Source organism: Sminthopsis crassicaudata, chromosome 4, assembly GCF_048593235.1.
Source record: "Sminthopsis crassicaudata isolate SCR6 chromosome 4, ASM4859323v1, whole genome shotgun sequence".
NCBI classification, from domain to species: Eukaryota; Metazoa; Chordata; class Mammalia; order Dasyuromorphia; family Dasyuridae; genus Sminthopsis; species Sminthopsis crassicaudata.
The window spans coordinates 155,833,816-156,122,173 of record NC_133620.1 but is presented as its reverse complement, the minus strand read 5'-3'; positions in this window follow the sequence as shown (position 1 = coordinate 156,122,173).

Here is a 288,358-nt window from a genome sequence, read left to right as displayed (position 1 = left end):
ACTCTACATTTATTTATACTTAACCCTCATCACAAAATCTATGTGTAATATTTGAAAGTGAGGAAGATTCTTGGAATAAATTTCTAATATACGTTGGTATAAAGAAAATATTTTTTCATTAAACACAAGGATCATTAAACTTTTAAGAGGAAAGTTCTAAATTTGAAATTCTTAAAATAAAAAAAAATCAAAATGTTATGAAATGCCTATACAAAATATGAATCATTTATATACTTTTCATATTCCCTAACCTCCATTTATTTCAGATTAATTTTATAGATCTTTTCCATTTTATATGTGTTTCATATGTTCTTCTAGTTTCACTTTTAAATACTTCTATGATTAAATAATGTATTTTATTCTCATAGAGGGTGGTGCTATTAGATATTTACTGCCTGGCTTCTGAAAAAAACAAAATATGCATTTTCCAACACAATACGCAAAATTAATAGTTCTCCTTAAGTTTCTTAAGTCTGAACAATCGAACAAACAACAAAGTAAGCCTTGATTTGTGGCAATTGGTATTTCCTGAGATGCAAATAAATGTTCACAGCAAAAACTTCACAATCAGACCTGAGTAGTTGTAGCTAACTTTCATACTAAAATTTCTATGAAATAGCCTTCTCCTACAATTTCCTGTTGGCCTTTGCTTGTTCTTTTCTTTTTAAAAAGGCTCACAGTTGGGGGCAGAGCCAAGATGGCGGAGAAGATACACGCCACTGTGTAAGTTCCTTTCTTCCCTCACAACCAACTAGATTTAATCAGCCTCAGAAATAGTGTTGGACTGATAGAATCCACAAGGACTGGAAGCACAACTTACCAGCTGAAGAGAATCTGGAGTTTCAGCAGGAAAGGTCAGCTCCCAGGAGAGGAAGAAGAGAAACCAGCGCAGACAGTGGGGTAGTGACACACTGTGCCAGTCGCGCTGGGGAGGGCTCTGGGATCAGAGAATCCACTGAGGTAAAGGAGTCTGGCACAGGCTGTTGGCTCTTCTCTGCTTATGGAACAGCGGTTCAGAGGAGAAATATAAGCCACTTTAAGATTTGAAACTAGATTGGATCTTTCCAGATCCCAGGGGTGACTCAGCAGATCTCGGCACTGTGGGTGTGGCCAACATAGGCAATCCAGGCTTTTACATAGGGGTAGTTAAGAGATTGAAGAGTGGGCAGGGCGGTAACTCATAGTGCCTGGCTCGGCTGGCTGGAGGCTGTGGAACAGAAGTCCCAGAGAAGCGGAACCTTTGAACTAGGGACCGCGGTTCCTGGCAGACACTTCCAGTTTGAGCTCAGGGGCTTTTCACATCACCTGCTGCAGACAACCACGGCCCACCGGGATGCATAGGCTAGGCTTTGAGTTGCCTTTACTGTTCAGTCTCAACCTCAGGGAAGCCGCTAAAACACAGCGCCCTCAGGGCACAGCAATGCTGATCACCTCTGAGGCATTTCCAGGGAGGTGGTGGGGAACTCTCTCCCAGAGCTCTTTCTTAGCTCAGGCGCAGGGGCCGCTGCATCCACCCGGTCTGGGAGGAAGCTGGTAAAGAAATAAATAAATAATTTCCTACCCCAGGGACAGACCCCAAAAGATTTTTTAAGTATGAGCAAGAAGCCTAAAAAAACCATAGATTCCTTCTACACAGAAAAAGAGCGGGTATCCAACCCTGAGGAAGTTAACAGCAGAGAGTCAACAGATAACAACCTAAAGGGGAACGATTCCTTTCCCCCATCACATAACTCTCTCCTTGAAGAGACTATTAAAAAGTTAAGAGAGTTTGAAGAAAAATGGGGAAAGAGAAGCTATGAACTTGGAGTTGGAAAAAATAAAGAATACACAGGAGATGCAGGGAAACAAAATTAGTGAATTAGAAAAGGTAAAAAAATCACAGGAAAGTAGGATTTCTGAATTGGAGAAGATAAAAAAGTCTCAAGAAAATAGGATTTCTGAATTGGAGAAGATAAAAAAGTCCCAAGAAAATAGGATTTCTGAATTGAAAAAAGAAAATAATTCTCAAAAAAAAAATTAGGGAAATGGAAAAAAATTTCAATATAGCAAAATAACTCATTTAAAAATGAAATTGGGCATTTACAAAAATAACTAAAAACTGTGAATGAAGAAAATATCTCCTTAAAAGTCAGGATGGAACAAATAGAAATGAATGATTCATTGAGAACCCAAGAATCAGTCAAACAAAACAAAAAAAAAAAAATGAAAAGCTGGAGAATAACCTCAAATACTTACTGGGAAAATATAGACCTGGAAAATAGATCTAGGAGAGATAATCTGCGGATCATTGGACTTCCTGAAAACTATGACCAAAAAAAGAGCCTAGATTCTATTTTACAGGAAATTATCAAAGAGAACTGTCCAGAGATAATAGAAACAGAGGGGAAAGTAGATGTTGAAAGAATTCATCGAACTCCTTCTGAAATAGACCCTAAAAAAAGAACACCAGGGAATATTGTGGATAAGCTGCAGAATTACCACACAAAGGAGAAAATCCTGCAAGCAGCTAGAAAAAAACAATTTAAATACCAAGGTGCCTCAATAAGGGTCACACAATATCTGGCTGCCTCCACATTAAAAGATAGAAGGGCCTGGAACCTGATATTCCAGAAGGCAAAAGATCAAGAATTGCAACCAAGAATAAACTACCCAGCTAAGTTTAGCATCTTTTTCCACGGAAGAAGATGGTCATTCAATGAAACAGAGGAATTCTATATGTTTCTAAGAAAACAACCAGACTTAAACAAAAAATTTGATCTACATCCACAAGACTGAAGAGAAACAGAAAAAGGTACACAGAACCCTTGAGAACTATATCTCTGTTGTGGGTATATAAAAAATACTCAAGGATAATTTGATTTTACTGATATAAAAGAAAAAAAAAAAGGAGGGGGTGTAGTGAAGGGAAGCGGGTAGTATCAGAAAAAGGGGAGGGAGTGATAAAAAGAGGGAAACTACATCCCAGGAACAGGCATAGAAAATACACCATATCTGAGGGAATTTAGAGAAGGGGAGAATCATTGTGTAAATCTCACTCTCATCAGAAGAGGCTCAAAGAGTAAATAATTGTCATATTTGTTTTTCAGAGAATTCTCTCTCACATCATTAAAAGTGGGGAGAGGAAAAGGGAAGAGGAAAAGGAGAATAAGGGAAGGGACGTGGAGGGAGGGGGGAGGGATACTAAAAAAAAAAAGGCAGGGCTGCGCGTCACAAGGGGGGGTCTATAAATTGAATATTGGGGAAGAGGTTCAGGGGGGGTCAAGGGAAAAAGCATAATCTGGGGATAATATGATGGCAGGAAATACAGAATTAGTAATTTTAACTGTAAATGTGAATGGGATGAACGCTCCCATCAAACGGAGACTGATAGCAGACTGGATCAAAAATCAGAACCCTACAATATGTTGTTTACAGGAAACACACTTAAAGCAGGGAGATACATATAGAGTAAAGGTAAAAGGTTGGAGCAGAATCTATTATGCTTCAGGGAAAGCCAAAAAAGCAGGGGTAGCTATCCTTATCTCAGATCAAGCAAAAGCACAAGTTGATCTAATTAAAAGAGATAAGGAAGGAAACTATATCCTGCAGAAAGGTAGCATAAATAATGAAGCCATATCGATACTAAACATATATGCACCAAGTGGTATAACATCTAACTTCCTAAAGGAAAAGTTAAGAGAGTTGCAAGAAGAAATAGACAGTAAAACTATAATAGTGGGAGATCTCAACCTTGCACTCTCAGATTTAGACAAATCGAACCACAAAACAAACAAGAAAGAAATTTAAAAAGTAAATAGAACACTAGAAAAACTAAGTATGATAGACCTTTGGAGAAAACTGAATGGCAATAGAAAGGAATATACTTTCTTCTCAGCAGTTCATGGATCCTATACAAAAATTGACCATATATTAGGACATAAAGATCTCAAAATTAAATGTAGGAAGGCAGAAATAATAAATGCCTTCTTCTCAGACCACAATGCAATAAAAGCTACATTCAGTAAAAAGTTAGGGATAAATAGACCAAAAAGCAATTGGAAACTGAATAATCTCATCGTAAAGAATGACTGGGTGACAGAGCAAATTATAAAAACAATTAATAATTTCACCCAAGATAATGACAATGATGAGAGATCATACCAAAATCTGTGGGATGCAGCTAAAGCAATAATAAGGGGAAATTTTATATCTTTAGAGGCTTATTTGAAGAAAATAGAGAAAGAGAACATTAACGAATTGGGCTTGCAACTTAAAAGGCTAGAAAAAGACCAAATTAAAAACCTCCAACCAAAAATTAAACTTGAAATACAAAAATTAAAAGGAGAAATCAATAATATTGAAAGTAAAAAAACTATTGAATTAATAAATAAAACCAAGAGTTGGTTTTATGAAAAAGCCAATAAAATAGATAAACCTTTGGTAAATTTGATCAAAAAAAAGAAAGAGGAAAATCAAATTGATAGTCTTACAAATGAAAAGGGGGATCTTTCCACCAATGAAGAGGAAATTAGAGAAATAATAAAGAGTTACTTTGCCCAACTTTATACCAATAAATTTGATAACTTAAGTAAAATGGATTAATTCCTCCAAAAATATAGGCTTCCTAGATTAACAGAGGAGGAAATAAATTGCTTAAATAGTCCCATTTCAGAAAAAGAAATAGAACAAGCTATTAATCAACTCCCCATGAAAAAATCCCCAGGACCAGATGCATTTACATGTGAATTCTACCAAATATTTGAAGAGCAATTAGCCCCAATGTTATATAAATATAACAAATATAATATATTTGAAAAAATAGGGAATGAAGGAGTCCTACCAAACTCCTTTTATGACACAGACATGGTACTGATACCTAAACCAGGTCAATTGAAAACTGAGAAAGAAAATTATAGACCAATTTCCTTAATGAATATTGATGCTAAAATCTTAAATAAGATATTAGCAAAAAGACTTCAGAAAATCATCCCCAGGATAATACACTAGGATCAAGTAGGATTTATACCAGGAATGCAGGACTGGTTTAATATTAGGAATATTATATTAGTATTATTAATATTAGTATAATTGACCATATTAATAATCAAATTAATAAAAACCATATGATCATCTCAATAGATGAAGAGAAAGCATTTGACAAAATCCAACATCCATTCTTATTAAAAACTCTTGAGCGTATAGGAATAAATGGATTATTCCTTAGAATAATCAGGAGCATATATTTAAGACCGTCAGTAAGCATAATATGCAATAGAAATAAACTGCAACTTTTCCCAGTAAGATCAGGAGTGAAACAAGGTTGCCCACTATCACCATTACTATTCAATATAGTACTAGAAACACTAGCCTCGGCAATAAGAGCCGAGAAAGAGATTCAAGGAATTAGAGTAAGAAATGAGGAAATCAAACTATCACTCTTTGCAGATGACATGATGGTATACTTAGAGAACCCCAAAGACTCTGCTAAAAAGCTATTAGAAATAATTCAGAATTTTAGCAAAGTGGCAGGATACAAAATAAATCCACATAAATCCTCAGCATTCTTATATATCATCAACAAAATGCAACAGCAAGAGATACAAAGAGAAATTCCATTCCAAACAAATGTAGAGTGTATAAAATATTTGGGAATCCATCTACCAAAGAATAGTCAGGAATTATATGAGCACAATAATGAAACACTTGCCACAAAAATAAAGTCAGATTTAAATATTTGGAAAGACATTCAGTTCTCTTGGATATGTGGAGAAAATATAATAAAGATGACAATACTCCCCAAACTAATCTATTTATTTAGTGCTATACCAATCAGACTCCCAAGAAACTATTTTAATGACCTAGAAAAAATAACAACAAAATTCATATGTTAGAATAAAAGGTCAAGAATTGCAAGGGAACTAATGAAAAAAAAAGTCAGAGGAAGGTGGTCTAAGTGTACCTGATCTAAAGCTATATTATATAGCAGCAGTCACCAAAACCATTTGGTACTGGCTAAGAAATAGAACGGTAGATCAGTGGAACAGATTAGATGCAAAGGACAAAAAAGGGTACATCTATAGCAATCTAATCTTTGACAAACCCAAAGATACCAACATTAGGGACAAAAATTCATTATTCGGAAGAAACTGTTGGGAAAACTGGAAATTAGTATGGCAGAAATTAGATATGGATCCACACTTAACACCATATACCAAGATAAGATCAAAATGGGTCCATGATTTAGGCATAAAAATGAGATCATAAATAGATTAGAGGAACAGAGAATAGTCTACCTCTGAGACCTGTGGAGGAGGAAGGAATTTATGACTAGAGGAGAACTAGAGATCATTATTGATCACAAAATAGAAGATTTTGATTACATCAAACTAAAAAGTTTCTGTACAAACAATACTAATGCAAACAAGATTACAAGGGAAGTAACAAATTTGGAAAATATTTTTAAAAGTAAAGGTTCTGACAAAGGTCTCATTTCCAAAATATATAGAGAACTGACCCTGATTTATAGGAAACCAAACCATTCTCCAATTGATAAATGTTCAAAGGATATGAACAGACAATTCTCAGAGGAAGAAATTGAAACTATATCCACTCACATGAAAGAGTGTTCCAAATCACTACTGATCAGAGAAATGCAAATTAAGACCACTCTGAGATACCACTACACACCTGTCAGATTGGCTAAGATGACAGGAACAAATAATGATAAATGTTGGAGGGGATGTGGGGAAATTGGGACACTAATACATTGCTGGTAGAGTTGTGAAAGAATCCAGCCATTCTGGAGAGCAATCTGGAATTATGCCCCAAAAGTTATCAAACTGTGCATACCCTTTGACCCAGCAGTGCTACTACTGGGATTATATCCCAAAGAAATACTAAACAGCGGAAAGAGACATATATGTGCCAAAATGTTTGTGGCAGCTCTTTTTGTTATAGCTAGAAACTGGAAGTTGAATGGATGTCCATCAATTGGACAATGGTTGGGCAAATTGTGGTATATGAAGTTTGTGGTATATTATTGCTCTGTAAGAAATGACCAGCAGGAGGAATACAGAGAGGCTTGGAGAGACTTAAATCAACTGTTGCTGAGTGAAAGGAGCAGAACCAGAAGATCACTATACACTTCAACAACAATACTGTAAGAGGATGTATTCTGATGGAAGTGGAAATCTTCAACATAAAGAACATCCAACTCACTTCCAGTTGATCAATGATGGACAGAAATAACTATACCCAGAGAAGGAACACTGGGAAATGAATGTAAATTGTTAGCACTACTGTCTATGTACCCAGGTTACTTATACCTTCGGAAGCTAATACTTAATGTGCAACAAGAAAATGGTATTTACACACATATATTGTATCTAGGTTATATTGTAACACATGTAAAATGTATGGGATTACCTGCCATTGGGGGGGGGAGGGAGTGGAGGGAGGGAGGGGATAATTTGGAAAAATGAATAAAAATAAAAAAATAAAAAGGCTCACAGTTTTTAATAAGTAAACATCCTTTATTAGAATATTAATACAAATTTAATGCATTCTTGTTTTCCCTTTTAGGAAATTTATAGATTTTTTCATTCAAATCCATTAAAAATAAAGTATATTACACTGGATTCAATTTTCTATTTTAAATTTCTAATATTAATTATTTAATCAATGCCTGTTTTTTTTTAAATACATTCTGTCTTTGAGGGAATAAAAATCTGACTTGGTTTCTCCAATAAGGAGCATTATTTGAAGAGTATTTCACAAAAATCACTTTATAGAATAATTTCAGTTCTTTTTGTTGTTGAGTTGGTTTATTCACATCCAACCAATTCTCCCTGACCCAATTGGGGTTTTCTTGGCAAAGATACTGAAGTGGTTAGTCATTTCCTTCTCCAGCTCATTTTACAGATGAGGAACTGAAGCAAACAGAGTTAAGTGATTTGTCCAGTTCACATAGATAAAGGTATCAGAAGGTATCTGAACTCAGTCCTCTTGATTCTGGGGCTGGTATTCTATCCATTGTATCACCTCACTACCATTTCAACCAATAGTGGGCTTGAGCCAGGAATGGCCACAATCCCATTGAGAAATGATCACAATACTTTAAAAAGTGCTCAAAGGCAGTGAGCAAAAGAAAAATTAGATTCAGGTAAACAAAATTGTAAAATAAATGACTAGGGAAGAGTAAGAAAAAATGTAAATTTGTAAAATAAAATTGTCACAAATCATAAAGATGCTTATCTTAACAAATCTTAACAATTCTTGGAGATAGCATTCACAATTTAGCAATAAAAGTAATTTCAGGATGAGAGTTCTTTGCTCTAATCTTATAAGAAGCTCCTTCATTTTCATTACTATAATCTCTTCAATTCAGTCAACATTTATTAAATCTCTTTTTTCTTCTGGACAGCTAGATAGATATAATAAGGAAAACTTTTTTTCCTGAGTTCAAATCTGGCTTCATATATTTAGTAACTATTTAATCCTGTGCAAGGCATTTGCCTCACTTTCCTTATCTGTAAAATGAGCTGAATAAGAATTAGGAAACTATTGTTAATATCTTTGCCAAGAAAACCCCAAATAGGATCATCAAAAGTCAGAAACCATTGAAAATTGACCAAACAACATTTACCAGGCACTGTGCTAAGTAATAGGGATACAAAAAAGGCAAAAGACACTCCTTGATCTCAAGATCTAATATGGGTGACAATATATAAACAACTATGTACAAATAAAGGTATATACAAGATAAAGAGGAAATAATTAGCAAAGGGAAATACTGGAATAACTTCTATTACAAGGTGGGATTTTAGTTAACATTAAAGGAAGCCAGGAAGGTCAGTCAGTACAAAGAGGGTATTCTAGGCATTGAAACAAAAAAAGTAATTTTACGTGAAGAAAAATATTTAGATGAACTGTTAAAGGATATAAAATATCATTGCTATAGAGATAATTATGCTTGGAAAATAACTTTGAATTATTAAAATTGCTAAAGTATGATTATAAATAAAATTTTACATGCAATTTGGGTATTTTTAGACAGAAAATGAATTGTGACATAAATATAAAGATGAATCACCTTGTAAATATTTGAGAATGATCGCTCAGATAAACAGTTGAATGTTTCATAAGAGCAGACAAAATTTTTTCATTCCCATTGTTCTGCCTTCTAGCTCATTCTGAATTCTACTCTCTAATTCAAGAGCTGATTTATTTGCTCCTTCTTTCTTCTATCTTCTTCATTAACACAGAGCTTTTAGAATGCTAAATTTGCTCTCCTCCCCTATATTCCATTGCTATAAGATAATGTGTAAACCCTTTGCAAATCTGAAAGACCTATAAAAGGGTTCAAATCAAGCTCCATTCACTCAAAAGACTTCTCTTCCTCATTCACCACAGCCTTCTTACTTTGGAGATGTTTCTGCCCTGACATGTATTCTCCTGATTAGTGAGTAATCATATTTATTTTACCCTGACTCTATTCTCTCTGTTTCACCATCTCTTTGTCAGGCAAGCAGCCAAGTTTCTTATCAGTCACCTTGGCTTCACTTTTTAGTTCCTGTTTAATTGTTGTCTTTCTATATTAGAATGAAAATTCAAGAGTATGATTGCTTTTTCTTTTTTTTTTTTTCTTTTTCTTTTTTTTTTTTTTTTGTATCTGCAGCTATTTGCTGGGGATACAATATTTTGCACAAAGTATGTAATTCATAAATGAACTTTTCTAGTTGCTCTATCTATCCTTCCATCCATCTACCATGGTGATATGCTTAAGTTATTACATTTGTTGATCTGAACCCTTTCTTTCTCTCTCTTTTTGTTTTACTTCTGTACTTTACTTTACTTTTATTTTGCTTTTTTTTACTTTTTTATTTCTCTAAGAAATATCAAGCTGTGCCTGAACCAAAAAAATGTCTTCTGTTTCCAGATCAGTTATTACTTCTAAAACTAGGATATTTAACTTCTGTTTATTTCAATGCCAAATGGCCACTCTCAGTATTCAGTAACTTTGTGGGCTCATATATTTCCTCTTCTGTGGTGGGATGCAGCCTTGGGATGAAAAGTTCTTTTATGCAGAATGTGATTCCCTAATATGTAAATGTGTGTGTGTGTGTGTGTGTGTGTGTGTGCATCACATGTGAATGTAGAGTCAATGGAATCTAACACACATTATTTCAGTCAAACATTTATTCACATGGAAACATTTTAATTATAATTTTTTATTTCCTCTCAAGTATAAGACCCTTTCAGCTCTAATATGTGTAACATTTTGAACTATTCCTCTTTCCTTTTATTGCTTTTATTTCTATATGCATAAGCACAGTTGGGAAGTGAGGACATTGATTTGGAACTCTACCACAGTCATTTGATGTTTGAGAGACACAGAACAAAGCATATATAATGCTTTTAGTATGCAAAGCATAGTGCTAAACATTAGGAAGGCAAAGACAAGTGCCTACCTTCAAGGAGTTTACATTGTAATGGGGCAAGCACATAGAAAAAAAGGAATTGGAAATAGGTGGGAGGTAGCATGCAATTAAAACTATGTGGCAAGACTGGGGATCTCCAGGAAGTCTACAGGAGTCTGGAAATAGAAATGTAAGTTTGTGGAAAAAACTAAATTATTAAAGCCCAGAATAGTTTTAGGGGTATAGTCCAATTTTTTTGTTACTCAGGGAGTGAAAATTAAGGGAAATAAGTATAGCCGAAGATATCCAGGAAAGAATGTCACCTTCAAGAAAAATAGAAGCATAGAAGTAGAGTGAAATTATTGCAAAACATTATGAATTCTGTTTTAGATTTGTTGAATTTGAGATATCTGTGGAATGTCCACTACAGTACACAGAAGGACAAGGAAGGACATGAAATATTGAAGCAAAATAGTTGCAGACAGGAAAAATCTGGGAGCAAGTGATAATGATAATATTGCAAAGGTTATTCATGTTCTCTTGACATTTATCAAAAAGAATTTTAAATGATTACAAAATTCCTTGTAAAAAGTAGTCTTGTTGAATTCTGACTATTGTCTGATGTGATGCAACTATTTCTATCCAAACTTTAATGATGGTTTAAAAAAAATATTAGAAAGACTTGCTGAAGACCATAGCAAGAAAATGACAGAGGTAAGATTTCTACTTTAATTGTTTTTGTTCTTATGAGCCTAAATATCTTTCCATTGTGCTATATTGGTAGCATAATTTATGTTTAGTAAGCAAGGAAAAATAATTGGAGGTCTTCTAATTTTAAATCCAACTTTCTCATTTTAAACATGAGGAAACTAAGTCCCCCAAATGAATGCATTTACTTGCAGAACTAAGAAATAAATCCAGGTCCTTTGATCTAAATCTAGTTTCTGGTAATAGGTCTTAAATAAAAAGAAATCAGATAATTAAATGAATATATACACATAGAAATAAAAATGAAGTAATATTAATATTCATGTGCTAAAGATAAGGATATTCATGTGAAAGAGCTATTTTAGAACCTTTCTCCAGGTAACACAGCATAGGATTAAAGTTGATCTTAGAATTATCCTGGTTTTTCTTTGTGACCTGTTTCAACAATATCTCTCATCAAGTCATATTTACTGTGTAAGAAGAGGCCTAGTTTCTAAATAATGAGAAAGAAATAACTTGATCCAGAGGCATTGTAAATATTGTAATAATTTTGATTGTAGCATAGTTACTGATTTTGTTTTGAAAACAACTTTTAAATCTATGTGAGATTTCAAATTCACCTCTAACTGGTGATATAACTTCTAAAAGAAGCTAGTACAGTGGCTCAGATAAAGTCTAATAACAGAGATAATTATTTCTTTCTTTCAGTCTCTGTACTTTGGGGGCATGAGAGATTTAGTTTTCCAGATCCATCCTGATTCTGACTGGAGTGAATATTTCTATTTCTGAACAATAATAAAAATGGTTTATGCTTCACAGAGGAGGCCAGAAAATTTATAACTTGCATAAAATACTCAGAACAAAAAATAGCCAAACAAGCAAACATAATACTATTGCCATCTACATTTGTTTTTCTTCCTTTTTAGCCTTGTCACTTTGAAGAGGAACCTTCTGTTTAATAGATAAATACATAGAGACTAAGGAGGTTTTAGTCTTCTCCCCTCCTGCTGTTCCATAGCTATGTTTCTTTCTGACTCACCCTCTGTTCACAGAACCACTTTTAACACCTCAGTGCTAAGCAGTGTCATCTCTCTGGGGTACCTAGCCCAATTTTCCTCTTCTCTCCAACATTTAAAAAAAGGAAAAAAAAAAGAAATGAAAGAAAGAAAAAAAAATTTGCAGACTTGAAAGGGTGGGAAGTATCTTTGTTTGGCTCCACATGAGGTCTATTAAAATATTTTCTGGTTGCATGTAAGTAGCTGATTCATAGCTTGGGGTGGAAACTTTATGAGTGACCCCATGTCTCCAGGACAGTTTTATTTCTATACAGTCATAATGTCCAGGTCAGAAAGAACAAAATACACACAATTCTATTGAGAGTGAAAAAATCAATGGTTCTACTTCGTGATATATTCAAAAATGCCAGCTCAAATTAAAGTCTTCAATGACTAGCCTAGGGCAGGCAAAGCATTAAGGCTGGGAGCTCCAATTTGCCCAGGATGCCTAATTACAGGTCATAATGAGCAACACCTGGATACCCAGAGAGGAACAGTAATCTACCTCAGGGGGCCCAGAAAGCAATTAAGTTTGCTATGTATTCAGAGACAAGTGCCAAACCAGAAAGCATGGTTAGGGTTACTCCAAATCAGCACACATTTGGCACCATAAATTAGTAAACTAGAAGAAGTACATTTTCCTAAGAGATCATATTGAATACTTTCAAATATTAGAATTTAATGACAAAGTTATTACATGAGAAATATCAAAATAATAAAAAATAATCTTAATTTTTAATATAACAATGGGTAATTAATTCTCTTTATTTCTTTAAGATTCAGTATGCTTTTATTTTTACCTAGAAGTTGGGGACAAGAATATTTGTATTGCTTACCTCAGAAGGTTGTTGGTAAAATCCTTTAAAATTATCATTATTAATAATGTTCTGCATCTGAAGTAGTGTACTCATTTTAGATGCCACTTTAGGCATGATATTTGTACACTGGAGAACCCACTAAGGAGGCTAACCTAGTAGGGGATAGGAAATAGAAAACTTCCTAGAAGCCAAAAAATAGGAACAAAAAGGGGGAAGGGGGATATTTTAGCATGGGAAAGAGGATTAGAACAATATAATGGATTTCTTCAAATATTTTAAATGATTTTTCATGGAAGAAAGATTATACTTGTTTTGCTTGCTCCTAAAAATGGTATTAAGAACCATGGGTAGAGAAGGTGCAGAGAGATTGATTTTGCCCATACACTAATAAAATTCATCCTAACAGAACATTCAAGTGGAATCAGGCATCAGATAGAAAGGTGGATAAAATGCCACCCAGGAGTCAGAAAGACTCAATCATTTTCCTGAGTTCAAATCTGGCCTTAGACACTAACTGTGTATCCCTGCTCAAGTTATTTAAACCATGTTTGCTACAGTTTCCTCATTGATAAAATGAACTACAGAAGGAAATGACAAACCACTCTGGTATCTTTGAGAAGAAAACCCCAATAGGGTCATGAAGAGTCAGATAACACTTAAAGAATGATTGAATAACAACAGCAAAGAGAAATGGCTAGCTTGGACTTTCCCACTAATAGGAGTCTAATATAGGAGTAAGAATGTTCTAGGCTTTAGAAATGCAAAGACAGAAATGAAATAGTCCTTGTGATCAAGGTGTTTATATTTTATGATGGAAGAAGGAGATGTAGACACAGAATATAAACATATAGTGTATGTGTGTGTGTATATATATATATAATATATATATATATATATATATATATATATACGGTGTATAACATATATGAAATATATATATATATATATATATATATATATATATATATATATGAGTGTGTTTAAATATGGATATTTATAAACACATGAATATGGCAGATATGGACAAATAAATTAACTTTTATGATTCCTAATCATAAGCACCTAAAGATATTAAAATATTTTCATGAGAGTCATTTCAAGATGAGAGGAAGCATGGGGAGCCAGCCAAGATCAAAGTCAATAGGACCTTTAATATTTAAATATGACTCCTAGAATATATTGACTCTATGATCCCAGGCAAGACGCTTTTAATGCTACAGAGAATTCTAACATTATAAATTGCAAGAAGATGTAGACTTTTATTAAAAGGGACCATTTTTTATACCAAGGATTCCCTATACAACTGAGATTTAAATGTTATCTCTATTGCTGTCCCATAAAAGTTGAATAAAGTTAACTTTTTGATAACTATAGGAGGATATTCTGAAGAAGATGGGAAATAGAATATTGTAGCAATAAGGAAACAAACCAATTTATGTGACTGTTTTTTCTCTTTATTTCCCCTAGGACTGAGGTATGTGAGTAATATAAGGTCCACATCTAGTTGATAAAATGGATAGACACTGAGTTTTGAGTTAGGGGAATTTAAATTTGAATCCTTCCCAATATTTACTAGCCATGTGATTCTTGGCAAGTCATTAATCCCTTTTTGTTTGAGGTTCATCAACTGTAAAATGGGGAGATAATAGTAGCTACCCCATAGAGTTGTTTTGAAGATCAAATGAGATAATAGTTTTAATATAGTGCTTGGTATATAGTAGATGATTAATAACAATAAATAATGTCAAACAGTGATATTTGTATTTGTTCTTTGAGGTCTTTGAAGATTTTAGTGTGAGAGAATAGATTTGGTAGACTTATGCTTTAGAAAAAATCACTTTACCTTATGAAGGATTTATTAAGAAAGGGGAGAGAATTGACTTAAGAAAATTAATTAGAAGTCTCTTGTGAAAGTTCAGATGAAGAGTGATAAAGGTTTGAACCAGAGAAGTGATCATATGAAAGAATAAAATGGACAGATGTGAAAGATATTGTGATAGTGGAATAGATAATACTTGATGACCAGTTGGCTATGTAGGATGCTAGAGGTTATGAAGAAAATTTCTGAAGTTGGTTAGTAAATAGTAGAGACCTCTGGAATTTTCTAATTGGAGTGTGGAGGATTGATTGTTTGTTAGGGATGTTGGTAAGAAATGGTTTTTAGTCTGGCAAGATTTCAGTAGATGGCCCCTATGGTCTCTTCTAACTCCAAGATTCTGTTATTCTGTTCTTAATTAATAATAACACATCTGTTAAATTCAAGAAACTAATGTACACACGCATAATACCTCCTACATGCCAGGAAGTGAGTGTGTTGTTGATATGAACACTGTAGACAAAATGGTCTCTGCCCTCAAGGTGCTTACTTTCTGTTTGAAGGCAACAATGGGCACATAGATAAGTAGATTAAAGAGGTAAGTGATTCAATGAATAATAACTGTTGAAAAACCCCAGTCAGGCAATATAAATGGATTACCATCTGGAATGTACTGTGAGTTCTACAGGAAGAGTCATGTAGGATTTAAAAAACTGGCTACTTGTTTTAAGGAAAATATTTTGTAAACTATAGATTCATATAAACATTGTCATTAAACGGAAGAATTAAAATGGAAAAACAACTTCCACAATTCTTCATCCAACTCTACATATTTTGATCTGAAAATACCTTCCTCTCTCCTGTCAATTTTATTTATTCTAGAATTCTAGTAGAAAATCATTATATTCCCTTGGTGGTATGTACATGTCTCTGTGTGTGTGTGTATTTTACATTTCATATATATATATATGAAATGTAAAATACACACACAGAGACATATATATATCTGCCTATTTATTTGTATACTTGTATGGCACATCTGGACAACATATCCTGATATATTTTTTTTTACAAGCACAATCTTTCCCTCATATATATGAGGGTAATGATTGTCTATAATAACAATATAATATGTGGTCCAGATGTGATTCACATAGCATACTCTCAGTACACTCAGTAAATGTTAACTGACTCATTAATGGTATTCAAATTTTCATAGGCTGCTATTGCCATTTCCTGATATCCTTGAGTCATTCTTGCATAACCAAAATAGTTCAGTCAACCAATCAAAGCTAAACAGTTGTGATTCTAGATTTCAAGCTGGTTTTCATAAACTGTTTACAGTAGAAAACTTTATTCAACTAGCCTTGATTGGAGACCACATATTCCTCTACTGAAATGAAATCTGAATTCTCAATAGTATGCTCATTTAGGGGCAACTACCATCAATGATAACAAAGTGGTCTTGACAGAATTTAGAGTGAAATATCTGCATGCCATTTACAAAGTGACATGCAGGTATTTCTATAATGTATGAATGTTTATTTTAATAATGATAGTATAGATTAATTTCAGGCCAGAAAATATATTTCCTCTATAGGCCCTATGTATCCAAATGGATTCACATGCTAGAAATGGCTCTTTTCTCTAGATTGGTTCAGTTTTCAGCTGTTGTCAATTTGTTCTCAGAGAGATTCAGCAGGATGAATGAATTCCTGACTTTTCAGTTCTCCATACTTCTCCTGGTTACAGGGTTATGTAAATCTCTATACATAAATAACTTGTTTCTAATCTTCTTGTGTGGTCAAAAGTGGCTAATAAACACTTAGTTCACCCCCATCCCCAGAAGGCTTTGACTACCCCTCTTATAAATACTTTCCTTTAGCTTTCTGGACCCCAGTGTTTACTTCCACAATCTCTACCCTGTTGGATGATTTAATACTCAGTTGAAGGCTTTTTGAATCAACCACCTGTTCCTGTGATTCCAATATTAATTTGTTCAGGGAATATTCCATCTCACAGGGGTTTAGTGTGTGTGTGTGTGTGTGTGTGTGTGTGTGTGTGTGTGCACGCACACGTTTGTGTTTACGACTAAATAAATATACGTATTAAAAAAAATATTCTGAAGGTGCTGAAAAAAAAAAAAAAAAAAAAAAAAACAGTGTGCAGATTGTTCATCTGGTTGTTGTTTTAAAATATAAATTCTCCAGATGCTGCCTTTTGCATTCTAACAAAATAAACCCAGCTTTTAAAATTGAAATTTGTTTCTAGAGAGGACTGCCAGTTTGGTTCTTTCAGATAGCAACAAATTAGCCCCTGATTATATGTATAATATAGAGATTAAAAGAATGCCATGTTATTTTTTATTTAATTAACCCATATTTAGATAAGCAGTCACTCTGGGAAGGAGTGAAATTCATTGTTACTAAAAGTGATACTTCCAAAATTCAATAATTTCTACATGTAAACCAGCTTCATTGTTATTTAAATTTTTGTATTCTTAGTATTTGCTATATATGTTATATATATATATATATATATATATATATATATATATATATATATATTTGCTATTATATGTATTATATATAATAGTATACTATGTAATGTTTACTCTAGTTCATCTTGGGTATTCATTAAATATTGTTGGATCATGATCTAAGAATAAATCCTAAAGTTTGACATCCCCTTCCCAAATCTGTCCATGCTTTTTCCTATTGTTCTTTATCTTCTTATTTTTGGTATGCCACCTAGGAACCATTTAAGAGTATTTACTACATAAGTAGTCAGTCTGTACTCTCTGTCTATTAAAAACAAAGTGGGAGTAAAGATCAATGTGAGCATTGCCCCTGGACTGCAGACTGAAGAATTTTGCTACTTCATTTGACTGTGTTTCAAAATGGGAGAGTGGTAATAATATTGCTGAGTACAAAAGAAAATCTAAGTAGTTAATATTTGCAAGTTTCTTTTTTAATAGGGTGATTCATTATCTGATTTTTTTTCATAGCAAATACCCACATTGTTAAAATACAAAACAAAACAAAGCACAGCAGTAACAGAAACAAAGTCAGAAACCTGAATTTGGAAATGAATTAAAATATGAAATTTAGATACTATCAAAATTTTCAATTAGAATTTGTTTTCTTTTTTATGTAATCTTTTTTATTATCAAAATATATGCAAAGATAGTTTTCAACAATCACCCTTGCAAAACCTTGTGTGTTTCCCCCATCTTTTCCCCTTCTTCCTTCCCCAACATAGCAAGCAATCCAATATATGTTAGACATATACAATTTTTCTATACATATTTCCACAATTATCATGCTGTGCAAGAAAAATCATATCAAAAAGAAAAAAAATTAGAAAGAAAACAAAAGCAAGCAAGCAAACAACAGCACAAAAATGAAAATACTATGTTGTGATCTACCTTGGGTCCTGATAGTCTTTTTCTGGGTTTAAATGGCTCTCTCCATCATGTCTACTGGTATTTGCCCGAATCACCTTATTGTTGATAAAAGCCATATCAATCAGAATTGATCATCACGTAATCTTGTTATTGTTGTGTACAATGTTCTCTTGATTCTACTCACTTAGCATCAGTAAATGTAAATCTCTTCAGGCCTTTCTGAAATCATGCTGCTGATTGTTTCTTATAGAACAATAATATTCCATAATACTATACCATAACTTATTCAGCCATTCCCCAATTGATGAGCATCCAGTTTCCTGTTCCTTGCCACAAACAAAAATGTTTGCTGCTAAAAAAATTTTTGCATATGTGAGTCCTTTTTCCTTTCTTATGCTCTTTCCTGTCATCTTAGTAAATCTGAGAGGTGTATAGTGATAATTCAGAATTGTCTTAATTTACATTTATGTGATCCATAGTGATTTACAGCACTTTTTCATATGCTTAAAATGGTTTTAATTTCTTTATCTGAAAATTATCTGTTCATATGTTTTGACCATTTATCAGTGGGAGAATGGCTTATAAATTTGAATCAATTCTCTATATATTTTAAAAACAAGGCCTTTATCAGAATCTTTGAAGGTAAATTCTTCTCACTTTTCTGCTTCCCTTCTAATCTTGTCTGCATTTTTTTTATGTACAAAAGCTTTTTAAATTTAATATAATCAAAATTATACATTTTGCATTTCATAATGTACTCTAGTTCTTTGACAATAAATTCCTTCCTTCTCCATAGATGACCCTTTGTTCTTCTAATTTTGCTTATAGTGTCACACTTAATGTCTAATCACGAACCAATTTTTACCTTATCTTGATATAGGTTGTCAGATGTTGTTCAATGGCTATTTTCTGCCATACTACTTTCTTATTTTCCCATTAATTTTTGTCAAATAGTAAATTTTCATCCCAGAAGCTGCGGTCTTTGGGTTTATCAAACACTAGATTACTATAGTCATTAACTGTTATGCATTGTGAACTTAACTTATTCCACTGATCAACTACACTATTTTTAGTCAGTCCCAAATGGTTTTGAAGACTACTGCTTTATAACATAGTTTTAGACCTGGGTACAGCTAGACCAACTTCATTTGCATTTTTTCATAAATCCCCTTGAAATTCTTGACAGTTTGTTCTTCCAGATGAACTTTATAACTTTTTCTAGATTTGTAAAACAGTTTCTTGGCAGTTTGATTGGATAAGTAGATTAATTTATATAGAAATTTCATTTTTATTCTATTAGCTCAGTCTACCAATGAGCACTTGGTAAGAAATTTATTTTCTTTAATGGATAATTAATTATTTGGTCTATGAAAAAACTACCTGATTCTTCATTCTCAACATAGCCAGATGTTAAATTTTGTTTCCTTTTCCAGTGTACTTCTTTAAGCTAAGCAATAGATTGTTACGCAAATTTTCTTATCCCATTATTGAAGTCAGTAGAAATACCACTATATTTATAATAAATAATTTTATTAACTGATTCTAGATATAATTTTTAAGTGTACTTCATTGTCAATGGAATAAAAAATAACATTTGTAATGTACTAGGCATACTAATGAATTAAAGACAAAAATAAATAAATAAATAAATGAACCAAAAAAAAAAAAAAAAAAAAAAAAACCATCAACAACAAAACAAAACAAATGAAAAAGATTCAAATCTAAGCCAATAGAATATTTCTTTTTTAGCAAGCAAAATAATTTAAATCTTAAAGGGTTAGCACATTGTTTTCCCCTGAAAATGAATTCATTTCAATGGTTTTATTGTTTTCAGTTTGTTTTAATCTAAGTGTTTAACAAATTTATAAGTTGTTTCTTTTGACTTCATCTTTATCTTAGTCATACTTCTTTTAAAAATGTATGAAAAGTTATTGACATCTGGCCTGTCTAATTCCTATATACCATTGTGCTGATATATATTCTTTTGCAATTATCATCTGTTGTAGAAGAGTGTTAATATCCATTTTAGTTTGTTTCATACATTACAAGTAGGAAAAAACACAGTTTAAATATAGAAATGCAACATTCAATTTGTAACAGGTTAACATTGAATGTGAGAGGCAGCACTGCATAGCAGTAGAGAATTCACCTTAGAGTCAGGAAGATATAGATTCAAGTCTTAGTTTGAAAGATATCTTTGTGATCCTAGAAAGGTAACATAGTCTTTTAGTGTATCATACAACTTTCTAAAACTTTGTTGACTAATTTGTATCAGCAGACAAAATTTCCATATTAAGTTACCTGAACCATGTATCTAGACAAAACAACAACAAAAAAAATGAGTTAGATGAATATTTCTAATTGTCAAGTGAGAAATTTAACTGTCAAGTGAGAAAAAAAAAGTCTTTTCACAGTTATTTTTTTCCTGTTTGATGGTTTAGAAAAACTATAAGAATTATATAAGTCGTATTTGTCTCTTTTATAAACTCAGATTAGAGTGGTTGGATATTTAAACATATCCCCATACATCCTGGCTTCTTCAACATTAAATGTGACTTGACTTTTTTTTTTTTTACAGAATGAACTTTCAGTGATTTTTTTCATTTTGAATTCAGTTTGAGTTACTATATTTCGTTCATTTGAATTATGAACTATAATACTAGTGTTTATATGTCATACTGTATTTAGAATTATTTGGGTTTTTACAATAATCACTTAATTTTTTTTTCATACAGGTTATATTTCTTGAACAAAGAACATTTGAATACTAAATAATATGATGCATTCAAATAGCTTCTTAGGATTTTATATAGTATCTTTGTCAAAGATGGGTAGGCAGAATATATCTCTGGCTGTCATCTATTTGCAGATGGTAGCTTGATGCACCTGTTTACCCTTGACCTTCTCCCTTCAGCCTAATCCTGGATCTCATTCCTTATATTACATGTCAAATTGGACATCTTAACATCTCATGCTCATTGTAGTTTAAACAAAGCTTCTTTTCTCCGCTCAAGATTCCAAAACAAATAAGTTGAATCATTTTGAATTCTAAAATGTTCTCTATTATTTATTTCTAACCTATATCCAAATATTGCCCCTTCATAGTTCTCCTTCTCAACTATGTTTCTGAACCATGCTCAGGTTGTCTTATATAACAATTGTTGGAATATTAATACACTTTGACTCAAAGGATACTGATATGCATTTCCCCCAGGAGTATCCAATACAGTTTTCTTTCTTTTTTTTTTAACTTTATTTATATTAATTTGTTTGTGTTGTATTCGGCAACATGGCTGCTATGGAAGTATGTTTTGCATGGCCTCACATTTAAAATCTAAATCAAAGTGCTTGCCTTCTCAAGGAGCAGGGAGAGACAGGAGGCATGGAAAGAATTTGGAACTCAAAAGTTTATTTATTTATTTATTTTTTAAATTTTATTTATAATTTTTTGACATTATATATGCATAAGTAATTTTTTTATAACATTATCCCTTGTATTTATTTTTCCAAATTATCCCCTCCTTCCCTCTACTCCCTCCCTTGATGACAGGCAATCCCATATATTTTACATATGTTACAATATAACCTAGATACAATATTTGTGTGTAAATACCATTTTCTTGTTGCACATTAAGTATTCGATTCCGAAGGTGTAAGTAACCTGGGTAGATAGACAGTAGTGCTAACAATTTACATTCACTTCCCAGTATTCCTTCTCTGGGTGTAGTTGTTTCTGTCCATCATTGATCAACTGGGAATAAGTTGGATCTCCTTTATGTTGAAGATATCCATTTCCATCAGAATACATTTTCATACAACATAGAAGTGTACAGTGATCTTCTGGTTCTATTCATTTCATTCAGCATCAGTTGATGTAAGTCTCCCCAAGCCTGTCTGTATTCCTCCTGCTGGTCATTTCTTACAGAGCAATAATATTCCATAAACTTCATATACCATAATTTACCCAACCAATCTCTAATTGATGGACATCCATTCAACTTCCAGTTTCTAGCAATTACGAAAAGAGCTGCCACAAACATTTTGGCACATACAGGTCTCTTTCCCCTCTTCATTATTTCTTTGGGATATAAGCCCAATAACAGCAATGCTGGATCAAAGGGTATGCACAGTTTGATAACATTTTGAGCATAGTTCCAAATTGCTCTCCAGAATGGCTGGATTCTTTCACAACTCCACCAACAATGTATTAGTGTCCCAGTTTTCCAACATCCCCTCCAACATTCATCATTATTTGTTTCTGTCATCTTAGCCAATGTGACAGGTGTGTAGTGGTATCTCAGAGTTGTCTTAATTTGCATTTCTCTGATTAGTAGTGATTTGGAACACTCTTTTATATGAGTGGATATAATTTTAATATCATTATATGAGAATTGTCTGTTCATATCCTTTGACCATTTATCAATTGGAGAATGGTTTGATTTCTTATAAATTAGGGTCAGTTCTCTATATATTTTGGAAATGAGAACTTTATCAGAACCTTTAACTGTAAAAAATATTTTCCCAATTTGTTACTTCCCTTCTAATCTTGTTTGCATTATTATTATTTGTACAGAAACTTTTTAGTTTGATGTAATCAAAATCTTCTATTTTGTGATCAATAATGATTTCTAGTTCTCCTCTGGTCATAAATTCCTTCCTCCTCCACAGGTCTGAGAGGTAGACTATTCTCTGTTCCTCTAATCTATTTATGATCTCATTCTTTATGCCTAAATCATTGACCCATTTTGATCTTATCTTAGTATATGGTGTTAAGTGTTGATCCATATCTAATTTATGCCATATTAATTTCCAGTTTTCCCAACAGTTTTTTCCAAATAACGAATTTTTGTCCCTAATGTTGGTATCTTTGGGTTTGTCAAAGACTAGATTGGTATAAATGTACCCTTTTTTGTCCTTTATATCTAATCTTTTCCACTGATCGACCGGTCTATTTCTTAGCCAATACCAAATGGTTTTGGTGACTGCTGCTATATAATATAGCTTTAGATCAGGTACACCTAGACCACCTTCATCTGACTTTTTTTTTTCATAAGTTCCCTTGCAATTCTCTACATTTTATTCTTCCATATGAATTTTGTTGTTATTTTTTCTAGGTCATTAATATAGATTCTTGGGAGTCTGATTGGTATAGCACTAAATAAATAGATTAGTTTGGGGAGTATTGTCATCTTTATTATATTCACTTGGCCTACCCAAGAGCACTGAATGTCTTTCCAATTATTTAAATCTGACTTTATTTTTGTGGCAAGTGTTTAATAATTTTTCTCATATAATTCCTGACTATTCTTCTGTAGATGGATTCCCAAATATTTTATACATTCAACATTTGTTTGTAATGGAATTTCTCTTTGTATCTCTTGCTGTTGCATTTTGTTGGTGATATATAAAAATGCTGAGGGTTTATGTGGATTTATTTTGTATCCTGCAACTCTGCTAAAATTCTGAATTATTTCTAATAGCTTTTTAGCAGAGTCTTTGGAGTTCTCTGAGTATACCATCATGTCATCTGCAAAGAGTGATAGTTTGATTTCCTCATCATTTACTCTTATTCCTTTAATCTCTTTCTTGACTCTTATTGATGAGTATTGTATTTCTAATACATTATTGAATATTAATGGTGATAGTGGGCAACCTTGTTTCACTCCTGATCTTACTGGGAAAGGTTGCAGTTTATTTCTGTTGCATATTATGCTTACTGACAGTCGTAAAAAATATGCTCCTGATTAGTCTAAGGAATAGTCCATTTATTCCTATACTCTCAAGTGTTTTTAGTAGGAATGGATGTTGGATTTTATCAAATGCTTTTTCTGCATCTATTGAGATGATCATATGGTTTTTATTAATTTGATTATTAATATGGTCAATTATACTAATAGTTTTCCTAATATTAAACCAGCCCTGCATTCCTGGTATAAATCCTACTTGATCATAGTGTATTATCCTGGGGATGATTTTATGGAATCTTTTTGCTAATATCTTATTTAATATTTTAGCATCAATATTCATTAAGAAAATTGGTCTATAATTTTTTTTCTCAGTTTTCAATCTGCCTGGTTTAGGTATTAGTACCATGTCTGTGTCATAAAAGGAGTTTGGTAGGACTCCTTTATCCCATATTTTTTCAAATAGTTTATATAACATTGGGGCTAATTGTTCTTTAAATGTTTGGTAGAATTCACATGTAAATCCATCTGGTCCTGGGGAATTTTTCCTGGGGAGTTGACTAATAGCTTGTTCTATTTCTTTTTCTGAAATGGGACTATTTAACCAATTTATCTCCTCCTCTGTTAATCTAGGAAGCCTGTATTTTTGGAGGAAGTCATCCATTTCACTTCAGTTATCAAATTTATTGGCATAAAGTTGGGCAAAGTAACTCCTTATTATTTCTCTAATTTCCTCTTCATTGGTGGAAAGAACCCCTAAATTCACACAATGTTTCTCCCCCTCTCTAAATACCCTCAGATATGGTATATTTTCTATGCCCCTTCCTGGGATAGAGTTTGCCTCTTTTTATCACTCCTTCTCCTTTTTCTGATACTACCCCTTCCCTTTACTACAGCCCTTTTTTTATATCAGTAAAATCAAATTATCCATGTGGACTTTCTATATATCCACCACAGAGATACAGTTCTCAAGAGTTCTGTTTACCTTTTTCTGTTTCTCTTCAGTCTTGTGGATGTAGATCAAATTTTTTGTTTAAGTCTGGTTTTTTTCTTAGAAATAAATGGAATTCCACTGTTTCATTGAATGACCATCTTCTTCCATTGAAGAAAATGCTAAACTTAGCTGGGTAGTTTATTCTTGGTTGCAATCCTTGATCTTTTGCCTTCTGGAATATCAGGTTCCAGGCCCTTTGATCTTTTAATGTGGAGGCAGCCAGATCTTGAGTGACCCTTATTGTAGCCCCTTGATATTTGAATTGCTTTTTTCTAGCTGCTTACAATATTCTTTCCTTTGTGTGGTAATTCTGCAGCTTAGCCACAATATTCCATGGTGTTCTTTTTTTAGGGTCTTTTTCAGAAGGAGTTCGATGAATTCTTTCCATGCCTATTTTCTTTTCTGTTTCTATTATCTTTTGACAGTTCTCTTTGATGATTTTTTGTAAAATAGAATCTAGGCTCTTTTTTTGGTCATAGTTTTCGGGAAGTCCAATGATCCTCAGATTATCTCTCCTAGATCTATTTTCCAGGTCCATAGATTATCCCAGTAAGTATTTGACATTATTCTCCATCTTATCATTTTTTTATTGTTTTGTTTGACTGATTCTTGGGTTCTCAATGAATCATTCATTTATATTTGTTCCATCCTGATTTTTAATGAGTTATTTTCTTCATTCACATTTTAGTTCTTTTTGTATATGCCCAAAATAAATGAATTATTTTGTTCTATTGAATTTTTTTCCATTTCCCTAATTTTTTTAGAGAATTATTTTCTTTTTCCAATTCAGAAATCCTACTTTCTTGAGATTTTTTCATCTTTTCCAATTATGAAATCCTTAGCTTCTTTGTTCTTAAAGAGAGTTTTTATACTGTAAGCACCTTAGGATATACTTCATATCCTAAATATGGAAAAAAGAGTATGTCTTTGAATCTTTTCTGAAGAAATTTGCAATTTATAATTCCTTAGTGTTTCTATGTTCTTTTGTAGACATGCTTCTAACATTTGTTCCTCAGGTGCACATCCCAATATATCATCCATGTAATGTAATAACATTACTTTTGGAAATGCTTTTCTTACTGGAGTAAGAGCAGCAGCAACATACATTTGACCCATAGTAGGGTTGTTTTTCTTTCCCTGTGGCAAAACTGTCCATTCATATCTATTATAAGGCTCAGCTAAGTTAACGCTGGGCACTGAAAAGGAAAATCTTTTCATATCCTCTTTATCTAGAGGGATAGAATAGAAACAATTTTTAATGTCTATAACCCACAGAGGCCATTCTCTAGGCAACTGAGTAGTACATGGAAGTCCAGGTTGAAGAGTTCCCATAGTTTCCATCTGTTCATTAACTTTCTTAAATTAGTCAAAACCCTCCATTTTCCAGATTTTTTTTTACAACAATGTAGAAAATAACTCATTAAAATCAGTCAAAAAAAAGAATGAAAAGCTGGAGAATAGCATCAGATACTTACTGGGAAAATTTATAGACCTGGAAAATGGATCTAGGAGAGATTATCTGAGGATCATTCGACTTCCAGAATATTATGATACAAAAAAGAGCCTAGATTCTATTTTACAGGAAATCATCAAAGAGAAATGTCCAGAGAAAATAGAAACAGAAGGGAAAACAGGCATTGAAAGAATTCATTGAACACCTTCTGAAAAAGACTCTAAAAAAAGAACTCCGTGGAACATAGTGGTTAAACTACAGAACTACCAAACTAAGGAAAAAATATTGCAAGCAGCTAGGAAAAAAAACAATTCAAATATCAAGGTGCCACAATAAGGGTCACTCAAGATCTGGCTACCTCCACATTAAAGGATTGAAGGGCCTGGAACCTGATATTCCAAAAGGCAGAAGAACAAGGATTGCGACAAAGAATAAACTACCCAGCTAAGTTTAGCATTTTCTTCCATGATAGAAGATGGTAATTTAATGAAACAGAGGAATTTCATTTGTTTCTAAGAAAAAAACCAGACTTAAACAACAACAACAAAAAAATTATCTACATACACAAGTCTGAAGAGAAGCAGAAAAAGGTAAAAATAACAATTGAGAACTGTATCTCTGTTGTGGACATACAAAAAGTCCCCATGGATAATTTGATTTCGCTGATAGAACATAAAAAAGGGAAGTAGTAAAGGGAAGGGGATAGTATCAGAAAAAGGGAAAGGAGAGATAAAAAGAGGGAAACTACCTCCCAGGAAAAGGTATAGAAAATTGTAATTGTAACGTCTCCAGAAGCTGCTGATCGCTCTCTGGGAGGAAATCTGCTGTGTCAACTCAAATCTCTCAGACAGATTCTTCTTCCTGTAGAGAACCATTGTCTCTAGACAGTTGCTGTTAACTCTTGTCCAGAGAAGTGACTTCCCTTCCTGCAGAGAGCTGCATCAAGCCTGGTCTAGAGCAGACACTGACTTTTTTCCTCCAGAGCTGCCCTCTTTATCCTCCCAGAGAATTCGCGTGGGGTAATGCAAGGGCTTCTGGGAAGAACCACTTCAACCAATGAACTTGCTCCTCCCAAGCACTCAAGCTCTTCCCCAGGAATTCACAAGTCAAACTACCAGGAAAGGCCGGAACTAGAAAATTGTCAAGTACTGACTTAACACTTAGTAAGAACCTAATATCTTATTATCTCATTAGCACTTAGTAAGAACCTAACATTTCCCCCTTTCTTTTGATTTAGAACATAGGGTGGTCATGACCTTAAATCCATCAATATGGGAGGCATTACACATAATTACATAGATTACATAAACACATAGTAACATAGTAACATAACACATGCTAGAAGTATGTAACAAATAACATGATCAAATAATCATAAATTGAAAATTTATAAATGTCCATAAGTCCATTGTCCATTAGTCTCATCTTCTATTAGGAAATCCAATGATTCCATGCAAAATAGAAATCTTGTCTGGATGTTTTCTCTCTTGCTCTTGAAGTTCCTTAAAGAGCTGATAAATATTAGAGACTGCAAATTTTATTTGGGCTGTAGCAATTCTTTGTACTACACCTACTGAATAGGCTGAATCAGTAATTATATTTACGTCTCCTGAGTAATAAGTAAGAGTTAGCATGATAGCAAATAATTCATTCTGTTGAGTGGACTGAAAACCTAACCCTAACCCTGACTACTCTCTTTATGGTTAAATCATGAGAGTATACAGCATAATTCTTTGGAGGCATCTGTAAAGATTGTTGGTCCTTTAAGAGGAACCTTAGAAAGCTTTTCTTCAAAAATCCATCACCAATTATGTAGTAGCCGGGTTATCTTTAATGGAGATCCATGTGCAAAATTTGGAGCGGTGGTCAATAAAATTTGCTTCCTGGGATGGTCTCACAGCATACATTAATTTGTGCATTAGTATAGAATGTATATATTTTTTCAGAACTTATTCCAGATAATTGTATTACTCTCTTAATTGCCTTTAATAAAATTCTAGCCACAAGCACTGGGCAAGGAGTAAGGCTTTGTTCTGGTTGTGCTGGGAGGTTTACCCACTCAATCACACTGTCTCCTTGATGAAGGACTGCTGTGGGTGCCTCTTTTGTAGCAAAAACTGATATTTCCAAGGGTTTTTGAGTGACTCTTTCAACCACATTGGATAAAGCCAATTCAACTCCTCTCAAAGCCTCTTGTGCTTCTTTTTGTAAGCTGGCATGGTGAATTTAAAGCATTGTGTCCTCTTAAAATGTCATATAGAGGTTGCAGTTGATTGGTAGTTAAGCCTAACACTGGAGCATCCATTGGATATCTCCTATTAATTTTTGGAAATAATTTAAGGTGTTCAACTTCTCTGTTCTTAAAGAAAGCTTTTGTACTGTGAGTGTCTTAGGATATACTTCATATCCTAAATATTGAAAAGGAGCATGTCTTTGAATTTTTTCTGTAGCTATATGCAGTTTGTAGTACTTTAGTGTTTCCATTGTCTTTTGTAGACATGCTTCTAACATTTGTTCCTCAGGTGCACATCCCAAAATTTTATCTATATAATGTAACAATATTACTTTTGGAAATGCTTTTCTTACTGGATTAAGAGCAGCAGCAACATACATTTGGCACATAGTAGGGTTGTTTTTCATTCCCTGTGGAAAAACTATCCATTCATATCTTTTATAAGGCTCAGCCAAATTAACACTAGGCACTGAAAAAGCAAATCTTTTCATATCCTCCTTATCTAGAGGGATAGAATAAAAACAATTCTTAATGTCTATAACCCATAGATGCCATTCTCTTGGCAACTGAGTAGGAGATGGAAGTCCAGGATGAAGAGTTCCCATAGTTTCCATCTGTTCATTTACTCTTCTTAGCTCAGTTAACATCCTCCATTTCCCAGATTTCTTTTTCACCAGAAATACTGGGGAATTCCAAGGACTTAGAGAAGGCTGCAAGTGTCCTTGGTCAAGTTGTTCGTTCACTATGTCTAATAAGGCCGGAATTTTATCACTTCTTAAGGGCCACTATTCTACCCACACTGGTGAATCAGTCTTCCACTGAATAGGAACCAGTGAAAATGCAGGTAGGCCTTCAACAGCAGCCCTGCCTAAAAAGACAAAGTGCTTATTTGTAATCCTATCTGCTGTAAAATGTCTCTTCCCCACAGATTGATGGGGATTTTTTTCAACCACAAAAGGAGTAAAAACTCCTATTTCACCTTCAAATATCCATCTCAAAGGCCTAGCACTAACTTCTGCTGCTATTGATCCCCCTACCCGAGACAGATAGGTGTCTGCCTTAATCTTTGGCCAGTGACTGGGCCAATTGGCATTTCTAATAACTGCATGATCTGCGTCCGTGTCTACCAATCCTTCAAATGGTATTCCATTTATATAAATAGTAAGCATAGGTTGGTCAGCTATCACAGCTGCTGTCCAATATATTCCTGGATTTTGTCCATTGGAGTCAGAATCTAGGCAACTATCACCAGGTTGCTTATTAGGGGTACGTAACAATAAACCTGATGCTACTACTTCTCCTGGTTGATAATTCACATGTTGTCTCCCTGTGTTACTGACTGGTATATTAGCGACACGTTTTCCAGTTTCCCACATCAGTGTATGGATGGATACTGGTATGTAGGCACTCTCAGAAGGTGAAATGGTCAAGCTTGCTGTGCCTGGAGGCAAAGGATCCATAGGCTCAACAGGAACAGATTTCACTTCTCCAGGGAGTATCTTAGTAGTCTCTACTGCACACAACTCTATTTTTCCTAATTTCAATCCCTTTCTTCCATCTGATTGCCTTTTGGCTGATTGATCATGTCATAAAATTCTCTGGATATAACCTCAGCTGCCAACATGCCCCACTTTGGGGGCTGAAGCTGGGCCTCGCGTCTCATTTCCCTGGGTCAATCTACATTCAGAGGCCCAGTGGAGACCCTTGTGACATTTTGGACATGGAGTTTTAGGTCTTCTTTCCCCCTGTCTTCTCACTGTATCTCCATATCTACACTGAGCTCTTAGATGTCCAATTTTTCCACATTGAAAACATCACAGAGTTTCCCTAGAACTTCTTTGCCAGGAGGGACCCTGTCTTTCCATATTCTTCATTGTCTGGGTGTAAAAAGCATTTGTTCCCACTGTAGCACAGCATCTTATGATCTCCTCTAAAGGAGTATCTTTGTCTAATCTCCATATAATTATTTTGCAAATTTCATTGGAATTTTCTTTAGCCAGATGTCTGGTCATTATTTCTGTAGCTGCCTTTTCTCCAATAGTTCTTTTGACAGCAGTTTGCAAATGTCCCACAAAATCTGCAAAAGGTTCATTGGGACCTTGCTCTATTTTAGTGAAAACCTCTCCTTGATCTTTCTGTCCAGGGAGGACACCCCAAGCTTTTATTACAGCCTTAGCAATTTGCTCATATATTGTCATGGTATAATTAATCTGTTCTGAATTCTCTCCATACCGACCTTCACCAGTTAAGTGCTCAAAAATAAATTGTGTGTTAACTCCTATTTCCAAATTGCATCTGACTTGGATTTTACGTAATCCATGAAACTCCACAAGCCATAACAAATGTTGTCCAGGTTCCAGTCCCTGTTTGGGCGCCAAATAGCGATGGTCCAGTGTAGCTCCTCTGAAGGCCTCAGAATAAGTCCTTGTCAGGATAAGCAAAAGTCCTTGCCCCATGTTGGGCGCTAATATGTAATGTGCTGTTGTCTCCTGAAGGTGCCGATCACTCTCTGGGAGGAGATCTGCTGTGTCAACTCAAAGCTCTTGGACAGATTCTTCTTCCTGTAGAGAACCATTGTCTCCAGACAGTTGCTGTTAACTCTTGTCCAGGGAAGTGACTTCCCTTTCTGCAGAGAGCCGCATCAAGCCTGGTCTAGAGCAGACACTGACTTTTTCCCTCCAGAGCTGCCATCTTTATCCTCCCAGAGAATGGATGTGAAATAATGCAAGAGCTTCTAGAAAGAACCACTTCAACCAATGAACTTGCTCCTCGCAAGCACTCAAGCTCTTCCCCAGGAAAGGCAGGAACTAGAAAATCGTCAAGTACTGACTTAGCACTTAGTAAGAACCTAATATCTTATTATCTCATTAATACTTAGTAAGAACCTAACAGAAAATCTAACATATCTGAGGGAATTCATTTATTAATTAATTAATTTATTTTTTTCTGAGTAGGATTTTTTTTATTATATATTTTTTAATAATATTATCCTTGTATTCATTTTTCCAAATTATCCCCCCCTCCTCTACTACCTCCCCCCGATGACAGGCAATCCCATATATTTTACATGTGTTACAATATAACCTAGATACAATACATGTGTGTAAATGCCATTTGCTTGTTGCACAATAAGCATTAGATTCTGAAGGTACATGTTAGCTGTGCAGACAGACATTAGTGCTAACAATTTACATTCACTTCCCAGTGTTCCTTCTCTGGGTGTAGCTACCTCTGTCCATCATTGATCAACTGGAAGTGAGTTGGATCTTCTTTATGTTGAAGATTTCCACTTCCATCAGAATACATCCTAATACAGTATTGTTGTTGAAGTGTATAGTGATCTTCCGGTTCTGCTCATTTCACTCAGCATCAGTTGATGTAAGTCTCTCCAAGCCTCTCTGTATTCCTCCTGCTGGTCATTTCTTACAGAGCAATAATATTCCATAACCTTCATATACCATAATTTACCCAACCATTCTCCAACTGATGGACATCCATTCAACTTCAGTTTCTAGCTACAACAAAAAGAGCTGCCACAAACATTTTGGCACATACATGTCTCTTTCCGCTCTTTAGTATTTCTTTGGGATATAAGCCCAGTAGTAGTGCTGCTGGGTCAAAGGGTACGCATAGTTTGATAACTTTTTGGGCATAGTTCCAAATTGCTCTCCAGAATGGCTGGATTCTTTCACAACTCCACCAACAATGTATTACTGTCCCCGTTTTCCCACATCCCCTCCAACATTCATCATTATTTGTTCCTGTCATCTTAGCCAATCTGACAGGTGTGTAGTGGTATCTCAGAGTTGTCTTAATTTGCATTTCTCTGATCAGTAGTGATTTGGAACACTCTTTCATATGAATGGAAATAGTTTCAATTTCATCATCTGAGAATTGTCTATTCATATCCTTTGACCATTTATCAATTGGAGAATGGTTTGATTTCTTATAAATTAGGGTCAGTTCTCTATATATTTTGGAAATGAGACCTTTGTCAGAATCTTTAACTTAAAAAATATTTTCCCAATTTGTTACTTCCCTTCTAATCTTGTTTGCATTAGTATTGTTTGTACAGAAACTTTTTAGTTTGATGTAATCAAAATCTTCTATTTTGTGATCAATAATGATCTCTAGTTCTCCTCTGGTCATAAATTCCTTCCTCCTCCATAGGTCTGAGATGTAGACTATTCTCTGTTCCTCTAATCTATTTATGATCTCATTCTTTATGCCTAAATCATGGACCCATTTTGATCTTATCTTGGTATATGGTATTAAGTGTGGATCCATATATAATTTCTGCCATATTAATTTCCAGTTTTCCTAACAGTTTTTTCCAAATAATGAATTTTTGTCCCTAATGTTGGTATCTTTGGGTTTGTCAAAGATTAGATTGTTATAGATATACCCTTTTTTGTCCTTTGTATCTAATCTGTTCCAATGATCGACCGGTCTATTTCTTAGCCAATACCAAATGGTTTTGGTGACTGCTGCTATATAATATAGCTTTAGATCAGGTACACTTAGACCACCTTCCTCTGAGTTTTTTTTTCATTAGTTCCCTTGCAATTCTCGACCTTTTATTTTTCCATATGAATTTTGTTGTTATTTTTTCTAGGTCCTTAAAATAGTTTCTTGGGAGTCTGATTGGTATAGCACTAAATAAATAGATTAGTTTGGGGAGTATTGTCATCTTTATTATATTCGCTCGGCCTATCCAAGAGCACTGAATGTCTTTCCAATTATTTAAATCTGACTTTATTTTTGTGGCAAGTGTTTTGTAATTTTTCTCATATAATTCCTGACTTTTCTTTGGTAGATGGATTCCCAAATACTTTATACTCTCAACATTTGTTTGGAATGGAATTTCTCTTTGTATTTCTTGCTGTTGCATTTTGTTAATGATATATAAAAATGCTGAGGATTTATGTGGATTTATTTTGTATCCTGCCACTTTGCTGAAATTCTGAATTATTTCTAATAGCTTTTTAGCAGAGTCTTTGGGTTTCTCTAAGTATACCATCATGTCATCTGCAAAGAGTGATAGTTTGATTTCCTCATTTGCTACTCTAATTCCTTGAATCTCTTTCTCGGCTCTTATTGCTGAGGCTAACGTTTCTATTACTATATTGAATAGTAATTGGTGATAGTGGGCAACCTTGTTTCACTCCTGATCTTACTGGGAAAGGTTGCAGTTTATTTCTATAGCATATTATGCTTACTGACGGTCTTAAATATATGCTCTTGATTATTCTAAGGAATAGTCCATTTATTCCTATACTCTCAAGTGTTTTTAGTAGGAATGGATGTTGGATTTTGTCAAATGCTTTTTCTGCATCTATTGAGATGATCATATGGTTTTTATTTAATTTGATTATTAATATGGTCAATTATATTAATATTTTCCTAATATTAAACCAGCCCTGCATTCCTGGAATAAATCCTACTTGATCATAGTGTCTTATCCTGGAGATGATTTTCTGAAGTCTTTTTGCTAATATCTTATTTAAGATTTTAGCATCAATATTCATTAAGGAAATCGGTCTATAATTTTCTTTCTCAGTTTTCGATCGACCTGGTTTAGGTATCAGTACCATGTCTGTGTCATAAAAGGAGTTTGGTAGGACTCCTTCATCCCCTATTTTTTCAAATAATTTATATAACATTGGGGCTAATTGTTCTTTAAATGTTTGGTAGAATTCACATGTGAATCCATCTGGTCCTGGGGATTTTTTCCTGGGGAGTTGATTAATAGCTTGTTCTATTTCTTTTTCAGAAATGGGATTATTTAAGCAATTTATCTCCTCCTCTGTTAATCTACGGAGCCTATATTTTTGGAGGAAGCCTATGCTTCCTCTTGGGGTGTTGATGTCTGCAGCAGGTGACGTGAAAAGCCCCTGCACTCAAACTGGAAGTGTCTGCCAGAAACCGCAGTCCCTACTTCAACGGTTCCGCTTCTCTGGGACTCCCTGCGGCTGAGTTCCACAGCCTTCAGATGAGCCAGGCACTATGTGTTACCTTGGGCCATATCCGCCCAATTCTCAATCTCTTAACTACTCACAGGTGAAAGCTAGGACAGCCTATGTTGGTCACACCCACAGTGCTGAGATTTGCTGAGTCACCTCTGGGATTGGGGAAGATCCAATCTGGCTTTAAATTTTTAAAGTGGCTTAGATTTCTCTTCTGAACTGCTGTTTTATAAGCAGAGAAGAGCTAACAGCCTGTGCCAGATTCTTCTATCTCAATGGCTTCTCTGATCCCAGAGCCCTCCCCAGCGCCATTGGCGCAGTGTGCTAGCACCCAACCGTCTGTGCTGGCCTCTCTTCTTCCTCCCCTGGTAACTGACTTTTTCTGTTGAAACTCCAAATTCTCTTCAGCTGGTAAATCGTGCTTCCACTCCTTGTGGTATCTATCAGTCCAGCGCTTTTTTTGAGGCTAAATTTATCTAATTGGTTGTGAGGGAATAAGGACGTTCACAGAGTCGTGTGTATCTTCTCTGCCATCTTCTGAGGGAATTTAGAGAGAGGGAGAAACATTGTGTGAATATTCTCTAATCACAGTAGGCACAAAGAGTAAATAATTGATTTATTTGTTTTTCAGAGAATTCTCCCTCACCTCATTATAAGGGGGAGAAGAAAAGGGAAAAGGAAAAGAGGAATAAGAGAAGGGTACAAGAAAGGATAAGGGACTTAAAAGGAGTGGGGAGGGATACTAAAAAGGGAGGGCTGCGTGTCACAAGTGGGATTTATAAATTCAATATTGGGGAAGGTGTTCAGGGGTGACAGGGGAAAAAAAAGCATAATCAGGGGATAATATGATGGCAGGGAATACAGAATTAGTAATTTTACCTGTAAATGTGAATGGGATGAACTCTCCCATCAAATAGAGACAGATAGCTGACTGGATCAAAAGTCAGAACCCTACAATATGTTGTTTACAGGAAACACATTTAAATCAGGGAGATACAAAGTAAAGGTAAAAGGTTGGAGTAGAATCTATTATGCTTCAAGTGAAGCCAAAAAAGAGGGGTAGCCATTCTTTTCTCAGATCAAGCAAAAGAAGAAATTGATCTAATTAAAAGAGATAAGGAAGGAAACTATATCCTGCTAAAAGGTAGCATAGACAATGAAGCCATATCAACGCTGAACATATATGCACTAAGTGGTATAGTATCTAACTTCCAAAAGGAGAAGTTAAGAGAGTTACAAGAAGAAATAGACAGTAAAACTATAATAGTGGGAGATCTTAACCTTGCACTCTCAGAATTAGATAAATCGAACCACAAAACAAATAAAGAAATTAAAGAGGTAAATAGAACATCAGAAAAATTAGGCATGATAGATCTTTGGAGAAAACTGAATGGCGATAGAAAGGAATATACTTTCTTCTCAGCAGTTCATGGATCCTATACAAAAAATGCATATTGTAACAACTTTTTACAGATAATCATAACCCTTCATCTCTATAAAAGCTTCTAAATTAATTTCCCTAACTCTGACCTTTTTCTTTTCTTCTTTATCTTTCATATCACCACATTGTCATTTCTAAAGCATAAGTCTGAACATGTTTCTCTACTTTAGTAGCTCCCCATTGTCTCAGGAATAAAATATACCTTACTTTATTTGGCACTCAAAAGCCCTTTAATATCTGCTTCCAGTCTATCATTCTACACTGATTTGTTACATTTCATTTCCCTCGAGTATTACAACCATATTGGCCTACTGGCTATTGTCCACACCCAATATTCAGTCTCCCATCTCTGTGCCTATGCATTGGCTGCTCCCCATACTGTGAGTGATTTCTCTCTTTCTCTCCACCTTTTGGAATCCCTATTCCCTTTAAGGCTCAGATCAATTACAACCTTTTCCAGGATGATTTTACTATTTTTTTCCCTGAGTATTAACACCCCTTTCTTCCTGAAATAATTTGATATGTATTTTATACATGACTTATATTTACTTGTCTATGTTTCCCCTGTTAAGGTTATAAACTCCCTGGAGGTTAAGCACTGTCTCACTATTTTATTCCTCTGGCACATGATAAATATTTAATAAATGCTCTTTGATAGATTGATTGACCTTAATATAAAATTCATTTGATCCTGGAAAGTTTAATCATGAAAAATGGATAAGGTTCTCACTTATTATATTTTCAACACTTGAACTCTGAGTCCTACCTAACTATAATTTGTTGTAACTTGAAGACATAAGGAAAAAAGGAAGTTGAGTAATTTTGCTTTCTCTCCATCATCTATTATGTTATATTATGTGCCCCAAGCAGTGAGCATATCCCTTCCCTGTTCTGGATCAATATATCTAAAAATGAAAACAAAACAATCAAATAAACAAACAAAAACCATCACTACTACCACCAAAAAAACATTCTTTTTGTTATGTTTAGATGTTTTTTTCTTTTGTAAGCTTCAGTTCATTCAGAGCTTCTGGCATCCTGGAAGCATACTTTTTGTTTCTTTTTTGTTTGTTTGTTTCCTGCTACAAAATATGTACTTCAACTTTTTTTCCCCCCTTTTTAAAATTTTTGTTTCATAAAATAAGGGGAAAAAGAAAATAGAAAAAAAAAGACAGAAAAGAAAAGAAAAACAAACAAAAACAGATAATTGTTATGTGTCCAGCAAACCATCAAAGAGGATTAAAAATATATAATAATTTATTTCTGTATCAAGTAAGACAATATATATAATATATACTATATATATATATATATATATATTATCTTACGAGAGAGAGAGAGAGACAGAGAGAGAGAGAGACAGAGAGAGAGAGAGAGAGAGAGAGAGAGAGAGAGAGAGAGAGAGAGAGAGAGAGAGGAGAAATTATATTAATGATTGTCCATCTTTTGTTTGCTTTCTTGTAGGTGTTCTTTTGTTTTCTGCTAGGCACTTTTTTTACTTTATTCTTCCTCCCCCTTCATTCCTTCCCATTTCCCTCCAGCAGGATATAGTTAAGCACAGATATGTTTATATGTACATATATAGATATATATACACACATCCATATACCATATACATACAGATACATATGCACACACATGCATGTATACATATATACATTCACAACCACACATACATATATCCATATTCACACATAGAGCTATATGCATACATAGCGACATATACTCAAACACATACACACACACACATATCTCCACACACATTTAGCTTATGAAAACATGCATTTAAAACAATATTTGTATGACTGACATATAATGTAGATTTCTTCTTGATTAAATTTTTGAGTTTGACTTTTCCTGAGATCAATGATTACTAGTCTTGCTTTTTTTTTCTTAATAAAAATTTGACTCCTTGTCCTTGTAATAGTATTTGTTTATATCTCTTCTTTCCTATCCCTACCTAACTCTTCTACTTAATTCTGCTCCTTAACTTGTCTTACTATTACTTAACCACCCCCACCCATGGAGCTCTCTTTTGTTTTCTTCCCCCACCCTTTGCATCCCTTTCTGCCCATTTCTCCTCTAGTATTTCTCTGCAGCACAGCTGAGCCTGGCATTCCTCATCATTCAAAGTTTCCTCAGTCTTCCTGGACTCAGACCCCAACTTCACATGCAGTCTGCAAGCTGCAAGTTTCTGTGATTCTTACTGAGGCTCCAGCCACGCCTACTTAGCCTGAGGGTTCTCTACTCCCAACTTGTTTCTGAGGAGTTAGTCCAGAGGTATTTGCATTTCACAGGGATTAATATCCAACCTGAGAGCTTCCTTTGTATCTGCTTGGATTGTATTAGGAGGACCTTTGTTGTGCTCATAGTTCTCTTGATTTTTCACCAGTCTATGTTCATCCTGAGGAGAAAATGTGTTGTTAGTGGGAGAACTATGGAGAGCTAGAAATTTACTGACCTATTCTGCTATCTTCTCAGAATCCTCTCTGTGGAACCCTTCTTATAAATTTCACTATCTCACAGAAAAAAATATCTGGGCTTTTGTAGGGTATTGTAGATCATTTACAAAGAATGTTGCTATGTTTTATAAAACTTTTTTATGTATATATGGATGTGTCTATGAATATATGTATATATATGTTTATATATACGTATATATCTATATCTATATATGTGTGTGTGTGTCTGTCTGTCTATCTATCAATCACAGTGAAATTTAATGTACTAGTATTAATGTGCTGATGAACTAATTTAAGATTTGCTAGCAACATATCCTGTAGAGGGCTGGAACTCTGAAAAGGTGTATTTGAATCTAAGACAGCAGTGCACTTAAGGCTAATTACCTACTCAAGGTGTGATAATGGTTCTATAAACATATTGTCATGTGATGGCTCTCCTCAAGATTGGCACCTTCTGAATTTGTTGTGATGAGGTAATCAGAGGCAAAAATTGGAAGGCTGAGGGAAAGGGTCATAACTCCTCTGACACAGCATGCTAAGGAGAGAGGACTTCAGCCTCCAGACTTCAGAGCCCAGGATTCATCTTTGGCAAGCCACTTGGCAGCTTGCCTGCCTCCTTCATTTCTCCCGCTAAAGACCAAGGATTTGACTGATCTTGATACTGACTAATCCTGAGGCCCTCCTTAGAGGTAGCCTGGACATTTTAATACCCCAGGCTCAGGTTCCAATAAAGCAATAGCTTATGTGTTCTGTTACTAGGTACATGACAATAGTAATTTGTGAGAAAGGTTAGAATATATACTCTAATAAGAGAGATATCAATTTTTAAGATTATAGGTTAAATAAGCTAAAATATTTTTGTTATGTTGTCTTATTCTGATGGATATTTTATGTGTTTTGTTGGAGGGACTACACATTCACTTTCATGCATCAATTTAGTTAGGCTTTAAGTGAAATTCCTGTGAGTGAATTTGAAATTACAGATAATAAAAAGACACTAAGAGGAAATAACCAAGGAGTTTATAACCTGACAGGTGAGGATATTACATGTATGTATGGAAATTTTATGAAAGTTAGAATGTGATAAAGACAAAGAAAGGGTTCAGATGAATTTATATGAAAAAAATTGGAGAGACTATCTTCATTTGGGGGAAATAATAGATGGTATCTTTAAATCAGTGGTCCAAAAGTCAGGTTTTGAAGGAAGACAAAGTTATAAAAAGAGTTAGGGGCTTGATTCAAATACACATATATTATTTCAATATTAAATTAACATTTGGGAAGGGACAAAGGTACTTCATGACTTTGATTTTTCTGTAAAAGATAAATCTTGTTACGCTAACCCTTTGATTTCTAGTCACCAAATGGCCTGCTCTAAGTCAACATTGCAATTTTAAGATTCTTCCAAGATCACTATACATTTGGATATGTTCTCTTTAGAATAAGGAGGATGAGAAAGAAGAGGAAGAAATAGAAGAGAAGGAGGAGGAAAACTATCTGTGGTTTATCCCACACTGACAATAAATTCCAGATTACCTACTCATTTAGATCCTATATTATATATATATATTTGTTATAACCACTAGTTGGTTTCATCTCCAGTTATAGATGTTTCTAAATTTTTCCTCAATTTTTTCCATTTCCAAAAATTTCCACAATTTTTTCCATTTTGAAAAATACAGCCAAAAAACAAAACAAAAAACAAAAACAAAACCTAACCATTCACAACCCAAAAAAATTCTAGAGGTCTCAGATTTTCCCTATTATATTATTTATATTTCCCCATGTAGGCTTTTTTTGCTAGTCTGATTGTGAAACATACTTTTAACTCATCTAAATTGTTTTTAAATGGTGTTCTGCTAAGCTTTCCAATTGAGCTTGGCTTAATGTTGCTCTTATAGATTAGGGCTAATACCTTAGAGATTATGTCATTTATGTGTTACTATGTTTCAAAGGACACAATTTAACTTATGACCAAATTAGTAGTCATAATCTCTCTTATAATAGAACTCTAGTTGATTTTAGCAATAATTTGAAGACCTTAAAGGTAAATATAGAACTACCTAGTTTGTTTTCTACAAATGAATGGAATTCATTTTTTAAAACTTTTTTTTTTTTTTTTAACCGAGCTTTCCACATCTCAACTCAGATTAGAAGTGGTTTGTTCAATCTGCATTGGGCCTAATCCCAGTTTTAGGGTAGTCTATTTCTGACATAGGCCATTTTTCCTTTTCTTAGGCAGTTTAGTGGTCTCTTCCTTCCATGTGCTCACCAATTAATGAATACACTTGATGTGCTTTAGTTGTGTTGTAGCTCAGTCAGTCCTCAGCTTTAATATTCTCAGGAGTAGAAGTTAAAAGAGTATGTCACCATACTTGAACCCCTACAACTCTAATTTTGGGACATCCAAAGTTAGGTACATCAGGTTGATTAATCCAAAACAGGTGAACAAATTAACTAGAACTTCTTGTTACTCATGATGATCTCCCTTTTCTTTTATAACATTATAACAAGAGTTTTATAATGATGGGACTATTACTATGAACAGCAACAACAACAAAAAATCATTGAAAAAATTCTTTGGCTGTATAGTTTTAATAGGAATCATCCAAGTGTCTTATTCAAGAGACTAAATAAGGAACTGAAATGAAATAATATTTGTCAAAACTATATATGTAAAGGCTTCTGTTTTCTCTTTTCTCTCTTTTCCCCCTTCATTTCCCTCTACATTTCCCTTCTGCTTTCCTCTTTCCTTTTCCTTTTTTCTTCTCTAACTATTTCTCTTTGTCTTTTCCATGCCCACATCTCTTCTTTTCTTTAATATTCTCCTTTATGCAGATCATCATTTTCTCTAATGTTTTTTCAACAATATAGCATGGAAAGACTTTCATGAACCGATGCTTCATTAAGTGAGCAGGACCAGGAAAACACTGTACATCTTTTTTTCCTTCCTCTCTTCCTCCCTCCCTCTCTCCCTCCCTTCCTTTCTTTCTCTCTTCCTCCCTTTCTCCTTTCCTTCCTTCCTTCCTCCCTTCCTCCTTTCCTTCCTTCCTTCTTAAGGAACATTGATTAGCCTTTGTTAACTCTCTCAACCTTACAGTTTTGTTCTGTGAAACTGGTGATGAGGAAAAGGGAGCAAATATTGGTAATAGCCCATAATGTGAAAAGCATTGATTTTTATGGTCAAATGACCTAGTTATTGTTTCTCACTGTTAACTTACCACCTGTGTGATCTAGTTTAACATAACTTATTTGGAGTTCCATTTCCTCATCAGTAAAATGAAAATGTAAAATTGAAGCAAGAATATCAACTTTGGAATCAAAGGATTGAAGCCCACCTTTTTCTTCTGTTGCTTACAACTATGTTGGCTAGTCAATAAACAATTATTAATCACCTACCATGTGCCATTCATTTCCCCTTAATATTATGGTTCTTATACTTGACAATACTCTTGCACTATTTTTCTATGAAAAACACACAGATCCCTTAAAAGTCTATAATGGATCCCAAGGAACCTTTTTTTTTTTTTTTTAATCTTCAAGTCTATTGTTCATCTATGTTCCCCAGTTCTTTTGCACACTGTTTTCATCATATGATAGAAATAGCTGAATCTGCCACATTTAACAACATAAAGAAAAGAAACAGTCATGTGGAAACTGATAACTGAAATACTGCAGTTCTAAACATAGTACATTCACACAGATCACTGTAGATATGACCTGAGTGACCAGCTAGAAGAGTAAATCATACAAAAGAAGAGATTCTTATTCAATTTGAGAGAGAACTAAATGCATACATGACCAAAGTCCTCGAACATATAATAGGGTTAATAACAATTTGTGTGTTTGGTTATGAAGGAAGTGCTACAAAATGACAAGTTCAACTTTAGTTAGAAATAGTTAGGTTTACTTTTGTAAGAAACACATTTGATTAAACATGTTACTTTTTTTTTTTTTTTTTTTTAGGTGGACAAGAAGAAAGAGATAATAATTTCTCTTTCTAAATTTATTTTAAATTTAAATACAAAATTGGAAGAAAAAAAAACACATTGCCATATGCACAGCAAAACATGAACATGTTACTTTTTAAAAGAGAAGGTGTAGAATTTCCTATCTTGGATTCATGATGACTTCTGTACTCAACTCAGTGCTAATTATTATGTTAGTAGGAGTGTTATAGAATCAGTCAGTCAATAAGCATACATTAAATATTTACTATGAATGAGTTGATACAAGGAGGGAAAGAAATTCCATATTTGAGAGACAGTGACTTTATTTTTTGTAAATACTTTTTATTTTTCAAAATATATGTAAAGGATTTTTTCAAAATTCACCTTTTCAAAACCTTGAGTTTCATTTTTTCCCCTCTCCTCAGACCCCTGCCCTTTTCCTAGAGATTGAATTGTATTCTTATAAATTTGAATCAATTCTCTGTATATTTTAGAAATGAAGGCTTTATTGGAAATATTGGGTGGAAAAAACATTTTCTCCAGTTTTTTTGTTTCCCTTATAATTTTGTCTGCATTGGTTTTGTTTGTGCAAAAATTTAATTTAATATAATTAAAATTATTAATTTTGAATTTCATAATATTCTCCAGTTTTTCTTTGACCACAAATTTCTTACTTCACAGATCTGAGAAGTAAATTATCCCTTGTTCTCCTAGTTTGCTGATTGTATCACCCTTTTTGTATAAATCATTAACCCATTTTGATCTTATCTTGCTATAAAACATTAGGTGACAGTTAATGTTTTATTCCTGTCATACTATTTTCCAGTTTTTGCAACAATTTTTGTCAAATAATGAATTTTCATACCAGAAGCTGGGGTCTTTGGATTTATCAGATTACTATGGTCATTGACTATTACATCTTGTGTACTTAAACAAATGGTTTTGATGACCACTGCTTTATAATATAGTTTTAGGTCTTGTACAGCTAGGCCACCTTCATTTGCATTGTTTCGTTAATTCCCTTGAAATTGTTGATATTTTGTTCTTCCAGATGAATTTTATTATTATTTTATCTAGTTCTATAAAGTAATATGCTGGCAGCTTGATTGCTATGGCACTGAATAAATAGATTAATTTAAATAGAATTGTCATTGTTATATCATCTTGTAGACCTGTGATCACTTGATATTCTTACAGTTGTTTAAATATAACTCTATTTGTGTGAAAAGTGTTTTGTAATTGTGTTCATATAGTTCTTGGGTTTGTATTGGCAGGTAGACTCCCAAATATCTTATGTTGTCTACAATTACTTCAAATGGGATTTTTCTATCTCTTGCTGCTAAACTTTATAGATAAAATATAGAAATGCTAATGATTTGTATGGGCTTATTTTATATCCTGCAACTTTCTTCTAAAGTTATTTCTAGTTTTTTAATTGATTCTCTAAACATATCATCATATTATCTGCAAGAAGTGATTATTTTGTTTTCTCATTACCTATTATAATTCTTTTTAATTTTATTCAATAGATTTTTCCCATTCAACTAGTTCAATTTTTAAAATTTGTTTTCTTTTTCTATTTCACCAATTCTACTTTTATTTAAGAAATTGTTTTCTTCAGTATATATAGCACACACGCATGCATACATACCTTTATATATACATATATATAACATATATATATATATATATATATATATATATATATATATATATATATATATATATATATACATATATATATATAATTTTATTTTTCTGTTTCACCAAATACACTTTAAGAAGTGATTTTCTTCAATTATTTTCTGTTTCCCTTTCTGAATTTTCCAGTAAAGCTCATATTTCTTTCACCCATTTTCTTTAAACTCTTGTTTAAAATTATTTTTGAACTCTTCCAGGAGAGCCTTTTGATTTGGAGACTAGTTCACATTCTCCTTTGAGGCTTCATTTGGAAGCATTTTGCATTTATTAATTTCCTCTTCTGGATTTGGTTCTGTTCTTTCCTATCTCTGTAATCTCTATCTATGGTGAGAACTCTTTTAGCTTTAGTTTTAGGGGTTTTTTTTCCCCTCACCTTTAAAGGTGGAGGTTTGCTCCTAGATAGGGAACAAGAAAGATTGTCCCAAGCTTCTTCTACAGGACAACAGGGACTTCAACCTGCTTGTGCTAGAAGTGATGCTGCAGGCTTTTCTGCTGAACTTGGGTTAGCTTGGTCAGGTCTTGTCTGTTATGCTAGGATTCCACGACTCACTATTTTCCTTCTGTAGTTGTACTGGAGATCTCCTAACTAATTTTCTTATCCACTGGCCTTCTGAACCAGGAAAGAGTAGCTAAGGCTGCAGTTTTTTGATTAAGAGCTTCCCACTATATTCCATGGTCTCTCTTCCCTGAGCCTGAATTGGACTCCATTCTTCCCTGTCCAATTGAGACAGACCTTTCCTGAAGTCCCTTCAATATATTTTATGCTGGAAAATTATGAAATTCCAAATATTTGTGAGTTCTGTCACTCCAGAATTCATTCAGAGAGTTGATCTAGTATTGATTCTGAGGGAAGCCAGAATGGGCTCAGAGAAGTCTTATCTACTCTTAGCCATCTTGGCTCTACCTCTGATAAAGCCATTTTCAAAGCTAAGAATCCTATTTATAGAATTAGGAGACCAAAATCTTTGGATGGAGAAGTATGTTGGAGAAAAGAAAACAGATTGAGTAGAGGGTAGTAAGCTATGAAAATCTTTAAACATTTTTTTTTTAATTAATCATGGAGGGATTATGGGAAGTACTTTATTGAGAGGAAGAAGAGGGAAGTCACATGATGGGACTTTTATTTTGACAACACAACTTTGATATCTGAATTTTGGAAGGAATGGAGGGGAGAGAGATTTGTAGCAGGGAGACAAACCACTAGCCTATTTTAATGGTCTTCAGATATAAGGAGATGATATACTGAATCACAGTGGTAGCAGGACCAGAAGAAGAAAAGGGAGGTATTACAAAGTTGATATCAACTGTCTAGCACAGATTGACTTTGGTAGGTGAGAAAAAGGAAATAATAAAAAAAATAACATCTAGATTACAAAATTGGAGGATTAGAATATCTTGGTAAAGAAAACACCCTTTGCATTCATAACACCTACAATCTGAACTCTGTCACTTGCAGACTATGGATGTCAGTTTAACTTCTCTGACCTTTAGTTTGTTCATCTGTGATAAGCCAATAGTGTTTGACAAGTTGGATTCAACAAATAGATAAAATACTTCTTATATATGAGATATACTGTTAGATCATTTGGATATAAATATAATTTTAAAAAGTGAAAGACAATCCTTCCTTTAAAAGATCTTACATTCTTATTTGCAGGAAATATATATATATATATATATATATATATATATATATATATATATATATGTAAAGACTACACAGAAACAAAATGATTTCAGTTAGAAAAAAATACAAGTGCATGATTCATGGTAATGACAATTGACTTGAGATGGAAACAGCTATCCTCCATACAAAAAAAGAACTATGGAAATTGAATGTGGATCAAAGCATAGTGTTTTGGGGGTGGAACCAATGTGGCACAGTAAAGGCAGGATCTTGACCAACCTCTCCTAAGCTGCTCCAAATTTCTTTAAATTATGACTCTAAACAAAATTTAGAGCATCAGAACACCCAGAGAGACAGAGTAGAACACTTTCCAGCTGAAGGCAATTTAAGAGCTCAGCAGAAAAGGTCTGTGACACCAGGGTTGGAGTCTAGCACTCACCAGGGTAGCATGTGCCAGGGTACCAAGAAAATCTGGAAGGTTAGCAGAAAAGGTCTGTGGAATCAGGGTGAAAGCCCAGCCCTTAACCCCAGGGAAGGCCTGGCCCCAGCACAAGTGGGACTTCTGAATCAGCAGCAATGTTGGAGGCTTCTGAAACTCTCAGGTTGGGTACACTAGGGAGTACTCAGATCACATTTGACCAACAGCATGGTAGTCTGGTGTTCAACCAGTGGAGCCCATCCCCAGTGCCAGCCCATCATACTAGATCTCACGGCTACAGTGGGGCAGACAGCCCTAATATTTCCAGGGCAGAAAAGAATGCTTGAGGTCAGATTCCTAGAAGGATTTCTGCTGCACAAAACCCCTGAAGCTTGGGACAGTGCTCACTTCACCCTGGAAACAGAGCCCTACTTTATTAAAGAATTCCTAATATAATAGAAAAATGAGCAGAAAACAAAACAAATTGTGACCATTTAAAGTTATTATAGTGACAAGAAAGATCAAAACACTCAGAGGTTGGAACAAAGTTGAAATTCCTATATACAAAACCTCCAAGAAAAATAAAAATGGGCTCAGACCTTGGAAGAGCTCAAAGGGGACTTTGAAAATCAAGTAAGAGAGAGAGGGAAAATATTAGGGAAAGAATTGGGAGAGGTACAAAAGGAAATACAAAAAGCTAATGAGAAGAATGCCCTAAAAAGCAAAATTGGCCAGTTGGGAAAGAAGGTACAAAAGCTTACTAAGGAAAATAATTACTTAAAAAATAAAATTGATCAAATGGAAGATAATGACTTTTTGAAAAATTCAGATACAATAAAAAAAACAATGAAAACAATAATAAATGTAAAATATCTTATTTCAAAAACAACTGACCTAGAAAATAGAGCTAAGAGAAATAATATAAGATTTATTTGTCTACCTGAAAGTTATGATCAGAAAAAGAACCTGGACATCATATTTGAAGAAACTATCAAGGAAAACTGTCATGAAATTCTAGAACTGGAGAGTAAAATAGAAATTGAAAAAAATCCACTGATCACCTCCCAAAAAAGATTCTAAAATAAAAACTCCCAGGAATTTTATAACCAAATTCTGGAAGTCCCAGGTCAATAAGAAAATATTGTAAGTATTCAGAAAGAAACAATACAAGTATAGTGGATCCACAGTCAAGATATCACAAGATTTAGCAGCTTCTATATTAAAGGAAGCAGGAGACTTGGAAGATGATATTCTCAAGAGCAATGGAGCTAAGATTGCAACCAAGAATCACCTACTCAGCAACAATGAGTATAATCCTTCAGAAGAAAAGGTGACTTTTCTTTTTTTTAAATTAATTTTATAATTATAATTTTTGACAGTACATATTCATGAGTAATTTTTTTACAACATTATCCCTTCTATTATTTTTCCAAATTTTCCCCTCCCTCCCTCTACTCCCTCCTCCAGATGACAGGCAATCCCATACATATTAAATGTGTTATAGTATAACCCAGAAACAATATAAGTGTGTAAAGCCAATTTTCTTTTCTTTTTTTTTAAGAGCAATTTATTTATTTATAATTTTTTTCATAGTATATATGCATGAGTAATTTTTAAATAATATTATCCCTTGTATTCATTTTTCCAAATTATCCCCTCCCTTACTCTACTCCCTCCCCTTGATGACAGGCAATCCCATACATTTTACATATGTTACAATATAACCTAGATATAATATATGTGTGTAAATACCATTTTCTTGTTGCACATTAAGTATTAGATTCCAAAGGTATAACTAACCTGGGTAGATAGACAGTAGTGCTAACAATTTACTTTCACTTCCCAGTGGTCCTTCTCTGGGTGTAGTTGTTTCTGTCCATCATTGATCAACTGGAAGTGAGTTGGATCTTCTTTATGTTGAAGATATCCACTTCCATCAGAATATATATCTTCATACAGTATTGTTGTTAAAGTGTATGGTGATCTTCTGGTTCTGCTCATTTCACTCAGCATCAGTTGATGTAAGTCTCTCCAAGTCTCTCTGTATTCCTCCTGCTGGTCATTTCTTACAGAGCAATAATATTCCATAGCATTTATATACCACAATTTACCCAACCATTCTCCAATCGATGGACATCCAGTCATCCTCCAGTTTCTAGCTACTACAAAAAGGGCTGCAACAAACATTTTGGCACATACAGGTCCATTTCCCCTTCTCAGTATTTCTTTGGGATATAAGCCCAATAGCAGCAATGCTGGATCAAAGGGTATGCACAGTTTGATAACTTTTTGGGCAAAGCTCCAAATTGCTCTCCAGAATGGCTGGATTCTTTCACAACTCCACCAGCAATGTATTAGTATACCAGTTTTCCCAAATCCCCTCCAACATTCATCATTATTTGTTCCTGTCATCTTAGCCAATCTGATAGGTGTGTAGTGGTATCTCAGAGTTGTCTTAATTTGCATTTCTCTTATCAGTAGTGATTTGGGACATTCTTTCATATGAGTGTATATAGTTTCAATTTCATCATCTGAGAATTGTCTATTCATATCCTTTGACCATTTATCAATTGGAGAATGGTTTGATTTCTTATAAATTAGGGTCAGTTTCTATATATTTTGGAAATGAGACCTTTGTCAGAATCTTTAACTTAAAAAATATTTTCCCAATTTGTTACTTCCCTTCTAATCTTGTTTGCATTAATATTGTTTGTACAGAAACTTTTTAGTTTGATGTACTCAAAATCTTCTATTTTCTGATCAATAATGATCTCTAGTTCTCCTCTGGTCATAAATTCCTTCCTCCTCCACAGGTCTGAGAGGTAGACTATTCTCTGTTCCTCTAATCTATTTATGATCTCATTCTTTATGCCTAAGTCATGGACCCATTTTGATCTTATCTTGGTATATGGTGTTAAGTGTGGATCCATATCTAATTTCTGCCATACTAATTTCCAGTTTTCCCAACCGTTTTTTCCAAATAATGAATTTTTATCCTTAATGTTGGTATCTTTGGATTTGTAAGACTAGATTGCTATAGATGTACCCTTTTTTGTCCTTTGTATCTAATCTGTTCCACTGATCGACCGGTCTATTTCTTAGCCAATACCAAATGGTTTTGGTGACTGCTGCTATATAATATAGCTTTAGATCAGGTACACTTAGACCACCTTCCTCTGACTTTTTTTCATTAGTTCCCTTGCAATTCTTGAACTTTTATTCTTCCATATGTATTTTGTTGTTATTTTTTCTAGGTCCTTAAAATAGTTTCTTGGGAGTCTGATTGGTATAGCACTAAATAAATAGATTAGTTTGGGGAGTATTGTCATCTTTATTATATTCGCTCGGCCTATCCAAGAGCACTGAATGTCTTTCCAATTATTTAAATCTGACTTTATTTTTGTGGCAAGTGTTTTGTAATTTTTCTCATATAATTCCTGACTATTCTTGGGTAGATTAATTCCCAAATACTTTATACTCTCACCATTTGTTTGGAATGAAATTTCTCTTTGTATCTCTTGCTGTTACATTTTGTTGATGATATATAAAAATGCTGAGGATTTAAGTGGATTTATTTTGTATCCTGCAACTTTGCTGAAATTCTGAATTATTTCTAGTAGCTTTTTAGCAGAGTCTTTGGGGTTCTCTAAGTATACCATCATGTCTTCTGCAAAGAGTGATAGCTTGATTTCCTCATTTCCTACTCTAATTCCTTGAATCTCTTTCTTGGGTCTCATTGCCGAGGCTAGTGTTTCTAGTTCTATATTGTATAGTAATGGTGGTAATGGTGATAGTGGGCAACCTTGTTTCACTCCTGATTTTACTGGGAAAGGTTGCAGTTTATTTCTATTGCATATTATGCTTACTGATGGTTGTAAATATATTCTCCTGATTATTCTTAGGAATAGTCCATTTATTCCTATACTCTCAAGCGTTTTTAGTAGATATGGATGTTGGATTTTGTCAAATGCTTTTTCTGCATCTATTGAGATGATCATATGGTTTTTATTAATTTGATTATTAATATGGTCAATTATACTAATAGTTTTCCTAATATTAAACCAGCCCTGCATTCCTGGTATAAATCCTACTTGATCATAGTATGTTATCCTGGGGATTATTTTTTGAAGTCTTTTTGCTAATATCTTATTTAAGATTTTAGCATCAATATTCATTAAGGAGATTGGTCTATAATTTTCTTTCTCAGTTTTCGATTGACCTGGTTTAGGTATCAGTACCATGTCTGTGTCATAAAAGGAGTTTGGTAGGACTCCTTCATACCCTGTTTTTTCAAATAGTTTATATACCATTGGGGCTAATTGTTCTTTAAATGTTTGGTAGAATTCACATGTGAATCCATCTGGTCCTGGGGATTTTTTCCTGGGGAGTTGATTAATAGCTTGTTCTATTTCTTTTTCAGAAATGGGATTATTTAAGCAATTTATCTCCTCCTCTGTTAATCTACGGAGCCTATATTTTTGGAGGAAGTCATCCATTTCACTTCAGTTATCAAATTTATTGGCATAAAGTTGGGCAAAGTAACTCCTTATTATTTCTCTAATTTCCTCTTCATTGGTGGAAAGATCCCCCTTTTCATTTTTAAGACTAACAAACAATAAGGGTTCCAAGTTCCTTCCTTTATTTCCCTTTTTCTTTTCCCTTTTCCTCTCCCCCCTTTTAATGAGGTGTGAGAGAATTCTCTGAAAAACAAATATGTCAAATATTTACTCTTTGAGCCTCTTCTGATGAGAGTAAGATTCACACAATCCCTCTCTAAATTCCCTCAGATATGGTGTATTTTCTATGCCTCTTCCTGGGATGTAGTTTCCCTCTTTTTATCACTCCTTCCCCTTTTTCTGAAACTACCCCCTTCCCTTTACTACTCACCGCCTTTTTTTTATATCAGTAAAATCAAATTATCCATGCTTACTTTCTATATATGCACAACAGAGATACAGTTCTCAAGAGTTCTGTTTACCTTTTTCTGTTTCTGTTCGGTCTTGTGGATGTAGATCAAATTTTTTGTTGAAGTCTGTTTTTTTCTTAGAAACAAATGGAATTCCTCTGTTTCATTGAATGACCATCTTCTTCCATGCCTTATTTTCCCTTCTTTTTCTATTATCTCTGGGCAGTTTTCTTTGATGATTTCCTGTAAAATAGACTCTAGGCTCTATTTTGGTCATAGTTTTCGGGAAGTCCAATGATCCTCATATTATCTCTCCTAGATCTATTTTCCAGGTTTATAGATTATCAAAGGAAGTATTTGATGTTATTCTCCATCTTTTCATTTTTTTATTGTTTTGTTTGACTGATTCCTGGGTTCTCAATGAATCATTCATTTCTATTTGTTCCATCCTGATTTTTAATGAGTTATTTTCTTCATTCACATTTTTAGTTCTTTTTGTATATGCCCAATTGAGTTTTTAAATTAATTATTTTGCTGTATTGATGTTTTTTCCATTTCCCTAATTTTTTTTAAAGAATTATTTTTTTCCAATTCAGAAATCCTATTTTCCTGTGATTTTTCAACCTTTTCTAATTCACAAATTTTGTTTCCCTGAATCTCCGTGAATTCTTTATTTTTTCCAACTCAGATTTCAGAACGTTGTTAATCTCTATCTTAGCTTCTCTTTCCTTTCCCCATTTTTCGTCAAACTCTCTTAATTTTAATAGTCTCTTCGAGGAGAGAATTATGTGAGGGGGGCAGGTATTGTTCCCCTTTAGGCTGTTATCTGCTGATTCTCTGCTATTAACTTCCTTGGGGTTGGATACCCGCTCTTTCTCTGTGTAGAAAGAATCAATGGTTCTTTTTGGCTTTTTAGTCATGGTTAAAAAATCTTTTGGGGTCTGTCCCTGGGGTAAGAAGTTAATTTATTTATTTCTTTACCTGTTTCCTTCCAGACCGGATGGATGCAGTGGCTCCTGCACCTGAGCTAATAGAGAGCTCTGGGAGAGAGTTCCCCACCCCCTCCCTGGAAGTGCCTCAGAGGGGATTAGCAGGGCTGTGCTTTGAGGGAGCTGTGTGTCCTAGCGACTTCCCTGAGGTTTAAGACTGAACAGTAAAGGGACACAAAGCCCAGCCAATGGTTCCTGTGGGGCGTGGATGTCAGCAGCTGATGTGAAAAGCCCCTGCGCTCAAACTGGAAGTGTCTACCCAGAAACCGCAGTCCCTATTTCAAAGATTCTGCTTCTCTGGGACTTTTGTGGCTGAGTTCCACAGCCTCCTGACAAGCCAGGGACTGTGTGAATTAGATGTTGCTTTGGGCTGTGTCCAAGCTTTTCAATCTCTTAACTACCCCCAGGTGAAGCCCAGGACAGCCAAAGTCGGCCACACCCACAGTGCCAAGATTTGTTAGATCACTTCCAGATTGGGGTGGTTCTAGTATCTGGCTTTATATTTTAAAGTGGCTTGATTTCTCTTCTCAGCTGCTGTTTTCTAAGCAGAGAAGAGCTAACAGCCTGTGCCAGATTCTTCTATCTCAGTGGCTTCTCTGATCCCAGAGCTCTTCCTGGCCCGATCAGCGCAGTAGGCTAGCACCTCACCCTGTCTGCGCTGGCCTTTTTTTTTCCTCCCCTGGGAACAGACCTTTTCTGTTGAAACTCCAGATTCTCTTCAGCTGGTAAGTCGTGCTTCCAGACCTTGTGGTTTCTATAAGTCCCGTGTTATTTTTGAGGCTGATTTAACTAATTTGTAATGAGGGAAGAAGGGAGCTCACAAAATCACGTGTATCTTCTCCACCATCTTAGCTCTGCCCCCCCCATTGAGTTTTTAAATGAATTATTTTGCTCTGTTGAATTTTTTTCTATTTCACTATTTTTTTTTTTTTAGTCTTTTATTTTCTTTTTCCAAAGCACAAATTCTATTTTCTTGGGAATTTTTTATCTTTTCCAATTCAGAAATCCTACTTTCCTGTGATTTTTTAAACCTTTCTTTAATTCATAAATTTTGTTTCCCTGCACCGCCTGTGAATTCTTTATTTTTTCCACCTCAAATTTCAGGACATTGTTATTCTCGATTGTAGCTTCTCTTTCCTCATTTTTCTTCAAACTCTCTTAACTTTTTGTTATGTGCTAGGGGGCAAGTATCATTCCCCTTAGGGTATTATCTGGAGACTCTGTGCTGCTAGCCTCCTTAGGGTTGGATACCAGTTCTTTCTCTGTATAGAAGGTCCCAATTTTTCTCTTCAATTTCTTACTCATTGTTAAAACTCAGTGGATGGTCTGCCCTTGGGTAGGAACTTTACCAGCTTCCTCCCAGACCAGGGATAGGATGCAGCAATCCTATGACTGGGCTTAGAGAGAGCTCTGGGAGAGAGTTCCCTTTTCCCCCGGAAATGACACAGAGGTGGTTAGCATGGCTGCATCATGATTGAGTACCCAGTGAAGGACCCCCACTGTGTGGCCTAGTGACTTCCCTGCGGTTTGAGACTGAACAGTGAAAATGTCACAAGCCCCAGCCAAAGCCTCCAGCAGGGCTGTGGATATTAGCAGCTGATGTGAAAAGTCCATATGTTCAAACCAGAAGGGTCTGCCCAGAAAGCACATTCCCTTTTGCAGGGGTTTTGCTGCTGCTGGAGTTCCACTACTGCTGGAGTTCTGCTATTGCTGGAGTTTCTTACTGGTAGAATTATACTGCCTCAGGCTGAGCCCCACACTGTGTGGATTAGAGGCTGCCCCAGGCTGTGTTCCCTGCTGTTCAGGTTCTTAACTGCCCCAAGGAAAAGCCATGGACAGCAGAAGGTGGCTGCACAGCCATGCCGAGATAGGTGTTAGATCACTTCTGGTTTGGGGTGATTATGTTTTCTGGCTTTTTATTATAAAATGGCTTTGATTTCTCTTCTGATCTGCTGTTTTATAAGCAGAGTAGTGCTATCAGCCTATGCCAGATTCCTTTATCTCAGTGACTTCTCTGATCCCAGAGTTCTCTCCAGCCCATTTGGCATAGTGTGCTAGCCCCTAGTCCAATCCTGTCTGTGCTGGTCTTTTTTTTTTTTTCCTCCCCTTGGAACCAACCTTTTCTGTTGAAATTCCAGATTCTCTTCAGCTCATAAGTTGTGCTTTTAATCCTTGTGGTTTTTATCAGTCCAGCATTATTTTTGAGGCTGATTTAACTAGTTGGTATTGAGAGAAGAAAGGAGCTTAGAAATTTGGTGTATCTTCTCCAACATCTTGGCCTTGCATCCCATCTTGGCTCAGCCCCCAAAAGGTGACTTTCCAATGAAACAGAGGATTTTCATCCATTTGTGATGAAAAGACGAGCTGAATGGAAAAGTTGATTTTTGAATATAGGATTCTGAAAAAGCATAAGAAGGTAATCATGAAAGTGATATCATAAGGAATTTAATAAAGTTTATCTGTTTACTCCTATATTGGAAGATGATACTTGTAATTCATTAAAATGTTCTCATTGTTATATAAGTTAGAAGGAGTATTTATAGACAGAGGGCATGGGTGTGTTTTAAGTATGAAGGGATTTTTTTTTTAATGATGAAATTAAGGGGGAGAGAGGAATATAGTAGGAGAAAGGGAAAAGGTGAAGTGGAATGCAAATTACCTGCCATAAAAAGGAGGTAAGAAAAAGCTTTTACAGTGGAGGTGAAGAAGTAAAGGACAGGTTAAGTGAGTGAACCTTACTCTCATCAGAATTGACTTAAATGGGAAATAACATACATTCTCATCAGTGGCATAGAAAGCTATCTACCCTTGCAGAAAAATGGGAGGGGAGTAGGATATGTGATGGGGGAAGGTGAAAAAAGAGAGAGCATACTGGGGAAGGAATGGTCAGTAGAAAAACACTTTTGATAAGAAACAGGGTAAAATGAAAGAGAGAATAAATGGGGGAGAAATAAAATTAGCAATAGCAATTGTAAAAAAAAATAATCTACAACTACTCTGAAGGACTTATGATGAAAAATCATATCTATACCCATAGAAGGAATTGATTTTGTCTGAATATATATTGAAACGTTTTTTATTTATTTCTCTGTCTTTCTCTATTTTTAAGCTTAATTTTTCTTGATAGGTTTTATTTTTATGAATGTGGGAGATCTATGGTTTCTTTCACAATGTGACTTTTGTGGAAATGTTTTGCATAACTTCACATGTAGTTTCTTAATTGTGGGTGGGGATAAGGAAGAAAAACCTAGATCTCAAAAAACTTTTTTTTTTTTTTTTTTTTTTTTTTAGGTTTTTGCACCAGCATTTATTAATAACATACTTCAGTGTAAATTTCAGGGTTTTGCTTCCATCAAAGCTTCATGATTTTCATAATTGATTTTGTTTCTACTTAATATTTTTATGTCATTCTTTATCAGAGTATTTTCTAATTTGTTGAACCAATTATCCAATTAAAAAATGTGTTTTCTGAGGTCATAAATGAACACACCTTGCATAACTATAATAGCCAAAAGTTAGTGTTCTTGACTTGCAATATTACATATTATCAATTTAGTTTTATTTACATTAGTATTGTTTTTACCTTGAAGACAGCATACATTGTTCTTGCTTAGCTCTCTGTCCATCATTGATCAACTGGAAGTGAGTTGGATCTTCTTTATGTTGAAGATTTCCACTTCCATCAGAATACATCCTCATACAGTATTGTTGTTGAAGTGTACAGTGATCTTCTGGTTCTGCTCATTTCACTCAGCATCAGTTGATTTAAGTCTCTCCAGGCCTCTCTGTATTCCTCCTGCCGGTCATTTCTTACTGAGCAATAATATTCCATAACCTTTATATACCACAATTTACCCAACCATTCTCCAACTGATGGACATCCATTGATCTTCCAGTTTCTAGCTACAACAAAAAGAGCTGCCACAAACATTTTGGCACATATATGTCTCTTTCCGCTCTTTAGTATTTCTTTGGGATATAATCCCAGTAGTAGCGCTGCTGGGTCAAAGGGTATGCACAGTTTGATAACTTTTTGGGCATAATTCCAGATTGCTCTCCAGAATGGCTGGATTCTTTCACAACTCCACCAGCAATGTATTAGTGTCCCAATTTCCCCACATCCCCTCCAACATTTGTCATTATTTGTTCCTGTCATCTTAGCCAATCTGACAGGTGTGTAGTGGTATCTCAGAGTGGTCTTAATTTGCATTTCTCTGATCAGTAGTGATTTGGAACACTCTTTCATGTGAGTGGATATAGTTTCAATTTCTTCCTCTGAGAATTGTCTGTTCATATCCTTTGACCATTTATCAATTGGAGAATGGTTCGGTTTCTTATAAATTATGGTCAGTTCTCTATATATTTTGGAAATGAGACCTTTGTCAGAACCTTTGTTTTTAAAAAATATTTTCCCAATTTGTTACTTCCCTTCTAACCTTGTTTGCATTAGTATTATTTGTACAGAAACTTTTTAGTTTGATGTAATCAAAATCTTCTATCTTGTGATCAATAATGATCTCTAGTTCTCCTCTGGTCATAAATTCCTTCCTCCTCCACAAGTCTGAGAGGTAGATTATCCTCTGTTCCTCTAATCTATTTATTATCTCCCTCTTTATGCCTAAATCATGGACCCATTTTGATCTTATCTTGGTATATGGTGTTAAGTGTGGATCCATATCTAATTTCTGCCATACTAATTTCCAGTTTTCCCAACAGTTTTTTCCGAATAATGAATTTTTATCCCTAATGTTGGAATCTTTGGGTTTGTCAAAGATTAGATTGCTATAGATGTACCCTTTTTTGTCCTTTGTATCTAATCTGTTCCACTGATCTACCGGTCTATTTCTTAGCCAATACCAAATGGTTTTGGTGACTGCTGCTATATAATATAGCTTTAGATCAGGTACACTTAGACCACCTTCCTCTGAGTTTTTTTTTCATTAGTTCCCTTGCAATTCTTGACCTTTTATTCTTCCATATGAATTTTGTTGTTATTTTTTCTAGGTCATTAAAATAGTTTCTTGGGAGTCTGATTGGTATAGCACTAAATAAATAGATTAGTTTGGGGAGTATTGTCATCTTTATTATATTCGCTCGGCCTATCCAAGAGCACTGAATGTCTTTCCAATTATTTAAATCTGATTTTATTTTTGTGGCAAGTGTTTTGTAATTTTTCTCATATAATTCCTGACTTTTCTTTGGTAGATGAATTCCCAAATATTTTATACTCTCAACATTTGTTTGGAATGGAATTTCTCTTTGTATCTCTTGCTGTTGCATTTTGTTAGTGATATATAAAAAAGCCGAGGATTTATGTGGATTTATTTTGTATCCTGCCACTTTGCTGAAATTTTGAATTATTTCTAGTAGCTTTTTAGCAGAGTCTTTGGGGTTCTCTAAGTATACCATCATGTCATCTGCAAAAAGTGATAGTTTAATTTCCTCATTTCCTACTCTAATTCCTTGAATCTCTTTCTCGGCTCTTATTGCCGAGGCTAGCGTTTCTAGTACTATATTGAATAGTAATGGTGATAGTGGGCAACCTTGTTTCACTCCTGATCTTACTGGGAAAGGTTGCAGTTTATTTCTATTGCATATTATGCTTACTGACGGTCTTAAATATATACTCCTGATTATTCTAAGGAATAATCCATTTATTCCTATACTCTCAAGAGTTTTTAGTAGGAATGGATGTTGGATTTTGTCAAATGCTTTTTCTGCATCTATTGAGATGATCATATGGTTTTTATTTAATTTGATTATTAATATGGTCAATTATATTAATAGTTTTCCTAATATTAAACCAGCCCTGCATTCCTGGAATAAATCCTACTTTATCATAGTGTATTATCTTGGAGATGATTTTCTGAAGTCTTTTTGCTAATATCTTATTTAAGATTTTAGCATCAATATTCATTAAGGAGATTGGTCTATAATTTTCTTTCTCAGTTTTCGATCTACCAGGTTTAGGTATCAGTACCATGTCTGTGTCATAAAAGGAGTTTGGTAGGACTCCTTCATCCCCTATTTTTAAAAATAATTTATATAACATTGGGGCTAATTGTTCTTTAAATGTTTGGTAGAATTCACATGTGAATCCATCTGGCCCTGGGGATTTTTTCCTGGGGAGTTGATTAATAGCTTGTTCTATTTCTTTTTCTGAAATGGGACTATTTAAGCAATTTATCTCCTCCTCTGTTAATCTAGGGAGCCTATATTTTTGGAGGAAGTCATTCATTTCACTTAAGTTATCAAATTTATTGGCATAAAGTTGGGCAAAGTAACTCCTTATTATTTCTCTAATTTCCTCTTCATTGGTGGAAAGATCCCCCTTTTCATTTGTAAGACTATCAATTTGATTTTCCTCTTTCTTTTTTTTGATCAAATTTACCAAAGGTTTATCTATTTTATTGGCTTTTTCATAAAACCAACTCTTGGTTTTATTTATTAATTCAATAGTTTTTTTACTTTCAATTTTATTGATTTCTCCTTTTAATTTTTGTATTTCGAGTTTAATTTTTGGTTGGGGGTTTATAATTTGGTCTTTTTCTAGCCTTTTAAGTTGTAAGCCCAATTCGTTAATCTTCTCTTTCTCAATTTTCTTCAAATAAGCCTCTAAAGATATAAAATTTCCCCTTATTACTGCTTTAGCTGCATCCCAAAGATTTTGATATGATGTCTCATCATTATCATTATCTTGGGTGAAATTGTTAATTGTTTCTATAATTTGCTCTTTCACCCAGTCATTCTTTAAGATGAGATTATTCAGTTTCCAATTACTTTTTGGTCTATTTACCCCTAACTTTTTACTGAATGTAGCTTTTATTGCATTGTGATCTGAGAAGAAGGCATTTATTATTTCTGCCTTCCTACATTTAATTTTGAGATCTTTATGTCCTAATATATGGTCTATTTTTGTATAGGATCCATGAACTGCTGAGAAGAAAGTATATTCCTTCCTATTGCCATTCAGTTTTCTCCAAAGGTCTATCATACCTAGTTTTTCTAATGTTATATTTACTGTTTAAATTTCTTTCTTGTTTGTTTTGTGGTTTGATTTGTCTAAATCTGAGAGTGCAAGGTTGAGATCTCCCACTATTATAGTTTTACTGTCTATTTCTTCTTGCAGTTCTCTTAACTTTTCCTTTAGAAAGTTAGATGCTATACCACTTGGTGCATATATGTTTAGTATTGATATGGCTTCATTATTTATGCTACCTTTCAGCAGGATATAGTTTCCTTCCTTATCTTTTTTAACGAGATCTACTTCTGCTTTTGCTTGATCTGAGATAAGGATAGCTACCCCTGCTTTTTTGGCTTTACCTGAAGCATAATAGGCTCTGTTCCAACCTTTTACCTTTACTCTGTATGTATCTCCCTGCTTTAAGTGTGTTTCCTGTAGGCAACATATTGTAGGGTTCTGCTTTTTGATCCAATCTGCTATCCGTCTCCGTTTGATGGGATCGTTCATCCCATTTACATTTACAGTTAAAATTACTAATTCTGTATTTCCTGCCATCGTATTATCCCCAGATTATGCTTTTTTCCCTTGACCCCCCTGATCCCCCTCCCCGATATTTAATTTACAGACCCCCCTTGTGACGCGCAACCCTCCCTCTTTTTTTTTTTTTTTTTTTTTTTTTTTAGGATCCCTCCCCCCTCCCTCCAAGTCCCCTTCACTTATTCTCCTTTTCCTTTTCCCTTTTCCTCTCCCCCCTTTTAATGAGGTGAGAGAAAATTCTCTGAATAACAAATATGTTAATTATTTACTCTTTGAGCCTCTTCTGATGAGAGTAAGATTCACACAATGATTCTCCCCCTCACTAAGTTCCCTCAGATATGGTGTATTTTCTATATCTCTTCCTGGGATGTAGTTTCCCTCTTTTTATCACTCCTTCCCCTTTTTCTGAACCGACCTCCTTCCCTTTACTACACCCCCCTTTTTTTCTTTTATATCAGTAAAATCAAATTATCCTTGAGTATTTTTTATATACCCACAACAGAGTTACAGTTCTCAAGGGTTCTGTGTACCTTTTTCTGTTTCTCTTCAGTCTTGTGGATGTAGATCAAATTTTTTGTTTAAGTCTGGTTTTTTTCTTAGAAACATATAGAATTCCTCTGTTTCATTGAATGACCCTCTTCTTCCATGGAAAAAGATGCTAAACTTAGCTGGGTAGTTCATTCTTGGTTGCATTCCTTTATCTTTTGCCTTACGGAATATCAGGTTCCAGGCCCTTCTATCTTTTAATGTGGAGGCAGCCAGATCTTGGGTGACCCTTATTGTGGCACCTTGGTATTTAAATTGTTTTTTTCTAGCTGCTTGCAGGATTTTCTCCTTTGTGTGGTAATTCTGCAGCTTAGCCACAATATTCTGTGGTGTTCTTTTTTTAGGGTCTATTTCAGAAGGAGTTCGATGAATTCTTTCCACATCTACTTTCCCTTCTGTTTCTATTATCTCTGGACAGTTCTCTTTGATAATTTCCTGTAAAATAGAATCTAGGCTCTTTTTTTGGTCATAGTTTTCTGGAAGTCCAATAATCCGCAGATTATCTCTCCTAGATCTATTTTCCAGGTCTATAGATTTTCCCAGTAAGTATTTGACGTTGTTCTCCAGCTTCTCATTTTTTTTGTTTTGTTTGACTGATTCTTGGGTTCTCTGTGAATCATTCATTTCTATTTGTTCCATCCTGACTTTTAAGGAGTTATTTTCTTCTTTCACAGTTTTTAGTTCTTTTTGTAAATGCCCAATTTCGTTTTTAAATGAATTATTTTGCTCTATTGAATTTTTTTCCATTTCCCTAATTTTTTTTTGAGAATTATTTTCTTTTTCCAATTCAGAAATTCTATTTTCTTGAGACTTTTTTATCTTTTCCAATTCAGAAATCCTACTTTTCTGTGTTTTTTTAACCTTTTCTAATTCACTAATTTTGTTTCCCTGCATCTCCTGTGAATTCTTTATTTTTTCCAACTCCAATTTCAGGACGTTGTTATTCTCTATCATAGCTTCCCTTTCCTTTCCCCATTTTTCTTCAATCTCCCTCAATTTTTTAAGAGCTTCTTCTAGGAGAGAGTTATGTGATGGGGGGCAGGAATCGTTCCCCTTTAGGTTGTTATATGCTGATTCTCTGCTGTTAACTTCCTCGGGGTTGGATACCTGCTCTTTCTCTGTATAGAAGGAATCTATAGTTTTTCTAGCTTTTTTGCTCATATTTAAAAAAATCTTTTGGGGTCTGTCCCTGGGGTAGGAAATTATTTACTTCTTTACCAGCTTCCTCCCAGACTGGATGGATGCAGGGGCCCCTGCGCCTGAGCTAAGAGAGAGCTCTGGGAGAGAGTTCCCCACCCCCTCCCTGGAAGTGCATCAGAGGTGATTAGCACTACTGTGCTTCGAGGGCGTAGAATAGTGAAGACAGCAAGAAGCCCAGCCCATGTGTCCGGGTGGGGAGTGGATGTCTGCAGCAGGTGACGTGAGAAGCCCCTGCGCTCAAACTGGAAGTGTCTGCCAGAAACCACGGTCCCTATTTCAAAGGTTCCGCTTCTCTGGGACTTCCTGGAGCTGAGTTCCACTCCCTCCAGCTAAGCTAGGCAGTGTGTGTTGCCTTGGGCCGTATCCACCCACTTGTCAATCTCTTAACTATTCTCAGGAGGTAGCTGAGGCCACACCCCCTGGTGCCGGGTCTCTGCTGAGTCACCCCCAGGATCCGGGGAAAATCTAATCTGAGTTTTAAAATATTTTGGCTTTCTCTTCTGAACTGCTAAATAATTAGCAGAGAAGAGCTAACAGCCTGTGCCAGATTCCTTTACCTCAGTGGCTTCTCTGATCCCAGAGCCCTTCCCAGTGCAATGGGCGCAGTGTGCCCCTACCCCACCGTCTGTGCTGGTCTCTCTTATTCCTCCCCTGAGAACTGACCTTTCCTGTTGAAACTCCAGATTCTCTTCAGCTGGTAAGTCGGGCTTCCAGTCCTTGTGGTATCTATCAGTCCTGAGCTAATTCTGAGACTTAATTTATCTAATTGGTTGTGAGGGAGTGAGGACGTTCACTGAGTCGTGCGTTTCTTCTCCGCCATCTTGGCGCCGCCTCCAGGACTCATATTTTAATAAAGAAATATATTCATCGTGGACCACAATATAGCATTTTCACTCTTTTTGTTGATGTTTGCTTGCATTTTGTTTTCTTTATCAGGTTTGTTTGGTGTTTTTAATCTGATTTTTCTTGTGCAGCAAGATAACTATATAAATATGTATACATCTATTGGATTTAACATATATTTTAACGTATTTAACCTGTCGGCCATCTAGAGGGAGAGGTGGGGGGAAGAGGGGGAAATTTGGAATAGAAAGTTTTGCCAGGGTCATTGTTAAAAAATTACGAATGCATGTGTTTTGTAAATAAAAAGCTTTACTAAAATAAAAAAAAGAAAAAAAAATAAGAAAAAGAAAATCCTGGAAATAGATAATACTTGCTGCATATCCAAACATATGTTGCTTTATTTAAGTAAATTAATTTTAAACATATGTATAATCAGGGTCATTCTGGGAAAGTACTTTGCAAACCTCAACATGTTATTAAATGTGAATAATTATCAGTACAAGTGAGAAAACAGAAAGATTAAATGACTTGTTTAAGACATGCAAAGACAGAAGTAGAAACTGCATTTAAATAAATTCAATACAAATTAATTAAAGATCTATTATGTGCTATATATTAGAAAAATAATGAACATAAAATAAAATGCCTACCCTCAAGTAGCTATTTTATAGATCAAAGTTTAACACCTGGGTTTTGAAGTTATTTTAAAAAAATATTTTGTATATTTATTTTGATGTAATTTGTTTCTTTTTAAATTGTGTGTATTTTTAAATAAACATTTTAGAAATATCAAAAAAGAAATACACTCATGTACACATACATGAAAAAGCAATCAAACAAAGTTATTTACAGGATAAATAGGAAATAATAATCAGAGAGAAGTTCCTAGAATGGCATTGGGAAGAAAAAAAAAAACTTTCTATAGAAGGTCAGAATTTAGTGAAATTTAACAAAAGGCTGGGAAGATAGAAGATAAAAATACAGAGAGAGAGAGAGAAAGAAAGAGAGAGAAATACAGACAGAGATAGACAGAGACAGAGACTGAGACAGAGAGAAACAGAGACAGAGAACAAGAGACAGAGAGATAGAGAGAGTGGTGGAAAGGAGGGGAAAAAGGAGATGGGGGAAGGGAGAGAGAAGGAGATATAGATGTAAAAATATTGGAAAGTGTTGTTTTTTTGTTTTGTTTTTGTTTTGTTTTGTTTTATTTTGTTTTTTGAAGTGAGGTGGTAAGTAGATTATGAAGGACTTTGCTATATAAAGTTTCATTTAATTTTTAAGGTGATAGGGATACACTAGATTATTGACTTGGTCTATGGTATGATGATATGCTCAAAACATTGGTTTAGGAAACTTATTTTGATGACTGAATGGAAGATGAAAGAGACATGTGACAGAAAAACAAATCCTCAGGCTATTGCAACAGCCCAAGCATTGGGTGAGAAGGATATACATGGACTTGGTAATCTTAGAGAAGAAAAATGGAATATATCAAAAAATGTTCCAAAGTAAATTGAGAGGTCTTTACAACAGATTGCATATTAGTGGTGAAAGATAGTAAACTTCTAAGGATGACATATAGATTCCAAGCCTGAGGGTCTGGGAAAATTGATGGTATTCTTATTAGTAATGAGGATTTTTTTTAAAGGCATAAGGGAAAGGGGGAAAAAAAAGTAGCTCAGCTTTGGATATGTAAAATTTAGAAAGTCTGCTGGATATTAAAATTCAGATGTCTCCATGACAGATAATTAAGTGATTTTGTAAATCAGGAGAGAGGTTAGAGCTAAATAAATGAATTTGAGATTCATCAACATGAAGATGATAAATGAATCAATAGAATTTGATGAGCTCAACTAGTGAAGGGTAGAGAGAAAGAAGAGAAGAGGGCCCAGAACAGAGCACTGTGAGATAAATACTATTTTTTTAAAAACATTTTTATTTTTAATTTTTATAATTATAACATTTTCTTTGATAGTACATATGCATAGGTAATTTTTTTTTTATTTTACAACATTATCCCTTGTACTCCCTTCTGTTCCGAGTTTTTCCCCTCCTTCCCTCTACCCCCTCCCCTAGATGGCAGGCATTCCCATACATATTAAATGTCTTATAGTATATCGTAGGTACAATATATATGTGCAGAAGCGAATTTTATTGTTGTTGCTGTTGCAAAAGAAGGATTGTATTCGCAAGGTAAAAATAATCTGGGAAGAGAAACAAAACAAAACTAAAAAACAATGCTCACAGTTTACACTCATTTCCCAGTGTTCCTTTTCTAGATGTAGCTGATTCTGTCCATCATTGATCAATTGGAATTGGAATAACTCTTCTCTATGTTGAAGATATCCACTTCCATCAGAATACATCCTCATACAGTATCATTGTTGAAGTGTATAATTATCCCCTAGTTCTGCTCGTTTCACTCAGCATCAGTTGATGTAAGTCTCTACAAGCCTCTCTGTATTCCTGATGTTGGTCATTTCTTACAAAACAATAATATTCCATAACATTCATATACCATAATTTACCCAACCATTCTCCAATTGATGGGCATCCATTCATTTTCCAGTTTCTAGCCACTAAGAAAAGGGCTGCCACAAATATTTTGGCACATACATATCCCTTTCCCTTTTTTTAATATTTCCTTGGGATATAAGCCCAGTAGTAGTATGGCTGGATAAAAGGGTAAGCACATTTTGATAACTTTTTGGGCATAATTCCAGATTGCTCTCCAGAATGGTTGGATTCTTTCACAACTCCACCAACAATGCATCAGTATCCCAGTTTTCCCACAGACCCTCCAACATTCATCATTATTTGTTCCTCTCATCTTAGCCAAACTGACAGGTGTGTAATGATATCTCAGAGTTGTCTTAATTTGCATTTCTCTGATCAATAGTGAATCAGAACACTCTTTCATATGAGTGAAAATAGTTTTAATTTCATCATCTGAAAATTGTCTGTTCATATCCTTTGGCCATTTATCAATTGGATAATGGCTTGATTTCTTATAAAATAAAGTCAGTTCTCTGTATATTTTGGAAATGAGGCCTTTATCAGAACCTTTAATTGTAAAAATGTTTTCCCAATTTGTTAATTCCCTTCTAATCTTGTTTGCATTAGTATTGTTGATGCAGAAACTTTTTAATTTGGTGTAATCAAAATTTTCTATTTTGTGATCAATAATGGTCTCTAGTTCTCCCTTGGACACAAACTCCTTCCTCCTCCACAAGTCTGAGAGGTAAACCATCCCATGTTCCTCCAATTTATTTATGATTTCATTCTTTATGCCTAAATCTTGGACCCATTTTGATCTTATCTTAGTATGTGGTGTTAAATGTGGGTCCATGCCTAGTTTCTGCCATACTAATTTCCAGTTTTCCCAGTAGTTTTTGTCAAATAATGAATTCTTATCCCAAAAGTTGGTATCTTGGGTCTGTCAAACAGTAGATTGCTATTTTTATTCACAATCTTGTCCTGTAAACCTAACCTATGCCACTGATCAACTAGTCTATTTCTTAGTCAATACCAAATGGTTTTGGTGACTGTTGCTTTATAATATAGTTCTAGATCAGGTACAGCTAGACCACCTTCCTTTAATTTTTTTTTTCATTACTTCCCTGGAAATTCTTGACCTTTTGTTGTTCTATATGAATTCTATTGTTATTTTTTCTAGGTCATTAAAATAGTTTCTTGGGAGTCTGATTGGTATAGCACTAAATAAATAGATTAGTTTAGGGAGTATTGTCATGTTAATTATATTCACTTGGCCTATCCAAGAGAACTGAATGTCTTTCCAATTATTTAAATCTGACTTTATTTTTGTGGCAAGTGTTCCATAATTTTGCTCATATAATTCCTGACTTTCCTTTGGTAGATATATTCCCAAATATTTTATACTATCGACTGTTATTTTGAATGGAATTTCTCTTTGTATCTCTTGCTGTTGGATTGTGTTAGTAATGTATACAAATGCCGAGGATTTATGTGGATTTATTTTGTATCCTGCAACTTTGCTAAAATTCTGAATTATTTCTAATAGCATTTTAGCAGAGTCTTTGGGGTTCTCTAAGTATACCATCATGTCATCTTCAAAGAGTGATAGTTTGATTTCCTCATTTCCTACTCTAATTCCTTGAATCTCTTTCTTGGCTCTTATTACCAAGGCTAGTGTTTCTAGTTCTATATTGAATAGTAATGGTGATAGTGGGTAAACTTGTTTCACTCCTGATCTTACTGGGAAAGGTTCCAGTTTATCGCTATTACATATGATGTTTACTGAAGGTTTTAAATATATGCTCATTATTATTCTAAGGAATAGTCCATTTATTCCTATACGCTCAAGCATTTTTAGTAGAAATGGATGTTGGATTATATCAAATGCTTTTTCTGCATCTATTGAGATGATCATATGTTTTTTATTAATTTGATTATTAGTATGGTCAATTGTACTAATAGTTTTTCTAATATTAAACAGCCCTGCATTCCTGGTATAAATCCCACTTGGTCATAGTGTATTATCCTGGGGATGCTTTTCTGAAGTCTTTTAGCTGATATCTAATTTAAGATTTTAGCATCAATATTCATTAAGGAAATTGGTCTATAGTTTTCTTTCTCAGTTTTTGATCTACCTGGTTTAGGTATCAGTACCAGGTCTGTGTCATAAAAGGAATTTGGTAGGACTCCTGCTATCCCTATTTTTTAAAATAGTTTATATAGCATTGGAGTTAGTTGTACTTTAAATGTTTGGTCGAATTCACATGTAAATCCATCTGGTCCTGGGGATTTTTTCGTAGGGTGTTGGTTCATAGCTTCTTCTATTTCTTTTTCTGAGATGGAACTATTTAGACTATTTATTTCTTCCTCTGTTAATCTGGGTAAGATATATTTTTGAAGGTATTCTTCCATTTCATTTAAGCTATTGAATTTATCGGCATAAAGTTGAGCAAAGTAGCTCCTAACTATTATTCTAATTTTGTCTTCATTAGTGGTGAGTTCACCCTTTTCATTTTCAAGATTAACAATTTGCTTTTTCTCTTTCTTTTTTTTAATCAGGTTTACTAAGGATTTGTCTATTTTATTGTTTTTTTTTTCGTAGAACCAACTCTTAATTTTATTAATTAATTCAATAGTTTTTTTTACTTTCATTTTTATTAATCTCACCTTTTATTTTTTGAATTTCAAGTTTTGTGTTTGTCTGGGGGGGTTTAATTTGTTCCTTTTCTAGCAATTTTAGTTGTAAGCCTAATTCGTTGGCCCTCTCTTTCTCAGTTTTATGCAAGTAGGCCTGTAGCGATATAAAACTTCCCCTTATTACTGCTTTGGCTGTATCCCACACATTTAGGTATGATGTTTTATTATTGTCATTTTCTTGGGTGAAGTTATTAATTATGTCTATGATTTGCTGTTTTACCCAATCATTCTTTAGTATAAGATTATTTAGTTGACAATTATTTTTTGGTCTATTTTCCCCTGGCTTTTTATTAATGTAATTTTGACTGCATTGTGGTCTGAAAAGGATGCATTTACTATTTATGCCTTATTGCATTTGATTTTGAGGTTTTTATGTGTATGTGTATATGATCAATTTTTGTATAGTTTCTATGAACTGCTGAGAAGAAAGTATACTTCTTTCTGTCTCGATTTAGCTTTCACCAAAGATCTATCATATCAAACTTTTCTAGTATTCTATTTTCCTCTTTGACTTCTTTCTTATTTATTTTGTAGTTTGATTTATCTAATTCTGAGAGTGCAAGGTTGAGATCTCCCACTATTATAATTTTGCTGTCTATTTCTTCTTGCAGCTCTCTTAATTTCTCTTTTTAGAATTTAGATGCTGTACCACTTGCTGCATATATGTTTAATATTGATATTGCTTCATTATTGATGCTACCCTTTAGCAGGATATAATGCCCTTCCTTATCTCTTTTAATTAGAACAATTTTTGTTTTTGATTGATCTGAGATGAGGATGGCTACTCCTGCTTTTTTGGCTTTGCCTGAAGCATAGTAGATTCTGCTCCATCCTTTTACTTTTAGTTTGAATGTATCACCCTGTTTCAGGTGTTTTATATAGGTCTTGTTTTATCATCAAGAATACATGGAATTCATTTATTTCATTAAATGTCCATCTTCTTCCCTGGAAATCGATGCTCATTTTTGCTTGGTAAGTTATTCTTTTCTGCATACCAAATTCTTTAGCCTTTCGGAATATCATGTTCCAGCCCCTTTGTTCTTTTAATGTGGACGCTGCTAGATCCTGGGTTATCCTTATTGTGGCTCCTCCATATCTGAATTGCTTTTTTCTAGCAGCTTCCAGTATTTTTTCCTTTGTCTGATGGTTCTTGAACTTGGCCACTATATTTCTTGGCATTTTGGTTTTAGAGTCCCTTTCAGTAGGTGATCAATGAATTTTTTCAATGTCTATTTTACCCTCTGTTTCCAAATTGTCTGGGCAGTTCTCTCTGATAATTTCCTTGAAAATAGTGTCCAAGACAGACATGTTACTGATACCTAAACCAGGTCGATCGAAAACTGAGAAAGAATATTATAGACCAATCCTTAATGAATATTGATGCTAAAATCTTAAATAAGATATTAGGAAAAAGACCTCAGAAAATAATCTCCAGGATAATACACTATGATCAAGTGGGATTTATACCAGGAATGCAGGGCTGGCTTAATATTAGGAAAACTTAGTATGATTGTCCATATTAATAATCAAATTAATAAAAAACCATATGATCATCTCAATAGATGCAGAAAAAGCATTTGATAAAATCCAACATCCATTCCTACAAAAACGCTTGAGAGTATAGGAATAAATGGACTATTCCTTAGAATAATCAGGAGCATACATTTACAACCGTCAGTAAGCATAATATGCTATAGAAATAAACTGCAACCTGTCCCAGTAAGATCAGGAGTGAAACAAGTTTACCCACTATCACCATTACTATTCAATATAGAACAAGAAACGCTAGCCTTGGCAATAAGAGCCGAGAAAGAGATTCAAGGAATTAGAGTAGGAAATGAGGAAATCAAACTATCACTCTTTGCAGATGACATGATGGTATACTTAGAGAATCCCAAAGACTCTGCTAAAAAGCTATTAGAAATAATTCAGAATTTTAGCAAAGTTGCAGGAAACAAAATAAATCCACATAAATCCTCAGCATTTTTATATACCATCAACAAAATGCAACAACAAGAGATACAAAGAGAAATTCCTTTCCAAACAAAGGTTGATAGTATAAAGTATTTGGGAATTCATCTACCAAAGAATAATCAGGAATTATATGAGAAAAATTACAAAACACTTGCCACAAAAATAAAATCAGATTTAAATAATTGGAAAGACATTCAGTGCTCTTGGTTAGGCCAAGTGAATATAATAAAGATGACAATACTCCCCAAACTAATCTATTTATTTAGTGCTATACCAATCAGACTCCCAAGAAACTATTTCAATGACCTAGAAAAAATAACAACAAAATTCATATGGAAGAATAAAAGGTCGAGAATTGCAAGGGAACTAATGAAAAAAAAAGTCAGATGAAGGTGATCTAAGTGTACCTGATCTAAAGCTATATTATATAGAAGCAGTCACCAAAACCATTTGGTATTGGCTAAGAAATAGACCGGTCGATTAGTGGAACATATTAGATACAAAGGACAAAAAAGGGTACATCTATAGCAATCTAGTCTTTGACAAACCCAAAGATACCAACATTAAGGATAAAGATTCATTATTTCGAAACAACTGTTGAGAAAACTGGAAATTAGTATGGCAGAAATTAGATATGGATCCACACTTAACACCATATACTAAGATAAGATTAAAATGGTTCCATGATTTAGGCATAAAGAATGAGATCATAAATAGAATAGAGGAACAGAGAATAGTCTACCTCTCAGACCTGTGGAGGAGGAAGGAATTTATGACCAGAGGAGAACTAGAGATCATTACTGATCAGAAAATAGAAGATTTTGCTTACATCAAACTAAACAAGTTTCTGTACAAACAATACTAATGCAAACAAGATTAGAAGGGAAGTAACAATTTGGGAAAACATTTCTTAAGTTAAAGATTCTGACAAAGGTCTCATTTCCAAAATATATAGAGAACTGACCCTAATTTATAAGAAATCAAACCATTCTCCAATTGATAAATGGTCAAAGGATATGAACAGACAATTCTCAGATGATGAAATTGAAACTATATCCACTCATATGAAAGAGTTCCAAATCACTACTGATCAGAGAAATGCAAATTAAGACAACTCTGAGATACCACTACACACCTGTCAGATTGGCTAAGATGACAGGAACAAATAATGATGAATGTTGGAGGGGATGTGGGAAAACGGGGACACTAATACATTGCTTGTGATGTTGTGAAAGAATCCAGCCATTCTGGATAGCAATTTGGAACTATGCCCAAAAAGTTATCAAACTGTGTATACCCTTTGATCCAGCATTGCTGCTATTGGGCTTATGTGCCAAAGAAATACTAAGAAGGGGAAAGGGACCTGTATGTGCCAAAATGTTTGTGGCAGCCCTTTTCGTAGTGGCTAGAAACTGGAAGATGAATGGATGTCCACCAATTGGAGAATGGTTGGGTAAATTATGGTATATGAATGTTATGGAGTATTATTTCTCTGTAAGAAATGACCAGCAGGAGGAATACAGAGAGGCTTGGAGAGACTTACATGAACTGATGCTTAGTGAAATGAGCAGAACCAGAAGATCACCATACACTTCAACAACAATACTTTATGAAGATATATTCTGATGGAAGTGGATATCTTCAACATAAAGAAGATTTAACTCACTTCCAGTTGATCAATGATAGACAGAAACAACTACACCCAAAGAAGGAACACTGGGAAGTGAATGTAAATTCTTAGCACTACTGTCTATCTACGCAGGTTACTTATACCTTTGGAAAATAATACTTAATGTTCAACAAGAAAATGGTATTTACATACATATATTGTATCTAGGTTATATTGTAACATATGTAAAATGTATGGGATTGCCTGTCATCAAGGGGAGGGAGTAGAGGGAGGGAGGGGATAATTTGGAAAAATGAATTCAAGGCATAATATTATAAAAAATACTCATGCATATATATTGTGAAAAAATTATAAATAAAAAATAAAAATGGAAAAAAAAATAGAAAATAGTGTCCAAGCTCTTTTTTTCCTCACATTTTTCAGGGAGTCCTATTATTCTCAAATTGTCTCTCCTGGATCTGTTTTCCAGGTCTGTTGTCTTTCTAATAAGTTACTTGACATTCTTTTTAATTGTTTCATTTCTCTGGTTTTGCTTGACTACTTCTTGGTTTCTTCCTGATTCATTCATTTCTATTGTTCAAGTCTAATTTTCAATGATGTATTTTCTTCACTCTCTTTTTTAATATCTTTTTGTAATTGACCAATTGAGTTTTTATCTTCTATGGAATTTTTTTCCATTTTATCCATTTTGTTTTTTAGAGAGCTGTTTTCTTTTTCCAGGTCAATAATCCTGTTTTCCTTGGAGTTGTTTACCTTTTTCCAATTCACTAATTTTGTTTCTCAATGATTTGTTTTCTTTATCCACTCTGTCTTTAAATATGTGGAATGACTTCTCTAGGCTGTCTTGCCAAGCTTCCCATTTCTTTTCCAGCTCTCTTTTGAGAGCCTTTTTGATTTACTCTATGAGATTCTTTTGTATTGAGGAGCAAATCATATCTCCCTTAGGTGATTCCTGGGCACAGTCTACTTTTAGTGTCCTCAATATTTGAAGGCTGCTCTCTCTCCATACAGAAGATGTCAATGTTTAGAGATCTTTTGAATTTTTGTTCATTTTGTCAGAGCAAATTGAAGAAAACAAATTGACAAGAGAAACAATTTGTCTGTTTTTTGGGGGGATGGGGCTGGATGGTGTTAATGGGCTTCATCTACAGACTGGGGGGGGGAGGGCAGCAGCCAGCCACTAACAGGACAGTAATGGTTGAGTTGAGTCTGGGCTCTGAGGCTCAGAGGCTCAGAGAACAGGCTGAGTCATTCCAGGTGGGGGTTGGGGGTGGCCGGGTTTGGAGAGACACTAGCTTTCCAGGGTTTTATTCTTCACCCCTGGTGTTTACACCCTCTCTGCTGCTTCTGGCTTGCGCCAAGATGGAATATCCACACTGTGGTAAAAGTCTTTTTGCAGAAAAGGCAGAGATCATACCCTTTCCCCCTCAGGTCTGAGCTGTGTGAGCTGTCTGTCTTGCTCTGGCTTGCCTGCCCTCAGTCTGAGCCCAGTCTGTTAGACCCTCCCCTGAGCAAACAAAGACCTTCTCTGGCGAATTTCAAGGAAGTAGTCTCTTGTTGATTATTTGTAGGTTTCTTTTCTGGTCAAGCATTAACTCTGAGGCTTGTCATGAAGTAAGTCCTGAGAGAAAACAGGGAGCTCAAGCAGCTGTCTGCCTCCATGTTGCCATCTTGGCCAGAAGTCAAGATAAATACTATTAATAGGAATGTTTTGGATAAAGCTAACAATCAGGATTGAGAGGGAGTGTCTGATAAATGGGAGAGCTAAAAAGAGGGTGATGTCCTGAAAACTTAGAGAAAAGAGAATATTAAGGAGAAAAAGATGATTGACAGTTTCAAAGGCTACAGAGAAGTCAATAAGAATGAAGATTGAGAAAAGATTATTGAATTTGGCAATAAAAAGGTTATTGGTAACTTTGGAAAGAGCAATTTCACTTGACTAGTGAAGTCAGACACAAGACTGTAGATATATCTCTATCTGGAGCTAGTTGGCTTCTTCAAGAGTCCTGTAGAACATTGGTTCATTTTATTGAGTTGATTGTTTGTTTGTTGAATTCCTGAGTCTTTAAACATTTCTTGTCTATACACTATTGTTGTTATTTCATGAATTGTTTTCTTGATTCTATTCATTTCACTTTTCATCAGGTCAAACAATTCCTCCTAAGGTTTTTTTTTGGTTGTTGTTGTTGTTGTTGTTGTTGTTTTTTCATGAAACCATCCCATAAGTTATGGTATATAACTTATTCAGTTATTCCCCATTAATGGGCACACTCTCAGTTTTCAATAATTTGTTACTATAGTAAAGTCTGCTACAAATATTTTCTATATGCTTTTATGATAAAACAAATATAAGTAAAATTGCAGCTTTGCTTAAAACAATAATAAAGAAATTGTAATGACTTTCCAACAATTTGGGGAGTAAAACAAAGTTTTCCATAATCATAATTATCACACAATATAGTTTTAGAAATGCCAGTATAGCAAAAAAAATGAGAATAATTACAAATTCCAATAAAAGATGAATAAGAAACACAGCTATTATATTTCTCAGAGCCAATTAAAATTTAATGGCAACAATCTATAGTCAAAAAATATTAAATACCACCTAAAATCATCAGGTTCCCTAAATATTGCCAGCATGTCACTAGAAATAGAGAGAAAAGTAATTTTCACCCAAAATAGATACAGAACATATTTTAAAAATCTGCGAGTCCTCTTAGAAAGAAATACATAGAAATCATGAATACAACTATAAAATATTTTTGAAAGGAATAATAGATTACCTAAAATGAGAAAGATATTAATTATATTGGCTGGTAGTTGGATTGTAATATGATAAAAATGATATACTATCTTAATTATAATATTCAATGTCATATCAATCAAACTAACCTATGGCTACTTTTTAAATTATGCCAAATAATGGCAAAATCCATTTGGAGGAATAATAAGAAAAATAATCTCAAGAGAAATAATGACAAAAATAAAAAGCAGGAAGAAAGGGGAATTAGAAATATCATATCTTAAAATATATTACAAAATAATAATCATCAATACATTTCTTAAAAAGATGATCAATGGAATATATTTAATAGAAAGAACCCAGAAATATATACAATTATTTAGCATATAGTATAATGTATATAGTAGAATGTTGATATATAAATCAAAGAACACCAAACAGGTAAGCACTAGCTTTCTATTTGTCAAAAAAAAAATAGATCTGAAAAGCATTGTGGAAGAAATCAGACATCTCATAGCACAGAAAGATCCAAATAGATACATTATTTAATTATAAAATATCATTTCAGAAACAAATCAGAGGCAAAAGTAAGGGCAAACTTTGACAGTAAGTAGATGAACAAATCATAATATATGAACATAATTAAATAATATTGTACTATTGAGAATGATGAAAGGAACAAATACATAGAAAATTATATAATAGTAATTTTTATCATCCATGGTGCCTGAATTCTGTTGTGTTTTACTTCTATCACAGCATTCTTCAATACCCTTAAGGGGTTTTGGGTTGTCTAATTTCTCTATCATTGGCTCAAGCCCCTAATCATAACCATTCTCTCTCTTCCCAGTAGTATTTGGGGAGGGAAGAGCATTAAATTTAGAATTTAACTCAATTCCTATATACACAGTTCCATCAATTTCCAATTCCAAATACTTCTTTAGCCTTGATTTCCAGGAACCCTAGCTTACTGAGACTTCCTAGCTGGGAAGGCAATATTATCTGGCCTGAAATTTTGCTTCCTCAGTCTCCATGGATCAAGTCCACATCGGATAACTGTAATCCCTGAGTCTAGAATTGTAAAGGACAAATGAAAGAAGACAGAATTCTAAATGTTTTTTCTTTTGGCTATAAGAATTAAAAAAATAAAGGAAAAGGGCAGCCAGGTGGTGCAGTGATAAAGCACCAGCCCTGAAGTCAGGAGGACCCGAGTTCAAACCTGATCTCAGACACTTAACACGTCCTGGCTGTGTGACCCTGGGCAAGTCACTTAACCCCAATTGCCTCCAAAAAGATAAATAAATAAAAATAAATTAAAAAAAATTAAAAAGTGTAAACTCCTTTAAAAAAATAAAGGAAAGAAATACTTCTTACCCAGAGCAGTTCATTGTTCTTGTAAACAGAATATTCTCCCATACTTCCACTGGTCATTGTCAGAAAGAGAGAAAATTTGTAATTTTAGAGAAGCATTCTATTCTGACAGTACAGCCACTGGAAAGCCACTGTTTCCTTTCACATCATAGAAGAACACATTAAGTCTTCTCCAAGGAGCAGGTTCCTGACATTTCTTATGTGACTGTCTCCCTGTTAGGCAATCTGGGCATGTGCAATACAAAAACTAGGTATAGTTGTGAAACCTTATATGAACTGAATACAGAGTGAAGTGAGCAGAACCTAAACTGGCAGATATTTTATATACTAAATTATTATTAAGGGAAAAAGTCAATGAACAATTATGACTCCAAATTCTTATTACAAAGCATGATTCCTATTTCTTAATTAGACAATCCAATGTGTGAATTTGTTCTTTTTGACCATGTAAATTTGTACAAGAGAGGACTTTATTTATGTTTCTTTATCTATTTATTTGAGGGGGGTATCAGATGGGATAATGTGAAGCATTGATAGTTATGAAAAAGGAAAAAAATGTAATTTTTTAAAATGTAGAAAATAGAAGAAAGCTTAGAATGAAACAAAAAAAAGCATGGCATTATCATTACTGTTATATTTCATATGCATTTTATTAAAAAGGTATACATGGTAGTTTCACAGATTCATATATAACATTTTTCTTATTTTTATCTATCTTGACAATATCATGCTCCTTAATTAATGATCATAATAAAATAAGCTAATAATAAATAAATCTCAAAAAAAATCATAATGAAGAAAAAGTAAAAAGTAAGGGAAGTCAGAAAGGAAGAGTCTTTAAGGCCACCTGATAAATTGCATTATTGTTATCTTCTTTCCATGATAATTTGTATAGAATAAGTAATAGTGGGCATTGCTTCATATAAATTTAGTTTCAAATTTTGAATCTAATACTAACCATGCTACCACTTATCAGCTACATAACATTTAATCTCTTTTATGCCAGTCATCTCATCTCTAAAATGGCAACAAGTGTTTGCAATGATAAGTTTTTGGTGTTATCATGAGAGAAAGTTCTTTGTAAGCCAAAAAGCACTTTATTTTTTCCTTTTATTGTGATTCCATTTAATATCTTAAAGGATTGCAATAATCTCCTGTTTTTTCTTTCTAAGGACATGTAAACTGAAATCTTTTTTGAGAGTTTCGGATATTAGTTTTCAACTCATAAGACATAATTTTATTTAGGCATATTTTAGTTCAAATTCTAAAATTAGATTGCAGTGGAATATTTTGTATTTTGTGATAACAATCAAACTTTCCTTTGAATTCTGAGAGCAGATATTGACCATGTTATATATTTGGCTCTCATCATTTCTTCCTGGTCTTGTTTTATATCTATATCTATCTTATATCTCTCTAGTTATGTTGTAAATACTTTAGGGAAAGGGCAATGTCATATATTTCTCTTTACTTCAGAACTTGGCATACTGTCTTGCACAAAGCTTATGTCTGATCACTTTCAACAGCCAGCCTTAGGCCAAATTATGACACAGTCATAAATTTTCTTTGGTATCTACCATTCTCCCTTTGCGTATGTATTTTTTACCTATTGTTGTCTCTCTCTCTCTCTCTCTCTCTCTCTCTCTCTCTCTCTCTCTCTCTCTCTCTCTCTCTCTCTCTCTCTCTCTCTCTCTTTCTCTCTCTCTGCCTCTGTCTTTCTGTTGTATCTGTTGGTCTCTCTTAGTGTGGGTGTATATATTTAAAAGATTTGTCCAATGTCATGCAACTCATTAATGGCAGAGCTGGAATTAGCACTGAAGCCCTCTAAATCCTTTTCTACTGCTTCCTCCCTACCCCTTAAATACATATCATAATATGATCTCATATCATAGAAAATAGCATTGTGAACAATGATGCAGATTTTTTGTGCTATAAACTTTTCCAATGGATTATTTCCAATGGATTATTAAGGTGAAAATAAATTTAGATAATGAATATGGAAGTATCTGATTCTAGATATACAAAATTCATTAAATATTACAGCAAAAAGCTAACTACTTCTTCATGATTGAAAATGATGAAAACTGGTACCATGCTCACATATCTTATTTTAGAAGCAGAATTAGTGAGATGACTAATAGAAATTGGAATTTGGGGCTTTGTCTGATTTGCTTTTGAAACTAAAATTAGAGCCACACTTGGAAATTCACTGTTTCTTGAGCCCAAATGGTGAAATCCTTCTTTGCTAGAAGAAGGGGAAACAATTCCATGTGGTGGGGGTAGGGAGAGTTATTTTTTTCTCCAAAGAAGATTTTGCATGTGGAAAAGTCATTGATAAATGATATTTCTATTGGAGTAGCTAGCACAGAATCCAGGAGTTGCTTCAGTTTTAACAGTGGTGACAGCTGCAGCTCTATGTTGCCAAATTGAGTTTTCCAATGGACATTGCATTTTCTTAATGGTTCCTGTGACAGTAACTTATTTTATTTTCCAAAACAGCTACCTCAGGGGACAAGGTGTAGAATCAGAGATCTTTATGTTAGGGAATTTAAGTAAACAATGATTTGGTAGATTGTGGAAAGAAGAATTAGACTGAATCCATTTACCCCCCACACTTAGGATTCCTCTCCATTCATCCCCAGCTTTATCTTCATAATTATTTGTATACAATTATTTTCCCCAGAGCTCATATTTCCTTTTTACTTTAAGATTATTTATTACATTAGCCATTTTTGCACTTTACCTATGTTGGAAAGTAATTTTTTCTGTAGAAATAACATGGGAAATATTATATTTAGCTTTTGAAAAATATTTGTCTTGCTGCTTTTGCACATAGCCGCTATGAATCTCATTAGTCAGGAAAATTGATTAGAAGCATGAACAAATTGACTTACATCTTTGGCACCTCAGTCTCTTTTTCAAGGGGCTGATATGGTATTGAGAATGGAGAAAATAATCCCCAAATTCTCAAATAATGAAGCAGTATTTCAACTTAATGAACTATTTGCTCATATTTTCCTTTTGTGTCACAATCAGTAATATCTCTAAGGAAGTGATACATGCTGCATGTGTGGTTGCATGTTGATAGTTTTTTACTCTGGATTTGGGCCTATTTTCTGGAAGAGATAATACTATTAAGAGTCAGAGACTGAGAAATATTTAGTAGTATAAGTTAAATACATATATATATATATATATATATATATATATATATATATATATATATATATATATATTGACTTTACAAGCATTTTTTTTTCAAGAGCCAAAATACCTAGTAAAATTTTCAGGGAATTCAGAAATTCTGTGCTATGCTGAATAAAAACAAATCTTAAAAGGTACAAGATATATTACTTCAAGTTAATTTCTTACTATATTTCATCTGAATCATTTTTATATTACTGAAGATACAAGTGCAATCAATTCTTAATTATCTGGGCCCATAAATAACCCCTCAATTAATTCTGAATTATAGTTCATAATTTCATTCTTATTGACTACTATATATATATATATATATATATATATATATGCACATAAACATTTTGAATTTTTATATGCTAAATTCTAGAGGTTTTTTTTTTTTCCAAAGTTAGAAAAGATTTAATTGTATTACCTTTATTCAATGAATTCACAGTGTCCAAATGCTAAGGAAGCCAGCATAAGATTATTTTGTGTAGTGGTGGAAAACAGCACGGATTAAATTGCACATTGTTCACAAAACAGCTTTTCTCCACATTGTTAATTCAGGGTGAGCACAGCATAAAAAATATCAACATTTTTGTTATCTCATAAAATTATATCATTGTCTTCCCCATTGCAATTTTTTTCTACCAAAAACATTCTTGTCATGACATGTTGAGTATTCTCTACATAAGTGGACATTCTCCAAAAGCATAATTTCTTTTGATAGAAAATTTTCCTGCCATTTCATATTTTTGTCTCTATGAAAAATATAATAGTAGTATTTGAAATGCTTTTGTTTAATAATAATTCCAAATGTTTCTGAAGTAACTTGACTATGCTTTTGATGAAGTCATTCACAATGTGGTTGAGGGGAAGAATCTAGAATCAGCTTATATATTCATTTACTCATCACTACTCACTTTCTTTTCCTTCCCTGTGGACTCAGAGGAAAAGCTGTCCCTATTCCTTGTCAAAGCTAATTACTCCATCTGTGCCCTTAATTCTACTCCTCCCCAACCCTACCCCCAGGTAACTGACCCATTCAATTAGTTAACCCCCAATCTCATGAATTTTCAATGTTTTATTTGTTCCTTCACTTATTTTTATAAATCTGCTCAGCTTTTCCTATATTCAAAACAAAACAAAACAAAATCTATCCTTGAGCTATCATAATATCCCTCTCCTATGAGTTTGCAAATTTCTAAAATCCAGGGGATATGATTTTTTTAAAAACAATTCCTTTATTAAAACTTCAAGCTCAAATGTTTATTAAAATTTAATAATAATATTTTATATTTAAAATAAATATCATACACACACATACACACACATATACATACATACATACATATATATATATATATACACACACATCAAAATAAACTTGTCAAAATAGAACTACTTACTTTTCTTCCCAAACCCTCTCTTTCAACTAAATCCTAAATTTCCCTATTATTGTTGAGAACATCAATTTCCCAATCTGATTTGGAACCTAAATGTAAACCTCAACTCTACACTCTGATCATCCATATCCAGTACCTTTCATAGTCTTACTATTTATGTCTTCACTTTTCTCACATATATTCTTTACTCTCCATTCCTGTAATCATCACTCTACTGCAGAGATTCATCACTTCATACCTGGGCTGTAGCAATAGTTAGGTAATTGTTCTCCCTGATTCAATTAATATATGTCTTCAATTGTTCCTCTACTCAGCTGCCTAAGTGATCTTCCTAAAAATAGATTAGACCATATTTCCCTTTCTGAATAAATTTCAGAGGCTGTCTGTAAACTTCAGTGTTAAATACAAAAATTTTGTTTGGATCTGCATTTTGCAATTTGACTCCTTCCTATATTTCCAGTTTTTTTTTTTGTGTGTGTGTGTGTGTGTGTGTGTGTGTGTGTGTGTGTGTGTGTGCGTGTGTGTGTTTTGTGTTTGTTTTTGTTTTTTGTTAGTTAGTTTGTTTGTTTGTTTTGCATCCTACTCTTCTCAAAATTTTTTCTAATGAATGGGTACTAGCCTTCTTGATATTCCTTGAACATGACACTTCATCTCTCATTTCCATATTTCCCTGGCTATCCTCACTACTTGAATGCTTTTTTTCACCTAAACTTCCTAGATTTCCTGGTGTCTTTCAAAATATCTCAAATTCTCCTTTCTGTAAAAGGCCATTCCCAATGCTGTTCAGAGCTAGTGTCTTGTCTATGAGGTTGCCTTCAATCTATACTTATACTACTACTTACTTGTACCCAGTATTTTGGATATAAACTCTTCTAGAATATGACTTCCATGAGATTATGGACTATGGTTTTTGCTTTTCTTTGTATCCTCAGTTCTTAACATGGTAAATACTTAATAAATCATAGATTTGATGATGATAATGTTTAAATGCACTTTATGATTATGAATCTCTTTTGAAATGTAATATTCTGTCAAGGCTTGGTTTGGCTGTGTTATAAGAAGCAATATTTTTTCACAGTTCAGAAAGATAGTGAGGTTTTATTGTATAATTATAATGTCAGCCAATGAAGAAACATTTATTAAATAGCAACCAAGTTCCTGTTATTCTGCTAAGCACTGGGGATAAAAAAGAAAAGTAAAAGAAGTCCTACTATTCAAAGAGCTCCAACATCATCATGTTTTTTCTAGATGTTAAATTTTCAGACTATAAAGGCCACCTCCAGTATTTCCATGTAATCTAAATCTATCAGATTAAATTTTAATTAAATGTACTTATTAATTTAGCCTTTTGGTCATAGTTCCAAATTGCTCTCCAGAATATTTGAATCATTTCACAACTCCACCAACAATAATTTCACAATTTTCCCATATCCCCTCCAACATTCATCATTACCCTTTTCTGTCATCTCGGTCAATCTGAGAGGTGGTGCCTCAGAGTTATTTTAATTTTTATAATCAATGGTAATTTATAGCATTTTTTCATGTGATTATAAATGACTTTAATTCCCTCATCTGAAAATTGCCATTTGTAACCTTTCATCATTTTTCAATTGGGGAATTAATTGTATTCTTATGAATTTGAGTTACTTCTCTATATATTTTAGAAATGAGGTCTTTCCAGCACACTGTTTCCCTTCTAATCTTGACTGCAAGTTTTGTTTGTGCAAAACCTTTTCAATTTCATATAATCAAAGTTGTCCCTTTTGCATTTCACTATAGCTCTAGAGTTTTTATTTGACTAGAAATTCCCCCCTTCTCCAAATACCTGATAAGTATACTGTCCCTTTTCTCCTAATTTGCTTATGGTATCATGCACTCATTTTGATCTTATTTTTGTATGGGGTGTGAGTTGTAGGTTTACATAAAATTTCTAACATCATTTTCCAGTTTTCCCTGTAATTGTTCTGGGAAATAGTGAATTCTTATTCTAGAAAATGGAGTTTTGCAGTGATAGGTAATTCTTATAGATATTGTGCATTAAGAGCCTTTTGTTAAAACTTTGAATCTTAATTATTTCATTTACTCCATCCAACAGAATCACTTTCAGTTGCATTTTGGAATTTTAACTGTATGGTTGGGTCATCCACTTTTACTTTGCTTAGTGCAATGACGACTGCTTAATTCAAAAGTATTTCTATATAATTTTATGATGTTCAATGTGTTTTCTAAGATTATCTATCAATATCCTTACTTGAATTTTGTATAGAAATGTTATTATTTTTATAGTTAACATAGGATACTGAAAACTTGTGGTTAGATAATTTTATAAATATTATTGTTAGGGTTAAGGTCTTTTAATACATTTCATAATGAGCTTTCCTAAATCTCTCTGATGCTCTTTATTATCACTAATACTAAATCAAGTAGAGCCAAAACAGAGAACGAAAATTACAGACCAATCTATTGAATGCTGATGCAAAAAATTAAATACAATATTAGGAAAGAGATTACAGCAATTTATCGGCAGGATAATATACTATGACCACATATAAATTCCAGGAATGTAAGGCTGGTTCAATATCAAAAAAAAAAAAAAAAACTATTACCATATCAATAACAAAACCAACAGAAATCATATGATAATCTCAATAGAGGAAGATACAGCTTTTGACAAAATACAGAACCCATTCCTATTAAAGTACTACAGAGCATAGAGATAGAGGGAGTTTTCCTTAAAATAATAAGTTTCTACTAAAATCTAAAGCAAGCATTATTTGCAATGGAGAAAAGTTGGACTCCTTCCCTATAAGATTTGGGATGAAATAAGGATGCCCATTATCAGTTCTATTATTCCACATTGCACTAGAAATGTTGGATTTAGCAATAAGAAAAGAAAAAAAAAAAGAAATTAAAAGAATTAGAATAGGCAATGAGGAAATAAAATTATCACTCTTTGCAGATGATATGATGATATACTTAGAGAATTCTAAAAAGTCAACCAAAAATCTATTGGAAACAATTCATAATTTTAGCAACGTTTCAGGATGTAAAAATTTCAGGATATAAAAACACATCATCATTCTCACAAAGCCCAATAGCAAGAGGTAGAAAGAGAAATTTCTTTTAAAATTACTATAGAAAAAATAAAATACTTGGAGGTCTATCTGCCAAGATAAACTCAAGAATTGTATAAAGATTATTACATATCACTTCTCACACAAATAAAATCAGGTCAAAACAATTGTAAAATATTAATTGTTCATAGATAGGCTGAGTTAATATAATAAAAATGACAACTCTGCTAAACTGTTCAGTGCCATATCAATCAAACTGCAAAAACATTATTTATAGAACTAGAAAAATAATAAGAAATTCCTCTGGAAGAACAAAAGGTCATGAATATCAAGGGAATTAATGGAAAAATACAAAGGATAGTGGTTAATTTGTATTAAATCCAAAATTATATTAAAAAACAGCATTCATTAAAACCATTAGATATTGGCTAAAAATACAGTGTAAAATCAGTGGAATACATTAGATATATGACACGATAGTCAAGTACTGTATCAATCTAGTATTTGACAAACTCCCAAACTATATCTTCTAGAATAAGAACTCAGTATTTGATAAAAAAAATGCTGGGGAAACTGGAAATTGTCAGAAACTTGGCATAGACATATATCTGATACCCAATACCAACTATTCAATAGATACCTAAAATATCCAATACCAAAATAAGGTCAAAATGATTTGGGCATAAATAATTATATTATAAACAAATTAGAATAACAAGGGATAATTTACATATCATATTTTTTTGGAGAAGGGAGGAATTTATGATCAAAGAAGAACTAGAGAACATTATGAAAGGCAAAATGGACAACTTTTGATTACATGAAATTAAAAAGGTTTGCACAAACAATACCAACAGAAACAATAAAAAAGTACAAAATTGGGAAAAAATCTTTACAGCCAGTATTTCTGATAAAAATTTCATTTCTAAAATATAGAAAGAACCTGTGTCAAATTTTAATCGGTCATTCTTCAATTGGTCAATGGTCAAAGCAGATGAAGAGACACTTTTCAGATGATGAAATTAAAGCCATCAGTACTGAGGAGCCAAAATTAGGATTACCAAGGATCTAGCAGCTTCCACTTTAAAGGATCAAAGGGCCTGGAATCTGATATTCCTAAAGGTAAAATAACTTGGATTACAGTAAAAAATAAACTATCCAGCTAAAATGAACAGTATTTTTCAGGGAAAAAGATGGACATTCAATGATATAGATAAATTTCACTTATTTCTAATGAAAAGACCAGAACCAAACAAAAAAAAATTGATCTCCAAACACAGAACCGAAAAGAAGCATAAAAAGATAAAAAGAAAGAACTCTTGAGCACTATATTTCTGTTATGGGTACACTTAGAGAATGTGGGTATAATTTGAATTTATTATAATAATATGAAAAATAAACTAGAGGTGGAAAGGGAATTGTAGTGGAAAAAGAGGAAACAGGAGGTAAAATAAGGGAAATTACATCTCACAAAGAGAAAAAGTAAATTTATTATTATTGAGGGAAAGAAGGGAGTGGGATGAGGATTGTGTAAATCTTATTTTCATCAGATTTGACTCTAAGAGAATATCAGATATATTTGGTTTCCCAGAGAAACTTGTATTATCTTATAGGGAAGTAGTAGGAAAGGGGGGAAAAGAAAGGGAAAGACTAATAGAAAGGAAAACAGAAGAATTAGGAGAAAGGTATAAAAAAGGGGAAGGGGCTCTAAAGGAAGAGGGCTGTTTGAGGGAAGTGGTCAGCAAAAGCAAAATACTGGGGATTAAGGAATTAAGGAAGGGTGAAAGTTAAGAGGAAACTATAACATAGAGTACATAAGAAGGCAGGAAATACAGAAATATTTATTTTAACTGTGAATGTGAATGGGATGAACTCTCCCATAAAATAGAAGCAAATAGCAGACTGGATTAAAAGCCAGAATCCTACAATACGTTGTTTACAATATACATTTAAGCATAGTGATACATATAGAGTGAAGGTAAAAGGCTGGGGCAAAATATATTCAGATGAAGAAAAAAACAAAACAAAACAAAACAAAACAAACAAACAAACAAACAAAACAAAACAAAACAAAACAAACAAACAAACAAACAAAAAAAAAAATAGGGGTAGTAATCCAGATTCCAGATCAAGTAAAAAAACAAAGATAGATCTAATCTAAAAAGATAAGGAACAAAACTATATCTTACTGAAGGATACCATAGATAATGAAGCAATATCAATACTAAACATATGTGCATCAGTGGTATCACATGGAAATGTCTAGAGGAGAAGTTAAGAGAAATGCAAGAGGAAATATACAACAAAACTACACTAGTGAGGGATCTCAACCTTGCTCTGTCAAAACTAGATAAATGGAACCATAAAATAAATAAGAAACAAGTTAAGGAGGGAAACAATATGTTAGAAGAGTTAGGTATGCTAGATCATTGGAGAAAATTAAATGGAGACAGAAAGAAGTTTACTTTTTCTCAGCAGTTCATGGAACTTATACAAAAATTGTGCATGTGTTAGGGCATTGAAACTTCAAAATCAAGTGAATAAAGGCAGAAATAGTAAATACATTTTCCAAGATCATGATGCAAAAAAAATCACATGCAATATAAGGCTAGGAGAACATAGACCAATAGGTAATTTGAAACTAAATACTCTCATTCTAAAGAATGAATGAGTGAAACAGCAAATCATAGACACAATTAATAATTTCATGCAAGAGAATGACAATAATGAGACAACATACCAACATTTGTGGGATGTAGCCAAAGTGATAATAAGAAGAAATTGTATACCTTTAGATGCTTATTTTCATAAAATAGAGAAAGAAAAAAAAATCAATAAATTGGGCTTGCAACTAAAAAAGCTAAACAAAGAAGAACTTAAAAACACCCAAATACCAAACTTGAAATACTAAAAATAAAAGGAAAAATTAAGAAAATTGAAATTAAAAACTATTGAATTGATAAATAAAACTAAAAGTTGGTTTTCTAAAAAAAAAACACAATAAAATAGATAAAACTTTTATTAATTTGACCATAATAAGGAAAAAGGAAATTTAAACTGAAAAGGGAGAACTTTCCACTAATGAAAAGGAAATTAGAGTAATAATTAGAAGTTAATTTGTCCAGCTTTATGTCAATAAATTTGATAACCTAAGTGAAATGGAGGAATACCTACAAAAATATTGATTGCCCAGATTAAAAAAAAAGATGAAATAAATTATTGAAATCATTCCATTTTGGAAAAAGAAATAGAATAAGCTATTAATCAACACTCAAAAAAGTCCCTGGGACCAGATGGATTTACATGTGAATTCTACAAAACATTTAAAGAAAATTAACTCCAATACTATATAAACTATTTGAAAAAAATAGGCAACAAATGACTGCTACCAAATTCATTTTATGACACAGACAAAGTACTGATTCCTAAACCAGGTAGAATGAAAAGAGAGAAAGAAAATTATAGATCAATCTCCCTAGTGAATATTGATGCAAAAAATCTTAAATAAAATATTAGCAAAGAGATTACAGAAAATTATCTCCAGGATATTACACCATGACCAAGTAGGATTTATACTAGGAATGCAGGGTTGATTCAATATTAGGAAAACTATTAGCACAATAGACTATATCAATAACCAAATTGACAAAAAAATGATTATCTCAATAAATGCAAAAAAATCATTTGAAAAAAAAAAAAACATCCATTCCTATTAAAAACACTAGAGAATATAGGAATAAATTTACTTTTGCTTAAAATCTATTTAAAACTATTATCAAGCATCATATGTAATGGGAAGAAACTGGTACCAATTCCTATAAGATCAGGGGAGAAACAAGGTTGCTTCTATCACCTTTACAATTCAATATTGTATTAGAAATGCTAGCTTTGTCAAAAAGAGAAGACAAAAAGATGATATGATGATATACTTAGAGAAAGCTAGAGAATCAACTAAAAAACTATTACAAATAATCCACAACTTTAGCAAAGTTGCAGGATGCAAAATAAATCCACATAAATCATCAGCATTTTCAAATATCACTAACAAAATCCAATAACAAGAAGCCTTTTTTGTAGTGGCAAGAAATTGGAAACTGAATGGATACCCACCATTTGGAGAATGGCCGAATAAATTATGGTATATGAATGATATGGAATATTATTATTCTGTAAGAAATTACCAGCAGGATGATTTCAAAGAGGCCTGGAGAGATTTACAGGAACTGATGCTAAGTGAAATTAGCAGAACCAGGAGATCATTATACTTAAAAACAAGAAGACTATACAATGATCAATTCTGATAGACATGGATCTCTTCAACAATAAGATGATGCAAACAGTTATTCAATGATGAAGAAAGTAAGTCATTTGCATCCAGAGAGATGACTGTAGAAACTGAGTGTGGACCGCAACAGAGTATTCAAACTTTCTGTTGATGTTTGCTTGCATTGTTTTATTTTTTAGTTTTTTTTTCTTTCTAGATCAGATTTTTCTTGTGTAGCAAGATAACTATAAATATGTACACATATATGGCTTTATCATATATTTTAATATGTTTAATATGTATTGGACTTTCTGCCATCTAGGAGAAGGAATGGGGGGAAGGAAGGGAAAATTTGGAATAGAAAATTTTTCTTTTCTTTTTTTTTTTTAATATGTATTTTTTTTATTATATATATATATATATATATATATATATATATATATATATATTATAATATTATCCCTTGTATTCATTTTTCCAAATTACCCCCCCTCCCTCTATTCCCTCCCCCCCGACGACAGGCAATCCCATACATTTTGCATGTGTTACAATATAGTCTAGGTACAATACATGTGTGTGAATATCATTTTCTTGTTGCACAATAAACATTAGAATCCGAAGGTAGATAAAACCTGGGCAGACAGATATTAGTGCTAACAATTTACATTCCCCTCCCAGTGTTTCTTCTCTGGGTGTAGCTACCTCTGTCCATTATTGCTCAACTGGAAGTGAGTTGGATCTTCTTTATGTTGAAGATTTCCACTTCCATCAGAATACATCCTCATACAGTATTGTTGTTGAAGTGTACAGTGATCTTCTGGTTCTGCTCATTTCACTCAGCATCAGTTGATTTAAGTCTCTCCAGGCCTCTCTGTATTCCTCCTGCCGGTCATTTCTTACCGAGCAATAATATTCCATAACCTTTATATACCACAATTTACCCAACCATTCTCCAACTGATGGACATCCATTGATCTTCCAGTTTCTAGCTACAACAAAAAGAGCTGCCACAAACATTTTGGCACATATATGTCTCTTTCCGCTCTTTAGTATTTCTTTGGGATATAATCCCAGTAGTAGCGCTGCTGGGTCAAAGGGTATGCACAGTTTGATAACTTTTTGGGCATAATTCCAGATTGCTCTCCAGAATGGCTGGATTCTTTCGCAACTCCACCAGCAATGTATTAGTGTCCCAATTTCCCCACATCCCCTCCAACATTTGTCATTATTTGTTCCTGTCATCTTAGCCAATCTGACAGGTGTGCAGTGGTATCTCAGAGTGGTCTTAATTTGCATTTCTCTGATCAGTAGTGATTTGGAACACTCTTTCATGTGAGTGGATATAGTTTCAATTTCTTCCTCTGAGAATTGTCTGTTCATATCCTTTGACCATTTATCAATTGGAGAATGGTTCGGTTTCTTATTAATTATGGTCAGTTCTCTATATATTTTGGAAATGAGACCTTTGTCAGAACCTTTGTTTTTAAAAATATTTTCCCAATTTGTTACTTCCCTTCTAATCTTGTTTGCATAAGTATTATTTGTACAGAAACTTTTTAGTTTGATGTAATCAAAATCTTCTATTTTGTGATCAAAAATGATCTCTAGTTCTCCTCTGGTCATAAATTCCTTCCTCCTCCACAAGTCTGAGAGGTAGATTATCCTCTGTTCCTCTAATCTATTTATTATCTCCCTCTTTATGCCTAAATCATGGACCCATTTTGATCTTATCTTGGTATATGGTGTTAAGTGTGGATCCATATCTAATTTCTGCCATACTAATTTCCAGTTTTCCCAACAGTTTTTTCCGAATAATGAATTTTTATCCCTAATGTTGGAATCTTTGGGTTTGTCAAAGATTAGATTGCTATAGATGTACCCTTTTTTGTCCTTTGTATCTAATCTGTTCCACTGATCTACCGGTCTATTTCTTAGCCAATACCAAATGGTTTTGGTGACTGCTGCTATATAATATAGCTTTAGATCAGGTACACTTAGACCACCTTCCTCTGAGTTTTTTTTCATTAGATCCCTTGCAATTCTCGACCTTTTATTCTTCCATATGAATTTTGTTGTTATTTTTTCTAGGTCATTAAAATAGTTTCTTGGGAGTCTGATTGGTATAGCACTAAATAAATAGATTAGTTTGGGGAGTATTGTCATCTTTATTATATTCGCTCGGCCTATCCAAGAGCACTGAATGTCTTTCCAATTATTTAAATCTGATTTTATTTTTGTGGCAAGTGTTTTTTAATTTTTCTCATATAATTCCTGACTTTTCTTTGGTAGATGGATTTCCCAAATACTTTATACTCTCAACATTTGTTTGGAATGGAATTTCTCTTTGTATCTCTTGCTGTTGCATTTTGTTAGTGATATATAAAAATGCCGAGGATTTATGTGGATTTATTTTGTTTCCTGCCACTTTGCTGAAATTTTGAATTATTTCTAGTAGCTTTTTAGCAGAGTCTTTGGGGTTCTCTAAGTATACCATCATGTCATCTGCAAAAAGTGATAGTTTAATTTCCTCATTTCCTACTCTAATTCCTTGAATCTCTTTCTCGGCTCTTATTGCCCAGGCTAGCGTTTCTAGTACTATATTGAATAGTAATGGTGATAGTGGGCAAACTTGTTTCACTCCTGATCTTACTGGGAAAGGTTGCAGTTTATTTCAATTGCATATTATGCTTACTGAAGGTCTTAAATATATGCTCCTGATTATTCTGAGGAATAGTCCATTTATTCCTATACTCTCAAGAGTTTTTAGTAGGAATGGATGTTGGATTTTGTCAAATGCTTTTTCTGCATCTATTGAGATGATCATATGGTTCTTATTAATTTGATTATTAATATGGTAAATTATATTAATAGTTTTCCTAATATTAAACCAGCCCTGCATTCCTGGAATAAATCCTACTTGATCATAGTGTATTATCTTGGAGATGATTTTCTGAAGTCTTTTTGCTAATATCTTATTTAAGATTTTAGCATCAATATTCATTAAGGAGATTGGTCGATAATTTTCTTTCTCAGTTTTCGATCTACCAGGTATAGGTATCAGTACCATCTCTGTGTCATAAAAGGAGTTTGGTAGGACTCCTTCATCCCCTATTTTTTCAAATAATTTATATAACATTGGGGCTAATTGTTCTTTAAATGTTTGGTAGAATTCGCATGTGAATCCATCTGGCCCTGGGGATTTTTTCCTGGGGAGTTGATTAATAGCTTGTTCTATTTCTTTTTCTGAAATGGGACTATTTAAGCAATTTATCTCCTCCTCTGTTAATCTAGGGAGCCTATATTTTTGGAGGAAGTCATCCATTTCACTTAAGTTATCAAATTTATTGGCATAAAGTGGGGCAAAGTAACTCCTTATTATTTCTCTAATTTCCTCTTCATTGGTGGAGAGATCCCCCTTTTCATTTGTAAGACTATCAATTTGATTTTCCTCTTTCTTTTTTTTTGATCAAATTTATCAAAGGTTTATCTATTTTATTGGCTTTTTCATAAAACCAACTCTTGGTTTTATTTATTAATTCAATAGTTTTTTTACTTTCAATTTTATTGATTTCTCCTTTTAATTTTTGTATTTCGAGTTTAATTTTTGGTTGGGGGTTTATAATTTGGTCTTTTTCTAGCCTTTTAAGTTGTAAGCCCAATTCGTTAATCTTCTCTTTCTCAATTTTCTTCAAATAAGCCTCTAAAGATATAAAATTTCCCCTTATTACTTGGGTGAAATTGTTAATTGTTTCTATAATTTGCTCTTTCACCCAGTCATTCTTTAAGATGAGATTATTCAGTTTCCAATTACTTTTTGGTCTATTTACCCCTAACTTTTTACTGAATGTAGCTTTTATTGCATTGTGATCTGAGAAGAAGGCATTTATTATTTCTGCCTTCCTACATTTAATTTTGAGATCTTTATGTCCTAATATATGGTCAATTTTTGTATAGGATCCATGAACTGCTGAGAAGAAAGTATATTCCTTCCTATTGCCATTCAGTTTTCTCCAAAGGTCTATCATACCTAGTTTTTCTAATGTTCTATTTACTTTTTTAATTTCTTTCTTGTTTGTTTTGTGGTTTGATTTGTCTAAATCTGAGAGTGCAAGGTTGAGATCTCCCACTATTATAGTTTTACTGTCTATTTCTTCTTGCAGTTCTCTTAACTTTTCCTTTAGAAAGTTAGATGCTATACCACTTGGTGCATATATGTTTAGTATTGATATGGCTTCATTATTTATGCTACCTTTCAGCAGGATATAGTTTTCTTCCTTATCTTTTTTAACGAGATCTACTTCTGCTTTTGCTTGATCTGAGATAAGGATAGCTACCCCTGCTTTTTTGGCTTTACCTGAAGCATAATAGGCTCTGTTCCAACCTTTTACCTTTACTCTGTATGTATCTCCCTGCTTTAAGTGTGTTTCCTGTAGGCAACATATTGTAGGGTTCTGCTTTTTGATCCAATCTGCTATCTGTCTCCGTTTGATGGGATCGTTCATCCCATTTACATTTACAGTTAAAATTACTAATTCTGTATTTCCTGCCATCGTATTATCCCCAGATTATGCTTTTTTCCCTTGACCCCCCTGATCCCCCTCCCCGATGTTTAATTTACAGACCCCCCTTGTGACGTGCAACCCTCCCTCTTTTTTTTTTTTTTAGGATCTCTCCCCCCTCCCTCCAAGTCCCTTCACTTATTCTCCTTTTCCTTTTCCCTTTTCCTCTCCCCCCTTTTAATGGGGTGAGAGAAAATTCTCTGAAAAACAAATATGTTAATTATTTACTCTTTGAGCCTCTCCTGATGAGAGTAAGATTCACACAATGATTCTCCCCCTCACTAAGTTCCCTCAGATATGGTGTATTTTCTATGCCTCTTCCTGGGATGTAGTTTCCCTCTTTTTATCACTCCTTCCCCTTTTTCTGAACCGACCTCCTTCCCTTTACTACACCCCCCTTTTTTTCTTTTATATCAGTAAAATCAAATTATCCTTGAGTATTTTTTATATACCCACAACAGAGTTACAGTTCTCAAGGGTTCTGTGTACCTTTTTCTGTTTCTCTTCAGTCTTGTGGATGTAGATCAAATTTTTTGTTTAAGTCTGGTTTTTTTCTTAGAAACATATAGAATTCCTCTGTTTCATTGAATGACCCTCTTCTTCCATGGAAAAAGATGCTAAACTTAGCTGGGTAGTTCATTCTTGGTTGCAGTCCTTGATCTTTTGCCTTATGGAATATCAGGTTCCAGGCCCTTCTATCTTTTAATGTGGAGGCAGCCAGATCTTGGGTGACCCTTATTGTGGCACCTTGGTATTTAAATTGTTTTTTTTTTCTAGCTGCTTGCAGGATTTTCTCCTTTGTGTGGTAATTCTGCAGCTTAGCCACAATATTCCGTGGTGTTCTTTTTTAGGGTCTATTTCAGAAGGAGTTCGATGAATTCTTTCCACATCTACTTTCCCTTCTGTTTCTATTATCTCTGGACAGTTCTCTTTGATAATTTCCTGTAAAATAGAATCTAGGCTCTTTTTTTGGTCATAGTTTTCTGGAAGTCCAATAATCCGCAGATTCTCTCTCCTAGATCTATTTTCCAGGTCTATAGATTTTCCCAGTAAGTATTTGACGTTGTTCTCCAGCTTCTCATTTTTTTTTTTGTTTTGTTTGACTGATTCTTGGGTTCTCTGTGAATCATTCATTTCTATTTGTTCCATCCTGACTTTTAAGGAGTTATTTTCTTCTTTCACAGTTTTTAGTTCTTTTTGTAAATGCCCAATTTCGTTTTTAAATGAATTATTTTGCTCTATTGAATTTTTTTCCATTTCCCTAATTTTTTTTTGAGAATTATTTTCTTTTTCCAATTCAGAAATTCTATTTTCTTGAGACTTTTTTATCTTTTCCAATTCAGAAATCCTACTTTCCTGTGTTTTTTTTAACCTTTTCTAATTCACTAATTTTGTTTCCCTGCATCTCCTGTGAATTCTTTATTTTTTCCAACTCCAATTTCAGGACGTTGTTATTCTCTATCATAGCTTCCCTTTCCTTTCCCCATTTTTCTTCAAACTCCCTTAATTTTTTAAGAGCTTCTTCTAGGAGAGAGTTATGTGATGGGGGGCAGGGATCGTTCCCCTTTGGGTTGTTATCTGCTGTCTCTCTGCTGTTAACTTCCTCGGGGTTGGATACCCGCTCTTTCTCTGTATAGAAGGAATCTATGGTTTTCTAGCTTTTTTGCTCATATTTAAAAAAATCTTTTGGGGTCTGTCCCTGGGGTAGGAAATTATTTACTTCTTTACCAGCTTCCTCCCAGACTGGATGGATGCAGTGGCCCCACGCCTGAGCTAAGATAGAGCTCTGGGAGAGAGTTCCCCACCCCCTCCCTGGAAGTGCCTCAGAGGTGGTTAGCACTACTGTGCTTCAAGGGCGTAGAATAGTAAAGACAGCACGAAGCCCAGCCTATGTGTCCGGGTGGGGAGTGGATGTCTGCAGCAGGTGACGTGAGAAGCCCCTGTGCTCAAACTGGAAGTGTCTGCCAGAAACCGAGGTCCCTAGTTCAAAGGTTCCGCTTCTCTGGGACTTCCTGGAGCTGAGTTCCACTCCCTCCAGCTAAGCTAGGCAGTGTGTGTTGCCTTGGGCCGTATCCACCCACTTGTCAATCTCTTAACTATTCTTGGGTGGTAGCTGAGGCCACACCCCCTGGTTCCGAGTCTACTGAGTCACCCCCAGGATCCGGGGAAAATCTAATCTGAGTTTTAAAATATTTTGGCTTTCTCTTCTGAACTGCTAAATAATTAGCAGAGAAGAGCTAACAGCCTGTGCCAGATTCCTTTACCTCAGTGGCTTCTCTGATCCCAGAGCCCTTCCCAGCGCAATGGGCGCAGTGTGCCCCTACCCCACCGTCTGTGCTGGTCTCTCTTATTCCTCCCCTGAGAACTGACCTTTCCTGTTGAAACTCCAGATTCTCTTCAGCTGGTAAGTCGTGCTTCCAGTCCTTGTGGTATCTGTCAGTCCTGAGCTAATTCTGAGACTTAATTTATCTAATTGGTTGTGAGGGAGTGAGGACGTTCATAGAGATGTGTGTTTCTTCTCCGTCATCTTGGCTCCGCCCCCCGAATAGAAAATTTTTCAAGGATTAATGTTGAAAAATTACCAAGGCATATGTTTTATAAATAAAAGTATTTAATAAAATTAAAACTAAGTAAATAAATAATAATCTTTCCTCACTCCAATTCATTTTTCATTAAGTCAGAAAACTGATTTTCTAAAGTGCAGTTGTCATTCCCATCCCCCCAGCACTGAATAATCTCCACCAGTTTCATCGCTTAAAATAGGTAGGTTCCAACCTGCATTTGAGTGTAATGATTATAATATGTTTTGCAAGTAATTCATATACCATTGGGAAATGTTTGAGCCAATAAATAATGATCTTGCTCAGTCACATCACTTTCTAATTTTTTCAGAGAACTACAACTCCATTCATTCAAATAATAAGCATTTATTAAGGAGTTATTAAAGCTAGAAACTTTTAAAATCCATGATCATGCAGAGAAACAAAACAGTGAAAAAAATTGGAATCTATTTGAAGTGTCGATGGACCTATATATAAGAATAAACATGGGACATATATCAAATAGAAGGAGACTCTATAGAGAGTAATTATTAACCAATTAGGAAAGTTAGTGAAGACTCCTTGTAGATTGAGACATTTGATCCTGTCAATTATTTTAAGAGGCAGTGGCAAGGAGAGAGGCCTCAGGTCTTCCTGAATCTAAGTTCAATAGCTGAATATCTATAATATAATTTCCTAAAGTATGAGACCCTCTACCATGCATCTTTGTGTTCTGGTTCCAGGATATGTTGATAAACTTCAGCTGAGCTACTTATCTTTGTTCTAAATCAGTGGTCCTCAAACTTTTTAAATAGGGGGCCAATTCACTGTGGAGGACCAGGATTATAGTAAAACCAAAAACTATAAACAAATTCCTATGCACGCTGCATATATCTTATTTTGAATTGAAGAAACAAAATGGGAACAAATACAATATTTAAAATGAAGTAAAGTTAAATCAATAAACTTACCAATATTTCAATGGGAACTATGGGCCTGCTTTTGGCTAATGAGATGGTCAATGTGTAGTTTTATATTTGTCACTGCTAGTCATAACAAGTGATGCAAGTGTGCATCCATTAGTCTTGATCTGGTTGGAGATTTCAAATGTTTCATTCTAGAAAAAGTCTGTTCACAGACATAAATGATGCCAAAGATGGTTGCCATTTTGAGTGCATTGCATCGTTCCTGAGATGAAGATATGTCTCAATGGGGAGAGATGCACAGAAATTATGAAGGTTGATTGACTTGAATATGTCTTTTAGAGAGTCACAATTATGCAGTTCAGCCAGTTCCATTTGGTAAGTTGTATCCACATTTTCAATGTCAATAGAAAATGGGTTATGGAAAAGCTGTATGTCCTGTTCATGGAGATGAAGCTCTTTAAAATCTAAATTGGAACTCCTTTTGCAATTTTTCCAATGAATCCACACATGTTTTATTTGGGAATGCAATCAACGGTTTTTCTGCTAACAGATTTTAAGTTGTGGGGAGATAGCAGAAGTTTTCCTCCTTCACTTGTTTGATGAGGAGGCCTAATTTTACTTCAAATGCTTTGACATGTGATTGCATATCACAGATGAGCTTCCTGTTTCCTTGAAGTTGCATATTGAAATTGCTGAGTAGTTCTGTTACATCTGTCAGAAAGGCAAGGTGCCATTTCCATTCTGCATCATTGAGCTCTGGTACTTCTTTGTTTTTTGAAAGCAGAAAAGTTGTAATCTGTGGAAGTAAGTCATATAAATGTTTCAAAACTCTCCCTAGAATCAGCCAATGGACTTCTGTGTGATATAGAACATCTTTATACTCAACATTTAGCTCAGACAGAAATTCCTGAAATTTTCTGTGATTTATTGCATTAGCTCTAATGAAAAATGGTTAATGCGAGCAATTACTCCTTTCTTACACCCCCACCATGCCAAGTCACCATTAGTTGTCACTCTGGCTAGTTTAGCCCAGTCCAGCTCCAAACCATTCATATATTGGGAAACCTTTTCATAGATATCCTCTCCTGTAGTTGTTCTTTTGATGCTTTACAGTGCAACAAGCTCTTCTATGGCATCAAAATAATCATTTGTCCCACAAATAAGAATTAGAATCACAAACATAATTGCTTTCATCTAGTGCCAAGGAAAAATATGAATTTTTGTGGAGTTTTGCAAACTCTGATGCACATTGTTTCCCATTTCTTCAATCCTCCATGTAATTGTAGGTCCTGAAAGACTCACTGTACTAAATAAATTGGCCTTCTCTGGACACATCTCTTTGGCAACAGAAAGAAGGTATTCTTTAACAGATTCTCCCTCCATGAATGGTCTGCCAGTGCATGCTATTAGCTTGGCAACTTGAAAACTTGCTCACAAGTTGCTGGGAACTCACCTCACTTTTGTATCTTCTCACACTCTATCTCCACTGCCTCAGCTCAGTGCCAGAAGTGTGTGTGGGATACTAATGAAAGTTTGGGTCAAATGTCACTTCCATTCTGACTTTGCCATAACCCAGCGGGCCACATAAATGTCCTCAGTGGGCCGCAGCTGGCCCATGGGCCATAGTTTGAGGACCCCTGTTCTAAATTGTGTTATTAACTCTTCTCAGGTGTGACAAAGAATATCATCCCATATATGGAATTCTACCAGCATAAAACACCAAGATCTGAAATGGAGGATAGAGTACAAAGAACATCTAAGTTACTATGATTTGATATCAGAAGAGAAAAGGAGTAAGAAGACAGGAAAAGTAATCATGAACCTCATTGCAAAGAGCATTGTTTCAAAACAGGTCTTTATTGATCTTCGAGGTAGTCATGAGTTACTGGGACTTTATTGTGTGAAGTATGCTTTAGAAAGAATCCCTTCGGCAACTGAACTATGAAGACAGATTAGAATGAGTAAATATTTGGAACAGAGAAACCATTTAAAAGGCTATTCCAAGTCTAAGTGAAAATCATTAAGTGCTTGAATTATCCATGTGCATATAGAAGAGGGAATCCATTATATATGATATGAAGGCAAAAATAATATTTGGCATAGATATGTAGATTGAATGAGAGGGAAACTTGGCAAATGACACCACATGGTAAAGCTGGGTGACCACAAAGATGGTAGTTCTTTTAATCATAATGAAAAAGTTTAAAAGAAGAATGGGTATTGGAGGGCAAATGTGATGGGTTCGAGATTCCCATGAGAAAATCAATTTAAAACATTCAACAAGTAATTCATAGTCCCAGATTTGAGTTCAGGAGAGAAACCTGGAGAGAGATCTGAGAATCATCAGCATAGAAATTATAACTGGACCGATGAGAAGTATTAAGCCTTTGATTGAACCTTGGTTGATGCCTAGGGTTTGGAGGTATAATATGGGTGAAGATTCAGCAAACAGAACTGAAAAGGAGTAGTCAGACAGTTAAGATAAGCAAGAGGCAACAGAATCACATAAACCTTGGGAGCAAAATCTATATATATATATATTATGAAGGTAATCAACCATGTCAAAAAGTACAGAGAAGTATGATATAACTAACATTGCTTCTCTAAGGAGCACCTACAATAATTACCATTCAACTAAAACTGTCTTCTGTTTTCTGATTTTATTCAGTGTAAGATTGTCCATTTTGTTATGATTCAATTTCCCTCTTAATATGATTACTTATTAGTGACGGGAGAGTCAAAGAATAGTAAAAATAAGTTTTAAATAGTATAATTCTATCCTCTTTACTCTCCTTTCCACTTCTTCACCATAGTTATCAAGAACACAGAAGGCACCTCTAGACTGAGAGCTCTGTTTTATGAGTTTCAATGGTCAAAGCTCCTTATCATATAGCTCATAAATGTGTGATTTCTTCTATTAAAATGGGCTGGCTCAGGCTTGTATCTGAGAGGAATATGGTAATATGCCTTGCTCATGATTGATTCACATACCACTGCAAAATGTTTTGAGCCAAGAAATATGAATCTTGCCTGATCTTATCACTTTTCTGTTTTGCATAGGCTAAAGTTTTATTCAATTAATCAATAGGCATTTTCAAAATTAAATTAAATAAGTTTTCTTTTATTTTTAGTTCTGAATTTTCTTCTTCCTGGCTTCCCACCTATTGAAAAGGTAAGAAATACAATACCCATTACACATATAAATTTATGTGAACATAATTTCCCATTAGTCATGTTTTGAAAAAAAGGCAAAAAATAGAATGAAATAAAATATGCTTCATTCTGCACTGAGAATTCATCAGTTCTCTCTGGTTAATTAGCATTTTCATCCTATGTACTTTTGATTTGTCATGGATCATAATGTTGACTAAAGTAGCTGTCTTTAACAGTTGAATGTCATTAAAATATTGCTATTTCTAAGATATCACTATCACTCCTAGTTTTGCTCATTTCACCTTACATCATCTTATATATGTTTCTTCAAGTTTTTTATGAGATCATCATCTACTTCTTCATTTCTGGCCATAGATTTTTGTTTGTTTGTTTGTTTGTTTCCTTGTTTTGCTCATCATTTTTATTTGACTTCTACTGAGGATTGCTTATATTTAAAGTTTTATGATAAAATACTAGAGTATTTTTCTTTCAATAACCTTAATTAATTTTATTAAATATATTGTAAATATGCTCCTTTTCAATTCAAAAATCTTTAATGGCTTCTCCAAAGCCTTTAAAATTAACTCATGATATCTATCATTGACTTGAAATTGGAAGAGATCTTAGAAACCTTGAGTCCAAGCCTCTCAATTTAAAAATATAGAAACCGAAGCTCAGAGTGGTAAAATTACTTGCTCAGTATCACACAACTAGTCTGAGGCAGGATTTGATCTCAGGTTTCTAAATCTAAGCCCATTGTTTTGTCCATTAATCATAGTTCTCTTTCATTATCTGGTCCCAACATACTGTCCAAATTTCTCTCTTATTAATTTCTTGTATTCCAGAAGTAAAACAGTGTATCATTTTCAGTATGTACATGGCACTTTCTTGACTGTTTTTGTGCCTTTCATTCTGAATAAAATTTCTTTTTCTATCTCATATCAACCTATTCCACAACCTTTTAGCTCTTTAAGATGTATCAGATGTCATCTTTTCTTTAAGCCTTCTCTCATTTTTCAAAATTGTGTGTTATTTCACTGTCTTCTGAATCCAATAAGCAAATTATTGGTCAATCAATATAATGAAATTCAACAAACTTTCATGAAAATGTTTATATTTCTAAGACACATAATATGGCATTTGCTACCCTACCAAATTATATAGTTGTTTTTGCACTAGGCAATTTATATTTTGAACTATTTGAGGTCAAGAATTATGTGCTCTCTATTTTTTATCCCCAATGCCTACCACAGAGTCTGTATCCCAAAGAGATCATAAAAGAGGGAAAAGGACTATATGTGCAAAAAGGTTTACAGCAGTTATTTTTGTAATGTATGAACTAGGGAAACTGAGTGAATGCCCATCAATGTGGGAATGGCTGAATAAGTTATGGTAAATGAATGTAATGAAATATTATTTTTCTATAAGAAATGATGGCAGAATGAATTATGAAAAAGTTGGAAAGACTTAAATGAACTAATGTTAAGGTAAGTGAACAGAACCAAGAGAACATGGTACACAGTAATAGCAAGATTACATGATAATCAATTGTAATAAACTTGGCTCTTTTTAGTAATGTGGTTTTTTCAGACAGTCCCAGTAGATTTGCAATAGAAAATGCCACTTAAATTCACAGAAGAAAATATGTAGACTGAATGTGGACCAAGTAGTATTTTCCCCTACTTGCTTTGCATATTTTTAAAAATTTTTACTTCTTGTGTTATTTTTCCTCCTTTCGTCTTATTTCTTTGCACAACATGACAAACATGGAAATATGTTTAAAATGATTGCAGATGTTTAGCCTATATCAGATTACTTGCTCTCTTGGGGAAAAAGCTAGGAAAAGGATAAAGGGGAAATTTGAAACACAAAGTCTTAAAGAAATGAATGTTAAAAACTATCTTTACATGTATCTGAAAAAATAAAATAGTATTCAAATAATGAAAATAAAATAAAAATAAAAATAATAACCTCTTTCTCAAATTCTTTATTTCTTAGTGGATAAAAATGTAAGAAAGGATTAAAAAATAAGAACTGCTTTATAATATAGTTTCTATCATTCTCATATTATATTTTGTTTTGATATTAAAATAAAATGAAATAAAAGTCTCGACAATTGTTTTATTTTGAAATGGGCATAATAAACTCAATAGGATAACTTGATTAAAGTGAAATGTACTTTTTTTTTAAGTTCAGAATAAAAGACTTTTAGAAAACATTTAGTAGGCATACATACTTCCTTCAATATGGGTTTCATGTACAATATCTTGTTAATTCATACTCCCTCTAAAGAGCAGAGGCTGAATAATAGAAATAACAGAGGAAGGAAGGAAGGAAGGAATGGAAGAAACAAAAGATGAGGTAGAAATAAAATATACTTAAAGTGTCTTTTTTCTGAAAAGTCATAGAAACACTGGCTTAGCATTAGAAGGGATTTTGAGGTTATATAGTTTATCCTGCAAAATCACAGAAACTCACATTTATAGGTAGCGATCCTTGTCAAACTTCTTTTAAGTGGGTAAGATTAGTTTACCCATTCATTTGTGTTCAGAAATGATCTCAAGCTAGAAGTGACCTTAGTGGAAATCTGGTATAAGCTCCTCAATTTATAGATGAGTAAAGAGACCTAGTAAATATAAATGACCTAAATATGGCCAAACGTTATGCAATTGTAGTGAATTAAAGAGCTGGGATAAGACCCATAATAACATAGAGTACCTGAAATTTGGTACTGAGAAGTCAACATACAGAGAATGTGTAATGTGAATTCTTCCTCTCATGATCTTCTACCTTCACAGTCCTACAGCAATCCCTTTTCTTGGTACTCTCATTCTCAACTCTTTTACTTTCTTATCCATAATAGTACCTATTTATGCTCCTTTTCCAGGGTACTTGTTTCCCAATGGCATCAACTTGATTTTATTATAATCATGATGAACTGCCTGTGTTAAAACATTGGATCCAGAGATCTTTACCATGTGGGACTCTGGAGATTTACTGTGGAGTAAGCAGTAATGATATAGACCAATCTTATAAATACTAATCTCAGGATCTCTCTTTTATTCCCCAGTTTCATTCTGCATCTCCAAGCAACATATTTGAAACAGTGGTCACAACTCTTAGCTATGTCAAATCAACAATTCCAAATTTCCAAATCAGTGCTCTTTTCACTATCTCATACTAGCTAGGAAATGATTTTGGCTAAAATAAATACTTAGGAATTCACTAAAATTTTGCACCAGAAGTCCACAGGTTGATTATTGTTTTCTGGGGTTATATTTTATAATGGTACAGAGGAAATACTTCTTGCTTGGAGGACTGGAATTATTCTTCAGAGAGTGAAATACCTGGTGAGGCAGGTGAAAATGAAAAAAATAAAGTGGTAGTTACCAGATGGAGTATTGGTGGGATGGAGTTGCTGAGAGTAGTTGTGTTGTGCATTTCTGAAGGATTATGTGTTAAAGTGAGAGTCTTCAGGTAAAATGAAGAAATATGACCCCAAATTTGCTTTTAGGACATTTAAACAAAGCATCATTCACTTCATCCTATACGTATGAATCTGCCAGGTTTTCCCAGATTGGAGCATACCTTGTTTTTCTACCTCAATATTCTTCCTAATAACAAAAGGGAGCTCTTGAGCTCAGTCATTGAGGTTGAGTTCCATTTATCTCTTGGCAGATTTTTTTTTTCATATTAACAACCCACCTTTCTAGAGCTCTATCTATTGCCTTTAGACAGATAATCTTGACAATTTACTTATGTTTGCCAAGAAATCTGATTCAGAATATTGAGATCTGCCTCTAACTAACTTCCTTTATAATCTTTGCTAATGATAATTGCTCTGCCACTCACTGGCAGCTCTACCATTCTCTAGGTCCTAGCCATCCAAGATCTGTTTTGCCTTGCTGCCAGCTGAACACCAGCTTTGCCAGATAATTTCATTTAAATCTTTGAATCATAGCATGAAGTTTTTATTTTCAAAAAAGGTAATGAAAGTAGATTAAAAAAATAAAAGAAAAGAGGGATAATTGCACAACAATTATTAACCTGTTATCCTGTCATTGTATATGTGTATATATGTATATACACATATATGTTTATTTATATATGTGTTTATTATAAATGTAACGTATATATATATATACATATATATATATGTATATATATATATATATATATATATATATATATATACATACATATACACAAGCATCTATATCTGTATCTATCAGTTATGTATACTGGGAAAAACTCATTTTCTTTACTTGGTAGGCAGTTTCTCATAGCATTTTACAACCTCTTTATGGATCATGGTTGGTCAGGTGTTTCTTTTACATTTTGATTTAAATAAAGAAAACAAATAATGACCAAATTTACAGTCTTATTAAATGAGAAATCCATTGAGTTGGAGACTCCATAAAAGCATGCTGATGCTTAGATACAATGATTCTTCATTTCCTTAACAAAAAAGTGAAATCTAAGTAATTAGATTTCTAGTTATTTAGAAACATAGAATACTTTGAAAATTTTACAATAATTTTAAAATAAGGTATTATTATTATGGATGATAACTTGCACTCTCCATATTTTCTTCATTAAGTAAACTTTTCACATAGATTTCAGCATGGCAAATGAACAGATATTAAGAGAGTAAGTTTTGTAGTACATTTTTCTTTATCTCGTGCACAACTCTGTTATTGAATATAACGTATCTTGAAAGCTAAAGGAGATCAGTTATGTTCACAAAAATTTTTCTTGGGATTCTGGATGATAAGAATTTCAGTCCCTATAAAATTGTAATTAAAACAAAATATACTCAGTCTAATATTAATGAAAAAATTTTGTGAATTTTTTCCATCAATATCTCAAAAGGACTAAGGTATACAACATGATTAACTCAGATCAGTTGAATAAAAATAATAGGGAAATGGCTTCCTTTTAAATGATTCTTGAAGCCCTCCTTAGTATGTTTCTGATATTGAGACAGAGAGAGAGAGAGAGAGAGAGAGAGAGAGAGAGAGAGAGAGAGAGAGAGAGAGAGAGAGAATATGCCAGAGATAAGGGGGGAAAGACGGGAGGGAGGGAGGGAGGAAAAAGGAGATTCCTTTTTCAAGTTGAGTCATTGAAAAGAAAAATGTCTAGAGCAGCCTGTCAGCACAGTATTATCTTGCTATTTTCAAGGACCCAGGTTCCTGACCTGCACTGGAGTATAGATCTTTCATGGGAAATAAGTGGGGAGAGATCAAGTAGATTTTGCCCTCTTCTGCTCTTTTTATGGATTCAATGAGACTCTTATTAATATTTTATTATTATTTTTCCTTTTCAGTCTGGTTTTGAGAAACTGGAGCCCAATGCAATGTAGCTCATGAGACAGGAACAATTAAAGTTGGATTGCTAAAAGGATCCTATTAGGATTGAAGGGCCAGGTTTTAGCACTGCATGGAGAGATATTTATTTGACAAATCTGATGAATAAATATGAAGCCAACCTCCTATATTAATGTGGAAGCTGAATAATTTGATTGGAGTTATTAATACCATTAAAAGTGATTGCTTTAAGATTTGTTGTTATTCTGTTAGATTAAAAGATAAATCAATGTCAGCTTTGTACAGGAACCCTTCCTTCTCAAATCAATCAATGACTGGCATGGTGTGTGCCTTCTGTTTCCAGTCATTTGGGGCTCATTTTCTCTCATTTTCCACAATCTGAGGCTGACATGTGACCTTGAGGGTTGTATTTTTGTCAGATGTGTACCAACATCATATCTTCCTGGGAAGCTGCAGCAGTGAATGTGAATGGCTTTATTTTCCAGAGAGCAGGACTCACACATCTTTAGGACACTTAACAGAAATGTTTAAGTGATTTATAGAACAAAGTATGGACTTTCCTGAACTGATTAACAGTGCTATTCGATATAATGGTAGTTTCCTATAGATCCTCTCCCACCCCTTAAATGATTTTATGGCTAAAGGGCACCATACAAATGAATGCCATGTACAAAAATGGAATTAAAGTAAAATCATAATAGTATAATAACAAGCAAAGAATTATTTGTAACTCTAGGATGGGAGGATTACAGTTTTCAATAATATGAGTACAGCTTCCATAGAATTTTTCTGTGTATACGTTGATGATCTTTAAGAATTGTAATGGCATGGGGATAGGGGGAAAGGATCTGATGATTAAATTCAGTTTTGAGATTAAAAATACCGTTCAATTGATATGTGCTAACAACAAAAAGAGCAAAACAAACTAAAACAAAAACAAGAGATACAAAAAAGGAAAATAAAAATCAAAACAATTTTAAATCCTTTCAAAATGATTAGATTGTCCTGGGAGAAGGCACTTGTATATAGATATACTTTCATATATAAATATACTTGTAAATATATTTACATATAGATAAATAGAAAATATATACAAAGTAAATATACAATGTGATTTTATAAGTAAGGGAAGCATTTAGACCTAAAGGAATAGGAAATGCCTCTTTTATGAGATGGTACTTGAGTTAAGCCTTGATGGAAGCTAGTGGTAATATTGAGAGCATTCCAGGCACAAAGAACAGCTTGTGAGAGAAGTTTGGAATGTTCTTTAATAGGAACATCAAGTAATCTCAGCACTTAACAATATGATATACTAACTAGAAAAAAATCTTTCAAGGAAGGCAACGCAAAGAACTCTTCCTTTTATTCTTATTTTCTTATCTTCATAAAACTTTCAAATATATGGTTTGAGAGTAACATGCAAGGAGTAGACTCTTAAATGTTCTTTACTGAGAATTAGTTTCTTTTCTTTTTTTTTTTTCTTTACAAGTACATTTCCACAAATTGAACCTTTTGGAATTGTTTTGATATTGATGGGTTTTTTTTTGTTTTTGTTTTTGTTTTTGTTTTTGTTTTGTTGTTGTTGTTGTTGTTGTTGTTGTTGTTGTTGTTTTCCCTCTCTTGCCTTGGCAAGTTTCCCTTTCAGCTTCTTTTGTTCTTCCCCTGTTTTCACTTGAGCACTTTTAAAACAGGTATATAGGTGAGAACATAAGGAGAGGGTGAAGTTAAGTCACTCAGAAGCCCTTTCTAATTCACATCTGGGATGCCACTTATCCAATCCAGCAAATACTTTATAAAGGATCGAAAAATCAAAGATCTTTATTACTTTTAATATTAGAAATTACTTTCCTTTTAGGTCAGATACGTTAAAATAATGTAAATTATGTTGCTTCTTGAAAATATACAATTTCCCACCATATATTTTTTTTTAATTTAGTAATGAGGAAATTTCTGAATAATTATATGGTTAGAGGAAGTACGCTTGAAATTTAAACTCCTTTTATTTTAAATTTATTTTTGTTTTTATCTAGCTGTTGTTTCATGAGTATGGAAATCTTTCATTGTAGAAACAATTCCACCAATGTAATTTATAATCTTAGAAGATTGTCCTGGTGCTGGACTAGCTCTGACTTACTCAATGAGACTTTCTAGCTGAGTATTGGACCAGGCAAGAGTTTATATTTTGTTGGCATAGTGTTTAGAGAGAAACAAAAGGGTTATCTCTCACCATTAGGAGAAGTTGAATTCTTTGGTGTAGAGTAGATTAATTATATTTTTTAAATGAATGATCTTGAAAGAATTAAGCACTGTGATCAACAGAATGGCCAATCAAAATTCCAAACCCCTATACTAAAAAACATTATTTGCCTTCTGAGAAAGACTTGTACAAAATATGAAGAATGAGACACTTATTGACAAAGAATATATATAACTGTTAGATGGTTTCCCTCTTCTTCTCTAGGAGTGGAGTGTCTGGAAAGAGGAGAAAAGTAATTCTTTATTCCTGTACCTTTATTCTTGTGTCTGGCACATAATAGTTGCCTAATAAATGTTTATTGATTATTAATTAAAGAAAATATTATTAAATATTAATACACAAAAAGGAAATTGATTGGGGCACTAAATTTTGGGGTGATCTGTTCTTCAAATAGCTTGGCAGGATTTGATGCTAATTCATTTTTGAAAGTTTTTTTTTAACTTTCTCTTTTCTTGATTTCTTTAAACACAAAAGGAGAGTGATAAAGTTAAATTCAGCTTAGCATAATTTTATGTAGATAACTTTTCCCCTCTTTATTTGGTTGAACAAAGAAGAACTTACTGGTGAAGATCCTTTTTTGAGGAGGAATTTTTTGGTATAAAAAATATAAATATTGTTTTTGTTATATGTTTCCTCATAAAATTAGAGACCTAATGTAGTTTGTGATCATGAGTGTGGTAAACCTATGTCATTTCATAAAAGTAAACAAAACAATATATTTTTTTCTCTCCTAGCTTCACCATTCATCAAACAAGCACAGGCAGAGACAGTGTGCAGTGAAGTGATAGGCATGGGGAAAGATATGAAGATAAATAAGACACCATAATAGAACTTACATAATGGAAGCTCCCTGAGGACTGAATCTATTTGATATTTGTTAGCTACATGTCAAGTTCTAGATGGTTTTCTATTTTTGTCTTTGTGTCTCTAAAACTTATCACAGTACTTTGGATAGGCAGAACATTTTCATATTTGTTAAATTTAACTGAATTGAAATCACATGCACATTTATTTATTCTGAATAGCTTAAAGCCATGAAGGTTCCTATTATTTAAATACTAAAATAGACATTTGCCTGTATTCAGAGAAGAATTCCCTTCCATGATGAAGTTTGTAAGCCAGTTATACCTCCTATAAAATCCTATGCAACTCTCATCGACATTTCCCCACAGGTTTGCCATTCAATATGCTGAAGACATTTTTGCTTTCTATTGATATAGAGAAGATACCAACAGAGAACAAGAGCTATATGTGATTTTATCTTCTGCTCTCTTCAGATGATGATCCAATCTTTATCTATTGCACATAAATTTTTAATGCCATCCTTTTTCTTGGATTCTGATAGTTCCTTGTTTCTGATATATTGTAGCCTATTCACATTCACTATGAGCAACTCAGTTGTGCATCTACAACAGTATATGTAGTATATTTCTTTCAGGCTTATACAATCCCTAGAAGAATATTCTTATTATAGTAATAGACCTTTATTTGAGAGAGAAGTTACAAGTTTTCGAAGGAAATTTACAGACTTTTATCCCTATGTTCAACTCTGAGATCAGCTCATTATCTCTATTCAGTGTCTATTGAAGATGCAAGTAAAATCAGAGAGTAGTCAGAATCTGGTACTATGAGTACATGCTGAATGCTTGTTCAATGCAATCTTTATGTGGTCTTGGGAGTGTGCATAGACATTGTACAACTGGTTGCAATCATCTAATCATGGAATGAATTAGAGGAGTTTTAATTGTTTTTGTAGCTTGAAATAGAGTTCAATCAAAAGGTACAAGTTGATTAGAATGTTTTGCCTTTCTTTGCCTGAATTAGTCTTTTCTGCTTGTATTTAGGTGAGAGAAGACAGAGATAATATTGTCATGGGAGAGATTTCAGGACTTCGTTTTCTTTTTTTCCCCTTTATTATTTATTTATTCAAGCTTTTTATTTTCAAAATATATGCATTGCAATTTTTTGACATTGACACTTGCAAAACCTTGTGTTCCAAATGTTCCCCTTCTTCTCCCCCCCACCCCTTGCCTAGATGGCAGATAATCCAATACATATTAAATATATTCAAATATATGTTAGATCCAATATATGTATACATAATTATACAGTTACATTGCTGCACAAGAAAAATTGGGTGAAGAAAGAAAAACAAACTGAGAAAGAAAACGAAATGAAAGCAAACAACAACAGAAAGAATGAAAATATATTGTGTTCCATAGTCAAGTCCCACAGTCTCTTTGAATGTAGGTAGTTCTCTTCATCATAAGATTATTGGAACTGATCTGAATCATCTCATTATTGGAAAAAGCCACTTCCCTCAATAATGATCATTATATAATCTTGTTTCTGTGTAAATGATTGGCCCGTTCTGCTTATTTCACTAAGCATCAGTTCATGGAAGTCTCTCTAGGCCTCTCTAAAAGTCATCCTACTTATCATTTCTTATACAACAATAATATTCCATAGCATTCATATACCATAACTTATTCAGCCATTCCCCAAATTATGGGCATCCACTCAGTTTCTTGCCATTACAAAAGGGCTGTCACAAACATTTTTGCACATGTGTGTCCCTTTCCCTCCTTTAAGATCTCTCAGGGATATAAGCCCATTAATAACAATGCTGGATAAAAGGGTATGCACAATTTGATAACTTTTTCAGCATGGTTCCAAATTGATATCTAGAATGGATGGATCCATTCACAATTCCAAAAGCAATGTACGTGTCCCAGTCTCCCCACATCCCTTCCAAAATCTTTTCCTATTATCTTAGTCAATCTGAGAGGTTTGTAGTGGTATCTTAGAGTTGTTTTAATTTATATTTCTCTGATCAATAGTGATTTAGAGCACCTTTTCATATGACTAGAAATGGTTTTAATTTCTTTGTCTGAAAATTGTCTATTCACATTCTTTGATCATTTATCAATTGGAGAATGGCTTGAATTCTTTAAATTTGAATCAATTCTCCATATAATTTAGAAATAAGCCTTTTATCAGAATCCTTAAATATAAAAATGTTTACTCAATCTATTGCTTCACTTCTAATCTTGTCTGCATTAGTTTATTTGTACCAAACCTTGAAATTATGTATTTGGTGTTCAATAATGAGTTTTAGTACTTCTTTGGTCAAAAATCCTTCCTTCTCCACAGATCTGAGAGGTAAACTCTACTATGGTCTTCTAATTTACCTATAATATCACTCTGTATGTCTAAAGCATGGATCCATTTTGACCTTATCTTGCTTTATGATGTTAGGTGTGGGCCAATGTCAGGACTTCATTTTCCAAGAATCTGTGGTTGATGAACAAAGGTCATAGATTTCTGTTCTATCATGGAAAACTTTGTAGATTACCATTATTCCACTAGTCCTATTTGGACCTCAATTTTTTGGGAACAATGTTATAAAAATCTTTGAGTTAAATTAAGTGATTGGCTAATATCAGACAACTATATTGTTATCAGAGACAGAGGACTTAAATCTAATTTGTTTTGATTTTAAAAACAGGTCTTTAGCAATTATACTGTATTGTCCTTTGAGTTTTCTGAAGTAAGAACATGTTTTTTAAAAATTTCTTTATGTTGTGTAGTGAAAAGCACAATATTTTGCACACAGTGGTTGCTTAAAATGTTTGCTGAAATTAAAATTTGTTGAGGTTAACAGTTCTTAATTGACTTGCTTGCACACTAAAAATAAATCAGGAATGTGCTAGATCCAGCTCAAACTGGCTTTCATGAAGCTGTGGTTAAATTTTCCATATGAATATTTACAACTTAGAAATCTATAGATTGTACAAATTAAGGTTTATTTTATTATTTTATTGATTGTTTAGACTGAAGAAAGCTATGAAGAAAATGGTAAACGTAATTTTAGCTTAAAAGTCTGTCTTGTGCACTTTTTGGTGGAAATATAGTTTTTAAACATTACCAGCAAACAATTGGAATGAATAAAAAGAAAAAAATATTATATAACATACTAGAAAGTGTGGATTTGGAACTAAGAGACCTGTTTTTAAATTTCCTCATCTTTAAAAGAGTGAAAACATGATTTACCTCATAATATTAGTGTGAAGAATGTATATTGAAAACTTAAGATGGTCTGTAACATGAGTATATTGGAATAGCAATGTTTACATTTATATTTGACACCTTCCATATCACTCTAATGTTATTTGCCACATTGATATCAGAGTTGGTATTCAGATAACATTTTATAGTTTCTAATACTTTTTTCATAGTAATGAAATAAATAGCATAGATTTTATTTTTCTCACATTAAAGATGAGGAAATCAGAAATTCAGATGGTTTGTTCAAAGCTACACAGCTGGTAATATTCCTATAGTAAGTAGCTGAGATGATAATCATAGGCATTTAGTTGCAGAAGACATATTAGAGCTAGTCTAATTGATCTTTAAACTTAAATTATGAAACCCAGAGAGTTTCAGAGATTTCTTCAAAGTCACACAGCTTTTAAGTGTTCAAGCGAGCATTTGAATGAACATTTACTGACTTTAAATTCAAAATACTTTCCACTATATGGGCTTATCATTTTATACTTAAATCTGATCTCAGAAATCATCTAAGGCCATTGTTACTCAGAGAAGGAAGCTTAGTAACAGAATAGAAAATGACTAAAGGTCACATGAAGTAGGAAGCAGAGCTGAGAATTCACTTTTATTGATTGAATCAAACACTTTCCTGTGCCCAAGCCAAAACTAGGAAGATGGCAAATTCTTTTATTCTAAAATTCTCTGTAACATTCTTTTTGGTCTTTTCCCTTTCTCTGTTTGGTGTACCATAGTTTCCTGGATTCCCAACTAAAACACTTTGAGCAAGAAAGCTATGAAGAAAATGTTAAACGTAATTTTAGCTTAAAAGTCTGTCTTGTGCACTTTTTGGTGGAAATATAGTCTTTAAACATTACCAGCAAACAATTGGAATGAATAAAAAGAAAAAAATGTTATATAACATACTGGAAAGTGTGGATTTATTCCATAATGTTGCTATTCATTTAGACCATTTGGATGGTCCAATGGATGATTATTTTGTATCCAGTAAAGAATTTACTTTTCTTCCTCATTTAAAAAATTTTTTTGACAAATTTACATTTGGTCAAAAATAAAATGGAATAAAGGTAGATTCACTATTGCAATTTTTTCATAAGCTTATTTAAACAGATAAGATAATATTTGCAGAAGATCAAATAATATGAAATTCTAAAAATTATATTTAATAAGATTTCAATGATTTATCTAAAGGTCAGCACTATTCCACTAAAAATATAACCAATGTCTATAAGATAGTAAATAGATTTGGGAAATTAACTAATCTTGTTATAGAATTAATAACAGCTACATTTACTTTTCATATATAATCAGTGATATATTCTCTACCTCTTTTGCCCAATGTTAAAAAGTAAATCTTTGTGAAGAGACCTTAAGCAGTTGAAAGAAATTCAGATTTTGGATGGAATGAGGAAAAGGCAATTCAGCTCATGATATGGTTCCTTATTTAAGTGAGCTTAAGTATTCCCTGCCTCATGAGCCTATACTGAAAAATAAAAGTTTCCTGCTACCAAGGAGTCAGTCTCCTTGTGAGAAAGACCACAGTTTTCTTCAGGTGGTGAGTGTGGTTCATCAAGCTACTTCCTTTCTAGTAACATAAATAAATGGTCAATTTTTTTTCTGTGATTAAAGTGTTAAATGTAATTTAACAAGGCACCTTCTGAAATAGTTTCTCAGAAAAGAAGAGGAAATTATAAAAAAAAAAAAAAAAAAAAAAAAAAAAGATTAATTGAAAGTCACCTCCACTCCTGTGTGATACAAAGCCATTTAGCTGCTAGGATGGAACACCAGGAAGTGACATCAGAAAAATGAAATAAAAAACTGAAGAGCAAGCCTCTTCAATTACCTGTGGCAGAAAAGGCTTCAAATAGCTAAATACAAAGAGAATCCCTGAGAAGGTAAATAGAATTAATAATAATAATAAAAAAACACATCTCTTTCATGTCAGAAAATACACATCCAGAAATCACCAGAGAAAAACAACCAATCCTTCTGGCAATGATAACAATAGAAGGCTGACCTTAAATGTTCAGGAGCAATAGAGAATGTGGAAGGTTTATTCCTATGAGCATGGAAAGAGATTTTAGGATTCTTTGCTCTTCATTTGTCTGATTCTTTGATTTTTTTCTAATGTGTCTCCTGTGAACAGTTTTTTTAAAGGCATTTTTACTCTGAGTACTTACTTTCTTTTTATTTTATTTCAAGGTGCAATGATTTTAATAAAATGTACTATTCATCTTCCCGTTTTGTATTTTATGTACCCATAGAATATGTATTATTCTGGAAAGAATCCAACTGATAAATGGTCAGAGTATATGAACAGATAATTTTCAGATAAAGAAATTAAAACTATTTCTAATCAGATGAAAAATCCTCTAAATTGTCATGGGCCAGAAATCTAAAATTGAAACAAATGATTCTTACAAGATAACTAAATCAGTGGAATTGATAGACACAATCGTTATCTAAATTAGCATGGTTCAGTATGATTGATGTAATCCTACAAGGGGATGTTGTGGACCAGAACTTGAAACAAGTACTAAGTGGAATTGAGGAGACAATGGTGAAATCTAGTTTAGCACTGATTTAATCCTGCAACAAATAATGGTTTCCTAGTGATATAATGATTGGTGTATACTCAGTGTGGAACATATAAGGAGAAGCTCTCAGGACCAGGGAGGACAAGCTTACTAGAAGCTCTTACAGCCTCAGCCAGGCTTCAGTTGGGAAGATTCAGAAGCTGGAGAAGGTAGGCAAGCTCTCAGAAGCAAGGCCAGACTGAAAGGCTCTCCAGAAAACTGCCCAGCCCCAAGAAGGAGATAATAAAGGATCTGTACTCTAAGAAAGCTAACTGGGCTACAGGAAAGGAGACAAGACTTGGAAAGAAACAATAAAAGATTTGTATTGTAATCCTTGGCTGCACTGAACTGAAACTAAGGCTGTCTCCAGAGATACCAAAAAAACCTCAACAGAGAATATTGCATTTTAGAGAGATTATTACATTTTGGTGTCCGAACAAGGGATAAACATGATCCTGATTTCAATGGAAAAGTCTCTGATCCTGATTTCAATGGAAAAAAAATCTCTTTGACACAGAAATTAGGGTGAGTACAGAAATATACAAGAAAACTTTGTTAAAGTGCTAAAGTAGTACTTTATCTAACATGGGACAAATGTTTAGAAAACAGCCTTATTTTCCAATTCAAGGAAAATGTGTAGAGAGCATTGTCAGACTTATGAAAAGTCAACATTTGATTATAATTTAGGAGCAGATCACTGAACTTTTAGAAACTGTGCAGTACACATCTCCTTGGTTTTCTACTGAAAAAGAACTGGATCTAGAGGAGTGGAAATTAGTAGGAGAGCAACTATGTCACTTTTACAAGGATAATTGACCTGAATCAATTTACAAAGACACATTTAATACATATAATTTAATACTACTGGCTTTAGGAATTTATATAAGTTATAGAATAAGGAAAAAGAAGAAAGAGCAGGATGGGGAGGATACAAACAAACTAGGTGAAAGGGATGAAAAATTAGACAAGAAAGGAGTTAAGTACAATTATGATGGGCATTCCCCATCTCATAATCCCGCCCCCCAAATAACCCTTCATGGGTGGAGGCAAAAGGAGGAGGGGAAGAGGCAGTAACACAATCAACACCACCTATGAAGAAGCCTATGATAAGATTACAAAAGGCAATGGTTAAGGCTAAGAAAGAAGGAAAGTATATATCTGATTTAATAAATGCATACCCTGTGATTGAAGAGTTGACTCTTCAGGTCAACAAAAGAGAAGATACACTCTTTTTGATCTAGAAAAAATTAAGGACTTGAAAAAGAGCTGCACTCTTTATGGGGTTACATTGTTTTATGTGAAGATGTTACTAGAGAGTTTAGCTTATGAAATTTTAACCCCCAGTGATTGGAAATCTATAGCAAGGATATGTTTAGAACCTGGACCAAACTTGTTGGGGCTTTCTGAATATAGTGAATTATGCAAGATACAAGCCCAACACTATAAGCAAACTGGAGTTAATATACAAATCACTTTTGACCGACTAGCAGGTGATGGTAAGTATGCAGAGAATTCAGCACAGATTAATTACCCCATAGGAGTGTATGAACAAATTGCTACTGCTGCAACAAAAGCTTGGGGCACCCTCCCAGGGAAAGATTGAGGGGAAGACTTCACAAAAATAGAGCAAGGTCTCAATGAACACTTTGTGGATTTTTTGAGATGTTTGCAAATAGCTGTCACAAGAACTGTTGGAGAAAATGTGCAGCTACAGAAATAATGACAATTGGCTACAGAAAATGCTAATGAGCTTTGCAGAAGAATTATTTGGGGGATACACAGATACTCCTTTAAAGGAGATCATAAGATGCTGTGCCACAGTAGGCACAAATATTTATTATGCTCAGACTATGATGAACATTAGAACATAGGATCCCTCTTGGAAAGGGACTTCTAGAGAAAATTATTGATGTTTTCAGTGTGGAAAACTAGGACATCTGAGAGCCCAATGTAGGTATAGAGATAGAGTGAGAAGACAGGCTGAGAGAAGACCCAAAACCCTATGTGCAAAATGTAACCAAGGCTTCCACTGGGCCTCAGAATGTAGATTGACCCAGGGAAATGAGAGGCAGGACCCAGCTCCAAGATATTATACAAAAGACAGATAGGGCATGATAGCAAACAAGGTTACACCTTGAGAAATTCAGGGCTCTGATATGATCAATCAGCCAAAAAGCAAGCACATGGCAGAAAGAGATTACATGATCAATAGGGATTACAATTGGAGAGAATATAGACTTTTTTAACCCAAAAGAAGGGATTCAGTGGAATGTGAGCAACTCCAATGTAATTGCCAGGTGATGAGAAGAGATTTAGAAAGTGCTAAATAGAAGGGCCTAGATAGTTAACTGCTTGGGGAAGAGGCTTTGCTTGTATCTCTACAGAAGGAAACTGATGGGTGGCACCTGGAGAGAGACAGAAAAAAGGGAATAACCCCCAAACGAAAAAGAAGACCTAAGAACAAAATCTGCAGGAATCATCAGATTCCCTAACATAAGATGAAACTATTACAGGATTTCAAAACTTGCAGGAATTATTGGATTCCTGGCACATGATAATGGACAATAGATTCCTTTTGGACTATTTCTAGGACTTATGGACATGTATAAATCCTCATGTTGATTCATGTTATTTGTTACATCACTATTAGCCTGTGTTATATTACTATGTACTTATGTAATTTATGTAGTTATGCATAATACCTCCCATATTGATGGATTCATGTATACCTGTTTTAAGAGGGAGAACTTTCAGAAACCTGCTAATCTGATTTGATTTCCCATTTCCTTTGGTGTTTCATCTCCCTTCCTGAGATGTCAGGGAGGTCATGATTACCTGCTTTTATGGTGTTTTCACTCCTTTTTTGAGCAGTCAGGGAAGGTGTGATCACCTCTTTTTTGAGGTTCTCACCTCCTTGAAAAGTCAGAGAGGTCATGACCACCTATGTTCTAAAACAAAAGAAAGTAGGAGATGTTATGGGTCAGAACTCTGAACTTGAAACAAAGGATCCTTACAAGGTACTAAGTCAGTGGAATTGATAGAGACAATAGTTATCTAATTAAGCATGGTTCAGTATGATTGATTTAATTCTACAAGGAAATGTTATAGATGTTATGATACCTTGAAACAAGGTACTAAGTGGAATTGAGGAGACAATGGTTAAATATAGTTTAACATTGATTTACTCCTACAACAAATAATGGTTTCCTGGTGATATACTGATTGGTGTATATTCATTGTGGAACATCTAAGGAGAAGCTTTCAGGGCCAGGGAGGACAAATGCACTAGAAGCTCTCACAGCCTCAGCTAAGCTTCATTTGGGAAGATTCAAAAGCCAGAGAAGGCAGGTGGGAGATCAAGCTCTCAGAACCAAGGCCAGACTGAAAAGCTCTCCAGAAAGCTGCCCAGCCCCAGGAAGGAGATAATAAAGAATATGGACTATAACTAACTGGGCTAACTGGGCTGCAGGAAATGAGACTTGGAAAGATTCAATAAAGAATTTGTACTTTAATCATTGGCTGCACTAATGGTGATTACTGAACTGAAAGGAAGGCTGTCTCCAGAGACCCCAAGAAAACTTCAACAAAGAATATTACACTTTAGAAAGATTATTACACTAAATCACTATTGATCTGAAAAAAATGCACATTAAGACAACTCTGAGGTATCACAATGCATCTCTCAGATTGGCTAACATGACAGGAAAAGATAATGATAAAAGTTGGAAGAAGTGTGAGAAAACTAGGACACTAACACATTTTTGGTGAAATTATGAACAGAATTGATCCAACAATTCTGGAGAGCAATATGGAATTATACCCAAAGGACTATCAAACTGTATTGTGAATATTCTTTGATTCAGTAGTGTCTCTCCTGGGTCTGTATCCCAAAGAGATCATAAAAATGATGCATAAAACATATGCAAAAATGTTTGTGGCTGCTCTTTGGAGTAGAAAGGAACTTGAAACTGAGTGGATGCCAATCAGTTGGGGAATGGTTGATTAAGTTATGATATATGAATGTTATGGAATATTATTATTCTATAAGAAATGATTACCAGGATGATTTCAGAAAAGCTTGGAGAGTCTTAGATAAAGTGTTGCTGAGTGAAGTGAATGGAGCCAAGAGAACATTGTAAAGCAACAATAAGATTATATAATGATCAGCTCTGATAGGTGTAGTTCTTTTCAACCATGATTTGATTCAAATAAATTCCAATCAACTTGTGATGGAGAGAGTCATCTGCATCCAGAAAGAGGACTGTGGGGACTGAATGTGGATTACAATATAGTATTTTCACCTTTTTTATTGTTTTGTTTTATTTTTGTTTTCTTTATCATTTTCCCTTTTTGATTTGTTTTTCTTGTGCAACAAGATAAATGTAGAAATAGAAGAATTGTACATGTTTAATATGTATTAGATTACTTGCTCTCTAGGGAAGAGCTATGGAGGAAAAAGGGGAAAATTTTGGTACACACAGTTTTACAAGAATAAATATTGAAAACTATCTGTATATATTTTGAAAATTAAAAAGCTATTTAAAAAGTTTTCCTTCTTTATGAACTATAACTTTTAGCTGGTTCAGTTCTAGTTTAGCAACTTTTAAGTGAGCATATCGATCAAATAATTATTACCTTCCATTCTTCAGAAATGCTACAAGACATACACACATACACACACACACATTCACAAAAGAAACAGGTAAAAACTTAATGCCTACGTTCTCATTCATTCTACTTCTGTTTCATTCTGGTATACACTTCTTCCCTGGAGTTGTTATAATAAACTGTGATGGGTGGCTTTTTCAAAGGAAAGTACCTGTATGATTGATGTAGGCTAGTTAGACCAAGTTTCTTCCCTATGGGAGGATATATGGGAGGCAGCATGCAGGTAAAAACAATCAGAATGCTGTTGCTTATCTGTAATTATAGTTCATACCTCCCAAAGAATCATAATCAGCCCTTTGTTCAAACATCTCTTCATATGTTGTATTGATGCTTTTATAAGGATTGTCAATATTTTTGATCTACTTTGTTATAAAACCACACAGTCCCTAAGTTATGCGTTGTCAATTGGAAAGTACTCTTCTCTAAATTGCAATCGTTCTCTTGGAGCAGATTTCTTGGGGAAGCTTCTGGGAGCAGCCTTCATTCTAATGCAGTTCTATAATCCCAAATGCAGCCAGGAGAAAAACTCCAGATCCTTTATGTGTCCTTCAAAGTCCTGAATCTTTTCCTGGGCCCAGTTAGCTTTAATAAAGGCCTATGTCTCTCCTCTGTTCCAAGAGCTCCCTCCAAATCTCTCCATCCAGCTTCAACCACTCGCCTCCTAATGTCTCCAGCCAGCACAAAGGTAGAAGTTGGAATGACTCTTGACTCCTCTTTCCAGAGAGTGGGCTTGTGAGTTTCAGTGGGGTTGGCCCTGAGAGTTTTTTGCTTATATTCTGCACATTGAGCACACACCAATCATTTCATCACTGGGACATCATTATTTGTTAGAAGACTAAATCAATGCTAAATTACATTTAACCATTGTCTCCTCAATTCTACTCAGTACCTTGTTTCAAGTTCTGGATCATAACATCTCCTTGAAGGGTCAGATCAATCATACTGAGCCATGCTAAATTAGACAATTATTGTCTCTATCAATTCCAGTGACTTAGCACCTTGTAAGAATCCTAACAGTAAACTTCATTTGGATTAGTATTGTTTCAAAGGAGCCTACCTCCTGGTAGCAGTTAAACATGTGATTTCATTTCCTTAGGCCAAAGTAACTCAGTAAGTAGCAATAAGCTTAACCAAAAAAGTGTAGATATCCTTGTATGGTTTATGAATGAGTATATTCTTATAATTTGGATATTATTTAATAAAGTCATAACTGTATTAAGGTGATGTAGCATCTCTGTTCATATCTGAATTTAACACATATTACTCTTTTCCATTAAAAGTACCTCTCCACACTTTGGTTGAATCTTATGTTATTTTCATTCCATGACTTTGAATTGACATAAATATCCATAAGTTTTCATCTTTTTTTAATAACACAAGAAGTAACCTTAGTTTATTTTTTCAATAATGCTTTTTGCATTGAAGTTCTTAAGCCACATTAATAGAGCTAATAAATTAGGTAACTATCATAGTAATATGCTAAGTAATATTAGTCATGGTGGAGTAAATACAATGAGATATACACTCATAACTAAATTTTCCTCATTTACTATCATTTCTGTACCATTAAATATTTAATTAACTTACCTATTAATTCATTTATTGCAAATTATTAAATTTTCTTTTCGTAATTCATATTATTTGATAAACATCTTTATCATGAAGAAAAAGAACCTCTATGTTATGTGTGTATATATAAATAATATTAATATGTGTTTTTCTAAGTCTATGTTAGTTTGAAAACCTCAAAGTCCTTAAAGACTCTTTCCTAAGTTGTCACTTCTTTAAAACTGAAATAAATAAAATATTTTATATTATCAGGCTCTCCCTCTCTTCCCCATTATTTCTTCTGGAGTAAGGAACTTTGTGCTTTGTAGTATATTAGAAAAAAAAAATCATGTTTTAAGAGTCAGAAGAACTGGATTCAAAGTTTAGCTTTTCTACTTGCCATTTGTACATTCTTGGACAAGTCACAATTACTTTGGGCTTTTTTTTTTTTTTTCTCTTTTGCAAAGTGAGGGGATTGTCATTGATTTCAAGATTCAATCATTGGCTATGGAGCATAATCCAATGACATCTATGTAAATCATCCTATATATTTGTGTATGTGTGTGTATGCACATATACACATATTTATTTATAAAATCTGTATGTGTGTCTGTGTGTTTATGTTGTTATTTTTTTAGTTATGTCCATTTCTTCATGATGGCATTTAGACTTTTCTTGGGAAAGACACTGAAATGTTGTACTATTCCCTTCTCCAGTTCATTGGACAGATAAGGAAACTAAGTCAAACAGTATTAAGTGACTTGCCAAGGGTCACATAGCTAGTAGATGTCTGAGACCAGATTTGACTCAGGAAGATGAGTTTTTCAGACTCTAGGCCCAGCATATCATCACTTTATCCACTATGGCACCTAGATTTCTGTGTATAAAATTATATACATATATGTGTATAGATGTGTATGTGTAAAAATAAAATAGTCCTAACAAAAAATTTATTTTACCCTAAATCCTGGAAACAAAGTTTTAGTCCATTTATTGGATAGTTACTTTTTTAGATGAAAGAAATGGATTATTAAGTAAAAAGAAATGAGGGGGCAGAGCCAAGATGGTGGAGAAGGCACATGTGACTTTCTAAGCTCCTCTCATACCCTCATTTGTAATTTTTAAAATCAGCCTCAAAAATAATGCTTTACTGGTAAAATTCATGAAGATTACAAGTACAACAATTTACCAGCTGAAGATAATCTGGAAGATTGCCAGAAAAGGTTTGTCCTGAGGGGTGGGAACAGACCAGCACAGGCAGGGATAGAACCTGGAGCATGGTTGGAAGGTTTACAAAGAGCTCTCTGCAATAGTCTGACTGCTTTGTTTTGGTTGCAGAGTAGTGGACCAGTAGAGAAATTAGAACCTAGGGTAGAGGGTACACTGAAGGACTCCAGAGAATAACAGGATCTGGCTGTGCCCACACAAGACCGGAAGTAACTCAGCACAGACCATAACAGAGCTCTACAGTGGCATTGTGCAACAAAAGCTTTTGCAGGGCAGTCATAAATCTACACAAAAGGAGGCATACCCCAGGACAGCCTCTAATCTGCACAGGGAGGGGCTCAGCCTGGAACAATAGAATTTCCATAGCTTGACTGTGCTCCCCAGACAGAGACACTTCCAGGGTCAGAAGGGATAGGGCAATTGCTAAAACTCAAAGTGGGCTTTAGTGGGGGACAGTGATACTTTCTCTACTCAGCCTCTAGCCCCAAGGCAGTCACTAAACCTCAAAGCAGAGGTTGCTCAAAGGGCACTTGGAGCTAAGCCCTGTGATAATCAGGCCTACTCACTTCCAGGTGGAGCTTTTCCCAGAGGCCCCCACTCAACTCACTATGGAAGAATATGGACATTTGATGAAACAGATGAATCCCATTTGTTTATAAGGGAAAAAAAAAAGATCTACACAAAAAATTGATCTCCAGCCACAATAATCAAGAGAATCAGAAAAAGGTAAAAAGAACTCTTGAGAACTGTATTTCTGTTGTGGATATGCATAAAGAGAACATGTATTATTTGATTTTACTCATATGACATAAAAAGGGAAGTAGAAATGAAAAGGGGATAGTGTCAGATAAAAGGAAAAGGGGAGATAAAAAGAATGAAAATACATACCATAAAGAGGCAAAGGAAACCTATCACATCTGAGGGAATTTAGAGAGGGAGAGAAATATTGTGGGAATCTTACTCTCATCAGAACTGTCTCAAAGAGAAAATAATTGACATGTTTTACAGAGAAACTTCTCTCACGCCATTAAAAAGTGGGAGAGGAAAACAGAAAAGAGTAATAAGGAAGGGTACAAGAAAGGGGAAGGGTTTCAAATCTAATCTTCCTAAAGAGGGAGACCATAAGTTTAATATTGGGGAAGGGCAGAAGGGGGAGCAAGGAAAAGAAAAGCATAAACTGGGAATAATAAGATGGCAGGAAATACAGAACTACTAATTTTAACCATAAATGTGGATGGGATGAACTCTCCCATTAAGCAGAGGAGGATAGCAGACTGGATCAAAAGTCAGAACCCTACAATATGTTGTTTACAGGAAACACATTTAAAGCAGGGAGATACATACAGAGTAAAAGTAAAGGGCTGGAGCACAATCTACTATGTGTCAGGTGAAGTAAAAAAAGCATGAATAGCCATCCTTATCTCAGATCAAGCAAAAGCAAAAATTGACTTAATTAAAAGAGATAAGGAAGGAAACTATATCTTGCTAAAGGATAGCATAGACAACTAAGCAATATCAATACTAAACGTATATGCACCAAGTGGGATAGCATCTAACTTCCTAAAAGAGAAGTTAAAAGAGTTGCAAGAAGAAATAGCAAAACTATAATAGTTGGAGGTGTCAGCCTTGCACTCTCAGAATTAGATAAATCAAACCACAAAACACATAATAAAGAAATTAGGAAATAAATAGAATATTAGAAAAATTAGATATGATAGATCTTTGGAAAAAACTGAATGAAAAGGCTTATACTTTCTTCTTAGCAGTTCATGTAACCTATACAAAAATTGACCATGCATTAGGACATAAAGACTTCAAAATTAAATGCAGGAAGGCAGAAATAGCAAATTCTTTCTTTATAGATTACAATGCAATAAAAACTACATTCAACAAAAAGTTAGGGGTAAATAGACCAAAAATAATTGGAAATTAAATAATCTCATTGAAAAGAATGATTGGGTGAAACAGCAAATTTTAGACACAATAATCTCACTCAAGAAAATGACAACAATGAGACATCCCATAATTTGTGGGATGCAGCCAAAGCAGTAATAAAGGGGAATTTTATATCTTTAGAGGCTTACTTGAATAAAATAGAGAAAGGGAATATCAATGAATTGGATTTGGAATTGAAAAACCTAGAAAAAGACCGAATTAAAACCCCCAATCAAATACTAAACTTGAAATTCAAAAATTAATAGAATAAATTAGCAATATTAAAAATAAAAAATCTTTTGAATTAATAAATAAAACTAAAAGTTGCTTTAATGGAAAAATAATAAAATATATAAAATTTTATTAAATTTGATTATAAAAAGGGAAGATGAAAAATCAAATTGTTAAACTTAAATATGAAAACAGGAGAATTGTCCACCAATGAAGAGGAAATTAGAGCAATAATATAAGATGTAACTTTGCCCAACTTTATGCCAATAAATTTGATAACTGAAGTGAAATGGATGACTTCCTCCAAAAATATAGGCTCCCGAGATTAACAGAGGAGGAAATAAATTGCTTAAATAGTCCCATTTCAGAAAAAGAAATAGAACAAGCTATTAATCAACTCCCCAGGAAAAAATCCCCAGGACCAGATGGATTCACATGTGAATTCTACCAAACATTTAAAGAACAATTAGCCCCAATGTTATATAAATTATTTGAAAAAATAGGGGATGAAGGAGTCCTACCAAACTCCTTTTATGACACAGACATGGTACTGATACCTAAACCAGGTAGAGCGAAAACTGAGAAAGAAAATTATAGATCAATTTCCTTAATGAATATTGATGCTAAAATCTTAAATAAGATATTAGCAAAAAGACTTCAGAAAATCATCTCCAGGATAATACACTATGATCAAGTAGGATTTATTCCAGGAATGCAGGGCTGGTTTAATATTAGGAAAACTATTAATATAATTGACCATATTAATAATCAAATTAATAAGAACTATATGATCATCTCAATAGATGCAGAAAAAGCATTTGACAAAATCCAACATCCATTCCTACTAAAAACTCTTGAGAGTATAGGAATAAATGGACTATTCCTTAGAATAATCAGGAGCATATATTTAAGACTGTCAGTAAGCATAATATGCAATAGAAATAAACTACAACCTTTCCCAGTAAGATCAGGAGTGAAACAAGGTTGCCCACTATCACCATTACTATTCAATATAGTACTAGAAACGCTAGCCTCGGCAATAAGAACCGAGAAAGAGATTCAAGGAATTAGAGTAGGAAATGAGGAAATCAAACTATCACTTTTTGTAGATGACATGATGGTATACTTAGAGAACCCCAAAGACTCTGCTAAAAAGCTACTAGAAATAATTCAAAATTTCAGCAAAGTGGCAGGATACAAAATAAATCCACATAAATCCTCAGCATTTTTATATATCACTAACAAAATGCAACAGCAAGAAATACAAAGAGAAATTCCATTCCAAACAAATGTTGAGAGTATAAAGTATTTGGGAATCCATCTACCAAAGAAAAGCCAGGAATTATATGAGAAAAATTACAAAACACTTGCCACAAAAATAAAATCAGATTTAAATAATTGGAAAGACATTCAGTGCTCTTGGATAGGCCGAGCGAATATAATAAAGATGACAATACTCCCCAAACTAATCTATTTATTTAGTGCTATACCAATCAGACTCCCAAGAAACTATTTCAATGACCTAGAAAAAATAACAACAAAATTCATATGGAAGAATAAAAGGTCGAGAATTGCAAGGGAACTAATGAAAAAAAAAAAAAAAAAAAACTCAGAGGAAGGTGGTCTAAGTGTACCTGATCTAAAGCTATATTATATAGCAGCAGTCACCAAAACCATTTGGTATTGGCTAAGAAATAGACCGGTAGATCAGTGGAACAGATTAGATACAAAGGAAAAAAAAGGGTACATCTATAGCAATCTAATCTTTGACAAACACAAAGATACCAACATTAGGGATAAAAATTCATTATTTGGAAAAAACTGTTGGGAAAACTGGAAATTAATATGGCAGAAATTAGATATGGATCCACACTTAACACCGTATACCAAGATAAGATCAAAATGGGTCCATGATTTAGGCATAAAGAGGGAGATAATAAATAGATTAGAGGAACAGAGAATAGTCTACCTCTCAGACCTGTGGAGGAGGAAGGAATTTATGACCAGAGGAGAACTAGAGATCATTATTGATCACAAAATAGAAGATTTCGATTACATCAAACTAAAAAGTTTCTGTACAAATAATACTAATGCAAACAAGATTAGAAGGGAAGTAACAAATTGGGAAAATATTTTTAAAAGCAAAGGTTCTGACAAAGGTCTCATTTCCAAAATATATAGAGAACTGACCCTAATTTATAAGAAACCGAACCATTCTCCAATTGATAAATGGTCAAAGGATATGAACAGACAATTCTCAGAGGAAGAAATTGAAACTATATCCACTCACATGAAAGAGTGTTCCAAATCACTACTGATTAGAGAAATGCAAATTAAGACAACTCTGAGATACCACTACACACCTGTCAGATTGGCTAAGATGACAGGAACAAATAATGATGAATGTTGGAGGGGATGTGGGAAAACTGGGACACTGCTACATTGCTGGTGGAGTTGTGAAAGAATCCAGCCATTCTGGAGAGCAATTTGGAACTATGCCCAAAAATTTATCAAACTGTGCATACCCTTTGACCCAGAAGTGCTACTACTGGGCTTATATCCCAAAGAAATACTAAAGAGCGGAAAGAGACATACGTGTGCCAAAATGTTTGTGGCAGCTCTTTTTGTTGTAGCTAGAAACTGGAAGATGAATGGATGTCCATCAGTTGGAGAATGGTTGGGTAAATTATGGTATATGAAGGTTATGGAATATTATTGCTCTGTAAGAAATGACCAGCAGGAGGAATACAGAGAGGCTTGGAGAGACTTACATCAACTGTTGCTGAGTGAAATGAGCAGAACCAGAAGATCACTGTACACTTCAACAACAATACTGTATGAGGATGTATTCTGATGGAAGGGGAAATCTTCACCATAAAGAAGAGCCAACTCACTTCCATTTGATCAATGATGGACAGAGGTAGCTACACCCAGAGAAGAAACACTGGGAAATGAATGTAAATTGTTAGCACTACTGTCTATCTACCCAGGTTACATGTACCTTCGGAATCTAATGCTTATTGTACAACAAGAAAATGGTATTTACACACATGTATTGTATCTAGGTTATATTGTAACACAAGTAAAATGTATGGGATAGCCTGTCATCGGGGGGAGGGAGTAGAGGGAGGGGGTGATAATTTGGAAAAAGGAATACAAGGGATAATATTATAAAAATATATAATAAAACATTAAAAAAAACAATACTGTATGAGGATGTATTCTGATGGAAGTGGAAATCTTCAACATAAAGAAGAGCCAACTCACTTCCAGTTGATCAATGATGGACAGAGGTAGCTACACCCAGAGAAGGAACACTGGGAAATGAATGTAAATTGTTAGCACTAATATCTGTCTGCCCAGGTTACATGTACCTTCGGAATCTAATGCTTATTGTGCAACAAGAAAATGGTATTTACACACGCAAAAAAAAATGAATATTGATGCTAAAATCTTAAATAAGATATTAGCTAAAAGACTTCAGAAAATCATCACCAGGATAATACACTATGGTCAAGTAGGATTTATACCAGGATTGCAGGATTGGTTTAATATTAGGAAAACTATTAGTATAATTGACCATATTAATAATCAAATTAATAAAAACCATATGACCATCTCAATAGATGCAGAAAAAGCATTTGATAAAATACAACATCCATTCCTACTAAAAAAACTTAAGAGTATAGGAATAAATTAACTATTCCTTAGAATAGTCAGGAGCATATATTTAAGACCGGCAGTAAGCATAATATGTAATGGAGATAAACTGAACCCTTTCCCAGTAGGATCAGGAAGCAAGGTTGTCCACTGTCACCATTACTATTCAATATTATATTCAAAATGCTATCCTCAGCAATATGGGTCAAGAAAGAGATTAAAGGAATAAGAGTAGGTAATGAGGAAATCTACACTGTCACTCTTTTCAGATGATATGATGGTATACTTAGAAAACACCAGAGATTCTAATAAAAAGTTATTAGAAATAATTCATAACTTTAGCAAAGTTGCTGGGTACAAAATAAATCCACATAAATCCTCAGCATTTTTATACATCACCAACAAAATTTAATAGCAATAGATAGAAGAGAAATTCCATTCCAAACAAATGTCAAGAGCATAAAATATTTGGGAATCCATCTACCAAAGAAAAGTGAGTAATTATATGAGCAAAATTACAAAACACTTGCCACAAAAATAAAGTCAGATTTAAATAATTGGAAAGACATCCAGTGCTAGTGGATAGGTCGAATGAATATAATAAAGATGACAATACTCCCCAAACTAATCTATTTATTTAGTGATACACCAATAAGACTCCCAAAAAACTATTTTAATGACCTAGAAAAAATAACAACAAAATTCATATGGAAGAATAAAAGGTTGAGAATTTCAAGGGAATTAATGAAAAAAAAAAAGTCAGATGAAGGTGGTCTAGGCGTACCTGATCTAAAACTATATTATAAAACAGCAGTCACCAAAACCATTTGGTATTGGCTAAAAAATAGACCAGTTGATCAGTGGAACAGATTAGATACAAAGGACAAAAAAGGGTACATACAGCTATAGCAATCTAGTTTTTGATAAACCCAAAGATACCCACATTTGGGATAAAAATTCATTATTTGAAAAAAACCTGTTGGGAAAACTGGAAATTTGTATGGCAGAAATTAGACATGGATCCACACTTAACACCATATACCAAGATAAGATCAAAATGGATCCATGATTTATGCATAAAGAATGAGATCATAAATAGATTAGAGGAACAAAGGATAGTCTACCTCTCAGACCTGTGGAGGACGAAGGATTTTATGACCAGAGGAGAACTAGAGATCATTATTGATCACAAAATAGAAGATTTTGATTACATTAAGCTAAAAAGTTTCTGTATAAATGATAATCTAAATTAAATGAATGAACATTTTTAAAATATAATTTTTCCAGAATAAAGAAGAGGAAATAAATTATTAAAATAGTTCCATTTCAGAAAAATAAATAGATCAAGCTATTCATCAATTCTGTAAGAAAAAATCTCCAGAGCCATATGGATTTACTTGTCAATTCTACTGAACATTCGAAGAACAATTAATTCCAATACCATATAAACTATTTCAAAAAATAGGGAACAAAGAACTCATAACAAATTCCTTTTATGACACAGATATGGTGCTAAAAGCTTAACCAGGTAGGGTGAAAACAGAAAAAAAAATATTGTAGACTAATTTCCTGACTGAATAGTGATGCCAAAATCTCAAATAAAATATTAGCAAGGAAATTACAGAAAGTTATCCCCAGGATAATGCACTATTACTTGTAATGCAAGGCTGGTTCAATATTACGATAACTACTAGCATAATCAAATATATCAATAGCCAAACTAACAAATATATGATTATCTAAATAGATGCAGAAAAACATTTTGATATAATCCAGTATCCATCTCTATTAAAACACTACAAATATAGAAATAAATGGACTTTTTCCTTAACATTTTGAGTAGCATTTATTTAAAACATCAGCAAGCAACATATTTAATGGGGATAAACTAAAACCATTCCCAATAAAATCAGGAATGAAATTTTTCACTATTGTATTAGCAATATTAGCTTTGGCAATAAAAGAAAAAAAAAACAGATTAAAGCAATTAGTGAAGATCATTAGGAAAACAAATTATCACTATTTGCAGATTATATGATCCTATGCTTAGAGAACCCTAGAGAATTAATTAAAAATCTACTAGAAACAATTCACAACTTTAGCAATGTTGTAGAATATAAAATATATCCACATAAATCCTCAGCATTTTTGTATATTACCAGCAAAGTCCAGAAGCAAGGAATAAAAAAGAGAATTCCATTCAAAATAACTATAGATAATATAAAATATTTGGGAATCTGTCTACCAAGAGAAAGTCAGCAACTATAGGAACACAAATATAAAACACTTTCCATACAAATAACGTCAGATCTAATCAATTGGAAAAAAAAATATCAAGTACTCATGGTTAGGCTTAGTGAATATAATAAAATGACAATACTGTCTAAATTAATTTACTTATTTGGTGTCATACCAATCAAACTCCCAAGAAATATATTTACACATATAGGAAAAAAAAATTAGTAACAAACTTCATCTGGAAGAACCAAAGGTCAAGAATTTCAAGGGAATTAATGAAAAAAAAAATACTAATGAAGGTGGCTTAGTTTTGCCAGACCTATAATTACATTATAAAGCAGCAGTCATCAAAATCATATGGTATTGGCTAAAAAATACAATAGTTGATCGGTGTAATAGGTAAGGTCACAATACAAAATATGCAATTCTCCCATAACTGTATCAAGCTAGTGTTTGACAAATCCAAAGACCTCAACTTTTGGGGTAAAAATTCACTATTTGACAAAAACTGCTGAGACAATTGGAAACTAGCAAGAAAGAAATTAATTCTTGAGACACACCTAACTTCATACACCAAGATAAGATCTAAATGGACCCACAAATTAGTCATAAAGAGTGATATTTTAAGAAAATTTAAAGACCATAGGATTGTTTACCTCTCAGATCTGTGGAAAAAGAAGGAATATGTGTCCAAAAAAGAACTGGAACCCATAATTGAGCACCAAATAGATAATTTTAATTACTTTAAGTTAAAAATTTTCTGTACAAACAAAACTAATGCAGATAAGATTGCATTTTGTTTTCTTATTGTTTCCTCTTTTTATCTGATTTTTCTTTTGTAGCAAGAAAATTGTATAAATTTGACATATATTTTAACATGTTTAACATATACTGAATTGCCTGGCATCTAAAGGATGGGGTGGAGGGAAAGAGGAGAAAATCTAAAATACAAGGTTATGCAAGGGTGAATATTGTCAAATTATCTGTACATAGATTTTGAAAATTAACAAAAACTTCATTAAAAAGTCACTTCAAAAATGAGCAAAAAACCAAAAAATAAAACAACCCTGAGTATAGATAGCTTTTATGGAGACAGAGAAGATAGATCTCAAACTCTAAGACACTGTTTACAAGGCTGTAGAACATGAAGCTACATCACTTTAATTCAGTTACAAAAAGTAGTTATTTTATCTATCTGTGCCACAATTCACAAAAACATCAAATATGAAAGAATAATAATAGGATGGCAAATTTGGAAGAATAAGGATATTAATAATGATAATCATAATAATGATGGCATAAACAGCAACTTGGCAACAAATACAATATTACTCTCCATATTAAAAGAAAATACAAGTAGTATTTTTCTGGAATCTGATTGCTATATAAACAATAGTTCTTTTTTCCAATACTAACATTATGAACAGGTAAATTATACTAAAACAATGATTTTAGGGGAGCATGAAATGACATCTTTCTGCCTTCAAATCTCTCATTCACTTTATATTATTTTTGAAATCCATATATGAATTAGTCATACTTTGGATTTCAAATATTTTGTCTTTAAGAGGACCCTTTAAAAATATAAGCATACCTGGTAGAGCTTGTTTAATATTTTGAATGGCCAAAATGTAGTACGGTTCTTAGAAATAATTTAGTCCAATTTACTTGTTTATAGGTAATGAAACTGAGACCATGTGGGTCAAAGCCATAGTTCAAAGTCATACAATAGCTACTAGGTAGCCCAATGGATAAGAATCCTGGAGCCAAGAAGACTCATTCTTCTGAGATCAAATCTGACTGCAGACACTTGTTCAGTTGTGTGACCCTGGGCAAGTCACTTAACCTTGTTTTCAATAGTTCATCTATAAAATGAACTAGAGAAGGAAATGTCAAACTGCTCTAGTATCTTTGCCAAGGAAACTCCAAAAAAGGATCACAATCCATCTGGCATGTTTGAACAACAACACAAGTTTTCAGATCTAGGTATTTTGATTCCTACCGTGGTAGATATATGGTTTGCTTTCAATAGTCTGCACATACCAGGATGCTCTTAACCTGACTTTCTCTATATATGGTTGTTCCCCTAAAGCTTACTTGTTCTATAATTCTAGACTAATTTGTCTTGGTCTTGCTCACTTATTTTCTGTAAACTACAGCATGGGATAGTTGAAATTGTCCTGGACAAAGATTCAGAACAATAGAATTGTAAATGTTATTTCTTTTGCTCTGCATGTGACTTCCTCAAGCTTTGATATTATAATACTTGTAACATAACATAATAACGTATATAGTATGATACAATATAACAAAATTTTAATCTAATAAATATAAAATAACATAATATAATATATCTAATTGCATTTCCTTAAGAAAATTAGTGTGTTGTAGTGCATAGGGAGTTGGCCTCAGTCCAAGTTCTCCCACTGATATTTACAAACTTGATAACTGTAGGCATGTTATTTAACTTTTCAGTTCTCCCAAGCAAATTTCTAGGAAAGACTATAAATAATAGAGTACGTGCCAGCCTTCCCTGTTTATAGAAATTCTTTATTGGGAATTACTTAAACTAGTGAAATTTCAAATATTTTCCCAATCTTTTTTTTTCTTTCTCCATAAAAAATCCAAAAGATAAATGTACTTTATTGATTATCTTCCAAAGTTGTTGTGAAATTCATAAAGTGTTTTATTAATATTAGTATTTTGCAAAGCTAAAAGAAAATCAGTCAAGCAAACCTCAAGATACTAAATTATGACATGACTGTGGTCACTACTTCCCCAAAGGGTTAATACTAAGTATTCTGCTTTTACCTTAGCCATGAGAAGAATACATGGGCATACCAAAATGTCAACATATAGTTTTAAGTGGTTTCCCTCAATAACTTCCAAATTCCCTTTGAGCTCAAACTATGCTCCTAGGAGTTGTGGAATGTGATAGATACTTAAATATTTACAATTTGAGTAAGCATTGCATGTACGAAGTGCAACAAGTTGATACAGTAGATAGAATTCCAGGGTTCCAGTCTGAAGAGTCATTTTCCTAAATTCAAATCTGACCTCAGATATTTGAGCTATGTGACCCTAAGCATGTCTGTTTGTCTCAGTTTTCTTATCTCTAAAATAAGGTGGGAAAGGAAATAGCAAAACAAAAAACAAAAGAAACAAACAAAAAACTCTGTCTTTGCCAAGAAAACTCCAGATTCCCCCCCCATGGGGGCTCCACATGGTATTACATACACACTGAAAGATGACCTTAATTGTATTTATATTATCACTGAATTTGTTTGAAGAATGGGCTTTGCTAACACTGCCATTACTTCATAGGTAGATCAGTTCCAAACAAGATAAAGAAAAAAAAATTACCTGTTGGAATACACAGGAGAGCTGTTGTAATACATGGGAGCCACCTGATAGTGGCTGCTAGAGATCCAATCCAGAATGGATCTCCTTTTGTGAGAGGATGATACAAGGAGACTGAGAGGCAGTTATCTGATCTCTGATCTCTCTGACTTAGAGGCCTTTGTATTGACTTATCTCTCTCCTCTTTCCTCTGCCTCCAGTTTATCTCATTCCTAGTCCACAACACCTGTGTCAGCAAAGGCTGCCCTGCAATTCCTTCAGAAGTTATGATCAACAGTTCCGGAGGCTCTCGGGGAATTGTTCTGTTCCTTAACAAATATGAGTCAAACTAGTTTGACTATTTAAATGGAGTGGAAATGTTGACCTTTGATTAAGAAAGGAACTTTCTACTTCCTAAAATAATAGATTACTATCTACCATATAACTTGCATATCCACAATTTTTGATGATTTCATTGGCAGATATACACTTACACTATAAAATATTGTCCTACCTACCCAAAATCAATTTTGCTAACTTTCCTGAAGGACAACTTCGAGTTGCTTAATGCAAAATAAATAAGGAATATATTTAATATACTTCTTTCATTTTTTAAAGATGAGAACACTAAGTTACAAAGAGGATAAAGTTACCTGAACATGATCAGTTAGTCAGTGAATTCTAGAGAGAAGAAAAGAAGGAATAATATAAGCATTACCACTAGTGTTAATATACTATTTTTGTCCCAGTTCTAATTACACTGAAGATATTACTTTATTTGATGTATATTCTTATCCTATTCAAATAGCCAGTACAAAATTTCACAAAAAAAAGCATATCCTGGAAATAAAATCTAGAGAATGTATCTAAAAATTGGAATTCCTCTGAATTGAGCTCTTTGCTTTTAAAATCCCAGATGTTAGGCTGGCCACTACCACCATTGCTATTCAATATTTATTAGAAATGTTAGCTTTGGCAATAATAGAAGAAAAGAAATTAAAGGAATTAGAGTAGGATATGAGGAAACCAAATCATCACTCTTTGCAGGTGATAAGATGGTATATTTAGAAAGCCCTAGAGTATCAGCTAAAAAACTATTAGAAATAATCCACAACTTTAGCAAGGTTTCAGGATCCAAAATAAATCCACAAAATCATCAACATTTTCATATATTACCAACAAAGTCCAGCAGCAAGAGATAAAAAGAAAAATTCCATTTAAAATAACTGTTGAGAGTATAAAATATTTGGGAATCTATCTACCAAGGGAAAGTCAAGAACTATATGAACACAACAACAAAACACTTTCCACACAAATAGATAAATGTATAAAATAAAGTCAGACCTAATCAGTTGGAAAAACATCAAGTGCTCATGGATAGACTGAGAAAATATAATAAAAATGATGATACTACCTAAATTAAACTACTTATTAGTGCCACACAAATCACACTCCTAAGGAATTATTTTACAGAGCTAGTAAAAATAGTAATAATGTGAACATTGTTCTCAAAGAACAAAAGTTCAAGAATTTCAAGGAAATTAATGAAAAATATGCTAATGAAAGTGACCTAGCTGTGCCAAACCTAAAACTATATTATAAAGCAGCAGTCATCAAAACCATTTGCTACTGGCTAAGAAATAGAACAGTCAATCAGTGGAAAAGTTTAGGATCATAGGACAAAATATGCAATAACTATAGCAATCTAGTGTTTGACAAACCCAAAGACCCCAACTTTTGAGATAAGAACTCCCTATTTGACAAAAACTGCTGGAAAATTGGAAACTAGTATGGAAAAAATCAGTGCTTGACCCACACCTGACACCACATACCAAGATAAGTTCTAAATAGTTTCATGATTTAGAGAGAAAGAGAGATATAAGCAAATTAGGGGAAGATAGGATAGTTTACCTCTCAGATCTGAGGAGAAGGAAGGAATTTGCGTCCAAAAAAGAATTAGAACCCATAAGTGAACACTAGATAGATAATTTTTATTATGTTAAGCTAAAAAGTTTTTTTTTTTCTAAAAACAAAACTAATGCAGATAAGATCAGAGGGGAAGCAATAAATTAGGAAATCAATTTTTTTATATATTTAAGGCCTCATTTCTAAAATTTATGGAGAATTGACTCAAATGTATAAGAATCCAAGCCATTCTCCAACTGATAAATGTTCAAAGGATATAAAGACAATTTTCAGATGAAGAAATTAAAACTATTTCTAATCATATGATAAAGTGTTCTAAATCACTCTTGATCAGAGAAATGTAAATTAAGATAACTCTGAGATACCACTACACACCTGTCAGACTGGCTAAAATGACAGGAAAAGTACAAGGACAAATGTTGGAGGGTGTATGGGAAAACTGGGACACTAATACATTGTTGGTGGAGTTGTGAATGGATCCAGCCATTCTAGAGAGCCATTCAGAACCATGTTCTGAAAAACTATGTTGAAAATGATATCAAACTGTGCACACCATTTAACCCTGCAGTTTTTCTATTGGGCCTAGATCCCAAAGAACTCTTATAGCAAGGAAAGGGATCCAAATGTGCAAAATATTTGTGGCTGCCCTTTTTGTAGCAGCAAGAAACTGGAAACTGAATATATGTCCATCAGATGGGGAATGGCTGAATAAGTTAAGGTTTATGAATGTTATGGAATATTACTGTTTGGGGAAGCTAGGTGGCACAGTGGATAGAGCACCAGCCCTGAAGTCAGGAGGACCTGAGTTCAAATCTGGTCTCACACATAACACTTCCTAGCTATGTGATCCTAGGCAAGTAACTTAACCCCAATTGCCTCAGGGAAAAAACAAAAAAAAAGGAATATTACTATTCCATAATAAATGATCAGGAGGATGATTTTAGAGAAGCCTGAAGATATCTACATTAACTGATGCTAAGTGAAATGAGTAGAACTAGGATGTCATTGCACATGGCAACAACAAGACTATACAACAATCAATTATGATGAATGTGACTCATGCCAATGAGATGATTGAGTTCCAATGATCTTGTGATGAAGAGATCCATCTACACCCAGAGGAAGTACTGTAAGAACTGAATGTGGATCATAACATAACATTCTTGCTCTTTTTCTTGTTGTTTACTTGCATTTTGTTTTCCTACTCATTTACTTTCTTTTTTTATCTGATTTCTCTTGTGCAGCAAGGAAATTGTATACATATGTGTAGAGGACCACAAATATTGGGGAACTCTGAGAAAAGTATAGTTGAAGCAAATATACTTACAGCAGGGCATTAATTCAGTATGACTGATGAGATGATGGTTCTCTAGTTCACATATACTTAGTACTTAGTATGATGATGTAATGGTTCTAGAGTTGGCATATGCTCAGTATGCTGTAGTGATATAATTGTTCTAAGGTATATAAGGTCTGAGATGACTTGAAATCATCACAGAGAAGCTCAAGTCAAAGTGTGCTCAAGCTCCATCTCAGACTCCAGACTCCAAAAAGATCCTCAAGAAAACTAGCCTGGATATTACAAATATGTTTATACATATTGGATTTAACATATATTTTGACATGTTTAATATTTATTGAATTAATTGCCATTTAGGGGAGGGGATGGGGAGAAAGAGAAACTCTGAAACACAGGGCTATGCAGGGGTCAATGTTGTCAAATTTTCTGCTCTTATGTTTTGAAAATAAAAAGCTTTATTAAAATAATCTCATGTGTTTTTTTCAGATTCAGTTCAAAGACTCTGTATGAATCCTTTTTGGGTAAAGCAACCCAAAGGGACATCGTTATTCCCCAGTGGAAAGAAAAAGAGCATTTGTTCATATTTGACATATTTTATGATGTACTTTAGGGATAACTAATAAATAGCCTATGGGCTCCTTTGGAATCAATGTAACATTCAGAAAGGGAGAGAAAGACTGCCAGGGCATTTAGTTACTTATCCCCAAGTGTCAGTGAAAGACTTGTAAGAAATCGTGTACAACATTTGCAAATAATCAGAGGACATGGATGAGTCAAGATATATATTGATGAGTTCCCACACATAAGATTGCAGATACACTGAAGCTTGAAAAAACACAATTTTCCCTTAACTTTCCAAATATTTATGTTTAGGATCTCTGTTTTACTATATGATCTGTGCTGGGAGGGATGCATCCAGTGAGTACAGTTATTAGAGTATTGGCCTTGGAATTAGGAAAATCAGAATTGAATTCTAATCTTGGATATTGAATAGGTGAATAACTGTTAGAAAGTTACCCAATTCTCTCAGAATCGGTTTCTTTATCTGTACAATGGAAATATTAATAATACAACTTTCATAGATTTGTTGTAAGAATCAAATGAGATAATATTTATAGGATACTTAGCAAACATTAAAAGTTACATAAATGCTTCCTATTCTATTCCTGTCTACATCTTCTACAGAGAGACAGACAGGTAACTCAGATGTGTTTACTAAAATGTTTGTTGGTCTATTAAGTTGTATGAATTTTGCCGCTTTATTTGATAATAAAACCTTATATTTATAGGAAAGTTCAATAGGAAGCTGACAGTATTAGAAAGTCAGCTTTCTGAAGTCCTGTATGATTTTGTACAAGTTAATTAACTTTTCAATGCATGACAGCTAAATCATACAATGGATAGTGCCTAGAGTCAATAATTCCTAAATTCAAATCTGGCCTTACACATTTCTTAACTGTGTGACACTGGACAAGTCACTTATTCTGTCTGCTTCAATTTCCTGCTCTATTGGTTTTTGCCAAGAAATTCTAAGTAGAATCATAGTCAGACATGACCAAAAATTAGGTTTTGTTTCTCTTTTTCTCTGTCTCTATGTCTATCTCTCTGTCTCTATCTCTGTTTCTCTGTCTTTCTGATTTTCTGTCTTTCTGTGTCTCTGTCTCTCTCTCTCAACTTTTTCAAACTCTAATTGCAGAGTAGCTGCTTATGGAATTGGTAGAAACAGTTTGCTTAACAGGAGTTCTATATACAAACAGAATCATAGGTTGAATCTATGCCCAACCTTCTTACCATCCCCCTCTCACAGCCCCTAAGTAGACTTTTGTTGGATAACTTTTTTTCCCCCCATTTGTGGTAGTTTACTCTGGTATCGCTAAAAAGAAAGAAAAATTTTAAAAATAATATGATCAGTCTAGATACTTTTAATGGATTATGCTTCATTGTAGTATAGTTTTTCTATAATGAAATTCTTGATGGTTTATATTTGCCCTAATAATATGCTATGATAAATTTCTCCCTCATCTATACTATAATTGGACCTCATCTGAAAATATAGTTCTAATTCTTATATGATTTCTTGCATCGTTCTGCACCTTTTTAAGTTCACTCAATGATTCAATTCATTTAGCCTCTGAAATATGTTTTGTTTAACTGGAGAGGTGTAAACAGCTCATTTAATTTGACCTTCAAGTGTTATTTTCTTCTTTAATCTACTGGTGATTGTACAGTACAGCCTGCTACTATTGGTTTTAGCTACATGTATTCCTTCTCCAACAAACTCTCCTATTCTTGATGCCTGTCATGCTTCGTCAATGCTGACAAGCAATTATTACTCTTTGTTTCTTTTACACTGTATATTGGCAAAACAATCATTGCAAGGAATTGTAGAGGTAGAAATCATTATCTTTGCACTATAGTGGTAACAGAGCTTTTAGACTGACTGAGAATACCCATTAGATTCTCTTCTCTTATTTAGAAATGATTTATTCTTTGTATTCTACTGTATTGTATTGCTCCAGGAGTTGAATATTTTATTAAATTCTACCACATTATAGATGAAGAACTTCATTCTTTCAGTGGTTGATTATTTTCCCAAATAGCCTTTATATTTCTCAAAACAATTTTTTTTTCACCAAAAATTCTTCTTTTATTTCAATTCCAAATTTACTGTAATTTGAGTACTTTTTTTAGCCTCTAAAGAACATTTTTTTTGGTTTCCTTTCTTTGCAGCAGTATTCTGACTTCAATTTAAGATGCAAATTTATCCTGAAGTACACGCATATAACTATGTATACATAGAGTGAGAGCCATTAACTATAAATATCTCCACAAATGACAAAATGGCAAAGAATTTGTGTGTATGTATGTATGTATGTGTATTGTGTATGTGTGTGTGTGTGTAGTATATCTATAAAGAGAGAGCATTTTATGGAGATTGTGTATGTTCTTATTTTTATATATACATATATCTATGTTTTACATAAACTCTATATTTATTTATAGGCATTTATCTATCATTTATTCCCTTTCATGTAATTCCTCTTATCTCCAAGATCAAATATAAACCTGAACTTGGTTTTAGAAATTATAACCTTGTTCCCTTTCCATTCTTCTTATATCATGTTGATTTTTTCACGTACTCTGTCTACTATTTCCCTATTGCCTATACACATTTTCATGTTATTTTCAATTTCATTCATTCTCACTAACTATTATATTATATTTCTTCTCTTTTGTGTCTACATTTATTGAGATGGTCTTTTACAAGAGATGTTTCTGTTTCCCCAACTTCCAATATCCTCTTACTCTCTTTAGTTTGGCAATAGAACTTATCATTAATGATTTCTTAACTACGAAATCTTATGACCTTTTGTCAATCTTTATCTTTACCTCCATCACTTTTTGGCACAGTTGATAACTTTGTTCTTATTGTTTTATCTCTAGGTTTTCTTTTTTGGGTATGTATGTGAGCGGGTGGTGTAACAGTGGCAATACTTTCTCCTGGTTCTCCTTCTTTCTATGTAATTACTCCTTCTCAGCCTTTTTCTAAGTTTTCTTTGGGCACTTCATGTACAATAACTATAAGTGTCTCTCCTACAGGGGTATATCCTAGACCACTTTCTCTTCTCCCTGCATGCTGTTTCACTTGGCACTCTTATAGATTCCCAGAGACTCAATTAGTATCTTTAAGATGCTAATGATTCTTATACCTCCATATCCAGTCATAGTCTCTCTGATCTTCAGTTTCAAGTATTGAACTGCATTTCCTATAGTCATTTTAAATTTAGTGCATCCAAAACTGAAATCTTTATTTTTCTTCTCCAGGCTTCTCCCTTTCCAAAATTCTCTACTACTATCCAGAATGTCATCATTTCTCAGTCTCCAAGTCTCACAATCTAGCCGCCATTCCTTAGTCCTCTCTGCATTTCTTATTACTCACCATACCCAATATTTTTAAATAATTTCAATTTTACATTTGTAACATCTCTCACATAGACCCCAGCATCTTTTCTGACACTGCCACTACCCTAGAGAAATCTCTCTCAAATTCACCCTCCTCCCCAAAATTGCATCACAGCTGGACTATTGCAATACCATGCTGGGTGATCTGTCTGAGAGAAGTCTCACTCCACTCAGATGCCAAGGTGATCTTTTTAAAGCAAAGATTTTCTCATGAAATTCTGGTACTCATTAAATCTAAAAGCTCCATATGACTTCCAGTGTCGAATACAAATTCCCCTGTTTAGCATACAGAGCCCTTCTTAATCTTTGCACTACAACTGTCCCATTTTCTTATATTTCACATCCATTTCTCAAATGCATTCTATGATATAATGACAACAGCCTCTTGAAATAATATATTTTTATCTGCCACTTTTGGAAATTTTCACTAGCTTTTCAACATGCATATGATGATCTTTCTCTTCATATTTATCTGCTGAGACAACTGAATTCCTTTAAGTCCTAGTAAAAATCCCTTCCATATTTCCCCCAAATCTGTTCATAGTTTCTCTTAATTCTAGTAATCTTCATTCCATTGACTATTTTCAAATTATTTTCTTTACAATGCACTTGGACATAGTTCTTTGAATGTTGTCTCCTCTATTTAGTTGGAAGTTCCACATGAATGGGAATAAAAATAAGCAGTTAATTAAGAAAAAAATGTTCTCTAATACATATGAACAAACATTAAAAGAATTATAAATTGTTTAACAACCATCTAAAATGGTTCAAATAGTAATAATTAATTTAATGGGAATAAAAACAACTCAAGTTAACTTCACACTAAATCAAAAAATATAGTAAAATATGGGATTGGAATTTTGGAAGATTTGTGGAAAGAGACACATACTTTTGAATTCTTGGAAGAATTTATACAGTTATTTTGGAAAACAAGTGTAATTAAACCAAGAAAATAACTAATCCCCAAAGGGCCAAAGATGAATAGAAAGTCCAGAAAGCAATGGATAGATAGATATGGATCTAAATAGACATACACAAATCAGTCAAATCTAAATGTATACTGCTATAACATTTTGTATACTTTCTCTTAATTCTGCTTACTTCACATTTGATCAACTTGGAGCTGTTTATATTTATCATTTATTATAAAAGGACAATATTCTATTCCTTCCACTTGATGAGCACTGATTTGATTTTGTTTTTTGATACCACAGAAAATTATCACATATCATATTATTTTAGACATATAGATATAGATATATGTAATATGTATTATGTATCATATGACTGTAATAATTATAATTATATGGCATATTTATATCTGAAATATTGCTACACAAAATATAAATAATATAATATATACATACAATATTAACGTAATTGAATAACACAAATATAATAAAATATTATATTTATCATACATATATTTTATATATGTACACACAAACACATACATATACACACCTACACACACATACACACACACACAAACACACACACATATATATATATATATACAACATACATACACATATCACACATTTCTATGGTAGAAAAAACAAAATAAAACTCAAGTGGAAAATGTCTAAAAATTGTGGCATATGAATATAATGAAATAGTATCTTTCTATAAGATATAATTATAAAAATAATAAGTGTGCCTTAAAATCCGAAAAAAAAAAAAAACAGTGAACTAAGTCGAATAAAGAAAAAAGTATGTCCAATGAATAATTATAAAAGTAGAAATGGAAAGAACAGCAACAATAAGGCAATGAAAAGCATGTTATAGAATTAAATACCAATGTAGGCTGGCCCCAAAGTTTTGGTAGTCCTTTATTCTTTTCTTTTTTTAATCTTTCTATTAATTTTGTATTTATATATATTTTTGACAGAACATATGCACGGGTAATTTTTTTACAACATTATCCCTTGTAATTACTTCTGTTCCAAATTTTCCCCTCCTTCCTTCCACTCCCCCCACAGAGAGCAGGTAATCCCATACATGTTAAATGTGTTATAGTATATCCTAGATACAATATGTGTGCAGAACCGAATTTCTTGTTGCACAGGAAGAATTGGATTCAGAAGCTAAAAATAATTTGGGAAGAAAGACAAAAATGCAAATAGTTTATATTCATTTCCCAGTGTTCCTTTACGGGGTGTAGCTGATTTTGTCTATCATTGAACAACTGGAAGTGAATTAGATCTTCTCTTTGTTGAAGATACCCACTTGCATCAGAATACGTCCTCATACAGTATCATTGTTGAAGTATTTAAAGATCTTTTGGTTCTGCTTATTCCACTCAGCATCAGTACATTTAAGTCTCTCCAAGCCTCTCTGTATTCATCCTGCTGGTCATTTCTTATAGAACAATAATATTCCATAACATTCATATGCCATAATTTACCCAAACATTCTCCAATTGATGGGCATCCATTCATTTTCTAGTTTCTAGCCACTACAAAAAGGGATGCCACATTTTGGCACATACAGGTCCCTTAACCTTTTTTAGTATTTGTTTGGGATATAAGCCCAGTAGTAGCACTGCTGGATCAAAGGGTATGCACAGTTTGATAACTTTTTGAGCACAATTCCAGATTGCTCTCCAGAATGCTTGATTCTTTCACAACTCCACCAACAATGTATCAGTATCCCAGCTTTCTCACAGCCCCTCCAACAATCACCATTTTTTCCTGTCATCTTAACCAATCTGACAAATGTGTAGTAGTATCTGAGAGTTGTCTTAATTTGCATTTCTCTGATCAATAGTGATTTGGAACTCTCTTTCATATGAGTGGAAATAGTTTCATTTTCATCATCTGAAAATTGTCTGTTCATATCCTTTGACCATTTATCAATTGGAGAATGGCTTGATTTCTTATAAACTAGAGTCTATCTATCTATTTTGGAAATCAGGCCTTTATAAGAACCTTTCACTGTAAAAATATTTTCCCAGTTTGTTAATTCCCTTCTAATCTTGTTTGCATTAGTCTTGTTTGTACAAAAGCTTTTTAATTTTATGTAATCAAAATTTTCTATTTTGTGATCAGTAATGATCTCTGTTTCTCCTTTGGTCACAAATTCCTTCCTCCTCCACAAGTCTGAGAGGTAAACTATCCTATGTTCTTCTACTTTATTTATGATCTCATTCTTTTTGCCTAAATCATGGACCATTTTGATCTTATCTTGGTATATAGTGTTAAGTATGGGTCCATATCAAATTTCTGCCATACTAATTTCCAGTTTTCCCAGCAATTTTTGTCAAATAATGAATTATTATCCCATAATTTGGGACCTTTGGATTTGTCAAATACTAGATTGCTATAGTTGTACACTATTTTGTCCAGTGAACCTAACCTATTCCACTAATCAACTAGTCTATTTCTTAGCCAATACCAAATGGTTTTTGTGACTGCTACTTTATAATATAATTTTAGATAATGTATAGCTAGTCCACTTTCATTTGATTTTTTCATTAATTACCTTGAAATTCTTGACCTTTTTTTTTCTTCCATATGAATTTTGTTGTTGTTTTTTTCTAGGTCATTAAAATAATCTCTTGGGAGTCTGATTGGTATAGCACTAAATAAATAGATTAGTTTAGGGAGTATTGTCATCTTTATTATATTTGCTCAGCCTATCCAAGAGCACTTACTGTTTTTCCAATTATTTAAATCTGACTTTATTTTTGTGGCAAGTGTTTTGTAAATTTGCTCATATAATTCCTGACTTTCCTTTGGTAGATAGATTCCCAAATATTTTATAGTCTCGACAGTAATTTTAAATGGAATTTCTCTTTGTATCTCTTCTGTTGGATTTATGTGGATTTATTTTGTATCCTGCAAATTTAGTTTTTTTTATTAACCAGATATATTTATGGGTAATTTTAAAACATTGAAAATTGCTAAAACTTTTGTTCTAATTTTCCCCCTCCTTCCCCCACTTCAGATGGCAGGTTGACAAATACATGTTAAATATGTGTGAGCATAAATTAAATACAATATATGTGTATATGTCCAAACAGCTGTTTTACTGTACAAAAATAATAGGATATTGAAATAGTGTACAATTAGCCTGTGAAGGAAATCCAAAATGCAGGTGGACAAAATTTGAGGGTTTGGGAATTTTACATAGTGGTTCATAATCATCTCCTAGAGTTCTTTTGCTGGGGGTAGCTGGTTCAGTTCATTACTGCTCTATTAGAACTGATTTGGTACATCTCATCTTTGAAAATGGCCACATCCATCAGAATTGATCATTTAGTATTGTTGTTGAAGTATACAATGATCTCCTGGTCCTGCTCATTTCACTTAGCATCAGTTCATGTGATTCTCTCCAGGCCTTTCTGAAATCATCCTGTGGGTCATTTCTTACAGAACAATAATATTCCATAATATTCACATACCACAATTTATTCAGCCAATCTCAAATTGATGGGCATCCATGCAATTTCCAGTTTCTGGCCACCACAAAGAGGGCTGCCACAAACATTATTGCACATACAGGTCCCTTTCCCTTCTATAAGATCTCCTTGGGATACAAACCCAGTAGCAACACTGCTGGGTCACAGGGATTGCACAGTTTATGTATCCTGAATCTTTGATAAAGTTGTGGATTATTTCTAATAACTTGTTATTAGAATCTCTGGGGTTCTTTAAGTATACCATTATATCATTTGCAAAGAGTGATAGATTGGTTTCCTCATTACCTACTCTAATTCCATTAATCTCTTTCTCAACTCTTATTGCCGAGGCTAGCATTTCTAATCCAATATTGAATACTAATGGTGATAGTGGGCAACCTTGTTTCATTCCTGATCTTACTGGGAAAGGTTCCAGTTTATACCAATTACATATGATGCTTACTGACAGTTTTAAATATATGCTTTTGACTATTTTGAGGAATAGTCCATTTATTCCTATGCTCTCAAGTGTTTTTATTAGGAATGGATGTTGGATTTTATCAAATGTTTTTGCTGCATCTATTGAGATGATCATATGTTTTTTGTTAATTTGATTATTAATATGGTCAATTATACTAATAGTTTTCCTAATATTAAACCAGCCCTGCATTCCTGGTATACGTCCTACTTGATCATGGTGTATTATCCTGGGGATGATTTTCTGTAGTCTTTTTGCTAATAACTTATTTAAGATTTTAGCATCAGTATTCATTAAAGAGATTCATTAAGGTCTATAGTTTTCTTTCTCAGTTTTCAACCTACCTGATTTAGGTTTCAGTACCATGTCTGTGTCATAAAAAGAATTTGTTAGGATTCCTTCATTCCCTATTTTTTTCAAATAGTTTATATAACATTGGGGCTAATTGTTCTTTAAATGTTTATTAGAATTCACATATAAATCCATCTGGTCCTGGGGGGTTTTTCTTAGGGAATTGATTAATAGCTTGTTCTATTTCTTTTTTTGAAATAGGATTATTTAAGCAATTTATTTCCTCCTCTGTTAATCTGAGAAGCCTATATTTTTGGAGGTAGTCATCCATTTTACTTAGGTTATGAAATTTATTGGCATAAAGTTGGGTAAAGTAACTCCTTATTATTGCTCTAATTTCCTCTTCATTGGTGGAAAGTTCCACCTTTTCCTTTTTAAGTCTAACAATTTGATTTTCCTTTTTCCTTTTTCTGATCAGATTTACCAAAGGTTTATCTAATTTATTGTTTTTTTTTCATAAAACCAACTCTTAGTTTTATTTATTAATTCAATAGTTTTTTTTTTTACTTTAAATATTATTAATTTCTCCTTTTAATTTTAGAATTTCAAGTTTAGTATTTGATTGGGGGTTTTTAATTTGGTCTTTTTCCAGCTTTTTAAGATGCAAGCCCAATTCATTGATCTTCTCTTTCTCTGTTTTATTCGAGTAAGCCTCTAAAGATATACAATTTTCCCTTATTACCACTTTAGCTGCATCCCACCAATTTTGGTATGATGTCTCATTGTTGTCATTATCTTGAGTGAAATTATTAATTGTTTCTATAATTTGCTGTTTCACCTAAATCATCCTTTAGGATGAGATTATTTATTTTGCAATTACTTTTTGGTCTATTTACCCTTAACTTTTTATTGCATGTAGTTTTTATTGCATCGTGATCTGAAAAGAAAGCATTTACTATTTCTGTCTTTTTGCATTTAATTTTGAGATCTTAATGTCCTAATATATGATTAATTTTTGTATAGGTTCCATGAGGAAAGTATAATACTTTCTGTCACCATTCAGTTTTCTCCAAAGATCTATCATACCTAATTTTTCTAATATTTTATTTACCTCTTTAATTTCTTTCTTATTTGTTTTGTCGTTTGATTTATCTAATTCTGAGAGAGCAAGGTTGAGATCTCCCACTATTATAGTTTTGCTGACTATTTCTTCTTACAACTCTCTTAACTTCTCCTTTAGGAAGTTAAATGCTATACCACTTGGTATATATATTTAGTACTGATATTGCTTCATTGTCTATGCTACCCTTTAGCAAGATATAATTTCCTTCCTTATCTCTTTTAATTAGATAATTTTTTGCTTTTCCTTGATCTGAGATAAGGATGGCTACCCCTGCTTTTTCAACTTCACTTGAAGCATAATAGATTCTTCTCCAGTCTTTTACCTTTAATCTGTATGTATCTCCCTGCTTTAAATGTGTTTCTTGTAAACAACATATTGTAGGGTTCTGACTTTTGATTCAGTCTGCTATCCGCCTCTGCTTAATGGGAGAGTTCATCCCATTCACACTTACAGTTAAAATTACTAATTCTGCATTTCCTGCAATTAGATTATCCCCAGATTATGTTTTTTTTTCCCTTGCCCCCCCTGAACCCCTTCCCCAGTATTAAACTTATGGGCCCCACTCGCATCATGCAACCCTCCCTTTTTAGTATCCCTCCCCCCTCTCTTAAATCCCTTCCCTTTTCTTGTAAATTTCCCTTATTCCCGTTTTCCTTTTCTCTTTTCCTCTCCCCCCTTTTAATGAGGTGAGAGAGAATTATCTGTAAAACAAATATGTCAATTATTTTCTCTTTGAGCCAATTCTTGTTTAAGTCTGGTTTTTTTCTTAGAAACATATAGAATTCCTCTGTTTCATTGAATGACCATCTTCTTCCGTGGAAAAAGATGCTAAACTTAGCTGGGTAGTTCATTCTTGGTTGCAGTCCTTGATCTTTTGCCTTACGGAATATCAGGTTCCAGGCCCTTCTATCTTTTAATGTGGAGGCAGCCAGATCTTGGGTGACCCTTATTGTGGCACCTTGGTATTTAAATTGTTTTTTTCTAGCTGCTTGCAGGATTTTCTCCTTTGTGTGGTAATTCTGCAGCTTAGCCACAATATTCCGTGGTGTTCTTTTTTTAGGGTCTATTTCAGAAGGAGTTCGATGAATTCTTTCCACATCTACTTTCCCTTCTGTTTCTATTATCTCTGGACAGTTCTCTTTGATAATTTCCTGTAAAATAGAATCTAGGCTCTTTTTTTGGTCATAGTTTTCTGGAAGTCCAATAATCCGCAGATTATCTCTCCTAGATCTATTTTCCAGGTCTATAGATTTTCCCAGTAAGTATTTGACGTTGTTCTCCAGCTTCTCATTTTTTTTGTTTTGTTTGACTGATTCTTGGGTTCTCTGTGAATCATTCATTTCTATTTGTTCCATCCTGACTTTTAAGGAGTTATTTTCTTCTTTCACAGTTTTTAGTTCTTTTTGTAAATGCCCAATTTCGTTTTTAAATGAATTATTTTGCTCTATTGAATTTTTTTCCATTTCCCTAATTTTTTTTTTTTTGAGAATTATTTTCTTTTTCCAATTCAGAAATTCTATTTTCTTGAGACTTTTTTATCTTTTCCAATTCAGAAATCCTACTTTCCTGTGTTTTTTTAACCTTTTCTAATTCACTAATTTTGTTTCCCTGCATCTCCTGTGAATTCTTTATTTTTTCCAACTCCAATTTCAGGGCGTTGTTATTCTCTATCATAACTTCCCTTTCCTTGCCCCATTTTTCTTCGATCTCCCTCAATTTCTTAAGAGCTTCTTCTAGGAGAGAGTTATGTGATGGGGGGCAGGAATCGTTCCCCTTTAGGTTGTTATCTTCTGAATCTTTGCTGTTAACTTCCTCGGGGTTGGGTACCCGCTCTTTCTCTGTATAGAAAGAATCTATAGTTTTTCTAGCTTTTTTGCTCATACTTAAAAAATGTTTTGGGGTCTGTCCCTGGGGTAGGAAATTATTTACTTCTTTACCAGCTTCCTCCCAGACCGGATGGATGCAGCGGCCCCTGCGCCCGCACTAAGAGAGAGCTCTGGGAGAGAGTTCCCCACCCCCTCCCTGGAAGCGCCTCAGAGGTGATTAGCACTGCTGTGCTTTGAGGGCGTAGAATAGTGAAGACAGCAAGAAGCTCAGCCTATGTGTCCGGGTGGGGAGTGGATGTCTGCAGCAGGTGACGTGAGAAGCCCCTGTGCTCAAACTGGAAGTGTCTGCCAGAAACTGTGGTCCCTAGTTCAAAGGTTCTGCTTCTCTGGGACTTCCTGGAGCTGAGTTCCACTCCCTCCAGCTAAGCTAGGCCGTGTGTGTTGCCTTGGGCCGTATCCACCCACTTGTCAGTCTCTTAACTATTCTCAGGAGGTAGCTGAGGCCACACCCCCTGGTGCCGAGTCTGCCGAGTCACCCCCAGGGTGGGGGGGGGGGGAAATCTAATCTGAGTTTTAAAATATTTTGGCTTTCTCTTCTGAACTGCTAAATAATTAGCAGAGAAGAGCTAACAGCCTGTGCCAGATTCCTTTACCTCAGTGGCTTCTCTGATCCCAGAGCCCCTCCCAGCGCAATGGGCGCAGTGTGCCCCTACCCCACCGTCTGTGCTGGTCTTTCTTATTCCTCCCCTGAGAACTGACCTTTCCTGTTGAAACTCCAGATTCTCTTCAGCTGGTAAGTCGTGCTTCCAGTCCTTGTGGTATCTATCAGTCCTGAGCTAATTTTGAGACTTAATTTATCTAATTGGTTGTGAGGGAGTGAGGACGTTCACTGAGTAGTGTGTTTCTTCTCCGCCATCTTGGCTCCGCCCCCTCTTTGAGCCAATTCTGATGAGAGTATGATTCACACAATGTTCCCCCCCCCTCTAAATTCTCTCAGATAGGATAATTTTTCTTTGCCTCTTCCTGGGTTGTAGGTTCTCTCTACTTATCTCCCCTTTTCCCATTCTCTGACACTATCCCCTTTTCATTTCTACCTCCTTTTTTTATGTTATAGCAGTAAAATCAAATTATACATGTGGACTTTCTGCATATGCACAACAGAAATACAGTTCTCAAGAGTTCTTGTTTCCTTTTTCTGCTTCTTTTGAGTCTTGTGGTTGGAGATCAATTTTTTTTGTTTAGATCTGGTTTTTTCCTTAGAAACAACTGGAATTCATCTGTTTCAGTCAATGTCCATCTTCTTCCATGGAAGAAAATGCTCAGCTTATCTGGGTAGTTTATTCTTGGCTTCATTCCAAGTTCTTTTGCCTTTTGAAATACTTGATTCCAGGCCCTTTAATCCTTTAATGTGGAGGCAGCCATATCTTGAGTGTCCCTTTTTGTGGCACCTCATAGTTGAATTTTTTTTTCCTATGCTTGTAATATTTTTTCCTTTGTCTGATAGTTCTGAAGTTTGGCCACAATATTCTGTGGATTTTTTTTTTTTATGGTCCTTTTCAGAAGGTGTTTGATGAATTCTTTCAATGATTGTTTTACCTTCTGGTTCTATTACCTCTGGGCAGTTCTCTTTGATGATTTCCTGTAAAATAGAATCTAGGCTCTTTTTTTCATCATAATTTTTGGGAAGTTCAATAATCCTCAGATTATCTCTCCTAGATCTATTTTCCATGTCTGTGAATTTTCCAAGTAAATATTTGATGTTTTTATCCAGCTTTTATTATTATTATTATTATTATTATTATTATTATTATTTGGTTTTGCTTGACTGATTCTTGGTTTCTCAATGAATCATTCATTTCTATGTGTTCAGTTCTAATTTTTAATGAGTTATTTTCTTCATTCACTTTTTTACTTCTTTTTTTATATGTCCAATTGAGTTTTTAAATGAGTTGTTTTGCTCTATGAAATTTTTTTCCATTTCACTAATTTTTCTTAGTGAGTTATTTCTTTTTCCAATTCACAAATTCGATTTCCCTGTACTTCCTGTGAACTCTTTTTCTTTTCCAACTCATATTTCAGGACATTGTTACTCTCTTGCATAACTTCTCTTTCCTTCCCCCGTTTTCCTTCTAACTCTCTTTTGAGGTTTTTAATAGTCTCTTCTAGGAGAGAGTTATGTGATGGGGGCTAGGTAACATTCCCCTTCAGGGTATTATCTGGAGATTGTCTGCTATTAGTCTCTTTGGGGTTGCAAATCTGCTCTCCTTCTGTATACAAGTTATGGATTGTTCTTTTAATTTTTTTACTCATTTTTAAAAACCTGTACGGTCTGCCTTCAAGGCAAGGGGGTTACCAGCTTCCTCTGCAGAACAGGGATAGGTATATGGATAGCAGATGTCTTGTGAACGGGCTGTAAAGGTATGGTATGAGGGAGCTCTGGGAGAGAGTTTCCTCCCAACCAGAAGTAATTCAGAGCTGATTAGCTTGGGCTGGGCTGTGGAAGTGCCCAGTGAAGAATCCCAGCTGTGTGGCCTAGCAACTGCCTTGAGGCTAGAGGCTGAATAGTGAAAGTATCACAACGCCAGGCCACGCCCCCCTCAGGGCTATGGATATTAACATATTAGCAGCTGACCAGGGAATAATCCCAGAGCACAGACTGGGAGTGTCTCTGCCCCAGGAAGCACAGGCCCTGCTGTGGAAGGTTCACTGGTATGGAAGTTCCACTGCTTCAGGCCAGCCCTCCACTGTGCAGATTAGAGGCTGCCCTGGGCTGTGTCCCCCTGCAGTGCAGGTTCTTAACTGCCCCAAGGGAAATCCCCATATAGCAGAATGGGTCTGCACAGCTGTGCTATAATCTATGCTGAGTCACTCATGGTTTTGGGGTGCAGGCTATAGTTTCTGGAGTTTTTTAAAGTGGCTTTGATTTCTCTGCTGATCTGTTGTTTTGCAAGCAGAATAGAGCAATCAGTATATTCCAGAGTCCTCTGTCTGTGTAACTTTTCTAACACCAGAGGTCTTCCAAGCCTGATCTGCACAATATGCTAGCCTAGTTCTATCACTACCTGTGCTGGTCTTTTCCCGCCCTTCAGGACAAACTTTTTCTGATGAAATTCCAAATTATCTTCAGCTGTTACATTGTTGCACTTCTAATCTTCATGGTTTTTACTAGTCAAGTGCTATTTTTGAGGCTGAATTAAATAGTTGGTAGTAAGGGAATGACAGAGCTCAGAATGTCATGTGTGGCTTTTCCATCATCTTGGCTCACCACCCCCCCACCTTGTCCTTTATTCTTAAAAGGGATCATGACATCAGGAAGATAATGCCAAAACTTGTTAGTGAATTGGGTTTAAGTGAGGGAAGGAAATGCAGTCATCCCAAACTTTAAAAAAAAAAAAAAAAAAAAAAAAAAAGTATGATCTAATCTGTATTCAGCTATGCTCAATTCTTTTCCTAGGTATAGATAGCATGTTTTACCTTAAGTTCTTCAGAGTTGTCTTGGATCATTTTATTGCTGATCTTTTAAATAGTCTGTATCATCACTGGAAAGATGTATATTCAATGACTAAGGCTAGGTAAGAAATGAGACATAGAATGGAAACTTTTCAAATTCTAATTAAAAAAAAAAAACTCAGTCTAGATAGGGAAGACTCTCATGGTTCCTGGCCAAAAGAGAAACAATTGTTATTTACATTAACTCTGAGCCAATCAGTCCCCAAAGTGATCAAGTGGGACTTGTACTGAGAACTTTTGTTGGCCAATAAATGAGAACTGAGATACCCTGTGAAGTTTCAGTGATCAAAATTTGCTATCCTATGGGAAGATTACACATAGTAGAGGAATGGAAGGAAGAAAGGAAGGAAAGAAGGAAGGAAGGAAGGAAGGAAGGAAGGAAGGAAGGAAGGAAGGAAGGAAGGAAGGAAGGAAGGAGAGAAAAAAGGTAATATTTATAGTGGAAGGGAAGAGGGAGAGAAGAAGAGTAGTGTGTGAACCATACTTTCATCAAAATTGGCTCAAAGAAGAAATAACATACATACTCAAATATGGTTTAGAAATATATATATATACATATATATGTGTGTGTATGTGTGTGTGTGTGTGTGTGTGTGTGTGTGTGTGTGTGTGTGACACTGCAGGAAAATAGGAAAATAGGAGGGGAATGAGATATGGGAAAGGGGAAGGATGATAAAAGAGAGGGTATATTGGAGAAGGGAGTGCTCAAAGGCAAAATACTTGAGGAGGGATAAGGTGAAAAGAGAGAGAGAATAAATGGGAGGGGGAATAAAATTAGAAATAGTAATTGTAAAAAGAATTTCAAATCAAATTTCTCTGATTAGGCCTCATTTCTCAAACATAGAGGGAACTGAGTCAAACTGATAAAAAGTAAGAGCAATCAATAAATGATCAAAGGATATGTTCTGTACCCATTGGGCTATAAATTCATCCATAGCCTTTGACCTAATAACACCGCTACTAGGCATGAAAACCAGAAGAGATTCCAAAAAAAGGGAAAATGGCCTATATGTTTAAAAAAATCTTCATAGCAATTCTCTTCTCAGGGGGAAAAATGTGAAAATTGAGGTAATGCCCATCAATTGGGGAATGGCTCAATAAATTGTGTTATGTGTTTGTGATGGAACATTGTTTATTTGTAGGAAATAAGGAGCAGGATGCTCTCAGAAAAAAAAAAAAATAAATAAGGAAACTCCTCCATGCACTCAGCAAAGTGAAAAGAACTGTCTACAAAGTAACAGTAATCATCTGTAATGACCAGTTAGGAATGGCTTTGCTATTTTCACTATTACAATCATCCATAACTACTCTGAAAAACTTATGAAAAATCCTGTCTAAACCCAGAGAGGAATTGATTGAGTCTGAATATTGATTGAAACATTCTCTCTCTCTCTCTCTCTCTCTCTCTCTCTCTCTCTCTCTCTCTCTCTCTCTCTCTCTCTCTCAGCTTTTTTAAGGGGATTAATTTTCATTAGAATGGGGGAATCTATGTTTTCTTTCACAACTTAACTTTTATAGAAATGTTTTATTTAACTTCATAAGTGGTTTCATAATTGTGGTTGTGGATAAAGGAAAGAATGCAGAACTCAAAAATTTAAAAACAAATGCATTTTTTTTTGTTTTGACTATAACTGGGGAAAGCCAATTAAATGAAGAAATCAAGAAATCAAGAAAAGCAAACATTCATCTGTAAAAATTTCAGCTCTATTTTTTTCTCCCTAGCTCCATTCCCCCAAATAACAACTAATCTGATATAGTTTTAAAATGTACAGTTGTGTTTGTGCACATTTATCTTTAAACATAAAAAATCTACCTATTTAGCCTGTATTTCATATCCCCAATAACAAATTGAGAATTAAAGATAACAATACATCCATATAATCTTTGTATTTGATCCTATTATCCTTATACATTTTCCTCTCCTTTCTACTTTCCACTTTTCTGCTTCTTTGTATGTGTTGTCTTCACCTATTAGACTGTACATTCTGTAAGGAAAGTAACTATCTTTCTTTTTCATATTCATATTCTCAAAGCTTAGCATAGTGCTTGGTATGTAGTGCATGATAAATAAATATTTTTGTGTTTTATTATTATACCTGACTTTCCTTCTTCATATCTATTAGGATTATAAAATTATAAAATCTGATATATTCCAGAGAAATTCCAACTCTAAATTTCAGATTAATAAAATACATCACATTTTGGAAAAAAATATATAACTGTGTACTACTAGATATGATTTTATTGCTTCTTTAAAAGTTAGGGAAGGGGTGAAAAAATTATTGAGGACCCAAACAATGACTCAAATGTAGGAGGCATAACTAAATAGATCTTACATATTATTATCCAGTTGATATTTTAAAATTTTAAATCGAAATATGTATCCCCCTATTAAAATATTCATTGGTTTCTGATTTCCCTTAGAATGAAATGCATATTCTACCATTTAAAATGCCATAACAAATCCCATCCCCCACATATTTTCTAAACTACTTAGAATGGCATTCTAGTTGTTTCCTATATTTGACATTCTCTCCCATTTGATGTGCTTTTGTGTCTTTACATAAGTTCTTCTGTACATCAGGAATAGACTCTCTCCTTACTGTCATTCTTCAAAAACAGAGTTCAGATAATTACATTTTATCTTTATGTAGTTTTCATGTATATATATATATATATATATATATATATATATATATATATATATATATATATATATATATATATATATATATATATATATATATATTCATGCAGACATGTGTGTATAGGTATATATATGACATATATATGTATGCATATATATATATATATAAACTATATACACACACACACACACACACACACACACACACACACAAAATTAGCTATCCCCAATAATATTCAAACTTTTTGAGGGAAAGAACTCTAATTTTTTTTCTCTTTATCTCAGTATTAGTGTCTAGTACTTCTATGTTTTAAGTGGTTAATGAATAGTCATTGAATATAATGGAATCAAATTGAATTATTTATATGAAGGATACTGTCTTTGTCTACCTTGCCTGGGAAACTTGCTTGTTCCAAGAACTAGCTGCCTGGGGAAACTGCTTTAATGCTATGATACTATATGAAGTATGTTTTTTTTTTTTTCTTTATTTTTTCGGAACCCATTCCCATCCTGTTCCATAGTGACAGTGTTTATGTTTGAAGCAAGACTCATCTTAGCAACATCACTTTTCTCCCAAAAGGATTTTCAGGAACAAATTATAAAATGCATAGTTCTATGAGTAATCAAATAATATGACAAAGAATATCAAAACTGAACTCCATAATTATGACATTTACTACATTTTTGATTTAGCTATTGTAGCCTTACACTCCTTCAGGTGAGGATGAATGGCAGAAGAGATTAGTCAGACTGTCATAGGGAACAGAACACTCATACCTAAGTCACTTCTTTTTCCATCAGAATAACTTTATTCTATGCAGAGGATTAACTATGACAAGAATTGCTGTGGATTAAAAAATGGGTAGTTTTCCCCCTAAATGGAGTTTCACTTTCTTCACTTTGCATCACATTATGAGTATCACTTTACATATTAATATATCATATTTCTTTGTTGTCACTATATATACAAGAAAATTGCTCAGATGTCAAAGAAAATAAAAATACTTCAAATGTTTGGTGATCCCAATCATCCAGTTCTAGCACAGACACCTTGCCAAAGTGTAACTTTACATATGCCCTACCAAAGTTCCATTTTTCCTTTCCTGAAAAGTCCTCCTCTTGATGTAATCTTTAGAGAGCATGGATACAAAACCCTGGAGGAGTGAGTTTATTCGTATTTGGGATCCTCTCTGGTGAATATTCTATTTTGATTACTCTGTGTGTGTGTGAAAACCTGAGAAGATTTACAGGAAATGAAGCAAAGAAAAGTGAGCAGAAAAACTAAGAGGAACAGTAATAAAAATATGTGAAGATAATGAGTTATGAAAGACCCTGATCAATACAGTGATCTACTACAATTCCAAAGGACTCATGATAAAAAGTGCTTATGGAATTCCAGATAGAGAACTGATGATCTTAGAGTGAAGACTGAAGGACATTTTATTTTAACTTTTTTTTTCCTCTTAGGGTAGAGAATATGAAGAATAAAAAAAAAACCATGACTTTGTATGAATTATGGGCATTGCATTGCCTGCCTTCTTAAATGGGGGAAAGGAGTAGGGAAAGAGAGAGAAAAAGAGAGAGAAAAAGAGAGAGAGAGAGAGAGAGAGAGAGAGAGAGAGAGAGAGAGAGAGAGAGAGAGAGAGAGAGAGAGAGATTCTAGCCAGAGTCCTTCTTCTCAATGGGCTGATCCGTCTTTGAAGGAAGTCATCTATCTGGGAGCTAGTGTAGCTTCAGAAGGGATAAGGAATGTTTAATACAGTATTTGTTGCTCAACAACTCAAGGAAAACCCCCAGGAAAAAAACATATATATACAACATTCATTAATCTGACAATGGCCTTTGATAATGTGAAGGTTTGTGGAAAATTATGACAATGTTTAGTTGCCTGGTGAAGTTCTTTAATATTGTATATCACTTTCATAGTAGAATAGGACTTGCTCTAAATAATGGACAATGTTTTCACACTTTCCCAGTTACCAATGAAATAAAGATGTTACTCCCATCAAGGTTAGCTATTAAAGTCAATTTTCTTTAATTGACTTGAAAAAGCTACAGGACAAGACTAGAGTTAAGGAAAGTTTATTCATATATAATTGTGCACTCAGTGAAGCTGTGAAGCTGAAATAAAACAGAGTATGGATTGATTCTCTGCAACTTTTATTAATTTTTGGCCTATTAGTTCTCCACCAGACAGCAACACACCATCCATAGGTAAAACCATTAGTTACAGTAAAAGGAGAGATTTTGAATACTGGGGATAACTTCACTTATCTTGGCAGTATAATTTCCAGGGATGACACACACCTTGCCAGAAATAGCTTATGTGTCTTTGGAAGGCCTCAAGTAAAGTGTGTGAAATAAGAAGTATTAGACTGGCTTCCAAACTGGAAGTGTATTGTTATTATTCTGATGTAATGTTTAATGCCTGTGAAACCTGGATAATGTTTCATTCAGCATTATTCTAAAAAAGTAAATAGCTTCCATCAGAAATGTCTTAGAAAGATACTGGAGATCCCACATGACAAGATTAGTACAGTGAGATGTTGTTGTTTTTTGTTTCTTTTTTTCTCAAACTGATCTTCTAAGCATTCAAATTCTATTGTAGTGAGTACAACTTTGATGTGCTGGCACATTTTTTGAATGCCAAATCGAATAAAACAATATAAGGACACTTTCAAGATCTCTGAATAATTTTGCAATCAATTCCAATACATGTGAGACACTGGTACAGGACAACTCAGGATGGTGTATCTACATCAAAAAATGTACTATGTTTATGAGTCAAGCAGAATTGCAGTAGCTTGAACAACAACAACAACAACAACAACAGCAACAACAACAAAATGAGATGTGTGAATTTTAGAGACATCTCCATTCCAAATTTTCATGTGGACTATTTGTTCCCAATCTTCTGCAGATCCTTCTATATTTGTATCAGTCTGATCAGCCACAGTTATACACATTGTACCTTGACCCCAAAAGAATATTATTTTGGTCTTCTTCAAGAATGAAGGACAACAACCAAGTCAAACATCCATATTGCACTCACTCTGGTAAAATGTCTATGGTACATAGTCTAAAGAAAGTTGAAGTTAACCTAAAGGCTTCAAAACCATTCGTATGTTAGTGAAATGTCAATTCCAAACAAAGAAAGACTTCCCTTATAGAATAAGTGGATGTGAACAATTTATTCCAGCAGCCATGAAGGCAGCTGGAATAGGTACTATGAAGTACTTACTTATTGATTAGATATTGAAGACACTAAAGCCATCGCACTGCTTCTTGTGCCATCAAAATCCACTTCATTTTTGTCATCACTGGAATTTAATGACTCTAGTAGTAAGAATGAGGTAACTCTTATCTCACTTAAATTCTTTTTACAAACAAATTAAGACATCACCTTTTGATATTTGGGGTTCGTTGAGACCAAAGGAAGGGACCATGATAGCTCTACTCAAAAACCTTGTGATATTTGAGATCAAAATTCCCTTTAATTAGGTGGGCCCAGGATTCCATTCCACTATATATTTCCTATAGCATATGACTCTTGAAAGCAGATTATCTAATTTTTATGTTAAGATTTCAATTTTGCCTATTTTTCAAGAAAGTAGCAACAGGATCAATTCAGGTATTTTCTGCAAAATTATGGCAGAATTCAGCACTAATTTAAAGTTTAAAGTCAGGCAATAGATTTGAAAAATAGGTAAAAAAGAAACCATAACATAATGACCTATTGTAACAGAGATGCTTGAGATAGAAATACATGGGGAAAAATGACTAAAATATTTATGAGAAACACATCAGAGAAAAACAGAGGTTGGGAAAAAACCAATTAGAATTCCAAAAAATAAATTCATGTAAGAGTTAAAATACATTTATTTATTTGTTGTTTATTTATTTTGAACAGAATAAGAGTGCTTGAGTAAAAAAAAATGAAAAGAAGAGCTACAGTAGAATGAATGGAAAGGGAATTAGCAGATTGGAACAGGAGGTGCCAAAAAATTTAACAAAACAATAAAATCATATAATGGATTTAGAGGCAAAATTCTCTAACTCCAGATCTAATACTTGTTCTAAGACTCTGTCTCTCTGTGTGTGTTCTGATTATTTCTCTAAAAAAGAATAAAATAAATCTACATTAACCAGTCTGTTAACAGTAAAAGCCATTTTTGTTCTCCTTTTTACTGGTATTTCCAGGAATCACATGTAGTTTCCAACATTAAGAGCAGGGGAATTTCTTATCTCAGAGATGATGACATAGTAGGATTTCTACAAAATCATAAGGAAGAAGTTGATAAGACACTGGGAAAACTTTCATTGTTCCTATGTTTTTACTAATATGAAATAATAAAACTTTCTAGGTATTATAAGAAAGGTACTGTTCTACTGAATCTTAAATTAATTTTCAGTGTTTCCAAATTTTCTTTTTTTTTTTCCCTAGAAAGAAATTGAAAGAAGAGAAGATAAAAACCTTTTGTGACAAAATTTGTCCTGAAGCCAGTTTTTATAGATGTGCTATAACAAAAACCTGTAAATAAGAGATCATATTGGGTAAAACTAGCAAACTTCTACCTCTTACAGTGCTTACAGGTGCTACAATAATAAATATTTTGAAATATATAATATCAGTACATGTGAAAGTTGAAGGAATTTTTTGCATTAGCATTAACCTGCATCTCAAAGGAAGAAGATGGGGGTCTGTTAAAATAAGATGCTTCCTGTGGGCTACTGTTTGTCTCCAGTCAAAAAGCTTTATACAATATTTACATTCAGCTCAGCTCTTGTAATTATACCTTTTCTTAAAGCTATTAGCAGCATTGAGAAAATGATTCTTTACTTTGGAATTTGTCTCCCGGCTAAGTCTTGAATTGTTACCACAGAACAGCTAGCATCCTTTCTCCCTCTGCACACATGTTGAGCTAGGAATAAAAAAAAAATCAACAACTGAGAAATCTCTAATGGAGTAATCCTTCCTCTCCCTCCTGGCCCCCCAACAGGGTACATTGCATGGAAATTCTTGATCAGGTTCTACTAATAGGGAGTTGCTTAGCCAAGATTAATTAAAAACACAGAAACCCTGAAATCTCATTTAGTATTTTATTCTAACCTTCTTTGTCCTACCATAATAAGAATTTATAATAAGCAGGAAAACATATGATTTGGACTTTTTTTCTTCACCCACCCTTTTATAGATTTGTTAGTAAGTAATGAAATAGGTAATAATTAATGAAAAAGTAGATAAAACAGAGACATGAAACATGGAGCATAATCTTTCCACATTTTAGTTAACTAATCCAATTACGAATAACAAAGGGTCCCTCAGTTAAGCAAAACCAATGTCACCAGCTACTCATGGTCATTTATGATGTGTACCAGGACACTAATGGATCCCACTAATGTTTATTTCACTAGCTGTGTGCTGCCTGGCAAAGAACTAGTGGGCAGAGTATGTAGGTGGGGGAGTGAATGTTTTATTCTGAGTATCATGACTTCCTTAGCTAGACACTTCAGTGTAATTTAGGTTCATCTGTGGGCCTTGGATATTATTTATCAGTGATTAGTCATCAGAATGATGAGTTGCTTTAATGCTTCATTCACAGCCTCCCAAATAAATATTGCACTGTGCTGCTTGCATCATCAGACTAATGGCTGGTATATTGAATCGGTTTTTCTCTTATGATAGCAAGATATTCTTGTAAAGATGATTCAGGAAAATTATCTAGAAATGGCTGATTTATATCATATTATAAAAGTCTATTGATGCAGTTACTGGAGGTTTGTCTGAATAAATGGCTTCCAAACAGACTTATGGTCAGGTTTACTGAATGAAAAAATGCTTTACTCTCTGAGAAAATTTAATAAACTTGTCCATCTTTGTCATCCTGACTAAGATCTCATGGGATATATGTGGCCATCACCATATGCCCTAAAGGCAATGTTTTCCTGGAGTCTTGACCCTGATGCAGCCAATGTTCCTGTGCTCTTTCAGGTCACAAAAGAAGACTTATCAAAATCAGCTTTAAGACAGTCTAGAAAAAAAAGGAATGAAAGTGATAAAAAGCCTTTTGGGGAAGGGCTAAAAGAACTGGTTATTTCTCCTGGAAAGGAAACTGAAGTGGAATTTTACAACATTATTCAAGTCTGTAGAATTGTATAGAAGTTACTATGAGAATCATTGTGTTCTGTAGCAAGAACACAACATAGCATGACAGAAGATGGGGTAAAAGGTGAAGAGTGTCAAAAAAGGGTGATTTAAGTTAGACATTGCAGAATGGGGAAGAAAACCTTGCTCAGGATGGGACACAAGAACATATCACTCTTTCTGAAGATGATTAAACCAGAGGCAAAAGGTTATCTTTGAAGCATGCATTTAACTAACATACTTAAAAGAGATTTTCATAAGCAAACTTACTTCTCTTTTTTGTGAATATGAAACAGATTATTGATTTCAAGCTAGCAAGCTTGTAATTTTTAAGTAAGAAAAAACATATTTGTCACCTATCTTCACTTTTCTATTCTGTACTCCTTTCAGACTTCTTGTACTTAGAGAAAGGAAATAACTATGGCTACCTTGAGATAAATGCATGAGGTCAATAACATCCTGGTTATGTTGAAAAAAAAAAAAAAACAGAATAAGAAAAGACAGAAGTGGAAAAATTAGGAAATGGCATACATTTTTTTCAGTTTTATTTAACCAGATAAGTTTAATAGTAATAAGAGACTTGAAATGTCAGGATGAGGAATTTAGACTCAATTCAACAGGTGAGGAGATACAGAAGATTTTAAGTGAAGAATAGTAACAAGTTCAGATGTGGTTTCAAGAGTAGGAGTACAGGATTACACATAATCTCATTAAAATGCTATCACAGCATTATGTAAAGACATATGAGGATCTGAACTAAAGCAACAATAGTCATTGTTAAAGTCTAATAAGACAACATTTTCTTTGAAGATACTTTCTACTATAGACAAAAGAAATATTCAAAGATTATACAGAACTATGATATGCACTGTACTAAGGTTCTGTTGACCCTTCAGATTCAGAATAAAGTTAAGAGGAAAGCAAATTAGCACAACAAAAGGGGGAAAAAGCCACAGAGGTGGGGAATAGGTTAGGGGACAAGCAGACAAGCAGGTTAGGAAAGTTCCTTTAAAAAGAGTGCTAGAAAGTCAAATCCAAGATGGTAGAGTAAAGCCAGGGACTTGTCCAACTTCCTCCCAAAAAAAGTCCCAAGTTCCTTTAAATAATGATTCTAAACAATTTTTGGTGCATCAAAACACCTGAAGAGATGGAGTAGAGCATTTTTTAGTGGAAGACAACTTAGAAGCTTAGTAGAAAAGGTCTGTGACATCATGTTAGGAGTGCTGGTGCAGGATGGAACCAGCCCCAGCCCTGCTCTATCTATGAACCAAGGGCTACACTAGTAGCTTTCAGACCTCTCAGCCTAGAGACCCCAAAGAGCCCCTGGAAAATTATCAGAAAAGGTCTGTGGAACCATAGTGAGACCAAAGCAGGCAATCCTGTGCAGGCCCAGTTCTAACCTCAGCTCCAGCCCATAATCTAGCATTTGGGGAGGTAGACTCCCTGAATCAGCAGCAATACTGGAGACTTCTGGACCTCTCACCCTGGGGACACTAGGGAGGATTCAGAAGGTCAGTGGAGAAGGTCTGAGGCAATGGGTATGAGTCTGGAGTTCAGTCCCAGCACAGCCCACATCAGCAGAGCCTAAACCCTGACCAGAACACTATATCTTACAACTACAATGGGACTGGGACAAACCTAATAGCTTCAGGCCAGAAAAGGGTGCTTATGGTCAGATTCCTAAAAGGACTTCTGAAAATAGCTTCACAAAATCATTGAAGCTTGAGACAATGTATCCTCCATCCTGAAAACAGCCCTATTTTAATAAAAATTTGAAAGCTGAGTAATAAACTAGAAAATGAGCAGACAACAAAAGTTTCTGATCATTGAAAGTTATTATGGTAACAAGGAGGATCAAAATATAAACTCAGAAGATGATATAAAGTCAAAACTTTTACAGTCAAAGCCTCCAAGAAAAATAAGAATTATGCTCAGTCTATAAAAGAACTCAAAGTTCTTCTATGAAATTAAGTAAGAGAGAAAGATAAAAAAATAGGGAAAGGATTGAGAAAGGTACAAAAAGAAATACACACACACAAAAAAAAAATAATGAGGAGAAGAATTCCTTAAAAAGTAAAATTGACCAATTGGGAAAGGAGGCACAAAACCTCACCTAGGAAAATAATTCCTTAAAAATAGAATTTAGCAAATAAAATATAATGACTTTGTGAGAAATCAAGATACAATAAAGCAAACCAAAAAATGAAAGAAAAAACACAGTATGTGAAATGTCTCATCTGCAAAATAATTGACCTTGAAAATTGATCCAAAAGAGATAATTTCAAAATTATTGAGACAGCATCATCTTTCAAGAAATTATGAAAGTAATTGTCCTGATATTCTAGAATGAAAGGGTAAAATAGAAACTTAAAGAATCCACTGATTACCTCTTGAAAAAGATCTCAAAATAAAAAAAAAAAAAAACAAAAAAAAACTCCCATAAATATTAGAGCCAAATTCCAGAATTCCCAGGTCAAGGAGAAAATATTTAAAGCATCTAGAAAGAAATAATTCAAGAATAATGGATCTATAGTCAGTATAACACAAGATTTAACAGCTCCTACATTGATCAATCAAAGGGCTTGGGATATGATATTCTGGAGAGCAATGAAGCTAGGATTGCAATAAAAATATCACCTCTCCACTGAGTATAATCCTTCCGAGAAAAAGGTGATCATTCAATGAAACAGAGGATTTTCAAACATTCATGATGAAAAGGACAGAGAATGGAAAATTTGATTTTCAAATACAGGACTCTGGAGAAGCATAAGGAGGTAATCAGGAAAGTGATGGCATAAGGGACTTAGTAAGGTTTATCTCTTTATAAGGAATATTTACACATTCATATATGAGAAGATGATACATATAACTTAGAATGTTCTCATTATTATGGCAGTTAGAAGGAGCATATATAGACAGAGGGCATGGGTATGAATTAAATATGAAGGGATGCCATCTTTAAAAAAGAAAAAAAAAGATGAAATTTAGGTAAGAGAGAGGAATGTACCAGAAAAAAGGGAAAGTGCAAATTATCTGCCATTAAAAAAGAGGTAAGAAAAAGTTTTCACAGTGGAAAGAAAGGGGGGAGGAGAAGAAGGGGAGTGAGTGAACTTCAATCTCATCAGAATTGGCTCAAATTATAACATACATATACACTAGGCAGTATTTTACCCTGCAGGGAAATAGGAGGGGAATGAAATATGGGAAAGGGGTGGCTAGGTTGATAAAAGGCAAGGTATATTGAGGGAGAGAGTGGTCAGTAGCAAAACATTTTTGAGGAGGGATATGGTGAAAGGAGAGAAAAAATAAATGCAAGGAAATCTAATTAGCAATAGTAAAAGAAAAAAAGTTGAAGCAAGTTTCTCTGCTGGAATATTATTGTTCTTTGGATAATAATGAGCAGTATGGTCTCAGGAAAATAAACCTGAAAAATACTCCATGATCAAAGTGAAATACAGTGCATACAAAGTAATAGCAATATTCTTGGCTGACCAGCTGTAAATGACTTTGTTATTCTCAGTAATATAATCATCCATACCTATTTTGAAGGACTTATGATGAAAACTTAATTTTTCTGGAGAGATTTTATTTTCATTAGGATTTGAGATCTATGTTTTTTCTTTTTTTTTCTTTTTCCCACAAATTGACTTTTATGGAAATATTTTGCATAACTTTACATGTGGTTTCTTAATTGTGGATGAGGATAAAGGGGAGGTCCTAAAACTCAAAAATATTAAAAACAAATGTAAGAAATATTTTTAATGTAATTGAGGGAAAATGTTATATAAATGACTTTTAAAAATAAGAGTCCTGTAAAATGGATTCAAGAAGTAATTGTCTTGATTATAAAATGTTGGAATATAAGATGCAATTGGCTAGAAGCACTCTGTATACTACGAAATATTAAAAGTAATTAATATCTGTTTAATAATTTCATTTTATATTGTTTCTACAACCAGTATTTTGCAGTTGTAGTCTTATAATTTCTACTATCTTCTTGGTAGGTAGACTCACAGAAAGACTATATTTTCCTTAATTTTATATGGAGTTAATTTTTGCAATGTGTTAAGATTGATGCCTTTTGTGGACTTATCCTACTACTTCACTAAAATTGCTAATAGTTTCTATTTTTAGATAAATTTCTAGGATTTTCTTTTTTATTGAAACTTTTTAGGATTTTCAAAATAAAATATCAAACAATCTCTAAGATGGTATTGTTGAAAATAGCTAAGTTATTCTTCCTTGATTGTGGTAGAGAGCCAGAACTTTGGAGAAGATACTTGAAACAAGGTGTTAACTCAGTGGAACTGATGACATGATGGTTCTCTAGTATACATATATTTAATACTTAGCATGATGATGTAATAGTTCTCTAGTTCACACATACTTAGTATATTGTAATGATATAATTGTAATAGGTTATTTAAACTGGGGACAAAGTCAGACTCAGAGGGAGAATAGTTGAGACTGGCAGATTGTCAGAAGGCTGGAGGAGACCAGGTTAGACTGAGACTGGGTCAGACTATGACAGACACAGACTGTGTAAGAGACAATAAAGAATTTAGATTCTATTCTTGTCTATTCTCGTGGTGTCTATTCTGCTGAGACCAAGGCCCTTCTGGACACCTCCACAAAGCTAGCCCAGACATTATAGTTCATTGTGCAATGTATGTGTTACAATATACAATATTCTTCCGTCAGTTCACAATTCTACAAACAGTGTTTAATTTTCCCATAATTCCTCCAGTAGTTGCCAGTTTCCTTTTCTGTCATATTAGCAAATTTAAGAGGCTTGGGCTGGTTTAAAAAAAAATTACATTTTTCTAATCAGTTTTAGAGCATTTTTCATATGATTGTATATAAATTTGGTAGGAGAATTCTGGGAAGGTGGCAGAGTAGGTCAGTAAATTTCAGGCTCTCCAGATTTCTCCCACAAACACAAATGCTCCTCAAGACAACATAGACTGGTGAAACACAAAAAAGAGTTGGGATAGAACATGGGTCCTCCTGGGATAACCCAAGAAGACCTGAAGAAAGACCATAGCTGTGGGATTAACCAGTGTGAACTGCAAATAGCTTTGGGCTAGCTCCTAAAGAAAGACCAAGTGGGGACCCTCAGGGCTAACTGGATTTAACTGAAATCTCAGCAAGAACTACAGAAATTTTAACATACTGGACTATGTGCCATGTTGGCTGTCTGAATCCTGGAAGACAGAAAATGTCAGCTTATTAGGAAGGACAGGCCAAACTATACTACAGAGATGCAGGCATGGGAGAAAAGAATTGAGCAGGCCCAATAAGTGCACTTATGGGGAGGGTAGAACTTTTGGTATGGGATTCCAAAGAGAGAAGAAATGAAGCTAGAGGCACCAACCCCGAACCCCACAATTAGAAGTGCTTAAACCAATATTTCTGATTAAAAACAATTAGGCAGAAAAGAAGAAAGCATCCAACCATAGAAAAACAAACAAACAAAAAAAAAAACCCTTCCATGCCCAACAGTAATTTAAATATCAAATTAGAGAAAATAGCAGAGATCATATATGGCTTTCTGTGATCTCCTCTGAGCTTCCCTCAAATTAACAGCAGATTAATCCTTTAACTGGTTTTGGAGTGACAGAACCCACAAATATTTGGATTACAACAAATTTCCAGAAGAAGATACTGTAGGAAAACTTCAGGAAATGTCTGTTTCAATCAGGCAAGGAGAGAGGCGGCCAAGCCCAGACTGCAGCATAAGGAGCCAGGCTTAGGGAGCTGGGGCAGGGAGCCAGGGTGCTGCTGTGTCCTTACACCAGAGAATCTGCTGCAAGGTTCTCAGGCTACTTTGTGCTGGTTGCAAGCTTGTGGTTAAGCAGATTTACTGTAAGACACCAAAAAACCAATATAAAAGGCAAATTGTGAGCCTCTGAGGCCCAGAAGAACTAGGATTAGGCCATGCTTACCCAGGTCATGAAGTTGCCTTAAAAGCAGACCTTAACCTTTAAAAATGAGCAAAAAAAAAAAAAAAAAAGCAAAAATAACTCTGACCATAGACAGCTTTTATGGAGAAAGAGAAGAACAGATCTTAAAACCTGAGGATACTAATGGCAAGCCAGATGAAGACCAAAAGGGTCATATGAATTAGTTCCCATTTTACAAGGCTCTCTTGAAAGAATTCAAAAAGATCTTAAAATAGAGTTAGAACAACAATGGGAAAAGGAAATGGAAAGAGGGTATAGAAAAGTAAAAACAGAAATTACCTGATGAAAACTGCTTAAAAATAGACTTGAAGAAAGAGGAAAAGTACATAACTTCTTACAAAATAGATATGAAAAAGAAACAATTCACTGAAAAACAAAATAAGTGAAATGTAAAAAAAATAATAATACAATGAATAAAACACTTCGTATAAATGTTCAATTGGTCAAATGCAAAAAGACATTAAAAAGCTAACTGAAGAAAATAATTTAAAATTAAAATTAGAATTGAACAAATTCTAAAAATTAGAATTGAACAAATGGAAGTGGATGAATCAATAAAACTTCAAAAATCAGTCAAACAAAACAAAACAAAAAACAAAAAACAAACAAACAAAAAAAGAAATAGAAGAAAATGTAAAATACCTCTTTGGAAAAAACAACTGACCTGGAAAATAGATCTAGGAGAAAGAATCTAGGAATCATTGGACTTCCTAACAACTATGATGAAAAAAAGAGCCTCGACATTACCATTCATGAAATCATTAAGGGAAAACTGGCCAGATATTCTAGAACTGGGGGGTAAAATAGCAATTGAAAGAATTCACTTATTACCTCCTGAAAGAGACCTCAAAAATGAAAATTCCTTTTAAAAAAGTATTTATTTATTTACTTTCAAAGCATATTTAGGGGTAATTTTTTCCATCATTGACACTTGCAAAACTTGTTGCTCCAAATTTTCCCCACCTTCCTCCCACTTTGTCTCCTAGCTGGCAGGTAGTCCAATACATGCGACATATGTTGAAATACAAGTTAAATCCAATATATGTTTACATATTTATACAGTTATCTTGTTGCACAAGAAAAATCAGATCAAGAAGGAAGAAAAAGAAAAACTGAAAAAGAAAATAATATGCAATTAAATAACAACAGAGACCATGAGAATGCTATGTTGAGTTCCACATTCTGTTCCTAGGGTTCTCTCTGGGTATAGATGGCTCTCTTTATCACTGAACAATTGGAACTGGTTTGAATACTCTCATTGTTGAAGACAGCTATATCCATTAGAACCAAAATGAAAATTCCAAATAAAATAAAGAAAATTGTAGCTAAATTTCAGAATTACTAAATCAAGGGGAAAATATTGCAATCAGCCAGAAGGAAACAATTCAAATACAGAGGAGTTATAATCAGGCTTACCCATGACCTAGCAGCTTCCCCTTCAAAAGATCAAAGGTCATGGAATCTAATATTCCAAAAGCAAAGAAAATTAGATTACAGCCAAGAATCAATTATCCATCATCCATCATCCATTTTTCAAGGAAGAAGTTGAACATTCAATGAAAAAGGTGAATTTCATTTATTTCTGATGAAAAGACCAGAGCTGAATAGAAACTTTGATCTTCAAATACAAGTGAAACACACAAAGTAAAAAAGGAAAAACAACAACAGCAACAACAACAACAACAACAACAACAACAACAACAACTTTCTTTTAAAAGTTAAAAAGTTTATATCCCTATAATATTCTCTTTAAAATGTAATGTTCTCTATTGAGGGTTTCTTGGGGGTCTCTGGAGGCAGCCTTCATTTCAGTTCAGTAATTACCACAGGAGTAGCTAGGGATTAAAGTCCAAATCCTTTATTGTCTCCTTCAAAGTCTTGTCTCCTTCATTTGGGGCTTGGCTACTTTTTCTAGAGGCCTTCTGGATCATGGCTTCAGTGGAGAAGTGAAAGAGGAGGACAGCCTGCCACGACTTCTCTGTCTTCCCTAGTTCTGATTCTGGATGAATTTGTTCGAACTTATATCCTCTCTAATCAAAGGTATGAATCTTGTAGAACTATAATAAATATTAAGTACATGTATTGAACTAGAGAACTGAGGCACCATGCAAAATTAAATATCTATGGTCTCTATAAACTCCACTGACTTAGCACCTTGTTTCAAGTTTTGGCTCATAACATATACCTATAGGGGAATATGATATGTTTAACTCTGGAGATCTGTATATTCATTATGGATATACTTCAAGGGTGTAGGTATCATTTGATTTTATTGCGATGATTACAAAAAAATTAGAGGAGGAATGGTGATTCTACTGAAAGAGGAAAATGGAGTGAAATTGGGTAAATTACATATCATGAGGAAGCAAAATTGACTTATTACAGTTGAGGGAAAGATACAAAGAATATGAGAATTGTGCAAATTTTACTCTCATCAGAATTGGCTCAAAGAGAGAATATCAGACACATTTAGCTTCACAGAAAAGCTTATTTCACCATAAAGAAGAAGATAAATGGGGAAAAGAAAGGCAGTGACTAATAGAAGGGAGATGAGAAGGAGAAAAAGAAAGCTATAAAAAGGGGGAGGAGCTGAAAATTGGAAGCCTGTTTGAGGGAGGGGGATTGAAAAACTGAGGAGAAGGGAAAGGGGGAAAGGGAAGAGAAAAGTATAATTGGGGATAAACAAGATAGCAGGAAAGACAGAGATAGTAATTTTATCTGTAAATATGAATGGGATGCATTATCCCATAAAATCAAAGAGGATAACACACTGGATTAAAACTGAGAGTCCTACAGTTTATAATTTACAAGAAACTATTATATCCCAAAGAGGTCTTAAAAAAGGGAAAGGGACCTATATGTGCAAAAATGTGGCAGCTATCGTTGTAGTGGCTAGAAACTGGAAACAGTGAATGCCCGGCAATTGGAAAATGACTGAATAAATTTTGGTATATGAATGTTGTGGAATATTATTGTGTAGTAAGAAATGACAGCAAAAGGATTTCAAAAGGCCTGGAGAGACTTACATGAACTGCTGCTGAGTGAAATGAGCAGGACCAGGAGATCATTATATACTTCAACAACAATACTATATGATGATCAATTCTGATGGATGTGGCTCTCTTCAACAATGACATGAACCAAATCAGTTGCAATTGTTCAATAATGAATAGAATCAGCTACACTCAGCAAAAGAACTGTGGGAAATGAGTGTGAACCACTACAAGTGAAAACAAGAAAAAAATAGTGAATTAATAAATAAAACTAAAAGTTAATTTTATGAAAAAACAACAAAATAGATAAGCCTTTAGTTAATATGATTAGAAAAAGGAAAAAAAGAGAAGATCAAATTGTTAATCTCAAAAATGAAAAGAGATAACTTTCCATCAATGAAGAGGAAATTAGAGCAATAATTAGAAGTTATTTTGCCCAATTATTTATATATATATATATATATATATATATATATATATATATATATATATATATATATATATATAATTTATATATATATGATAATCTAAGTGAAATGGGGGAATACACAGATTGTCCAGATTAAGAGAAGAGAAATTAAATTAAATTAAAAAGTCCCATTTTAGAAAAAGAAATAGAACAATCTATCAACTTCCTAAAAAAAAAAAAAAATCTCCAGGAGCAGATAGAATTATATGTGAATTTTACCAAAGAAGAACAATTTATTCCAATAACATACAAATTATTTGAAAAAATAGGGAATGATGGAATCCTAAGAAATGCCTTTTATGCAACAGATATGGTGCTGATATTGAAACCAGGGAGAGTCAAAACAGAGAAAGAAAATCATAGACCAATTTCCCTAATAAATATTGATGTGAAAATGTTAAGTAACTAGCAAAGATATTACAGAAAGTAGTCCCCAGGATAATACATCATGTCCTAGAAGGATTTATACCAAGAATGCAGAGCGGGTTCAATATTAGGAAAACTATTAGCATAATTGACTATATTAATAAACAAACTAACAAAAATCATATGATTATTTCAAAACATGCAGAAAAAGCATTTCAAAACATTCCTATTAAAAACATATATATATATATATATATATATATATATATATATGTTCCAATATTCTCTAATGCGAGGCATAATGTTTTAAAAATTACCCATGCATATGTACTATCAAAAAGAGTTATAATTATAAAATAAAATAAAAAGAACTAAAAAAAAATAAAAAGGTAAATACAATATAAAAACAAAACAAAACAAAACAAAATAAAACAAAAACAAAAAACAACTCTCAGATACCACTACACAATACTCAGATTGGCTAAAATGACAGGAAAATACAGTGATGGATGTTGCAGAGAATGTGGGCAAACTTGGACATTAATACATTGTTGGCAGAGTTGTGAACTAATTCAACCATTCAGCAGAACAATTTGGAACTATTCCCCAAAAGCTTTCAAACTCTCCAATTCCATTGATCCAGGAGTGTTTCTATTGGGCTTATATCGCAAAGACGTCTTCAAGGAAAGAAAAGCACTCACATGTACAAAAATGTTTGTGGCAACCCTTTTCATAGTGGCAAGAAGCTGGAAATTGAGTGAATGTCTATCAGTTGGAGAATGGCTGAATTAGTTATGGTACATGAATTTTATGGAATATTATTGTTCTATAAGAAATGATCAGTAGGATGAATTCAGGGAAGCCTGGAAACATTTACATGAACTGATTAAGTGAAATGAACAGAACCAGGACATCATTGTACATAACAACATCGATATTATACAACAATCAACTCTAATGGATGTGTCACTGCTCAATAATGAGATGATTCACACCAATTCCATCTACACCCAGAGAGAGGACTGTGGAAACTGAGTGTGGATCACAACATAGCATTTTCACTCTTTTTTCTTGTTGTCTGATTACATTTTCTTTTCCTTTTCATTCTTTGTTTTGATTTGATTCTTCTCATGCAACAAAATAATTGTATAAATACATATGAATATATTGGATTTAACATATATTTTACCATGTTTAACATATATTGGATTAATTGCTTACCTAGTGGTGAGGAGAAGGGCGGGGGAAATTTGAAACACAAGGTTTTGCAAGGGTTAATGTTGAAAAATTATGCATGGATATCTTTTGAAAACTTAGCCTTAATAAAAAATAAAAATCAAATGAGAGGTATTATCGAATAAATAAAAAAGTAATGCTTCAAGAAAAATCAAAAAGATTATGAAAAATAAATTAACTAATTGAAACAGGATACACAAAGTCTTAAAGACAAAAGTAACTCCTTGGAATTAGAGATGGGCCAGGGGAAGGCATTTAAGGTATAAGAGATCAAAAATAACAAAACAGAACATAAAGGATGTAAAAATTGAACAGAATTATGAAACATTTTGTTTTTTTTCTTAAAGTGTTTTTTTTTTTAAATTTTCAAAACTCGTGCATGGAGAATGTTCAATTCTGACTCCTGCAAAACATCATGCTGCAAATGTTTCCCCTCTTTTTCCTTCATCCCCTTTCCTAGACAGAAAATGATCCAATATATGCCAAACATATGCAATTCTTCTATATATATTTCAATAAACTTCATGTTGATATGAAAAAATTTATAAGAAAAAACAACATATCTGGAAAACAGATCAAGAAGAGAAAACATAAAAAAAAATTGGACTTACTACTTGAAAATTGTGACAAAAAAAAAAAAAAGAACATTGATCAAATATTGCAAGAAATAATGCAATGAAATTGTATTGCTGTGATAGAAAATGAGGGAAAAATAGAAAAAGAAAATAAGCCAGTATGAAAAATGCATAGAGTGTTGTCAAATTTTGAAACCCCCAGGTCAAACAGAAGATTTGGCAAGAAACACAGGGGAAAAAATTCAGATACACTAGAGCTACAATTAGATTTGTACAGGACTTATCAACAGTCAAAATAAAAGAACAGATGTCTTATAATCATACATATGGAAAATCAAAAACTAGACCTTTGGTCAGAAATGTCATATTCAACAAAATTTTACATAACATTGAATGAAAAAAAAAAGAACATTTAAGTAACATAGATTTTTAAGACTGTTTTTTAAGAACCAATATCAAAAGGCAGTTTCATAGAACTTCATGGACAAATTGTTTATATGTTTTACATAGAAATGTATAGCTTATGTTAAAGCTGACATCAGCAGAGAGGTATTATTTCTAAAATGCATTTAAAAACTGCCTCAAATTTATAAAACAAGTCATTTCCCAATTGATAAGTAGGCAAAAGATATGAACAAAAAATTTTCTAATGGCAAAATTAAAGCCATCTGTAGTCATATGAAAAGCATGCTCTAAATCACTTTTGATTAGAGAAGTTCAAATTAAAATAACTCACACCTCTCAGATTGGCTAAGATGATAGGAAGAGATACTGATATATATTAGACGGGATATGGTAAAATGGGAACACTAATGCATTGTTTTTGGAATTATAAACTGATTCAACCCTTCTGGAGAGCAATTTGCAACTATGCCAAAACAGCTATCATACTGCACATAACCTTTAACCTATCTGTGCCAATACTTGGTCTTATTCTTAGGAAATCATAAAGGAGGGAAAAGAACCCACATGTGCAAAAATGTTTGTAGCAGCTCTTTTTGTGGTGGCAAAGAATGGGAAAATGGGTAGATGCCCATCATTTGGAAATGGCTGAATAAGTTGAGTTATATCAAGGTAATGGAATATTATTGTTCTATAAAAATGAACAAGCTGATTTTAAACAGGCCTGGGAAGATTTACATGAACTGATACTGAGTGAAACAAGCATGATCAGAAATATATTGTTTATAGTTACAACAAAATTGTGTAATGAATAATTATGAAAGATTTGCTTCTTCTCTGTGATTTATTGATCAAAGGCAATACCAATAAACTTTAGATAAAAAACATCATCTGCATGCAGAAAAAGGATTATAGCGATTGAATGTAAATCAAGATCATATGCTATAGTCACTTTTTTCCTCATTTTTTCCTCTCCTGTGTTTGTTTACCTTTTGTTCTGCTTTTTATCTCTCAACATTATTCATTAAAATGTATATTTAAGATTTTAATATAAATGTGTAACCAGAAAAAAAATGTTAAAGAAAACAAACAACAACAACAACAAAAATATTGATACCAGCAATTGGGTGGCTCAAATGAAAAATTGGAGCTCTAAAATTAGCAAAAATATGTAGAAAAAGGTAAAAATAGTAATTACGTGATGGGCATGAGGTGCAAAGGAAGAATAGGCAAAGAGGCATGAGAGTAGGGAGGAAGACACATAGTTCTGAAAACGTATTCACATCAGGAATGGGTTAAATAAGCAATATATCTATATTTATCTCTCTTTATGCATACATACAAATACATATATACATATATGTATATGGATGTATAGTATACATATACACAAATGTATATTCAAATATATATATATATACATGTATATGTATACACATCTACATATATGCATATATGCCTAGATGTGTATACCTACATATATATCTATATCTATATCTATATCTATATCTATATCTATATCTATATCTATCTATCTATCTATCTATCTATATCTATATCTATCTATCTATATCTATCTATCTATCTATCTATCTATCTATCTATATATATATATATAACATCCTCCAAAATCTATAAATAAATAAGGAGGGAGGATAGGGGATGAGAAAAGTAAAGGGTAGGGGAAAAAGATAAGGTAGGGATTCAGGGACAGTAGAAGGTTAAATAATAGTAAGACAAATGAAAGAGCAGATTTATAGTAGAAGAGTCAGCAACTTATTTAAAATTCCAATTGGTCAAATTCAAAAGGAGGTTTAAAAAAAGATAGTTGAAGAAAATAATTTCCTAAAATTTAGAATAGAACAAATGGAAATCAATGACTCAAAGAGACATCAAGCATTAGTCAAACAAAGCCAAAAAGATGAAAAAATAGAAAAAAAAATATAAAATACCTAACTGGAAAAACAATTGACCTGGAAAATAGATGCATGAGAGATAATCTAAGAACTTTTGGACTACTTTAAAATTATGATGAAATGGTGAACCTAGAAAACATCTTTCAAGAAATCATCAAGAAAAACTGTCTGGACGTCCTAGATCCACAGGGCAAAGCAGCCATTAAAGAATGCACTAATCACTTTCTGAAAGAGACCCCAAAATGAAAACTCTATGAAATATTGTAGCTAAATTCCAGAATTATCAGATTAAGGAGAGAGTAATGAAGGAAGCCAGAAAGAAACAATTCAAATATCAAGGAGCTGTAATTAGGGTATAATACCCAATTCCTAGCAGCTTCTACATTAATGGATAGAAGGACCTGCAAAATGATATTACAAGGGGCAAAGGAAATTGGATTGTGGCCAAGAATCAACTATCCAGCAAAATTAGCCATTAATTTTAGGGGGAAAATGAACATTCAATGGAGTAGAGGGTTTTCATTTTTTTTTTTATGAAAAGATCAGAGTTGAATAGAAAATTTGATTTTTAAATACAAAACTCAAGCTTGAAAAGATGTGTGTGTGTACATGTGTATATATTTATACCTATATATGTATATACCATATATCTGTGTTTAACTATAGCCTGTTTGGTAATGCAAGAAGTATGAAATGAGGAAAAAAGAATAAAGTAAAAAAAAAAATACACAGTAGAGAACAAAAGAATAACCTACATCAAAGCAAAGAAAAGATGAACAATCATGAATATGGTTTCTTCTACTATTATATACTTATTCTTAATCTGGTAATTTATTTTTTATATTTTGATTTTCCTTTCTGATGTTCTATTGGGCAATTGATGATGTTCTCTCTTGTTTTATTTTGTTTTCCTTTTGTTTTTCTTTTTTCTATTCTGTTTTTTAATTAAAATAAAATTTCAAACTAAACAACTTTAATTATTTCATCTAAAAACTTACTTTATAAACTTTGACAATTTTCAATTGGGGGATGATTTATATTCTCATAAATTTGAATCAATTTGCTAGATATTTGAGAGATAAAACCTTTATCTGAGAAATTTATTGTAATTTTTTATAATTATCATTACAGCATATTTTCTTCCATCCTTCTTCCCCCTTGTTTATCCTTCTCTCTATTTTGCCCTATTCTTAAAAGTATCCTTTTCCTCTGACTATTGCTTTTCCAAATCTACCCTTCCTTCTATTAGCCCTCTTCTAATTCCCTTCCTTTCTAATTTTTTATAAGGTTAAGATATACATATATATTTTTATATCTCACTCTTAATCTTTCTTTCAACTAATTCTGTTGAGAGTTAGGTCAAGCATTCTTCTTTATTTTCCCTAAATTCTTCTCCAGTGAAAAGGCTTCTTAGTATCTCTTTTATATGAGAAAATTTACTTTATTCTGCTTTTTTCTTCCAGTGCATTGAGTCCTGTACACAGTTCTAAGTTCTAGTACAGTAATCTTCTGAAATTTCTTTCTGATCAGTTTCCCAATCCACTTTCTGTCTCTAGTCTGAAAACTGCTAAAGTTGCTGCTGTTGCTCTCACCATAGGTTCCAGTCCTCAATTCCATGTTCTTTCCTTCTAATCCTCCCAGTTGTCTTAGGATAGAAGAATTGCTGATATTTGCTATGGACTTAGGAGAAACCAACTTGTTATTTTTGACAGTGATGATATCTCCAAAAAGATCTCCCCACTACCCTTTGGGATGACCAAGTGTTCCATTGTTTATCTTTTCCTTTTGCTCTGGATGAAGTTGCTTAGGTCTTATTATTGGAAAATACATTACATATTTTTGAGCTTTTGAAATATATTTCCTGATTACTCTAAAGACCTAACATTTTCTCTGGTGCTTAAGGAGTTTATCTAATTTCTGTTTGTGACTTCTGATTCAACTTTCTTTTTCTTTTCAGAACATTGTAGGCTTCTTTGGGTTTCCCTTTGAAATTCTGTGCTTGATGGAGAAAACCATTGTCAATTCTCTTTAGTTTTTTCAATCATTAAGTTTTATTGATATATTCATGTAAGGGTTGAGATCCTCTAAGGAATCAAGTTGCCATAATAATCAGAAGTTCTACTTTTTATCAGTAATAAAACTGGAAATTTGTTATAAAACAAATTGAATTTTATCCTCTTCATTGAAGACTTTTTTCATCCTTTCCCCACCATATTTACTATTGCCTTTTTCTTCAATTACCTCCTCTTGAAAATAGTTTCCCAATATATTTTGGATTATTTTCTGCACATTTTCCCTATACATTTTGAATATATTTTTATGGGTACAAATTGTCTTTCTTGATAGAATGTGACTGTAGTAACTTGTTGAATTCTGCCATATCCCTAGCTGGTAAATCAGTATCTGACATAGTATAAACTTAATAAGTAGTACGATTTATTGATTTACCATCAGGGTCAGGAGACTAGAGGGAAATGAAAGTTAAAAATTAAATTTCAGAATTTAATTGCTAGTAATGGATACAATATTTTGTTGATTTCCTGGAAAGTTTAAATTTCATTTTTTTAAATATATTCAGCTAAAAGCCTTTATGTAGAGACTTTTATGTGTGTGTGTGTGTGTGTGTGTGTGTGTGTGTGTGTGTGTGTGTGTATGTTAGATTTGGGACTCATCCTTTTTATTGAGAACCATTTACACTCTAAAATATTTAGACCTTCCCAAAGTAATTGTATTTGCATGAGGTATATTTATCAATGTTTATTAAATTAGAAATTAAATGTCTTAGTATCACAAAAACAATTTAGCTTTTGCAAATTTTGATAATTTTGAGAAAGCATTCCTCTAAAGCATTCCCAGCAATACAGTAGTAAACTACATCAGTTTTTAGGTCTCCAAGGAAGTTTACCAGATCACTTCATCTTGATAATGAATAGATCATCTCACTTCAATTCCAGTTTACCAAGAAGCAATAAGTCTCCATGCCCTTCCTAAACTGCTGTTCTTTTATATTTTAGATAGCACACTTGATTAAAATTACTCCTGGAAAAAGTAGACTTAATGATAAAAGAATAATTACAAACATCTTTTCTCACATATTGCCTCAGGGAATGTTTCTAGAAGAAAGCCTGTACAGACTGGAAAAATGTTCTCAAGGTCCTTCTTAAATTTTAAAGTCTAGAATTAGGCATAATACAAGTTTGGATTATGAAGATTATATATCTATATCTATATCTATATCTATATCAGGAATTGATAAATGTGTTACTGTTTTCTCATTTTTCTTCCTCCTTGATCTTGACCTTGATACAGCAAGATAACTATATAAATATTTATGCATATATTGGATTTAATATATATTTTAAAATATTTAACATATATTAGAGTACATGCCAGCTAGGGGAGGGAGTGGGTAGAAAGAGGGGAAAATTTGGAACAAAAGGTTTTGCAAGGCTCAATACTGAAAAATTACCTATGCATCCATTTTGTAAATAAAAAAGCTTTAATAAAAAAAATTAAAGAGATAAGAAGGGAAAATACATTTTGATAAAGGATGCTGTAAATAATGAAGTAATAATGATACTAAATGGGTATGAACCAAGTAGTAAAGCAGGCAGATTCCTAGGTAAGACTTTAAGCCAGTTGCAAGAAGAAACAGACAGCAAAACTCTACTAATAGGGGACCTGAACTTTCCCTGTCAGAATCATACAAATATAACCACAAAATAAATAAAAAAGTAACCAGAGAGATTAATTGAATCCTAGAAAATCTAGCTATGATAGACCTTTGAAGAAAATTGAATAGGGACAAAAAATATTATACCTATTTCTTGGCAGTACATGGTACCTACCCAAAAATTGACCATGTATTAGGGAATAAAAAACACACAATCAAATGCAAAAAGGCAGAAATACTAAATGCTTCCTTTTTCAGGCCACAGTGCAATAAAAATTACCAAATAAGAATGAGAGAGTAAATCAACAAATCACAGAAACAATTCATAATTTCCTCCAAGAAAATGAAAATGAGACAGCATAACAAAAACTACAAGATACAGCCAAAGAAATTCTTTTTTAATTTTTTTTATTTATATCTATGAATTTTTTTATTCCTCCCAGAATCCCCATTTTTTTATTGTTTTTTTATTATTTTTTATAATTATAACATTTTCTTTGACAGTACATATGCATAGGTAATTTTTTTTACAACATTATCCCTTGTACTCCCTTCTGTTCCGAGTTTTTCCCCTCCTTCCCTCCACCCCCTCCCCTAGATGGCAGGCATTCCCATACATATTAAATATCTTAAAGTATATCCTAGGTACAATATATATGTGCAGAATTGAATTTTGTTGTTGTTGTTGTTGCAAAGGAAGGATTGTATTCAGAAGGTAAAAATAATCTGGGAAGAGAAAAAACAAAACAAAACAAAAAACAAAACAAAACAAAACAAAAAAAAAAGCCAAAACAAACTAAACTAAAAAAAAAAAAAAAAAAAAAAAAAAAAAAAAAAAAAAAAACAATGCTCACAATTTACACTCATTTCCCAGTGTTCCCTTTCTGGATGTAGCTGATTTTGTCTATCATTGATCAATTGGAATTGGGTTAGCTCTTCTTTATGTTGAAGATATACACTTCCATCAGAATACATCCTCATACAGTATCATTGTTGAAATGTATAATGATCCCCTAGTTCTGCTCGTTTCACTCAGCATCAGTTGATGTAAGTCTCTCCAAGCCTCTCTGATTTCCTCCTGTTGGTCATTTTTTACAGAACAGTAATATCCCATAACATTCATATACCATAATTTACCCAACCATTCTCCAATTGATGGACATCCATTCATTTTCCTGTTTTTAGCCACTATGAAAAGGACTGCCACAAACATTTTGGGACATACAGATCCCTTTCTCTTCTTTAGTATTTCCTTGGGATATAAGCCCAGTAGTAGCACTGCTGGGTCAAAGGGTATGCACATTTTGATAACTTTTTGGGCATAATTCCAGATTGCTCTCCAGAATAGTTAGATTCTTTCACAACTCCACCAACATTGCATCAGTGTCCCAGTTTTCCCACAGCCCTTCCAACATTCATTGTTATTTGTTCCTGTCATCTTAGCCAAACTGACAGGTGTGTAATGATATCTCAGAGTTGTCTTAATTTGCATTTCTCTGATCAATAGTGATTTGGAACACTCTTTCATATGAGTGGAAATAGTTTTAATTTCATCATCTGAACTTTGTCTGTTCATATCCTTTGACCATTTATCAATTGGAGAATGGCTTGATTTCTTATAAATTAAAGTCATTTCTCTGTATATTTTAGAGATGAGGCCTTTATCAGAACCTTTAACTATAAAAATGTTTTCTCAATTTGTTTCTTCTCTTCTAATCTTGTTTGCATTAGTTTTGTTTGTGCAGAAACTTTTTTTAATTTGGTGTAATCAAAGTTTTCTATTTTGTGATCAATAATGGTCTCTAGTTCTCCCTTGGATACAAACTCCTTCCTCCTCCACTAGTCTGAGAGGTAAACCATCCCATGTTCCTCCAATTTATTTATGATTTCGTTCTTTATGCCTAAATCTTGGACCCATTTTGATCTAATCTTAGTATGTGGTGTTAAATGTGGGTCCATGCCTAGTTCGTGCCATACTAATTTCCAGTTTTCCCATCAGTTTTTGTCAAATAATGAATTCTTATCCCAAAAGTTGGGATCTTTGGGTTTGTCAAACACTAGATTGCTATTTTTATTCACTATCTTGCCCTGTGAACCTAACCTATGCCACTGATCAACCAAAGCAATTTCTTAAAGGAATTTTTTATCTCCAAATAGCTACATAAATAAAATAGAGTAAAAAAAAAATCAATGAATTAAGCAAGCAACTAAAAAAAGCTAGATAAAATAAATTTAAAAATCCTTAATTAGAAGTTTTGAAAATAGAGACTAAGAAATCTATTGAAATAATAAGCAAAACTAAGAGTTGGTTTTATGAAAAATAATTTTAAAAATAAATAAACTTTTGGTTAATTAGATCAGAAAAATGAAAGGGGTTAACTTACCATCAATTAAAAAGAAATTAAATAATAATTAGCAGCTATTTTGCCAAAATCTATGACATCAAGTCTCATAATCTAACTGAAATGGATAAATATTTACAAAAATATAAATTGCCCAGATTAACAGATGAAATAAAATCCTAAATAATCCCCTTTTAGAAAAAGACATCGAACAAGGCATTAATGAACTCCCTAAGAGAAGATTTACAGGGTTAGATGGATTCACAAATGAATTCTACCAAACTTTTAAAGAAAAATTAATTCCAACTCATTTTACAGATGAAGATTTGAGGCAATCAGGGTTAATATGTATACTACATTTGCACTTAGGCTTCCTGATTACAGGCCCAGAATTCTATACACTGAATCACCTAGCTGTCCCTTATTCCACAGTAATTGATCTATATATGTGGTGATTTTAATTAAGATTATAAATAAAGTTCCTTAAGTAGTTTCTTATTATATAAATGTTAACCCAGCTTAGTCAAGTTTTCTAGTGACTTGGAACAGGATAAAGAATTCATAAGCCAGTTTCCTCAAGCTTTAATGATGCTCATGGAAGTTTGCTTAGCCTAATTGAGTTGATGATAACATATCCTCAGTACTGTGGGAATCCACATACCAAGCTGTTAGCATCCTTTGTTATTGTATCAGCTCCTAGCTCATATTTGGTTCTATGACTATCTTATTTATGAAAAAAATCCCAGGAATAAAGGATGTGAATATTCTTCACTGTTTGAACTAGAAGCTGTGAGCATTCCATTCTAGATGATAAACTAGTTTCCAAATATGCCATGAAGAACAGAGAAGTGAGATTTTGATCTCTCTCTCCCTCTCCCTCTGTCTCTCTCTCTGTCTCTCTCTCTCTCTCTCCTCTCATTTTATTCATCCACTCACTCATTTAACAAGAATATTGCTTTTCAACTGACATATATAAAATGGGTTGTATGGGAATCTTCAGAAACAATATTTCTGGTATGATGGCTTATAAAACCTTTCTCAGGGCTGCTCATTTACTTTTGTTGTTTAATTCATTCAAGTTTCATTTGTGACTTCATGAAATTATAGTGTGTGAAGTGTCCATGCCCCGTAAATTATCTTGGCATATGAACTGACCCAGGTTGAAAATAACCAACAATCTTTTGTAAGTTAGTGGAATAGGCTATACCAAGCTTGAAAAGACTTTCTTTGCTGATGGAATGGGTGGGGAAAAACAATATGTTTCAATGACCATAAAGTAGGCTGAAGCAAGTACTGTAAAAAAATCATTTAGAGCTTGATTAGGTATCAAATATTCTAAGGTCTTCTATTGCAATCCTGGTCATTGCCAGTCATTCTGATTTCTATCTTGCTCTTAGACTTCAAAGACTTCAGAAAGACTGATACTGAAGACATTATGCAGCTCTGCCTCACTTAAATGCAATTTACCCTCAAGTCATTAGACTTAAGAATGACAATTTGCAAAACATTGTGAAATATGCTACTTGGTGTAGCAACAAATAAGAAGAATAATCACTACTTTCAAAAATCTTGCTTTTCAATAAGGAAACTAATATACTAAATCTCATCTAAATAATATAAATAAAATATTGCAGAAAGTGAGGTAGAGAAAATACAATAGAAAAGTGCTAAAATAAAAAGCACTATGTTTTTAATTATGAGACTAGGCTTCATAAACTAATTTTGAGACACTGATATGTGATCCTTGGCAAATCATCTCCCTTTCTGAATCCCAATTTTTTCACTGGTAAAATGAAAACAACAATATTTGCACCAACTACCTCAAAAATATTTTATTTGATACATGAAACTAGGAAATTGGAATACCTGGGTTCAAATCTCCTCCTCAAATCCCACACCTAGCTATATGACCTTGGGTAAGTTGTTTAAATTCTATCTTAATTTCCTCATCTGTAAAATGAGGATTACATCAATACCTGTTGGGGTTTTTTCCCCTCATTTTCTTATTAGAGGAAGATATGAGATTTTGCATATATAATGCCTTGTAAAGTTACAAATAGTCATCACTCACGATAATGTTTTTGGTGGTGTTGATGATATGCCTATGAAGGGCTAACAATTTGTTGTTTTTCATTGTTGAAAATGGCCACGTCCATCAGAATTGATCATCATATAGTATTGTTGTTGAAGTATACAATGATCTCCTGGTCCTGCTCATTTCACTCAGCATAAGTTTATGTAAGTCTCTCTAGGCCTTTCTGAAATCATCCTGTTTGTCATTTCTTCCAGAACAATAATATTCCATACTATTCATATACCAAAATTTTATACTATTGGTAGTTACATTAAATGGAATTTCTCTTTGTAACTCTAAATGTTGAATTTGGTTAGTGACATATAAGAATGCTGATGATTTATGTGGGTTTATTTATTACCCTGCAACTTTGCTAAAGGTGTGGATTATTTCTAATATTTTTTTTTTAGTAGAATCTTTGGGGTTCTCTAAGTATACCATCATATCATCTGCAAAGAGTGATAATTTTCCTCATTACCTACTCTAATTGCTTTAATCTCTTTCTCAATTCTTATTGCCAAAGCTAGCATTTCTAATACAATATTGAATAATAATGGTGATAGTGGGCAACCTTGTTTTGCTCCTGATCTTAATTGGAATGGTTGCAGTTTATCCCCATTACATATGATGCTTACTGATGGTTTTAAATAGATTTTACTGATTATTTTAAGGAAAAGTCCATTTATTCCTATACTCTCAAGTGTTTTTAGTAGGAATTAGTGTTGGATTTTATCAAATGCTTTGTCTGCATCTTTTGAGATGATCATAAGTTTTTTGTTAATTTGCTTATTAACATGGCCAATTATACTGATAATTTGCCTAATATTGAACCAGCACTGCATTCCTGGTATAAATCCTACTTGATTATGATGTATTATCCTGGAGATGATTTTCTGTAGTCTTTTTGCTAATATCTTATTTAAGAATTTAGCATCAATATTCAAATATTAGGGAGATTGGTCTATAATTTTCTTTCTCTGTTTTCAAGGTTTGAATATCAGTACAGTGTCTGTGTCATAAAAGGAATTTGGTAGGACTGCTTCATTCCCTATTTTTCAAATAGTTTATATAGCATTGAGGCTAATTGTTCTTTGAGTGTTTGGTAGAATTCACAAGTAAATCCTTCTGATGCTGGAGTTTTTTTCTTAGGGAGCTGATTAATAACTTGTTCTCTTTCTTTTTTTTCTGAAATGGGATTATTTAAGCCATTTACTTCCTCCTCTATTAATCTGGGAAGCCTATATTTTTAGAGGTTGTCATCTATTTCACTTAGGTTATTAAATTTATTGACATAAAGTTGGTCAAAGTCACTCCTTATTATTGCTCTAATTTCCTCTTCATTGGTGGAAAGTTCCCCCTTTTCATTTTTAAGACTAAAATTTTGATTTTCCTCTCTTCTTTTTCTGATCCGATTTACCAAAGGTTTATTTATCTTATTGTTTTTGTTTTTTTTTTATAAAACCAACTCTTAGTTTTATTTATTAGTTCAATTTTTTTACTTTCAATATTATTAATTTCTCTTTTTAATTATAGAATTTTAAGTTCAGTATTTGATTGGGGATTTTAATTTGGTCTTTTTCTAGCTTTTTAAGTTGCAATCCCAATTCATTGATATTCTCTTTCTCTATTTTATTCAAGTAAGCCTCTAAAGATATAAAATTTCCCCTTATAACCACTTTAGCTGCATCCCACAAATTTTAGTATGATGTCTCATCATTGTCACTATTTTGAGTGAAATTATTAATTTTGTCTATAATTTGCTTTTTCACTCAATCATTCTTTAAGATGAGATTATTCAGTTTCCAATTATTTTTTGGTCTATTTACCCCTAACTTCTTACTGAATGTAGCTTTTATTGCATTGTGATCTGAGAAGAAAGCATTTATTATTTCTGCCTTCCTGCATTTAATTTTGAGATCTTTTTGTCCTAATATATGGTCAATTTTTGTATAGGTTCCATGAACTGCTAAGAAGAAAGTATAATGTTTTCTGTCACCATTCAGTTTTCTACAAAGATTTGTCATACACAATTTTCCTAATATTCTATTTACCTCTTTAATTTCTTTCTTATTTATTTTGTGGTTTGATTCATCTAATTCTGAGAGTGCAATGTTGAGATCTCCCACTATTAAAGTTTTGCTGTCTATTTCTTTTTGCAACTCTCTTAACTTCTCCTTTAGGAAGTTAGATGATATACCACTTAATACATATATAGTTAGTATTGATATTGTTTCATTGTCTATGCTACCATTTAGCAAGATATACTTTCTTTCCTTATGTCTTTTGTTAAGATCAATTTTTGCTTTTGCTTGGTCTGAGATAAGGATAGCTACCCCTGCTTTTTTTTACTTCACTTGAAGCAAAATAGATTCTGCTCCAGCCTTTTACCTTTACTCTGTATGTATCTCCCTGCTGTAAATATGTTTCTTATAAACAACATATTGTAGGGTTCTGACTTTTGATCTAGTCTGCTATCCATCTCTGCTTAATGGGAGAGTTCATCCCATTCACATTTACAGATAAAGTGACTAATTCTGTATTTCCTGCCATCATATTATTCCCCCCATCAGATTATGCTTTTTCCCTTTCTCCCCCTGAACCCCTTCCCCAGTATTAAACTTATGGGTCCCACTTGCATCCTGCAGCCCTTCCTCTTTAGTATCCCTCTCTCCTCCCCTTAAGTCCCTTTCCCTTTATTGTAACCTTCCCTTATTAATCTTTCCCTTTTTCCCTTTTACTCTACCCCTTTTTAATGAAGTGAGAGAGAATTCTCTGTAAAACAAATATGTCAATTATTTTCTCTTTGAGCCAGTTCCGATGAGAGTAATATTCACACAATGTTCCTCCTTCTCTTTAACTTCCCGCAGATATGATAGGTTTCTTTGCCTCTTTGTAGGATATAGTTTCCCTCTTTTTATCTTCCCTTTTCCCTTTTTTTGACACTATCCCCTTTCCATTTCTACTTTCCTTTTTTTTTTTTTTTGTTATATCAGTGTGAAATCAAATTATACAAGTAGTCTTAATGTATTAATGTATATTTACAACTAATATACAGTTCTCAAGAGTTCCTTTAACCTTTTTCTGGTTTTCTTGAGTCTTATGGTTGGAGATCAAATGTTTTGTTTAGATCTGTTTAGATACTTAGAAACAAATAAAATTCATCTCTTTCATTAAATGTCCATCTTCTTCCATGCTAAATGCTAAAATGCTAAACTTAGCTGGATAGTTTTACTTGGGTACATTCCAAGTTCTTTTTCCTTTTGGAATATCAGATTCTAAGCCCTTTAATCCTTTAATATAGAGGCAGACAGATTTTGAGTGACCCTTATTGTGGCACCTTGGTATTTGAATTGTTTTTTTTTTTTCCTGGCTGCTTATAATATTTTTCCTTAGTCTGATAGTTATGAAATTTGGCCACAACATTCGGTGGAGTCTTTTTTTAGGGTCTTTTTCAGAAGGTGTTCCATGAATTCTTTCAATGCCTATTTTACCTTCTGATCCTATTACCTCTGGGCAGTTCTCTTTGATGATTTTCTGTAAAATAATATCTAGGCACTTTTTTCATCATAATTTTCAGGAAGTCCAATAATCCTCAAATTATCTCTTCTAGACCTATTTTCCAGTTCTGTTGTTTTTCCAAGTAGATAGTTGATGTTTTTCTCCAGTTTTTCATTTTTTTACTTTTGCTTGACTAATTCTTGGTGTCTCAATGTATCATTCATTTCTATTTGTTCAGTTCTGATTTTTAATGAGTGATTTTCTTCATTAGCTTCTTTTCTTCTTTTTGTATATGTCCAATTGAGTTTTGAAATGAGTTGTTTTGTTCTATTTCACTAAATTTGTTTTTTAGTGAGTTATTTTCTTTTTCCAATTCACAAACTCTACTTTCTTGGGAATTCTTTATCTTTCCAATTCACAGATCCTACTTTCCCGTGATTTCTTTACCCTTTCCAATTCCCTAATTCTGTCTTCCTGCACTTCCTGTGAATTCTTTACCTTTTCCAATTTACCTTTCAGGAGGTTTTGACTCTCCTGCATAGCTTCTCTTTCCTTTCCCCATGTTTCTTCTAGCTCTCTTTTGATTTTTAATAGTCTTTTCTAGCAGACCATTATTTGGGGTATTGTCTGGAGGATGTTTGCTGTTTGTCTCCTTAGGATTGGAAATCCACTTTCTTTCTGTATAGAAGCTATCAATTGTTCTCTTCATTTTTTTTTACTCATTTTTTCAAAGCCTTCAGGGTCTGCCTTCAGGGCAAGGAGGTTACCAGCTTTCTCTGCAGAGGAATGATGGGTATATGGAGAGTCAGTGTTCTCTCACTGGAGGGCAAGGAGCAGCTGAGTTGTGTGAGTGCTCTGGGTAGAGTTCCACATGGAAGTGTCTAGGCCTGGGTATCAAGTGCGGGGCTGTGTAAGTGCCCTGCAAGGAACCCAGCTGTGAGGATTAGGGACTGCCTTGGTGCTAAAGGTTAAGCAGCAAAAGTATCACTGCCTCCCTCACAAATGCCCACTTTGAGTATTAGCAGTCTCCTTATCCCTCACCTCACCAGAAGTGTCTCTGCCTGGGGAGAGCAGTCGAGCTGGGGAGATTCCACTACCCCAGGCCAAGCCACCCACTCTGCAGATGAGAGGCTGCCCCAGGCTGTGCCCCTGCTATGCAGGTTTGTGACTGCCCCCCAACAAGAGTCCCTAGCTGCAGGATGCAGTGAAGGGTTGTGTTATGGTCTGCACAGAGTCACTTCTGGTCCACAGTGGACACAGTCAGATCCTGTTAGGCTCTGGCATCCCTCAGTGTATCCTCTACCCTAGGCTCCAATTTCTCTGCTGGTCCAGTACTCTGTGACCAAAGCAAAGCATTCAGGCTATGGAAGAGAGCTCTATGTAAGCCTTCCAACTGCAAAGGCCACCCCTGCTCCCCATTCTGTCCCTGCCCTGTGCCGGTCTGCTCCTGCCACTCAGGACACATCTTTTCTGACAATATTCCAGATTATCTTCGGCTGGTGAGTTGTTGTACTTCCAATCTTCTTGAACCTTACCTGTCTAATGCTATTTTTGAGGCTGATTTTAAAAATTGGTAGTGAAGGTATGAGAGAAGCTCAGAACCTTGCTTGTGCCTTCTCCACCATCTTCAACACATATGTTTTTAATGATTTTTTTTATAAAACCTAAATAAGCACATAGGTTGATAGTTAATGTTTTTTCCATCATTTTTTTTCTGTTGTAGCATCTTTAATGAGTTTCCTGTCATTTAGTATCTTCATTTTCTTCACTTGTCTTGAGAATAAATCAATCCTTCAGTATTTTCAAAATGCATAAATTCACTCAGTATACTTGATGTAACTCATCAATCATGCTTTTAGGAATATGCTGAATGTTAAAAAACATCTAGTCCAATTGTGATTTTTAATAATTAAGAAAATTGAGCACATGAGTTTACATTATTTGCCCAAGGTCAAAAGAAACTAATGGAGAGAAGTAGGATTTAAATTCATTGACTTTTATTCAAATCCAACATTGTTTCTATCATACCATCCTGCATTTGTCTTCTTTTGCACTATTTCTACTTCCTCAGATTGTATAGTTGGGATTGAGATGTTAAAATCAAAATATAATCACATTATCCTTGATGAATAAGTTATTGAAATGCTAATGGATCTTTTGCAGATATCATCTGAATATTTTTCTCCTTTCAGTTCAATCTTTGACCATATTGCTCAGGGAAGAAATAAAATTTGGAATGCTAATTTTTTGTTAAAACCTGTTGGAAGAGGATTACAGAACATTGATAATATTACCTTATAAAAGTAACTAGTGATAGAAGAAATAAATTTGCAGAAATCTTGGTTTAAAATCTAATTCAGTCAGATGATTGAAATGGTTAAGTAATAAACTAAATGTTTATATTATTTAGTTCTCCATGAATTTTCTCTCCCAAATTATGATCAGAAACAGATTTTGATAAGAAAGTTTTAGCTATATTAGAGAAATAATTTTCTTCATTTTCATAAAAAAAGTATATTGAACAAGTGACTCAGAAATTATCTTGCTTGTTAAAATGGCATGTAATGGAAAACTGTTTTTAATTTCTTTCATTTAACTTTTGTGTATATTAACATGATTTTTAAGATCACTCTAGTTTTGCTGTGCTTATTTGCTTTAAGAGAAACTATACTAGAAGCCAGCATGATTATCAGGAAATTGCTATGTTCTAGGCAGAGTTGTTGTCCCCAAGCAATAGATGAGATCTGACTTATGTTGGGGAACAAAGGAGAAGGAAGTCAAAATTTTTGATACTGCCTCAAGTTGAAATGACTTAGAGAATCATTGTCCATATCACTTATAACATAATGGATAAATCACCTTGATAATATTTGGTTGTTTTATTTTGTTTCAGGGACAGGGTACAGATTGACATGGATAGGTCTTACTCTCCCCAAATCAAAAAGCAAGCCTGTGTGCTTCAGTTGCTGAATAAATTGCCCAAGGACTGTTAATACTCTGGACACACACTTTGAGCCTGCATTAGCTTATCTCTGGTTTATGATCTGTGATTTTACTTTATAGACAGGCTGGCTGATTAAGCCATTTGCACTCTGTTTGTGAACTGATTTATGGCCCAAGACTTACTTATTCCGGTTACTCCGGTGGCTCCTCTGCAACCCTACAGACTCTCTAATTGTTACTTGGTTTATGACGGGAAATTTTGTTTCATAGATACACACTTATGCTATGGCCCTACAGGCATTTGTTTATCCAGTTACTGATCCACAGTCTACATTTCTGTTGATGACTCTCTCCCAAAGCCCTGGTGATAATTCGTAATCTAAAGTCCAACTAGAGCCTCCAGCTACCACAAAAGGATAGGGAGGGCAAGACAATTACACTTTGCTCCCAAATCACTGTTCTTAAGCCATGGACAACAAGCAGAGAGCAGAATGACAAACTCAAAATATTATTTATAAGTATTATTAGAAAATATTCTGTTGGAAAAAGCAATTTTTTAAGCTGAACTATATCCATAAGGTTTAAAAATGACTAGATCTTATAATAATTAAACATACACACACATCTTATCAACAAGTTCATTCAGTAATACATATGAAGAATTCACTAAGTGGGATGCTTATCTCCTTGACTCATGTAATTAAAGTTCTACATGAAAGATAATCTTCAAATCTCCATCAATAACTATACACAGATATGAATATATATATATATATATGTATAATTATTAAAATATATGAATATGTATATTATAAGAATACACATAATACATCATATAAATATTGTAAGAATACATCTAATAAATAGAATAGCATATTTGTATATCATTTTGTATACAAATAAACACATTGTACAATGTGTCTTTGATAATTCTCTTTTATTTTAGGCATTTGTTATAACTTCCCCAAACCCATACTTCAATATCCTAATTATTAAAGAATCTCATCAAATATTGTCATTCCTTAAACAAAATGCATGTTATACAAAATGCATGTTATATACTCTTTTAATTATGACACAAAATTAGTCAGAAACATGACTCTATAATTCAATAGTTCAAAAATATAAATGACATATTTTATTTTTTTACAAGAATAGATTTGAGGCACTAAATCTGAGTCATTAATAACATAGAAAAAATTAAATTGACTCTATCTTAATGGTCAAGATAAACTGGTTAAAGATATGGGAAATGTGTGAGAATCAACTCTCTTTGTGTAGTCAGATCACAGATGATTTAGAGCAAAAGTTAAAATCAATATCAAATTGGAAGAAAAGATAAAGATGAAAAGAAGACCCTGGGTAGAATTACAACACCATCTTCTATCTGACCTTTATAAACAAATTGTTGACTTTGAAAACTGGGAAATGGACAAAAGTAAATACATTTACTAGCTATTGCCATTTCCTCGAGAAATTTAACAATAAAACATTAGCACAACAAGGAAACCCAAAAAGCCCAACAACTACCTAAATCAACAATCGCTTGATCTTCTTGACAAATGAAGGAAGATGGCAGTGAAGCACTATAATCACTTAGGGTATACACTAATTCTCAAAACACTATGACAGAGTGCTATGAAAGACTATAAGCATGTACTGAAATTGAATATTATTAAAGAGGAAAAGAAGTCTACAGGCACCTTGTCAAGTAATCCAAATAAGTTAGATTTTCTTAAGAGTGTTTGCATATTAACTTAGAACGAAGAAAGTAAATCGACATAAAGTGATATAGATATTCTGGTCAATTTTATTGTAACTAACAGTAGAGCTGCATTTGTTTTCTTTATCTAAGTAGATGAAAAATAGCATCATCATAATAAATAATAATAAAATATTAAATAAGGAGACAAGAATTGAGGAAAAAATAGTGCTGGAGGTCAAAACAAACCTTTTTATTTCTTCCTTTCTTTTTTTCTATTTTTTTTTTTTTTTTTTTTTGTAGGCCCTCATCGACTCAAACCTAGATTATTGTAATAGCTTTTTCATGAGTCTGGCTGCCACTGCCTTAAGTTTCTCTCCACCCTAATCCTTCCTTTATTCAGCCTCCAAAAAGATTTTCCTATTTGGCAGGTTTGATCATGTCACCTTCCTACTCAGTAAACTCAGTGGCTCATTATCACCTTTTGAATCAAATACAAAATGCCTTCTTTGGCATTCAAAATATACCTTAACCTAGATTTTTTTCTCTCTTCTAATATTCATATACTGTACTCCCCTATATGCAGTCTTTGATCTAGTGTCACTGGCTTTCTGGCCTTTTCTCTAGCTGAAATACTCTCCCTTTTGCATTTTAGTACTATCTTATAATTTGTTTGTTCAATAGGGGTAATTATTAATAATTAATAATAACCTTATGATTTCCCAGGTACAGAGAATTGTTAAATGAAGAAACATCATCAATCAATTTAAGTTGATTCTATCTCTTCAATTTAGAGCAGAGATTGGTAAACTTTATCCCATAGGTCAAATCATTATCATCACTTGTCTTTGTAGGGCCCATGAGCTAAGAATGGTTAAAATACTAAAAAGAAAAAAAAAATAGCTCATAAGTCAATAAAATATTATAAGTGTTCTTTGGTTCACAGGTAAACTCTGGTCTTCTGGGCATATTCAGAAAACTAAAATTTCAGGTGAATCACCCAAATAAGTTTACTGTTTTATGCATGTATTAAAGGCATTTTGTTTCAGAAATATGAAATCAAATAAGTTTATTGAGCTAATAAACGTCAGATCTGAGATGTGATCCAACTCTGAGGTCAGCTTTCTGTCCTCTAATGTCATGACACTTTTATTGTGGCATTCTCTGTCAAATGGTTGATTTTTTTTTTTTTTAATGTATGGTACATATTTTAACATATTTTTATTTTATTTTATTTTTTTTAATTTTTTTAATTTTTTATTCATTTTTCCAAATTATCCCCTCCCTTCCTCCACTCCCTCCCCCTGATGACAGGTAATCCCATACATTTTACATGTGTTACAATATAAGCTAGATACAATATGTGTGTGTAAATACCATTTTCTTGTTGCACATTAATTATTAGCTTCCGAAGGTATAAGTAACCTGGGTAGATAGACAGTAGTGCTAACAATTTACATTCCCTTCCCAGTGTTCCTTCTCTGGGTGCAGTTATTTCTGTCCATCATTGATCAACTGGAAGTGAGTTGGATCTTCTTTATGTTGAAGATTTCCACTTCCATCAGAATGCATCCTCATATAGTATTGTTGTTGAAGTGTATAGTGATCTTCTGGTTCTGCTCATTTCACTCAGCAACAGTTGATTTAAGTCTCTCCAAGCCTTTATGTATACCTCCTGCTGGTCATTTCTTACAGAGCAATAATATTCCATAACCTTCATATACCACAATTTACCCAACCATTCTCCAATTGATGGACATCCATTCAACTTCCAGTTTCTAGCTACAACAAAAAGAGCTGCCACAAACATTCTAACACATACAGGTCCCTTTCCACTCTTTAGTATTTCTTTGGGATATAATCCCAATAACAGCAATGCTGGGTCAAAGAGTATGCACAGTTTGATAACTTTTTGGGCATAGTTCCAAATTGCTCTCCAGAATGGCTGGATTCATTCACAACTCCACCAACAATGTATCAGTGTCCCAGTTTTCCCACATCCCCTGCAACATTCATCATTATTTGTTCCTGTCATCTTAGCCAATCTGACAGATGTGTAGTGGTATCTCAGAGTTGTCCTAATTTGCATTTCTCTGATCAGTAGTGATTTGGAACCCTCTTTCATATGAGAGGAAATTGTTTCAATTTCATCATCTGAGAATTGTCTGTTCATATCCCTTGACCATTTATCAATTGGAGAATAGTTTAGTTTCCTATAAATCAGGGTCAGTTCTCTATATATTTTAGAAATGAGACCTTTGTCAGAACTTTTACTTTTAAAAATATTTTCCCAATTTGTTACTTCCCTTCTAATCTTGTTTGCATTAATATTGTTTGTAGAGAAACTTTTTAGTTTGATGTAATCAAAATCTTCTATTTAGTGATCAATAATGATCTCTAGTTCTCCTCTGGTCATAAATTCCTTCCTCCTCCACAGGTCTGAGAGGTAGACTATCCTCTGTTCCTCTAATCTATTTATGATCTCCTTCTTTATGCCTAAATCATGGACCCATTTTGATCTTATCTTGGTATATGGTGTTAAGTGTGGATCCATGTCTAATTTCTGCCATACTAATTTCCAGTTTTCCCAACAGTTTTTTCCGAATAATGAATTTTTGTCCCTAATGTTGGTATCGTTGTGTTTGTAAAAGATTAGATTGCTATATATGTACCCTTTTTTGTCCTTTGTATCTAATCTGTTCCACTGATCTACCATTCTATTTCTTAGCCAATACCAAATGGTTTTGGTGACTGCTGCTATATAATATAGCTTTAGATCAGGTACACTTAGACCACCTTCCACTGACTTTTTTTTCATTAGTTCCCTTGCAATTCTCGACCTTTTATTCTTCCATATGAATTTTGTTGTTATTTTTTCTAGATCATTAAAATAGTTTCTTCGGAGTCTGATTGGTATAGCACTAAATAAATAGATTAGTTTGGGGAGTATTGTCATCTTTATTATATTTGCTCGGCCTATCCAAGAGCACTGAATGTGTTTCCAATTATTTAAATCTGACTTTATTTTTGTGGCAAGTGTTTTGTAATTTTTCTCATATAATTCCTGACTTTTCTTTGGTAGATGGATTCCCAAATACTTTATACTCTCAACATTTGTTTGGAATGGAATTTCTCTTTGTATCTCTTGCTGTTGCATTTTGTTAGTGATATATAAAAATGCTGAGGATTTATGAGGATTTATTTTGTATCCTGCCACTTTGCTGAAATTTTGAATTATTTCTAGTAGCTTTTTAGCAGAGTCTTTGGGGTTCTCTAAGTATACCATCATGTCATCTGCAAAAAGTGATAGTTTAATTTCCTCATTTCCTACTCTAATTCCTTGAATCTATTTCTCGGCTCTTATTGCCGAGGCTAGCGTTTCTAGTACTATATTGAATAGTAATGGTGATAGTGGGCAACCTTGTTTCACTCCTGATCTTACTGGGAAAGATTGCAGTTTATTTCTATTGCATATTATGCTTACTGAAGGTCGTAAATATATGCTCCTGATTATTCTAAGGAATAGTCCATTTATTCCTATATTTTCAAGAGTTTTTAGTAGGAATGGATGTTGCATTTTGTCAAATGCTTTTTCTGCATCTATTGAGATGATCATATGGTTCTTATTAATTTGATTATAAATATGGTCAATTATATTAATAGTTTTCCTAATATTAAACCAGCCCTGAATTCCTGGTATGAATCCTACTTGATCATAGTGTATTATCCTGAGGATGATTTTCTGAAGTCTTTTTGCTAATATCTTATTTAAGATTTTAGCATCAATATTCATTAAGGAGATTGGTCTATAATTTTCTTTCTCAGTTTTCGATCTACCTGGTTTAGGTATCAGTACCATGTCTGTGTCATAAAAGGAGTTTGGTAGGACTCCTTCATCCCCTATTTTTTCAAATAATTTATATAACATTGGGGCTAATTGTTCTTTAAATGTTTGGTAGAATTCACATGTGAATCCATCTGGCCCTGGGGATTTTTTCCTGGGGAGTTGATTAATACCTTGTTCTATTTCTTTTTCTGAAATGGGATTATTTAAGCAATTCATCTCCTCCTCTGTTAATCTAGGGAGCCTATATTTTTGGAGGAAGTCATCCATTTCACTTAAGTTATCAAATTTATTGGCATAAAGTTGGGCAAAGTAACTCCTTATTATTTCTCTAATTTCCTCTTCATTGGTGGAAAGATCCCCCTTTTCATTTGTAAGACTAACAATTTGATTTTCCTCTTTCTTTTTTCTGATCAAATTTACCAAATGTTTATCTATTTTATTGGCTTTTTCATAAAACCAACTCTTGGTTTTATTTATTAATTCAATAGTTTTTTTTACTTTCAATATTACTGATTTCACCTTTTAATTTTTATATTTCAAGTTTAATTTTTGGTTGGGGGTTTTTAATTTGGTCTTTTTCTAGCCTTTTAAATTGCAAGCCCAATTTGTTAATCTTCTCTTTCTCTATTCTGTTCAAATAAGCCTCTAAAGATATAAAATTTCCCGTTATTACTGCTTTAGCTCTATCCCAAAGATTTTGGTATGATGTCTCATCATTGTCATTATCTTGGGTGAAATTGTTAATTGTTTCTATAATTTGCTCTTTCACCCAGTCATTCTTTAAGATGAGATTATTCAGTTTACAATTACTTTTTGGTCTATTTATCCCTAACTTTTTACTGAATGTAGCTTTTATTGCATTGTGGTCTGAGAAGAAGGCATTTATTATTTCTGCCTTCCTACATTTAATTTTGACATCTTTATGTCCTAATATACGGTCAATTTTTGTATAGGATCCATGAACTGCTGAGAAGAAAGTATATTCCTTTCTATTGCTATTCAGTTTTCTCCAAAGGTCTATCATACCTAGTTTTTCTAATGTTCTATTTACTTTTAAAATTTCTTTCTTGTTTGTTTTGTGGTTTGATTTGTCTAAATCTGAGAGTACAAGGTTGAGATCTCCCACTATTATAATTTTACTGTCTATTTCTTCTTGCAACTCCCTTAACTTTTCCTTTAGAAAGTTAGATGCTATACCACTTGCTGCATATATGTTTAGTATCATTCATCGGCTTCATTATTTATGCTACCTTTCAGCAGGATATAGTTTCTTTCCTTATCTCTTTTAATTAGATCAACTTCTGCTTTTGCTTGATCTGAGATAAGGATAGCTACCCCTGCTTTTTTGGCTTTACCTGAAGCATAATAGATTCTGCTCCAACCTTTTACCTTTACTCTATATGTATCTCCCTGCTTTAAGTGTGTTTCCTGTAAACAACCTATTGTAGGGTTCTGATTTTTGATCCAGTCTGCTATCCATCTCTGTTTGATGGGAGAGTTCATCCCATTCACATTTACAGTTAAAATTACTAATTCTGTATTTCCTGCAATCATATTATCCCCAGATTATGCTTTTTCCCTTGACCCCCCCTTAACCCCTTCCCCAATATTTAATTTATAGACCCCCCTTGTGATGCACAGCCCTCCCCCCCTTTTTTTAGTATCCCTCCCCCCTCCCTCCACGTCCCTTCCCTTATTCTCCTTTTCCTTTTCCCTTTTCCTCTCCCCCCTTTTAATGAGGTGAGAGAGAATTCTCTGAAAAACAAATATGACAATTATTTACTCTTTGAGCCTCTTCTGATGAGAGTAAGATTTACACAATGATTCTCCCCCTCTCTACATTCCCTCAGATATGGTGTATTTTCTATGCCTCTTCCTGGGATGTAGTTTCCCTCTTTTTATTACACCCACCCCTTTTTCTGATACTACCCCCTTCCCTTTACTATACCCCCTCCTTTTTTTTTCTTTTATATCAGTAAAATCAAATTATCCATGCGTACTTTCTATATACCCACAACAGAGATATAGTTCTCAAGGGTTCTGTGTACCTTTTTCTGTTTCTCTTCAGTCTTGTGGATGTAGATCAAATTTTTTGTTTGTCTGTTTTTTTTCTTAGAAACATATGGAATTCCTCTATTTCATTGAATGACCATCTTCTTCCATGGAAAAAGATGCTAAACTTAGCTGGGTAGTTTATTCTTGGTTGCAATCCTTGATCTTTTGCCTTTTGGAATATCAGGTTCCAGGCCCTTCAATCTTTTAATGTGGAGGCAGCCAGATCTTGTGTGACCCTTATTGTGGCACCTTGGTATTAAAATTTTTTTTTCCAGCTGCTTGTAGGATTTTCTCTTTTGTGTGGTAATTCTGCAGCTTAGCCACAATATTCCGTGGTGTTCTTTTTTTAGGGTCTATTTCAGAAGGAGTTCGATGAATTCTTTCAACATCTACTTTCCCCTCTGTTTCTATTATCTCTGGACAGTTCTCTTTGATAATTTCCTGTAAAATAGAATCTAGGCTCTTTTTTTGGTCATAGTTTTCGGGAAGTCCAATGATCCACAGATTATCTCTCCTAGATCTATTTTCCAGGTCTATAGATTTTCCCAGTAAGTATTTGACGTTATTCTCCAGCTTTTCATTTTGTTTTTTGTTTTGTTTGACAGATTCTTGGGTTCTCAACGAATCATTCATTTCTATTTGTTTCATCCTGAATTTTAAGGAGTTATTTTCTTCATTCACAGTTTTTAGTTCTTTTTGTAAATGCCCAGTTTCATTTTTAAATGAGTTATTTTGCTCTATTAATTTTTTTCCATTTCCCTAATTTTTTTTGAGAATTATTTTCTTTTTCCAATTCAGAAATCCTATTTTCTTGGGATTTTTTTATCTTCTCCAATTCAGAAATCCTATTTTCTTGAGACTTTTTTTATCTTCTCCAATTCAGAAATCCTACTTTCCTGTGATTTTTTTACCTTTTCGAATTCACTAATTTTGTTTCCCTGCATCTCCTATGAATTCTTTATTTTTTCCAACTCCAATTTCAGAACGTTGTTATTCTCTATTATAGGTTCTCTTTCCTTTCCCCATTTTTCTTCAAACTCTCTTAATTTTTTAATAGTCTATTCAAGGAGAGAGTTATGTGATGGGGGGCAGGAATCATTCCCCTTTAGGTTGTTATCTTCTGACTCTCTGCTGTTAACTTCCTTGGGGTTGGATAACCGCTCTTTCTCTGTGTAGAAGGAATCTATAGTTTTTTGGGGCTTCTTGCTCATACTTAAAATATCTTTTGGGGTCTGTCCCTGGGGTAGGAAAATTATTTATTTATTTATTTATTTATTTATTTACCAAATTCCTCCCAGACCGGATGGATGCAGCAGCCCCTGCGTCTGAGCTAAGAGAGATCTCTGGGAGAGAGTTCCCCACCCCCTCCCTGGAAGTGCCTAAGAGGTGATCAGCACTGCTGTGCTTTGAGGGCACTGTGTTTTAGCGGCTTCCCTGAGGTTTGAGACTGAACAGTAGAGGCTACTCAAAGCCTAGCCTATGTGTCCCGGTGGGGCGTGGATGTCGGCAGCAGTTGACGTGAAAAGCTCCTACACTCAAACTGGAAGTGTCTGCCAGAAACCACGGTCCCTACTTGAAAGGTTCTGCTTCTCTGGGAGTTTTGTTCCACAGCCTCCAGCCGAGCCAGGCACTATGAGTTACCGCCCCGCCCACTTTTCAATCTCTTAACTACCCCCAGGTGAAAGCCTGGATTGCCTATGTTGGCCACACCCCCAATGCCGAGATCTGCTGAGTTATCCCTGGGATCTGGGGAGATCCAATCTGGTTTTAAATTTTAAAGTTGCTTAGATTTCTTTTCTGAACTGCTGTATTTTAAGCAGAGAAGAGCTAACAGCCTGTGCCAAATTCTTTTATCTCAGTGGCTTCTCTGATCCCAGAGTCCTCCCCAGCGCGACCGGCGCAGTGTGCCACTACCCCACCATCTGGGCTGGCCTCTCTTCTTCCTCCCCTGGGAGCTGACCTTTCCTGTTGAAACTCCAGATTCTCTTCAGCTGGTAAGTAGTGCTTCCATTCCTTGTGGATTCTATCAGGCCAGCACTATTTCTGAGGCTGATTAAATCTAGTTGGTTGTGAGGGAAGAAAGGAGCTTACACAGTCGCGTGTATCTTCTCCGCCATCTTGGCTCTGCCCCCCTAACATATATTTTTAAGATCTACTTTTAAAAAAAGAGAGAGGGAAGAACTATTCCTATTAGAAAAAAAAAATTCCTCTTATATTCAAAAGAGAGATTATGAATCTTTGTTGAACTATTGAAAATGGTCTTTCATGTATAAGGGACCTGAAAAATACACCACCACATGGAAAAGTGTATTAAAATTTTTTCACTTAAATATTTAAATTTAAAAGGTCATTGACACTCATGCTCCATGACTTCTTACCTTCTGTGTGAATTTATTGAAAAATATTACCTAATTATGCATAGTCTCCCCAAATGGAACAGAGAGCCACAGAATCAGAATGAGAAAGGACTTCAGAAGATATCAAAGGAGTACATTCACACACATATGCATATACATATACTTAGATATTTATGTGTATGTATTCCCTCTACAATGCAAATAATAACTATCCAGCTTTTGTTTGAAGACCATCTTCCTAAAAGAATCTTAGTTCCAGTTTTCCACCCTACTCCAAATTGAGAAAGAAAGAAAAAAAAAATCTGTTGTAGATGTGTATAATCCTCATTGTGGAACATGACTTTTAGGTACAGATCCCCTATCCAGATTTTTGGTCCAAGAACTACAACTACCCAAGGAGAGATCAAAGAGGCTAGTTAACAACTAAATCTGCATCTTGTACAAGTTTGAGCCCCTCTTAGCCGGATTTGCATACTCTCCTTGTCATAGTACACAATCTCTCCCTACCCAGAAATGTTCAGCACAGCCTTTCCTGGCTAGATGGTCATTTCTAGTAATACTATACTACTTTATCTTTCAATAATGACTTAGAGTAAAAAAAATATCTTTAATTCCATGCTTAGTTCTCAGTTTAATAAAGTTTCAAAATACATTTTGAATTTTTGTAGTGTAGATAAAGAAAGTAGAGATTGACTCTACTGTTTAATTCTCTATGAACTTGGTTTAGCCTCTATTTAGTAATTTCTCATGGCATTATAATATTCCATTATTTGCATATAGCATAATTTATTTATTCATTATCTAATAGGAAAATACCTTAAATAAGTATTTTCATTTTGGGGTATCACTAAAAGAGCTCGTATAAGTATTTGTATACTCACATGCATATATACATATATATGTATGTATATGTGAGCAAACGTAGGACACATATTGATTTCTTTGCAATGTAGTTCTAGTATTACTTGATCTGGGTCAAAGAATATACACAAGCAAGTGGAACCAAGTTAGAGGGTTACAGAAAGCAGGATAGAACGATACTCTTTCAAATTCCTCCAAACATTGAAAAAACATACTAGATAAATTCTGATGGAAAAACAAAAAGTAAGAGAAAAACAGTATGGTAAGCTATTTTCCAGCCTCAATTAGGCTAAGTATATTTGTGAACATGTGACAGGGACTGATCAGGAATGTTCCATGAGAGTTATTATAGCTTAAATATAGGCTATGCACTAAGCCAGTTAGACGTCTCAGAAACATTCCAAGGTACCATATATCGATAGTGCAAGAATGGGTGGCATCTTTTAAGCAATTCTAGCTGAAGAATTCAGATCAAGTTAAAAAATGGTACCTATAGTCCAGATTAATATTCTTGGCTAATGAATGGTCAGAGTCCCTAGACTGTATGCAGATTGAGGACCAAGTTTAGAAACAAGAGCATTGATGTCTCAATTCAAAGAACATAACAATGCTGCAGTTCCGATGAAATGATAAGCTTATATTACCATCACTTGAAATCAGAAAACTTCATAGTTGGCTGATAGTGGAGGAGTTCCGCAGCAATCTATTCTTGCTAATACCCACATAAGGAACTCCAGGCTCAGACCACATTGGCAGCAATCAGACTTTGCCCTAGATCAGGTTACTTTGGGATCCTGATGTAAAAGGGTCTCTGCATGATCTATTTTTGAAATCCTGGAATAACATAGCATTCAGTTCCTTAAAAAGAAGTAGGGATAAACTAGACCTTCACTCCAGAAGTCTTCAGTATTAGTATCAATATTGTGAATTCGTGAAGTAGGCTGAAAGAATGAATAAGCAAAAGAAAGAAAGAAATACATCAAAAATTATTAAGTTAAAACAATATGTTCAAGGTAAATAACCAGAAAAAAAAAAGAATGACTTCAACATATTTACAAGCAAAACCTAAAAAACCAAAACAAAACAAAACATTATCTTGGACACAAATTCAAATAGAATCCATGAAAGAGATAAAACAAGAGATTTAAAAAAAGAGAGAGAGAGATCCAACATTTTTATAAACTCAATGAGGTTCCTAGAGGAAAAACAGAAAAGAAATAAAAACTATGACAAAAAAAAAAGAATTTGAAAGACAAGTATAAGTTTGGTACAAAGAATACTCTATATGAAAAATTAGATGGACAAAAAAAATGGCTCAATGAGACAAGAAATTTTAATTTTTTTTTCATTTTTTATATGTCCAAACAATTATTTTGCTGTACAAAAAGAATTGTACACTTTTAAACAGTGTACAATAAGCCAGTGAAGGAAATCAAAAATGCAGGCACAAAAACAGAAGGATTGGGATTTCTTTGTAGTGGTTCATAGTCATCTCCAAGAGTTTTTTTGTTTTTTTTTTGCTGGGTGTAGCTGTTTCAATTCATTACTGCTCTATTGGAACTGATTTGGTTCATCTCATTGTTGAAGATGGCCATGTCCATGAGAAGAGATAAGACATTTTAAAATAAAGTCTAAATAATGGGAAATAGTAGCAAATAAATGATATTTTAAAGCAAAATCAGATGACCTGGAAAAATCATCAAAGGTTGAAAATTAAAAATCATTGGACTATCTGAATGCCAATACCTAAAAAGAAAGAAAGAAAAAAGCCCATGCATCAACTTTCACTTTCTTTTTTAATATTTTGCTCTCTATATTTTTCTCTTTCTCTCCTTTCTCTTTTCTCCAAGACAGCAAGCAGTCTTATATAGTTTATACATGCATGATCATATTAAGCATTTTTCCATATTAGTCATGTTGTAAGAGAAAACTCAGAACAAAAGGGAAAAACCACAAAAAAAAAAGGGGGGGGGGAGTGAAATAGTATATTTTGATCTGCATTCAGACTTCATAGTTGTTTCTCTGGTTGTGTATACCATTCTCATCATGAGATTTCTTTCTTTTTTCTTTTCTTTTCTTTTTTTTGAAGGGTCTCAGATCATTATATTGCTGAGGAGACATAAGTTTATAATAGTTGATTATCCCACAATGTTGCTCTTACTGTATGAAATGTTCTCCTTGTTCTGCTCACTTTACTAAGAATCAAATATTCATATTTCAGATTTTTTCTAAAATCTGCCTGTTCATCATTTCTTACTGAATAATTGTACTCCAATTACATTCATATACCACAATTTGTTCAGTCATTTCCCAATTGATAAACATTCTCTAAATTTTCAACTTTTTTTGCCACCAAAAAAAAGAAAATGAAACTGGTGATCAACATTCTTCCTTTTTTATTATCTCTTTGAGATACAGTGGTATGGTCACTTCAAAGGGTGTGCATGGTTTTACATCCCTTGGACATAATTCCTAATTGTTCTTCAGAATGATTGGGTAAGTTCACAATTCAATAAACAATGCATTAGTATTCCAATTTCCCTACATCTTCTCCAACATTGATGATATTCTTTTTTTTTTCTACTATTAACCAATCAAATAGATGGGAGGTGGTTCCTTAAAATTGTTTTAATTTGTTTTTTAATGAAATAAATAATGATTTAGATCAGTTTTATATGACTAGAGATAGATATAACAACTTTATCTAAGAACTGTCTGTTGATATCCTTTGATCACAAAAAATTGAGGAATGTCTTGTAATTTTATCAATTTTGCCCACTTCTCTATATATTTTAGAAATAAATCATTTATTAGAAATACTAATTGTAAAAAACAAAATGTTTGTTTGTTTGTTTGTTTTTTTAGTTTTTAATTGTTTGGTTTCCTTCCAATTTTGATGGCATTGTCTTTAGGCAATTTTTAAAAATTTCATGTAAACAAAATAACCCATTTTGCATTTCATAATGTTCTATATCTTAAATGTTCTCATAAATTATTCCCTTGTTCATATATCTAATAGGACAATTATTTGTTTCTTTCCTGATTTGCTTTTGTTGCAATCTTTTAGTTCTAATTCATGTATTCTCTTTGATGTGATCGTGACATATGGTGGGATGTTGTTGTAGACCTAGTTTATTTTTTTGTTTGTTTTGATTATTTTTAATATTTATTTTTAAATCAATTTTATAATTATAACATTTTTTTGACTACATATGCATAAGTAATTTTTTTTACAACATTATCCCTTCTGTTCCTAATTTTTCCCCTCCTTGCCTCCACCCCCTACCCTAGATGGCAGGCATTCCCATACATATTAAATATCTTATACAATATTTTAGGTACAATATATATGTGCAGAACCGAATTTTGTTGTTGTTGTTGTTGTGAAGGAAGAATTGTATTCAGAAGGTAAAAATAATCTGGGAAGAAAAAAAAAAATGCTCGCAGTTCACACTCATTTCCAAGTGTTCCTTTTCTGGGTGTAGATGATTCTGTCCATCATTGATCAATTGGAATTGGATTAGCTCTTCTCTATGTTGAAGATATCCACTTCCATCAAAATACATCCTCATACAGTATCATTGCTGAAGTGTATAATTATCTCCTAGTTCTGTACTTTTCACTTAGTTAATGTAACATCAGTTGATGTAAGTCTCTCCAAGCCTCACTGTATTCATCCTGTTGGTCATTTCTTATAGAACACTAATATTCCATAACATTCATAGACCATAATTTATCCAAGCATTCTCCAATTGATGGATATCCATTCATTTTCCAGTTTCTAGCCACTACAAAAAGGGCTGCCAGAAACATTTTGTCACATACAGGTCCCTTTCCCTTCTTTAGTATTTCCTTGGGATATAAACAGAGTAGTAGCACTGCTGGGTCAAAGGGTATGCACATTTTGATAACTTTTTGGGCATAATTCCAGATTACTCTCCAGAATGTTGGATTCTTTCACAACTGCACCAGTTTTTCCACATTGTCTCCAACATTCATCATTATTTGTTCCTGTCATCTTAGCCAATCTGACAGGTGTGTAGTGGTATCTGAGAGTTGTCTTAATTTGCATTTCTCTGATCAATAGTGATTTGGAACACTCTTTCATATGAGTGGAAATAGTTTCAATTTATTTGTCTGAGAATTGTCTGTTGATATCCTTTGACCATTTATCAACTGGAGAATGGCTTGATTTCTTATAAATTCGAGTCAATTCCCTATATATTTTGGAGATGAGGCTTTAATCAGAACCTTTAACTGTAAAAATGTTTTCCCAATTTGTTACTTCCCTTCTAATCTTGATTGCATTAGTTTTGTTTGTGCAAAAGCTTTTTAATTTGATGTAATCAAAATTTTCTATTTTGTGCTCAATAATGATCTCTAGTTCTCCTTTGGACACAAATTCCTTCCTCCTCCACAAGTCTGAGAGGTAAACTATCTTATGTTCCTCTAATTTATTTATGATCTCATTCTTTATGCCTAAATCTTGGACTCATTTTGATCTTATCTTAGTATGTGATGTTAAATGTGGGTATCTATTGAATTAATAAATAAAACCAAGAGTTAGTTTTATGAAAAAGCCAATATAATAGATAAATCTTTGATAAATCTGATCAGAAAAAAGAAAGAGGAAAATCAAATTGTTAGTCTTACAAATGAAGAGGAAATTAGAGAAATAATAAGGAGTTACTTTGCCCAACTTTATGCCAATAAATTTGATAACTTAAGTGAAATGGATGACTTCCTCCAAAAATATAGGCTTCCTAGATTAACAGAGGAGGAGATAAATTGCTTAAATAGTCTCATTTCAGAAAAAGAAATAGAACAAGCCATTAATCATCTCCCCAGGAAAAAATTCCCAGGACCAGATGGATTTACATGTGAATTCTACCAAACATTTAAAGAATAATTAGCCGCAATGCTATATAAACCATTTGAAAAAATAGGGGATGAAGAAGTCCTACCAAACTCCTTTTATGACACAGACATGGTACTGATACCTAAACCAGGTCGATTGAAAACTGAGAAAGAAAATTATAGACCAATTTCCTTAATGAATATTGATGCTAAAATCTTAAATAAGATATTAGTAAAAAGACTTCAGAAAATCATCCCCAGGATAATACACTATGATCAAGTAGGATTTACACCAGGAATGCAGGGCTGGTTTAATATTAGGAAAACTATAAGTATAATTGACCATATTTATAATCAAATTAATAAAAACCATATGATCATCTCAATAGATGCAGAAAAAGCATTTGACAAAATCCAACATCCATTCCTACTAAAAACACTTGACAGTATAGGAAAATATGGACTATTCCTTAGAATAATCAGGAGCATATATTTACGACCGTCAATAAGGATAATATGCAATAGAAATAAACTGCAACCTTTCCCAGTAAGATCAGGAGTGAAACAAGGTTGCCCACTATCACCATTACTATTCAATATAGTACTAGAAACGCTAGCCTTGGCAATAAGAGCCAAGAAAGAGATTCAAGGAATTAGAGTAGGAAATGAGGAAATCAAACTATCACTCTTTGCAGATGACATGATGGTATACTTAGAGAACCCCAAAGACTCTCCTAAAAAGCTATTAGAAATAATTCAGAATTTTAGCAAAGTGGCAGGAGACAAAATAAATCCACATAAATCCTCAGCATTCTTATATATCACCAACAAAATGCAACAGCAAGAGATACAAAGAGAAATTCCATTCTAAACAAATGTTGAGAGTATAAAGTATTTGGGAATCCATCTACCAAAGAATAGTCAGGAATTATATGAGAAAAATTACAAAACACTTGCCACAAAAATAAAGTCAGATTTAAATAATTGGAAAGACATTCAGTGCTCTTGGATAGGCCGAGCGAATATAATAAAGATGACAATACTCCCCAAACTAATCTATTTATTTAGTGCTATACCAATCAGACTCCCAAGAAACTATTTTAATGACCTAGAAAAAATAACAACAAAATTCATATGGAAGAATAAAAGGTCGAGAATTGCAAGGGAACTAATTAAAAAAAAAAAAAAAGTCAGAGGAAGGTGGTCTAAGTTTACCTGATCTAAAGCTATATTATATAGCAGCAGTCACCAAAACCATTTGGTATTGGCTAAGAAATAGACCTGTAGATCAGTGGAACAGATTAGATACAAAGGACAAAAGAGAGTACAACCACAGCAATCTAATCTTTGACAAACCCAAAGATACCAACATTAGGGATAAAAATTCATTATTCGGAAAATACTGTTGGGAAAACTGGAAATTAGTATGGCAGAAATTAGACATGGATCTACACTTAACACCATATACCAAGATAAGATCAAAATGGGTCCATGATTTAGGCATAAAGAATGAGATCATAAATAGATTAGAGGAACAGAGAATAGTCTACCTCTCAGACCTGTGGAGGAGGAAGGAATTTATGACCAGAGGAGAACTAGAGATCATTATTGATCACAAAATAGAAGATTTTGATTACATCAAACTAAAAAGTTTCTACAAACAATATTAATGCAAACAAGATTAGAAGGGAAGTAACAAATTGGGAAAATATTTTTAAAAGTAAAAGTTCTGACAAAGGTCTCATTTCCAAAATATATAGAGAACTGACCCTGATTTATAGGAAACCAAACCATTCTCCAATTAATAAATGGTCAAGGGATATGAACAGACAATTCTCAGATGATGAAATTGAATCAATTTCCACTCATATGAAAGAGTGTTCCAAATCACTACTGATCAGAGAAATGCAAATTAGGACAACTCTGAGATACCACTACACATCTGTCAGATTGGCTAAGATGACAGGAACAAATAATGATGAATGTTGCAGGGGATGTGGGAAAACTGGGACACTGATACATTGTTGGTGGAGTTGTGAAAGAATCCAGCCATTCTGGAGAGCAATTTGGAACTATGCCCAAAAAGTTATCAAACTGTGCATACTCTTTGACCCAGCATTGCTGCTATTGGGCTTACTGAGGAGGGGAAAGGGACCTGTATGTGCCAAAATGTTTGTGGAAGCTCTTTTTGTTGTAGCTAGAAACTGGAAGTTGAATGGATGCCTATCAATTGGAAAATGGTAGGGTAAATTATGGTATATGAAGATTATGGAATACTATTGCTTTGTAAGAAATGACCAGCAGGAGGAATTCAGAGAGGCTTGGAGAGACTTGCATCAACTGATGCTGAGTGAAATGAATAGAACCAGAAGATCACTGTACACTTCAATGCTGTATGAAGATGTATTCTGATGGAAGTAGATATCTTCAACATAAAGAAGATCCAACTCACTTCCAGTTGATCAATGATGGACAGAAAGAACTACACCCAGAGAAGGAACACTGGGAAGTGAATGCAAATTGTTAGCACTACTGTCTATCTACCCAAGTTACTTATACCTTCGGAATCTAATACTTAATGTGCAACAAGAAAATGGTATTTACACACATATATTATTTCTAGTTTTTATTGTAACACATGTAAAATGTATGGGATTGCTTGTCATCGGGGGGAGCGAGTGGAGGGAGGGGGGATAGTTTGGAAAAATGAATACAAGGGATAATACTATAAAAAATTACTCATGCATATATAGTGTGAAAAAAATTCTAAAAAAAAAAAGAAAACAGATGAGTGAAAGAAAAAATAATAGAATACATGGAATTCATTTATTTTGTTAAACGTCCATCTTCTTCCCTGCAAAACGATGTTCATTTTTGGTGGGTAAGTTATTCTTGGCTGCATACCAAGTTCCTTAGCCTTTCGGAATATCATGTTCCAGGCCCTTCGTTCTTTTAATGTGGACGCTGCTACATCCTAGGTAATCCTTATTGTGGCTCCTCCATATCTGAATTACTTTTTTCTATCAGCTTCCAGTATATTTTTTGGTCTTTTGATTTTAGGATCCCTTTCAGTAGATGATCAATGTCTGTTTTACCTTCTCTTTCCAAAACATCTAGGTAGTTCTCTTTGATAATTTCCTGGAAAATAGTGTCAAGGCTCTTTTTTTCCTCACATTTTTCAGGGAGTCCAATTATTCTAAAATTGTCTCTCCTGGATCTGTTTTCCAGGTCTGTTGTCTTTCCAATAAGGTACTTGACATTCTTTTCAATTGTTTTGTTTTTCTGGTTTTGCTTGACTACTTGATTTCTCCTTGAGTCTTGTTCGAGTCTAATTTTCAATGTATTTTCTTCACTCAATTTTTTATATCTTTTTGTAATTGTCCAATTGAGTTTTTATCTTCTATGGAATTTTTTTCCACTTCATCTATTTTATTTTTTAGAGAGCTGTTTTCTTTTTTTAGCTCACTAATTTTATTTCTCAATAATTTGTTTTCTTTATCCACTCTTTCTTTAAATGCGTGGAATGACTTTTCCAGGCTCTCTTGCCAAGTTCCCTTTCCTTTTCCCATTTCTCTTCTAGCTCTCCTGTGAGGCCTTTTTGATTTTCTCTATGAGATTCTTTTGTATTAAGGAGCAGGTCATATCCCCCTTAGGGGATTTCCCTGGAGACAATCTGCTTTTAGTCTCCTCAGGATTTGAGGTCTGCTCTCTCTCCATACAGAAGCTGTCAATGGTTAGAGTCCTTTTAAATTTTTTGTTTATTTTGTTAGATTGGGAATTGAAGATAACAAATTGACAAGAGAAACAATTGGTCTGTTTCTGGGGGCTGATGGAGCTGGATAGTGTTATGGAGCTTCCTCTACAGATTGAGGGAGACAGCAGTGAGGCACTAACAGGACAGCAATGACTGTGCTGAGTCTGTGCTCTGAGGCTCTGACAATGTGCCGAGTTTCTCTGGGTGGGGGTGGGGGTGGCCTGGTCCTGAGAGAAGCTGGCTTTCCGGGGTTTTATTCTTCACCTCTGGTGTTCACACCCTCTCTGCTGCTCCTGGCTTTCTGCCAAGATGGAACATCCACACTGGGATAAAAGTTTTTTTTTTTTTTTTTTTTTTTTTTGCAGAAACAGAAGAAATCACATCCCTCCACCCTCTGGTCTCAGCTGTGTGAGCTGCCTGCCTCACTCTCACTGCCTCCCATTCTGTCTGTCCCCTCCCCCGAGCAAATACAGACCTTCCCTGGTGAATTTCAAGGATGTCTTCTGTTGATGATTATTTGTGGGTTTCTTTTCCGGTCAAGCATTAACTCTGAGTATATTTCTCTCTCTCTCTCTCTCTCTCTCTCTCTCTCTCTCTCTCTCTCTCTCTCTCTCAACCTGTCATCTATATTTAAATCTATATTTGGATAATTTTAGTTCTAGATAGAAACAATTTGTATATGTGTATGTAAGTTCCTATACATATCCATTTTTTCCATTTGGAAGAACTTCATTTTTTTTTATTCTATATGATTATAACAAGAGTTATTTTTTCCTTACATTTTCAAATGATATAGTGTGGAAGGAAGATAAAGCAGTTTGTTATTTATTAAAAAGCAATAATTAAAAACAAAAGTATATGGACAGTTTGGTGACTTTCTTGGCATCCTACCAAATTGCTTTCCAGAATGATTGAATCAATACACACCTCTACTAAGATTAGTGTACTTCTTTTCCTACAGGTCCTCCAGTATTTGTTATTTTCTCTTTTGTTATCTTTTTCCCTGGCTTTGAAGTAGATCCTCAAGTTGCTTTTATTTATATTCTCTGTTAGTGACTTAAAGCATGCTTTTTTCCTTGGCTTCCTTCCAAGCTATGTATTGATAGCTTGGATTTCTTCCTTTGAAAATTAACTATTCATTTCCTTTGACTAATTATTGGGTAATAACTTTCCATCTTACAGTTTTAATCCTTATATATCTTGGAAATGAGACTTTTTCTATTATTTTTTTTTTTGCTATATCATATTTGCTTTTACAAAATTCTTAATTTTAAATTTAAAATTGTATATTTTATGTTATCAATGTCAATCCATTGTCTTACTAGCTTAGTCATGAAATAATCTCTTTTTTACTGTTCTTGATTTCTCGAATATGTTTATAATGTGACCTTTTTAAAATTATACTCATGCCTTCATTTCAAATTATGTATTGGCTTGCTAGAATGTTATTCAGTTTTCTAGTTTCTATTAAATGGTGTGTCTTTCCCCAAGATAACCAGTGCTTTTATTTTTATCAAACACTGTGCTGCTTTTTTTATCTTATGCAGGAATTCTCATTGACTTTTAAAACAGTTTGAATGTATGGCTTGACTATGATTGTCTAAAAAAACATGATTCTTGATTTTACACTTTAAAGCAGATTAAGATAAATAGAAATACAGTGTCTTCTTCAAAAATTGGTCATGGTGATTTGATTCAATTACCTCTGGACTAAAAGGATAGAATGTGAAGTAGTGTAAACCAATGAACTTGATATAGGGTCAAATGCTTTTCATCCCTTCTGGCAAATAGGTGTTTCAGTTATGGATTCAGAAAATCTTAAAGCTGGAAAGAAAGTATCTTAAACTTCAATTATTCAAAAATGTTTCAGAGATGAAGAAATTGGAGTTCAATGTTGTTATTATCTGCTTAAGGTCATAGAGATAGAGAGGTCATAAGAGGCAGACCTTACATTTGAAATGAAGTCCCGTGATTACAAATCTAGGGTCTTCTCTGTTATGCAAAATTGCCACTCTACAGGTTTCTCATTTTCTAGCTCTGAAAACTGACAAAATATGGAAGTGAAATTCTCAATGATAATGCCTGGGTTAATTATATAACCTCTGTTTGCCTTGCTTTCTTCAAATGTAAAATGAAGAAAATAATAGTATTTACTTTCCAGGGTTTTTGAAATGATCATATAAGTATTTATATGTATAAAATAGTATTTACTTTCCAGAGTTTTTTAAATGATCATATAAGTCTAAAAGAGACATAATGTTAGTAAATAGCTTAACTCAGTGCCTGGTACATAATTAGGTGCTATATAAATATTTATTGTTCATCTCTACCACAACCCCCAACTTTCATAACTAATAAGTAACAGATGGGATAACAATAGTTAAATAGTATTTATTGAGTATTCAGTATATATAACTAGCACTCTGCCAGAATTTATAAAAGACTCAACAAAAGTATAAGAAATAAACCCTGCCCATATGTAATAAACATCAGGATTTGAAAATGGACAGGATTTTTATGAATAAAGATATATCTGGAATTGGGAGTAGATGGAGACTATTTCTGTTTATAAAAGTACTCATAAAATTCCTTCATTTTTCATTTTAAAATTTCATCTTGTTGAAGTGCAATTTGGCTGGAACCCTCTCTTTCCAATCAGAATAATGCTTATGTTAGCAGGGAACAATAGGTAAATTTGCATTGGAAACCAGCCTGTCTTTCACTATTAGGATATAGATTTCCTTATATAACTTTTCCATAACAAACTGACGTTTAGATAGAGACTGTAGGGCCCTGGGTTCCTATTTCTTATATAACAGTTGACATTGTGTCAGTCATTCAGTAGCAAGAAAACTGATACTGTCTAAAAACTTATTACAAACCCCCCAAAATAACTCAATCTAAAGAGAACATGGTTAATCTTTATTTTTCTACAGTTAGGCAAAGGTGTTTGTCCTCTTAATCCAGGATGTTAATGCCTAAGCCATTTTACCATAATTTATTAAAAATCCTTTTATATCAGTGGGGATGAACAACCCACATGTAAAGAACTCAGTGTTGTCAAAAATTATTTGTCAAACAATCACAAGGTGCCTTATACCCTCTTTTTTCTGGTAAATTTACTTATTTTTAATAAACATTACTTTATGAATTATGGTGGAAAAGAAAAATTAGAACAAAAGGGAAAAAATCATAGGAGAGATTAAAAAAAAAACAGAAAAAAATGAGCATAGCATGTATTGATTCACAATCAGTCTCCTTAGTTCTTTTTCTGGGTGCATTTTCTTTCTAAAGTCTATTGGGATTACTTTGGATCACTGAATCACTGAAAAGAAACAAGTCTTTCATACTTGATCATCACACATTCTTGCTGTTATTGTGTACATTGTCTTCCTGATTTTGCTTATTTCACTCAGCATCAGTTCATGTAAATCTTTCCTTTCTAAAATCAGCTTGTTCACCATTTTTATAGAAAAAATAATATAACATTATCTTCATGTACCAAAACCTGTTTGTCCATTTTCCAATTGTTGGGCATCTACACATTTTCCAATTCTTTGCTACCAGAAAGAGCTGCTATAAACATTTTTACATATGAGGGATGCTTTTTCCCTTTAAGATTTCTTTGGGGACTTCCGGCCAAGATGGCCGCATGGAGGCAGACAGCTCCTTGAGCTCCGTGCTTTCTCTCAAGACTTACTTCATGACAAACCTCAGAGTTAATGCTTGACCAGAAAAGAAACCTACAAATAATCACCAAGAAAAGACATCCTTGAAATTCGCCAGAGAAGTTCTGTATTTGCTCAGGGGAGGTTCGAACAGACTGGGCGCAGACTGAGGGCAGGCAGCCAGAGGGAGACAGACAGCTCACACAGCTCAGACTGGAGGGGGAGGGTACAATCTCTGTCTTTTCTGTGAGAAGGCTTTTACCCCAGTGTGGATGTTCCATCTTGGCAGCAAGCCAGGAGCAGCAGAGAGGGGGTAAACACCGGAGGTGAAGATTAAAACCCCGGAAAGCTAGCATCTCTCTCTGAACTGGCCACCCCCAACCCCCACCTGGACTGACTCAGTGCATTCTCAGAGCCTCAGAGCACAGATGCATTGCATCCATCACTTTCCTGTTAGTGGCTCTCTGCTGCCCTACCCCCAGTCTGTAGAGGAAGCCCATTAACACCATCCAGCCCCATCCCCCCAAAAACAGACCAATTGTTTCTCTAGTCAATTTGTTTTCTTCGATTCCCGCTCTTGACAAAATGAGCAAAAAATTCAAAAGGGCTCTAACCATTGACAGCATCTATATGGAGAGAGAGCAGACTTCAAATACTGAGGAGACTAAAAACAGACTGTCCCCAGAGGAATCCCCTAAGGGGGATATGAGCTGCTGCTCAATACAAAAGAATCTCATAGAGAAAATCAAAAAGGCTCTCACAAGAGAGCTAGAAGAGAAATTGGAAAAGGAAAGGGAAGCTTGGAAAGAGAGCCTGGAGAAGTTATCCAGAGTGGATAAAGAGATCAAATCATTGAGAAATAAAATTAGTGAATTAGAAAAGGCAAACAACTCCAAGGAAAACAGGATTAGTGAATTGGAAAAGATAAACAACTCCAAGGAAAACAGGATTAGTGAGCTGGAAAAGGTAAACAACTCCAAGGAAAACAGGATTAATGAGCTGGATAAATAAATCAGCTGTCTAAAAAATAAAATGGAAAAAAATTCCATAGAAGAAAAAAAACTCATTTAAAAACAAAATTGGACAATTACAAAAAGATATTAAAAAAGTGAGTGAAGAAAACACATCATTGAAAATTAGACTCGAACAAGTAGAAATGAATGACTCAAAGAGAAACCAAAAGGTAGCCAAGCAAAATAAGAGAAATGAAACAATTGAAAAGAATGTTAAGTACCTTTTTAGAAAGACAACAGACCTGGAAAACAGATCCAGGAAAGACAAGCTGAGAATAATCGGACTCCCTGAAAAATGTGAGGAAAAAAAGAGCTTGGACACTATTTTCGAAGAAATTATCAAAGAGAAATGTCCAGACGTTTTGGAAACAGAGAGTAAAATAGACATTGAAAAAATTCATCAATTGCCTACTGAAAGGGACCCTAAAATCAAAACGCCAAGAAATATAGTGGCCAAGTTCAAGAACCATCAGACAAAGGAAAAAATTATTGGAAGCTACTAGAAAAAATCAATTCAGATATGGAGCAGCCACAATAAGGATAACCCAGGATCTAGCAGCGTCTACATTAAAAGAACAAAGAGCCTGGAATATGATATTCCGAAAGGTTAAGAAGCTTGGTATGCAGCCAAGAATAACTTACGCAGCAAGAATGAGCATCGTTTTCCATGGAAGAAGATGGACATTTAACAAAATAGATGAATTCCATCTATTCTTGATGAAAAAGCTAGACCTACAAAAAATGTTTGATCTTCAAATACAGAACTCAAGAGATTTCTAAAGAGATAAAAAGAAATCTTGAGAACTATACTGCTGCCAAAAAAAATATGTAAAGAACATATGTACAATTTGTCTTAGAAACTAGAGGTGGAAAGGAAATTATATCATAAAAAAGTGTAAAGTGGCGGTACTACATCTCATGAAGAGGCAAAGGTAACCTATTATATGTGAGAGAAAGAAAGGAGGGAGTGTGTATCATAGTGTGTATCAATAGACATATTCCATTTATGGTGAAACTTCTTCCACTTCATTGAAAAGTGAAAGGGAAGGAGTAAGCTAAGGGGAAGGGAATACAGAAATTGTGAGGATAAGGGGTATAATAAGGGGAGGAACTTTAAGGTGGGGAGGGATGCTAAAAAGGGAGTGCTGTGAAAAGCAAGTGGTGTTCACAAGTTTAATACTGGGTAGGGGGTAAGAGGGAAGGAAAGGGGAAAAGCATAAGCAGGGGTTAATAGGATGGCAAGCAATATAGAATTAGTCATTCTAAGCATAAATGTGAATGGGGCAAACTGCCTCATAAAGAGGAAGCACTTAGGAGACTGGATTAAAAGTCAGAATCCTACTACATGTTGTTTACAGGAAACACACCTGAAACAGGGTGATACATTCAAACTAAAAGTAAAAGGGTGGAGCAGAATCTATTATGCTTCAGGCAAAATCAAAAAAGCAGGAGTAGCCATCCTAAACTCAGATCAAGCAAAAACAAAAATTGATCTAATTAAAAGAGATAAGGAAGGGCATTATATGTTGCTAAAGGGTAGCATCAATACTGAAGCAGTATCAATATTAAACATATATGCACCAAGTAGTGGAGCATCTAAATTCTTAAAAGAGAAATTAAGAGAGCTGCAAGAAGAAAAAGATAGCAAAACTATAATAGTGGGAGATCTCAACCTTGCACTCTCAGAATGAGATAAATCAAACCACAAAATAAATAAGAAAGAAGTCAAAGAGGAAAATAGAATACTAGAAAAGTTTGATATGATAGATCTTTGGCGAAACCTATATGGAGACAGAAAGGAGTATACTTTTTTCTCAGCAGTTCATGAAACCTATACAAAAACTGATCATATACTAGGACATAAAAACCTCAAAATCAAATGCAGTAAGGCAGAGATAGTAAATGCATCCTTTTCAGACCACAATGCAATCAAAATTACATTTAATAAAAAGCCAGGGGAAAATAGACCAAAAAAAAAAATGGAAACTAAATAATCTTATACTAAAGAATGATTGGGTAAAACAGCAAATCATAGACATAATTAATAACTTCACCCAAGAAAATGACAGTTATGAGACATCATACCAAAATGTGTGGGATACAGCCAAAGCAGTAATAAGGGGAAGTTTTATATCTCTACAGGCCTACTTGCATAAAATAGAGAAAGAGAGGGCCAACAAATTGGGCTTACAACTAAAATTACTAGAAAAGGAACAAATTAAAAACCCCCAGACAAACACAAAACTTGAAATTTTAAAAATAAAAGGGGAGATTAATAAAATTGAAAGTAAAAAACAAAACAAAACAAAAAAAACTATTGAATTAATTAATAAAACTAAGGTTTGGTTCTATGAAAAAACCAACAAAATAGACAAACCCTTAGTAAACCTGATTAAAAAAAGGAAAGAGAAAAAGCAAATTGTTAGTCTTGCAAATGAAAAGGGTGAACTCACAACTAATGAAGAGGAAATTAGAACAATATTTAGGAGCTACTTTGCTCAACTTTATGCCGATAAATTCGATAACTTAAATGAAATGGAAGAATACCTCCAAAAATATAGCTTGCCCAGATTAACAGAGGAAGAAGTAAGTAGTCTAAATAGTCCTATCTCAGAAAAAGAAATAGACCAATCTATTAAGCAAATTCCTAAGAAAAAGTCCCCAGGACCAGATGGATTTACATGTGAATTCTACCAAAGATTTAAAGAACAACTAACTCCAATGCTATGTAAACTATTTGAAAAAAAAGGGATTGAAGGAGTCCTACCAAATTCCTTCTATGACACAGACATGGTACTGATACCTAAACCAGGTAGATCGAAAACTAAGAAAGAAAACTATAGACCAATTTCCTTAATGAATATTGATGCTAAAATTTTAAATAAGATATTAGCAAATAGACTTCAGAAAATCATCCCCAGGATAATACACTATGACCAAGTGGGATTTATACCAGGAATGCAGGGCTGGTTTAATATTAGGAAAACTATTAGTATAATTGACCATATTAATAATCAAATTAATAAAAACCATATGATCATCTCAATAGATGCAGAAAAAGCATTTGATAAAATCCAACATCCATTTCTACTAAAAACGCTTGAGAGTATAGGCATAAATGGACTATTCCTTAAAATAATAAGGAGCATATATTTAAAACCTTCAGTAAACATCATATGTAATGGCGATAAACTAGAACCTTTCCCTGTAAGATCAGGAGTGAAACAAGGTTGCCCACTATCACCATTACTATTCAATATAGTATTAGAAACTCTAGCCTCGGCAATAAGAGCTGAGTAAGAGATTCAAGGAATTAGAGTAGGAAATGAGGAAATCAAACTATCACTCTTTGCAGATGACATGATGGTATACTTAGAGAACCCCAAAGACTCTGCTAAAAAGCTATTAGAAATAATTCAGAATTTTAGCAAAGTCACAGGGTACAAAATAAATCCACATAAATCCTCAGCATTTTTATACATTACCAACACAATCCAACAGCAAGAGATACAAAGAGAAATTCCATTCAAAATAACAGTCAATAGTATAAAATATTTGGGAATATATCTACCAAAGGAGAGTCAGGAATTATATGAACAAAATTACAAAACACTTGCCACAAAAATAAAGTCAGATTTAAATAATTGGAAAGACATTCAGGGCTCTTGGATAGGCCGAGCTAATATAATTAAGATGACAATACTCCCTAAACTAATCTATTTATTTGGTGCTATAACAATCAGACTTCCAAGAAACTATTTTAATGACCTAGAAAAAATAACAACAGAATTCATATGGAACAACAAAAGGTCGAGAATTTCAAGGGAAGTAATAAAAAAAAAAAAATGAAAGTGATCTAGCTGTACCTGATCTAGAACTGTATTATAAAGCAACAGTCACCAAAAGCATTTGGTATTGGCTAAGAAATAGACTAGTTAATCAGTGGCATAGGTTAGGTTCACAGGGCAAGATAGTGAATAAAAATAGCAATCTAGTGTTTGACAAACCCAAAGATCCCAACTTTTGGGATAAGAATTCATTATTTGACAAAAACTGATGGGAAAACTGGAAATTGGTATGGCACAAACTAGGCATGGACCCACATTTAACACCACATACTAAGATTAGATCAAAATGGGTCCAAGATTTAGGCATAAAGAATGAAATCATAAATAAATTGGAGGAACACGGAATGGTTTACATCTCAGACTTGTGGAGGAGGAAGGAGTTTGTGTACAAGGGAGAACTAGAGACCATTATGGATCACAAAATAGAAAACTTTGATTACACCAAATTAAAAAAAAGTTTCTGCACAAACAAAACTAATGCAAACAAGATTAGAAGGGAAGTAACAAATTGGGAAATCATTTTTACAGTTAAAGGTTCTGATAAAGGCCTCATCTCCAAAATATACAGAGAATTGACTTTAATTTATATGAAATCAAGCCATTCTCCAATTGATAAATGGTCAAGGATATGAACAGACAAAGTTCAGATGATGAAATTAAAACTATTTCCACTCATATGAAAGAGTGTTCCAAATCACTATTGATCAGAGAAATGCAAATTAAGACAACTCTGAGATATCATTTCACACTTGTCAGATTGGCTAAGATGACAGGAACAAATAATGATGAATGTTGTAGGGGCTGTCGGAAAACTGGGACACTGATGCATTGTTGGTGGAGTTGTTAAAGAATCCAACCATTCTGGAGAGCAATATGGAATTATGCCCAAAAAGTTATCAAAATGTGCATACCCTTTGACCCAGCCATACTACTACTGGGCTTATATCCCAAGGAAATACTAAAGAAGGGAAAGGGACCCGTATGTGCCAAAACGTTTGTGGAAGCCCTTTTCATAGTGGCTAGAAGCTGGACGATGAATGGATGTCCATCAATTGGAGAATGGTTGGGCAAATTATTGTATATGAATGTTATGGAATATTATTGTTCTGTAAGAAATGACCAACAGGAGAAATACAGAGAGGCTTGGAGCGACTTACATCAACTGATGCTAAGTGAAACGAGCAGAACCAGAGTATCATTATACACTTCACCAATGATACTGTATGAGGATGTATTCTGATGGAAGTGGATATCTTCAACATAGAGAAGAGCTAATCCAATTCCAATTGATCAATGATGGACTGAATCAGCTACATCCAGAAAAGGAACACTGGGAAATGAGTGTAAACTGTTATTTTTACCTTCTGAATCCAATTTTTTCTGTGCAACAAGAAATTCGGATCTACACACATATATTGTATCTAGAATATATTATAATATATTTATTATCTTAACCAATATGAGAAATATGAGGGGGTGCCTCAGAATTGTTTTAATTTGTATTTTTCTAATCAATAGTGATTTAGATTATATTTTCATACATCTATAGATGGCTTTAATTTTGTCATTAGAATGTTTTCATTCCATCAAACTCTGTTTAAATGCTTATTTCATGTGGTTTTCAAGGGAAACTGGGAAAGCTTGGGTAGCTTCATGACTTCACTCTGCCATCGTGGCTCTATCCCCAATATCTTATATTTTCAAAGGACCCAATAAAGACAAATTCTGAACTTCTCATTGTCCTTGGATGATCAATAGAATGGCTACTTTTTCTTCACATTATTTCATCAATTTAGAATTTCTTTCTTCATCTCTATCACCATGCTTAAAGCCCAATCCCAGTATTATCACTTTATATAATTTTCAGAATACCATCCTGTTGGAATTAGCCCTTATATTTAGTACTTCTCTTATGAATTTAATATGATCCATTTTGTAATATTTGCTGGGAAAAGATTTAGGGATAAGGCCTGGGATCACATGGATGTAGGGAACTTCCAGTTATAAAAATTCATTCTAATAAAATTTCAATGTCTTATAACCTCATAAGAGCAAGTTTTCAATACTGGGAACCTTATTTTATCCATTTCTGTTTTTTCCATTGCCTAGCACAGTTTTTTTTCACATCGAATGTACTCAATACATATTTGTGAAAGGAAGGAATGACTTGCAAAAAGAAGAAAAAATGAAAGAGGAGGGAAAGCAAAGAAACGTGAGCCAATTAAAAACTGAAAAATTCTGAAATATCATATTTATTTATTTATTTACTATTTTCCCCAATTATATTTAAAACAATGTTTGACTTCCAGATTCTCTCTCTTATCCTCATCCCCAGGCCCCATAAAGAAATCACATATGAAATTATGCAATATATTTCTATAAAAGTCATGAATGAAAACATGGAGCTCTCATCCTAATAAAAAATCTCAAGAAAATGAAGTTTGTTAAAAAGAGAGAAAGAGAACAAGGAAGGGAAAGAAAGGAAGGAGGGGGAGAGAGAGAGAGAGAGAGAGAGAGAGAGAGAGAGAGAGAGAGAGAGAGAGAGAGAGAGAGAGAGAGAGAGAGAGAGAGAGAGAGAGAGAGAGAGAGAGAGAGAGAGAGAGAGAGAGAGAAAGGTTTAATTTGTATTCAGACACAATCCGTTTCTACTCTGCCTTTATCATAGGTTCTTCAGAGTAATGGTGGATCATTGTACTGCTGAGAATACCAGAACATTGCTATTACTTTGTATACAGTATATTTCACATTGCTTGAGTTCCTGGGGGGCTTTCCAGGTTTGTTTGTTTTGTTGTTGTTGTTTTTGTTGTTATTTGTTTGTTTTCTTTTTTCCCCAAGAACAATCTGTTCATCCCTTCCCATATATTCCATGACAATCACACACTATAATGTATACAGCCATTTCCCATTTTAAGGACATCCTTTCAATTTCCTATTATTTGTCCTGAGAAAAGAGTTGCTATAAATACTTTTGTATAATAGGCCCTTTCCCACTTCACCTCCCCCCTTTTTAAATCTCTTTTGCTATTCATTCCTATTAGTGGTATTGTTAGGCAACGATAAACATGAATTTATAGCCATTTTAACACAGATCATATGTTCTAATCATTTATCAATTGGGGCATGGCTATTATTTCCCTCTGTGTTTGAGAAATTAAGCCTTCTCAGAGAAAATTGCTTCAAAATTCTTTTTACAATTACTATTGCTGATAATATTTCCTCCTATTTATTCTGTTCTTTTTCCTTTTACTCTGCTCATCCTCAAAAGTGTTTTTCTACTGACCTCTCCCTCACCCAATGTACCCTCCTTTACATCACCTTTCCCATTTGCTTTATTTCATTCCCTTCCTGTTTTCCTTCAGGATAAAATGGATTTCTAAATCCCTACTGAAAATGTATATTTATTTCCTCTTTGAGGCAATTCTGATGAGAGTAAGTTTCACTCACTCCCCTCCACAAAAAAAAAAAAAAAAAAAAAAGCATTTTTCTTCCTACTTTTGTATGACAGATAATTAAAAGCATTTCACTTCTCCCTTCTCCTTTCTCATAGTATATCCCTCTCTCCTCTCTTAAATTCATCATTTTAAAGTTATTATCCCTTCATATTTAACTCACACCTGTGCCCTTCATCTATATCTAACTAATATATATATATATATATATATATATATATATATATATATATATATATATATATATATATATATTCCTTCAAACTGTCATAATAATAAGAAAGTTCCAATAAGTTACAAGTATCATAATTGCATGTAGGAATGTTAACAGGTAACCTAATTAAGTCCTTTATGATATAATTTTCCTTATTGTCTCCTTATGCTTCTCCAGAGTCCTGTATTTGAAAATAAAATTTTCCATTCCTCTCTGGTTTTTTCATTATATATTCTTAAGAATCCCTCCTTTTGCCCTCCTTTTTCTCTGAAGGATTATACTCAATTTTTCTGTTTGGGTGATTCTTGGGTCCTAACTCCATGGTTCTCTAGAAAATTATATTCTAAACTTTTTGGTCCTTTAATATAAAAGCTGCTAAATTTTGTGTTATCCTGACTGTGGCTTCATTATACTTGAATTGTTCCTTCTGGATGATTGCAATATTTTCTCCTTGACCTGGGAATTTTGAAATTTAATTATAATATTTTGGAAGCTTAGAGATGCTATACAAGAATGGATTCTTTCAATTTCCTTTTTACCCTCTGGTTCTAGAATATCAGAACAGTTTTCCTTGAAAATTTCTTGAAAGATAAGGTACAAGCCCCTTTTTTTTTTTTTTTTTTTTTTTTTTTTTTTTTTTTTTTTTTTTTTTTTTTTTTAATCAAAGCTTTCAGGTAGATCAATAATTTTAAAATTATCTCTTCTGGATCTATTTTCATTAACTTCCATTTGCTCAATTCTACTTTTTAAGGAATTACTTTCCTCAATGAGCTTTTGTATTTTCTTTTCCAACAGGCCAATTTTGCCTTCTTTTCTCCATTAGCTTTTTGTATTTCCTTTTGAACCACTCAAATATTTTCTTAGTTTTTCCTCTATTTCTCTTGCTTCGTTTTGAAAATTATCTTTAAGCTCTTCCTTGCCTTGAACCTGTTTCTTCTTTTTCTTGTAGGCTTTGGATGTAGGAGATTTGACTTTGTTATCATCTTCTGAGTGTGTGTTTTGATCTTCCTTTTTCAACCTGGTAAATTTCTATGATCAGAAACTGGTATCTGCTCATTTTTGTAGCTATTACTGGGCTTTTAGCTTTTTGTTAAAGTTGAGTTCTGTTTCCAGGATTGAGAGTTTGCTGTCTCAAGCTTCAGGGGTTTTGTGGAGTTGTTTTCAGAGATCCTTCTAAGGACCTGACCACAAGTACTCTTTTCTGCCCTGGAATTGTTAGGAGTTCCCTGCCCCCTGTAGCTGTAAGATCTATTGTGCTAAAGCAACAGAGTCAGGCTTTGCTAATGCTTGGGCTAGTTCTGGGACCAGAGCTGTTCTGGTATGCCTTGCACTGGGACTGCATGCCGGACTTCCATGCCATTGCCATAAACCTTCTCTGATGAGCTTACAAGGCCTCCCTGTTATCCCTACACTGAAAGATCCAAAAGCCATAAGAAATGTTGCTAATTCAGAGATTCTACCTTGTTGATGATAGGGTTGGGCAGGGGATAGGGACAAAGCACAGGCCAGGTTTATGATTGAAGCTGTGCTGGAGTGACCTGCATTGGGTCATGTGCTGGTCTCCCATCCTCTTTTCACATACATTTTATGCTAACCTTCCAATTTATCTTTGGTATTTCTGGGCTGAGGTCTGGAAGCCACCAGTACTACTGCTGATTCAGAGATTGGGGGCTGGCTTGGTCCTATGCTAGGACTGGACACTGGACTCCCACCTTGGGGTCACAGACCTTTTCTGCTGAGCTTCTGTTGCCTTCAACCAGAAAATGTTATACTCCATTTCTTTTTTAGTGTACTGATATTCTAAAAGTGGGTTAGAGTCATTATTTAAAGGAATTTGCAATGGTTTAGGGAAGAGGTTGGGAAAATTTTAGCCCTTATTCTGCTATCTTGATTCCACCTTCAAAATGTGACTATTCCAAAAGCAAAGTAATATTAGAGAAGGACGGTTATGAATTTCTTTTCTTTTCTTTTTTAATGGTTAATAATGGCAAAACTCCAAAGTACATATAAGGATTAAGCATTGGAACTCAATAACTATAGAAAACAGATTTCCATGCATAGCAAAATCAAGGGAAATGGAAGAACTAAAAATTTTACTAATTCCCTTACAATTCCTTCAGTTACATTATTTCTTACACTTTATAAACTTATAAATGGTCTAAAGGACTTGAAGATTGTTTGTTTAACTGATAGACTTTTATTTTCCTTTTATTCAAAGGAGTTCTAAGTTTCTTGTTACTATTAAATTGAAGATTTTTTTTTTTCCTGAAAGGCCTTACCTTGGGTAAAAATTCTGTTGAAACTTCCTGTTTCTATTTGCATAATGTCTAAAAAACATTTATACCCAAATGAATCATTTGATAAGATTACTTCCAGGGTTGAGATATTCTTTATCTTTTTAATATGCTATAATTGGAGCATCCTTTCTACTCCTTCCTAGTTTATTTTTTTTAGGCTCTAGAAAGAAGTTTGATGAGATCAGTGTGATGGAAGTTCATGAAGTCTATGCTTAAAACTAGAGCTGATAATGCCACCTTATTTCATTGAGTTAAATCCAGCATAAAGGAGCAGAAAAAGTATTGGAAATAAGAGGAACTTGCTTGTAATTCTGGCTACATTATTTACAATCTACATGATAGGCAAGTCATTTATGGGTGAGGGCTCTAATTGTTCATTTGTAAAATGATCCAGTTAGATTAGAAAATCAATAAGATCCACTGCTTCAATCCTGGAAGTACTATGGCAGTATGCCAAGGATCTTTAGTGAACCTTGTGGGAGTTATCTCTACCAATAAAGATGGTGATTCATCTGTAACTTTTTATATAAATTATGGAAAGTAGCTTCAGTCTCAGATGTTTTCTTCCATAGTCACATAACTAGTGTCTTAGACAATATCCAAACCTAGATCTTGATTCTATTTCTAATTTCCTAGCCCTACCTAATATTACCATACTATTTCAATATAGTGTATTATTAAATATTAGCTACACTAAATATTAACCATTAGTAAAATGATATTTATATGAAAGAAAAAAATATATAAATATACTTTATTTCTCTGTCTCTGTCTCAAACTCTCTCTCTCTCTCTCTCTCTCTCTCTCTCTCTCTATATATATATATATATATAAACATACATACACACAGACATCAATATATAATATATAAATCTATGTATATGGGATATTTATATAAGTAGAAATAATGTTATATAATTATATTAATAACTTTATTAAATATAGTTATTGTGGATATAAAATGATTTAGGTAAAGAACATTTTTATCCTGGCTTCCATCAATTGATATCTTGAGGCCTGATTTAATAAGACAATGTTGGTAAATTAAAAGTCCATCCTATAGTGTAAGACAGGAAAAGAGATAATTGAGGATCAATTAAAAATCCCACACTCACCTTACCATTTGAGATACCTATCCTTCTATTTTCCTTATTTCCTCATATTTCATTCCCTGCTATGTATCCTTTACCTGATTACATAGATTTCTTTGCTATTTCACACATAGGACATTCCATCTTTCAAATCTGAGGTTTTTTTTGTTTGTTTGTTTGTTTGTTTTTTGTTTTTGTTTTTTGTTTTTTGCTTTTTGTTTTTTCCATCTGTCCTTCATGTCTGGAATGTAGTCCCTTCAGATTTCTACTTATTGGCTTCCTTGGCTTCTTTTAAGTCCTAATGAAAATGCAGTCTTTCACAAGAAGTCTTTCCCAAACCCTCTTAATCAAATTCCTTCCCTCCACTTTTTCCTACTTAAAGCTTTTTTATATTGTTTGTACATATTTGTTATTTTTTTTTGTTATCTCATGTATTAGGTTATGAATCCCTGGAAGGCAGAATCTTTTTGTGTCTTCAATTCTTAGCACAATGGCTAGTGCATAGTAGGTTCTTAAGTGTTTATTAATTGATTTATTGAAATCAAAGCCTTGCTAGAGGAAGAAGGAATGCTCCTTGGAACCCTATTATAGGATGTACTCATTTTCTATAAACCAGATTATTTTGGGAGAAAAAAGTCTATATTTGGACTAGTACTATATTATTGAGTAAGTATTTTGAGAACTTAACTGTCTAACATTTTGTAGTGGACAGGACACAAGTGCAAATCATGACTTTCCTACATTGTTCTAAATATAAGCTGGCTACACTTCCCTTCCCCCAACACTCATATCTTCCTGCCAAAGCTATCTTAAGTAAAACCTGTGTGTGGCTTATTATCCATGTTATTTTGCAAATGCCTATTTTCCCCCTTTTGAAAAGAGATTTTAATTTCATGATCATGATCTATTTTGTAGAATGGGGGAGGTGGAGAATTACATTGTGACCAATATAGAAACTAAGGAGATGACACTAATATAGGAAGATGAGAAAACAAGACTATACCATAAAATGATAATTATTATCACATGGTTCCCTGGAAAGGCTATCTAGGTTACCTCTGCAAGAAACTCCCAGTCTCTGGAAACTTTCTTCTTTCTGGTCCCTTGACTCTGTTTTTCTATCTTTCTATTTTTCTTTTAAAGGACAATATAAAGACTTTATGTCTTTTGTAAATTAACATTCATGACTCAGATAAATTCTGCATTTAATTGTTGCATAATCTTATCAATATGGGTGCTCCCAAAAATGCAGAAAGCAACCTATCCATATCTTTATACTTAATGTGTCTCTTGATCATTTCCTTCCATAAATACTCAAAGATATCTCTGTCCAACAGATTGGATATATTTCTCTAACATTTTGAAATTCTGGGGGTATAGTGTAGAATGTAAGCTGACCAAATAAAGTGCTTTTAATGATGTTAAATGATGAGGTAACATTGCTATTCTTTGATGTCACAATATTTACTACTTTAAGGATTTTTTCTTTTTCTTTTCTTTCCCTGTACGTGATCTAAAGGTCTTGAAAACATCTGATGATTTATAAATGGATAAGAAATTTTCGAATAAGGTAAATGAGTGTAATGTCTGATTTAGGGCTTCCCCACCTCCCCCCAAATCTGAGTTTTTATGAATTGTTGACTGGGATTCTGAGAAATGGATTTTAGAGAGGTTCAGCTCTATGAGTAAACTTTTATGAAAACATAAGTTGGGAGGAGCAATCTCAAAGAGGAGGATTCTCAGTAAATTGAGGACTCTCACTTGTCATTACTCAGCTCTCTAAAAATGTTATTTCCCCAGAAAGAATTGTGAATCTCTTGAGACAAAGAGGACTCTGGATGCTTTTCTCTTTATGGTGGCAAAAGCTGCTTCCAATGACAGATGACTTGACTTAATTCAAGGGTAGTTCCAGATATTGTCTATGGAGGAAAGAAAGATCCATAAAATGAATCAATTGACAAGGAGTTACAAGAGAACTCACCATAGAGAATAGAAACACTGAGCAGTTGAAAGATCACTAAGGTACTGTTAAAATAAATGTGCCTGGTATTATAAATTACTCTGGCGCTCATAAATTGGCCAACTATACATTCCAGACCGTACTCCAGTTGACCATTGTTTGGGCCCTGATTGACTCAGTGAATGTAAATAACAATTGATTTTGTTTTGGCCAGAAATCTTGAAGGTCTTCCTGTCTCAGAATGATTTGTTTTAACTAGGTTTAAAAAAAAAAAGTTATTCTTTGCCTCATCTCTTACCTAACTAAAATAATTGATGTGCAGTTGCTTCAGTCAAACTGAGATCTGTTAAATACCCTAGCTTAAAAGAGCCAGCATCCTCATTGCATCTGTTTTTTTTTTTTTTTAACAATCTATTTCTCTTTAATAAATACTGCTTTACAAATCATATTGGGAGAGAAAATCAGAGCAAAAGGGAAAAACATGGAAGAGAAAAAAAAAAAAACACAGAAAAAAGAAGTGACCATAGCATGTGCTTATGGTATGACCCTTTATGCTCAAATCATGTACCCATTTTGACCTTATTTTGATATAGGGTGTGAGAGGTAGTTTTCTGCAGTTTTTTGACATATTATTTTCCAGTTTTCCCAACAATTTTTGTGAAATAATGAGGTCTTATTCTAGAAGCTGGAGTTTGGGGGTTAATCAAATACTAGATTACTATAGGTCTTAATTATTGTGTTGTGTGTATCAATCTGTTCCATTAATCTATCACTCTTATTTCTTAGCCAGTGCCAAATTGTTTTGATGATTGCTGCTTTATAATATACTTTTATTTTTGGTACTGCTAAACCACTATCCTTTGTATTTTTTTTTTTATTTACTCCCTTAATCTTCTTGATATTTTACTCTTCCACATGAATTTGGTTATTTTTGTTTAATTCTATAAAATAAGTTTTTGGCAGTTTGATTGGTATGGCAGTGAACAAAAAAATCAATTTTGGGAGAATTGCCATTTTTTATTATATTAGCTCAGCCAATCCATGAGCAATTGATCCAATTTTTTTAGATCTGATTTTATTTGTGTAAAAAGTGTTTTGTTATTCTGTTCATGTAGTTACTGGTTTTGTCTTGACAAGTAGACCCCCTAATATTTTATTTTGCATATGGCTATTTTAAATTGAATTTCTCTTTCTTTCTCTTGCTGATGTGCTTTGTCAGCAATATATAAAAATATTTGTGATTTGTGTGGGTTTATTTTATATTCCGCAACTATGCTAAAGCTATATATTTTTTCCAGTAGGTTTTGGATGATTTTCTAGGATTCTCTAATTATATCATCATATCATCTGCAAAAAAAAAAAAAAAAATGATACCTTTATTTCCTTATTACATATTCTAATTCCTTTAATTTCTTTTTTCTTTTCTTATTTCTAAAGCCAACAGTTGTAGTACTATGTTGAATAATAGTGGTAATAATGGGCATTCTTGTTTCACCTCTGATTTTATTGGAAATGCATGCAGCTACTCAGTATTACAGATAGTGGTTGCTGGTGGTTTTAAATAGATCCTGCTTGTTATCTTAAGAAAAAAACAAAACAAACAAAAGAAAAAAAACAAAAAAACAAAAAACACCATTTATTCATATACTCTCTAGTGTTTTTAATAAGAATGGGTGCTATATTTTTCAAAAGTTTGTGTGCATGTATTAAGATCATCATTTTTCTGTTGGTTTTGTTATAGATATAGTCAATTATGGTAATAAATTTTCTGATATTTGTAATATTTGGGTTGCTTTTCTGAAGGATCTCTGGACAAGCCTTGCTCTTTAGTTGGAGAAGTGATGAAGGCAGGAGAGGCACCACATCACTGGTAAAAGATGGAGTTTAGAGTCTGAAGTCTCTGTGGCTGAGAGTTGATCCCGGTCCTCATAGCCCTTAAATACCTAAGCATGATTACATTACTACAGCAGTTGAGTGTACTAAACTGTACTAAATATATGCCAACTAGAAAACCATTATCCCATCAATCACACTGAGTAGGTGCTTAACTATAAGCGCCCTGCTGTCCTTCATTCAAGTATACCTTTCTAGAATTTTGGCCCTCTACAGATATTGAACCAGCCCTGTATTCCTGGTATAAATCCCACCTGGTCATAGTGTATTATCCTGCGAATAAGTTGCTGAAATCTATTTGCTAATATTTTATTTAAAGTTTTTGCCTCAATATTCATTAGGGTGATTGGTCTGTAATTTCCTTTCTCTTTTTTGGCTCTTGAAGAATGCTATCCAGGATCTTTTTTTAGGTCATGGCCTTTAGGTAAGCCAATCATTTTAAAATTTCTCTTCTGGATCAATTTTCCAGATCGGCTGTTTTGCCAATAAGATATTTCACATTTTCTTCCATTTTTTTCATTATTTTTAGTTTGATTGATTCTTGCTGTCTCATAGAACCATTAGCTTCCATTTGCCCTGTTGAAGTTTTTAATATGTGATTTTTTTCAGTTAGCTTTTGTATCTCTGCTTTTAAAAAGTTAGCTTTTTGTCCCAAATGTATGCATTTGTTTAATTCTACTTTTGAAAGTGGTATTTTCTTCAGTGGATCCTTTTTTGCCTGTGGTTGATTTCATTTTTTAAGGAATTGTGTCTTTCAGTCAATTTTTTTTTCCTTAATTTTCCAAGCTGTTGACTATCTCTTATGTATTCCTTTATTTTCTTATTTTTTCTTCTACCTCTCTTATTTGCCTTTTGAAGTCTTTTATGAGAACTTTCAAGAAGCTTCTTTGTGCTTGTGACCAATTCATATCACTCTTTGGGATTTCTTCTGTGGATATTTTATTCTCGTCTGAGTTCATATTTTGGTCTTCCTTGTCACCATAGTAGCAGATCTTTTATGTTTCCTGCTCATTTTCTTTATTTTTCATTTGGTATTTCCTCTCTCTCTCTCTCTCTCTCTCTCTCTCTCTCTCTCTCTCTCTCTCTCTCTCTCTGTCTCTGTCTCTCCCTCTCCCTCTTTCTCTCTCTCTCTCTCTTTCTCTCTTTCTCCCCTTTTATGGTTGAGCTCTACTACTGAGATAAAGGTTGTTCTGCTTCAAGCTTCCCTATTCAACTCTGAGCATTGGCTTTGAGCACAGGGCCTTTTGTGTTTGCAGGGCTCGCTCTGCTTGCTCTTTTTAGAAAATAGCCTGGTTTTCGAGAGTTTACCTTCTAAGCTGGGACTGGAGTCTGCCCCACTAATCTACTTTTCTTTTTTTTATGAATAAAATACATAAAATTTTATTTATATATTATTTTACCAACAAAAGAGAAAGAAATCAAAAAATTTTAGGGCAATGAGGGAGTCAAAAATCACCCCAATCCTTGTAATAAAGGTACATTCATCAAATAAAAACCGGCATCTTCCATTCCATAGTGGTGGGTACTGATTGTTTGTCCTTCATTCTTGAAGAATATTATGAGAGCAGTTGCTATGGCATGCAATTAATTATATTTAAATAAAGAAAAACTGTTCAAAGTTACCTCACTTTCTCCTCCAGAGTCATCTAGGCCCAGGGGCAAGATATGGACCAAGATAACTGGAAATGACCATCATGGCTTTTTTTTTTTTCTTTTTTTCCTTCTTTCTTTCTTTTAATCCTTTTTTCTTCTTTCCCTTCCCTTCCTTTTCTATAGTATATAGAGTTAAGAACTGTGCTCTATATGTCCCTTCTGTCATCTATCTTAGTCCTTCCTTTTGCACGATGCTTCTTTCTTTTTTTTTTATTTTATTCATTTTTCCAAATTATCCCCTCCCTCCCTCCACTCCCTCCCCCCGATGGCAGGTAATCCCATACATTTTACATGTGTTACAATATAACCTAGATACAATATATGTGTGTAAATACTTTTTCTTGTTGCACATTAATTATTAGCTTCCAAAGGTATAAGTAACCTGGGTAGATAGACAGTAGTGCTAACAATTTACATTCAATTCCCAGTGTTCCTTCTCTGGGTATAGTTATTTCTGTCCATCATTGATCAACTGGAAGTGAGTTGGATCTTCTTTATGTTGAAGATTTCCACTTCCATCAGAATACATCCTCATACAGTATTGTTGTTGAAGTGTATAGTGATCTTCTGGTTCTGCTCATTTCACTCAGCAACAGTTGATTTAAGTCTCTCCAAGCCTCTCTGTATTCCTCCTGCTGGTCATTTCTTACAGAGCAATAATATTCCATAACCTTCATATACCACAATTTACCCAACCATTCTCCAATTGATGGACATCGATTCAACTTCCAGTTTCTAGCTACAACAAAAAGAACTGCCACAAACATTTTGGCACATACAGGTCCCTTTCCACTCTTTAGTATTTCTTTGGGATATAATCCCAATAACAGCAATGCTGGGTCAAAGGGTCTACTTTTCTATTGAACCAGGACTAAGGGTCTTAGTTTCTAATTTGCTATGAGTAAGACCCTTTCACTGGCTTTCCCAGAGTATTTCCAAACTGTCCTGAATACTCTTTTCACTCCAGCTAGACTGATCTTTCTTTTTTTATTTATTTATTTTTTAAAATTTTTTATTTTATATATATATATACATATATATATATATATATATATATATATATATATGTATATATATATGTATATTTGTAATATTATCCCTTGTATTCATTTTTCCAAATTATCCCCCCCTCCCTCTATTCCCTCCCCCCGATGACAGGCAATCCCATACATTTTACATGTGTTACAATATAGTCTAGGTACAATACATGTGTGTGAATATCGTTTTCTTGTTGCACAATAAACATTAGAATCCGAAGGTACATGCAACCTGGGCAGACAGATATTAGTGCTAACAATTTACATTCACTTCCCAGTGTTTCTTCTCTGGGTGTAGCTACCTCTGTCCATCATTGATCAACTGGAAGTGAGTTGGATCTTCTTTATGTTCAAGATTTCCACTTCCATCAGAATACATCCTCATACAGTATTGTTGTTGAAGTATACAGTGATCTTCTGGTTCTGCTCATTTCACTCAGCATCAGTTGATTTAAGTCTCTCCAGGCCTCTCTGTATTCTTCCTGCTGGTCATTTCTTACAGAGCAATAATATTCCATAACCTTCATATACCACAATTTACCCAACCATTCTCCAACTGATGGACATCCATTCATCTTCCAGTTTCTAGCTACAACAAAAAGAGCTGCCACAAACATTTTGGCACATATATGTCTCTTTCCGCTCTTTAGCATTTCTTTGGGATATAATCCCAGCAGTAGCGCTGCTAGGTCAAAGGGCATGCACAGTTTGATAACTTTTTGGGCATAATTCCAGATTGCTCTCCAGAATGGCTGGATTCTTTCGCAACTCCACCAGCAATGTATTAGTGTCCCAGTTTCCCCACATCCCCTCCAACATTCATCATTATTTGTTCCTGTCATCTTAGCCAATCTCACAGGTGTGTAGTGGTATCTCAGAGTAGTCTTAATTTGCATTTCTCTGATCAGTAGTGATTTGGAACACTCTTTCCTGTGAGTGGATATAGTTTCAATTTCTTTATCTGAGAATTGTCTGTTCATATCCTTTGACCATTTATCAATTGGAGAATGGTTCGGTTTCTTATAAATTAGGGTCAGTTCTCTATATATTTTGGAAATGAGACCTTTGTCAGAACCTTTGTTTTTAAAAATATTTTCCCAATTTGTTACTTCCCTTCTAATCTTGTTTGCATTAGTATTATTTGTACAGAAACTTTTTAGTTTGATGTAATCAAAATCTTCTATTTTGTGATCAATAATGATCTCTAGTTCTCCTCTGGTCATAAATTCCTTCCTCCTCCACAAGTCTGAGAGGTAGATTATCCTCTGTTCCTCTAATCTATTTATTATCTCCCTCTTTATGCCTAGATCATGGACCCATTTTGATCTTATCTTGGTATATGGTGTTAAGTGTGGATCCACATCTAATTTCTGCCATACTAATTTCCAGTTTTCCCAACAGTTTTTTTCCGAATAATGAATTTTTATCCCTAATGTTGGTATCTTTGGGTTTGTCAAAGATTAGGTTGCTATTTATGTATCCTTTTTTGTCCTTTGTATCTAATCTGTTGCACTGATCTACCGGTCTATTTCTTAGCCAATACCAAATGGTTTTGGTGACTGCTGCTATATAATATAGCTTTAGATCAGGTACACTTAGACCACCTTCCTCTGAGTTTTTTTTTAATTAGTTCCCTTGCAATTCTTGACCTTTTATTCTTCCATATGAACTTTGTTGCGATTTTTTCTAGGTCATTGAAATAGTTTCTTGGGAGTCTGATTGGTATAGCACTAAATAAATAGATTAGTTTGGGGAGTATTGTCATCTTTATTATATTCGCTGGGCCTATATCTCCTCCTCTGTTAATCTAGGAAGCCTATATTTTTGGAGGAAGTCATCCATTTCACTTAAGTTATCAAATTTATTGGCATAATGTTGGGCAAAGTAACTCCTTATTATTTCTCTAATTTCCTCTTCATTGGTGGAAAGATCCCCCTTTTCATTTGTAAGACTATCAATTTGATTTTCCTCTTTCTTTTTTTTTGATCAAATTTACCAAAGGTTTATCTATTTTATTGGCTTTTTCATAAAACCAACTCTTGGTTTTATTTATTAATTCAATAGTTTTTTTACTTTCAATATTTTTGATTTCTCCTTTTAATTTTTGTATTTCAAGTTTAATTTTTGGTTGGGGGTTTATAATTTGGTCTTTTTCTAGCCTTTTAAGTTGTAAGCCCAATTCGTTAATCTTCTCTTTCTCTATTTTCTTCAAATAAGCCTCTAAAGATATAAAATTTCCCCTTATTACTGCTTTAGCTGCATCCCAAAGATTTTGATATGATGTCTCATCATTGTCATTATCTTGGGTGAAATTGTTAATTGTTTCTATAATTTGCTCTTTCACCCAGTCATTCTTTAAGATGAGATTATTCAGTTTCCAATTACTTTTTGGTCTATTTACCCCTAACTTTTTACTGAATGTAGCTTTTATTGCATTGTGATCTGAGAAGAAGGCATTTATTATTTCTGCCTTCCTACATTTAATTTTGAGATCTTTATGTCCTAATATGTGGTCTGTTTTTGTATAGGATCCATGAACTGCTGAGAAGAAAGTATATTCCTTTCTATTGCCATTCAGTTTTCTCCAAAGGTCTATCATACCTAGTTTTTCTAATGTTCTATTTACTTTTTTAATTTCTTTCTTGTTTGTTTTGTGGTTTGATTTGTCTAAATCTGAGAGTGCAAGGTTGAGATCTCCCACTATTATAGTTTTACTGTCTATTTCTTCTTGCAGTTCTCTTAACTTTTCCTTTACAAAGTTAGATGCTATACCACTTGGTGCATATATGTTTAGTATTGATATGGCTTCATTATTTATGCTACCTTTCAGCAGGATATAGTTTCCTTCCTTATCTTTTTTAAGGAGATCTACTTCTGCTTTTGCTTGATCTGAGATAAGGATAGCTACCCCTGCTTTTTTGGCTTTACCTGAAGCATAATAGGCTCTGTTCCAACCTTTTACCTTTACTCTGTAAGTATCTCCCTGCTTTAAGTGTGTTTCCTGTAGACAACATATTGTAGGGTTCTGCTTTTTGATCCAATCTGGTATCCGTCTCTGTTTGATGGGATCATTCATCCCATTTACATTTACAGTTAAAATTACTAATTCTGTATTTCCTGCCATCGTATTATCCCCAGATTATGCTTTTTTCCCTTGACCCCCCTGATCCCCCTCCCCGATATTTAATTTACAGACCCCCCTTGTGACACGCAACCCTCCCTCTTTTTTTTTTTTTTTATTTTTTTTTTTAGGATCTCTCCCCCCTCCCTCCAAGTCCCTTCACTTATTCTCCTTTTCCTTTTCCCTTTTCCTCTCCCCCCTTTTAATGAGGTGAGAGAAAATTCTCTGAAAAACAAATATGTTAATTATTTATTCTTTGAGCCTTTCCTGATGAGAGTAAGATTCACACAATGATTCTCCCCCTCACTAAGTTCCCTCAGATATGGTGTGTTTTCTATGCCTCTTCCTGGGATGTAGTTTCCCTCTTTTTATCATTCCTTCCCCTTTTTCTTAACCGACCTCCTTCCCTTTACTACACCCCCCTTTTTTTTCTTTTATATCAGTAAAATCAAATTATCCTTGAGTACTTTTTATATACCCACAACAGAGTTACAGTTCTCAAGGGTTCTGTGTACCTTTTTCTGTTTCTCTTCAGTCTTGTGGATGTAGATCAAATTTTTTGTTTAAGTCTGGTTTTTTTCTTAGAAACATATAGAATTCCTCTGTTTCATTGAATGACCATCTTCTTCCATGGAAAAAGATGCTAAACTTAGCTGGGTAGTTCATTCTTGGTTGCAGTCCTTGATCTTTTGCCTTATGGAATATCAGGTTCCAGGCCCTTCTATCTTTTAATGTGGAGGCAGCCAGATCTTGGGTGACCCTTATTGTGGCACCTTGGTATTTAAATTGTTTTTTTCTAGCTGCTTGCAGGATTTTCTCCTTTGTGTGGTAATTCTGCAGCTTAGCCACTATATTCTGTGGTGTTCTTTTTTTAGGGTCTATTTCAGAAGGAGTTCGATGAATTCTTTCCACATCTACTTCCCCTTCTCTTTCTATTATCTCTGGACAGTTCTCTTTGATAATTTCCTGTAAAATAGAATCTAGGCTCTTTTTTTGGTCATAGTTTTCTGGAAGTCCAATAATCCGCAGATTATCTCTCCTAGATCTATTTTCCAGGTCTATAGATTTTCCCAGTAAGTATTTGACGTTGTTCTCCAGCTTCTCATTTTTTTTGTTTTGTTTGACTGATTCTTGGGTTCTCTGTGAATCATTCATTTCTATTTGTTTCATCCTGAATTTTAAGGAGTTATTTTCTTCTTTCACAGTTTTTAGTTCTTTTTGTAAATGCCCAATTTCGTTTTTAAATGAATTATTTTGCTCTATTGAATTTTTTTTCCATTTCCCTAATTTTTTTTTGAGAATTATTTTCTTTTTCCAATTCAGAAATTCTATTTTCTTGAGACTTTTTTATCTTTTCCAATTCAGAAATCCTACTTTCCTGTGTTTTTTTAACCTTTTCTAATTCATAAATTTTGTTTCCCTGTATCTCCTGTGAATTCTTTATTTTTTCCAACTCCAATTTCAGGACGTTGTTATTCTCTATCATAGCTTCCCTTTCCTTTCCCCATTTTTCTTCAAACTCCCTTAATTTTTTAAGAGTTTCTTCTAGGAGAGAGTTATGTGATGGGGGGCAGGAATCGTTCCCCTTTAGGTTGTTATCTGCTGTCTCTCTGCTGTTAACTTCCTCGGGGTTGGATACCCGCTCTTTCTCTGTATAGAAGGAATCTATAGTTTTTCTGGCTTTTTTGCTCATATTTAAAAAATCTTTTGGGGTCTGTCCCTGGGGTAGGAAATTATTTATTTACTTCTTTACCAGCTTCCTCCCAGACCGGATGGATGCAGGGGCTCCTGCACCTGAGCTTAGAGAGAGCTCTGGGAGAGAGTTCCCCACCCCCTCCCTGGAAGTGCCTCAGAGGTGATTAGCACTACTGTGCTTCGAGGGCGTTGAATAGTAAAGACAGCACAAAGCCCAGCCTATGTGTCCGGGTGGGGCGTGGATGTCTGCAGCAGGTGATGTTAAAAGCCCCTGTGCTCAAACTGGAAGTGTCTGCCAGAAACCACGGTCCCTAGTTCAAAGGTTCCGCTTCTCTGGGACTTCCTGGAGCTGAGTTCCACTCCCTCCAGCTAAGCTAGGCAGTGTGTGTTGCCTTGGGCCGTATCCACCCACTTGTCAATCTCTTAACTATTCTCAGGTGGTAGCTGAGGCCACACCCCCTGGTACCGAGATCTGCTGAGTCACCTCCAGGGTCCGGGGAAAATCTAATCTGAGTTTTAAAATATTTTGGCTTTCTCTTCTGAACTGCTAAATAATTAGCAGAGAAGAGCTAACAGCCTGTGCCAGATTCCTTTACCTCTGTGGCTTCTCTGATCCCAGAGCCCTTCCCAGCGCAATGGGCGCAGTATGTGAGCACCCAGCCGTCTGTGCTGGCCTCTCTTCTTCCTCCCCTGGGGACTGACCTTTTCTGTTGAAACTCCAGATTCTCTTCAGCTGGTAAGTCGTGCTTCCAGTCCTTGTGGTATCTATCAGTCCTGGGCTTATTTTGAGACTTAATTTATCTAATTGGTTGTGAGGGAGTGAGGACGTTCACAGAGTCGTGTGTTTCTTCTCCGCCATCTTGGCTCCTCCTTAGACTGATCTTTCTTGAAGTTTTACCAATTTAACTTTAGATGAATACAGGTTTCATTTCATCAGAATTTTTTAGAATCTTTGTTCATGTGATTTGTAAGGGAAACTGGGAGATCTTGAACAGTTTCCTGGCTTTACTCTGTCCTCTTTCCTCCATCCCTAGAAACCATCCTCGCTGCATATGAGGCTATTTCTAGTTATTCATATCTATATCTTGCCACTGTACCCAAATGACTTTGGACAAAAAAGTGAGACAAATGATTTTTCATAGCCCACTTTTACCTCACTGATATCTTCTTCCAAAACAAATAATAAACATGAACAGGCTGGTATTACATTTTGGTTGCAGGTGTAGATATAGCTAACAATTTATAACTATTTGATTGAGAATTTTCCATATCTTTGGAATAGAGTAACTCAATGAAGTTTATTTTTCATTTTTCATTTATTTAATATCCACAAATGTTAAATAATTGTCTACTCTGGTAGATCTGGCTTCAAGCTCTCTGACAAATAACAACTATATAATTTTGGCAGAATCACTTAAAATATGAATATTGTAGGAGAGAAGGGCTAAATATGTAACTTGTACCTTGTGATGCCTGACACTTAAATTAATTGAGTTAAGTAAATTAAAAAGTAACATTTCATTAAAAACTAAGTCAACATGAAGCCTGCAAAGATTTTTATCTGTGAATTAATAGTCTCATTTTGATTTGAGTTTTATACCACTGTTCAATTCATTAATACTATAAGTTGAGGGATGCCAATTTCTGTTGGTCATGGGAGATTCTTCATTCAGAAGTTCCTTTTATCAATGAAACCACAGAATTAGACCCTATTCCAATGTGTAAAGGAATTTACTAAGAAATCAAAGAGTTTTTTATGTTCCTACCTGGAAAGATCAGAAGGCAGATAAGCATTTAAAGAGACAAAAATAATATAATTAGGAATGCAAGAGTATAGTAACACTCAGAGGGATCAGAAAAGATTCTTTCTGTTATTTTGTGGACTCCATGTTTGCATGGGAAATTGATGTCAAGATACTTAGGGGTGTTCACAAATTTTTCCATGAGACAATTATATGGAAAGACAGGCATCTCTCAAAGTAAGGTTGTGTCCATTATGATATGAAAAGTTCTGCAGAGTTGAATAAAATTCTGTGTGTTTACATACCTGCACACATATACATATATATATATATATATATATATATATATATATATATATATATATATATATATATATATATATATGTATATGACACCATCTTTCTGTCATTTTCCTGTCTTTTTCTTTCTCCTTTCTCTCTGTCTGTCCATCTCTCCTCTCTTTTCACTTACTGTTTGCTTCTATATTTATTTATTTATTTAGAAAGAAAAGAGATGACATTTATTTGTTAGTATACAAAGTCATCATTCCCTGGGAAATGTGAAAAATTGAATTATTTTTATAAATTTTGAAAAGGGAGAAATATTGCTAAGTATGTGTGAAAAATGGATGTTATATAAAGTAGTTATGGTGCAGCCTCTGTAATCTTGGATCATGGCCTGCATATATTCTTATCTTTAATGCAAAGCTGAGACCATCAGAAAGACAGATCTGCAATAAGATTATTTATTAATCTCAATCAAAGCCAGAAAGTCTCCATAGATCACACCTCTACAAATAGAGACAGAATCAACTCTGATTGGTGCAAATTAGATTCCACTCCTGGCAAACTCTCCAAATGACCCTGATAAGCAAAGAGATACTAGGGGTCTGTTTATTAAACAGTGGAAGTAGTGGTTCCAAAGCACAGTGCCCTCAAAGCTAATAGTAATCGACACTTTACCTAGTGTTTCATGTTTCCAGTTGCTGCTGTTGCTACAGCTACTGCTGTCACTGCTATTCTCAACCTGTTCTCCAAAGATCTAGTTGATTGGAAACAGAAGCCATAGCATTGCATGGTGTAAGGCCACTTAATGATTAATTAGAGCTCTTTTCATGCAGCATATTAGCAGAATGCACTTCCAGGAGTCAGGATGAGCTCCCAAACTGCAGATGGTTAGACTAGTCATAACAGAGCCAATCTGTGACACATGCTTGATAATATAATGGTATATTTAAACAGTTACATGTTTGCATATTCAGGCTGTTTCCCATTCACCTCAATTATAAACTTAAGAAACTTAAAATATATGACCATATAGTGGTTATATTATTTTATATTGAAGTATTTTCACATAGTTTCCTCCTTTTGTACCCTTAAAATGCAAAGAATTTTAAAGGATATTAATTGCACTATGCATCAGATAGATTTGATTTTATTGAGATGTGTGGTAATATTTTAGAAACAGTTGAAACATCTATGGAAGGTACCTACTTATATAATATTTTTTACAATAGAAAAAAAAATTCAAGACTAGAGAAGTCTCCAAAATCACCTCTGATACTGTTTTTCAGTGCTTTTGGATGGCAGTGGAAATGCTGAAGGATGTACCATTTTGAAATAATGTATCAGCAATGTCTGCTTCCTGAGCCACCTAAGGTCTTGGGGAGTGTAGCAGAGATGAGTTGGACGACAGTGACTAAAATACCAGTACCCCTTTCCCTTGTTTTTCAGGAAATAGTCAAGGCAGAATGTTTTATAGTGGCAAAACATACAGTATAATGTAGTCATACTATCATCTGAGAGTGGAAGCTTAAGATTCGGGTTAAAAATGTTTTTTCATTAAAATATTTATTTGCTGTATATTATTTATGGAACTATTTCATGTTATGAAAAAGTAAATATTGTTTGAAATCAATTATTTTACTGAGATGTTGGGACAAAAAGTTACAGAATTCTAGGAAATTAGTGGCAAGAAAAATGTTTTGCATGTGAACATTTTTTTTAAACTGCATTTCATGGGTTATGTCATGGTTACTATATTATGAAAAATGTGCATTATCAGAATTAATATTTTATTATAAAGAATTTTATGCACAACAATATATTCAGCAATCCCTAATAAAGGATTATCGTTTTTGGTGACCATGGGAACCTAACCTCATAGTTCCCAAATATTCAAGGTATCAACATTTGTGTTTTTTACTGTTTCTAGAAATGTCACTCCTGGGAAAGTTGTCTGTAACTTATTTGAGCATACTTTTTTGTATTTGCCAACCCCTTTATATTGTGAACTGTTTGAAAGTGGGAACCATCTTTTGTCTTTCTTGTATCCCCAAAAGTTAACGTAATACTTGATAAATAGTAGGTGTTTAATAAATGTTCATCAATAAATTAAAGTCTAGAGACTAGGGAATAAAAAGACAATATAGAAACATTAACCTCCAGATCTTGGAATAAATGTCACTTACATAACTACATAAAAGTACACATTATATATACATATATATGTATATATGTATACATATATATATGCATACATATATATGATTATACACACATATATGAATATACAAATATGTGTGTATATGCATGCACACAGTGTATATATGTATACATGTCACATGTATATAAGTGTATGCACATACATATATGTGTGTTTGTATAGTGTTTGTAAAGTCAATAAGAAGTCACCTGATTTTATTGAATGGAGTTGTAACATATTTAGCCCTGAGCTTTAGGAAAAAAAGCACTTTGCTTACCAAGTGAGGCATAAATTGGAGAGTTAAGAGACTCTAGAGAGGAACATCAATTAGAGAACTACTGTAAAAATCAAGGTGAAAAGTTATATATAAGCTTGAATCATGTTGTAGCCATGCAAATAGGGAAAAAAGGGGAAAAATATAAAGAATGTTGGAAAAGGAACATTGACAAGACTCAACAGTTGATTATATATGTGAGGAAAATGTAAGGGATCAACATTTAGTTTTAGAGGGCAATCTGGGGCCCATCATGGTTAAGGAATCAGCCCAAGGCCATAGAGATTGCAACTATCAGAGAAAAAAACAAACAAACAAACAAACAAAAAAAACCCTTAAACTCAGATCTTCTGGCACCAGGTTTGATTTTAATAAATATATGGATATAATTGAAAAAAATAGTTCTGTTCTAATTGACTTCCTCACCTCCCTAAAAATGCCATTGGAAATTTTGTATCTGACTCTTTTTGAACTCATTTGAGGTATTCTTGGCAAAGATTTTGAAGTACTTTGCCATTTCCTTCTTCACTCATTTTACCAATGAAAAAAACTGAGGCAAATAAATTTAAGTAACTAGCTCAGTATCACAGTCTAGTGCCTCAGGATAGATTTGTACACATGTCTTCCTGACTTTAGCACTCTATCCATTAACATACAACATTAACTTGCCTCTGAGCAATATATCATAGAAGGTAAAGTATTAACCAATTGGAGGATGGTTTTGGCTTTTTTTTTTTTTTTTTTTTTTGGTAATTCCAAGTTTACATCATTTCAAACACTTTCATTCTGAAGGCTGATTTTTTTTTTCTTGTGGTAGGAGTCAGTTGTCTGGTTGAGAGATTCAGGTTACCTTCTTTTTTAGTAGCATCTGTTTAAAAGTCATGCACATCATAAGGAAGAGCAACTTATGAAAAGTGCTTGTTTTGTTTTGTTCTTTTCTTATAATAAATTAATATTGCACACTGACCTTTCTGAGATTCCATTCTTCATTAAGAACAATATCAATGAAAAATAATATGTATATGATTTTTGAAAAGTAAGTTATAATATCTTAAAAAGGTCTTTCTTTGATAGGGTCAGTTCTTAAGAACTTGCATAACCAGAATAGCAGTCCCTCAATGAAAGTCACTAAGGTATCTCTTTGTAGCACCTGTCATAAAAAGACTTGTTGAGCATATGCTTCTCAAGCCTATGTTAATCACTTTGTAACTCATTCTGTTACCTAACTGGGGCTTTGTGGCACCTTTTAGCAGCCTCACATTGGTATCAGAGAAAAGGTTGCTCTGTTCTTGGCATATTGGGCAGCCCAGAGATTACAATCATCCGAGTACATTCTTCCCAGGGCAGGGTTGAAGTAGTTAAACTGATGTGATTTCACAGGACTTAAACAATCAGAGACAAAATTTGTGGCTCTAATTCTCAGCAAGCCACACTGTAAATGTACCAGGGTGAGTTGAATTAATTATGAAAATAAACACACTTGGGCAAATTGAACATTGAAATTGGGTAAGGGAATATCTATATTTAATGGAGGTGTTTGTGAATTATGCATTATCTACTAACATTATTTGGAAGCATCTACTTTCTTTTTTTAATGGCAATGTGATACTTAATGATCAGAAATCCCATATGCAAACAGTCTAATCATTATTTCTTTAGCAAATTAAGCCCATAATAGTTTTGCATACATTTGTTACAAATAGATCACTATATTTCCAGACTTAATGTAAATAAACTTCATAGAAAGTATCTTTCAAGAGTTTTAATCAAGTAATTAGTTTACAGAGAAAATATAGACACCTTTGATTAAAAGTCTTGATTCCATAAGACTAATAATGGGAAAAATAAAACAATTCTCAAAATTTGTGTAGGGAACAAAATATGGATGTGAGATTAGATATATTTTATTAGCACACTCAATGCTTTCTTTTCTTAACTTTCTTCTGTTTCTAGACAGTCATTTTTGGGAGAAGTATTAGGAACTAATATAATTTTTTAAAAGAAAAATATAAGACTTTTCAAAGGAAAAATTGCAGACCTTCAGCACAAGTATCCAAAATCTAAGTTCCTGAAAATATGATTCTGCTAACCTGTACTATGCATTTTTTATCTTCCTTGTAAGTTCTTGTTACAAAAAAATGCAAACCAAGAATCTATTTTGGGTTAGTCATTTGCTATTCACAAAAAAAAAAAAACTAAAAAAAAAAACAAAAATGCACATAAAAAATAGAAAATAGTTTTATGTTCTTGCCAACACCAGACACATGAGACACATGTTTCTCTTGAAACAAATTATCTTTTAAAAATTCTCCCTTCAGAATTTATAACCAGAGGAGAACTAGAGATCATTATCGATCACAAAATAGAAGATTTTGATTATATCAAACTAAAAAAGTTTCTGTACAAACAATACTAATGTAAACAAGATTAGAAGGGATGTAACAAATTGGAAAAGTATTTTTACAATTAAAGGTTCTGATAAAGTTCTCATTTCCAAAATATATAGAGAACTGACCCTAATTTATAAGAAATCAAACCATTCTCCAATTGATAAGTGGTCAAAGGATATGAAAAGACAATTCTCAGATGTTGAAATTGAAATTATATCCACTCATATGAAAGAGTTTTCCAAATCACTATTGATCAGAGAAATGCAAATTAAGACAACTTTGAGATACTACTACACACCTGTCAGATTGGCTAAGATGACAGTAACAAATAATGATGAATATTGGAGGGGATGTGGGAAAACTGGGACATTAATACATTGTTGGTGGAGCTGTGAAAGAATCTGGTCATTCTGGAGAGAAATCTGGAATTATGCCCAAAAAGTTATCAAACTGTGCATACCCTTTGATCCAGCAATGCTGCTATTAGGCTTATATCCCAAAGAAATACTAAAGAGGGGAAAGGTACCTGTATGTGCCAAAATGTTCGTGGCAGCCCTTTTCATAGTGGCTAGAAACTGGAAGATGAATGGATGTCCATCAATTGGAGAATGGTTAGGTAAATTATGGTATATGAAGGTTATGGAATATTATTGCTCTGTAAGAAATGACCAGCAGGATGAATTCAGAAAGGTTGGAGAGACTTACATGAACTGATGCTGAGTAAAATGAACAGAACCAGAAGATCGTTGTACACTTCAACAATAATGCTATATGAAGATGCATTCTGATGGAAGTGGGTATCTTCAACATAAAGAAGATCCAACTCACTTCCAGTTGATCAATGATGGACAGAAACAACTACACCCAGAGAAGGAACACTGGGAAGTGAATGTAAATTGTTAGCACTACTATCTATCTACCCAGGTTACTTATACCTTCGGAATCTAATATTTAATGTGCAACAAGAATGTAGTATTTACACACATATATTGTATCTAGGTTATATTGTAACACATGTGAAATGTATAGGATTGCCTGTCATCCAGGGGAGGGAGTAGAGGGAGGGAGGGAGAAATTTGGAAAAATGAATACAAGAGATAATATTATAAAAAAAATTTAAAAAAATAAAAAATAAAAATTTTCCCTTCAGATTAGTCACATGATTCTTGCGAACTATAAGAATATTTTACTTGTCTCTCTGGGAACAATTTCATCACATTTTTGGAATTGTATTATGCTACAGGAGTGCTTTCTGTTTCATCAAAAAATTAACTTAAAAGTTTAAAGCAAATCAAACTGATTGAGTCAAGATTTTCTTCTATATTCTCTATTCCTTTTTACATTAAAGTGAGTGAGCATCAGAGGACTCACTTCAAAGCTGTTGTTTCCAGACATTTTATTTTTCTAAGCATCCACAAGGTTGGCTGAATTGTTAAAAGAAAAGCAACAACAACAACAACAGCAACAGAATTTTCACAGGGAGCCATATACCTGAAAATAAACAAATGTATATAGAAAAGAAAGAAGATGATTAACTAAGGCAGGCATGTATTTTATTAGCAAATCAGATTTATCTGTTGAAAGTGCAAAGGAAAACAAGCTTTGATATGTGTATATTAAATGAATACTTTGACTGGAATTTATTTAATGTCTATGTGCAAAACTCTATACATCTAACTTAGTATATGCAAGGATTTTTTTCAAAATCATTCTTCCTTCAAATTAAGTTGTTGCAAAGGAAAAATACAATGTTGTTTCAAAACTTTTAATAAATTAAGTAATTTTATTGTATGTCTCCTAATAATATTTAAATACCTGTGTGATTGAACATCTTTGTCTCATGATCAGGGTCCTAGGCAGAAGACAATCTAGGAAACAATTATGAGTAGAAGCAGGAAAAGGATCCCAATCTTCAGTTTGTTCTTTTTCCAATTTGGTCTCAATTGTTATTCTATTAATTGTACAGATTTACAAACAAGATTATGATTGTCAAATGTGCATCATAGTTTTTATTTATATTCTTTTCATATCTCATCTTTGGTGCCAACTTATTCTTTTTTTATTATATATATATATATATATATATATATATATATATATATATATATATATATTTAATATTATCCCTTGTATTCATTTTTCCAAATTATCCCCCCCTCCCTCTATTCCCTCCCCCCGATGACAGGCAATACCATACATTTTACATGTGTTACAATATAACCTAGATACAATACATGTGTGTGAATATCATTTTCTTGTTGCACAATAAGCATTAGATTCCAAAGGTACATGTAACCTGGGCAGACAGATATTAGTGCTAACAATTTACATTCACTTCCCAGTGTTTCTTCTCTGGGTGTAGTTACCTCTGTCCATCTTTGGGATATAAGCCCAGTAGTAGCACTGCTGGGTCAAAGGGTATGCACAGTTTGATTACTTTTTGGGCATAGTTCCAAATTGCTCTCCAGAATGGCTGGATTCTTTCGCAACTCCACCAACAATGCATTAGTGTCCCAGTTTCCCCACATCCCCTCCAACATTCATCATTATTTGTGCCTGTCATCTTAGCCAATCTGACAGGTGTGTAGTGGTATCTCAGAGTTGTCTTTCTCTGTAGTGGTATCTCAGAGTTGTTTTCTCTGATCAGTAGTGATTTGGAACACTCTTTCATGTGAGTGAATATAGTTTCAATTTCTTCATCTGAGAATTGTCTGTTCATATCCTTTGACCATTTATCAATTGGAGAATGGTTCGGTTTCTTATAAATTAGGGTCAGTTCTCTATATATTTTGGAAATGAGACCTTTGTCAGAACCTTTGTTTTTAAAAATATTTTCCCAATTTGTTACTTCCCTTCTAATCTTGTTTGCATTAGTATTGTTTGTACAGAAACTTTTAAGTTTGATGTAATCAAAATCTTCTATTTTGTGATCAATAATGATCTCTAGTTCTCCTCTAGTCATAAATTCCTTCCTCCTCCACAAGTCTGAGAGGTAGACTATCCTCTGTTCCTCTAATCTATTTATTATCTCCCTCTTTATGCCTAAATCATGGACCCATTTTGATCTTATCTTAGCACATAGGGTGGTCATGACCTTGAAACATAAATCCATCATTATGGGAGGTATTACACATAATTACATAAATTACATAAACACATAGTAACATAGTAACATAATAACATTACATGCTAGAAGTATGTAACAAGTAACATGATCAAATAATCATAAATTGAGAATTTATAAATGTCCATAAGTCCATTGTACATTAGTCTCATCTTGTGTTATGAAATCCAATGATTCCTGCTGGTTTTAAAGTTCTTTAACAGTCTTCTTATTAGCCGTGTTCTTTCAGTATCAGATGTTTCTTAGATTTTATCCTTTGTTTTGAGGTCTTTCTCTTTTTCTGTCTCTCTCTGAATGCTTGTTGCCACCTATCTGTTTCCCTCTTCATCTGTTTCCTTCTGTCTGTAAAATACAAGCAAACCCTCTCTCCCAGACAGTTAACCTACCTAATTTCCTTCTATTTACCACTTTCTAAATCTCTTCTCATCATCTGGCAATTATATTGGAGTTGTTTGCACTGGACACAGCCCTGTTGGTTTAAAAGACCTGTATTCTCCACAAGTGTAATCCATTTTTGCAATCTGATTGTCTTTTGGCTGACTGATAAAGTAATCCCTTTCTTCCATGTGATTGCTTTTCTTCTGATAGATCACATCAGATTCCTGACTTTCTAAAGGCTCTTTGGGTGTAACCTCAGTTGCCATCATGCCCCATCTATCCTTTGATTGATATCTTGGAGCTGGGCCTCACTTCTCATTTCCCTGGGTCAATCTGCATTTTGAGGCCCAGTGAAAGCATTTGTGACATTTTGGACATGGAGTGCTTCTTTCACCCTGTATTCTCACTCCATCTCCATATCTACATTGAGCTCTTAGATGCCCAATTTCTCCACATTGGAAACATCAACAAATTTCTCTAGAAGTCCTTTCCAAGAGTGACCCTGTCTTTCCATGTTCATCATAGTCTGGGTGTAAAAAACATTTGTTCCCACTGTAGCACATCGTCTTATGATCTCCTCTAAAGGAGCATCTTTGTCTAATCCCCATATTTTTTTGCAAATCTCATGGGGATTTTCCTTACCAGATGTCTGGTCATTATTTCTGTAGCTGCATTTTCTCCAATAGTTCTTTTGACAGTAGTTTGCAGATGTCCCACAAAATCCGCCAAAGGTTCATTGGGGCCTTGCTCTATTTTAGTGAAAGCCTCTCCCCGATCTTTCTGTCCAGGGAGGGAAACCCAAGCTTTTATTGCAGCCTTTGCAATTTACTCATACACTGTCATGGGATAATTAATCTGTTCTGAATTCTTTCCATATTGACCTTCACCAGCTAATTGCTCAAAAGTGAATTGTGTGTTAACTCTTGTTTCTATATTACATCTAACTTGGATCTTGCATAATTCATGAAACTCCACAAGTCACAATAAGTTTTGTCCAGGTTCTAGATATGTCCTTGCTATGGACTTCCAGTCATTCAGGGTTAGGACTTCATAAAACAAACCATCTAGTAACATTTTAACATAAGTTGATGTAGGCCCATAAAAGGTACAACCTTTTTTCAAATCTTTAATTTTATTCAAATCTAAAGGCATATATTTTCTACTTTTTTGACCTACAGAGTCAAGCCCTTCAATCACAGGATATGCATGTATAAAATCACTTATATCCTGTCATTCTCTCTTAGTCTTAATCAATGTTTTTTCTAATCTTGTCATAGGCTGCTTCACAGGCTATTCTGTTTATGTTTCTGCCTCTTCCACTCCTCCTTCTGCCTCCACCCCTGAAGGTGGAGTTGATGTGGGCCTGTCAATAATCTGTTCTCTAGGCGGGGTTGAAGCTTCTTCAAGAGAATCATTGTCATCACACATTCCTCATTTAAATCCCCTTGTCCTTGGGCAAGATCTTGTTCTTTCTTTTTTTCCCTCATATTTCCTCCTCTGTTCATTTTTAAAACTTTTCCTTCTACTACAACTTGCTTGAATAGTTTAAGGCTAATTGAACTATGTTGTAGATATAAAATACCTCTGCAGAAATTGAAGGAGGCTCTTTTTTGCGTGAAATTCTTTCATTTCAAGTCCCACTAGCTTCCAGTTATCTACATTTAGTTTTTCTTCCTCTAAGAACCAAGGGGACATGCATTTTAATGCACCCAAAAGTTTAGGAATCTGTACCCAGGTTACAAGTAAACTCTTCTCCTCAATTATCTTAATTATACTCTCTATAGCACCACTCCTGAGTGGGGCTGGAGCTGAGGCTGCCGCTGGGGCTGAGTCGGCTGAGGTTGAGGGAATGTGTCTATAATTTGCTGTTTCACCCAATCATTTTTTTAAGATGAAATTATTTATTATCCAATTACTTTTTGGTCTATTTACCCCTAACTTTTTGTTGAATGCAGCATGATCTGAAAAGAAAGCATTTACTATTTCTGCCTTCCTGCATTTAATTTTTAGATCTTTATGTGTTAATATATGGTCATTTTTGTATAGGTTCCATGAGCTGCTGAGAAGAAAGTATACTCCTTTCTATTACCATTCAGTTTTCTCCAAAGATCTATCATACCGAATTTTCCAAATATTTGATTTACCTCTTTAATTTCTTTCTAATATGTTTTGTGGTTTTATTTATCTAATTCTGAAAGTACAAGTTTGAGATCTGCCACTATTATAGTTTTGCTGTCTATTTCTTCTTTCAACTCTCTTAACTTCTCCTTTAGGAAGTTAGATGCTATACCACTTGGTGCATATATATTTAGTATTGATATTGCTTCATTGTCTATGCTATCCTTTAGCAAGATATACTTCCCTTCCTTATGTCTTTTGATTAGATCAATTTTTGCTTTTGCTTGATCTGAGATAAGGATGGTTACCCCTGCTTTTTTTTGTTTCACTTGAAGCATGATAGATTCTGATCTAGCCTTTTACCTTTGCTCTGTATGTATCTCCTTGCTATAAATGTGTTTCCTATAAACAACATATTGTAGGGTTCTGACTTTTGATCCAGTCTGCTATCCATCTCTGCTTAATGGGATAATTCATCCCATTCACATTTACAGTTAAAATGACTAATTCTGTATTTCCTGACATCAGATTATACTCAGATTATGCTTTTTTTTTTCCATTGCCCACCCCTGAACTCCTTCCCCAGTATTAAACTTATGGGCCCCACTTGCATCACGTAGCCCTCCCTCTTTAGCATATCTCCCTCCTCCATTTAAATGTTTTTACCTTTCTTGTACCCTTCCCTTATTACTCTTTTCCTTTCCCCTTTTCCTCTTCCCCTTTTTAATGAGGTGAGATAGAGTTCTCTGTAAAACAAATATGCCAATTATTTTTTTTTCTTTGAGCCAATTCTGATGAGACTAAGATTCACACAATGTTCCTCCCCCTCTCTAACTTCCCTCAGATTTGATAGATTTTCTTTGCCTCTTTGTGGGATGTAGTTCCCCTTTTTTATCTCCCCTTTTCCCTTTTTCTGACATTATCCACTTTCCATTTCTACTTCCCCGTTTTATTTTCATTTTTTTGATATATCAGTAAAACCATATTATACATGTAGTCTTAGTGTATATCCACAACAGAAATATGGTTCTTAAGAGTTTCCTTTACTTTTTTCTGCTTTTCTTGAGTTCTATGATTGGAGAACAGTTTTTGTTCTGTTTTGTTTTTTTGTTTAGATCTGCTTTTTTCCTTAGAAACATATGGAATTCATCTGTTTCTTTAAATGTCCATCTTCTTCCATGGAAAAAAATGCTACACTTAGCTGGGTAGTTTATTCTTGGCTGCATTTCTTTTGCCTTTCAGAATATCAGATACTAGGCCCCTCGATCCTTTAATGTAAAGGCAACCAGATCTTGAGTGACCCATATTGTGGCACCTTGGTATTTGAATTGCTTTTTCCTGGCTGCTTGTAATATTTTTCCTTAGTCTGCATGTTGTGAAATTTGGCCACAATATTCCATGGAGTTTTGTTTTGTTTTGTTTTGTTTTGTTTTGTTTTTAGGGTCTTTTTCAGAAGGTGTTTGATGAATTCTTTCAATGCTTATTTTATCTTCTGGTTCTATTAGCTCTGGGCAGTTCTCTTTGATGATTTCCTATAAAATTATATCTAGGCTCTTTTTTTTCATCATAATTTTCGGGAAATCAAATAATCCTCAGATTATCTCTCCTAGATCTATTTTCCAGATCTGTCCTTTTCCCAAGTAGATATTTGATATTTTTCTCCAGATTTTCATTTCTTTGGTTTTGCTTGACTGATTCTTGGTGTCTCAATGAATCATTCATTTCTATTTGGTCAGTTCTGATTGTTAATGAGTTATTTTCCTCATTAGATTTTATTCCTCCTTTTTGTATATGTCCAATTGAGTTTTTAAATTAGTTGTTTTGCTCTATGGAATTTTTTTCCATTTCACTAAATTTATTTTAGTGAGCTATTTTCTTTTTCCAATTCACAAATCCTATTTTCTTGGGAGTTCTTTATTTTTTCCAATTCACAGATCCTACTTTGCTTTGATTTCTTTACCCTTTCCAATTCCCTAATTCTGTTTATCTGTACTTTCTGTGAATGCTTTACCTTTTCCAATTCACATGTCAGGAAGTTGTTTACCTTTTACAATTCACATTTCAGGAGGTTGTTACTCTCTTGCATAGCTTCTCTCTCTTTTCCCTATTTTTCTTCTAACTCTCTTTTGAGATTTTTAATAGTCTCTTCTAGGAGAAGGTTAATTGGGGTATTGTCTGGAGGCTGTTTGCTATTAGTCTCCTAGGGGTTGGAAACCAGCTCTTTTTCTATATAGAAGCTATCAATCATTCTCTTCATTTTTTTACTCATTTTTTTGTAAAACCTTCAGGGTCTGCCTTTAGGGTAAGGAGGTTACCAGCTTCCTCTGCAGTGCAAGTATAGTTACATGGACAGTAGCTGTCCTGTCAATGGGCTGCAAGGAGCAGTTGAGCTGGGAGAGTGCTCTGGGAGTGCTCTGGTTAAAGCTCCACATGGAAGTGACAAGGCCTGGGTATCAAGGGCTGGCTGTGTAAGTGTCCTGCAAGGAGCCCACTGTGAGGATTAGCAATTGCCTTGGGGCTAGAGGTTAAGCAGCAAAAGTATCACTGCCCCCCACGCTTTGAATATTACCAGTCACTCTATCCCTCACTGCACAGGAAGTGTCTCTACCTGGGGAGCGCAGTCAAGGTGGGGAAATTCCACTACCCCAGGTCGAGCTCCTCACTGTGCAGATGAGAGGCTGCCTCAGTCTGTGCTCCTGCCATGCAGGTTTGTGACTGCCCCCCAACAAGAGCCCCTAGCTGCAGAATGCTGAAGAGCTGTGTTATGAAGTGCACTGAGTCACTTGCAGTCCTGGGTGGGTGCAGCCAGCTCCTGTTAGGCTCTGGCATCCCTCTGAGTATGCTCTACCCTATATCTCTGCTGGTCCACTCTGTGACCAAAGCAAAGCAGTTAGGCTATGGTAGAGAGAGCTCTATGTAAAACTTCCAACCATAGAGGTTTCCCCTGCTCCCAATTCTATCCCTGACCTGTGCAGGTCTGTTCCCGCCAATCAGGACAAACCTTTTCTGGTGATATTCCAGATTAACTTCAGCTGGTGAGTTGTTGTACTTCGATCTTGAATCTTACCAGTATAGTGCTATTTTTGAGGCTGATTTTAAAAATTGGTATGAGAGGAACTCAGAATCTCATGTGTGTCTTCTCCACCATCTTATCTCAAGTGTTTTTTTTTTTTAATAGAAATCGATGTTGCATTTTATCAAATGCTTTTTCTGCATCTATTGAGATGATCATATGTTTTTTTGTTAATTTAGTCATTAATATGATCAATTATACTAATAGTTTTCCTAATATTGAACCGACCCAGCATTCCTGGAATAAATCCTACATGATCATGGTGTATTATCTTGGGGATGATTTTTTCTGTAGTCTTTTGGCCAATATCTTATTTAAGATTGTAGCATCAATATTCATTAGGGAAATTTGTATATAATTTCCTTTCTCTGTTTCAACCTACCTGTTTTAGGTATCAATACAATGTCTGTGTCATAAACCACCAATTATCTCTTAAGTGAGATCCCCAAATGAAACTTCCAGGAATACTGTAACTAAATTCCTGGAACTCTTAGGTCAAGAAGAAAATATTTCAAGCATCCAAAGAGAAACAATTCAAGTATAGTTGAGTCCCATTTAACACAAGATTTAATAGCTTCTATATTAAAGGATCAGACAGCTTGGAATATGATTTTCCAGAAAGCAATGGAAGTAGGATAATATAAAAAATCACCTACCCAGCAAACTGAGTATAATCCTTCTGAGGAAAAAGTGGTCATTAAATGAAACAGAGGATTTTCAAGTATTCCTAATGAAAAGACCAGAGCTACATGGAAAATTTGATTTACAAATACAGAACTCTGGAAAAGCATAAAGAGGTAATAAGGAAAATGATGTCATAAGGGATTTAATTAGATTTGTTTACATTTTTGAATGGGAGAATAAAACTTGTAATTTATTAGAAATTTCTCATTATTATGGCAGTTTAAAAGAGTATACAGAGGCAGAGGGACAAGGTGTTAGTTGAATTTTTGAGGGTATAATATCTATTTTTAAAATAATGAAATTCAGAGGTGTGAGAGGAATATACTAGAAGAAAGGGAAAGGGTGAAGTGAAGTGGTGCAAATTGTATTCCATAAAAAAAAAGTCAAGAAAAAGTTTTTAAATGAAGGGGAAGAGAAGAGAAGGAGAAGAAAGTGAATAAAGGAACCTTACTTTCATCAGAATTGGCTCAAAGCAGAAATAACTTACATCCTTTATACAGCATAGATATCTATTTTACCCTGCAGGAAAATTGGAATGGAATAGGATATGGGAAAGGGAGGGAGGGTAATAAAAGAGAGGTCGTATTTGGAGGTGTAGTGGTCAGTACCAAAACACTTTTGAAGAGGCAGGTGAAAGGAAATAAAGAATAAATGGGGGAAAATACAATTAGCAACAGTAATTGTGAAAATAATTTTGAAACACGTTTCTTTGATAAGGCTTCATTTTTCTTTTTGTTAAATATGTGATTTATTTTTTTATTGGTTAAATATGTGCAAATTTTTTTTACTTAAAGTTTTTATTTACAAAACATATCTATGGGTAATTTTACAACACTGACCCTTCAAAACCTTTTGTTCCAAATTCTCCCCCCCATCCTAGCTGACAGGTAGTCCAATACATGTTAAATATGTTAAAATATATGTTAAATTCAATATATGTATAGATATTTATACAATTATCTTTCTACACACAAAAAATAATCAGATCAAGAAGGAAAAAAAAGAAAGAAAACAAAAATGCAAGCAAATAACAGAGAGAGTGAGAATGATATGTTGTGGTCCACAATCAGTTTCCACCGTTCTTTCTCTGGGTATAGATGACTTTCTTCATCACTTTACAAAAATGCACTGGTTTGAATCATATCATAATTGAAGAGAGCCATGTCATCAGAAGTGATCATTGTATAGTTTTGTTATTGCTGTGTGTAATGATCTTCTGTTCTGCTTATGTCACTTAGCATCAGTTCATATAGGTCTCTCCACGCCTATCTGAAATCATCGTTTCATACAGAACCATAATATTCCATAACATTCAGTTATTCAGTTTAACTCTTTATAGGTTATTAATATTATAATTATTAATAGTTTAACTATTCCATAAACATACAGTTTATTCAGCCATTCTCCAACTGATGGGCATCCACTCAGTTTCCAGTTTCTTGCCACTATAAAAGGGCTGCCACAAATATTCTTGCACATACAGGTCCCTTTCCCTTCTTTAATATCTCTTTGGGATATTGGCCCAGGAGAAACACTGCTGGATCAAAGGGTATGTACAGTTTGATAACTTTTTGATCATACTTCCAAACTGTTCACAGTTCCACCACCAATAATGTATCAGTGTCCCAGTTTTCCCACATCCCCTCTATCATTGGTCATTATCATTTCTTGTCATCTTAGCCAATCTGAGAAGTGTGTAGTGGTATCTCAGAGTTGTCTTAATTTGCATTTTTCTGATCAATAGTGATTTGGAACACTCTTTCATGTGAGTGGATATAGTTTCAATTTCTTTATCTGAAAATTGTTCATTTCCTTTGACCATTTATCAATTGGAGAATGCCTTTAACTATTATAAATTTTAATCAATTCTCTATATATTTTAGAAATGAGAAGGCTTCATTTTTCAAACAGAGAGGGAACAGAGATAAATTTGTAAAATATTTCCATGTCCCAATTGATAAATAATCAAAAGATATGATCTGTGTCCAAAAAGCTATAAATTCATGTATATCCTTTGACCTAACTACACCATTACTTGAAATGAATGTCAAAAGAGATTTAGAGGAAAAAAAGGAAAACAAGTACAAAATTATTTGTAGTTGCACTCTTCTCAGAGCAAAAAAAAAGAAAGAAAACTGAGGGGATGCCCAGCAATCAGCTAATAACATAATTAGTTGTGGCATATGCTTGTGATGGAAAATTATACTTCAATAGGAAATGATGAGCAAAATGCACTTAGGAAAAACAAAAACAAAAACCTGGGAAGTCCTCCATGAACTCAAGTAAAATGTACTGTATATAAAATGACATCAATGTTCTGGTTTGACCAGCTCTAAATGACTTTGGAATTTTCAGTAGTACAATTATCCACAGCTATTCGTAAGAACTTATGATGAAAAATCCTATCCATACATGGAGAAGGAACTCATTGTGTCTCAGTACAGACTGAAGCATTCTCTCTCTCTCTCTCTCTCTCTCTCTCTCTCTCTCTCTCTCTCTCTCTCTCTCTCTCTCTCTCTTTCTTCTTAATTTTTCTTGAGGGGTTTTATTTTCATTTTAGAGGGATATTTATATTTTCTTTCAAAACTTGACTGTTTGCATCTGCACATGGTTTCCATAACTTCACATGTGGCTTCCCAATTGAGGGTGGAAATAAGGATTTTAAACACAAATGTATATATTTTTATGTCATTGGAGACATTATTAAATAAATAAATCAATTTTAAAAATAAGCTTAAGGGTACTAATAGTCTAGGATTAATAGATATTCCCTAAAGTTTCAAAATGGAACTTATATTAACCCAGGAAGAAAATTAATAGTGAACTTAGTTGAATGAACAAATACATTTGGAGAATTGAAATATAAATAATGATGCAAATTAAGGTATATTATCAATGAGCAGTGTAAATGAATTGTAGAAGTACACTGAAAAGAAATTAATTTCAAGTTACAGAAACATAGAGTTTTTTTTTTTTTCAGCTCAAGAAGAGAAAAAATAAACTTTGCTCCAGAATTCTTTCTCTTCATTTCACAATATTGTGACATCATATTCTACTATCTCTTTTTCTTTACTCCACCATCTTGTGAAGAACTAGCCCTCTTGATCTTTCTCTCTTTTTCTTCTCTCTGTTTATATTCATACTTACACAGATGTATGCTTATAGATTTATACATATATGTACATACATGCATGTGTTTGTATGTGTACTCATAATATAAATAGGTAGGTAGAAAGATAGTTTATCGCAGCTTCTGTCTTCTTCAGTAGATTCATTTGTGCCCACTGTCAAGACGAACATTCATCTTCACTTTGACTAAAATTTTCACTGAAACTATGATGGAAATTGCTCAGGATTCTGAAGCCAACATACTAGGATATCACATATCCTCTAAAACACCAAACTTAGTTTTTAGCCTAGTTCATGCAGTCATAATTGAGCAAAAAAAAAAATCATTATGGAAACAGTTCCAAGCTTCCTCATTATTGTGAGTAATAGTTATTGAGTGCCACCAATAGGAAAATAAGCACCTCCAAGTAGAATGGTTCTGTTTTTTGTATGTTTCTTTGTTTTGTTTTGTTTTGTTTTGTTTTTCAGTCTAGACCGAACTGCCATGATGTGGAGAAGCAACAACTCCTATAGAGAAGTCAGCTACCTCTTCAGTTGTCAGCTAATCATCACTCATAAGTGAGGAAAGTTCACTTAGCTGAAGTACCAAGGAGCCTTGAGGGAGATACAGAAGAAAGTTCCAGGAAAGTCAAACCAACACCATTGGTTTAACCATCATCTCCCCTCAGATTCTAATAATCTGAATGTAAGAGCATTGGGAATAACAATGCTTCAGCCAAGTGTCCATAGCCATCATCTTGGGAATCAATCATTTTGGAGATATATACCAGCAACTGCTCTGCTAGATATTGTGATAATATCTGCTATAGAAAATAAAGTTCTTATCAATGAAGTCCTTGGGATTGTCATATTATTCAGCATTAGAAATTGAGATAATTTTATCTGTGAATGTGACATCAAAAATCTGGGTTACCATTTGCTTTAATATTTATATGTTAATATAATATTAATATAATAATAGTTATTATAATATCAATTATTAATTAATATAATATTATTTTAATATTATAATCTAAGACACATGATGGTTTTCCATCTAATTTCTACCTGGATTTTTTTCCTTAATAGAGTAAGAAGAATGGTGCCATTAGAGGGAAAAATTATGAGGAAGACAAAGAGAGTTCCTTATAGTGGGCTTAATTTTGAAGAGAATGTAAAGATTTTTGTCATAAGCAAATCAGAAAGATAACTTTAAAAGTCATTCAGCTTCTTACATGACATAATGTACTTAAAACGATTTCACTTGTTTCATTGTTTTCTGGTCTTGGTGAATTTTATGAATTAATCACACATCGTCTTAAAAATGTTATCTGTATATTCATTGATAAATGATAATCAGATATTTCAGTAACAATATTATTTCTTTTTATACCTATTCTATATATTTCTCCTTGTGATTATTTTTCTTTAGAATGAAAGTGAAAATTAAAATATTCTTTATAACCAAAGATTTTGAAGCAGGGATAGTCCCTGGTAATATTTTTTCATGATGCTATATGAGTATTGTTGTTGGAACATTAAAATTTCTGAAAAAAAATTAAAGCTGTGGACTACCCAAATGGCAATGAAAAACATCTGCTAAGAATGAGTGGGCCATAACAAATGCAAAAAGGAATTCTTCTAAACAGTGTTAAGTGAATTAAAATAAAAATATGGCCAGGAGAAGAACAAAAAAAAAAAAAAAAAAAAAAGGATGATCTTGTAATGAGAGCTAGCAGTAACTGAGAGAGAGCTCACATATTCAGTTTGTATTCATGGAATAACAAGAAAAAATGAAAACTATAAAAACTTTGTATGGATATCCTATGACAAATTTATGGGAGGGTATACATGAGAAAGTTATGGAAGGCATTAGTGAGATTAGAGATTTGATTGGTTGGGTGCTGTTCTTCATTCGCAAAGAGGAAGAAAATGATATCACTGTATTAGAGTCAAATTACAATTTGCTGATTAGACCAATATGAACCATTAATATTCTGTCATAGGTCAGACATAAGTAGATCATTTGGAGAGGATTCTCTTCTTTCTTTTTAACTACTTCAATTTTGTTTGGCTTATAAAGCATTGTACCTTTTCTAATAAGGGCACATTATGCTGAGCAATCTTGTGCTAGTATATCCCATGTTATTTAGTCAAATGTAAAATTCTTGAGAGACTTTTCAAAGTGTCCCTGTATTGTTTTTTTTTTTTTTTTTTCTGACAACAACATGACTGTTTGTTCTGTGTGAGCTCTCCATAAAAGTCTTTTTTGGCAAATATGTATTTGGCATCTGATAAATGTAGTCAGCCCAATAGAATTTCTCTCCCTGCATACAATTTGAATTCTTGGAAGTTTAGTTTGAGAAATGACCTTAGTGTCTGGTATCTTATTCTACCCTCTCATCTTTAGAATCTTCTTAAGACAATTCAAATGGAAGCAATTATGTTTCCTGAAATTGAGTTAGTAAATTGTCCAGGTTTCACAAGCATACAACAGTGAGGTCAGCAAAATGTCTCTGATACCTTCAGTTTGGTAGTCAATCAAATACCTCTCTTCTTCCATATTTTCGTTCAGAATCTCCCAAAGGTTCTCATTATTAATGTGGACATCCCCAGAAAGTATTATCAAGGGAAGTAAGTGAACTTGTCTACAGCGCTAAAAACTTCTCCATTTGCTATAATCAATGGTTCCACATATGGATGATGTAGTGCTGGCCAATGGAGTGCATGTGTTTTCTTATTGTTAATTGTAATGTTCTGGCCAGCTTTCTGGAAGTCTAGGAACTAGCCTTTGTTTCAGCAGAAAATAGCCAGGAATAAATTCAAAAAGTCTTTATTGTCTCCTTCACAATCTGTCTCCTTGCCTGAGGCCTGAGCTACCTTTCTGAGGGACCTTCAGATGGGTCTTAGTCTCAGTGCAGGAATGCAGGAGGACAGGCCATCCACCACAATGGTGGAAGATGGAATGTCTCTCTCCGTCCTTTTTAGCTCTTATATTCTCTATTACATCATCATAGTATGTAATAGTACATCATCTTAGATGTCAATCTTGTAGAACTATATTAAGTACTAAGTACATGTAAACTAGAGAATCATTATTTTAATTTTACTGACTTAACACATTGTTTCAAGTATACTTTTCCAGTTAATTGTGCCAATTTTAATTTTATATATACAAATAGAAAATATAGAAAACATATAAATTATATAATTATTAATAATTAATTAAATGTGCCAAAATTAGCACAAATAGGAGCAAAGCAATTCATACTTTGTTGCATTTCAACTTCAGAGGCTTCCTTGAGGGCACAATCATCTAAAAACCAAAAATCATGCACCAGCACTCCCTTCACTTTAGTTTTGGTTTGTAATTTTTTCAAGTTGGGAATTTATCATTAATGTGGTAATTGATCTTGATGCTATGTTTGTCCTCACAGAAGACATTTGACAATGTGAATTGAAACAATTTTGATCCCAGAGAGATCATAAAAAAGGAAAAGAACCCACATATTCAAAAATGATTTAGCAGCACTCTTTGTGGTGGAAAAATATTGGAAAATGAATAGATGCCTGTTAATTGGGGAATGAATGAATAAGCTGTGGTATATAACATACATACACATATGTGTGCATGTATATGTACATATACATAGAAAGGTATGTATAGTGTGTACTGTAAACTAAATACAAAAGTTAATATTCACAGATTATAAATAAATTAGAGGAGCCTAGGAGTGTTTACCTCTCATACCTGTGGAAGAGGGATGAATTTATGTTCAAAGAAGAACTAAAGATAATTATTGATCACAAAGTAGAAAACTTTGGTTATATCAAATTGATTTTTTTTTGTACAAATAAAACTAATGCAGATAATATTAGAAGGGAAACAAATTGGGAAAACATTTTTACACTCAAAGGTTCTGATAAAGGACTTATTTCCAAAATATATAGAGAATTGACTCTAATTTATAAGAAATCAATCAAAAATCCAATTTATAAATGGTCAAAGGATATAAACAGACAGTTTGCAGATGAAGAAATTGAAACTATTTCTAGTCATATGAAAAGATGCTCCAAGTCATTATTAATCAGAGAGATGCAAATTAAGACAACTCTGAGATATTATTACACACCTATCAGATTGGCTAGAATGACAGGGAAAGATAATGCAGAATGTGGGGGGGATGTGGGGAAATAGGGACACTGATAAATTGTTGGTGGAACAGTGAATACATCCAGCCATTCTGGAGAGCAATTTAGAACTATGCTCAAAAAGTTATCAAATCGTGCATACCCTTTGACTCAGCAGTGTTACTACTGAGCTTATATCCCAAAGAGATCTTAAAGAAGGGAAAGGGACTTGTATGTGCAAGAATGTTTGTGGCAAAATGTTTGTGGCAGCTCTTTTTGTAGTAGCTAGAAACTGGAAGATGAATGGATGTCCATCAGTTGGAGAATGGTTGGGTAAATTATGGTATATGAAGGTTATGGAATATTATTGCTCTGTAAGAAATGACCAGCAGGAGGAATACAGAGAGGCCTGGAGAGACTTAAATCAACTGATGCTGAGTGAAATGAGCAGAACCAGAAGATCACTGTACACTTCAACAACAATACTGTATGAGGATGTATTCTGATGGAAGTGAAAATCTTCAACATAAAGAAAAACCAACTCACTTCCAGTTGATCAGTGATGGACTACACCCAGAGAAGAAACACTGGGAAGTGAATGTAAATTGTTATCACTAATATCTGTCTGCCCAGGTTGCATGTACCTTCAGAATCTAATGTTTATTGTGCAACAAGAAAATGATATTCACACACATGTATTGTATCTAGACTATATTGTAACACATGTAAAATGTATGGGATTTCCTGTCATCAGGGGGAGGGAATAGAGGGAGGGGGGGATAATTTGGAAAAATGAATACAAGGGATAATATTATAAAAAATATATATATATATAATAAAAAATTATTAAGTAAAAAAAAAAAAAAAAGAATGTTTGTGGCAGCCCTCTCTGTGGTGGCCAGAAACTGGAAACTACGTGGATGCCCATCAATTGGAGAATGGCTGAATAAATTGTGGTATATGAATACTATGGAATGTTATTGCTCGGTAAGAAATGACCAGTGGGATGATTTCAGAAAGGCCTGTAGAGACTTATATGAACTGATGCTGAGTGAAATGAATAGGACCAGGAGATCATTGTATACTTCAACAACAATACTATATGATGATCAATTCTGACGGATGTGGCCATTTTCAACAATGAGATGAACCAAATCAGTTCTAATAGAGCAGTAATGAACTGAACCAGCTACACCCAGCAAAAGAACTCTAAGAGATGACTATGACTACATAGAATCCCCAATACCTCTATTTTTGTCCGCCTGCATTTTAGATTTCCTTCACAGGCTAATTGTACACTATTTCAAAGTCCAATTCTTTTTGCATAGCAAAACAACTGTTTGGGCATGTATAGCAATATTGTATTTAATTTGTACTTTAACATATTGAACATGTATTGGTCAACCTGCCATCTAGCAGAGGGGTGAGAGGGGGGAGGAGGGGAAAAATTAGTACAAAATATTTGGCAATTGTGAATGTTGTAAAATTACCCATGCATATATCTGGTAAATAAAAACTACTAAAATAAAAAAAGTTAATATTCAAAGAGAAAAAGTTAATTGAGAGATTCTCTATACTGCTTCTTTGATAAAGGCTTATTTCCAAAATAAATAAGGAACTAATTAAAAGTTATAAAGATGAAAGCCATTCTTCAATTGAAAATTGTCAAAGGCTATGTAAAGACATTTTTAAAAGGAAGAAAGCCCAAGTTGTCTATAACCAGATGAGTGTAATTCTCTAAAACATTAATAACCAGAGAAATGCACATGAAAATGGTTTTGAAATTCTATCTCACACCTAACAAACTGGTAAAGTTGGAGGAAAAGGCACTGACACTGGAGAATTTGATAGAAAATAGGACTATTGATATACTATTGATAATGTATATTAATTTAGATATTAGATTAATTTGCATGATTTGAAATTATGCCCCCAAATTACTATATATATATATTTGTTGATCTATAACCCAAAATATCAAAGAAAGGGGACAAAGGGAATATACATGCAAAATATTTATTTTGTATAAACATTATTGTATAAATATTAATAGTGTTATGGAATTGGGTAATATGGTATTGTCCATCAGTTAGAGAATGACTGAAAAAATTATGGCATATGAATGTAACTTAATACTGTTGAGTTATTAGTAAAGTTCAAAGAGAATTTTAGAGAAACATGATGCAGAATAAAATTAGCAAAACACTAAGAACAACTTATACTATAATATTAACATTGCAAAGATAAACAATTTTTAAAGATTCAATAACTCTTATTGACTCATTTACTGTGATTCCAGAGAACTGATGAAACTATCACTTCAAAACAGACATTGATAGGCCATTATATAGAATGAGACATGGATTTGATGTAGCCCACTGTGGACAATACTGTTGCTTGACTACACATATTTTTTGCAAAGATTTTGTTTTTATTTCCTACCAACCCCAATGGGAATGGAAAGAAAAAAAAATAAATGCTTGATAAATTGGAAAAAAAATACCTAGTTGTACTTGGTAAATTAACATCTATTGCCCCAAATGAAGTACACATTCAGGAACTGAAAAAAATGACAAATGTGATTGTTGAGTTTGTATAAATGACATAGAAGCAGCACAAATAATAGGAAATTTAATAAGATTAAAATGTTTGATATCTGTTTTTAAAAAAAACTAATCAGAGTTAACAAATTACAAGTCTGTGAACTTGACATTTTACTAGGAAAACACTAGGATAGTACATAAAGTTATAGTTGACAAACCCTTAGAAATGGAAAATATTGATTATACACTTACATCAAAAAGTGTTCATGTTAGACTAATCAATTTTTCTGACAAAATAACTAGTAAGTTAGAGGAATGTTGGGTTTTAGTTTATCTTAGCAAAACTTTTAATAAATACCATAGATTTTTGATAAGATGAAGAGTTGAGGAGTATATGATAATATAATTAGATAAATTTTATACTATTGGATGGCTGACTCAAACAGAAGTAGTAATATGCCTCTTATTGGACTACCCCAGCAATCAATGACTGACTGGCTGTGCTCTTTAACATTTTTACCTATGACTTAAATAAAGAGTAATATTGTTCACTCATCAAATTTTCTGATGATATTCTTCTGATGACAACATGGAATGGTAGTTTATATGCTAGATGACTTAATCAGGATGCCAAAAATTCTATACTAGTGAAAACATTGAGTTTAATTTAATAAATTCAACTTCAGCAGCAGTCAGTATAAAATATTAGATGGGAAGAAAAACAAATCAACTTCTAAATAAATTATTGGTGAGGCATAATCATATCTGGAAAAAAAAAAAGATGTTACCATTTTAGTTAACTGAAAGCTCAATGTAACTTGTTCTCGTGATTTTGTGGAAAACACCCCCTCCCCCCCAAAAAAAAGCAAATGTAGAATTAAGATAAAGTCAGAAAGGAATAAGGAAATGATAGTTCCAGTGTTCATAGATCATATCCAGAATAGTGCTTTGAGTTTTAGGTGTCAGTTTAAGAAGAATAAAGATAAATTGCAGAGTTTAAAAAGTCAACAAGGATATTCAAAACATTAATTTGAAGATATTGATCTTATTTAGCTCAAAAATGAATAAATATGGGAGACATGAGAAAGAAGGTTTAGAGTAATTTACCTTCAAGTGAAAACCTATGTCTGTATAATCATTTGGCTCTTCTTCAGAGGTCTTAATTCATTACTCTTTCCAATTTCCTCATTTTATAAATGAAGACACTGAAGTTGAGAGGTAAACGGACTTGTTCATGTTCACTGAGTCAATTAATGGCAAAGATTAGAGACTGCTCTTTAATCTTTCTAATTGAGACTCTTTCTGTAAGTCATGTTAGCCTTTTCTTTTTATGCAAGAAAAAATCTTGTCATTGGGGATGGAATAAATAGATGATTATAAACACAATGAATTATGAGAGATGAAATTAAGTCACTTATGCAATCACTCACTACAATAAACATTTATTATGTATCGATTGGTGCATGGAATGATGTCATAGGCCACCAAGTTATCAAATTTTAAATATACTATCTAGAGTAATTTCATGACTTTATTTGCTTTTAGATAACAATAAAGCAATTAAACAATCAACAGCCATTAATTAAGTCCCTACTATTTGTCAGGCATTGATAATCAGTAGAGACACAAAGACCAAAATTAAATTAGCCCTTCCTTATAGGTAAGACAACTTGTACCCACATAACTATATGCAAATAAGCATATGTAAAAAATATACGAAATACGTACATAATATTATACAGCAAATAATAGAACAAAACAAAATTGTATAAGTTCTGTCTTATACTCATATATACATACCTACATATATACATACATTCATTTATTCATATGCAAATTACAAAACTATCACATATTGGACTCACCCAGTATTATTTTGTGCAAAATACATTTTATTTATTTAGTAATTTTTACATAGACTTATTTTCATATATTTATATGTGTACAAGTTATCCCCTCTTATAGACTACAAATGTCTCAAGAGAAGGGATTATTTTTTTTTTTGTCTTTGTATTCCCATTGACTATTACAATACCTGACACACAGTAGACAAATAAATCCTTATTTAGTCGATTAATTGGTTTATTTAGTCAAATATTTGACAAACTCAAGAAACAAAAAGAGATAGAATATTCAAATATGATCATTTGATGCCATGCTACCATATATATGTATATAAACATTCATGTGCATGTACATCACATACATATTTTGCACATATGCTATTTTTGTGGTTCCTATATATAGATGCTTGTATCTCTTCAAATTAGGGGAGATTTGCTTGTTAATAAAAGCTTAAGGGAAGAGACTTCAGATTTAGGAGGAGCTTGTTTTAAAAACAGGTATGCATCATATGTAAGACAAAAATTATCTAAGTACAAGACTTTGGTTAAGTCTAGAAGAAAGAATGCACTACTTTTCAAAAATAGGAAGAAGAGAAGAATGATTATTGGAAAGCAAACCAAAACCAATACAAAAAAAATTCACATGGTGAATTCACATAGTAAATAAAGAGTCTTTAGTGTATATTCCAAAAATGGTTTTCCCTTGTAAATCTAAAAATGTGCATATCACTTTCTCCTGCTATTCTACTCACTTGGCAAACCTGGCACAGCATTCTAATAGCCTAGAGCATGTTGCTGCTTACTCAGTGCTTTATCCAACAGGATGGCTATAGAGAATAATCAAGTCTTCACATAGATTACATTATTTTGATACATAGTGTCACATTTCCTTACTGATTCTTGTAACATGCCCTCCTGGCAGTTACAATTACTAATCTGCCCTAGGCCCAACAGATACCTTTGACCACTGACCTTTGTAGTGTCAACTCTACCCGGCTAACCTCCTCTGAGGCCTTCAAAAGTCTCTGTCCACGATCTTTTGAATCTATAGTTTAATAACCAGTAACACGCTTAAGAACAGCCATGTGTAATCTTACAAGCCTTTATTATACCTACTCACATGATGCCCTCACTTGATGCCCTGACTTGTCAGCTCCCTAGTGAACACCTGGTCTGAAGATCCACATGTTTGCTACCAAACTCCTTACATCTTGTCTATCCATCAGTTTGGCTTGGCTTGGCTACCCCAGGTTAGGAAGCCAGGTTAAAAAGAGCAACTGCTCTCTGCAGTGGGCTTATAAAGGGCCTGTGAGGTCACACACAAAGCCAACCAGCAAGAGAGCTGTCACCCATTACAAAGCTATCTCAATATGGATAGGATCCCACCCACAGGGCAGTCCTATATCCACAGAGATTACTTCTGGGCCACTCAAATCTCCTGTTGTGCTGTGGCGCCACCCATCTAAAGGGCCCTTACAGATTCTGATATATCAGTGACTTAAAGTTTCTCATCTTCAGATTTTGGTTTATAAACTATTATCCACTGACTCTTGGGACAGTGCAAGGCACTTTTTTCCCCCTCTTACATCTGGCTTCTTTCCAAGCTGCATACTATGACTCTGTTTTTTTTTTTTTTTTCCTCTTCTATAGTCATACTCATGTTAAGAGTTTCTTCACCTTATAGTTGTTGAGATGATAAACATAGGACTATTTGATTTTTAACTTCTCTAGCTTGATGTGGAGCAACTCAGAACTATTTTAGTGTTTACTGCTTTATAAAAATCTGCAGGATTATTTTTATACTTTCAGATTAATGATGTATCACTGAGGGAAAATGCTTAAAATCTTTTTAAAATATGAAATTGGATGGGATTTGATCTTTTGTCTTTAAAAGAAAATTATCATATAACATCAAATATCTCATAAGCATTGCCTTAAAGATAAATCTATAAATATTTGACAGACAACATCTAAAGAACATTACTGCAGGATTCAACAGGAACAAAAAGAGACATATTAAATCTCATTTAAATTGTTTATCAAATAGTGAGAACTTAATAAATGCTTATTGTCTAGCTCAATGTGCATGCATTTACAAAAACATGTTTATTATGTTATGACAGATATAGGAGTATCTATCTATCTATATAGGACTATCTATATATCTATCTCTTGAGAATATACATATATATATATATATATATATTATCTCATGATATAGATACTTCTGTCTATTCATGTGTATTTGCATATATGTTTTAGCATTATAATACTAACATTTAAATAACACTTTAAACATTGCAAAGAAAGTTACCAAATACATACTTATTATTTGTTGACTAAACTACTTCCATAATTTTCTGCCTCCTCTCTCTGCCCAAATCTCTCCAATGTCTCTATTTTATATAACTAACAAATTGAAAATAGTAAAACAGTGTCATTACTCATCAGCTCATAAATCTTCATTGGCTCCCAAATGTCACTAGATGAAAGCTATGTTCTTCTAATGATTATATAAATAAGGAAGAAAGAAAGTAAACAATACTTCACAATCTCATGTCCACCTAATTTTCAGCCTGGTTTCATGATATTTTTTCTCATATGCTCTATATTCTAACCAAAACAATTTACTTGTTGTTCTCTGGATTCTAGTGTCCATCTATATATATATATATTTTTTTTCCATAGGCTTTCCCCCTCATAACTGGAATGCTCTCTAATTCTTACCTCTATCTTTTGGAATTCTTACCCCATTTAAGAGAACTTTCAGTTTTTATTTCCTAAGTAAGGACTTCTCCGAACCATGGATCCCTTCACCTCTCTAAAATTATTATATATTTACTTATTTACAAATATGCTGTTTTCTCTACTCCTTTCCCTTTATGTATGCACATGTGCATATATGCACAAAATATATACATTGTTATAGGTCATATACATGCATATATCACAAACAAAAACATATGTGTATGTATAAGCATCTGTGTTTGGTGTATTTATATATTTCCCTTTATGTCCTCTGTGCCTTATTTAATAGTTGGTATATAGCAGGAATATAATAATATTTTTGTTAAATTGAGCATCATCCTAATTCCATTTATCTTATATAGCAGTGCTTTAAAATGATCCTGTATTTATTTATTTGTGGACATGTTATTTATCTTATGTCTTTCATATATATATATATATATATATATATATATATATATATATATATATATATATATATATATATATATATGTGTATACACATATATATATATATATATGTATACACACATGAACACAGAATGTATATACCTAATATATGTATGTACAATTTGAGTGTATGTATATACATATCATATCTATGTATACATTATAAATAAACACATTAATGTGTATTTCTATATTTGTATTTGTATTCTGTTTGGCTACTTATAGTACCAGTATGGAATTCAACATCCTCCTCTCATTCATCTCACATTTGAGTTATCCCTCAAGGATCATATCAGAAACTCTGTACTATGCATTTGACTTCCATATCAATATATCTAGAATCTGTTTCCATCCTGTTCTACAAGATCATATTGTCAGTTGTCACATGGATATTTCAAACTGAATATCCAAAAGGCATAAAAAACTCAATATTTCTAAACAAAACACATTATTTGTCTGTAAGATTCCATGTTTCTTTGAAACTTACCAATTTTTCTAAATGGAAACACCATACTACATGAGCACAAGTTTACAGTCTTGAAGCCATTCTTAATTTCTCATGCTTCCTCAGCAAATATATTTATTTAATGTACTGCTGAAATTAGTTGATGTTAATGAATAATATTTTTTTTGCCTTGTCCCCTTTGTGCATTCATGAAGTCAAGAATCGAGGAGAATCCTTCCTCCTCTTTTACTTTTAATTGATCATCTTTCCTCTCCCCATTGCAATCCACATAACATTTAACTACTAATATGATTTTCTTAAAACTAAAACTGACAATGTCACTCCATTATTTAGTAGATTTCATTTGCTCCTTGTTACCTATAGAATCAAATGAAAAATCTTCTCTTTGGCTTTTAAAATTCATTAAAATTTGCTCTTGTCTATCTTTCCAGAATAGAATGGATATATATATATATATATATATATATATATGTATATATATATATATATATATATATATATATATATATATATATATATAATTTCTCTTTAGATATTCTCTAGTCCAGACAAACTGGCTTTCTTTTTTGACATATATATATATATATATATATATATATATAAAATTTCATCTTCTGCCTCTTGGATTCCATAGTGTCTTTCAATTAACACCTCAAATGTCAGTTCCTATATATGTGTTCTCCTAACTTTTCCCTCCTTAGTAAGGATTGCCTACTTCAGTTTCATATTTTTTATTCATACTTTTTTTACATTCATATGAACATTCATATTCTCTCTCACCTCATTAAAAGGGGGAGAGGAAAAGGGAAAAGGAAAAGAAGAATAAGGGAAGGGACTTGGAAGGAAGAGGGAGGGCTACACATCACAAGTGGGGTCTATAAATTAAATATTAGGGAAGGGGTTGAGGGGGGTCAAGGGAAAAAAGTATAATCTGGGGATAATATGATGGCAGGAAATACAGAATTAGTAATTTTAACTGTAAATGTGAATGGGATGAACTCTCCCATCAAACGGAGACAGATAGCAGACTGGATCAAAAGTCAGAACACTACAATATGTTGTTTACAGGAAACACACTTAAAGCAGGGAGATACTTACAGAGTAAAGGTAAAAGGTTGGAACAGAGCCTATTATGCTTCAGGTAAAGCTAGAAAACCAGGGGTAGCCATCATTATCTCAGATCAAGCAAAAACAGAAATTGATCTAATTAAAAGAGATAAGGAAGGAAATTATATCCTGCTAAAAGGTAGGATAAACAATGAAGCCATATCAATACTAAACATATATGCACCAAGTGGTATAGCATCTAACTTTCTAAAGGAAAAGTTAAGAGAGTTGCAAGAAGAAAAGACAGTAAAACTATAATAGTGGGAGATCTCAATCTTGCACTTTAAGATTTAGACAAATCAAACCACAAAACAAATAAGTAAGAAATTAAAAAAGTAAATAGAACATTAGAAAAACTAGGTATGATAGACCTTTGGAGAAAACTGAATGGTGATAGAAAGGAATATACTTTCTTCTCAGCAGTTCATGGAACCTACACAAAAATAGACCATAGATTATGACATAAAGATCTCAAAATTAAATGCAGGAAGGCAGAAATAGTAAATGCCTTCTTCTCAGATCACAATGCAATAAAAACTACATTCAATAAGGAGTTAGGGGTAAATAGACCAAAAAGTAATTGGAAACTGAATAATATCATCTTAAAGAATGACTGGGCAAAACAGCAAATAATAGAAACAATTAATAATTTCACCCAGAATAATAATGATGAGACATCATACCAAAATCTGTGGGATGCAGCTAAACTGATAATAAGGAGAAATTTTATATCTTTAGAGGCTTATTTGAACAAAATAGAGAAAGAAAAGATTAATAAATTGGGCCTGCAACTTAAAAAGCTAGAAAAACACCAAATTAAAAAGCCCCAACCAAAAATCAGACTTGGAATACTAAAATTAAAAGGAGAAATCAATAATATAGAAAGTAAAAAAAAAACAAAAAACTATTTAATTAATAAATAAAACCAAGAGTTGGTTTTATGAAAAAGCCAATAAAATAGATAAACCTTAGGTAAATCTGATCAGAAAAAGGAAAGAAGAAAATCAAATTGTTAGTCATACAAATAAAAAGGGGGGTCTTTCCACCAATGAAGAGGAAATTAGAGAAATAATAAGGAGTTACTTTGCCCAACTTGATGCCAATAAATTTGATAACTTAAGTGAAATGGATGATTTCCTCCAAAAATATAGGCTTCCTAGATTAACAGAGGAGGAGATAAATTGCTTAAATAGTCCCAATTCAGAAAAAGAAATAGAACAAGCTATTAATCAACTCCCCAGGACCAGATGGATTTACATGTGAATTCTACCAAACATTTAAAGAACAATTAGCCCCAATGTTATATAAACTATTTGAAAAAATAGGGGATGAAGGAGTCCTGCCAAACTCCTTTTATGACACAGACATGGTACTGATATCTAAACCAGGTAGATCGAAAAGTGAGAAAGAAAATTATAGACCAATTTCCTTAATGAATATTGATGCTAAAATCTTAAATAAGATATTAGCAAAAAGACTTCAGAAAATCATCACCAGGATAATACACTATGATCAAGTAGGATTTATTCCAGGAATGCAGGGCTGGTTTAATATTAGGAAAACTATTAGTATAATTGACCATATTAATAATCAAATTAATAAAAACCATATGATCATCTCAATAGATGCAGAAAAAGCATTTGTTAAAATCCAACATCCATTCCTACTAAAAACGCTTGAGAGTATAGGAATAAGTGGACTATTCCTTATAATAATCAGGAGCATATATTTACGACCATCAGTAAGCATAATATGCAATGGAGATAAACTGGAACCTTTTTCCCAGTAAGATCAGGAGTGAAACAAATTTGCCCACTATCACCATTACTATTCAATATTGTATTAGAAATGTTAGCCTCGGCAATAAGAGTCGAGAAAGAGATTAAAAGAATAAGAGTAGGTAATGAGGAAATCAAACTGTCACTCTTTGCAGATGATATGATGGTATACTTAGAAAACCCTAGAGATTCTATTTTAAAAGTTATTAGAAATAATTGACAATTTTAGCAAAGTTGCTGGATACAAAATTAATCCACATAAATTCTCAGCATTTTTATACATCACCAACAAAATGCAACAGCAAGAGATACAAAGAGAAATTCCATTCCAAACAAATGTTGAGAGTATAAAATATTTGGGAATCCATCTAAAAAAGAAAAGTCTGGAATTATATGAGCAAAATTACAAAACACTTGCCACAAAAATAAAGTCAGATTTAAATAATTGGAAAGACATCCAGTGCCCTTGGATAGGCCAAGCAAATATAATAAAGATGACAATACTCCCCAAACTAATCTATTTATTTAGTGCTATACCAATCAGACTCCCAAGAAACTATTTTAGTGACCTAGAAAAAATAACAACAAAGTGTATATGGAAAAATTAAAGGTCAAGAATTTCAAGGGAATTAATGAAAAAAAAAATCAGATGAAGGTGGTCTAGGTATACCTGATCTAAAACTATATTGTATAGCAGCAGTTACCAAAACCATTTGGTATTGGCTAAGAAATAGATTGGTCAATCAGTGGAACAGATTAGGTACAAAGGACAAAAGAGTGTACAACTATAGCAATCTAGTGTTTGATAAACCCAAAGATGCCAACATTAGGGATAAAAATGCATTATTTGAAAAAAAAAAACTGTTGGGAAAACTCGAAATTAGTGTGCCAAAAATTAGTTATGGACCCACACTTAACACCATATACCAAGATTAGATCAAAATGGGTCCATGATGTAGGCATAAAGAATGAGATCATAAATAGATTAGAGGAACAGAGGATAGTCTACCTCTCATACCTGTGGAGGAGGAAGGAATTTATGGCAAGAGAAGAACTAGAGATCATTATTGATCACAAAATAGAGATTTTGATTACATCAAACTAAAAAGTTTCTGTACAAACAATACTAATGCAAAAAAGATTAGAAGGGAAGTAACAAATTGGGAAATATTTTTATAGTTAAAGGTTCTGATAAAGGTCTCATTTCCAAAATACATAAATAATTGATCCTAATTTATAAGAAATCAAACCATTCTCCAATTGATAAATGGTCAAAGGATATGAACAGACAATTCTCAGAGATGAAATTGAAACTATATCCACCCATATGAAAGAGTGTTCCAAATCACTACTGATCAGAGAAATGCAAATTAAAACAACTCTGAGATATCACTACACACCTGTCAGATTGGCTAAGATGACAGGAACAAATAATGATGAATGTTGGAGGGGATATAGGAAAACTGGGACACTAATACATTGTTGGTGGAGTTGTGAAAGAATCTCGCCCTTTTGGAGAGCAATCTGGATTATGCCCCAAAAGTTATCAAACTGTGCATACCCTTTGATCCAGAAGTGCTACTACTGGGCTTATATCCCAAAGAAATACTAAAGAGGGGAAAGGGACCTGTGTGTGCCAAAATGTTTGTAGCAGCTCTTTTTGTAGTGGCTAGAAACTGGAAGATGAATGGATGCCCATCAATTGGAGAATGAATGGTTGGGTAAATTATGGTATATGAAAGCTATGGAATATTATTGCTCTGTAAGAAATGACCAGCAAGATGAATTCAGAAATAGCATAAATTGATGCTGAGTGAAATGGGCAGAACCAGAAGATCACTATACACTTCAACAACAATACTCTATGAAGTTGTATTCTGATGGAAGTGGATATCTTCAACATAAAGAAGATCCAAATCACTTCCAGCTGATCAATGATGGACAGAAACAATTACACCCAGAGAAGGAACACTGGGAAGTGAATGTAAACTGTTAGCACTACTGTCTATCTACCCAGGTTACTTATTTATACCTTCGGAATCCAATACTTAACGTGCAACAAGAAAATTGGATTTACACACATATATTATATCTAGGTTATACTGTAACACATTTAAAATGTATATGATTGCCTGTCATCTGGGCGAGGGAGTAAAGAGAGGGAGGGGAAAATCTGGAAAAATGAATACCAAGGATTATAAAAAAATTACTCATGCTTATATACTGTCAAAAATGTATAATTATAAAATTAATAAAATTAAAAAAAAGAGTATGACAATAATGGGATAATATATCAAAATTTGTGGGATAAAGTCAAAGTGCTAATAAAGGGAGATTTTATATCTCTAAATGTTTACTTGCATGAAAAAGAGAAAAATAAGATTAATGAATTGGGCCTGCAACTAAAAACATTAGAAAAAGAACAAATTAAAAACTCCCAATCAAATACTAAATTTGAAATTTTAAAATAAAATGAGAGATTAATAAAATTGAAAGTAAAAAAAAAACTATTAAATTAATAAGTGAAACTAAGAGTTGCTTTTATAAAATAAACAACAAAAGAGATAAACCTCTGGTGAATTTGATTAGAAAAAGGAAAAAGGAAAATCAAATTGTTAGTCTTATAAATGAAAAGGGAGAAATTTCCACTAATGAAGAGAAAGTTAGAGCAACAATTAGGAGTTACTTTGCCCAACTTTATGCCAATAAATTTGATAACCTAAGTGAAATGTAGGAATATATAGGAATAAAAATATAGACTGCCCAGATTAACAGAGGAGGAAGTAAATTGCTTTAAAAGTCCCATTAAAAAAAAAGTCAAACTAACTATTAATCTACTCCCTAAGAAAATATTCCCATTACTAGATATATTTACATGTTCATTCTACTAAACATGTAAAGAACAATTAACTACAATACTATATAAACTATTTTTTAAAATAGGGAATGGAGGAGTCCAATCAAATTCATTTTATAGCATAGATACAGTACTGATAACTAAGCTAGGTAGGACAAAAAACAGAAAAAGAAAATTATAGGCCAATCTCCCTAATGAATATTGATGCAAAAAATATTAAATAAAGTATTAACAAAGAGATTATAGAAAATCGTCCCCAGAATAATACACCATGACCAAGTAGGATTAAAACCAAGAATGCAAGGCTAGTAGGAAAGCTATTAATATAATTGACTATAACCAAATTAATAAAAAAAAACTATATTATCATCTCAATAGATGCAGAAAAAGCATTTGATAAAATCCAACACACATTCCTATTAAAAATACTTGAGCATAGAGGAATAAAGGGACTTTTTCTTAAAATAGTTAATAACATCCATTTAAAACCATAAGTAAACATCATATGTAATGGGGATAAATTGGAACCATTAACAATAAGTTAGGGAGGGAAACAAGGTTGTCCATTATCAACATTACTATTCAGTATTGTCTTTGAAATGCTAGCTCTTGCAATAAGAGATGAAAAAGAGATTAAAGTAATTACAGTAGGTAATCAGGAAACCAAATTATCACTCTTTGCAGATGATATGATGCTATACTTAAAGAAGCCAGAGAATCTACTAAAAAGCTATTAGAAATAATCCACAACTTCAGCAAAATTGCAGGATACAAAATAATTCCACAAAAATCATCAGCATTTTTATTAAGTGCAAATCTAATAAGTTCAGCAAAGTAAATACAGGTCAAGCCAATATAATAATTAGTATAATATAATAAATATTATGATATTATCTAAAATATATATTTACTTAGTGCTATACCAATCAAACTCCCAAGAAACTATTTCACTGACCTAGGAAAAATAAAGAAAAAATTCATCTGAAGGAACAAAATGTTAAGAATTTCCAGGGAACTAATGGGAAAAAAAAATCAAATGAAGGCAGACTAGCTATACCAGAAGTAAAACTATAATATAAAGCAGCAGTCATCAAAACCATTTGTTACTGGCTAAGAAATAGACTAGTTGATTAGTGGAATAGGTTAGGATCACAGAACAAAATTGTCAATAACTATAGCAATCTAGTGTTTGACCAATGCAAAGACTTGTGGGATAAGAATTCACTATTTGACAAAATTACTGGGAAAACTGGAAATTAGTATGGCAGAAACTAGGCACTGACCCACGGTTAACACTAGTATACCAGGATAAGGTCAAAATGGGTTCTTGATTTAGATAAAGAATGAGATTATAAATAAATTAGAAGAATATAGGATAGTTTACTTCTCAGACTTATGGAGGAGAAAGGATTTTGTGACCAAAGAACTAGATGTCATTATTGATCACAAAATTGAAAAATTTGATTCTTAATTATTAAGTTTAAATAAAAGGGTTTTTTGTTTTGTTTTGTTTTGTACAAACTAGACAAGATTAGAAGAGAAGCAATAAACTGGAAAAAACATTTTTACATTCAAAGGTTCTGATAAAGGCCTTATTTCCAAAATAGAGAATTAACTCAAATTTATAAGAAATCAAGCCATTCCCAATAAGTGGTCAAAGGATATGAACAGACAATTTTCAGATGAAGAATTTGAAACTATTTCTACTCATATGAAATGATGTTCTAAATCATGATTGATCAGAGAAATGCAAATCAAGACACCTCTGAGATACTACTGCACACATCTCAGATTGTCTAAGATGACAGGAAAATATATTGACAAATGTTGAAGGGGATGTGGGAAAACTGGGATGCTAGTGGAATTGTGAACAAATACAACCATTCTGGTGAGCAATTTGAAACTATGCCCCAAAAGTTATCAAACTGTGCTTACTCTTTGATTCAGCAGTGTTACCTTGTATAAAAGGGCTTATATCCCAAAGTGATCATAAAGAAGGGAAAAGGACCCACAAGTGCAAAAATGTTTGTGGCAGCCCTTTTTGTAGAGGCCAGAAAGAGGAAACTGAGTGGATGCCCATCAATTGAAGAATGGCTGAGTAAATTGTGGTATATTGTAAAGGGCTAGAACTGAGCAGATGCACTTATCTTAAGATAACCTAGCACTTAAGGCTAATTACCAATTGGACAATTCTCTATTAACATATACTTGGAGGATGACCCTACTCAACTCTGTGCTGGCTGGATCTGTGGGTGTGGACACAGAAGAGGAAGAGAGATCAGTGGGTGGAGTAGGACAAGCAGGATCATTCTTTGGAGGTGGAGAGGGTGAAAAGAGGTGTGGAGATTATTATATCTAATCTCCTGACAGAGACCCCAAAAGAACAAGAATAAAGACTTTTGCTTATCCTGACTCTGGCTGATTCTAACATATCCAGGGTATTAACATGGTCACAAAAGTATATGAATGTTATGGAATATTATTGTTCTGTAAGAAATGATCAGCAGGAGGATTTCAGAGAGGCTTGGAGAAACTTAAATGAACTGATGCTGAGTGAAATGAGAAGAATCAGGAGATCATTATACATGGCAACAAGAAGTATAAGATGATCAATTCTGATGATTATGGCTCTCTTCAACAATTAGATGATCAAATAAGTTCCAATTGTTCAGTATTGAAGTGAGCCATCTACACCGAGAGAGAGGACTATGGAGAATGACTGAACAACAACACAGCATTTTCACTCTTTCTGCTATTTCTGCTTGCATTTTTGTTTGCCTTCTCAGGTTTTCTTTTTTTTTTCTTTCTAATTCTGATTTTTCTTATGCAACAAGATAACTGTATAAATATGTATATATACATTGGATTTAACATATACTTTAGCATATTTAACATTAGACTACCTGCCATCTAGGATGTTGGGGGTAAGAAGGGGAAAAATTGGAATAGAATGTTTTACAAGGGTCAGTGTTGAAAAATTACCTATACATATGTTTTGTAAATAAAAAGACATATATATATATGTATATATATATATATATATATATATATATATATATATATATATATATATATATATATATATATATATATATATATATATATATATATATATATATATATATATATATATATATATATATATATGTGCCTATTGCCTGGAACATTGTAGGTTTGTCAGAAATTTCTATTTATTTAATGGAATTGTTATTTTAAGCTTCAGCCATAATTCAAAACTTTGATATAGTATTTGAAGAGATACTAAAAAGATAAGTTCATTCTTATGAGATAAAGAACAGATAGTATGATGATCTTGATCAGGTATAACTAAGTCTCAATTAACATAAATAATGAATCTCCTGACATTGTATCATTATTCAAATTTACACTGCATATTTCCACTGGGATGGAACCAATTACCATATTTTACATAATTAGAACTTCAAATAGTAGAAGTATAAATATATGTGACTACTTCAAATGATTAATTATTTGTACTAATCTGGCCTGGGATGAATTATTTTTGTTTTGTTTTGCATTATTTAGTACAAAAGGAAAGATGTTCCTGATATTGGTACTTTAGTTTGTTCTCTAGCTTCATTTGAACTTAGATAGATTACCTGTATTGCATCAATAAATATCAATCGATCAATAGACATTTATTAAGTGAATATAATGTTACAGACATTGTGGTAAGTACTGGGAATAGGGAAAAAGACGCAAAGATATTCCTTGCCTTCAGGTGATGTGTAATCTAATAGGGGAGACAATATGGAAACGAATGCATTCAAAGAGAGCTATATAAAAGATAAAAAAGGAGAAAATCACCAAAGGAAGGCACTTGAAATAAAAGGGCTTACAAAGGCTTCACTGTAAAGTGTGGGACTTAAAAAAAAAAAATCAGAAAATCTATAGGGAAACTTAAGGAAGGAGAGTTCCATGAATGGGGAATATTCAGAGAAAATGTCCAGAGCAGAAAAATAAAGTGTCATGTTAAAGAAATAGGTGGGAAAGCAGTTTCAATGGATCAGAGAGTGAGGTATATGAAGACTGGTAGAAGAGAGCTGTTGTTGTGAGAAGGCCAGAACTCTGAACTTGAAACAAAGGATTCTTACAAAGGACTAAGTCAGTGGAATTGATAGTGACAATAGTTATCTAATTTAGCATGGTTCAGTATGATTGATTTAATCCTAAAAGGTGATATTATGATCCAGAACTTGAAACAAGGTACTAAATGGAATTGAGGAAACAATGGTTAAATCTAGTTTAGCATTGATTTAATCCTACAACAAATGGTTTCCTAATGATATGATGATTGGTTTGTATTCAGTGTGGGGCATATGAGTAGAAGCTCTCAGGACCAGGAGGACAAGTACACTAGAAGCTTTCCGAGGCTGAGAAAGATTCATTCCATTGTCCACATGTCCACATTTGTGGTGGCTGGAGGCTGAAGCACAAACCTTTGGAGTTGGGGAGATTCAGAAGCCAGAAAAGACAGGCAGGAGTTCAAGCTCTCAGAACCAAGGAGAGAGGAAGACCTCCAGAAAATTAGCCGAGCCCTAAGTGAAGGATATAGGACTTTGTAGGAGACAATTAAGAATTTGGACTTTAACCTCTGGCTAACTCTAATGGTGATTACTGAACTGAAATGATGGCTGCCTCCAGAGATCCTAAAAAAACCTCAACAGAGAACATTACATTTTAAAGAGAATATTACAAGCTGTTATGAAGGGCTTTGAATGCAAAAGAAAACATTTTGTATTTCATTGTGGTGGTGATGATAGGGAATCACTGGAGTTCACTGAGTAAGGAGGAGACATGATCAGACCTTCCCTTTAGGATAACCAATTTGATGTCTGAATGGAGTAGGGATTGGAGTGAAGAGATACTTCAGGTGGGGACATTGGAGTAATGAAGCTATGAGGTGATGAAGGCCAACATTGGAAGGGTAGCAATATCAGAGGAGAAAAGAAAGCTTATTGAAGAGATTATTATTGAAGAGAAAAGGTGAAATCAGCAAACCTTGACAACAGAATGGATATGAGAGTAATAGACAATGAGACATCTCAGAGAGCAACTGTATTATAAATCTGAGGAATTAGGAGGAAAGTATTGCTCTCTTTGGTTGGTTGTTGTCCTTGACTCTTGAAGAAGACCAAAATGGCATCACTATGTTAGAATGGAAGTATAATGTGTCTGGCAGTGGCTGATTAGACTTATATAAGCTCAAAATGCTCTGCCACAGTTCAAACATATTAGTACTTATAAAAATTTTGGGTGGCTCTCTAATTTTGAGCATCTTATGTTTCTTCTGAGCTAATTCAACTCTGTTTTTTTCTCCTAGAGCACAGTATCTTCTCTGATAAAGACATGCTATCACCCTCTACAGTAATGGGGAAGATAGTGGGGTAAGGAAGATTATTTTGGAGGGAATAGTTAATTCAATTTTAGAAATGTTTAGTTTAAAAGTCTGAAAGGCAGTTAGACTTGTGAGATTGAAATTTACTATAGAGGGGAGGATAGGAAAAGTTGTTTTAAGAATTCTCAGTATAGGAATAATAATTAGTTTCATAGAAGTTTATGAGACTATCAAGTGAAGTTGTAGATGAAGAAAAGAGGAGCTAGGGAAGAATCCTAAAGGGCACCTGTAATTAGAGGACATTGGATGAATGAGGATCTAGTAAAGGAGGCAGTAAAAGTCAGATAGATAGGTAGGAGCAAATTCATGAGAGATAGTGTCCCAAAAACCTAGAGAGAAAAGAGTATCAAGTAGGAGAGGATAATAAGCAGTGCTAATGATAGTAGAGAGGTCAAGTAAAATGAGGATTTAGCAATAGAGAGAACTAGAAACTTTGGAAATTGCAGTTTTGGGGAAATGATAAAATCAAAAGCCATGTTATGGAAGATTAAACATAAAATGAGAAATAAAAAAGCAGACACACCTATTACATATGACCTTTTTGAAAAATCTAACAATAATGAAAGAATGTATGATGTATGATGATAGCAGAGAAAAAAGAAAATTAAGAAAAGAAAGAATTAAGTGGATTTTTTTTTCTAGATGAGGGTAACAGGTATGTTTGGAGGCAAGTAGAGAATGAGTCGAGTCAGTAGATAGAAATTGAAAATAGATTATAGAATGAGGTTAACAGAAAAGTCTGTTGTAAGTCATGGGATGAACTGTGATTACTTAAATAAGTAAAGGTAATCTTGGTAAAGAATATATAACAACTTCCTCATATGGATAGGGTAAAGGAAGAGAAAGTGACAGAAGACACCTAAGTGATAGATGAGGAGTAAGAGAGAAGAGGAACTTATCAGTCAATAACCTTAAAATTTTGGGTAAAATATAAGGCAAAATTTTCAGCTGAGAGGGTAGGGGAAAGTTTGAGGATGCATGAACATGTTTTGATGAGACACTGAGTACAATGGGAATGTGAGTTGGTAGAAGAGGTAGAATAAGCTTACCTAATAGCAGTGAGGGCTCAATTGTGTTGATGTAACATAAATTTAAAATGGATTTACAGTAGTTGTGTGATTTTCTTCACCTTTTTTAAGCACCATATGTGTAGAAGTAAAGGTACTAAATCATGGCAGTAATCCAAGGCTGAGACCTTATTAATTAATATATTCATATTAATTAAGATTAATTCATAATTAATTCATAATAATATATTCAGATTAATTAAGATTAAGTGGGTAAGAATTCAAGAGAGAACAATGTAGAGTTTAATTAGCTCACCAAAATAGTCAATATTTTGGAAAAGAGACTGACTAGTCTAAAAGAGGTAACTTGGTAGAGAATTGAGGAGTCAAAGAATTGGAATTCTTGGTGCAGATGAATAGTGCAGTTTTATAAGGAAAGATAGAAGAGGTAAAACCCCAATAGATTAGGGTTAAGTAAGAAATTTAGAAACCTTGCAGATGGAGATGGAACAATTTTGGATGATGGCACGATCAAGAGTTATGTCCATCTTTGTGTATAACTGAGGTGAAATGGAAAAATGAAATCTAAGCTTCATCAATAGACTGTTTCAATAAACCAGTAAATACTATGTGTAAAAATAAGTACTATTATGGAAAAAATAACATTGTAGTAATGAAATCAAAGAGCAAGAACCAGTTAAATTGGGAAATATTAGTCAGTACATTGTTTAAAATAAATTATAATTTTTGTTCTGAAATGAAGCCATGAATTTCATTAAAAAATAAGTTAAAGGCTAATCATTATGGACTCTTGATATTTGAGGGGTTTTAGTCATCCTTAGAATGAAAGTTTTCCAAATGATTTGTTGCTATTTTTAGAGATTAAAATATTCTTTATAGAGAGTGAATTTGAAAACAACAAAATCCCGATTGCCATTTGTGATTCATGGAGAGGATGATGAGGTCTTGCTTGATCTTATTAGCTTCAGGCCCTAGTATTCCAAACTTAAAGAATAGAAGAAAAAAAAATCAAATGGGTATGGTGTAAGTGAGAGGGGGAAGGAAGTATGTGAGCACATATAGCATTTTAAAAATTAAATTAAACTAGTTTGATTTCTGCATTTTTCTAAGATTTAAAACACTGGGGTTTTTCTCCTTAAAGTCAGTCTATAACATATTTCCGATATTTTGCATTACAAATTACTGAAATTTCCAAAGTATAAATAAATACATTCCTTTGCTTAAAGCAGTGTTAGAACTCACATCTGGTGAGACATGGATGATGGAAAATGTTAAAAGCTATCTGTTATTAAAAAATGCAGTTGTGGTACTTATAATCCTGGATTGCTCTTCTGAAACATGGGGAAAAGAAACTGTTTAAAGTCATATGACAGGTTATTATTTTGCTTAATGTGAAATGTTCATCTGACAAGCTTATTGAGCTTGATTTGTGTGCATAACCTCATAGCAAAGCTATAGTCTGTCTGAAATCTCTTTCTCCCTCCCAAACTGGTATCAACTATTGTGCTATTTTTAAAAAGAGAGAGAGTGAAAAAGAAAAAGAAAAGAAATAAAAAAGGCAAAAAAAAAAAAAAGGCACCTGGTGTATTAAAGTCATTTAACCAGTTTGATTTATGTTAATGGTACAGAGGAGAATATTTTTTGGTCCTCAAAAACATAACAGGCAATTGATGTGCCATATTGCAGTATGGTTTTAGCTATCAACATGTCAAGATTTAGTTTTGCTGTTAACATTTTACGATTTAGAAGGCTATAAGAATATGTGCAGTGTAGCAACAACACAAGCTTCATTCCCTCTGCTATATTTATTGGGCTTTCATTTTTCCCCTTTTATAGAAGAAATTGAAAAAGAAAAGGAGCAAAGGAGACAGGCAGGCATTCACTCAATATATTTCATTTTCTTTAATATGTCAAGTTATGAGAAATAAAGAGACAGAAAACTGATTTCTTAATGGTCTGTGTTCAGACCAGAGAGGATCCAAAGCAGAGGAAACTGCATGTCGGGTTTATTGGTTCACTGCCTCAAATAGCTAGCCTAAGCTATTTGGGCCCTATAGGAGTTAGGGGTTGATCCTAGATCATGATCCATCACAAGATACTTCAAGGTGTTCATGGTATAATAGAATGGGGTCCAGCTCAAATGCAAACAGATCCTTGCAGCTGCATATTGATTTAGAAAACCACAAATTAACATTTTATATGGTATTATATTTTTATTATATTAAACTTTTCTCAATAACATTTTAACCTGTTTCTGGCTCCCCTCTGGAGTTTTGTGAGGCTGTTTGTTGTCTTTTTTATAAGGAATAGCAAGCATTGAACTTGAAGTCAGGAATACATGAGGTTCAGATCCTTACCTCAGACCCTTAGCAGCTATGTGATGTTGAAAAATCTAACTTTTCTAACCCTTAGGTTCCTCATGTGTAAAATAATGGGGCTGGACAAGATGGCCTCTCATAGATTCTTTTCAGCTAATATTTTACAGAAGTTTTTGTGCATATGCTAGAATGTAAGGATTTCCAACATTGTCATGTTTGTTTTTTGTTTGTTTGTTTGTTTCTTTTTTTAAATTAAAGAGTTTTGGGAAATTACATGGGGTAGTATATAGAGCACTGGGAATCAGGAGGACCCAAATTCAGTTCTGGTCTCAGATATTTACTATTTACTAGCTATGTGACCCTCGGCAATTCATAACTTGAATTGACTAACAAAAAAAGAAAAAACAAAACAAACCCCAAACAATAAAATTAAAGAGTATAATAAGAAGCAAGAGAAGAGAATGTCTTAATTCTGTTCAATAATAAATTTAATTTGTCTTTTAAATATCTTTCCCATCACATAGTGCCTCCAAAGCTAATAAAGTGCAAAGTTTTGGAGCAACACAGATAAGAAAGTCATCTTGACCATAAAAAAAGAAAAGGGTGTGAAATGATTGAGGTTCATTTAACCCCCATCACATAATAAATTTTAAGGCACTGAACTAATATCAATAAGAATGAATTCCCTTTCATTGTTCATAACTTTTTTAGGTAAGAGGCACCATAAAGTACCAGATAGAGGTTAATTTGAGGGGAAATGGAGATCAGATAAGTATGAGCTCTAGTATAAATTGATTGACTGACAGAGAACAAGTCATTTAGCCTATCTAGCTCAGGGCAACTTTTTAAGAATAAAGTTGCAAGTTGAAAAACTACAAATCTGCATTAGGAGAGTATTTCCTCTTTAGGGGTTCCTTAAAGTGATGAAATAAAAAAATTCAAATTTTTTTTTATGGATGAAATATTGATCATTTAAATATGACTGATGGGAAGGAGCAGCCTTGTCAAGAATTTCATTCCTTAGCAGCACTTAAATACTTCTAGGATTACAGAAGAATACCAAGAATCAAAAAAAAAAAAATGAAGTTCAGGGAAAAATAAAATGAAAAATTCTATGAACACAAAAAAATATTCTTGGATTGTACATTTCTGAGAACCTTAAATTCAACCAGATGGAATTATTTTTAAAGTACTATGCTATTCAACTTTTTAAAAGGAAAGATTTTCCTTTTAATGGGAAATCAACCCTTCATCAGAAAGAGAGAACACTCTATTCTGGGCTTAGTGATTTGACACAGAAATGGACTCATTTTATCTTTTCTACTTCATACATAGTGAAGAGAGAAATACTAGTAAACCAATTTTAGACAGCCAAGCTTGGAAGCATATGGACTTATGGGTAGTAAAGAATGAAGAATGTAATCGTCACTTCTGCCTGATGATAATAAATGAAAGGAACCACTCAAATACAAAATTATCAGATAGTTCATAAATCAATAAATTGGCCACAGCAGGTATAATATTAGATCATGTTTCAGTGTTTAAAAGTGCATCGTTGATAAAATGAACAAAATGTGAGGACTTTTTATATTGACAACTGTGGGAAATGAACATAGAAGTTATTAAAATTTGCAAACAGTCATGGGAACATGCATGAATGTGTGTGTGTGTGCACGCATGTGTGTGTGCATGTATGTGTGTGTTTGTGTTTCTATGTGTATCTTGGACATGGAACTCAGTGGAACCTTACCATTTAATTTTTTTTTAATAAGGACAATTTGAAAATAGGAAATTAGAACAGAAAATAAGGACCATTCTTTATTTAAAAAAAACAAAAACTTTTTTTTCTCTTCAATATCTAAATTACCATTAAGTTGAATAATCAATAAACATTTATTAAGCACCTATTATGTGCAGGTTTAGTGCTGAACTCTGGGAATATAAATTCAAAGGACAATGTTATTGCTGTTGTCAAGTAACTTACATTCCAGTTGGAAAGATAAATACATATGTATGTAAAAAGAATAATATATATAAATGACAACCAGTAGCTAAATATGAGATAGATATTTGGATAACCACCTTTATATAGAAGGTGATGTTTGAGCTGGTGTATGTATATGTATTGGATCACCTGACTAATATCCACCTCATTCCCTAACTATGTTAAGAATTGTCAAGGAATGAATTTTGACAAGTTCAGCCCCTTTTGCTACTTTTATGAGGAGATCATGCAGAAAGTGGCTGTTGAATACTCTCTGTGCAAGTTTGTTTTTAACCAGAGGCCTTCTTCTTCTGGTCTTCCAGGTGATCAGTACCCAACCCTTAAATTTATATTCAATTAGCCAGCCAGGGAGTAAGACACTGATCCCTTATCTTACCTGGATGATGGCCAAATGTATTTTCCTTAACTGTTTCAAGGGTTATCTTCTGCCCTGTGACTCTAAGATTATGAACTTCTACTAATCTCTGACAGCTCACCAAGAATCCCAGTCTTCTAAGCTGTGTTTTGATCATAGAAGTTGCTACTTTTTGATCAAACTCTTTCTACATATGGATAAATTTGGTGTGGGTAGGAAGCCCCTCCCTACCACTTCCCCTGCCCCATTTCCCAATCTAACCTCCAAAAAACTTTGGGAGTACTTTCTTAGTCTTGGTCAACCCTTCTTTTCTTCCCCAACTCTGAAATGTAACCTACTAGGGTCCTTACTTGAATGGTAGGCAATGTAGGGGAAAAGATCTTGATCATTAGACTCTTTCACTACTACATAGAGAACTCAATCCAACCTCTCCACATTTCCTTCTAAATGGCCTATCCATCTGCCATATTTTCTTTTATTATTGTTGTTTTACAAAGCTTTTTATTTTCAAAACACATGCATAGATGTCTTTCTCTACTATTCTTCAACCTCATTGGATATTTGGGGGTCAGAAAATTCCCACCATATCCCATGAAGAGGAGCAAAAAGGCTTATGTATGCCTCCTTATCCAGTGACCAAATCACTGTACCTCTTTTGTGTTACTTACTTGGTATCTTGGTTATAATGGTCCCATTGGGTCAGTAAAATGCTTTTTGAACTAAATAAAAAAGAGAAGAGTAAAGAGAAGTTTCAGGTAAATTACATTACTTTTTTTTTTCTTTTAAAAATCAAAACCAGATACAGTGATCATTTAAATAAAGAGATGAAAACATAGGAAGAGGAACATTCAGGAAACATAATCTTTTTTGTTTTAAATCTGAACAGTATCAAAGGAATATAAAAGAGTTAGGTAAAGAGAAATAGAATCAAGGGATCTAGGTCTAGATGGCAAAAAAGAATGAAAGTAAGATTTTTGTGCCCAAATGTGTAGTAATGCAAATTGGATTGCTTCAAGTTAAAAAAAAAATGCAAGAAACTAAAGCTTATTGAACAAAAATAAATACATTTGAGTAATCTGATTCTTTGCTGAAATTGGTATGGGTAGGAGATATAACTTAATAAATTTGGATAGAAATTGCCTTCAGTTTATTTCAAGTAACATATGAAACATATCTTTAGTGCTAATTTTCAAAAGAGGTAATATTTGATGGAAGCATACAGTCAATATTATAATTCTCAAAATTAAAGGTTTATTCTTGCTCATAAAATGTAAATTACCATAGTAAATTAGAGAACATAATTAAATAATTGCCCATATGCAATAGTTGCATTTAGAATCAAAAGACCAGTAAAAATTTAAGATGGGATGTTATAGTAATATTTAAGGTGTTTCAACTGAGTGCTATACATCAAGAATTTCAAAAATAATTTTGATTCAAGAAAGAGTAAAAATGGATAATGCCAAAAGAGGCAAAAAAAAGCAGAGAAGATACATTATACAGAAAGGGATATTATGTAACAAAACAATATCAATATTGTATATAAATTCACTATTTGGCTGGATATTTAAATTTTCAAGAGAAAAAAATAGAATTATATAAAAAGCAACTAAACAATAAGACAATATAAGGTGATTTCAATTCGATTCATCAAAACCATGAAAGAAACAATAAAAATGTAATAACATATTTGAAAAGAATGTTCAATAAAACAATATGTTAAATATTTGGGTGTTTAGTGAAGAAGAGGAGAATAACAGGTATTTTAAGAATATATTTACTCTTAAATCCCTAAAATTGTTCATGTTAATATTTTTGCATATTTTTATTATGAATACCCAAAATATATTAAATAGATGAATTGATAAGATATTGATAGTGGCTACATATGAGTAATTAGGGAAAGGGAAAGAAGTTTAACATGAACTTGAAACTTTCATCCCAATTGACAGAGAAGATGAGGTCATCATCAATAGATCCCCCAAAGTAAGAAAGATCAGCAGGTTTTAGAAAAAAAAAAAAAAAAACAAAAACAAAAACAAAAACAAAAAAACAAAACAAAAACAAAAACAAAAAATAAACCTAATGGATTCAGTTTAAGAATTGCTGATTTTGCAATAGTAGTGAAATATATGGAATAGAAATCTATTCAGATGGTAGTTAGGAGTAAATGGGATAAATTGAGTGAAAACTTCTGATAAGAATGTGAATTGGACCTATGCCCTAATAGTGACTTGAGACTTTTTCAATAACAAGTAGATAGCTAAAAGCTGCAGGTGTTCCATTATCTTAGATAAATAATCATTTCCCTCTTGTTTCATTCCCCCATCCCCACCCCTCCACACACATGCACACATTTTCATTAGCATTTAAGTAGTATGCTTTGTTTCTGGGCTCTGGGTAAATTAAAATTCTCCAGCCAATGGGAGAAAAGATCAGAAGGCATGGTTAGGGGCTTCTGGTTAGGGTCTATATAATCTTGTGTTTTGCAGTTTGCACTTGCTTTTCTCTAGTGACATCTTGTCTGTTGATAGTTGTCCTTTTCCTGATATAATAAGAAATCATTTTCTTTGCTTTTTTACCTTGAGGAGAGTCTCTGATTTTAATTTGCACAAAGGTCACTGTCCCGCACAGAACCTTGGGCTTAGGAGAAAATTTGGACATTACAGAGTAAATTTGGGATTCATTTCAATAGTTATAATGGCTGAAACCATTAAGTGGATATGATTGCCAGAAGTAAGAAGGCACAGAAAATGAAAAGAAGAATTTGGTTTTGGCTTGAACAATCCTTCTGTGCCAGCTATATTTCTCAGCTAATTTAAAACTGATATTTTCTCTTGATATAATGGCCTCTGGACACTCAGAGGATAAAGTATAATATTCTCTACATCCATGAAGCTTTGTTTAATGCCCACAACATTGCAAGATGGATAAATTATTGTTTATTATTCTTATATTTCCCTTATGTACATTTCTGCTCTAACAGCTCAGGGACCCAATGCCACCATCTCATATTTTCATCATTTCCAGATATATCTTTCATTCTAGCCTCTTATAGAAATTATTCTTCCCTATGTCCTATTTTTTCAACACCCTGATATCTGTTTCCCAAAGCAAAAGCTTTTTTTAAGACATCTAGATAATTCCATAATATCTCTTTGGTCAATTTCTACTGGAACATGTAGTAATTATTTGATTCTTTCATTTCTATTTCAGATTTTACCTAGATTATCTTGATTTTGGCTTTTCTCCTCCTATATTATTCCACTTAATAATTTTATCAGTTTGTCATGATTAAATTCCCATATCTATGCAGATAGTTTTCACATATTTACATATATTTATCTTTCCCTAACATTTCTAGTCTATTTTCTAGACCTCTAGTTTCCCATTTCCAACTGCTTATTAGACATCTCAAACTGAATGTTCTGTAGTCCTCTTAAACTCAACAATACTCAAAACTGAACTCATTACCCTTTCATTAAACACTTTTCCACTAAATACTAGATTATTAAGTGTTAGGATCTTGCTAGATACTAAGACAGTGGAATTGATAGAGACAATAATTATCTAATTTAGCATGGTTCAGTATGATTGATCGGATCCTACAAGGAGATGTTATGGACCAGAACTTGAAACAAGTACTAAATGGAATTGAGGAGACAGTGATTTAATCCTACAACAAATAATGGTTTCCTAATGGCATAATGGTTGGTTTATACTCAGTGTACAACATATGAGCAAAAAGTTATCAGGGCCAGACAAACAAGACCACTAGAAGCTCTCAGAGGAGGAGACAGATTCATTCCATCTTCCACCCTTGAGCTGGCTGGAAACATTCAGAGGGAGCTAGAGGCAGAAGCTGGCAGAGGCAAAGGACTCAGTCATGGCTGTCCTGTTAGTGACTCACTGCTGCCCTCCCCCCCCAGTCTGTAGAGGAAGCCCGTTAACACCATGCAGCCCCATCCCCCCCAAACAGACAAATTGTTTTTCTTGTAAATTTGTTTTCTTTGAGTCCTGCTCTGACAAAATTAACAAAAAATTTAAAAGGGCTCTAACCATTGGAGAGAGAACAAACCCTGAGGAGATAAAAGCAGACTGTCTCCAGAGTAATCCCCTAAGGGGAATATGAGCTGTTCCTCAATACATAAGACTCTCATAGAGGAAATCAAAAAGTCTCTCACTAGAGAGCTAGAAGAGAAATGGGAAAAGGAAAGCAAAGCTTTGCAAGAGAGCCTGGAGAAGTCATTCCATGCATTTAAAGACAGAATGGATAAAGAAAACAAATCACTGAGAAACAAAATTAGTGAACTAGAAAAAGAAAACAGCTCTCTAAAAAATAAAATGGATGAAAAGGGAAAAAATTCATAGAAGAAAAAAAACTTGCTTAAAAACACAATTGGGCAATTACAAAAAGATATTAAAAAAGTGAGTGAAGAAAATATATCATTGAAAATTAGACTCAAATAAGTAGAAATGAATGACTCAAGGAGAAACCAAGAAGTAGTCAGGCAAAACCAGAAAAACAAAACAATTGAAAAGAATGTTAAGTACCTTATTAGAAAGACAACTGACCTGGGAAACAGATCCAGGAGAGACAATTTGAGAATAATCGGACTCCCTGAAAAATGGGAGGAAAAAAAGAGCCTGGACACTATTTTCCAGGAAATTATCTAAGAGAACTGCCCAGACATTTTTGGAAACAGAGGGTAAAATAGACATTGAAAAAATTCATCAATCATCTACTGAAAAGGACCCTAAAATCAAAACGCCAAGAAATATATTGGTCAAGTTCAAGAACCATCAGACAAAGGAAAAAATACTGGAAACTGCTAGAAAAAAAAAAGCAATTCAGATATGGAGGAGCCATAATAAGTATAACCCAGGATCTAGCAGCATCCACATTAAAAGAACAAAGGGCCTAGAACATGATTTTCTGAAAGGCTAAGGAACTTGGCATGCAGCCAAGAATAACTTACCCAGCAAAAATGAGCATTGTTTTCCAGGGAAGAAGATGGACATTTAACAAAATAAATGAATTTCATCTATCCTTGATGAAAAACCAGACCTACACAAAATATTTGATCTTCAAATACAGAACTCAAGAGATTTCTAAAAAGGTAAAAAGAAATCTTGAGAACTATATTTCTGCCATAAAGATATGTAAAGAACACATGTATAATTTGTCCCAGGAATTATAGGTGGAAAGGAAATTATATCATAAAAAAAGGGTAAAGTGGTGGTACTACATCTCATGAAGAGGCAAAGGTAACTTATTATATCTGAGAGAAAGAAGGAGGGAGATGAACATAGTGTGTATCAATAGACATATTCCATTTATGGTGAAACTTCTTCAACTTCATTGAAAAGTGAGAGGGAAGGAGTAAGCTAAAGGGAAGGGAATACAGAAATTGTGAGGAAGGGATAAAACAAGGGGAGGAGACTTTAAGGTGGGGGAGGGATACTAAAAAGGGAGGGCTGTGAAAAGCAAGTGGTGTTCACAAGTTTAATACTGGGTAGGGGGGTAAGAGGGAAGGAAAGGAGAAAAGCATAAGCAGAGGTTAACAGGATGGCAAGCAATATAGAATTAGTCATTCTAACCATAAATGTGAATGGGGTAAACTCCTTCATAAAGAGGAAGCAGTTAGCAGACTAGAATAAAAGCCAGAATCCTACTATATGTTGTTTACAGGAAACACACCTGAAACAGGGTGACACATTCAAACTAAAAGTAAAAGGGTGGAGCAGAATCTACTATGCTTCAGGTAAAGCCAAAAAAGCAGGGGTAGCCATCCTTATCTCAGATCAAGCAAAAACAAAAATTGATCTAATTAAAAGAGATAAGAATGGGCATTATATCCTGCTAAAGGGTAGCATGAATAATGAAGCACCAAATGGTGCAGCATCTAAATTCTTAAAAGAGAAATTAAGAGAGCTACAAGAAGAAATAGACAGCAAAACTATAATAGTGGGAGTTCTCAACCTTGCACTCTCAGAATGAGATAAATCAAACCACAAAATAAATAAGAAAGAAGTCAAAGAGGAAAATAGAATACTAGAAAAGTTTGAAATGATAGAACTTTGGCAAAAGCTAAATGGAGACAGAAAGGAGTACAGTTTCTTCTTAGCAGTTCATGGAACTTTTACAAAAATTGATCATATACTAGGGCATAAAAACCTCAAAATCAAATGCAGTAAGGCAGAAATAGTAAATGCATCCTTTTCAGACCACAATGCAACTAAAATTGCATTTAATAAAAAGCCAGGGGAAAATAGACCAAAAGATAATTGGAAAT